This window comes from Suncus etruscus, chromosome 11, assembly GCF_024139225.1.
Source record: "Suncus etruscus isolate mSunEtr1 chromosome 11, mSunEtr1.pri.cur, whole genome shotgun sequence".
NCBI classification, from domain to species: Eukaryota; Metazoa; Chordata; class Mammalia; order Eulipotyphla; family Soricidae; genus Suncus; species Suncus etruscus.
In genome coordinates, this window is record NC_064858.1 from 50,171,990 (window position 1) to 50,415,782 (window position 243,793).

The following is a 243,793-nucleotide window of genomic DNA, read 5'->3' on the forward strand; positions in this document are numbered from 1 at the left end:
CTCCCTCCTTCCCTCCCTCCTTCCCTCCCTCCCTCCCTCCTTCTTTCCCTCCCTCCTTCCTTCCCTCCCTCCTTTCTTCCCTCCCTCCTTCCCTCCCTCCTTTCTTCCCTCCCTCCTTCCTTCCCTCCCTTCTTTCTTCCCTCCTTCCTTCCCTCCCTCCTTTCTTCCCTCCTTCCTTCCCTCCTTCCTTCCTTCCTTCCCTCCTTCCTTTCTTCCCTCCCTCCTTCTCTCCCTCCCTCCCTCCCTCCTTCCCTCCCTCCCTCCCTCCCTTCCTTCCTTCCCTCCTTCCTTCCCTCCTTCCTTTCTTCCCTCCTTCCTTCCCTCCCTCCCTCCCTCCCTTCCTTCCTTCCTTCCTTCCTTCCTTCCTTCCTTCCTTCCTTCCTTCCTTCCTTCCTTCCTTCCTTCCTTCCTTCCTTCCTTCCTTCCTTCCTTCCTCCCTCCCTCCCTCCCTCCCTCCCTCCCTCCCTTCCTTCCTTCCTTCCTTCCTTCCTTCCTTCCTTCCTTCCTTCCTTCCTTCCTTCCTTCCTTTCTTCCTTTCTTCCTTCCTTCTTTCCTCCCTCCCTCCCTCTGATGTTACTCCTAGCTCTACTCTCAGGACTTGCTCTTGGTGGGCTTGGGGGACCATATGGGATGCCGGGGATTGAACCCAAGTTGGTCATATACAAGGCAGTGCTAGTCCATGCTACATGCTGTTCTCTCACTCTGTACCTAGCAGTACATATTATTTGAAAATATTTTTGTTTTGGGACCTGCTTTGTTGCTTAGTAGCTGCTTGTTGTTTAGTACTTGGGGGGAATTTGGGGCACTGGAGATCAAGTTATGCATATGTATATATGATTTCTATTAAATATAAATAAAATATTTTATCAAAATATTAAGATATTAAAATATAAATACATCTATCTTTTATATTTATTAAAAGATTTTTTTTTCAGGGGTCACACCTGGCAGCTCTCAGGGGTTACTCCTGACTCTGCACTCAGAAATCATTCCTGGCATGGTTGGGGGACCATATGAGATGCCAGGAATTGAACCTGGATCCATCCCAGGTCGCCATGTGCAAGGGAAACACCCTACTGCTTGCTGTTGCTCTGGCCCCTAAAACAGTTATTTTATTTCCCTTTCCTCCTCCTATTTTGCTTTGTGGTTGCTGCTATGATGGAATTGCCTCCTGCTTCAGGTACTCTCTGGAGCTTGCATACTTAGTGTTCATGTATGGACCATGTGCTTGCCTGGATCTCACTATTTTTCTTTTCCTTCCTTCCTTCCTTCCTTCCTTCCTTCCTTCCTTCCTTCCTTCCTTCCTTCCTTCCTTCCTTCCTTCCTTCCTTCCTTCCTTCCTTCCTTCCTTCCTTCCTTCCTTCCTTCCTTCCTCCTTCCTTCCTTCCTTCATTCCTTCCTTCCTTCCTTCCTTCCTTACTTCCTTCCTTCCTTCCGTCCTTCCTTCCTTCCTTCCTTCCTTCCTTCCTTCCTTCCTTCCTTCCTTCCTTCCTTTCGTCGCAACCGGCGGCAGTCAGGGATTACTCCTGGCTCTGCACTCAGAAGTCACTCCTGGCAGGCACAGGGGACTATATGGGATGCCGGAATTTGAACACCTCTGTTCGAATCAGCTGTGTGTGAGACAAACACCCTACCACTGTGCTATCTCTCTGGCCCATATTATTATTATTATTATTATTATTATTATTTTTAATTTTTGGGCCATATCTGGTAGTGGTCAGGGCTTACTTCTGGCTTTGTGCTCACAAACTACTCCTGATGGTGTTTGTTGGGGACCATGTCAGTACTACGGCTTGAGCTAGGGTTGGCTGTGTGCAACCAAGAACATTGCCCTCTTGACTATCTCTCTGTCCTTTCATTTATACATACCACATATGTTAATGGTACACTTGAATCTACCCAGTTATGCTTGTGCAAAGAGCTCCATATTAAATCAAGACCTGATCCATCCCTATGCTTTCAACCTTGGCCTACCCAGAAGCAGCCTGAATCTTCCAACGTTGTCTGACGAAAGGAGCTCAGGGTTCTGAGAAATAGTATAGCAGATAGGGCATTTGTCTTGCATGCAGCTGACCCAGTTTTGATTTCCAACATCCCCAAATGATCCCTGGGTACCACTAGGAGTAATCCCTGAGCACAGAGCCAGGGTTATCCATGAGTACCACTGGACATGTCCCCCTCAACCCAAGCATACATACATGCAAAAAAATAAATAAATAAAGATGGGGATGGAGGAGAGAAAGGGATCTCATATGGGGAAATTACAAAATTGATTTACTTAAGAAACAGTTTTCTTCTGGCTGCCATCGCTGCCCTACAAAGCCAAGTCTGGAAGGGACTCAGACAGGCATATGAACCCGGAGAACTGACGGTACCTCACCCCTTCAAGCCGGGAGGCCAGGTCCTGGTGAGACAGCACTGTTCACAGACACTAGAGCCTAGGTGGAAAGGACCTTATGTCGGCCTTCTGATCACCCCGACTACTGTTGAGGTGGACGGCATTACTTCCTGGGTTCACGCCTCCCATCTAAAACCTGCCCCTGCTGATCTCAACCATGATGAGTGGAAAGTGGAGCACACTGAGAATCCCCTCAAGATTCAGTCCGGCGGGCACACTCCAGCTCGGATGTGCTCACTGACTCTGACAATGCTCCTCCTGGAACTTGCTGAGGGAGAACTCTATCAGGCCGTACACCAGGATGAGCTGGTAAAAAGACTATACGGAAACCCTTGTGACTGCAGGGGGGGCTATCAACTCAACAGTAGGCTTCTGTACACTCGATCAGAAGACTGTGGAACTAGGACTGCTTACCTCCAGTCCCCTACTTCCCATGTTGCTGGGGGGGGGGGGAGCCGGAATGAGTGTGTAAAGCAAAACCTCAGCTTTTGCCTCCCTCTTTGGAGGGAAAATGCCTCACTGGATGTGTGGAGTTTAATCAAGTTCACTCCTGGTGCTATAGGGAGTATCGAGAGTGTACCAAAAATAACAAGGCATATCTGGTGGCCAAGCTCACTGAGACGTATAGGGGGAGCATGGGAGGGGAATGGACAGTTAATAGCCATAAGTCCCCCTATGGAGCCGCGAGTTGCATGGCTGAAGTGGGAGACTTGGTCTGTTGGCCCCTAAAGGCGCCCGTTTAAATCTCGGATGGGGGGGGCAACAGACCAGGAAAGAGAGAAGGAGGCCATAGACTGGGCTACAAAGGAGGTGGAGACCCTATGCCTAAGTGGCAATGGCATCCCTCCCTCGGACCCCAGATGCCTGCTGAGAAGTTAAATCTGAATACTCAGAACATCCTAGAAGAAACTCACAAACTTCTTAGCTGCTGATTGTTGGCTTTGTATGAAGATGGGGGAAAATTGGCCTCTGGCTGTCCCTCTCCGACTAGGTAAACTAACCTTTGCTTCTTTTAGTTGTAAGGTAGTCCCTTTTTAGCTTTGAATCTTCTGTTTGCTATTTGCATAATGGCACTGAATCTGTAGACATGGGTCAGGTAGGAGCAGCTCAGTGCTCAGAAGTCCTATCTGCCCCCCCCCCCCCAGCCCAGGGTGCTTACCTCCGGGATGGGTATGAATATGTGGGGGGAAATTTGGCTTACTCTCTTTTACCCCAAAACTGGACTGGAATTTGTGCCCCAGCATTAGTACTTCCAAACATTGACATCATTCCGGGGACAGAGCCCATCCCTCTGCCTCGCATAGATCTCTTAGGCGGCACTCGTCGGTCTCAGTGGACCGTGGTGTTCCTGCCCCAACTGGTAGGGCTTGGGAGTAGCAGGTTGGATTGGCGACTGGGGGAGCAGGGCTAGCAATATCAATAGACAGGTATGACAGACTCTCGCAAAAGTTAATTTCAGATGTGGAGACAGTGTATATAAATCTATTAGTGATCTGCAGGACCAGCTCGACTCCGTGGCTGAAGTGGCATTACAAAACAGGCAAGGGTTAGATTTAATCTTGGCAGAGAAAGGAGAGCTTTGCGTGGCCTTGCAAAAAGAATGTTGTTTTTATACTAACAAATTGGGAATAGTGTGGGACAGAATCAGACACCATCAAGAGGAGCTGGCCAAAAGAAGAAAGGAGCTATTAGACGGTCCCTTATTGTCTTTATGGGGTGGGATTCTCCCCTATCTAATACCCCCACTGGGGCCCCTTTTGGGCCTCTTACTTCTGGTAGCCATTGGACCATGCATAACCAATCGCCTCACTACATTCATTTGAGCTCAGGTTGGGGAAGTCAAGCTCATGGTATTATGCCAACAATACCAAGAATTAGCTCATGCAGGTAATTCTGACCAGGAATATTAGGAGATGGAGGCCCTCTATCACACTGGCTTATAGGATTAGAAGCCTTTCTACAAGAAGTGGGGATTGAAAAGGGAAGTCATTACCCCGCCCCCACCAACCTTGGCAGATGTCCCGCCCTTAAGGAGGTCTTCACTACCCCTTCTTTCCCCCTCCCCCTTCTTATGCTATGTAAGAAGGAACGTAGAACGCCACGAGGTCTTTCACCTCTGTCCTGTTATGGACGCGGTGTTAGACCCTGACTGGCCAGAAATAAAGACCCCACTTGAGCTTTAAAAAAAGAAAGAAAGAAAGAAAGAAACAGTTTTCTTGCATATACTTTTTATTTTACATGCTCTACCTTCATTCATGTGTTTGCTTCTACAGAAACCATTTTCTGGTCAAGGAAGCTAGCTCAGGATTCTTAAGTGGAGGCCTTGAGTGTCCAATACACTGAGTTTGACCCCTGGTACTTCCTGGTCTCCAAGCACTAGCTGAACATGAACCCTGATGGTTCCAAGCATGGCAAAGCGCAAGCAGCACCACATCCTCTAGCTCTCTCACTGAACTGTTGGCTAGGCTGGTTGAGTTTCACTAGGAGAGGCTCTCAGGCTCCCTAAACATTGCTTGGAGTAAATCCTCTTCCAAAACAACCAAAACCACTTTCCACTGATGTTTTTATTTTTAAATGCTTTCTATAGCTAATTGTAATAATGATACAAAATTTAACGTTAACTATCAAAATAGCATATTATTCCAATCAGCATGTGATTGAGCTTAACATTTCTGTATTTCTCTGATTCTTTTTTTTTTTTTTTGGTTTTTGGGCCACACCCGTTTGACGCTCAGGGGTTACTCCTGGCTATGTGCTCAGAAATCGCCCCTGGCTTGGGGGGACCATATGGGACGCCGGGGGATCGAATCGCGGTCCGTTCCTTGGTAGCGCTTACAAGGCAGACACCTTATCTCCAGCGCCACCTTCCCGGCCCCTATTTCTCTGATTCTTAAAAAATAATGTTGGGCTGGAGTTGTTGTGCAAGCAATAGGGTGTTTGTCTTGCATGTGCTAACCTAGGATGGACCATGGTTCCATCCCCTTGCATCCCCCAAGCCAGGAGTGATTTCTGAGCGCATAGTCAGGAGTATCCCTTGAGCATCACCAGGTGTGACCCAAAAGCAAAAATAATAATATATATATATATATATCATTAGGTTGCTTATTTATTTATTTATTTATTTATTTTGGTTGTTGAGTCACACCCGGAAGCGCTCAGGGGTTACTCTTGGCTCTACGCTCAGAAATCACTCCTGGCAGATGCGGGGGACTATATGGGGTGTCGGAATTTGAACCACCGTCCTTATGCATGCAAGGCAAATGCCTTACCTCCATGCTATCTCTCCGACCCCTGCTTCTTTATTTATTATATAATTCCACATGAACTAAAACACACACACAGGCACAAACACACTTTTCTTTTTTTTTTGTTTGTTGTACTTCTGGGCTAACTTGGCAGTGCTCAGGCGTTACTCCTGGCTCTGTGTTCAGGGTTCACTCCTGGCAGTGCTATGTGATATCAGGAATCAAATAGAGGTCAGATGTGTGCAAGGAAAGCTCTCTACCTGCTATACTTTCTTTCCAGCCCACCTCCCTGCTTTCTTGAGAGGTATTAGATCCAATGCTAATAAAACATGTATCAAAGAATGATTGGAATTACCTACTTCCAACTTCTTTTTTTTTTTTTTTTTGGTCTTTGGGTCACACCTGGCAGTGCTCAGGGGTTACTCCTGGCTCCAGGCTCAGAAATCGCTCTTGGCAGGCTCGGGGGATCATATGGGATGCCGGGATTCGAATCAATGACCTTCTGCATAAAAGGCAAACGTTTTACCTCCATGCTATCTCTCTGGCCCCATACTTCCAACTTCTTATACATAAAGGGAGAGTTTTTAATTTTTTTTTAGTCATGTTGCTTTTTTCATTATTAGTTATTTCAGTACAATAAGAAATTCTGTTTCTTTCCTTATTTAAAGATCTTGTTCCCCTGTATCATGGTCAGTTATAACTTGGAATCTTTTATTATGAGGTTTTTATTTATTTATTTTTTGGACCCACCCAGCAGTCCTCAGAGGTTACTCCTGGCTCCATGCTCAGAAATCGCTCCTGGCAGGCTTGGGGGACCATATGGATGCTGGGATTTGAACCAATGACCTTCTGCATGAAAGGCAAATGCCTTACCTCCATGCTATCTCTCCGGCCCCCTGAGTTTTGTTTTTTTTTTTTAACAAAGTATTATAACCCATGATACCAAAACTGCAATTATGCCTAGCAAATTTCCATGATCTCAATTTCTCAGTGGTCCTGAGTAGCTCTGACCATGAACCAGGAGCCCAGAGCTGTGTCAGTGAATCCCTGTGAAGTCTACTTCTCCCCTCTTCTCAGTGCTGGACAGTCTGAACAAACCCCTGTAGTTCTGGGGAACAATCCTCATTAAGATAGGACAGATTTCCATACTGGTATTAGTATCTGGGCTTCACATTCAATCTTCAGTCAAATTCACACTCACAGATTTTGGACATTTTTCTGGTTTAAAACTTCCCCCAGTGCAAGCTCTATCCAAAGGATTCATGAAGAGAAAAATATATGTGTGTAAGACAGCAATTACTCCTGGCCCTTGAATGTACTGATACTTGAGCAACCCACAAGCTTGGTAAGAAAACATGAGTTTGTAGTTGACTTCAATTTTTTTTCTTTTTTCTTTTGGGGCCAATCTGGCCATGCTCTGAGGTAACTTCTGGCTCTTACTCAGGAATCACTCCTGGCAGGCTCAGGAAACTATATGGGACACCAGGGATCGAATCTGGATCAGCTAAATACAAGGCAAGTGTCCTACCTGCTGTACTATTGCTCTAGTATCTGACTTCAATTTTTTTGAACTTCTTTATTTAAATACCATAGCTTACAAAGTTGTTTATAATAGTTATTTCTGGCATTCAATATTCCAACACCAATTCCATCACCAGTATAACATTTCCTTGTACCATTGTCCATGATTTCCACCCACCCTCAAGCTTGCCCCTTGACAAGTATGAATAATTTATTTGAGATTGTTTGTTATAATGAAATTATAATGAAATTTTAAAAAAACTCCAGTAAAAGAAAATTTATGGAAATGGTTACATCTTACAATAGGATCATTAAGTCATTGTCTGAAGATTTATTAGACTACTTATTACTAGTTGAGCATTTTTTTTTTCTAGTTTTTGGCTCTGCACTCACAAATAGCTCCTGGCAGGCACCTGGGACCATATGGGATGCTGGGATTTGAACCACCATTATTCTTGGATCAGCTTGCTGCAAGGCAAGCTGTACTTACTGCTGTACTATCTCTCTGGTTCTTAGTTGAACATTCTATTTTGTTTGTTAGATTTAGGTGAATTCTGTGATAATTTGATATCAAACTTGTTGTCAGTATTAAAAAAATATGGAGGATATAAAAAATATGAAGGGCCGGAGTGATAGCACAGTGGTAGGGCATTTGTCTTGCATGCGATGACCCAGGATGAACTCCAGTTGAATCCACAGCATCCCATATGTTCCCCTGAGCCAGGAGCTATTTCTGAGAGCACTAGGAGTGATCCCTGAGCAGGACTAAGCCTTGATCACTGCTTAGTATGTCTCTCTTTACCCAACCCTTCCCCCAAATGTGGTCCCTTGTAGAGCAGAATATTTTTTTTGTTTGTTTGTTTTTTTTTGGGCCACACCTGGCAGTGCTCAGGGGTTACTCCTGGCTGTCTGCTCAGAAATAGCTCCTGGCAGGCACGGGGGACCATATGGGACACCGGGATTCGAACCAACCACCTTAGGTCCTGGATCGGCTGCTTGCAAGGCAAACAGCGCTGTGCTATCTCTCCAGGCCCTGTAGAGCAGAATTCTAAGATATCCAGCTTCTGTGCTGTAAGCCAAAAACCCAAGCCAAATCTTGTCAGTTTTCGAAGGGCCATGATGACAGCTGATAGCAATGTTTCTTTAAAGACACTAACATAAGTTTAGTCAGGTGGCTTCCAGATCTTAAGTCCAACACTGAAGAGAGCTGTGGGTGGCACATCATTCATGCATTCCTTTTAATTTTGTCTCAGCTTCTCCAGGTTCAAACTCAGTGTGTGTGTGTATGTGTGTGTGTGTGTGTGTGTGTGTGTGTGTGTGTGTGTGTGTGTGTGTGTGCGTGTGTGTGTGTGTGTGTTTGTTTTGTTTTGATTTTTGGGTCACACCCAGTAGCGCTCAGGGGTTACTCCTGGCTCTATGCTCAGAAATTGCTCCTGGCAGGTTCCGGGGACCATATGGGATGCCTGGGTTCGAACCACAGTCCTTCTGCATGCAAGGCAAATGCCCTGCCTCCATGCTATCTCTCCAGCCCTCATTGTGTGTTTTGTAAAAGGATGAGGGGGACAGAGAGATACTAGAGTGAGGAGGGCACTTGCCTTGCACATGACCAATCCAGGTTCGACCCTGGATCCTATATGGTCCCCCAAACCCTATCACGAGTGATCATTGAGTACAGAGCCAAAAGTAAGCTCAAAAACTATTAGGTGTGGCTTCCCCCAAAACAACCCTTCCCCAAATATCAGGATGATAATTCAGTGATAATTTATATATATGAAAGATGATGTGTGGAAGTATTGGACATCATTATTATCACCATTATTATTAGTGCCTTAGTTTTCTTTATAACAGAGGGCTAAAAAAGACATGGGTGATACAAATGGAAAAGAAAATAAGAAATAGATTTTTCTTTTTTTGGGCCAGACATGGCTGTGCTCATGCTCAGGGCTTACTTCCAGCTCTGCGCTCATAAGCAATGTCAGGATCAAACAGGGTTGGCCATTTGCTTTAACTTCTGTGCTATCTCTTGGGTCCCAAGAAAACACTTCTGTTGAGCTGACATTATGTGAAACCAGATTTAATTTGATCATACATTTTAAGTTGTTTTGCTGTAACCTGATGCCTTTATATCTGATGAAGGGAAGGAATTGTATCCTTTCCCTTTGCTTTTATAAGATATTATTCAGTGTGATTCCTAAGGAATTTTATTTTCAAAGAAAAAGTCAAGCCCGTGTTATAAATTTATTCTTGGGCAACTGAAATCTCTTGACCATAAATGAAGAGTCAGTCTGCTAATCTAACAATGAATAGTGGTGTGGGATTGTTGTGTCAGTGCTGTTTTGTTCATTTAACTGCCATGCTTTAGAAAAGATCTGATAACTAGGAAAACAAATAGTAGAAGCAAATACTTACTGAATGCTCTTCTTAGTATTTTTACCCGTGGCATGAATTCATTAGTGTCTCCTCAATCTTATTAGGTAGATCAGGTTTCTTTCACAGAGGAAGCTGATTTAGGTCAAACATGTAACTTTAGGCAGCAGAGTAGAAATTAGAATCCAGGTGATGTGAATTGCAAGATTCAAATGGCTTAAAACACATGTATTACATTTATTGATTCTGGATCAATCCCTGATACCACATTACTAGGTGCAGTTCAGGAAGCTCCTTTGAGTACTGCTGTGTGGCCTTAGAGGTTCCCAGACATTGGCTAGATGGCCCAGATAATCTTCAAACCCTTGTATTGAAATGCCAGAGTTGACTGAGGAAGCCTGGCAGAGACCCCTGGGCCTCTTGAGCCTCGCTGCTTCCCCAGAAAAAATAAATCCCACTTCTAACTATTTCTCTAGAACTAGTGTTTATTGCAAATGTACTGAACCCAGTACACTTCCCCTTGGGTGGAATAAAATTTGGCAAGTCCTCCCTGCCTTTACAAACCCAGCTGAGGGATTTCAGAATAATTAGGAGCGGGCAGTGTTTCCTAAACCTGAATGAATCACTTGTCAATTATTTTTATTATCATGTTTACCACAGGAAATATTACTTCTCCCATCTACAAAATTTCTTATTTCTGGAACTTGACTCATTCACTCAAATCTCTCAATCATGTAAGGAAAAAGGCAAAAAACCAAACCAAACCAAACCAAAACAAAAAACCCACAAAAAACAAAAAACAAAAAACCTCCAAAACTATGCAAGGAAAGAGGAGCTTACAGAAGACTTAAAAAGATTTTCCTCTTTAAATCCTTTATACTGTCTTGAAAGATGACTCAACACTCAATTCAGTCTAAGAAGAAACTGAAAAATGTTGTTAGTGGTGATTTATTTCACTTTTGCAATGCTCCTGAGGAATTTCATAACTCTAATTTATTATTTTAAGCTTTTAAAATCACAGCTGAGGAAAAACTGGTCAGTCATGAACTTATTCTGAGGATGATGAAATAGTAAAATACTTCAGGAAATACTGTTCAGTTTCCATCATTTAGCTTCAACTTTATAAGAGCTCAACAGGCTCTTAGAGTAACTGCAAAATAGAATGAGTGTATGCTATTAGAAAAAACAAAACAAAACAAAACAAAACAAAAAAACAGGGGCCGGAGAGCTAGCACAGTGGCGTTTGCCTTGCAAGCAGCCGATCCAAGACCTAAGGTGGTTGGTTCGAATTCCGGTGTCCCATATGGTCCCCGGAGCCTGCCAGGAGCTACTTCTGAGCATAGAGCCAGGAGTAACCCCTGAGTGTGGCCGGGTGTGACCCCCCCAAAAACAAAAACAAAAACAACCCCCCCCAAAAAAAAAAGAAATAAAAAACAAGGAGTGGAGAGATATTATAGGGGTTAAGATGCATGTGGACATGAGGCTAAGACCAATCACAAGGCCACTTTGCTTGTGCTCAGGGCTAACTCCTAGTTCTGTTCTCAGGGAACACTCCTGGTGGGCTTGGGGGACCATATGGGATACTGGGAATCAAACCCAGGTATGCAAGGGCAAGTGTCTTACCTGCTGTACAAATTGCTCCAGCTCCATGAATATTAAATATTGGATATATATACACATATGCACACTTGAATATATGCTTTTGGTTCATACCAATGTGGTGCTGAGAATCAAGCCCAGATCTCCAGCATGTGATATATGTGTTCCAACCTTTGAAGCTTTCTCCCTGCCTACTGAACACATTCCTTTTTTTTTTTTTCTTGGCAGTGCTCAGGGATTACTCCTGGCTTTACACTCAGAAATCGCTCCTGGCAGGCTCAGGGGACCATATTGAATGCCAGGATTCGAATTACTGTCCTACTGCATGCAAGGCAAATGCCCTAACTTCATGCTATCTCTCCGGCCCTGAACACATATTCTATGAAGAGCAATTTGTAGTCACTTTTGAGTCATTTGGTTAAGAACAAGTTCAGAATAAAGGCATGTTGTAGACTTGGGGAAAAGAAAATCCAAACTCAATCATCAAAATAAGCAATAATCCCTACCTTCAAAGAACCTCTGACCTAAGTCTGACCTATTAAGGTGTAACCATAATAAATGGAAGGCAGTGAGCACAGACAGGCCATGAGACACATAGTGGCGATATTTCTAGGAGAGTCTGAGGGGGATATGCAGAGACTTCATCACACCCAGAGCAACTCTGTCTCTGGGTTAAGGGTGGGGGAGAGTCATAGCCAGGGTCTAGTGTTTTCCAGGCAGAGAAAACCTCATATATTTATTTTACTAGTGTCTCTCATACAGTCATTTACAAAGAAAAAATTTTGGTGAAAGAGAGACAGAAGAGGGGCCGGAGAGATAGCATGGAGGTAAGGCGTTTGCCTCTCATGCAGGAGGTCATCGGTTCGAATCCCGGCGTCCCATATATGGTCCTCCCGTGCCTGCCAGGAGCAATTTCTGAGCCTGGAGCCAGGAATAACCCCTGAGCACTGCCGGGTGTGACCCAAAAACAACAACAACAACAACAACAACAAAAAAAAAAAAAAAAAAAAAAAAAAAAAGAGAGACAGAAGAGAGAAACAAGAGATGAAAGAGAGAGAAAACAAAAATCCCTCTTTCCTTGTCATTTCTATTCTTTTTTTTGTTTTTTTTTTTTGGTTTTTGGGTCACACCTGGCAGTGCTCAGGGGTTACACCTGGCTGTCTGCTCAGGAATAGCTCCTGGCAGGCACGGAGGACCATATGGGACACCGGGATTCGAACCAACCACCTTTGGTCCTGGATAGGCTGCTTGTAAGGCAAACGCCGCTGTGCTATCTCTCCCGTAATTTCTATTCTTTAGCCAATTATTACTCTCCACTGTCTTAGTTCCCAAATTTCCAGATTTCTTTCAAGTTGTGAAACTAAAACTTAACTATGACCTTAATTTGGGATCATTATTTTACAATTGGTTTGTTTTCCTTTTTTCCCTTATTGCTTCTTTTGTCCCCCCACCTCTCTGTACTGGTTATATGATCAATCATTTCTTTTCCTGCTATATATTAATTATATTCAGTTATTATTCATATATATATCATATATTATATTATATTATATTATATCCTATCACATCACATCATCATCTCATTATATCCTATCCTATTATATTACATTATATTGTGTTGCATTACATTATAATATAATATATTGTATTATATTATATTTAGTTACTTAGTTACACCCAAGTGAGGCTTGGAGATTGCTCCCTGCAGTGCTCTGGGGACCCTATGCAGCTAAACCCAGGTCCACTGCATGACAAGCCTGTGCTCCAGCATTGAGCACTCTCTCTGGACTCTCTCCAGTTCTGTTTTATTTAATAGACAATTCAGCATCAATTTTTTCCTCAAACTGAAATTAATCAGCTGAAAATGACAAACACCATCTGATTTCACTCATGTGTGCAAGATAATGAAGTGAACAATCAAAGGAACCAGACCTTTAGATGGTGATGACAGATTGGTGGGTCCCTGGGGGGAAGGTGGGAATGGGGTGCAGGGATGGGGGACTGGACTCGAGCTAGACAGATACTTGACTTTTTTTCCTTTGTTTGTTTTTAGGGTACACCTGGCAGTGCTCAGGGTTACTCCTGTCTCTGCGCTCCTGGATCTGCTTCGTGCAAGGTAAATGCTCTACTGCTGCGCTACCGCTCGGTTCTAGATACTTGACTTTTATCCAGGTTGGAGTGGGGAGAGCCTGATATCTATGTGTGAAAGTTTGCACCTGAAAGTGTTATTTATAACCCTGTGGTACCTAAAATAACAATATTTTGGAGAAAAATAACTTTTTTGGGGGGGGGCCACACTGGCGGTGCTCAGGGGTTTACTCCTAACTCTGCACTCAGAAATTATCAGGGCATAGGGACTGGAGAGATAGCACAGCAGTAGGGCATTTGCCTTTTATGCTGCTGACCAAGCATGGATGGTGGTTCGAATCCTGACATTCCACATAGTCTCCTGAGCCTGCCAGGAGTAACCCCTGACCACCACTGGGTGTGAATGCCCCCCAAAACATCCCAAGATAAAAAAGAAATTACTCAGAGCAGGCTTGAGGGACCATATGGAATGCCACAGATAAACTAGGTTTGGCAATGTACAAGACAAATGGCCTAAACGCTGTGCTATTGCTTTGACCCCAAGAACATTTTTCTTTTTCTTTTCTTTTTTTTTTTTTTTGGTTTTTGGGCCACACTCATTTGACGCTCAGGGGTTACTCCTGGCTATATGCTCAGAAATCACCCCTGGCTTGGGGCGACCATATGGGACGCCAGGGGATTGAACCGCGGTCAGTCCTACGCTAGCGCTTGCAAGGCAGACACCTTACCTCTAGCGCCACCTTCCCGGCCCCAACATTTTAAGAGCAGTAGCACATTGTCAGCTCTGTTCAAGTCACATGTGCTGAGGACTAGACCAGGGGTCCCTCGAAGCCCCTGCTGTGCTGTTCACTAGTGTGCTGGCTGCCCCTGCACTTGCTTTATGATTTTGGGCTACATCTGTTGGTGCTCAGGAATTACTCCTGGCTCTGCACTTAAAGATCTCTCCTTGCTGGACTCCAGGGTTTCTATGTGTCATTGGGGATTAAACCTGGGTTCACAGTTGACCAAGCAAGTGCCTTATAAACTTCACTATTCTTTCTCTTTTGAACATTGAGCCCAGGTCCTCAGACGGCAAAGCAAGAGCTGTGCCTCTGGGCTACATCTCAGCTTTATGTAACTTTTCTTTATTGGCAGGGCTGGGGCTTGAACCCTAGGTCTCACACCAACAAGGCTCTATGGTCCCCCTAATTTGCTAACCAACATCTCTGAAGTTGTCACACCCCTGAGTGAGCTGGGTGGGGAATGTGGGCCGTAAAGTTTTGCCATACTAGCAAATGCCATGTGGACTACTAGCAACAATGATCCTTGCCAAGTCTGTGAGCAAATAAACAACTTTGAAAGTCATGATTTTGGAGATGATAATTTGCTAAATAGCAAGTGATAATTGAAACCTCTCTCTGGGCAAAATCTGGAATTTTGTTGTTGTTTGTTTCTTTATTGTCTGTGAAATGAATGTATCAGACAAGATAGTTCCTATATACTCCAGAAAGTATTTCACCATGGCCGCCCACCATCTGCTCACAACCTTATTTGATTCTTATAGATTGTTTGGTTTGGGGAACATACCCAGCCCTGCTCAAGGGCTACTCCCCTTGGGGTGCTGGTGGAAAGAGGGCTAAATGGGGCATCTTGCATGCAAGGCCTATGCTCCAGCTCCCTGATCTAACTTGTTTCTTTCTCCAGGAAGCTGTTCTACCCTCAGCGTGGTATATGTACTTATATGTATATGTATTTAATAAGCTGCATCCTGCAGGGATTCCATCAGAATCTCACAACTGCCTTTCACAGTTGTGGCAGCAAACCTAGCATCTTTTTTTTTTAACCTCTTCAGAAAATTGTATTGGTGCAGTTTCTAGGATTCGGAATCATAAAACTTGCTTTTCCCACCACTTTTTTTTTTTCATTTCTGGCTCAAGCATAACCCCAAATTGTCACTTTTCCAAGACAGGGCATGTCCATTCCTGCAAATTTCTTACAAATAATTTGAACCATTAGGAAGTTAATGAGAAAAATTGTTTTTTGGTGGAGTCCTGGCTCTGACTATCTTGAAATGATCATCATTCAAGAATTATACCTCAAGATTTCTGTGATTGGAACTGTAGAACAGAAATGTTTTCCTTGTCACATCACTTGGAATCCATGTCTTAGAATATTATAGCACATCTGCTCTCTGAGATGAGTGCATCTCTGAAGAAACATGGCTCTTTATAAATACTGTCTAGCCATCTCTAAAGGCACTTTAGGTTTGGACAGTATGAAAGTAACAGAGGCTCAGAATTAAAAAAAAAAACAACCAACTGCTTTCAATTTTAGCCACAACTGGCCATCTGTTTGCTTGCTCTTGGGAAAGAATTCCAAACATAGCCCCGAGGCTTCTGGGTCATCCTTGCAGATTCACTGCAGCACTCTCTCTAACTCCACACTTCCCAGGGTTTCCAAGTGCTCTGAGAAAGAACTGCGGTCCTTATTAGGTCATATGTTGCCTGTTTTCATGATGATGTCTCAGAATATCTAGGAGCTAAATATATTACCTGGGGTAATAGCAAAATAGAAGAGTTGATCTACAGGGTAATGGGCTGTAAGATTAGCACAACAACAACAACATACATACACACAGATAGATAGATAGATAGATAGATAGATAGATAGATAGATAGATAGATAGATAGTATCCAGGGACAAGAGAGATGAAGGCCAGGGGAACTGGTCCATAGTAGGAAGCTTCCCACAGTGGGGAGAGGGACGGGGTTTCTGACAGTGAAGAGAAAATGAGTTGGATGTGATCACTCTGAACACAAACTGCATGCTAAAAGGAGGGTGAGGGATATGAACGATACCACTCCAATAATAATATGACAAACCACATGTCTAAACGAAAAAAAAGGAAGGGAGAAAGATAGGAGAATAAAAATATCTGCCACAGAGAAAGGCAGCGGGAAGGACGAGAGGACAACTGGGGACATTAGTGGCAGGAAATGTGAACTGGTGAAGGGTGTTGGGCATTGTATGACTGAAACTTTACCATGAACCACTTTGTAACAAAATTAAATAATTTTTTCATTAAAAAAGCATAGCAGTGGGGCCAGAGATAACATGGAGGTAGGATGTTTGCTTTGCATGCAGAAGGACTGTGGTTCGAATCCCGACATCCCATATAGTTCCCCAAGCCTGCCAAGAGCGATTTCTGAGTGTAGAGCCAGGAGTAACCCCTGAGTGCTGCCGGGTGTGACCCAAAACCCAACCAAAACAAAACAAATAAAGCATAGCAGTAGGGCATTGCCTTGAATATGGCAAATGTGGGTTCAATTCCCAGCATCCCAGATGGTCCCCAAAGCCTGCTAGGAGTAACTCCTGAGCCACAGTGTGGCCCCAAAACAATAACAAAAAAAGAAAAAAAAAAACAATGCTATCCAGGATGCAAGGCAATGGATTGCGTAAGTCAGAAGGTTACCTTTTCTCAGCTTCCCACTGACCCTCTCAAATGGAAAAAGTGTGACCCTTGTGACCTGTCTCAGATTTTCTGGAGTGAATTGATTTACTCAACATTATGCTTTTCTACTGCACAGGGCATTTTCCCTTTTTCCTATCCAGCATTCATTTACTGGAATTTTTCCAACCCAGCATTCCTTCTTTACTGGAGTTTCTCCTCACTTCTCAAGATTCAGCTGGGATCTATATCCCAGGGATTCATTTATTTGGCAAAACGTTTGGTATATACACTGGATGTGGCCACTCATAGTAGTGGCTGCGGTGATTAATTCTGGAAAGGGCATTGATCCAAAGAGGGCCAGGCATGGTGACTGAACGGATATAATTGAGAGGTGAGAGAATTCCTTCTGCAGAAATTGCAAGACCAGGATGCAGCTTGGCGAAACACTGAGTCAGAGAAAATAATGAATTGAAAGCAAAGGGAAACACAGAATACTGAAGGGGCCAATCTTGTTAGGATCTTTGAAAACAGCTCTATTTTAGCTTTATTTTATTCAAAATAAACTATTTTATGACTACTGTTGTGGTAAGTTCAACCTAGTTGTGCTTGGGAGCAAGAGAAATAATATAGCAATTAGAATATTTGCCCTACATATAGTTGGCCTGGGTTTAATCCTCAACACCCCACATGATCCTCAGTACTGCCAGCAGTGAGCTCTGAGTACAGTCAGGAGCACTGACAGCCCTGAGCACTGCTGGCTATGACCTACAAGCCAACAACCAACCAAACAAATAAACCTGGTGGTGCTTGGGGCACAGGGATATGCTGGGTGTGCTAAAAAGGGTCAAGTGTGTGGTACCAGGGAATGAACCTAGACAAGGCAGGTCCTCTGCTACAGTCACTTGCCTAGCCCTGGGCCAAAACGGAATTCAAACTTCTCAGATAACTTAGTGTTTTGTTCTTTAGTTTAAGCTCATTCTTTTAAGCTCATTCTTTAGTTTAAGCTCAAAATTTATCTTGTATTTGTTTAATTTTCAACACAGATATAATTGATGGCACCCTATTCTTTAAGAAAAATCTACGCAGGCCCTGAGAGATAGCATAGCGGCATTTGCCTTTCGTTTGTTTTTTGTTTTTTGTGGTTTTTGGGTCACACCCGGCAGTGCTCAGGGGTTATTTCTGGTTCCAGGCTCAGAAATTGCTCCTGGCAGGCACAGGGGACCATATGGGGCACCGGGATTTGAACCGATGACCTCCTGCATGAAAGGAAAACGCCTTACCTCCATGCTATCTCTCCGGCCCCGGCATTTGCCTTTCAAGCAGCCGATCCAGGACCTAAGGTGGTTGGTTCATCCAGGACCTAAGGTGGTTGATTCGAATCCCGGTGTCCCATATGGTCCCCCCTGCCTGCCAGGAGCTATTTCTGAGCAGACAGCCAGGAGTAACCCCTGAGCATCACCGGGTGTGGCCCAAAAACAAAAACAAAAACAAAACAAAAACAAAAAAAAAAGAAAAATCTACGCAATAAAAAAAAATACCTTTATATTTTTGGGGGCCAGAGTGATAACATAGGGAGAAGAGTATTTGCCTTGCAACTGGCTGACCTAGGTTTGATTCCTAGCATCCCATTGATCCCCCTGAGCCTTCCATGAATAATTCCTGAGTGCAGAGTCAGGAGTAACACCCGAGTGCTCCTGGGTGTGGCCTCCCAAACAAGACAAAACAAAAAAAATACCTTTATATTTCAGAAATCCCTTTTGCTTGTATATATATATACATATCTTTATATACACATATGGAATATATATATATCCAAAGGACATATATCTAATAGAGGTCTATGGTTCCTGAATTTATTGCAGCATTATTCTTTTTTTTTTTTTTTTTTGGTTTTTGGGCCACACCCTGTGACGCTCAGGGGTTACTCCTGGCTATGCGCTCAGAAGTTGCTCCTGGCTTCTTAGGGGACCATATGGGACGCCGGGGGATCGAACCGCGGTCCGTCCTAGGCTAGCGCAGGCAAGGCAGGCACCTTACCTCCAGCGCCACCGCCCGGCCCCTGCAGCATTATTCTTAACAGTTATGGCAAAGAAAACTTGCAGCCCACGGGCCGCAAATGGGTACAACATTTTGTGGCCCTGCCCTAGAGGAATCGTTTTTGTTCTGTTTTGTTTAATTGTTTGGGTCACATCCCCCAATGTTCAAGGTTTACTACTGACTTTGCACTTAAGGATCACCCTGATTTTGCCTCCTGTGGCCCCAAGGTAAATTGAGTTTGAGACCCCTGGTTTATTGAGACCCAAGGTTTATTAAACCTTGATCTCCAGTTGAATAGGTCCCTCAGGATGCTCCAAGTGTCCAGCATGTTGAAAGCAGAGAAAGTAAAGTATTTTTTCCTGTGAGCTTTTAAGAATTTGTGTGAGGGAATGAAACTTCATGTCCTCTAGAAAATTCTGACTCTGCTTGGGGATGACAGAGTGGAGGGATGTGAGTACAGAGAAAGAAGGGTTCTTGACCACTGAATCTCAGACTGGTTCACATTGTCAACCATTGTTCTGTGTGCATTTTAGCTAACATAGCTATGTAGAAAAGGATAAACAAATCCTAATACCCAAGCATATTAAAAATAGTGGAAAACTCATTTATTTCTGTTAGATTTTTGGAGTATGTTAATCATGGATGGTGATATGCTCCTTTAACAGCCCCTGGAATGGTGGATGAAGAGGAGAAAGCAGGAGAGAAAGACTCAGCTATTTTCTCTTTGTCTAGAAGATAGTTTGAGATGACAACCATAGGCCATTGTAAGCATTTTGTTAAAGTGCCCATGTCTATGGTGGATACTAATTTTGTAATATATAAGCTTTTTATGCTTTGAGATATGATTAAAAAGTAGAGATAGTGAATGAACCAGTTTGTAAAGCTCCTTTTGACCGTTAGAAAAGAGGCATCATGGGGCCAGAGAGATAGCATGGACGTAAAGCATGTAAAGCATCTGCCTTGCGTAAAGCATCTGCCTTGCATGCAGAAGGTCGGTGGTTCAAATCCCAGCATCCATATGGTCCCCGAGCCTGCCAGGAGTGATTTTTGAAGATAGAGCCAGGAGTAACCCCTGAGCACCTCCGGGTGTGACCCAACCCCCCCCCAAAAAAAAAAAAAAGAAAAGAGGCATCATAGATGTGGAACTGTTAAGCCATTTCTGAGTGATAATACATCAGGACTAGTTCATTCCATTGGCTGCAAAAGGTTAGAAGAATGTAAAGAAAGAGGATGCAGGAGGATGAGATCCCATTGCCTTTGAAGGTGGCCATTGAGTTGTGTGCATTTCTGTGACTGTACTGCAGGAATACAGGGTTAGTATATCAGCTAAAATGGTGCCTCCTGGCTAATATTTTAATAGTATAGGTTGTATAATAAACCCCCTTAAAAGCATTATATTTTGTGTACTATATTGCTTTGTCTCATGTTAAATTGAGCATTAACAGGAACAGTACTTTAATTGCAACCATATCTATAGTTGCCTGTTGTCATTTTTGTCTGTGAAGAAATTTTTGTTACTAAGAAAGACTGGGTTATATTTATATTTTTAGAGTGAGTAGGTGTAGTCTATTTTTGGTAATCAAAATATTCAAAAAACTTTGTGACTTTGAAATGGCAGATATTCATGGTGTCCCCAAAAAGCATGATCCAAAATTATTAGATCTGAATAACATAAAATTAAATGCTTAGATGTGTAGGTATATGAGCAGGATATAGAACACATGTAATTGTCATATATGTTAAGATGTATATAATTTAGCTCTTTGTCTTTTTGTCTTTTTATAACTTAGCTCTTTGTCTCTGTGTTTTCCACATTAACTTAAAATTATTGGGGGCCAGAATGATAGTAGAGTAGGTAGGTGGTGTTTGTCTTTCATGTGACTAGTGTGGATTTGATTCTTTGTGCCCCAGATGGTACCCCAGCACTATCATGAATGATTCTTGAGCATACGGTCAGGAGTAAGCAATGCTACAGGAAACCCCAAACAAACAAACAAACAAACAAAAAACAAAGCAAAACAAACAGAAAAATTCCTCAAAAAAACAAAAGCAAAAATAAGCAATTAAAAACAAAACCAGACCCAGAAGCAAAAATAGATGACGAGATCAAGAAACTGTGGTATGTATGCACACATCTCTCTATCTCCATCTCTATGTACCTCTATCCATATCTCTATCTATATCTTTATCTATATCTCAGTGAAAATTATGCAGATTTAGCAAAGAAGGAGTTTTTGTCATTTTTCACAACATACAGCTTGAAGGTATTATTCTAAATGAAAAAAGACAAAAAAAATGATAAATACTGTTTGCTATCATTATTTTTTTGGGTCACACTTGGAGGCACTCAGGGGTTATTCCTGGCTCTGCTCTCAGAAATTACTCCTGGCAGGCATGGGGGACCATATGGGATGCTTGGATCAGCTGCATCCAAGGCAAATGCCTAAATGCTGTGCTATCTTTCTGGCCCCCTGTGTGGTATCATTTTTGTGTGAAGTAAAAATAAAAGTCTGACTCATAGAAACAGTGGGAAATTATTTTCAGGGATTGGCAGTTTGGCAGGAAATAAGGAGAAGTTGGTGAGAAGGTTCAAACTTCAGTTATTTTTTTAAGCCTACTTCTTGGAAATATGAATACAGTTGAAATTTCTCATCAGGCCAAAGTGCCAGAACAGGAAATGGTTTCCTTAATCCAGACAGGTAGCACCTTGTTTGACAAGATTCAAATCTTCTTTCAGAAAGTGGTAATGCTACTTCTTGGGAGACTGTAGCCTAAGGAAATATTCTAATTCTCTCCAGCCTGGAATATTATGAATATAAAGTCTAGAGAAATAAGACACTAGCTAACATCCATCCTTAGAATTGACTGCTAGGACTAGGTAATATTGATCAAAGATGTGCTAGTGGTGTGTTGAGTTTATCAATCATAATCTATTTTCTGCTGTTTGTTTTGAACAGGAATGAAAAAAAGACACTTCTAAGCAAGAGATCAGAAAATGCATTTTTAGTTCTAATTGCCAGCATTGTTATAATGTGTTTCTACCATTACAAAGAAATCTGAGACAAACTGAGAAGGTTTTCCAAGTTTAAGAATGCCTTTATTCCTTCTACTTCTGTCTTATTTTATTTTTCCATTACCATAGACTGAAATCAGGGTTCACACAAGTAAGACATGTGTTCTACTACTGAAACACTTCCTACTTTTTTTTTAAGCTTAGTTTTGCCTGCTCATTTTTGCTAAATATTTTCAGTTTAATTTGTGTGTGTTTAGTTTTCACAAATATAATTTCTTATAGATTAGACATGTAATGTGATGTTTGCTATGTGTATACACTGTGAAATAATAATTGCAATCTAGTATATCTATAACTCCCCACAGTTACTAGTGTGTACGGTGTATGCTGAAGATCTAACTCAGCAAATTTAAAGTATAAAGTATAAAGAGCACTGCAATTAGCTTCACTCACCATGCTGTTTCGAGTATAGTTTGGGTCACACGTTTGCAATTGTATTGCTCCTATATACCTGGTGACACTCAGGACTATGCACTCAGAAATTGCTCCTAGCTTGGGGGACCACATGGGACACCAGGTGATTGAACCACGGTCTGTCCTAGGCTAGAGCATGCAAGGCAGAAGCCTTACTACTGTGCCACTGCTCTGGCCCTGCTCCTATATTTTGACGTATGCAGTTAGTTACCTCACCTAGGCACCACCAAAGTTGTATCAATGGTCCAAAATTGATCAACATCCTTGATCAATGCCCTTATATTATTGTCGATCTGCCTGTCCCCCAATCCGCTTATTCATTGGCATTGTCGTTTCTGAAGAATTAACCTTTTAATAGAAAGTTTATTTCTATTAGTCACTACCTCTCCACTATTCCCTTCTTTCTAGCTTCCATTAACTACTTTTTTACTTTCAGTTTCTATAAGTCGGACTTTAGTTTTTTGAATGTCACCTGTGATATCTTGTAGTAGAGATGATCTTGTACCTTTTACTATAGACTTACTTCAGAAGCTAAATAAGCTCCTGATTCATCCACAAAAGGCAAATGGCAGTATTCACTACTTTTGAAGGTTGAATAAAATTTTATTGTGTGTTGGAATAAAATATATAAAATATTTCAGGGTGTGTATTTGTGCACACTCTTTATTTTCTTTATCCATTTTTCTGTTGTGGATACTTAGGTTATTCTCATACCTGGAGATACCTTCCTATATTTTGGAGTGCAGCTAGTGATTTTGTTTCTTTAGAGTATATTTCCAGAGGTGGTATGTAACTTCATTTTTAATATATGAGGAATCTCATATTTTTGTTTTCTATATTTACTGTACCAATATGTTTCGCAGTAGATCACAGATGCGCAGAAGAGCACAGATGGATCTGGACTCTGGAGGATTATCTCAGTATCTCAACTGCAGCACAGAAGAGCGCTGAGTGATGGATCTGGGGGAATACACGAGCAGAAGAGCACTGACTGATGGATCTGGATGGAGACATGCTCAGAAGAGTGCTGAGTGTGATGGACATTGGCTATCTGGAGGAGACAAGCACAGTAAGTACTGAGTGACAGTGAGACAGGAGCAGATGCTGCAGTGATGAACAAGTTTTTGAAAAGGAAAGAACTGAACTCTGGACAAAATTCGGAGCCAGATGAGAGCCCAACTATGAGTGGGGATCAAAAGAAAGCAAAGATAGTTAGCTTAAGCAAATTCTCTGGTACAAGACAATATAGCGAAAGCTATATTTCATTTGGATTTATTTTCACCGGATATGCAAGGAAATCAACTCCACTGTGGTGTGTGGTGAAAAGCTATCTAAGAGTGCTATGGTCCGGGGGCGGAGAGATAGCATGGAGGTAAGGTGCTTGCCTTTCATGCAAAATCCAGGTGGTTCGAATCCCGGCATCCCATATAGTCCCCCAAGCCTGCCAGGAGAGATTTCTGAGCATAGAGCCAGGAGTAACCCCTGAGCGCTGCCGGATGTGACCCAAAAAACAAAAACAAACAAACAAACAAAAATAACCAAGAGTGCTATGGTCCCAAGTAAATTTAAAAGCCATCTCCAAACAAAACACCCACTGCTTCAAAACAAGAATGCGTATTTTTTTTGTTCACCTGCGTGAAAACACAGAGAAACAGGCAACTTTCATGAGAAAAACCACAAAGATAAATGAAAGGGCTCTTGAAACTAGCTATTAAAGGTCAGAGCAGTAGCACAGTGGTAAGGCTTATCTGACCTAGGACGGACCTCTGTTCGATCCCCGGCGTTCCATATGGTCCCCAAGCCAGGAGCGATTTCTGAGTACATAGCCAGGAGTGGACCCTCAATGTCACTGGGTGTGGCCCCAATCAAACAAAACAAAACAAAAACAAAAAAACCCCTAGCTATCAAGATGCTGAACTTATAGCCAAGTCAAAAAAGCCACTCACTGTGACAGAGACATTAATGTTTCCTGCCTGCAAAGCTAATGTAGAGGAGATGCTCGGAGGACCTGAAGCAGCTAAGGAAATAGCCAAAGTCTTTCTCTCAGACAACACAATTTCCAGACGTATTAATGACATGTCTGCAGACATCGAAAGTGTGGTTTTGAAAAAGATCTGTATCAGGGCCCGGAGAGATAGCACAGCGGTGTTTGCCTTGCAAGCAGCCGATCCAGGACCAAAGGTGGTTGGTTCGAATCCCGGTGTCCCATATGGTCCCCCGTGCCTGCCAGGAGCTATTTCTGAGCAGACAGCCAGGAGTAACCCCTGAGCAACGCCGGGTGTGGCCCAAAAACCAAAAAAAAAAAAAAAAAAAAAAAAAAAAATCTGTATCAGTGAAAAATTTGCATTTCAACTTGATGAGTCTACTGATATCAGTGGACATGCTCAACTCTTGGCTAATGTGCGTTTTGTGGATGGTGATGCAATTAGAGAAAACTTTTTTTTTTTGCAAGGCATTGCCAGAACAACCAATAGGAGAAGAAATTTTTGGGGTCACGTATCAGAATACCTTGAACAAGGAAGACTTCATTGGGAAAACTGCACAAGTGTCTGCACCTATGGAGATGCAGCACGGTCAAGTGCACCAAAGGCTTTGTAAAGAGTGAAGGAAAGAAATCCAGATGTGGGGCCGGGTAGGTGGCGCTGGAGGTAAGGTGTCTGCCTTGCAAGCGCTAGCCAAGGAAGGACCGCGGTTCGATCCCCCGGCGTCCCATATGGTCCCCCCAAGCCAGGGGCGATTTCTGAGCACATAGCCAGGAGTAACCCCTGAGCATCAAACGGGTGTGGCCCAAAAACCAAAAAAAAAAAAAAAAAAAAAAAAAAAGAAATCCAGATGTGATTGTTACACATTGTTTTTTACACCGGGAGGTCCTCCTAGTCAAGACTTTACCAGTAGACCTAGTTCCTGTGTTGGATGATATTGTGGGCATGGTAAACTTTGTAAAGTCACAACCCGTGAACAGTTGCATGTTTGCAGCTTTGTGTGAGGAGATGGGAGCGAAGCATAAAACCTTGCTGTTTCATATGGAGGTCTGGTGGTTGTCACGTGACAAGGTCTTGGTTCATGTGTATGAGCTACGGGAGGAACTTCAAGTGTTTCTGACAAATAAGAGGTCGGATTATGCAAAGCTGCTATCAAGGGATGAGTGGTGTCCAAGGCTGGCATACCTGGTAGATATTTTTCATCATCTGAATGAACTGAACACACGAATGCAAGGCAGAAATGAAAACTTGCTTACAAGTACACATAAAATAAATGGATTCCGTTCAAAGGTGCAACTCTGACATCAACACGTGGAAAGTGGCGATTTTGAAATGTTCACACTCACCAAGCAATGGCAAGGTGTTCACATTGCTGCACTGTGTGAGATAATAAACATTTAAAAACTCTCGAGGAGAAATTGCCATTTTATTTCTCTTTGGTCTCCACTGAAAGCCTTGAGTGGGTTAAGAACCCTGATAGCTCAGCATCAGTTAGTGGAAAGAACATGACTTTACAGGAGTAGGAGAAACTAACTGAACTGAGACAAAATCGTGGTTTCAAGCTAAGATTTGCTGATCTACCTTTGGACAGTTTTTTGGTTGGATACTGCCAAGGAGTTTCCCGTTCTGGCAAACAAAGCTATTTTGACATTGTTCCCATTTTCCACTACATATCTGTGTGAGATGAGCTTTTCAAGCCTGATTGCTATAAAAACTAAAGACAGAGAGAGCCTGAGAGCTGTTGATGAAGAGCTACGTGGGTGACTTTCTTCGATTCCTGCCAGAATATCAGCTTTGTGTTCAGCCAAACAGGCCCAGGTTTCGCACTAAGTGAACAGAAATATGAACAATTCTAAAATACCTTATTTCATAATAAAGTAATTATAAAATAATTTCCTTGTTATTGTGTTTTTTGATTCCTATTTAAGAGAATTACTTTATATATAGTCAATATAGGCACAGAGCTAAATTTTTAAAAATATTTTCTAATGGTGGTGTGCCTCTTAATTTTTTTTTTTAGTGAAAAATAATGTGTCTTTGCACAAAAAAAGGTTGAAAAACACTGATCTAGAGGTTATTTTTCTTTTTTTGGGGAGAGGGGGGTTTGGGTAACATTCAATGGAGTTCAGGGGTTACTCCAGGTTCTGCACTCAGAAATCACTCCTGGCAGGCTGGGGGACCATATGGGATGCTGGGATTTGAACCACCATTTGTCCTAGATCAGCTGCGTGCAAGGCAAATGCCCTACTGCTCTGGTATCTCTTTGGCCCCCCCTCCTATTTTTTTTAAATTTTTTATTTATTGATTGATTTTTGGGCCATACCCAGCTGCTCTCAGGGGTTACTTCTAGCTCTGTACTCAGAAATCGCCCCTGGCAGGCTGAGGTGGGGGACCATATGGGATGTCAGGAATCGAACCTGGTCCCTCCCAGGTCAGCCTCATGCATGGCAAATACCCTACCACTGTGCTATCTCTCAGGCCCCTCTAGAGGTCATTTTTATGTCTTCTTTAGAAAAATAAAATGATAAGCAAATTGTGATTAAAATGTATTTGTATTTGTATTTTTTTTGGTTTTGGGGTCACACCCGGCAGTGGTCGGGGGTCAGTCCTGATTCTATGCTCAGAAATCACCCCTGGCAGGCATGGGGGACCATATGGGATGCCAGGATTCGAACCACCGTCCTTCTGCATGGAAGGCAAATGCCTTACCTCTATGCTACCTCGCCGGCCCCATGTAACTGTATCTTATATCTCAAGATACCTTAAAAACATACTGAAAGCACAACAACTGAACACACATACATGCTAAATAGAAATAGATATTTTTTGTTCAACCAGAAGAACAGTTAATGAAAATGTACATTGCATTTGAATCTAATCTTATTCTTTTTGTTTTTGTTTTTGTTTTTGTGCCACACCCATTTGATGCTCAGGGGTTACTCCTGGCTAAGAGCTCAGAAATTGCCCCTGGCATGGGGGGACCATATGGGAGGCCGGGGGATGGAACCGCGGTCCTTCCTTGGCTAGCGCTTGCAAGGCAGACACCTTACCTCTAGCGCCACCTCACCGGTCCCTCTAATCTTATTCTTAATAGATCAAAAGTTACATTAGAAAATAATATTTCTGGGGCCAGAGAGATAGCATGGAGGTAAGACGTTTGCCTTACATGCTGAAGGATGATGGTTCGCATCTCGGCATCCCCGGAATATGGTCCCCTGTACCTGCCGAGGGCGATTTCTGAGCATAGAGCCAGGAGTAACCCCTGAGTCCCTGAGTGCTGCCGGTGTAACCCAAAAACCAAACAAAAAAAAAACAGGGGCCGGGCGGTGGCGCTGGAGGTAAGGTGCCTGCGCTAGCCTAGGACGGACCACGGTTCGATCCCCCGGCGTCCCATATGGTCCCCCAAGAAGCCAGGAGCAACTTCTGAGCGCATAGCCAGGAGTAACCCCTGAGCATCACAGGGTGTGGCCCAAAAAACAAAAACAAAAAAACAAAAAAAAAAAAAAAGAAAAGAAAAGATTTCTATAAATAGGTTAATTAAATTTAGAAAACATTATAATATTTGAGTGATGAAACGATGAAAATCTTTTAAAGATATTTAAAAAATGACATCTATTTTATCCTTAAGGAATGAAGCAAGAGAGCTAAATTTTTCAGATAGATAGTATAGATACTCTCCTTTTTTTCTCTCACTATACCTGTCTTTGTTACAGCACAGGTCATTATTATTTCCTTAGAGACCCATTTTTTCTGTTAGAATAGATACTATAATGGTCCAATTGAATGTCTAATTCATTTTCAGTGCCTAATATTGTATCTGGCACAGCAGATATCTGAGTAGAATTTGATGTTGATACAACTTCTGGAGACACAGCTTAATTTGACTTAGAAATAGAGCAACTTAGAAAATGTGGCAAAAACATCCAGCCAGTTCAAAAAATGGGAAAAGAAACAAAAACTTCCTTAAAGAAAAAAATACAAATTGTCAAAAGGCCTTTGAAGAAATGCTCTATATCACTAATCAGGGAAATTCAAATTAAAACAACAATGAGATATTCTCTTACACCAAAGAGACTGCCCTTATTACAAAGAACAACAGCTACCAATATTGGCAAAGGTTCAGGGAAAAATAACTCTCATTTAATGTTGGTGGAAATATCAACTGGTCCAGCCTTTTTTGAAAAACAATATGATATTCCTCAAAACACTAGGAATTGAACTTCGATATGATTTAGCGATATCATATCTGGGAATATACCCTATGGGCCAAAATACACAATATATAAAAGACACCTGCAATCTATTTTCATTGTAGCACTATTCATGATAGCTACAATCTGGAAACAACCAAGTGCTTGAGAACAGATGAGTGGATTAAGAAACTATGGTACATCTACACAATGGATTACTATGCAGCTGTTGGAAAAAATAAAGTAATAAAATTTGCTTATACATGGATGAACATGGAGAATATCATGCTGAGTAAAAAGAGTCAGAGAGATATATAAAGAAAATGAGGAAATGTGTAAATGAGGAAAATGAGGAAATCCCATAGATGGAAACCTAGTGGTAGGTAGATCCATTATTTGTTTTCAACATGCCATTATTTGTTTTCAATAGGACATCAAAAGCAGATTCTTTTTTTTTTTTGGTTTTTGGGCCACACCCGGTTGACGCTCAGGTGTTACTCCTGGCTATGTGCTCAGAAATCGCCCCTGGCTTGGGGGGGGACCATATGGGACGCCGGGGGGTTGAACCACGGTCCTTCCTTGGCTAGCGCTTGCAAGGCAGACACCTTACCTCCAGTGCCACCTACCCGGCCCCGCAGATTCTCTTTTTAAAAAAATTTGGGCCATGCTTAGAGAAATTCTTAGTTGGCCAAATGCAAGATGAATGCATTAACCACTATATTATCTTTCCAGCCAAAGGCAGATTCTTTATATAGCCCAGAATATGTTGATTCATCTAATGTTTGAGAGTAGTTAGTAAAGTAAATCTCCTGCATTCTCTGGGAGGCAAACATCTTAATAGAAACTATTGTTTTTGATAATGTGAGTGATAATTCTGGATTATTCTAGTCATTGAGGATGCACCTGTTTTTTTGACAGCACAAAGGAAAATGACCTATAACTGATTAGAGTTCTACGAAGGAGGCAGAGGATCTGACTTGGAAATGGGTAGTTTTCATTCTGCTCAATGAATACAGGAACAAGTGTACAGTGAGAAATTCTAGCTTTTCTTTATTTTACACATTATCTAAACCAATTTCTGTGCAACTCTGCTGTGGATGTCCTGTGTCTCAGCAATTCTCGTGGGTCATAGCACTACATGATAGGAAAGTGGAGCACAAGCGGCCAAATATGAAATATTAAATAAATGAAACCACACGGAGAATGTGGGGTCAACATGTTTCTGGCAGGAGTGTGACAAGTTTAATTTTTTGAGCAGGGGAACATATAGGGGTAAAATTAGCCACAGGTGAAGAATAATTGTAATCACAAAGCCTAATATAACAATAACAATACCTAAGCTATGGGTGTGACTAAAAATTCTAAGTTACAAGAGAGAAGGTCACAACTCCTTGCAAGCTTACTTTAAATGCAAAAATCAGGATTAGGAGGAAGTTGGAAATATCTAGAAACTTGGTCTTTCTAGGCTGGACTCTATTGTTTTAGAGGTTAAATGAAGGGAGGTACCAAATTCCCAAGAATGAGCTTCCCTATTTCTAAAGGAGGGTCAAAAGTCAAAATCTGTATTCTGGTTACGCCCTTGATTACCAGAAACTGCAGTTGCAAAGAGTATATTTGAAAAGGAGAGAAAAAATTGTCTTTGCTTTTAGGGCTGACTATATCCAGAAAAGGAGTTCTCAAATAAACTTTGGTGCTGGAATTTCTGGGCCAAATTATTTGATATTTTGCCTGATATAAACAAAGGAGAGATAGTCAGATACTGGCTGAAAATGTAATGCCAGGCGTCTCTTAGGAAATTCCTCAACCATCCACGCGGGGGAAAAGGCGTCCACAGCAGGCCTTTTGAGGAACCCCATGGGGGTTAAATTAGTTCTACCCACCAGGAAAATCTGAGGATACATCTGGTGGGCTGACCCCCCCTAAAAGCTTAGGCATGCCCTGGTACAACTCAGTAAAATTAGAAATGAAAAGAATGACCTTTCATTAGAGGGATTGATTCTTGGCTTTTAGTAGTTTCTTGCAAAACTCAAACTGGATTAAGCTACTTTAAGTTGGAAGTTGCAAAAACTCAACCAAAACTGCTTATATAATAATAAAATTTATCAGCCCATAGCAATAATCAAAGCCACATTTCTTCAAAAATTTTCTACATAATTTAGAATTGTTTTCAGTCTTTTCCAAATCTTAAGAGTTTGATTACTTAGAGCAGGTCTATGAACTTTTTACTATTATTTTCTAAGGTGTTAGTGAAGTTCACTAACTAGTAAGTAGTAAGTGATCTGCAGAGAAATAAATAAACTCTAACCTTCACAGAGTGAGATTTCAAAGAGAAGGGACACTTATGTTGCTATGCTTTGCTATGGAGGAAGTATCAAATGATTTTTTGTTTTTGTTTTTGTTTTTGCTTTTGGGTCACACCCGATAACTCTCAGGGGTTACTCCTGACTCTGCACACAGAAATCACTTCTGGCAGGCATGGGGGACTATATGGGATGCCAGGATACAAACCACCATCCATCCTGGATTGGCTGTATGCAAGGCAAATGCCCTACAGTTGTGCTATCTCTCTGGCCCCTCTTTTAACCTTTTTGAGCCTGAAGTTGATGTTGTCTGATATCAGTCTGGCCATGCCAGCCTTTTTAAAGAAGATGTTTGTTGGAAGGATTGTCTTCCAAGCTTTGAGTCTGTTTTTTCTCTGACTACTCAAGTGTTGGTTTTGCAAGCAGAAGAAAGTTGTATTCAATTTTTAAAACCCATTTTGACACTCTTGTCTCTTAATTGGTGCATTTAATCCATTGACATTGAGAAAGATTATGGTCATGGAATTTAGTCATGAACAACTTGGTAACTGTCTCATAGTGATGCAATTCAAATTATAAATTAAAAAATGAAAATGTAAACAGAAAACAAAAATCATGGTTTTTTAAAAAAATAAATCTGAGAAATAGTATAGCAGTTAATACCTTTTGTATGTGGCAGATGGGTTTAATCCCTGCCACCAAATATGGTTCCCTGAGCACCCCAAAGAGTAAGATCTCAAACAAAAGAAACCAAGAATGCAGGTTGCCTAGACTTGGGAGAGTCCCCTCCTCACTGCTTTATCCCTCAAGCCTTGTCCTGTTCCCTAGATGAGGAATATCTATTGGTTTGCCCTGTTTACTTTTCGATTTGCAGCATGCTAGTTCTCCATATTAATTAAATTTGTTCTTTTTGTCTCACTAATCTGTCTGACATTAATTTGTTTGTTAGTCTAGCCAGAGAAAAATCCAGAGGGGTGGGCAACTTCCTCTGTGTGCCCCAAAACCTTATAAAAAGCCCTTTGGTTAAAGCAAACGTCCTATTTCCGTATTTGTACATTTGTTTCTAAACCAATTCAAGACAGCACCCCCAAGACAGCTGCGACAATACTGTCCTGCCATGACAACAGAGGAGCAACGCTGAGCCTGAGCAAAACAAAATTTACTTGGCAGGGGAGGAAGAAAAAGGGCTATTCACAGTTCTTTGAAAATGCTAATAAGGTCTCAACCTTGAACCCTGTTTGCTTTTCAAAATCTGGGAATCCCTCTGCGGTTCTGATACCATCTGTCTAAAGAAGAAGGGGGAGATTTCTAGTTGGGAGTTTACATAGTAGCTGATGAATGATGAAAAGAACCAATTTCAAATGCAGGTGCTTCTGTTTCTTCTGAGAGAGCAGAGTGCTCAAGGTTCACTTTCAAGCTCATCAGAGGCCATTTCTTGGGGTTCTTAAACTCAAGACAGCTGGAAGCTTGGCAGGCACTGCCCCTGGAATGGAAATGTGTTAAAGTGAATGAAATTCATTTGCAAAATGTAAACAGTTGAGTCAGAGTTCAAATTTTATTCTCAAAAATAACTTTTCTTAAGATTCCCAGCTTATTAAAATTTTCTTTTTTCTTTTTTTTTGGCTTTTGAGTCACACCTGGCAGCACTCAGGAGTTACTCTTGTCTCTATGCTCAGAAGTTGCCCCTGCAGCTCGGGGGACCAAATGGGTTGCCGGGATTCGAACCACCATCCTTCTGCACACAAGGCAAAAGTGCTACCTCCATGCTATCTCTCCTGCCCCAGCTTATTAAAAATTTCTGCTCTATGTGGCATCATTGGAGAAACATTATGTGATAGCTCACTTTAAAGGTCCACGCTAAACCAACTGAAATTGGAATTATAGTCATTCTTCCGCTCTTTAAAAAATGGGTTTTATAAGGCCAAAACTATAGTACAGCTGGAAGAGTATTTGCCTTGCATGTGGCTAACCAGTTTTGATCCCCAGCATTCCATATGGTCCCCAGGGCACCTCCAAGAATGACTTTTTTTTTATTTAAACAACTTTATTACATACATGATTGTGCTTGGGTTTCAGTCATGTAAAGAACACAACCCATCACCAGTGCAACATTCCCATCACCAATGTTCCAAATCTCTCTCCTCCCCACCCAACCCCTGCCTGTACTCTAGACATTCTCTTTATTAGGATAGTTCAAAACGTAGTTATTTCTCTAACTAAACTCATCCCTGTTTGTGGTGAGTTTCATGAGGTGAGCTGTAACTTCCAGCTCTTTTCTCTTTTGTGTCTGAAAGTTATTATTGCAAGAATGTCTTTCATTTTTCTTAAAACCCATAGATGAGTGAAACCATTCTGCGTCTTTCTCTCTCTCTGACTTATTTCACTCAGCATAATAGATTCCATGTACATCCATGTATAGGAAAATTTCATGACTTCATCTCTCCTGATGGCTGCATAATATTCCATTGTGAAGGGTATCTTGGCTATTTCCAGAGTCTTGCTATGGTAAATAGTGCTGCAATGAATATAGGTGTAAAGAAGGAATTTTTGTATTGTATTTTTTTCCTAGGGTATATTCCTAGGAGTGGTATAGCTGGGTCATATGGGAGCTAGATTTCCAGTTTTTGGAGGAACTCCATATCGCTTTCCATAAAGGTTGAACTAGACGGCATTCCCACCAGCAGTGGATAAGAGTTCCTTTCTCTCCACATCACCGCCAACACTGCTTGTTCTCATTCTTTGTGATGTGTGCCAATATCTGGGGTGTGAGGTGGTACCTCATAGTTGTTTTGATTTGCATCTCCCTGATGATTAGTGACGTGGAGCATTTTTTCATGTGTCTTTTGGCCATTTGTATTTCTTCTTTGTCTAAGTGTCTGTCCATTTCTTCTCCCCATTTTTTGATGGGATTAGATGTTTTTTTCTTGTAAATTTCTGTCAGTGCCTTGTATATTTTGGAGATTAGCCCCTTGTCGGATGGGTATTGGGTGATTAGTTTCTCCCACTCAGTGGGGGGCTCTTGTATCCTGGGCCCTATTTCTTTTGAGGTGCAGAAGACTCAGTTTAATATATTCCCATTTGTTAATCTCTGCTTTCACTTGCTTGGAGAGTGCAGTTTCCTCTTTGAAGATGCCTTTAGTCTCAATGTCCTGGAATGTTTTACCTATGTGTTGTTCTATATATCTTATGGTTTCGGGTCTGATATCGAAGTCTTTCATCCATTTGGATTTAACCTTTGTACATGATGTTAGCTGGGGGTCTAAGTTCAATTTTTTGCAAGTGGCTAGCCAGTTGTGCCAACACCACTTGTTGAAGAGGCTTTCTTTGCTCCATTTAGGATTACTTGCTCCTTTATCAAAAATTAGGTGATTGCATGTCTGGGGAACATTCTCTGAGTATTCAAGCCTATTCCACTGATCTGAGGGCCTGGTCTTTATTCCAATACTATGCTGTTTTGATAACTATTGCTTTGTAGTACAGTTTAAAGTTGGGGAAAGTAATTCCTCCCATATTCTTTTTCCCAATGATTGCTTTAGCTATTCGAGGGTGTTTATTGTTCCAAATGAATTTCAAAAGTGCCTGATCTACTTCTTTGAAGAATGTCATGGGTATCTTTAGAGGGATGGCATTAAATCTGTACAATGCTTTGGGGAGTATTGCTATTTTAATGATATTAATCCTGCCAATCCATGAGCAGCGTATATGCTTCCATTTCCATGTGTCCTCTCTTATTTCTTGGAGCAGACTTTTATAGTTTTCTTTGTATAGGTCCTTCACATTTTTAGTCAAGTTGATTTCAAGATATTTGAGTTTGTGTGGCACTATTGTGAATGGGGTTGTTTTCTTAATGTCCATTTCTTCCTTATTACTATTGGTGTATAGAAAGGCCACTAATTTTTTTTTGTGTTAATTTTTTAGCCTGCCACCTTGCTATATGAGTCTATTGTTTCTAGAAGCTTTTTTCGTAGAGACTTTAGGGTTTTCTAAATAGAGTATCATGTCATCTGCAAACAGTGAGAGCTTGACTTCTTCCTTTCCTATCTGGATTCTCTTGATATCTTTTTCTTGCCTAATTGCTATAGCAAGTACTTCCAGAGCTATGTTGAATAGGAGTGGTGAGAGAGGACAGCCTTGTCTTGTGCCAGAATTTAGAGGAAAAGCTTTCAGTTTTTTTCCATGGAGGACAATATTTGCCTCTCGCTTGTGGTAGATGGCCTTAACTATATTGAGAAAGGTTCCTTCCATTCCCATCTTGCTGAGAGTTTTGATCAAGAATGGGTGTTGGACCTTATCAAATGCTTTCTCTGAGTCTATTGATATGATCATGTGATTTTTATTTTTCTTGTTGTTGATGTTGTGTATTATGTTGATAGATTTACGGTTGTTAAACCATCCTTGCATTCCTGGGATGAAACCTACTTGATTGTAGTGGATAACCTTTTTTTTTTTTTTTTTGGTTTTTGGGCCACACCCAGTGACGCTCAGGGGTTACTCCTGGCTATGCGCTCAGAAGTCGCTCCTGGCTTGGGGGACCATATGGGACACCGGGGGATCGAACCATGGTCCATCCTAGGCTAGCGCAGGCAAGGCAGGCACCTTACCTCTAGCGCCACTGCCCAGCCCCGGATAATCTTAATGACGCACTGAATCCTATTTGCCAGGATTTTGTTGAGGATCTTTGCATCTGCATTCATCAGCAATATTGGTCTGTAATTTTCTTTTTTTGTAGCATCTCTGTCTGGTTTAGGTATCAAGGTGATGTTGGCTTCATAAAAGCTATTTGGAAGTGTTTCCGTTTGTTCAATTTCATGAAAGAGTCTTGCCAGGATTGGTAGTAGTTCCTCTTGGAAAGTTTGAAAGAATTCATTAGTGAATCCATCTGGGTCTGGGCTTTTGTTTTTGGGCAGACATTTGATTACCGTTTTAATTTCATCAATGGTGATGGGGGTGTTTAGATATGCTACATCCTCTTCCTTCAACCGTGGAAGATTATAAGAGTCCAAGAATTTATCCATTTCTTCCAGGTTCTCATTTTTAGTGGTGTAGAGTTTCTCAAAGTAGTTTCTGATTACCCTTTGAATCTCTGCCATATCATTAGTGATCTCTCCTTTTTCATTCCTAATACGAGTTATCAAGTTTCTCTCTCTGTTTGTTTGTTTTGCCAGTGTTCTATCAAATTTGTTTATTTTTTCAAAGAACCAACTTCTGCTTTCGTTGATCTTTCGGATTGTTTTTTGGGTTTCCACTTCATTGATTTCTGCTCTCAGCTTTGTTATTTCCTTCTGTCTCCCTATTTTTGGGTCCTTTTGTTGAGCACTTTCTAGTTCTATGAGCTGCGTCATTAAGCTACTCAGGTAAGCCCCTTCTTTCTTCCTGATGTGTGCTTGCAAAGCTATACATTTTCCTCTCAGTACTGCTTTTGCTGTGTCCCATAAGTACTGATAGTTTGTGTTTTTATTATCATTTGTTTCCAGGAACCTTTTGATTTCCTCCTTGATTTCATCTCAGACCCACTGGTTATTCAGTATGAAACTGTTTAACTTCCAGGTGTTAAAGTTTTTCTTCTGTGTCCCTTTAGAATTCACAAAAAATTTCAGAGCCTTGTGGTCAGCAAAGGTAGCCTGCAATATTTCTATCCTCTTGATATTATGGAGGTATGTTTTATGTGCCAGCATGTAGTCTATCCTGGAGAATATCCCATGTACATTGGAGAAGAATGTGTATCCAGGTTTCTGGGGATGGAGTGTCTAAATATATCCACTAGGCCTCTTTTTTTCATTTCTCTCCTCAGGTCTAGTATATTCTTGTTGGGTTTCAGTCTGGTTGACCTATCCAGTGTTGACAAAGCCGTGTTGAGGTCCCCCACAATTATTGTGTTGTTATTGATATTATTTTTTAGATTTGTATTAAATATTTTGCTGGCTCCTCATTTGGTGCATATATGTTTAGGAGAGTGATTTCTTCCTGCTCTACATACCCCTTGATTAATATAAAATGTCCATCTTTGTTCCTTACAACCTTCCTGAGTATAAAGTTTGCATTATCTGATATTAGTATGGCCACTCCAGCTTTTTTATGGGTGTTGTTTGCTTGGATAATTTTTCTCCAGCCTTTTATTTTGAGTCTATGTTTGTTCTGACTATTTAGGTGTGTTTCTTATAGGCAGCAGAAGGTTGGATTGAGTTTTTTGATCCATTTAGCCACTATGTGTCTCTTAACTGGTGCATTTAGTCCACTGACATTGAGAGAAAGAATTGTCCTGGGATTTAATGCCATCTTTATATCGAAATTTGATGTGTCTTTTGGTTAGTCTTGTCTTAAAATAGGTCTTTCAGTTTTTCTCTTAATACTGGTTTTGAGTCTGTAAAGTTTCTGAGCTGTTGTTTGTCTGTGAAACCATGTATTCTTCAGTCAAACCTGAAAGTGAGTTTTGCTGGGTATAGTATTCTGGGTGAAGCATTCATTTCATTCAGTCTTGTCACAATATCCCACCACTGCTTTCGGGCATTGAGTGTTTCTGGTGACAGGTCTGCTGTAAATCTCAAGGATGCTCCCTTGAATGTAATTTTCATTTTTGATCTTGCTGTTTTCAGAATTCTGTCTCTCTCTGTGGGATTCGTCATCGTGACTAGGATGTGTCTTGGGGTATTTTTTCTTGGGTCTCTTTTGGTTGGTACTCTTTGAGCATGCAGGATTTGATCACATATATTCTTTAGCTCTGGAAGTTTATTTTTAATGAAGTTCTTGACCATTGATTCTTCCTGGAAATTTTCTTCCTGGGTCTCTGGGACTCCAATGATTCTTAAGTTGTTTTTGTTGAACTTATCATAGACTTCTATTTTCATCTGTTCCCATTCTTTGACTAATTTTACCATTGTCTGTTCATTTGTTTTAAGTTTTTTTCCAATATCTCCTGCTGTATGGAATTGTTATTTATCTCATCTTCCACAGCACCAATTCTATTCTCAGCTTCTGTTACCCTGTCCCAGAGCTTATCCATTTTGTCATTCACTTTGTTTACTGAGTTTTTCAGGCCTGTTAGTTGACATGTTATTTCAGTTTGGAGTTTTGTGATTTCTGTTTTCATATATTCTTGGTTCTTGTTAGTATTCTGTTCAACTCGATCCATGGTTTCTTTGAGTTCTTTGAGCATCTTCCATATTGCTTGTCTAAAGTTCTTATTTGAGAGGTTGATTAGTTGGTTTGTCATTATCTGGTCATCAGAATTGTCATCTTCATTCTCTATGTCTGATGCTGGCCTGCATTGTTTCCCCATTGTCACACTTGCATTGTGGGTTTTTCTACGTGTTGTGGTGGTATTCATCGGCTAAATGATGTAGGCAGCCACACTCCTCTGGTTCCACCCTTTCTGGGTGGGTCGACTTGCCTCCAAAGGAGGGGAGTCCTCCGTGGATAAAGCCTCTCACAGGGTCAAATTTTAGGCCTGAGCACGCAGCAGAGAAGACAGTCTGGAGAGAAATGCTGGGCTTTAGTGATCCAGCACAGTTCTTAGTGTGATTTTTTTCTTCTTGTTGCGATGGTGTTTTTTCCTTAGAAAGAGCGCATGGCCGAGTAGCAAAGCGAAGCGGCCATGCTCTTCTGGAGCCTCTTTTCGGTCCACTCTCAAGAGTTTCACGCGACAGGACAGGAGACAGACACACAGAGGCAGCACTCACAATTTTTCACAGTCGGGCCCCACTATGCAGGCATAGTTTCGTAGATTTTCCCAGCTTTCAGGAATGACTCTTGAGTGCAGAGCCAGGAGTAACCTCTGAGCATCACCAGGTATGGCCCCCAAAAACAAGAAAGAAAGAAAGAAAGAAAGAAAGAAAGAAAGAAAGAAAGAAAGAAGGAAGGAAGGAAGGAAGGAAGGAAGGAGGAAGGAAGGAAAGGAAAGGAAGGAAGGAAGGAAGGAAGGAAGGAAGGAAGGAGGAAGGAAGAAGAAAGAAGAAGGAAGGAAGGAAAGGAAAGAAGAAGAAAGAAAGAAAGAAATAAAGAAAGAAGAAAGAGAGAAAGAGAAAAAGAAACAAAGAAAGAAAGGAAAAGAAAGAAAGAAGAAAGAGAAAGAAAGAGAAAGAAATAAAGAAAGAAGAAAGAGAGAAAGAGAAAAAGAAACAAAGAAAGAAAGGAAAAGAAAGAAAGAAGAAAGAGAAAGAAAGAGAAAGAAATAAAGAAAGAAGAAAGAAAGAAACCAACAAACAAAAAAGGTTTGTTTTTGCATTTTGCTACACCCAGCATTATGCAGAGGTTACTCTGGGTTCAGATCTCAGGAATCACTACTGGCAGGGTGGGGGACCATATGGGATGCCAGGGGATAGAACCTGGGGTTAGCTGCTTGCAAGGCAAGTGCTCTTATCCACTGAACTATCAACTCTTGGGCCCCCTATATTCTCCCACACTTAGAAGGGCACTTAATCAACTAAATAAATTTTCAGAAGGAATGTGTAAATGTGATATTAACTGGGGTGCCACTGTAATCCATTAAAAACTCCTCAAGGCTTAATACTGGCTGGTTGGGCAGAAGATCTCTCTTTCTTCTATTTCATCCTCCTTGGATCTATGTTTTTGGACCACACTTAGCTGTGCTCAGAGTTTACTCCTGCTCTGGGCTCAGAGATCACTCCTGACATGCTCAGAGGACCATAGATTGTGGTGGGGATCAAACCTAGGTTAGCCACATGCAAAGCAAACCCTTCAAAAAACAATTGCCATTGTCCCCTTTCCAACTTTTTTATTTCATTAATATCTTTCCATTTCCCTCCTCCCCATCTCCTGCCTGTATTCAAGACAGGCATTTATTTCTCTCTTTCACTACCTTTGTCATGATAGTTGTCAGTGTATTTATTTCTCTAACTGAACTTACCACTCTTTGTGGTCCGCTTCATACCATGGGCTGGTCCTTCCAGCCCTCATCTCTATTGTCTTTGTATATGATTACATTAATGTCTTTTATGTTTTCTTAAAACCCATAGATGAATGAGACTATTTTGTATTTTTCTTTCTCCTTCTGATTATTTCACTCAGCATAATAGTTTTGATGTCTGTCATGTATAAGAAAATTTCATGACTTTATTTTTTCTGACTGCTACATAGTATTCCATTGTGTATATGTACCACAGTTTCTTTAGCCATTCCTCTCTTGTCAGGCATCTGGGTTGTTTCCAGATTCTGGCTATTGTAAATAGTGCTGCAAAGAATATAGGTGTGATGAAGATATTTTTGTATTGTGTTTTTGTGTTCCTAGGGACATGTGTTCCCCATGTCTGAGTTTGCCTTTTTTTTTTTTTTTTTTTGCATGTGACTGACCATTTGTCTCAGCACCACTGTTGAAGAGGCTTTCCTTGCTCCATTTTGCGTTTCTTGCACCTTTATCAAAGATTAATTGAATGTATATATGGGAAACATTCTTTGAATACTCAAGTCTATTCCATTGATCTGAGGGTCTTTTATTATCCCAATACCATACTTTACTGATTATTGCTTTGTAGTACAATTTAGAGTTGGGTAAAGCTATGCCTCCCATCTTCTTTCTCCTTAGGGTTACTTCAGCTATTCGTGGTGTTTATTTCTCCAAATGAATTTCAGGAGTGTTTGATTTACTTCTTGAAGAATGTCATGGGTATCCTTAGAGAAATTGCATTAAATCTGTACAATGCTTTGGGGAGTTTTGTCAATTTAATGATGTTAATTCTCCCAATTCATGAACAGGGTATGTGTCTCCATTTCCTTGTGTCCTGTTTTATGCATTGAAGCAGTGTTTTGTAGTTTTCTTTGTATAGGTCCTTCACCTTTTTAGTTAAGTTGACTTCAAGATATTTGAGTTTGTGTGACACTAAATGTAAGTGAGATTATTTTTTAATGTCCATTTCTTTTCTACCATGATTGTGTGCAAGAAGGCCAATGATTTTTTGCAAGTTAATTTTGTACACTGCCACTTTGCTATATAAATCTATTGTTTCTAGAAGTTTTTTTGGTGGTCTGTAGGGTTTTCTAAATATAGTAGCATGTCATCTGCAAACAGTGAGAGCTTGACTTCTTCCTTTCCTATCTGGATGCTGTTGATATCTTTTTCTTGCCTAATTGCTATGGCAAGAACTTCTAGTACTGTGTTGAATAGGAGGTGTTGAGAGAGGGCAGCTTTGTCTTGTACCAGATTTTAGAAAAAAGGCTTTTTATTTATCTCCATTCAGAAAATATTTGCCATTGGTTTGTGGTAGATGGCCTTGACTATATTGAGAAAAGTTCCTTCCATTTCCATCTGGATGAGAGTTTTGTTTTTTTTTTTATATCAAAAATGGGTGTTGGGAGCCGGCGTGGTGGTGCTAGAGGTAAGGTGTCTGCCTTGCCAGCGCTAACCTAGGACGGACTGTGGTTTTATCCCCCAGCATCCTATACCCCAAGCCAGGAGCGACTTTTGAGCGCATAGCCAGGAGTAATCCCTGAGCGTTACCGGGTGTGGCTCAAAAACAAAAAAAACAAAAACAAAAACAAAAAAAAGAATGGGTGTTGGACCTTATTGAATGCATTCTCTGTAGCTATTAATATGATCATATGGTTTTTATTTATTTTTGTTGATATGGTATATTATGTTGATTGATTTACGTATGTTAAACTATCCTTGCATTCCTGGAATGAAACCTACTTGGTCATGGTGTATGACCTTGATGAGGCATTGTATGCTACTTGCCAGGATTTTGTTGAGGATCTCTGCATATGTGTTCATCAGAAATTTTGGTTTGCATTTTTTTTGTGTGCAGTAACTCTGTCTGGTTTTGGTATCAGGTTTAATGTTAGCCTCATAAAAACTATTTGGGAGTGTTTTTATTTTATTTTTTTAGTTTTTGGGTCACACCCGGCAGTGCTCAGGGGTTACTCCTGGCTCCATGCTCAGAAACCACTCCTGGCAGGCTCGAGGGACCATATGGGATGCCGGGATTTGAACTAATGACCTTCTACATGAAAGGCAAATGCTTTACCTCCATGTTATCACTCCGGCCCTGTTTTTATTTCTTTAATTTCCTGAAAGAGCCTGGAAAGGATTAGTAGTAGTTCCTCTTGAAAGAATTTGTTAGAGAATCCATCTGGCCCTGGGCTTTTTTTGTAGGGGAACACTTTGATTACCATTTTAATGTACTCAATAGTGATAGGTCTGTTTAAATATGCTAGATCATGCTGATTCAACTGTGGAAAATTATAAGAGTTCAATAATTTATCCATTTCTTCCAGGTTCTCATGTTTTGTGGCATAGAGAAGGTGGTCTGTACAATTTCTATCTTCTTTATTTTATGGAGGTATGTTTTATGGGCCAGGATGTGGTCAATCCTGGAGAATGACCCATGTGCATTGGAGAAGACTATGTATCCAGTTTTCTGGGGTTGGAGTACTTTATATCTACTACTCCACTTTCTTCCATTTCTCCTTTAACAGCTAGTATATTGTTAGGTTTCATCCTGATTGACCTAACAAGGGGTTACAGGGTGATGTTGAGGTCTCCCACTATTATTGTGTTGCTATTGATGTCTTCTTTTAGATTTGTCAATATTTTTTAAAAAATATTTTGCTGGGCCCGGAGAGATAGCACAGTGGTGTTTGCCTTGCAAGCAGCCGATCCAGGACCAAAGGTGGTTGGTTCGAATCCCGGTGTCCCATATGGTCCCCCATGCCTGCCAGGAGCTATTTCTGAGCAGACAGCCAGGAGTAACCCCTGAGCACTGCCGGGTGTGGCCCAAAAACCAAAAAAAAAAAAAATGTTGCTGGTCTCTCATTGGGTGCATATTTTAGGGGTTGTGATTTCTTCCTGGTGTATATACCCCTTGATTATTACAAAATATCCATATTTGTCCCTTATAACTTTTTTTTATTTTCCCACTCATTGTCATTTTATTATGATTTTTGGGTGCTGTGTTCACTTGGCAACAATTTCCTTCATTCACCAGCACTTTAGGCTGAAGGAGCTCATTCCTCTCCTTCCCTCCCTAAGAAAAGCCCCACACATACACTGGAGCAATGAACCAGGAAAACAATGACCAAGGGAGCTAGTATAGTCTTCTGAACCTCAGACAGACAGAACAGTAGCCCTGAAGCTGGGCAGAGACAGGGAAGCTCAGCAGCTAGTCTTTCATAGTCTCTCAGTAGAAGTCACAGTCAGGGAGGTTCCCACAGATGGTCTGAGATCATCCCATATCCTTTCTTCTGAAGGGCCATTGACGTGAGCTTGAACACTCAGATGCTAGCTCAGGTGCCATAGAAGTGAGTTTCCGGCTAAAAATTTTCAGTATCCAGGTAGATCTAGGTAGGGTGCAGGGTAGTCTGGAGGCAAAGCACTGACCTCAGGGAAGAGCAGGCTCCACATACTCTGGAAACGACACACAGAACTCAGGGAAGTGAGGCTCCAGAGAATGATCTCAGGGGAAATTTTCAAAGGGCATTTCTTGGAGTTGCATTTCATTTGAGTCAAGGTCCAGAGAATTCACATCCTGTGCCTTCTTGCCCCCAAAGAGCTGTAGCCGGTGCCTGTGCCCGCCACCACTGCCAGGCCCAGGTAGGCATTGTAGGTCATGGCTGTGAGCATCAGCAGGTAGCTCAGGAGCACTTGGAGCATGTGCAGGGCCGTGTGCACCAGGAGGACGAACCTCAGCAGTCACTGGCAGGAGCCAGGGCTTCTCTGGGTGGCAGGCTCCTACGGATTCCTAGACAGGAGTGCGCTGGGTCTTCTGTGGAAGCTCCTCCAGGCTCTCTTGATCCCTCATAGCCAAAAGAGAGCAGAAACACAGAGTCCCTCATAGTCAAGCGCAGGTAGGAAAACCGCAGCCATGGCTCCAGTCGAGTTGATCACCAGCCCAGCAAACAGGAGCTTCATGTTCCTTGTAGCCGAAGTAGAAGGTCATGGGCATCATTATGGACTATGTGTGCTGCAGCCTTGGGAGTAGGGCCCTGAGATGTGCGGAAGCTGGTGATGAGGTGGCAGGGTTCTGTCTGCTCTGGTTCATGGCACTCATCCCTGCATCCTGATGAAAATGGGCCATTTTTTCTGACAAAAGATGTGTAGTGGAAGGTTCTGGAAGAAGCTGGAAGGAGCTGGAGTCCTGCACTGGAGCCTCTTCTCAATCTCCAGAGTCACCCCCCCCCCCCCTATAAATTTTCTCAGTCTAAAGTTTGTGTCATCTGATATTAATATGGCCATTCCAGCTTTTTTGTTTTGTTTTTGGTCACATGGTGGTGCTCCGGGGTTATTCCTGGCTCTGTGCTCAGAAATCATTCCTGGCAGGCATGGGGAACCATATGGGATGCTGGGATTCGAACCACTGTTTGTTCTGGATCAGCTGCATGCAAGGCAAATGCCCTATTATTGCTTGGCTGTCTCTTTGGCCCCACATTTCAGCTTTTTTAAGGGAGTTGTTTGCTTGGATGATTGTCCTCCAACTTTTCATTTTGAGTTTATGCTTGTTCTGATTATTCAGATGTGTTTCTTGTAGGCAGCAAAATGTTGGATTCAGCTTTTTGATCCATTTTGCAACTCTGTGTTTCTTAGCTGGTGCATTTAGCCCATTGAAATTGAAAGAGATAATTGTCATGGGATTTAGTATCATCTTCGTGTAGAAGTTTGGTTTGTCTTTTGGTCTGTCTTGTCTTAAAGTAGACCTTTCAGTTTTTCTTTTAAGGCTGGTTTTAAGTCTATAAAATTTCTGAGCTGTTGTTTATTCATGAATCTATGTATACTTTCTTCAAATGTGAAAGTGAGTCTGACTGGATGCAGTAGTCTAGGCAAAGCATTAATCTTATTGAGGGTTTTTTTGTTTTGTTTTGTTTTTTGAGTTACACTCGGTGACACTCAGGGGTTACTCCTGGCTATGTGCTCAGAAATCGCTCCTGGCTTGGGGAACCATATGGGATGCTGGGGGATCAAACCTTGGTCTATTCTAGGTTAGCACGTGCAAGGCAAATGCCCTACCACTTGCACCACCACACTGGTCCCAATTTCATTGAGTTTTGTCATTAAATCTTACCATTGTCTTCTGATCTTGAAGATTTCTTGTGACAGGCCTGCTGTAAAACTTAAGGATGCTCCTTTTAATGTGATTTCCCTGTTTGATCTTGATTCTTTCAGTATTCTATCCCTATCTGTTGGATTCATCATTGTGCCTAGTATGTGTCTTGGGTTGCTTTTTTCCCGGATCTCTTTTAGCCAGTACTTCAGGCATGCAGGATTTTGTATGCACTCCTTAGCTCCAGGAGTTTCTCTGTAATGATTTCCTTGACTATTGATTCTTCTTGGGGATTTCCTACCTGGGTTTCTGGGACTCCAATGATTCTTATGCTGTTTCTGCTGAGGTTATAGAAGACTTCTATTTTCTTTTCTTTTCTTTTCTTTTCTTTTCTTTTCTTTTCTTTTCTTTTCTTTTCTTTTCTTTTCTTTTCTTTTCTTTTCTTTTCTTTTCTTTCCTTCCTTCCTTCCTTCCTTCCTTCCTTCCTTCCTTCCTTCCTTCCTTCCTTCCTTCCTTTCTTTCTTTCTTTCTTTCTTTCTTTCTTTCTTTCTTTCTTTCTTTCTTTCTTTCTTTCTTTCTTTCTCTCTCTCTCTCTCTCTCTTTCTTTCTTTCTTTCTTTCTTTCTTTCTTTCTTTCTTTCTTTCTTTCTTTCTTTCTTTCTTTCTTTCTTTCTTTCTTTCTTTCTTTCTTTCTTTCTTTCTTTCTCTCTTTCTCTTTCTCTCTCTCTCTCTCTTTCTTTCTTTCTTTCTTTCTTTCTTTCTTTCTTTCTTTCTTTCTTTCTTTCTTTCTTTCTTTCTTTCTCTCTCTCTCTTCTTTCTTTCTCTCTTTCTCTCTCTTTCTTTCTTTCTTTCTTTCTTTCTTTCTTCTTTCTTTCTCTCTCTCTCTTTCTCTCTCTCTTTCTCTCTCTCTTCTTTCTTTCTCTCTTTCTCTCTCTTTCTTTCTTTCTTTCTTTCTTTCTTTCTTCTTTCTTTCTTTCTTTCTTTCTTTCTTTCTTTCTTTCTTTCTTTCTTTCTTTCTTTCTTTCTTTCTTTCTTTCTTTCTTTCTTTCTTTCTTTCTTTCTTTCTTTCTTTCTTTCTTTCTTTCTTTCTTTCTTTCTTTCTTTCTTTCTTTCTTTCTTTCTTTCTTTTTGGGTCACACTCAGTGACGCTCAGGGGTTACTCCTGGCTGTCTGCTCAGAAATAGCTCCTGGCAGGCACGGGGGACCATATTGGACACCGGGATTCGAATCAACCACCTTAGGTCCTGGATCGACTGCTTGCAAGGCAAACACCGCTGTGCTATCTCTCCAGGACCAGAAGACTTCTATTTTCATCTGTTCACATTCTTTGTGGATTTTTTCCATTGTCTGATTATTTGTTTTAAGGCTCTTTTTCATCCTCTTTTGTTGTATGAAGTTGTTATGCACCTCATCTTCCAGCTTCCTGATTCAGTCTTCAGCTGCTATTACTCTGTTGGAGAGACTTTCCAGTTAGGTTTTTATTTTGCCTACCACTTTTTTCAGTCCTGTTATTTCAGCTTGGAGTTTTCAGATTTCTATTTTCATATATCCTCTTGATTCTTATTTGTGGTCTGTTCAACTCGATCTATGCTTTATTTGAGTTCTTTGAATATCCTCTGTATTTCTTTTATTTATTTATTTATTTATTTATTTATTTATTTATTTATTTATTTATTTTTGGGTCACACTCAGCAGTGCTCAGGGGTTACTCCTGGCTCCACACTCAGAAATCGCTCCTGGCAGGCTTGAGGGACCATATGGGATGCCGGGAATCAAACCAATGACCTTCTGCATGAAAGGCAAACGCTTTACCTTCATGCTATCTCTTGGGTTCCTGTATTTCTTTTCTAAATTCCTTATCTGAGAGATAAAATAGGTGGTTGGTATTTTTCAGGTCATTATAGCTGCCATCTTCATTCTTTTTTTTTTTTTTTTTTTTTTTTTTTTTTGGTTTTTGGGCCACACCCAGCGTTGCTCAGGGGTTACTCCTGGCTGTCTGCTCAGAAATAGCTCCTGGCAGGCACGGGGGACCATATGGGACACCGGGATTCGAACCAACCACCTTAGGTCCTGGATCGGCTGCTTGCAAGGCAAACAGCGCTGTGCTATCTCTCCGGGGCCCATCTTCATTCTTTATGCATGGTGTAGGCCTGCATTGTTTTCCCATTGTCACGTCTGTAGTGTGATGTTTTCTGCATGTTGTGGTATGGTTCATTGACTAGGAGATTTGCATGGCTGTGGATCTAAGCAGAGCAGCTTGGTTCCTCTGGCTCCACCCTTCTTGGGCGGTGCCAACTCACCTCTGATCATGTAGTTTTTGCTGATGCTTCTGGGAGGGATTGGTCCAAAAACCGCACCAATGGTCAGGCAGCAGCCGCTTGCAATTGTATTTGGTGGCAATCATCTCCTTTCCTACTTTTTAAAGGAAATGCAAAAATGCAAACAAACTCGATCTGGAGATTATGAAAATTGGTCTTCTGCTTCTTTTTTTAAAGTTACTTTTATGTTCTGCAGAGCTGAGGATGAAACCAGGACTTCACATGTGTAAGACAAGTGCTTTACCTTGAGTTATAACTTTGATTATATATCTATAGCGGGATTGATCTACATTGTCACCATGCGTTCCCAGCTCCCTCAAGCTTAGGGCATGTTTGATGGTACTGCCATTTGTGAGCCTTGACACTCTAGTAGAATATGCCACCTCCAGTCAACTGCAACTAAGTGTGTGAGCATCACAAGGAAAGGTGGAAGCTCCTATTAAGCGCTGCAACCAGGAGTGTAAGAGAAGGGGAGATGAAGAAAGACACAAGGATGTTTTCTCTTACAAAATGTACACTTAAATCTGTATACATGTAACAGGGTTTCTTCACCTTTACTCATATAATAATATTTGATATATTTTACTCCTCCCTCAACTCCATCTGGTAGTTCTTGAGTGCCACTCCTGGCAGTGTTCAGGGAACTCTACTGTTTTAGGGATCGAAGTTAGAGCTTTTGGGGCTCCCACATGCAGTCTATGCTCTAGCGCTTTGAATTATCATTTCTCCAGCCTAACATCTTACTAGCTTCAAAAACAGATGTGTTGACATGACTTTCAAACCTAGTCAAATGCATATAACACAATTTGTTTAAAAGATTCCTATTGTTGGGCATTATTTATGTTCCCCATTCCCTTTCATTGTTGGTACAATGACTGGAGAAGGAATCACACATTTGATTCTAATACTCACACATAATTTATGGTGGAGCTCCAACTTGGCTCCTTGTATGATTTTGGGAATCTAACTCTTGACCTTAGGTGCCCTACCTTTGATCCCATCCTGTGGGCCATTTAAACCAGACTCACTCTTTCCTTTTCAGAGTAACTTTTCCTTTGAGCATACAACTTTCTAAATCTAAGATAAATGAGTATGAAAATAGATTTGCCTCCTTTTCAATGCATCAAAAAACTTATGACCTTATTTTCAAGCCCATGGTTTGTTTCAGTCTCTATATATGAAACATAAATTCTCTAACAAAATGACTGTTTTAGACATATGCAATAAATGAAAAAAATGTAAGGAGTATGAGAGTGAGAGCTTTTAAATATTGCAGATGTATTTGGGGGACAAAATGGGTTGCAGCCCCCCTTGACAGTGTCCCATTGTCCCATTGTTCCCTTCACAACAAGCCACCTGCAGCTATGTTGCCTGATTTTAACACTCCTGTCATTTGGGCAGGTGTTTGTAGGGCAGAAATGGAGACAAAGATCTGGGCAGAAGATAGATGGGGATTTATACCAAATAGACCAGAAACAATTGAGTCAGTGTCGAGAATTGAGGCTGGTCAGTGTGGAGAGACATAATAGATATTTGACTCCAGTTTGATTAAAATTAATCAGGAGGCTTAGTGAAAGCTTCCTCAGGCTCTGTCAAAACACAATGGTTTATGCAAACATTTGATAACCAGTATGGTTACAGTTGAGTCATTAGATGTGGCCCTGGGGACAGATTGCCTGGTTCAATCACTGACAGCACATACACACCCACACACACCCACATGCACAAATGTAGCTGTGCAAATCCAATTAACTACTGCAAATATTTATTGCAGAAGCAGTTATGTTTTGAGTAAACACATTAACCCCAAAGTAGCAGATACAGCAATAGTTAGAGGCTGTTGTGGAGAGCAGAAATTCTGAGAGTTTGCACTATTCTGTGCTGCTGTGGTGAGAAGGCATGGAAAGCTGGACCCCCTAGAACATTGTACATGGCTTTAGAGGGTAGATGGCAGCAGCAAAAATTCTTTGGGAATTATTCTCTTTTATCTTCAACCAAAGAGGAAGAAGTAACCCCTCCTCCCAAATTATAGCCAGCTAAAGGATGATGAAAATTCTGTAAGTCAGTTTATCACTGAGATAAGATGATCAGAAATGTTGAGATAAGCAAAGAAGAAGAGGCAATAATGGTAGGACCAAACAGACGAACTTGGTGCTTGGACCAACCTTGGGTCTCTTAATACTGAGCACTCACTTCTTTTTCTTTTTTTTTTTTGTTTTGGGTCACACCCGGTGATGCTCAGAGGTTACTCCTGGCTATGCACTCAGAAATCATTCCTGGCTTGGGGGATCATATGGGCCGAAGTTCATCCTGGGCCAGCCACACGCAAGGCATTGCTACCACTGTGCTACTGCTCCAGCCCGTGAGCACTCACTTCTGCATGTTATCATGAAAGCATAAACATACCTTATGTCAGAATATTTCCAAGTAGAGATTTGAGATTTACTTTTTGAGAGTATTTTTCTGGGGCTAGTGAGATAGTACAGTAGACAGGATGCTTATAGTGCATGCATCCTACCTGTGTTCAATCCCTGGTACCCAGATGGCCTCCCAAACCCTTCCAGGAGTAATTCCTGATTGCATAAGTAGGAATATAACCGAATGCAGCTGGTTTGGTTCCCAAACCCAAACCAAAAAATAGTAAAAAAAAAAAATTTAACTCAGCTTGCTATTATTTTTCAGATCATGAAGAGGTTTCTTCTCAGATCTTGTGAGTCTACAAAGGACAGATTTCAAAACAGGGATGCCAAAAAGAAACATGAGAAATATCAATTGTTTTGTTTTGGGGTTACACCCATTGGTGCTCAGGCTTATTTTTGACTCTGTACTCAGGAATCTTCTGGTTGACTATGGGATGCTGGGGATCGAACTTGGTCCACCATGTGCAAGACAAGTGCTCTCCCTACTGTACTATTGTTCTGGTTTAAAATATTAATATTTTAAGAGAGTGTTCATGTTTTTTCATGTTCAACTTTTTCATGTTGTATGAAATATACAATGTATGTATACATGTATATATATCATGAGTGGGTGAAGAGACACCCACTTAAACTCACACTTCGTTCCCGGCAAGAAAATACAACCAACACCCCAACTGACTCATGCAGTGTGGCCCTCCTAATCACCTCTCCCTAATGTGGACTGTGGCTTGATACCGGACCTAGCTCCACACTGCAAGAACATGTATACATGATAGAATGTCATTACTACATAAATGTTTATAGAATGGAACTTGTCCTTAAAATGTTTGACAGATTAAGATTAAACAGACAAAATAAAGTTAGGCACCACAGCCTAAAAGAGCTGAAAATGAAAATATATCCATAAGAAGCAGATATCTATAAAGACTTTCTGGGACTAGAAAGATAGGAGCAGAGGGTAAGGCACTTGCCTTGCCTGTGATGGTGACTACTGCGTTGGTTTGAATCCCTAGCACCATAGACGGTACCCCAGGTACTGCTAGGAGTAGCCCCTGAAGACTTCCAAATGTCTCTCCTGCCCATGCCATCCCCCCAAAAAAGAATGTCTGACCTTCAGAAGAAGATGTAATGGATACTCCTAAAGTCATTTTTTGGGGGGGTTGGGTCACACCCAGTAGTGCTCAGGGGTTCCTCCTGGCTCTATGCTCAGAAATCACTCCTGGCAGGTTTGGGGGACCATATGGGATGCTAGGATTCGAACCACTGACCTTCTGCATGAAAGGCAAATGCCTTATCTCCATGCTATCTCTTCGGCCCCCCTAAAGTCAGTTTTATCTTAGAAAACAACCTGCCATTTTCTAGACAGGATGAATGCTGGGAAATGAAGATATCTACAGTGGTTGATTTTCAAACATTTGAGAGGCAGAATGATATTGCTAAAAGATCTGGCTAAGGGACAGCAGATAACCCTCAACTTTTTTTTTTTTTTTTCTTATGCCTGTGGTTCTCAAGACTTCCTCCAGGATCTGTGCTCAGGAATCACTCCTGGCAGACTTGGGGTACCATATGGAAAGTTGGGGATCAAACCTAGCTTGGTTGCATGCAAGATAAGCACCCTATCCATTCTGGCCTGGCATCTAAACTTTGAATTTTGCAACCTCCTGGCTGCATGACAACATCTTGTAGTTCAGATTCTGCTTTTATTTTTTGCTTTTTGGACCACACTCAGTGACTTACTCCTGGCTATGCGCTCAGAAATCGCTCCTGGCTTGGGGGACCATATGGGAAGCTGGTGGTTTGTCCTAGGTCTGACGCGTGCAAGGCAAATGCCCTATCACTGCATCACTGCTCCGGCTCAGATTCTGCCATTTTAAAGACAAGACTAGAAATAGTTACCATGGGGCCGAAGAGATAGCCTTGTAAGCAGCTGACCCAGGACCTAAGGTGGTTGGTTGAATCCCATCATCCCACATGGTCCCCCGAGCCTGCCAGGACTATTTCTGAGCAGATAGCCAGGAGTAACCCCTGAGCACCGACGGGTGTGGCCCCAAAACAAAACAAAACAAAGCAAAAAAAGAAATAGTTACCCTGGGGGAATGCTTTGAGTATTAAATGAGACAAGGCATGCATATTTAACAGTTCAACACTTAACTCGTGTGCTCATCATCCTGTTGCCTCTATTTTGTTCTGTTATAATGATATAGCCTTGTCATATATGTACACATATTAAGGTGTATATGTATGCATATATGCATATAGAGCATTAAACTGTTTATACCTATGAACTGGCAGATGGAGACCACTTTATGAAAATAATGTATTATGACAACACTGCAATTTTTTTCATAACATGAAAGATCCTAATATATTTATTTAAACTACTGTATTCTGTGTCCTTATTCAAGCATACAATTATTTAAATTTCCTTTTGTATATGTTTAATGGCTTTGTGTGGTATAAACTAAGAAGTGGGATATATCTCTAATTTTGTTAGATAGTGCCACAATGCATTGTTACATAGATTACAGTGCATGAGAGTTCCTCCTATTTTCTCTACCTCTCACTGGTTATAATCAAACCTATTTTTCTTTTTAGTGTCAGGGATTAAACCCTTGACCTCATATATACACAGCAAGTGCTCTATCACTGAGCTCCATTCCTGAGTAGAAACTCTTTAGTGTATGCAAATCTGATGATATCATATTCACTGTTTAAATTTGCATATTAAAAAGGCCAGTGTGTTAGAAATTTATTTTGATGGTTACTTATTATTTTGCTGAAGACTATAACTTTTCTTAATTAATGGTTTTCTTCTTAATTATTATTATTATTATTATTATTATTATTATTATTTGGTTTTTGGGCCACACCCGTTTGACGCTCAGGGGTTACTCCTGGCTATGCGCTCAGAAATCACTCCTGGCTTGGGGGAACCATATGGAATGCCAGGGGATCGAACCGTGGTCCGTCCTACGCTAGCGCTTGCAAGGCAGACATCTTACCTCTAGCGCCACCTTCCAGGCCCCTTAATTAATGGTTTTAAAGTTTTAAAGTTTGCAATATTCTAACAGTAATCCTACCACCATGTTACCTTCTCTCCACCAATTTCCCCAATTTCCTATTTACCCTCCCCACAAGCCTGCCCCTTTAACTAACACAAAAAATTTACTTTATATTGCTTATTAGAATAGAATGGCAAAAGGAATAATCATAAAATAGGTCAGTAAATGAAAAATTGTGGAAATTATTACATTTCACAATGGTGATACTAAAATCATTATGAGGATTTACTGAGCTGTTTAGTGCTAGTTGAACTTTCTGTGTTATTGTTCATACTCACTGAGCTTAGTGGGCTTCTATGCAACGTTCCCATATAATTTGCTGTGCTCTTACTGGCTATCAGGCCTGTAAAATTTGGAGATGTAGTTTTTTGCTCCATGAGCTGCAGACTTGGAATCATTCAGTGGCATGGGGTCTTTTTGAATTTAGTCATAGAGCTGTGAAGCTAAGCTGCTAATGTTTTTGTTTTTGTTTTTCAGGCCACACCCATTTGGTGCTCAGGAGTTACTCCTGGCTAAGCGCTCAGAAATTGCCCCTGGCCTGGGGGGACCATATGGGATGCTGGGGGATTGAACCTCAAGGTCTTTCCTTGGCTAGGGCCACCTCGCCGCCCCCCCCCCCCCAAGCTGCTAATGTGCTGGAAGATGTTGGGTGTGGGTGGGGAGCTGGGCCTTTTGGAAGGAAGGGGATTCAGCCTGCCCCATCCCAGGAAGGCTTCAGCAAGAGGATAATTTTTTTTTTTTTATTTTAAGAAAAATAGAAAGTTCATTGGAAAGTAAGTAAAAGAAAAATTCCTCAGCAGGGGAGAAATTTATTATAAAACTAATGACATTTTGTAGGTAGGTAAAAGGTGATGTTTTTCAGAGAAACAGTTGGAATTTCCCACTTTAGTCATCTTGGAAGCATTGATAACTGGGATAGGAAATTAGGTAAAACTTGGGTGAGTCTTATATTAAGCAAGAGAGAGAATTGCTTTCTCTTATTGGACCTTTTGGCATATGACTAGGTTTTGTTGCATAGATTTACTCTTTGCTACCAAAAGCTGTGGTGAGCCAGTGCTTGCCTCATGAATGCAGGCTGAGGGTTTCCAATAATAGCTACTGGACTTGTGACCAAGAAGAGATGTATCTTAGAGCAGTTGTAAGTTATTTCTCGTAAGGCCAGGGAGATAGCATGGAGGTAAGGCGTTTGCCTTGCATGCAGAAGCTTGGTGGTTCAAATTCTGGCATCCCATATGGTCCCCTGAGCCTGCCAGGAGCGATTTCTGAGCATAGAGCCAGGAGTAACCCCTAAGCACTGCTGGGTGTGACCCCAAAACCAAAACACACACACACACACACACACACACACACGTGCACGGATTGGAAAGATAGTAAAGTGGGTAAGGCACTCGTATTCCATGTGGTTGACCTGGATTCAATTCCTGGCACTCCAAATGGTCCCCTAAGCCACACCAGGAGTGAACCCTTAGCTCAAAGCCAGGGATAAGTCCTAAGCACTGCCAGGTGTGCCCCCAAACAAAAATAAACAAGTGTTCATGCTTTTTATCTGTGAATTGGTTCTATAAGCAGCTGAGACTCACTTTCAGAAATTTTAATTAGTTCAAAGTTAAGATAGTCAACTTGCTTTTAATAAATACTCTAGATATTCTTTTTGTTTGTTTGTTTTGAGTACATACCTGGAGGCACTCAGGGGTTACTCCTGGCTCCAAGCTCAGAAATCATATGGGATGCAAGGGATGCCAGGAATCGAACCACTGTTTGTCCAGGATTGGCCTCATGCAAGACAAATGCCCTACCGCTGGGCTATCACTCTGACACCATACTCTAGAAGTTCTTGGGCATTTTATTTACATTTATAGGAGGTAATCATTCCATTATATTGGACCCAGGAGGAATCCGCTGTAACCAGTTCCTGGAAGGCTATGGGCATGCTTTAAAAGTGTTTTTGGGGCTGGAGAATGTGTAGTAGTTAGGAGTAGACCTAGATGTAGTCAGTTCCCTACAATGCATGGTTCCTCTTTGTCTCACTACTGCCCTGCATCCAAGCCCCTCTGGGTATGGTCCTAGATACCCCCAACAATGCCTTGAGTGGCCTGGGATCCTGGGCACTGCAGGTACAAACCAACATATTCTTGGCTTTTGCTTTGAACTACTACCTGGTTTACTGAGAACCACTGATGGGATCCCTGAACCTCCAAAGTATGGTAACTTTAGAGGTGGCAAGCCTCACCCTCAAAGCTATGGTACTGAGCAAGCTGGTAGAGTAGCTATTTCCTTGGGGACACTGTGGACAACCTAATCAGCTTGTGGTGAGGTTGACATTCACTGGGATTTTTGAAGGCGAAGGTATAAATGATTTTTGGGGAGATGGGGATGTCACTTACTGGTGGAGTACATACTTCACTTTTCTTTTTGGGGGCCATACCCAGTGGCGCTTAGGTGTTATTCCTGGCTCTGCGCTCAGAAATCACTCCTGGCAGGCTCTGGGGACTTATGAGATGCCAGGGGTCGAACCTGGGTAGGCCGTGCAAAGCAAATGCCCTCCTCGCTGTGCTATTGCTCCAGTCCCATACCTTGTTTTTATGAGACCCAGGATTCTTTTTTCTTAATTAATTTTTATTGTGGCCAAAGTGAATTACAAATATTTCACAGTAATATTCAAGGTTCATAGTGACAATAAATCAAGGGCATTCCCACCACCAGTGATGTCCTCCCTCCACCCCTGTTTTCTATACTCATAAAAATGGCTTCTCTTAAAATGGGGTACTTAAGTATTTACATACATAATTTTGGAGTCAAGGATCTAGACAATCTTGCTAAACAGGGTTTTAGAGTAGGGACTGAGGGCTGGAGCGCAGACTTTGCATGCTTGGGTTTGATCCTCAACACCACATGGTCCCGGAGTATCACTGAAGAACTCTGAGTATTGAGCAGAGTATCTCCAGCACAGCTGCATCTTTGATTTGCACCAAATCAAAACCAAATAAAAAATATTTAATATTTAAATATTTAAATATTTAATACAACAGAGGGTAGGACGTTCTTTTGCCTTGCATGCGGGCAACCCTGGTTTGATCCCCGCAGTCCCATATGACCTCCCGAGCTTGCCAGAACTAATTTCTGAGTGTAGAGCCAGGAGTAATCCCTGAGCGCCTCCGGGTGTGGCCTAAAAACAAAACAAAACAACAAAATCCCCAATCCACTTGCTTTGACTTCCCTGTGGGCGCTAGGAAGAGGAGAGGGGACGGGGTTCTGATACTGTTGTTTTGGGGAACCAGTCTTACAATCTGAAGCTCTCTTGGTGGTTTCCCAGGAGACTGGCCAATTCCAGCAACACTTGGTTTACCCATCTGTGATTCCCTGCCAGCCTCCCTCTTCACGCAGGTGGGCAGTCTCAGATTCGCCTCTAGAGGGCACTTTACCTCACGGGTTAGGGAACTCAATCAATGCTCTTCCCAGGAACCCCCTCTCAAAAGAATTTAAGGTGTGTCTGCGTGAGACAGACCTGTGGAATCTTAACCGGTGTCCTATGCTCTTGATCTTCTGTTTCAGGCTCAGGGCCAGGTTCCTTCTGCTCCTGGAGCTCAGGAAACATTCTTGACTTTGCCACAGGTCTCCCCTTCCAAGAACTCTCCAGGGTGTTGAACAAGGCATAGCTTTTTCCTGGCAAGACCTATTCCCAGGCTGGCTGACAGCACTTCCTTTGCCATTTTGCTAGGCTCTTCTAAGTAGGACACAGAACGCTCAATGCAGACTGGGCTTGCGTATAGCTGTAGATGTAATTCCCAGAGAACCCTAAAGTAGAATTGCAAACTAAACTTTAAAAATCAGCCCCTGGAAACTGGAGACATTGTATAGAGAGCAAAGAGCTTGCCTGGCAAGCAGCTAACTCAGGCCGAACCCCCCCAAACCCTATATAGTCCCATGAACCACTCCTTGCTAGGAGTGATTCCTGAGTGCAAAGCCAGGAGTGCATAGTCTGGTATAATCCCCAAACAACAGAAACAAAAATCAGCCCCCCGGGACTGAGGAGGTGACTCAATGAAAGAGAACATGTCTTCCATGTAGAGTATCTGGGTTTGCTCCCCAGAATTGCTCAATGTGGGTGTGGGGAGGGGAGGGAAAAAAAAGAATAGAAAAAAAAATCACCAGGAAGCATCAATCATATCTATTTCCAGGCAAAAATAAGAGAAAAGAAGTTCTTCTATGTCAACCCAAACAAAGGCAGTTTTGACCTTTTGTCCTCAAAGGATTGTTTGCTTGAATTAAGAAATGTTCACAGGGCCTGGCTGTCATTAATATGAGTGACCGAAAGGTTACTATAGCCCAGGGAATGCTCTGCATTGTTCTGTATTGTTTATTTCCCTTTTGTGAAATTCTGTGGCCACGGAACTGCATCGTTCCAGTCTGCAGTTCAGTAGACATTACTAATTGCATTTTTGAAAATACAGATTTATGTTGATTTGTTTGGCCTTACCAGGAGAGAAGCCAGTATAGGGGGTTATAAAGTGTCAAGGTTATAAACTTCATGAGGCCTTCAGGCAAAGGAGGAATTTTTATTCATTCTTTAAATGCAAATGCACAGGAATGTCTCCACACATCACACCCCCTGCAGCGTCCCAGGTAGGAAAAGATTGTAACCTGCTCAGCTGGGGGCCCAGTGGAGGAGAAAAGGTGATTTTCTAGAGGTTCTCTGTTGTCAAATAGGGAGATGGATATAAAAGACATTTACTCTTCCCAGTTCTTTACCTAAAAAGACATGTAATAAATACAGGTACAAAAGCAAAAAAGATAAACTCCTTTTATTTGTTTCTCTGGTAAGATAGTTTAGAATGGAATCACCAAGCCTGTTGGCAAGCACCCCAGGAAGTTGGTAAATGGTTAACTCTCGAATATTCTTTCACAACACCCACATTGAGAGTACTATTGAAGCAAACCTCTTTCTTTGAAACTAGTGGGCCACAGTCCTATTTTAGAAGCCCCCAATAATCCTTCTAAGATTGCTGAAGAATTTGCTTTTCTTGCATGTTCTCTCTGTCTCTCTCTCTCTCTTTTCTAAAAGCAAACGTCCAAACCTGAAACGACAAATCAGCATGCATCAAACACCTTCATATTCTAGTCAAAGGCATAGTGAGCTTCTATAGAAAAGAGCCTACATTTGTCTTCTGGTGATCAAGTCAGAATGACACTAAATGTTCACTGTTGACCTACCAGGTTACCTGGGACCACGTTAACACAGAACCTGCCCTGTGCTTTTGTTTATAATGCATAGAGTTGAAGTTTGAATATGTCTAAAGAATATTATTTCACATCAATATTTTTCAAGGGGCAGAGTAAGGATTTGTGAAAAACTGGAGAGTGAGACACAGGGTTCTCTAGTTGACACAGGAAACTGTAGATCAATAACTATCAGGTTGACGGCCATATTGGTTTTTATTTACTTGGTTCTCCCCAATGCTTGGGTGTTAATAAGTAAGTTAATAAATAAATGTTAATGCTAATTAATGTTAATGTTAATAAATAAGTGACTAAAGGAAACAACTAACATGACTTATGTCATATTTGTGACTGCTATTATAATAAGCAAACTAAAATAAAATATTAATTTATTTTAAAACATTAAATACCTAAATGCTATTTTGTCATTATGTCTTTCTTTATATTAACATAAATATTAACTCAGTAGCAATCCTAACAAACCCTAAACATATTCTCATCTCTATAAAGGTTGGAAGTCACTTATATTTCTTTTATTTAATTCTTGAGTTTGTCTATGTGTTGCAAGAAGTGGTATATATTTTTTTTTTTTGGGGGGTTTTTGGGTCACACCCGGCGTTGCTCAGGGGTGACTCCTGGCTGTCTGCTCAGAAATAGCTCCTGGCAGGCACGGGGGACCATATGGGACACCGGGATTCGAACCAACCACCCTTGGTCCTGGGTCGGCTGTTTGCAAGGCAAACACCGCTGTGCTATCTCTCCGGGCCCCGAAGTGGTATATTTTTAAAGGGTGTGATGTTTCATGACTGTGAAAATAAGAGTATTTAATAGTTCTTGCTTATATTAAATTGAATCTGTCGCCCTAATTTTTCCACTGATCTTAATAATTACACTTTGGGGACTGAAGTAATAGCACAGAAGTAAAGCCAGGGGTCTCAAACTCAATTTACCTGGGGGCCTCAGGAGGCAAAGTCAGGGTGATCCTTGAATGCAAAGTCAGTAGTAAGCCTTGAACATTGGGGGCTGTGACCCAAACAACTAAAACAAAGCAAAACAAAAAAAGATTCCTCTAGGGCAGGGCAACAAAATGTTATACGGAGGGCTGCAAACGGCCCGTGGGCCACGAGTTTGAGATCCCTGGTAAAGCATTTGCCTTACATGTTGCCAATCCAGGATGGACCCGGGTTCGATCCCTGGAATGCCATATGGTCCCCTGAACCTGCCAGGAGTGATACCTGAGTGCAGAGCCAGCAGTAACCCCTGAGCGCCACTGGGTGTGGTGTCTCAACCTCCTCAAAATAATTCTTCTTTGTATTCAACTTCCATTTTCTAATTAACAGTTATTATTAAATAGACAGATCTTTTAAATTTTATTTTATTTTTATTTTTTAAATATCTTTATTTAAGCACTATGATTACAAATATGTTTGTAGTTGGGTTTTAATCATAATAAAAAACACCCCCCTTCACCAGTGCAACCTTCCCACCACCACTGCCCTCCATCTCCCTCCTCTCCCAGTCCTTGCCTGTACTCGAGACAGGCATTCTATTTCTCTCACTCACTACCATTGTCACTATAGTTGTCAGTGTAGTTATTTCTCTAACTAAACTCATCATTCTTTGTGGTAAGTTTCATATTGTGGGCAGGTCCTTCTAGCCCTCATCTCTATTGTCTCTGTATATTATTACAATAATATCTTTTTTTTTTTTTTTTTTGGTTTACGGGTCACACCTGGCAGCACTCAGGGGTTACTCCTGGCTCTATACTAAGAAATAGCTCCTGGCAGGCTTGGGGGACCATATGAGATGCCAGGATTCGAAACACCATCCTTCTGCATGCAAGGCAAACACCGTACCTCCATGCTATCTCTCCAGCTCCCTACAATAATGTTTTTTTATTTTTTTTTAAATCTCACAGATGAGTGAAACTATTCTGAGTCTATCTCTCTCCTTCTGACATGACTTATTTTACTCAGCATAATAGTTTCCATGTATAGGAAAATTTCATGACTTCATTTTCCCTGACAGCTGCATAGTATTCCACTGTTTATATGTACCACGGTTTCTTTAGCCACTCATCTGTTTTTGGGCATTTTGGTTATTTACAGATTCTGGCTATTGTAAATAGTGCTGCAATGAATATTGGTGTGCAGAATGCATTTTTGTATTGTGTTTTAGTGTTCCTAGGATATATTCAAAAGAGTAAATAGCCAGATCTTTTACCCTTTAAAGAAACACTACAGAGGCCAGAGAGATAGCACAGTGGTGGGCATTTGCCTTGCAAGTGGCTAACTCAGGACCGATGTTGGTTTGAATCTTGGCATCCCATATAGTCCCTTGAGCCTGCCAGAAGTGATTTCTGAGCACAGAGGCGTAACTCCTGAGCACTGCTGGTGTGACCCAAAAACTAACTAAATAAATCAAAAAATAAAAAAGAAACACTACAATCTAGACTCTAGATTCTAGAGTCTTGATAAATCTTTTTTTTTTTTTCGGGCCACAACCGTTTGATGCTCAGGGGTTACTCCTGGCTAAGTGCACGAAAATTGCCCCTTGCTTGGGGGTACCATATGGGACACTGGGGGATCGAACCGCGGTCCTTCCTTGGCTAGCGCTTGCAAGGCAGACACCTTACCTCTAGCACCACCTCGCCGGCCCGAGTCTTGATAAATCTAACCAAAATTTCTCCTACTGAAATTAATTTGAGTGTACACGTATGCTGCCAGGTCTTGAACCTAGGGCTCTTACACATGCAATGAATACATGTGATACCTCTGACTCTCAGTGAAATTAGAAATAAAATGAAAAGAAGGGATATTACAGGGATGAAAAAAATCTTGATTTGCATGCGACCAACCCTAGTTTGATTCCAGGCTCACTGACTGAATCCTTGAATGGTCCATGGATGTGACCCTGGGGTCACCTGAGAGGCATTTAAAAATATAAAATTAAGGGATTAGATATGTGTGGTTTGGTGTACTTGCTTTGCATGTGGAGATTCTGGGTTTAATTCCTGGCATAGAGTGAACCCTCGAGGCATGTCAAGAATGGCCCCTTAGCACTGAGCAAAAAGTATCCCCCAAGTAAAAAAATTGAACTAGATTAAAATTAAAATACACATCCTTAAAATTTAAAAATGGAAGTATTTATTTATTTATTTATTTTGGTTTTGGGGCCACACCCGACATTGCTCAGGGGTTACTCCTGGCTCAGAAATAGCTTCTGGCAGGCACGGGGACCATATGGGACACCAGGATTCGAACCAACCAACCCTCTTTGGTCCTGGATTGGCTGCTTGCAAGGCAAACGCCGCTGTGCTATCTCTCTGGGCCCCCAAAAAAATGGAAGTATTAACAAATAGCGTTCTTCACTGTCTTCACTTGTATCATTTTCAGAAACTCCATTATCAGTAGGAAATCTTGGAGAGAAAATGGTTGAATAGAGATATGGGAGCCACTTTCCACTGACCTGAGATAGTCTCTTCTTCTATAAAGCCACACCTGGGAATGCTAAGGTATACTACCAGCTCTGTGCTCAGGGCTTACTCCTTGTGGTACTCAAGAGACCATATGCAGAACTGGGGTTCCAATCAGAATGTTTGGATGCAAGGCAAGTGCCTTAATCCCTGTCCTGTTTTTCTGGCATAATCCTTGTCTCTTCCTGACTCTTTCATCTATATGGAAAGTCTACCCCTCCTGAGAGTGCTGCATCATGACAGAATTTATTGGTTGAATGGCTGTGGCTTTCGTTTCTCCACACTCAATCCCCAATAAACTAGCTCAGGTCAATGCCTTGGGCTCCAACCAAAACTGCTTTATTCGCTTTTTTACTAGTTAGCAGTTAAAAAGAAAGTACTTTAGTACATGTCGGTTCACCCCTACAACTAGCTTCATATGGAGATGGTTAAACTTCTCTAAAAACTTGTATGTGCCAACTTTAGCTTTTAAATTTAAAATTGAGGGGTGGAAGTTGGGCTGCACCTAGTGGTGTTCAGGGCTTAGTTCTGGATCTGTACTCTTGGTGGTGTCCTAGGGACCATATGTAATACTGGGAAACAAACCTGGGTCTCTTCATTCAGGGTAAGTGCCTTAACCCATGTACTAATTTTTTGCCCCTTGTCTATGTCAAATTTTTATTTTTTGTTTCTGTTCATTTGTTTTTAGCCAAACGCAGGTATGCTTAGGGATTGCTCCATGCTTTGAGCTCAGGGATCACTTCTGGTGGTACTTTGGGAACTCAATGTGATATTGGGTATTGAGCCCTGGCCAGCTGTATGCAAGACATGTGTCATACCTGCTGTACTATTGCATTAGTCTTCAGTATGTACAAACTTTAAAGACCATGCAGAAGGGCTAGAGAGATAGCAGAGCGGTAGGGCATTAGTCTTCACACTGCTGACCCAGGACGGACCCGGGTTCGATCCCCTGCATCCCATTTGGTCCCTCTAGCCTGCTAGGGGTGATTTCTGATTGCAGAGTGCTGTTGGTGTGGCCCCAAAACAACAACGATAAAAATAAAACAAAAAACCAAAACAAAATACCCATACTTTAAGCCTAAAGAGATCATTGTAATTCCGCCTTCTCCTTTCTTGGGCCTTCTTATCAGATATTCCAGGTTCTAAAACCCAGAGAATCAAAAGGTTTTCTCTTTCTCAGATCTCTTCTTTTTTTTCTCTTCTCACCTCTAGTCTTTCTCATATATGGGGCACTCTGAATTTACTTTTGTGATTGATTTGCCCACAATTATTTTTGAATTTTCTATCTTAGTGAAAAATGAATGTCAATGTTGAATCAGATTTTCACATTCATATTTTGATGAAGAATTATTGTGTTCAAAACAGTAAATCTAATGCTAGGTTACACTAAATAAAAACCCCAGGATGGCTGATTCTTGAATGAAGAAAGAATAAAATTCAAAAAAGTGAGAGGAGTTTCCAGTCCATACTTGGCTGCCTCTCATATTTCCCTGATCACCAGAGCCTAAATTAGCTCAAAGTGGGAAACCATATTTTCTTTGTCCACCTCCCACCCACCACTTGAAATGTCAGATGTCTGTTTCAAAAGGATTCCCAAGACCAAAATAATTTTGAATCAATACAAACACTTCATTTCTAACTTTGGCCCTTTATTGAAGTTTATAAAAAAATTTGGTATTTGATGACCAAAAATGTGTTTGGAAACCATTGTCTGAATAGAAGTTCTAGCTTGCTTCCAGAAATCAGTTCTTAAGCAAGATATCAAAAGTTGAATTCTGTTGTAGTTATTTCCACCGAAAAATCTTTTGGCCAAACCTGCTTCTAGCATGATAGAATCAGATTATCTTTACCTAGTCACTTCTTATGAATAATTTTTCATTGATTTTTTTTTAGACTTGGCGGGGGTTGTAATAAAGTTCTATTTGAGAGAACTGATAAAGCACAACAGGCTCCAGTTTTGTTTCTAGAGTTAAATAGTTAGCCAAACCAACTAGAGAGGGATGTCAGTTCTAAGGACAATAAGGCTTCCCTAGTAATAACTATCTGTCCCCATTTAGTAGGACAGGAAATACTCTTGTCTTTTCTTACCAACAAGGAACAATTTCTGATTGTTCTTTAACAGAAAACAGGAAATTCTTTTGGTTGTTACCCCTGGTGATCACCCAAATACACATCTAGTGATAAGAACCAGAGAGTTTTAGGTCCGGAAGAAAGTGCTCCAGTCTATGGTCCATTGCCATGCAAGTCCTTTTACCCATGTTAAGAGTCTCAGTTTTGCTCTTAGCCACTTCCTTGCCAGCCATATTAAGGAGTGTTTTCTCTATAGCAATTAAAAGTGTTAGACTCTCCTGGAGACCATATAAAAAGCATTTAAAGTGCGTCTACAGTCTGTTGTGGAAGTCTGATGTTCTTTGCAGATGGAGGGGACTTTTCACAAATCTGCCATGAATAGAATCAATTCTCAAATAAAAATTTTTTCAAAAATAAAAGCCATGGGGGGAATGGAGGAGGAGGAGGAGGAACTATTTTAGGTAGAGAGATAAATCTCTATCAGCTAATTACAAGCTAGGAGTCTTTTTTTAAAAAAATCCTGATATGGTTTATTCATGCTATGCAAAACAGTCATAAAAGCACATATATTAGAAAACTGGGAACTTAAAAAAATTAACTATGGCTTAGGTAGTATGATTGCACAGTGTTAAGGTTTTATGGGCTTAATGTACAATTACTGTCCTCCATTACCACCCACCTCCATGTCATCTCAAGTGCAATATTGATTCCCTGACAATTGGGAAATTTGAACATAGATTTGACTCTGAATGCTATTAAGAAGTGATCATTTGTTTTGTTTGGTATCACTGTATTGGCATTTCATTTTTGTTCCAGAAAATAATATTTTATAAAGTATTCCAGAAAAATAAGGTGAAATACAATTGGGTAAATTCTAATTATTAAAATGGTTTATAAGGAGATTCATTTGATTACTTCCTTTAATATTAGATGGTTAAAATATGTTTCCAAAAATATACTTTTTAAAGAGAGAGAACATATTCTTTATTTTTATTTTTTAATTTTTCCAATATTAATTTGCTGTTATTTTGTGTGTGTGTGTGTGTGTGTGTGTGTGTGTGTGTTTGTGTGAGGTCTTGAGTCTGGGATGCTCTGGGGGTGCTCTGGGCTTACTCCTGGTTCTGTGCTCTGGATTCCCTCTTGGCTATGTCAGGAGTGGTATAGGAGATTAAACCTGAGTCTTCTGTTTGCAAGGTAAGTGCCATTTTTTTTTTGTTCTATGTCTGGCCCTTTTATTGTTATTATTTTAATGACAGAGAAGAAAGATTATAGAGTATAGGTTTTGCAATAATGATGAAATAATTCAATAATCACTAAATTAACTCTGTGATGACTTATTTTGCTACTACCATTTTATTTTATTGACTTTCTCTCTTACCTTTGTTATTATTTTTAGGATGACTGGGGATCACCCATGTGTGGTTGTGGTTTTGGGAAACATTTTGCTAGTGATCACATGCATTTAGTCCAGGTGTTCAACAACATTCTCTTTGTAGTGTTCACTAGAAGTTGTTGTGGGACTCACACATGTGCTTACAGGGGTCTTAGTGAAGATTCTTGTGCACATTTTAGAGGCAATGCTCATTAGGAGTTGCACTTCAGTTGTGGTGCTCCCACATCACTGGTTGTGTGCTGAAGATTTCACACTGTGGAGGCACTAGAGGTACCAAGACACTAGAAGTAAAAGGTAACCCATGGGAAGCACCAGGGATTAAACTGGTGCCTCACCTTTGCAAGGCAGATACTTTTAACCATCAATCCTCTGCTCTAATAGTGCTTATTTTTTAAGTGTCAATTACTGCATTTTTGTTGCTTTACAAATCTCTCTCTTAATAACTCTGGAGAATTGGTTGTATTGATTTTTTTTTTTTTGCATTTGAGGAGAGGGAAGTTCAGAGAGTAGAAACAACTAACGTAGGGTGACTAGAGTTAGCAGGCAATAGAATATGAGATTTGAATATAGAAGCCCATGCCTTCTGCACTACCATCCCCCCTCAGTCTGCTTATAGTTTGATTGGTCTTTGCTGAGTAGAAGCAGACAGGTCAACTGGCTCATTAAACGATTCTTATAAAACATAAACAAGAGTATGTCACTACTTTGCCGAAAACCTTCCAAAGACGTCCCCACTCACTCAGAGAGTTCAAAATGTTTAAAGAATCTGCAGGGCTCTTCAGACCCCTCATTCTTTACACCCAACTCCCTCACCCTCAACTCCCCTCTTTGCTTACTCTCTGCCACCTTTCTGGCAACTTCAGTATTTTTCCATAAATGGATGAAGCCTATTGTTGAGGCTCTTCCCACACTATCTGGAATGCCCTTTCCCCAGATCTTATGTTTCCCCCCCCCCTCCCCTGCTACCCTTTTCCTGCAGTTCTGCTTCCTCATCCTCTCGTTTCCTCCTCCTCTTCTTTTTACTCTTCTTCTTCTTCTTCTTCTTCTTCTTCTTCTTCTTCTTCTTCTTCTTCTTCTTCTTCTTCTTCTTCTTCTTCTTCTTCTTCTTCTTCTTCTTTGTCTTCTTCATCTTCTTCTTCTTCCTTCTTCTTCTTCCTTCTTCTTCTTCTTCTTCCTTCTTCTTCTTCTTCTTCTTCCTTCTTCTTCTTCTTCTTCTTCTTCTTTCTTCTTCTTCTTCTTCTTCTTTCTTCTTCTTCTTCTTCTTCTTCTTCTTCTTCTTTCTTCTTCTTCTTCTTCTTCTTCTTCTTCTTCTTCTTCTTCCTCCTCCTTTTCTTCTCCTCCTCCTCTTCTCTTCCTCATCCTCCTCTTCTTCCTTCTCCCCCTCCTCTTCCTCCTTCTCCTCATAATCTCTCTTTTCCTCCATGTTCTTCTTTTATTTGCTTCAACATGCTTATCACTTCATGATGTCATTTTATATTGGTTTTCTCTCCATATACTGTAAACTTGATAGGACAGGACTTTGTCCCTTTATTCATTGTTCTATCCCTAGTGCCTAGAACAATATCTGGCATGTAGCAGCATTGTTCAGTCATACTTGTTGAATCATTAAGGATTCTGGCCCTCATAAAGCTGAGTGATTTAAGTCAACTAGTTATGTACCTCAAACCCAGACAAAGAAACTAATGTTACCAAAATATAACCTTTATCAAGACCAGCAGCAACTACTGATACCATGAAGTATAATGTGGACCTTGTAGGAAGATAAGCATTTTAGAGTTATTTTTTTCTAGCTGTAGATGAGCAAATTTCTTAAATTTTTCATGTGTAAGATAAGATAATGATTATAGATAATTACATAATTATTAGGCACTGGTGGAGAATACTAAAACAGTTGTACAGTTCAAATCAAAACTGCCTTCTTGGGGCCGGATAGGTGGCGCTGGAGGTAAGGTGTCTGCCTTGCAAGCGCTAGCCAAGGATCGGGACCGCGGTTCGATCCCCCGGCGTCCCATATGGTCCCCCCAAGCCAGGGGCGATTTCTGAGCACATAGCCAGGAGTAACCCCTGAGCGTCAAACGGGTGTGGCCCCCCCAAAAAAAAAACTTCCTTCTTAGCTTAAAAATCTTACTTTTGCTTTTGTTACTCCAGCCATCAGATCAATCAGTCTGTATCTCTAAGTGGTTTTTGATTAGAAATTGAGCATTTTTTTGGGGGGGGGTTTTGAGTCACACCCGGCGGTGCTCAGGGGTTACTCCTGGCTGTCTGCTCAGAAATAGCTCCTGGCAGGCATGAGGGACCATATGGGACACCGGGATTCGAACCAACCACCTTTGGTTCTGGATCGGCTGCTTGCAAGGCAAACGCCGCTGTGCTATCTCTCTGGGCCCGAAATTGAGCATTTTTCAAGGCTAATATGCACTCCATCTGTTCAAGCACATGGACGACATGAAATAACCCCTCTGATCTATTGAATTAGCTTATCCAGTGTGTATATGGTGCTAGATGATTACTTTCCCATTTGATAAAATCACTTCACAATGGAGATTAAAGTAAAAAAAAATATGACAGTATTCTTTTCTAGATCTGTCACCTCCTCTCTTTTTAACTCAAACCTTCAAGTATGCCAAATGTTTTCACAAAGACTTACTGTTGTTCTAATTTTCCAGGAATTAATAAATTAGTCTTTGTTATTAGATACTTTGAAACAAGAAGAGATTTTAGCTAGGAGGTAGCTAGGAGGTAAAAATAAATAAAAAAGATTGAACAAAAGTATGGATGAATTGATAAAAAAGATTTTTTCAAATCTCACATAGTTTAAAAAAGTTTGAGTGGAAAATTGTATTACCACAGAAATGTACATTAAGCTAACTAAATGACACACAAATTATGTATTGTCTGCTTATTAATGCTGAAGGTCATTTCTTAATTTATAATTGCAAAGGGAATTTATTAAGGGAGGATTCTTTGTCAGGAAAATATTTGTCCTACAAGTTATTTTTTGTTTGTTTGTTTTGTTTTGGGCCACATCCAGCTGTGCTCAGGGGTTACTCCTGGCTCTGTGCTCAGAAATTGCTGCTGGCAGGCAATATGGGATGTTTCAGATTGAACACAGGTTGGCCACTTGCAAGGTAAATGCCCAATCTGCTGTGCATTCACTCCAATCTCTGTACTACAAGTTTTCTGCAGGTTAAGGTAATCAATAATTTCCCCCCTATGAATTGAGCTATGAAGGAGAAATCTCTGCAACATGTACTTCTTCTTTATTATATTATGGCTTTTACATCACAGGATTTTGGGGGGAGAAGAAAAGAGAAAAGTATTCATTGAACATCAAGATGGAGATTAGTATTCTAACCATTCGACTATAGTGAGGGAGACTGAGACTTGGGTAGTTCCTGAGATTTAATACCTAACAGAGCAGGAAACAAAGGAGCACTGAGCCATGTGGCATCTTTTCCCTGAAACCTCCAAATAAACAGAGCAACAGTTATAAAGCACAAAGGTGGGTTAAGTACACGGAGCTGGGTTTCCTGGTGACTTTATCTGTCTCTTGGCATTTGCTTTGTGCTTAAACTGAAGCAACAGATAGGAGGTAATGAATCAAAAAAGGGTAGTGTGACACAATGACCATAACAAAGTGCTATTGGCTCTGAGGCTACTGATGTGTAGAGGAGGGATGTTGGAGTCAGTTTGGCTACATTTGTCTTTGGTTCCTCATACAATCACGCTGGATTCAATCAATTACCCAGCCTATTGCACTGCATTGCATCATCCTCAATGAAGACCCTTAAGGTCTTTGAAAAGCAGGTGATGTAATAGCCCTTTCAGAAAACCTGTTGAGACTCATGATAAGAAAGAAGTGCCAGGAACTCCTTGGTATCGGGCCTAGAGCAGGTGTTCAATAAATATTTGGAGCCACTCAAATCTGAGAGAGGTTTTGGTCAAGGATTCTATTTCTTCACCATAACAGTGCAGAATATTGTAGGTCTGTGGTGGAGAAACTAAGAAATACATAGAGCTAGTTCTGTTCCTGTAACTGTTTCATCTGGGGGTGGTAATAGAAATGAAGGTTGTAAGGAAAAGGCCAAGTACTTAAAAACAACAACAACAACAACAACAAAACCAAACCTGCCTCAGAGACCTGAATGGCAACACAAGTGGCAACAATCAACATGGGATTAGAGTGTTCCTTTAGCTTGCTTCTCCTTAATGAATTACTATATAATTAATGTATAATTTGTTAAGGACTATAATCAAGTTTAATGTAAAGCTGCGGTTGTTTATTTTTGAGAAAGAGCTATGAACTATGCTTCTATGCGACTTAGTGGAGAAATTAGTCTTTTGACAAAGGTAATGCAGTCACCCTTAAGAAAGAAGAGGTAGGGACCAGAGAGATAGCATGGAGGTAAGGTGTTTGCCTTTCATGCAAAAGGTCATTGGTTTGAATCCCGGCATCCCATAAGGTCCCCCGAGCCTGCCAGGAGTGATTTTTGAGCATGGAACCAGGAGTAACCCCTGAGCGCTGCTGGGTGTGACCCAAAAACCAAAAAAAAAAAAAAAAAAAAAAAAAAAAAGAAGAAGAAGAGGTAACTATCTTTTCTGAGGCAAGGAGGGACTCTGTGTACAGAACTTTGCCACTAGGGGGAGCCTTGGCTGAAGGGAGTTGCTTGGGGGTACTTGAAAGGAATATCATCAGCCTTGGTATCACACTCGAAAGTGAAATGAGACAGTGAGAGCAGAGAGTAAAGTGGATGTTTCTGAAGATGCTTGATACCATGTGAGAACAAGCATCTTTCCTGTTCGTTTGCTTTGGGGTCACACCTAGCCATGCTCAGGAGTTGATTACTCCTGGTTCTGCACTCAGGGATTTACTCATGAAGGTGGAGAACAAACATTGGGGATGGGGGATAGCAACTTTATAGCAAAGTTAGTTACTCTTTGCTTTATTTGGAGAGAAAACAGTAAGACAGCAGCAGGGATCTAATGACAGAAAGATGACACTAGAACCCAGAGTGGGAAGCTTCAAGGATATTCACATAATTTCACTCAGGAGATTCTCGTGAGTACCAAAACCATAGAGTACCACTGAGATTAGGGAAGCAGTTTTCATTAAATGGGAGCAAACAAGAAGAGTTAGCAGTTTTCAGTTTTGCCAAATTCAATCTGTTGTATCTCAAAACAGAATATTTGTTTTCATCTGGTCTTTGAAGATTGATCTCATGACTTCCAAATTCCCTGTTTAGTGACTTTCTTCTTTCCTCACTAAGATCACACAGCTAAGGAGACTTGGCTAGCAGACAGCAAGAAAATAAGCAGTCACTAAACATGTATGTGGAAAAAATCATCATGATCTGTGAAATCAACAAGGAAAATTCTAGCTGGTGTCTAGTGACTTCTCAGTTTTAATTATAACTTATTTCAAGTAATCCTTGTGTTCTAAAAACAGCACATGTTCATCTTTCCATAGACCTGTTGGAAGTTCAGACAGGAGAATGTAGGAAAAAGTTTTCAGCCAAAGTACTTTGTAATGGTCAGGAGTACTATTTCACTGTGTGTGGGACACTCGCCTGTGTCCTTTGAGATTGCTTGGGAAATGGTGTTGACTAGTGAACAGGGTGCTGCTTTTAGGATCATTACTCCTTTTTTTTGTTTGTTTGTTTTTGTTTTAGGGACATACCCGGCAGTGCTCAGAGGTTACTCCTGGCTCTATGCTCAGAAATCACTCCTGGCAGGCTCAGGGAACCATATGGGATGCCAGGATTTAAACCACCGACCTTCTTTATGCAAGGCAAATGCTTCACCTCCATGCTATCTCTCCGGCCCAGGATCATTACTGCTTTATACCTTTGTGCCCAATAACCCTTGACTAAGAATCACTCAAGGGTCCAAAAGGGAGTGGTGTTTATACAACATGGAGTCTTGTGTTAGAAGCTATTCTTGGCTCTGTGCTTAGAGGTGACCCCTCGTGGTGCTCAGGTGCTCTATGGTACCTGTAATTGGACCAGAGTGATCAAGATGTAAAACAAGCTCCTTAACCTCTGTTCTATCTCTCTGTCCCCAAGACTTTCTTTTCAAAAACAAAACAGAACCTGGAGAGATAGTACAATGGTTAGGAACTTGCCTTGCATGCAACTGGCCTGAGTTTAATCCTGGCACCCCATATGGTTCCTGAGTTCACTAAGGGTAATCCCTGAATAGCCCTGAGCACTGATAGGTGTGGCAGAAAATAAAACAAAAATTAATTTATTAAGCAGACAAAAATTTTTCTTTTTAATTGAAGTTCAATTGCAGTAAAATTCTAGAGAATTTCAAGTGTGCACTATTGTAAACCAGCACCTGCATATATAATACCTTTTATAATTTGGATAACTTAAATCTCTCTATTGAAGTTTGCCACTAAAAGTGAAATCCTGTCCTGAATGAAGATGTTTTACAACAGTCATAAATATAGTATGGATGTAGTTTTTCTGAATCATCAGCAAGTATCGTTCTGGAAAAATCTCTAGGCACAAGTGACATTTCAGTGCTCTGAAAGAGATGTTTTCAGATTAAGAATCTTCCAACTATTTGGAATATGTCATTGTCCAAATCCTGAGGATAATTCACTAATTTCCAGATTGACCTCCCATGGGAACAAAGCAAAGCAGTTGAGAGCACTTGTAGGAGTTAAGTCCTTGGACTGGTTGATTACACATTCACAGAGAACCAGGATAGACCTGGGGCTTTGACATGAGTAGAGGGACTCGAATTCTTTGGCACTTGGAATGTGCTGGAACTTCCCAGTGGTTTGAAAGAATGCCTAGCATTTCCTTTTCTTCTATGGACACTTATTTCTCACAGAGACAAGTGAATCTTCCTGAGCTGCTCTGACTGAGGAAGTCCTTGGCAGGCTTATCGGGAGCAAAATTGGCTGTGTAGACAAGGCATGGGGCTTGGGCATTGAAGGGTTCCTGTTTCTCATGCACAGTACTGACAGAGTCCCCTGTTAGCCAGAGCTGCTGTAAATCTTTAAAGACAACAGGGAAATTAATGAGCACAGCATAGAGACGGATCTTGTCAGCTAACGAATGGCTGGTGGGAAGGAGAACTTGTTGCTTCCCCCCAGGCATTTTCATGGGACTTAGAAAGTGTCTGCTTTGTGTCCAGAAGCCAATTAGAACCATTTTCCATTATGTAGCTTTTAGTCATCGATTGCTTGAAATTTACAAGGGAAAACAGTGCTTGCTAAAAATCAAGATGATGGCTTCTATTACACCAACTCTTCCCAGTAGTGATGAAAAAAGAATGTTCCTCTTGAATTGAGAAATAAACTCTACCAGGTGGATAAAGAATATGGGATTAGAGCTTTTGGGAAGGTCACTTCCCACTGTTCACTGTTCCATCCATCCCCAGGGCCTACCACAGTGCCCCCTGTAGAAGAAGGGGAAGATAAAGACCTACAACCCAACAAAGAATGCTGATGAGGGCTTCAGGGAGGTTGAGCAGCAGTTTACAGAGGCAGGAATCTGGGAGTTGAAATCAGACTGACCCTTTAAAATACTTGGCTGTGCTAGTGGCTACCTTGGGCAAAACACTTTTCTTCACCTGGTGTTTTTCTCTATTAAATGAAATAATGACATTTATTTCAAAGGGTTGTTCTGAGAATTAACTGAAATAAGGACTTTGAGGGTGCTGGGCTTATCTAAAAGCTCTAAAAAAACCCAACTCTAGCCAAGAGGAGGCTTTTAACACAGCATCTCTAAGATCTTTTACCTTAGCACAGCAGGATAATATATGGGGGGGTGTATAAAAATTTGGAGGTGCTCTTTCCTAAACTTAGACTTCTAATACACCTTTGATAAAGTTTAATGTAGATTATGCAAATTAGGTATAGTTGTAAGTCTGCATTATTCACTGTCTTTTAATTTTTTGTTTTTGCTTCAAGCTGCTTAGGGTAACATTTATCAAAGGCTGAGAACACACTGATAAAAATATCCAGTTGTGCAGTCTCAATTATAAAAAAAGCTCTCTCGGTTGCCAGAGGTCACTGCTGGGCAAGAAGGCTCCACGAACAGGAGGTTGGGGGCAGTTTGCTTTTATAACCAGTGTGAGATTTAGGGGTTCTACTGGCTGGGATGTAGAGTAGGTGCATGTCCTTGATTTCTCTCTCCATGCCTGTCAAGGTTGGTTGGTTTCTCTTTTGCAGGAAAGGAAAGAAAATTGTGAAATCTGTGTGTGCTATCCTTATGTTTCTGGCTTGGAACCTTCTATCTGAAAGAGATAGGTTAGTTAAAGGATTCCTCTATGCCCTACTGAATGTCTCCGCCTTTTAATTTTTCTCCTTATTTCTTGAGCCTCTGAGAGAGGTACAATTGAGTACGAGCAGTGCCTAAAAGGAAATGAGGGAACTGCCTAAGCACCTGATTTATGAGGCATTGCACAGTTGACCAAAAATATCATTTTTGATATATTAATATTTGATATTGCCACCTCCATTGACCTGTCATCAGTGCCTGAAATTCCCATGATAAGGGTTACCCATAACATTTTTGCTGCAGTCATGCATAGTTAATTTGGGTCAATAAATCATTCAGCTGCGGAGAAAGAAGGAAGTGGGGAAATGGGAAAGTATTTTATTAGACTGGCTCAAGTTGTTAATGTCTTGGTCAAGAAAAGTGTCAGAGGGCCAGAGTGATAGGAGAACAGGTAAGAGAGAAGACAGCTTAGGGTTGAGGGAAAAGAGAATAAAATATCAATGTTTTATTACCAGTCAGAATGATCTTTTCCATCCCCTTCTGCATCATTTTCTCTCTTAGATAGCTATATGGTCTTCACTGTTACTTTTGATTGTTATTTACAAAGTAGCTTTTGTGTTGAAGACCAAGTAGCAGAGGAGTATATATTAGCAGACATAGAAATAGTGAATACATTTTGGGCCCGGAGAGATAGCACAGAGGTGTTTGCCTTGCAAGCAGCCGATCCAGGACCAAAGGTGGTTGGTTCGGATCCCGGTGTCCCATATGGTCCCTCATGCCTGCCAGGAGCTATTTCTGAGCAGACAGCCAGGAGTAACCCCTGAGCACCGCCGGGTGTGACCCAAAAACCAAAAAAAAAAAAAAAGAAAAGAAAAGAAAAGAAATAGTGAATACAGGGACCGGAGAGATAGCATGGAGGTAGGGCGCTTGCCTTTCATGCAGGAGGTCATCAGTTCGAATCCCGGTGTCCCATATGGTCCCCCGTGCCTGCCAGGAGCAATTTCTGAGCCTGGAGCCAGGAATAACCCCTGAGCACTGCCGGGTGTGACTCAAAAACCACACACACACACAAAAAAAAATAGTGAATACATTTTACAACTTTTTTTTTTTTGTTTTTTGTTTTTGGTTTTTTTTTTGGTTTTTGGGCCACACCCGTTTGACGCTCAGGGGTTACTCTCCTGGCTATGCGCTCAGAAGTCGCTCCTGGCTTGGGGGACCATATGGGACACCGGGGGATCGAACCGCTGTCCGTCCTAGGCTAGCGCTGGCAAGGCAGACACCTTACCTTTAGCGCAACCGCCAGGCCCCACATTTTACAACTTTGATGAGATAATTCTTAAGTGTTTAAGTAGCCCTTTTCAAATGTGTCTATTAACCATCTGAGTCTGAGTCACCCTAAATGCCTTGGAAATGTGCACTCCTGATGACCCCCCTCCCCCCAGATGTCCTGAGGTGGGGACCAGAGATTCTACTTTTGCACAAACATGTCTTTTTTGGAAGGGGGTCATATTCTATGGTCTCCTTTGAGTTTGGGGTTTGCTCCAGGTACTCAGGTGAGTGCTCAAGCCAAGGCCTCCTGCATGCAAAGCTTGCACTCAGCCCCTTAAACTCTCTGACTTTGCTGATTTTTATGAGTAGGAGGCAGTAGAGATTAAAAGTCTAGCTTATACTGGTCGGCAAATAAATCCTACTTTTGCTACTTATTTTGTGATCTTGGACATGCTATTCAATGTTTTGGCCTTAATTTTGCATCTGGTTGCTGTATTGCCTTCACAAGATTATTGGAAAAAAAGTTGTGGGAAGTTTATCACCTGACACTATTATAATAAGGTAAAAAAGTAATAATCATTTTTGAGGTCATAAAATGAATATCATAAAAGAGTTGGACCATAATTATTAATATTAAATATTTTTTGACTATGTAATGTTGACAAAGTAAAATACCATTTAGGTATATAATACTAGGAGCCAGAGAGGTAATTCAGTGGATAAGGTGATTGTCTTGTACGCGGCTTAACTGGGTTTGATTCCCAATCCCCCATATGGTCCCCTAAATATAGCCAGAAGTGATCCCTGAGTGCAGAGTCAGGAGTAAGCCCTGAGCACTAATGGGTGTGACTCAAGAACAAACAAACAGATATGTGCCAGCCAATTTATTTCCTATTTGCTATTTCTCTGTTGCTTTATCTTCTTTAGTGTTTTTAGTTTATCAAACACAACAAATATCAGAGCATTTATAAAGACATTTTGTAACAGATATTCAGAACTATTTATGTAAGTCATCCTATCTATCCATGGAAGAACTACTTAACAAAGTAGATTGTTCTTGGGAATTCTTTGTGTATTCTTACTCGAAAAGAAACTGATTCTTTTTTGCAGGAACTCTCCACTTTGGTCTCATTTCTTTTTTGTTCTTGTTTTATTATGTTTTTGTTTTTCGCCCACACCCGGTGGCGCTCAGGGCTTACTTCTAGCTCTGTGCTCAGAAATTCTCCTGTCTGAGGTCGGAGAGATAGCACAAGCTGTAGGGAGTTTGCCTTTCACGCAGCTGATTCAGGATGGATGGTGGTTCATATCCCATATGGTCCCCCCCGTGCCTGCCAGAGGTGATTTCTGAGCACAGAGCCAGGAGTAACCTCTGAAGTGCTGATGGGTATAATCCAAAAACCAATAAAATAAAATAATAAAATAAAATAGAAATTACTGCTGGCAAGCTTGGGGGACCATATGGGATGTTGAGGATTGAACCTGAGTCAGCTATGTAAGGCAAATGCCCTACCAGCTGTGCTACAACTCTGGACCTGGCCTTTTATTTCTGTATCCCAGATTTTTATCACTGGCCCTTCCTTCCTTCCTTCCTTCCTTCCTTCCTTCCTTCCTTCCTTCCTTCCTTCCTTCCTTCCTTCCTTCCTTCCTTCCTTCCTTCCTTCCTTCCTTCCTTCCTTCCTTCCTTCCTTCCTTCCTTCTTTCTTTCTTTCTTTCTTTCTTTCTTTCTTTCTTTCTTTCTTTCTTTCTTTCTTTCTTTCTTTCCCTCTTTTTTTGTCTTCTTTCTTTCCCTCTTTTTTTCCTGAAATCACACCCAATGGTGCTCAGGGCCCACTTCTGACACTGTGCTCAGGGATCATTCTTGGAGGAACTTAGGGGACCATATAAAATACCAAGGACTGAACCCAGGTTGGCAGCATTCAAGGCAAGCACTCTACTTGATGTATTGTCTCTCAGCCCCTAATCTTGTTTTTATAAATGTGTTTATTACTAAATATCACACTTGTAATATGCCCACTCACCTGTGATAACATTGGAGGACACTATAAATTTATTTAGTGTATTTAATATATAAATGTATTTTGGTAGCCTCTTTTTTGCAGGACACATTTGTAACATTATGAAAATATCTGCTTGGCTCAGGAGGGATTATGCTTTTTCACCATACAGTTAACATTCTGCGTTCTTCATATGTGAGCTAAAGTAAATGTGGAACTATTTCATTTTAGAGATTATAAGTATCAGTCAGGGGCCTGAGCAGTAGCATAGTGTGTAGGGCTGACCCAGTGCAAGTAGCTGACCCAGGATGGACCTTGGTTCGATTCTTCATTGTCCCATATGGTTCCCCAAAACAAGAGCGATTTCTGAGTTTATAGCTAGGAGTAACCCTTGAGCATCACCAGGTGTGGTCCAAAAATAAAAACAAAAACAAAACAAATAAAACCCCCAAAACTAAGTATCTGTCCGTCATCCTCCAAATGTAAAGAAGCATTCAAATCCCTTTGGTGATAATATAGGAAAGCAAGGACTAGAGCACTGTTATTGTGCTGTTCCCTCACTCCAAAAAAGTAAAGGCATGCTTCTTTGAACAACTTAAAAAGGGGTAAAAACAAACAAACAAAAAACCCCCATCATGCCAGGCACACCCCTTTGCTTCTATTCTGTTTTTTTTTTTTTATCAAACCAATCTCTTATAAAATTGAGGCTGTTCATAAATATTTTCCTTCCAAGCTATGGGAAATAACTTGCAAGTTGCTTTGGCATGTTGATAAGTTAGGTTTGGGGACTGCTTATCATTGAAACAATGAACACAAAAGCAATTCATCCCCTGGCCTCTGACAAAACTCATGGCAGCCCAGACACTCCTCAACCTCCTTGTTCTCAGACATTCCAGGGACATGCCAGAGGACAGCCTGTACAGGGCATTTTCAAAGTTCTTCTTTCCCATCCTGATCATTAGAAAAGGACATGCTTTACACAGACCCAAAAACATCTCCCTAAAACCAGCCTTATCCATAACAGGCCTTGTTCCCTGTTGAATCTAGACAGATAGACACCCCTGTCTGGACTGTGGTCACCTTCCCATAGATCATACCTACTAAAAGAGGTCCCCATTATTGAAACTTTCCGTTGCATTAAATACTATTAGTCACATTCCTCTGTGGGAAAAGTGATGTCATCAGAGGGCAGAGACAGGGCTGACCTCAGCTGAATTACATGGCTAGATATGTGAATATTAGGCAACAAATTTGCTAACCAATATATCCCAGGGTTTTAGGTAGGGAAGCTCAAAGGCTGGCAGGAAGTGCTCAGTTTTCCATGAAGCCATAGATGGAAGTTAGATTTGAATCTGTTGCCTGGATACCCAGATGGCTATTTTGAAAGATGTCAGGGAAGAGAAAGTATATGTACAGAAGCATGGCAGAATGATGGAAGGATGGAATGGGCAAGGGGTCAGGAGGTGGCTAGCTTCCACTCCAATTGCTTTTTTTACTTGTATGAATGAAGAACACAAGATTTTCGTTTTGTTTTCTCTTTGGAAGCCAAATGACTGCTCCTAAGAAATTAACACTGTAGGAAGTGCTGGAAATGACTTTAGACACAAAACACTGAGAAAGAGCAAGGATCTACTGGAGTGCTTTCAGCAAAGATTTCAAAAGGGCATGACCTGGACTGGGGAGGACTGAGAGGAAGAACAGGAGACTCACTACCTTGTAAATTCGTGAGGCATGAAACATTTAGGAATATGATTCCTGGTTACACCTAAAAATCATGTGCTAAGACTATGAAAGGACTATCAAGAGTGTAAGGCTTTCCCCTTGTGATCATATAACTTTTATGTATGCAGAGGACTCCACATGACAATTTGTAGAATTGTATAAAATATTCTTCCCAAAATCATTCACTGAAAATTTCCCCATTGGAGTAGCAGCCCGTGTTCTCTCTCTCTCTCTCTCTCTCTCTCTCTCTCTGAAAATTTCCCCATTGGAGTAGCAGCCCGTGTTCTCTCTCTCTCTCTCTCTCTCTCTCTCTCTCTCTCTCTCTCTCTCTCTCTCTCTCTCTCTCTCTCAAATTTTCAATAAAAATATTTTTGTTTTTAGTTTTTGGGCCACACCCAGTGATGCTCAGGGGTTACTCCTGGCTATGAGCTCAGAAATTGCACCTGGATTGGGGGACCATATTGGATGCTGGAAGATCAAACCGTGGTCCGCAAACTCCCTACTCCTGCACCACTGCTCTGGCCCCTAATTTTTTTTGTTTTTTTTTTTTTTTTTTTTTGGCCACACCCTGTGACGCTCAGGGGTTACTCCTGGCTATGCGCTCAGAAGTTGCTCCTGGCTTCTTGGGGGGACCATATGGGATGCCGGGGGATCGAACCGCGGTTCGTCCTAGGCTAGCGCAGGCAAGGCAGGCACCTTACCTCCAGCTCCACTGCCCGGCCCCTGGCCCCTAATTTTTTGTGTGTGTTTTTGGACCACACCTGTTGACACTCTGGGTTTACTCCTGGCTATGTATGCTCTTCAATAGAAATTTTTTAACATCACTAAAAGCACTTAATTAAATGTTCATTGTCTTAAGAAATAAATGACAAAAGTAGTACCTGATTAGGGTCAGAGTGATGGTACAGTGGTTAGGGTTTGCCTTGTATGCAGTTGACTTTGGCTGAATCCCAGCACCACATATGTTCCCCAGAACCCTCCGGATGTGATCCCTTAGCATAGAGCCAGGAGTAAGCCCTGAACACAGTCAGGTATGACTCTCCACCCCCCATTCACAAAAAGTAGTACATGATCAATGAAACAAAGTCAAACAATATGGATAAATGCAAAATAAAAGTTGAAAAATCTCCCTCATTTCTCCCATAGGGGGAGTCTGACTAGCTTTTAAACTTTCTAAAATACTATCTATAATATCTATGCTTTGAGGTGGGATTATCACTATTTGTATTGCTCTCTACCTTTTTTTTTTAACCTAATAGTAGATAATAGACATCTATTTTTTTTAAATAAACATTTTGGAAGGTGGAGGAATAGTACAGCAATATGAAACTTGCCTGTATGATGTGGCTGATGGGTTTGATCTGCAGCACCCTATATGGTCCCCAAGTCAAGAGTAACTCCTGAGCACTGATAGTGTTGGCCCCAAACCACCCAAAAAAATAATCATTGGAATTGTTCTTTCTTTTTTTGGGGGGTTACACCCCGCAGTGCTCAGGGGTTACTCCTGGCACTGTGCTCGGAAATCTCTCCTGGCAAGCACTGGGGACCATATGGGATGCCGGGATCCTGGAAGGGCTGCATGCAAGGCAAACGCCCTACTGCTGTGCTATCTCTCCGGCCCCTGAATTGTTCTTTTTGAATGGATAGTGATCCTCTTATACAAGATAAAGAAACAAGGAAAATTGACAATTATGAATTTAAGAAAAAACTTCAATATATTTAAAATATTTGCCCGTGGTATGACACACTTGGAAATCCATTTTAAAAGTTACTTGACACTTATCCTTGATACTTATTTTCCTTGATAGAGTAAGGTAGGAAAAGGTAAGAGATTGAGAGACAAGATAAGAGTATGTCTAATTCAAATTCTATGAAAGGAATGGATATGCTTAATAAACCATCCAGCATCCTAGAGGATACAATCTTAACAATGAGTTGCTAGCACAGGACAGTTCATAAAATAGTTGTTCCTATTTTATATTCCAAAAAAATATTTTTTTTGTATTTCCAGTCATAAACTTTTGTTCTCTTTTTCTAATTAAAGAAATCAATGTAATATACAATTGTGATGCAGTTCATGTCCAAAGGCAAACTCATCTGAATCAGCTTCACAATTTTATATTACATCGACTTCTTTAATTAGAAAAGGAGAACAATGGGCCGGCGAGGTGGCACTAGAGGTAAGGTGTCTGCCTTGCAAGCACTAGCCAAGGAAGGACTGAGGTTCGATCCCCTGGTGTCCCATATGGTCCCCCCAAGACAGGGGCAATTTCTGAGCCCTTAGCCAGAAGTAACCCCTGAGCATCAAACGAGTGTGGCCCAAAAAAACCAAAAAAAAAAAAAAAAAGGAAAGGAAAACAAAAGTTTATGATTGGAAATACAAAAAATTATTTTTTTTAGAATATAAAATAGGAACAACTATCCCTGAAAATGGGAGAAATATAAAATCTTTGTTTATTTTTTTATTTATTTATAGTACGGGGGGTAGAATCATACTTGTAGAGTCCCATGCAGGTAAGGCAAACATTCTACCATTGAGAGATATTTCTGATTTTTTGTTTTTGTTTTTGGGTCACATGCAACTGTGATCAGGTGTTACTCCTGGCTCTGCACTTAGAAATCACTCCTGGCAAGCTTGGAGAACCTTATGGGATGCTGGGGATCAAACCCAGGTCAGCCACATGCTAACCTTAACCTCTGGCTCCTGATTTTTTTTTTTTTTTTTTGGTTTTTGGGCCACACCCGGAGGTGCTCAGGGGTTACTCCTGGCTGTCTGATCAGAAATAGCTCCTGGCAGGCACGGGGGACCATATGGGACACCGGAATTCGAACCAACCACCTTTGGTCCTGGATCGGCTGCTTGCAAGGCAAACGCCACTGTGCTATCTCTGATTTTCTTTTTTAACTTGAGGAATTAATTGAAGTTCCTTCTTGGTGATAAAGAAGGCCATTCTTTGTCTTGTTAAAAGGGTTCAGTAGGAATGAGACAAGAATTAGGAGATCATAGTCCTTTATTTCATACATGAAATATAAAAAAATTAACAAAGCAATATATATATATATTTCTATAAGTCCACAGGACCTCAGGAAAAATATGTTCTGTATGTGAAGTTAATCTGTGGCCTTGTGGTTTATGTGTTATATATTCAAGTAAAGAAGAAACTAGGCAGTAGCTGTGTTGGGGTATAGAATATGAATAAGGATGAAAAACTGTCATTTTGTGAGCCATCACATACACTGTGTCCCCAAAAATATATCTAGGAAGTATCACGACCATACATTGCTAATAAAGACAAGGGAAATTGCTTCATGATTTCATATTAAATACTAAACAAAAATAAAACAAAGTCTGTGTCTACAATCATTTTTTGAAGTGTTTACAAGTGCATTGAAGAGAAATGAGTTTTTAATTTTAAATTTAAAGTTATTTTCTTCTTTATCCAAGCATATTTATACACTTACAATTCCTCATATTTTAAAAACTCTTCTTCTTGAAGGGTTTAAGACATTTCATCATGGCTGGAATCTGTGGAGCTGAACTTCATGCCCAAACTGAAAACTTCTCACAAACTTCTAGGTCATGTTTTGCCACAGTCTGGTACCAGGAACAGTACACCTTCCTTTTGAAGGCCTTCTCTCTACACAGGCAATGGCAGTGCCTCTGTTTCAGTAGCTTTTCTGACCCATGCTTTTCCCTCTGCAACTGCTGTCTCCAAATCTTTCACAACACAAGTGGCAGGTAGTAAAGTGCTTTATACAATGAAATATTATATACACATAGATAGGTTTTGCTGAACATCACCCCAATACCAAAGTTCACACACCTCGAGCAAGAGAGGGGCTCTTTTCAACTAACACTTTTTCTCATTGTGGGATGGGGGAGTTACTGAAACTGTCATTGATGACTTTAAGTATCGCACAGATGTAAGTGACCTATCTGAGGCTGGGTGGAGTTCCCATTACAGGTCTTACCCTTAATGCATTACTGCTAAATATCATAGTGCTATTAAAACACTCTTAACAGGTACACATTTCAGAATCAGTTACATAGAAAACAGGTATTAACATAGAATTTTTCATTCTTTCTTTTTCAAACACAGTGATTTTAAACATGGGCCCCAAAGCAATAGGCCCATGCATAGAAAGATTTCTATAGATTTTGGCACTTAAACAATAATTCCAGTTTCATTTCTGAGGTCTCCTTTTCATTATGTTTGTGCTTTATACACATACAGAGAAGTGCCATCATGCGCTAACATAGATATTGCTACTTGCACTCTCTTCTTAAGATATCCATGACTTTTCTTCCAAGAGATGGTTCCCAGTGATGGACAAAACTTTTCATATTCACGATCAGCCTGCCTGATTTTACATCTTCGTGCCCTGCTACCAGGTACTCCATACCTAAAAAAAGAGTAAAATTAGAATGTATATTATTATCGTAGTTCATTGAAAGGAGTAAATGTTACTTCAGCAGTTTTATTATATATATTTATATGTACATAGTTTAAAATTTTAGAAATACATAGTAGAAATCAGCAGTCATTTAAGCAATAGCAGCCACTGAATAATCCTTTACTATGTGCCAAATACTTTGCATAGTCAATTCATTTCATCTCAAAAATAACACTATTAAGTAGTATTATTTTTCTTCTTATATAAACGAGGAAATTAAGGCTCTACAAGTTTTAGAAACTCTTCCAGGGTTCAATTTAAGGTCAAATTTGTCTGATTATAGAATTTTTCTCTACTGTAAAATAGTATTTTTCCTTATAGTAAAGAAGAGAGAATTCTGTGGACACTTAGTGTCAGTATATATTTTTTGAGACTCACTATGTTTTGTGGTGTCAACTAACAAAGATTTTATAAAAGTGAAAACAAAACAAAATAAAACAAAATCCAACAATATGGCCATATGGGATAATGTTGGAAGAGTGTGATTATACCAAATATTTTTAAACATTTTATAGATGAAGCTGATATAGCTGATATTATTTTAGAATAGAAGATGTTTATCATACATAAAAAAATGAGACTTGACTAGACCTAGTGTTGACTTTGTAATTAAAAAGTATTTTCGGGGCCGGAGAGATAGCATGGATGTAAGGCGTTTGCCTTTTATGCAGAAGGTCATCAGTTCGAATTCGGCTTCCCATATGGTCCCCCGTGCCTGCCAGGAGCAATTTCTGAGCATGGAGCCAGGAGTTTCCCCTGAGCAATGCCGGGTGTGACCCAAAAACCACACACACACACACACACACACACACACACACACACACACACACACACACACACACACACACAAAGCAAGAAGTATTTTCAAGCTTCACTAAAATAATCATAGTAACAAATAAAATGAGTTTCATTCTTTTAACATATTTAAAATAATTACATAAATGGTTTTAAATACTTTAAAAATAATTATTGGATGGGGAAATGGCTCGAAGTGTTGGTGAACAATTTTTTATGTAGGAAGCCTGGGCTTGCTCTCCCTTACCACATGGTTCCTTGAGCACTGCTAGAAGCAACAGAGACTACATAGTGGAATAGCTGAAGAGCACTACCTGGGTGGTTTCAAATAAAAAACGAAGCATCAATATAAATTCACAATTAAAAATAAAATAGTGAGGGGCCGGACAGATAGTATGGAGGTAGGGTGTGTTTGCCTTTCATGCAGAACGATGGTGGTTCTAATCCTGGCTTCCCCCATATGATGCCCAAGCTTGCCAGTAGTGATTTCTTAGCGTAGAGCCAGGAGGAACCCCTGAGCGCTGCCGGGTGTGACCCAAAAACTAAAATAATAAAATAAAATAAAGTAAAATAAATAAAATAAAATAAAATATAAAATAAAATAGTGAGCCAGAGCGATAGTACAGTGAATATGGCACTTGACTAGCATACAACCTACAGAGGTTTAATCCCCAAGGTTTAGTCCCCCAAGCCCTGCCGGGAGTGATTCCTGAGTATAAAACCAAGAGTAAGCCCTGAGCACAGCTGGTTGTATCCCTCAATTTTTGTTAAAAAGGGGGAGGGGTGGAGAGATAGTACAGCGGTAGGGCGTTTGCCTTTCATGCAGCAAATCCACGATGGACAGTGGTTTGAATCTCACCATCCCACAAAGTCCCCTGTGCTTGCCAGGAGTGATTTCTGAGCGCAGAACCAGGAGTAACCCCTGAGAAGGGGCAGAGAGACAGCACAGCGGTAGGGCATTTGCCTTTCATGCAGCCGATCCAGGAGATAGTGATTTGAATCCCGGCATCCCATATGGTCCCTGTGCCTTCTAGGAGTGATTTCTGAGTGCAGATCCAAGAATAACCCCTGAGCACCGCAGAGTGTGACCCAAAACAAAAACAAAAACAAAACAAAAAAGATTGGGAAGATAGCACAAGAATTAGGACCAGAATTTCCATTTGGTTCCCAGCACTGCATGGTCAAAAGCATGCTGGGTGTGTCTCTGGTGGATCTGAGCAACGCCAAGTGACTCCGGTGGTCCCTGAGACTTCAGGGCCCCAGCTGAACTTCATGCCAGGGCCCTTGCATGAGCCCTCACCAGGATGAAACTGCACTTGAGAAGCTGCAGGGAATGACCCAGGGACCTATGAGCACAGCATGGGAGTACTTCTCTGCCCCCAACTATATATATTCTTATTTATCCACTAAAAATGTTTTAGAAAAAATGGTTTTCTAGTAGTATCAAGCATTTAGAACAGATGTATTGTGATCCGTAATAATAGGCTTCACTAAAATCATAATGAAACCAAATAATCTTCCAAAGATGACCTTTTCCAATTCAAGGGCTTGAAGATCAAATGCAGGACATTTTATGCTAAAATGCAATGAAAGTCATAGAAATTAATGGGGATTTAGGCCAGAGAGATAGTATAGCAGATAAATTGTTTGCCTACCATATGGCTGGCCCAGGTTCAATTCCCAGCACCGAATATGGTCCATAGACCCATTAGGAATGATCCCTGAGCATAGAATCAGGAGTAAGCTCTAAGCACTGCCCTGTGTACCCACTCCTCATATTAATGGGTATTGTTTTCAAAGGACACAGAAGATAGCAAGGAGAGGTTATAATCTGCCAGAGTTGTGATAATCTTAGTGCCACAACATGGTGTGTCTTGGAACATATAAAATAAAAACCTGTAATTCTGTAATGATTAGCAAAAAGAAAAAAATGAACATTAATTTGTCATATGTTAGGTACTTGGTAAATCAGTTTATTATTTAATTTTAGACAAAAAAAAATTAAAGGGAAAAACTTAGCATTTATCCTCTTTACAACAAGTACTTTCTTTTGTGGTAATCAAACAGTTTAGCTTGGCAGAGAAAATTTCCTTAGAACAGAAACTCAGCTAGTAGAGGAAGGGAATCAGATCAAATCAGGAAAACATCATTTCTCAGATTGTAATGAAATTTTTAATTCAGGAAGGGGTTATTAATTGCTGATAAAATCATGAAATGGGTGGGACCGGAGAGATAGCATGGAGGTAAGGCGTTTGCCTTTCATGCAGGAGGTCATCGGTTCGAGTCCCGGCGCACCATATGGTCCCCTGTGCCTGCCAGGAGCAATTTCTGAGCCTGGAGCCAGGAATAACCCCTGAGCACTGCCGGGTGTGACCCAAAAACAAAACAAAACAAAAAATACAAACAAACAAAAAAGATACCACAAAGAACTATCCAGAAAGCTTCAAAATATACGATGATCCTTCTTCATAGGACACCTAGCCAGGTTTCTTCATCAGGAATAATATCAACAACAATAGAATTAGACCAATGCTTAACACACACACACACACACACACACACACACACACACACACACACACCTGAGAGACTTAAAAAGTTGTGCATGGGTAGAGAGATAACAGAAGCTGGAGAGAGAGTAGGCCCACGGGCCACATATTGTATTTGTATCTGTTTTGTTTCTTCATTGCAAAATAAGATATATGCATAAGAATTCGTTCATAAGTTTTGTTTTTACTATAGTCAGACCCTCCAATGGTCTGAGGGACAGTGAACTGGCCCCCTGTTTAAAAAGTTTGAGGACCCCTGGTAGGGTGTTGCCTTGCACACAGTCGACCTGGGTTCAATCCCTGTCATCCTATATGGTTTCCTGAGCACTGCCAGGAGTGCAAAGCCTGGAGCAATCGCTGACCATTGCTGTGCAACAATATGTGGTCCTTGACTGAAAACTGGTCAGGACAGACTAGGTCTAGAGGACATTGGAATCAATTGGGAAATTAGAATAGGGTCAATGTATTTGATTATATGAGATCAAATTAAAATTCAAGAAAATTCATTAGCTAAATAGAGTTGCTGCAAAAGAGAGCATATACAGTTTTTTGGTTAAAAAAACAGTATGCCCCATTCATAGAGAAAAGTCTGGAAGGACTGATGCCAAAACATAATTGCTAAAAGAGATGATTGTGGGTGAGTGGGGAGAAGAAACATAAAAATAAAAAAAGTATTATCTATGTTGTGTAACTGATCCTACCCGAATTAATTATTGTACCCCACCCTAGGGTGTGGCCTAGTAATAGTATATTGGATTATTCCTTTCTTGGTATTCTGCTCCCACCTTAGGGTGGTACCTGATTCTTGTCAATAAAAGCAAGTGTCTGAGAAAGGCTGGGGCTCATTCTTTGGCCTTCTTCTACTGAGCTGCACTCCATCTTAGGAGCAGAAAGCTTTTGTGGCTTGAATTCCTTGCTTGAGCACTGGATTTCCTGAATCCATTCTGTACCTTTTTCACTGTGTGAATTATTTTCTGCATATCTCTACAACTGCAACTGTTCCCCCTGACCTAATCAGACAGGGAATGGGAACTGCCTTTCCTGTCTGGGAGCTCCGGTGGGAATCAAACCTTAACCAATCTCCTAGAGAATGTGACACTTTGATCCTAAATTTTTATAAACATATCTTTGACATTATATCTATAATAATAAAAACCTTGTTATTTCTATATCATACATATTTTCTACAACGTATATTTCTATAACAATATAACAGATCTATAATTACAAAACATTAAAATTAAAAATAGTCTGGGGCCGGGTAGGTGGCGCTGGAGGTAAGGTGTCTGCCTTGCAAGCTCTAGCCAAGGAAGGACCGCGGTTCGATCCCCCGGCGTCCCATATGGTCCCCCCAAGCCAGGGGCGATTTCTGAGCACATAGCCAGGAGTAACCCCTGAGCGTCAAATGGGTGTGGCCCAAAAACCAAAAAAAAAAAAAAAAAATTAAAAATAGTCACTGTGAAAGTACTTAGTTATTCATGATAAGGTTTCAGGTATACAATGTTCTAACACCAATTCCTTCCCCAATGTTCACTTCCCTCCACCAATAATCCCTCACTCTTGTTTGCATCCCTACTACATGAGGAGTTTTTTTTTAATCTATAAATTTCAAAAAAGGTTTTTTTGGGGGACGTGAATATCTCATTAACCTTATATCTGTAATAACAAAAAGATGTTTTGGGGAAATCAGGTCTCAAGCTGTCTGTAGGAGGCAACTATCGACAAACTAGGCAACAGAACCAGAGAATATGAGGATGCTAGGGAATGTTATTCCAGGAATTGAATCAGGGCCAGTCACATGCATGATATGCCCCTTAAGCCTTATACTATACCTCTAGTCCCTCAAAAGTATTGTTTAATATGCCAGGGATCACCTCGGTCAGCCATATGCAAGGCAAGCACCTTACTTGCTGTACTCTCTGACCCCTGTAATTTAAAGTATAAATATAAATTAAATAAATAACAATGATACCGAATAGACCCATAAAGTTTGGAGGAGCATCTTGCTAAAAAGTTACTTGGAATAAATGTTATCTAGTGCATCATATTAGCATTTACACTGTATTTTCCTATCTCTATTACTTTGTGACACATTTGGAAAGCATGTATTTACTTTGTCCATAGAAACATCCACTATCAGACTTTTATACTGGTCCTACTATTTTAAAGTATATCCCTGATGAATGAGCAGATGCTTGTATAAAGGAAGAATGAAGGAGTTGGCAGGGATGCTGATTTGATTGCGTCTTTTCAAAAGTAGCAAAGGAAGCAAGCTGGCGTGTAAGGTTTCAGGATTTTCTTATCAGCTGACTTCGGCCTTAGCTATTGAACTTATAAAAATGGAAAAACAAAGTGAAATGAAAGAGTGTCTGGTTTTGCTTTGGCAGGTTCTAGTCTTTTCTTCAAAGTGAGTAAACATGTTTTCAAGAATTCTTTGAATAATTGCGCTTATGTTTTCAATTGTGATGAACTCAGTGGATTCTCTGATTCTGGCAGCAGCCTGATTAGGAAGTATAGTTCACTTCCTGGAGGGTGGCTCCGATGGTCAAAGCTTTTGTTTTTAATATCTTACTGAAAAATTGGGTGGATTTCTGTTTTATTTTCTTTTGGGAAGACTGTAGAGAGTACTTAAAGGAAAAGTCCCAATGTACAGACTAGGAAATAAAATTTAAATCAGTAGCTATGCTTCCTGTATTCAAAAATCCAAAGTTCTAATTAATTCCTTAAAAAATATCTAATATTTAAAATTTCTATTTTTCCTTTGACTATTTTAATGAATGAATTTTATTTAGTTTATTTTGAGAAGGACAGTGTCAAATTGGGCAGTGCTTGGGCTCAGTTGCATGTAAGATTAAGCACTTGAACACCTGTAATATCTCTCAAGCCTTAAAACTTAGAATAGTTTAAAGAAAATATTAAAGCAGTATATAAAAAAATGCCTGAAAATTTAGAACTCAAAAAAACAGTTAAGAGGGGCCAGAATGATAGTGCAGCAGGTACATTTTTTGCCTTGCACTCAGTCAACCTGGGTTCGAACGCTGGCATCCCATATGGTTCCCCAAGTATGCCAGGATTAATTTCTGAGTGCAGAGCCAGGAGTAACCCCTGACTGCCACCAGGTGTGGTCAAAGACAAAACAAAACGAAAAGTTAAGTTTTATTAGGTCGCTAGATTTTTGTTAGGTTGGGGAGATACTTTATTGAAACGTTGATAGTTGTATATATTTACATCTCCCAAACTAAGTTAAAATAATTTTTTATGACACACCCAGAGATACTCAGGTCTTATTCAGGGCTCAGGATCATTCCTGGTGGGGCTTGGGGAACCATATGAGATGCTAGGGGTTGAATTTAGGTTGATCATGTGCAAGCAAACACCTCATTCATTGTGCTTTATCTCAAGTCCCAATGTCTCCAAAAATTATCATGGAAAGATCACAAATGACTTCTTATGAACATACCTGTGTATTTGAGCCATAAGAAACAACTAGAACAGAGGGGCTTGACTGTTGGCACAGTGGGTTGAGCATTTGCCTTGTGCATACTGGAATCCCATATGGTCCCCTGAGCTTACCACGAGTGATTTCTGAATACAGAGCCAGGAGTAACCCCTGAACACCACCAGTTGTGGCCCCAAAAAACAAAGTTGGAACAGAATATGAAATTATGCTCCTATTTCTGCACTGTCATTAAGGCATAAATGGTAGAAATAGGGCAAGGTGAGAGCATTTTAAGCATATTTTGTTGAACTACAACTTGCGCTTTTTATAGGATACTTTATTTTTTATTTAGTTTTTGGGCCACACCTGGTGCCACTCAAGGGTTACTCTGGCTCTACGCTCAGAAATCGTTCCTGGCAGGCTCAGGGGAACTTACTGGATGCTGAAGATTGAACACAGTCTGTCCAGGTCGTCAGCACGCAAGGTAAACGCCCTACTGCCATGCTATTACTCTGGCCCCTGATAGGATACTTTAGTATGGGAAATCATGACAGGTACGGGAGAAGTCAGGAAGTTCCTGTGCTTCCTTGCTTGTCTCCACTTCTGCCAGAACATTTTAAGGTGAAAATTTCTATTTCAAGTATCTCTTAAATTTCTATCCTTTTTTGTTTGTTTATTTCGGCTGTTTCTAATTTGGAACCCAAATGATGATTTAATGAAAAACAAGATGATGAGAACTTGAGAATTGTTTTTATATCCAGGAGACACAGATGCTTCTCATACAATAGTAAAAATGATTTCAATATTATTTGCACAGATGGACTTTTGCATTTGAACTTCCTCTGGGAGTAAGTTCTACCCAGGCCACTGTAACCAAAATCTTGCTTTTAGATAAAGTGCTCGTGGTAGATAAATTCATGAAAGTGCTTTCTAGACAACTGGCACCTGAGCTCTATGTGACTTCTGTTAGGACAGAGAATATGATATGATATTGCTGGATTAAAAATATATTACTTTAGAGAGCATGTGGAAAAGAAATAACTTTTTGATGTCAGTTCAAAGAATTCTGTTTGGATTTCCTCCAGAAGTGGGATGATGGAAAGGAGAGATGTGCTTATTGAGTTGATTTGAGGTTGCGGTTCAGAGAATCCAAGACAAGTAGGACACCAGTAGAGATAAAATGGAAACCAAGTTAGGCAAGTCTGATACTCACCAGGGTTGAGGACGGGACAAGTGCAGCCTCGAGTCGTCCAGGATTCTGGATATATTGTTCGCTTTCCTCGTAAAATTTTCAATTTGGTTGATTTTAAGACCTTTTTAATATTTACATTTACCTCAGCATGAGATCCTTTATCATGGGCGGTTAAAATCTTGGCTTTTAGCACTGCAACAACACAATTGTGAAAATCAAAATGCAATTTTATAGGCTTTTTGGGTGTTTGAAAAACTTAAATATGCAACTGAAAATATAACGGAAAAGTGAATTATGACAATGGGGATGTGGACACCTGCATTGAAAGACATTAGGCTCCTCCATTTTGCACTGGCTTCATCTCATTTATCTGTTTTAATTATAACATTCTCTGTTAAATATTTTTAACAACTACTCCTTTCCATATCTCCATAGTAAGGTAGTTATTAGTCATTTGTCTAAAGCAAAATGAATCCCAAATCCTTAAATACATTGAATTATCAAATCTAAATAGAATAAAGATGCATAGATGTGGCCACATCTGAAGGTGCACAGAGCTTACTTCTGATTCTATACTCAGGAATCATCCCTGGCTGTATTTGGAGAATATATGTGATGTCAGAGATCGAATAGCCTTGTACAAGACAAGTGGCTTAATCCCTGTAGTATCTCTCTGGCACCAAACAAAAGTGTATAATAAGTAAAAATTTTTTTTTTTTATTTAAACACCTTGATTACATACATGATTGTGTTTGGGTTTCAGTCATAAAAGGAACACCACCCATCACCAGTGCAACATTCCCATCACCCAAGTCCCAAATCACCCTCCTCCCCACCCAACCCCCGCCTGTACCCTAAACAGGCTCTACATTTCCCTCATACATTCTCAATATTAGGACAAATGTAGTTATATTCTCTATATTTCAAAATGTAGTTATTTCTCTAACTAAACTCATCACTCTTTGTGGTGAGCTTCCTGAGGTGAGCTGGAACTTCCAGCTCTTTTCTCTTTTGTGTCTGAAAATTATTATTACAAGGGTGTCTTTCATTTTTCTTAAAACCCATAGATGAGTGAGACCATTCTGCGTTTTTCTCTCTCTCTCTGACTTATTTCACTCAGCATAATAGATTCCATGTACATCCATGTATAGGAAAATTTCATGACTTCATCTCTCCTGACAGCTGCATAATATTCCATTGTGTATATGTACCACAGTTTCTTTAGCCATTCATCTGTTGAAGGGCATCTTGGTTGTTTCCAGAGTCTTGCTATGGTAAATAGAGCTGCAATGAATATAGGTGTAAGGAAGGGGTTTTTGTATTGTATTTTTGTGTTCCTAGGGTATATTCCTAGGAGTGGTATAGCTGGATCGTATGGGAGCTCGATTTCCAGTTTTTGGAGGAATCTCCATATCGCTTTCCATAAAGGTTGAACTAGACAGCATTCCCACCAGCAGTGGATAAGAGTTCCTTTCTCTCCACATCCCCGCCAACACTGTTTATTCTCATTCTTTGTGATGTGTGCCATTCTCTGGGGTGTGAGGTGGTATCTCATCGTTGTTTTGATTTGCATCTCCCTGATGATTAGTGATGTGGAACATTTTTTCATGTGTCTTTTGGCCATGCGTATTTCTTCTTTGTCAAAGTGTCTGTTCATTTCTTCTCCCCATTTTTTGATGGGGTTAGATGTTTTTTTCTTGTAAAGTTCTGTCAGTGCCTTGTATATTTTGGAGATTAGCCCCTTATCTGATGGGTATTGGGTGAATAGTTTCTCCCACTCAGTGGGTGGCTCTTGTATCCTGGGCACTATTTCCTTTGAGGTGCAGAAGCTTCTCAGCTTAATATATTCCCATCTGTTAATCTCTGCTTTCACTTGCTTGGAGAGTGCAGTTTCCTCCTTGAAGATGCCTGTAATGTCCTGTAGTGTTTTGCCTATGTGCTGTTCTATATATCTTATGGTTTTGGGGCTGATATCGAGGTCTTTAATCCATTTGGATTTTACCTTTGTACATGATGTTAGCTGGGGGTCTAAGTTTAATTTTTTGCAAGTGGCTATCCAATTGTGCCAACACCACTTGTTGAAGAGGCTTTCCCTGCTCCATTTAGGATTTCCTGCTCCTTTATCAAAAATTAGATGGTTGTATCTCTGGGGAACATTTTCTGAGTATTCAAGCCTATTCCACTGATCTGAGGACCTATCCTTATTCCAATACCATGCTGTTTTGATAACTGTTGCTTTGTAGTACAGTTTAAAGTTGGGAAAAGTAATTCCTCCCATATTCTTTTTCCCAATGATTGCTTTAGCTATTCGAGGGTGTTTATTGTTCCAAATGAATTTCAAAAGTGTCTGATCCACTTCTTTGAAGAATGTCATGGGTATCTTTAGAGGGATGGCATTAAATCTGTATAATGCCTTGGGGAGTATTGACATTTTGATGATGTTAATCCTGCCAATCCATGAGCAGGGTATGTGTTTCCATTTCCGTGTGTCCTCTCTTATTTCTTGGAGCAGAGTTTTATAGTTTTCTTTGTATAGGTCCTTCACATATTTAGTCAAGTTGATTCCAAGATATTTGAGTTTGTGTGGTACTATTGTGAATGGGGTTGTTTTCTTAATGTCCATTTCTTCTTTATTACTGTTGGTGTATAGAAAGGCCATTGATTTTTGTGTGTTAATTTTGTAGCCTGCCACCTTGCTATATGAGTCTATTGTTTCTAGAAGCTTTTTGATAGAGTCTTTAGGGTTTTCTAAGTAGAGTATCATGTCATCTGCAAACAGTGAGAGCTTGACTTCTTCCTTTCCTATCTGGATTCCCTTGATATCCTTTTCTTGCCTAATCGCTATAGCAAGTACTTCCAGTGCTATGTTGAATAGGAGTGGTGAGAGAGGACAGCCTTGTCTTGTGCCAGAATTTAGAGGGAAGGCTTTCAGTTTTTCTCCATTGAGGATAATATTTGCCACTGGCTTGTGGTAGATGGCCTTCACTATATTGAGAAAGGTTCCCTCCATTCCCATCTTGCTGAGAGTTTTGATCAAGAATGGGTGTTGGACCTTATCAAATGCTTTCTCTGCATCTATTGATATGATCATGTGGTTTTTATTTTTCTTGTTATTGATGTTGTGTATTATGTTGATAGATTTACGGATGTTAAACCAGCCTTGCATTCCTGGGATGAAACCTACTTGATCGTAGTGGATGATCTTCTTAACGAGGCATTGAATCCTATTTGCCAGGATTTTGTTGAGGATCTTTGCATCTGCATTCATCAGTGATATTGGTCTGTAATTTTCTTTTTTGGTAGCGTCTCTGTCTGGTTTAGGTATCAAGGTGATGTTGGCTTCATAAAAGCTATTTGGAAGTGTTTCTGTTTGTTCAATTTCATGAAAGAGTCTTGCCAAGATTGGCAGTAGTTCCTCTTGGAAAGTTTGATAGAATTCATTAGTGAATCCATCTGGACCTGGGCTTTTGTTTTTCGGCAGACATTTGATTACTGTTTTAATTTCATCAATGGTGATGGGGGTGTTTAGATATGCTACATCCTCTTCCTTCAACCGTGGAAGATTATAAGAGTCCAAGAATTTATCCATTTCTTCCAGGTTCTCATTTTTAGTGGCATAGAGTTTTTCAAAGTAGTTTCTGATTACCCTTTGAATCTCTGTCATATCAGTAGTGATCTCTCCTTTTTCATTCCTGATACGAGTTATCAAGTTTCTCTCTCTCTCTTTCTTTGTTAGGTTTGCCAGTGGTCTATCAATCTTGTTTATTTTTTCAAAGAACCAACTTCTGCTTTCGTTGATCTTTCGGATTGTTTTTTGAGTTTCCACTTCGTTGATTTCTGCTCTCAGCTTTGTTATTTCCTTCTGTCTTCCTGTTCTTGGGTCCTTTTGTTGAGCATTTTCTAGTTCTATTAGCTGTGTCATTAAGCTACTCAGGTAAGCTCCTTCTTCCTTCCTGATGTGTGCTTGCAAAGCTATAAATTTTCCTCTCAGTACTGCTTTTGCTGTGTCCCATAAGTTCTGAGAGTTTGTGTCTTTATTGTCATTTGTTTCCAGGAACCTTTTTATTTCCTCCTTGATTTCATCTCGGACCCACTGGTTATTGAGCATGAGGCTGTTTAACTTCCAGGTGTTAAAGTGTTTCTTCTGAGTCCCTTTGGAGTTCACAAATAATTTCAGAGCCTTGTGGTCAGCGAAGGTAATCTGCAAAATTTCTATCCTCTTGATCTTATGGAGGTATGTTTTATGTGCCAGCATGTAGTCTATCCTGGAGAATGTCCCATGTACATTGGAGAAGAATGTGTATCCAGGTTTCTGGGGATGGAGTGTCCTATATATATCCACTAGGCCTCTTTCTTCCATTTCTCTCCTCAGGTCTAGTATATTCTTGTTGGGTTTCAGTCTGGTTGACCTGTCCAGTGTTGACAAAGCCGTGTTTAGGTCCCCCACAATTATTGTGTTGTTGTTGATATTATTTTTCAGATTTGTCAGCAGTTGTATTAAATATTTTGCTGGCCCCTCATTCGGTGCATATATGTTTAGGAGAGTGAATTCTTCCTGCTCTACGTACCCCTTGATTAATATAAAATGTCCATCTTTGTCCCTTACAACCTTCCTGAGTATAAAGTTTGCATTATCTGATATTAGTATGGCCACTCCAGCTTTTTTATGGGTGTTGTTTGCTTGGATAACTTTTCTCCAGCCTTTTATTTTGAGTCTATGTTTGTTCTGACTATTCAGGTGCGTTTCTTGTAGGCAGCAGAAGGTTGGATTGAGTTTTTTGATCCATTTAGCCACTCTGTGTCTCTTAACTGGTGCATTTAGTCCATTGACGTTGAGAGAAAGAATTGTCCTGGGATTTAACGCCATCTTTATTTCAAAATTTGGTGTGTCTTTTGGGTAGTCTTGTCTTAGATTAGGTCTTTCAGTTTTTCTCTTAAGACTGGTTTTGTGTCTGTGAAGTTTCTGAGCTGTTTTTTGTCTGTGAAACCATGTATTCTTCCATCAAACCGGAAAGTGAGTTTTGCTGGGTATAGTATTCTGGGTGAAGCATTCATTTCATTCAGTCTTGTCACAATATCCCACCACTGCTTTCTGGCATTGAGCGTTTCTGGTGACAGGTCTGCTGTAAATCTCAGGGAAGCTTGCTTGAACATGATTTCCCCTTTTGATCTTGCTGTTTTCAGAATTCTGTCTCTATCTGTGGGATTTGTCATTGTGACTAAGATGTGTCTTGGGGTGGTTTTTCTGGGGTCTCTTTTGGTTGGTACTCTTCGGGCATGCAGGATTTGATCACATATATTCTTTAGCTCTGGAAGTTTCTCTTTAATGATGTTCTTGACCATTGATTCTTCCTGGAAATTTTCTTCCTGGGTCTCTGGGACTCCAATGATTCTTAAGTTGTTTCTGTTGATCTTATCATAGACTTCTATTTTCGTCTGTTCCCATTCTTTGACTAATTTTTCCATTGTCTGCTCATTTGCTTTAAGTTTTTTGTCCAATCTCTCCTGCTGTATGGAATTGTTATGTATCTCATCTTCCACAGCACCAAGTCTATTCTCAGCTTCTGATACCCTGTCCCAGAGCTTATCCATTTTGTCATTCACTTCGTTTACTGAGTTTTTCAGGCCTGTTAGTTGACATGTTATTTCAGTTTGGAGTTTTGTCATTTCTGCCTTCATATTTTCTTGGTTCTTATTAGTGTTCTGTTCAACTCGATCCATGGTTTCTTGGAGTCTGTTGAGCACCTTCCATATTGCTAGTCTAAAGTCCTTATCTGAGAGGTTGATTAGTTGTTCAGTCATTATCTGGTCCTCAGAATTGTCATCTTCATTCTCTATGTCTGATGCTGGCCTGCGCTGTTTCCCCATTGTCACATTTGTATTGTGGGTTTTTCTACGTGTTGTAGTGGTATTCATTGTCTATATGATGTAGGCAGCACACTCCTCTGGCTCCTCCCTTTCTGGATGGGCTGACTTGCCTCTAAGGGAGGGGAGTCCTCCGTGGATGAAGCCTCACACTGGGTCAAATCTTAGGCCCGAGCATGTAACAGAGAAGACAGTCCAGAGAGAAATGTTTGCTTCTGTGATATAGCGCCGTTCTTAGTGTGATTTTTCCTTCTTGTTGCAATGGAGTTCTTTCCTTAGAAAGAGTGCACGGCCGCGTAGCGAAGCGGAGCGGCCGTGCTCCTCTGAGCCTCTTTTTGCCCCACTCGCAAGAGTTTCACGCAAGAGGACAGTAGACAGACATAGACAGGTCACACTCACAGTCTTTCACAGCTGAGCCCCACTGGGCCGGTGTACTTTCGCGGATTTTCCCCGCCTGGTGTCACACACAGGGAGCCAGCTTTTGCAAAGGAGAGCCGGTTTTTATGCTCTGAAGTTCCTCCCTGAAAATGGCGTCTGGGCGAGCGAGGTTTCTGGAGGCTCTTTTTGCCCCACTCGCAAGAGTTTCACGCAAGAGGACAGTAGACAGACATAGACAGGTCACACTCACAGTCTTTCACAGCTGAGCCCCACTGGGCCGGTGTACTTTCGCGGATTTTCCCCGCCTGGTGTCACACACAGGGAGCCAGCTTTTGCAAAGGATAGCCGGTTTTTATGCTCTGAAGTTCCTCCCTGAAAATGGCGTCTGGGCGAGCGAGGTTTCTGGAGGCTCTTTTTGCCCCACTCGCAAGAGTTTCACGCAAGAGGACAGTAGACAGACATAGACAGGTCACACTCACAGTCTTTCACAGCTGAGCCCCACTGGGCCGGTGTACTTTCGCGGATTTTCCCCGCCTGGTGTCACACACAGGGAGCCAGCTTTTGCAAAGGATAGCCGGTTTTTATGCTCTGAAGTTCCTCCCTGAAAATGGCGTCTGGGCGAGCGAGGTTTCTGGAGGCTCTTTTTGCCCCACTCGCAAGAGTTTCACGCAAGAGGACAGTAGACAGACATAGACAGGTCACACTCACAGTCTTTCACAGCTGAGCCCCACTGGGCCGGTGTACTTTCGCGGATTTTCCCCGCCTGGTGTCACACACAGGGAGCCAGCTTTTGCAAAGGATAGCCGGTTTTTATGCTCTGAAGTTCCTCCCTGAAAATGGCGTCTGGGCGAGCGAGGTTTCTGGAGGCTCTTTTTGCCCCACTCGCAAGAGTTTCACGCAAGAGGACAGTAGACAGACATAGACAGGTCACACTCACAGTCTTTCACAGCTGAGCCCCACTGGGCCGGTGTACTTTCGCGGATTTTCCCCGCCTGGTGTCACACACAGGGAGCCAGCTTTTGCAAAGGATAGCCGGTTTTTATGCTCTGAAGTTCCTCCCTGAAAATGGCGTCTGGGCGAGCGAGGTTTCTGGAGGCTCTTTTTGCCCCACTCGCAAGAGTTTCACGCAAGAGGACAGTAGACAGACATAGACAGGTCACACTCACAGTCTTTCACAGCTGAGCCCCACTGGGCCGGTGTACTTTCGCGGATTTTCCCCGCCTGGTGTCACACACAGGGAGCCCATAAGTAAAAATTTTTAGCCTTTAAATTTTCTTTTCTTTTTTTTCCTTGGGTCACATCCAGTAGCGCTTAGGGGCTACTCCTGGCTTTATGCTCAGAAATCGCTCCTGGCAGGCTCGGGGCACCATATGGGAGGCCGGGATTTAAACCACCATCTTTCCGCATGCAAGGCAAATGCCCTACCTCCATGCTATCTCTCTGGCCCCTAAAATTTATTTTCTAATAAAATTATAATTTATAATTACAATTAATATACTCTTATCATTGTATATATCATAAAAGCAATATTTATTGCCAGAATATTTTTACATAACAAAAAGATAAAAAATAAAAACAAATATTATGTACTATATTTTTCTTTCTTTTTTGTGTGTGTGGTTTTTGGGTCACACCCGGCAGTGCTCAGGGTTATTCCTGGCTCCAGGCTCAGAAATTGCTCCTGGCAGGCAAGGGGGACCATATGGGGCGCCGGGATTCGAACCGATGACCTCCTGCATGAAAGGCAAACGCCTTACCTCCATGTTATCTCTCCGGCCCCTGTACTATATTTTTCAAAAAATTTTTTTCTACTTAGCTGGATTGGCAAATGGAAGGATGAAAATATGCATGTATTTTTAGGTAAGTTATACAAGATTTGTCCTTTATGAGATTAAACACAATATTGTTTTAAACACTTCATTTTATTGTATATTTCTGGATGTATGAATTATAAAACAATGGTAGACTTAGATAAAAGCTGAGAGCTCAAAGTTCTGGAGCATATACTTGACATGCACAAGGTCCTGGGTTCAAACCCCAGTACTGCTTGGTCTCCTGAGCACTGCTAGAGAGGTCCCAAGAATATATTGGCAGAATAAGCTGCTCAGTATGTTTCACAGGATACCATTTAGAATGTGATGAAAGGAACTGCCTTTACTTGGGGGCAGTGACAATTTTCCTTTGTAATCTCTGTTTTCCTGGTATTTGAAAGGTAGAAAAATCTTCTTTTTGCAGAAAGGCAGGGAAGAGATTCTGGCAGACAGCTGGTTTTGCTGCCTCTCCAATATATATCCTCTTCCCTCCTACCATTTACTACTATTTCTCTACCATTTACCTCATCCCACCAATCTGGTTGTGCAAGTCAAAGTGTGCTGTATTTTCTTAAAACCTCATTTTCTGAGGAAAGGGCATCTTTTTTATTTTAAAGATGAGAAAAATTTGTAGATGTCATGTAACTTATCAATAAACCAGAAACCAAACCCAAAGTCTGAGACCAAACCCAACTTATTCATCACTGTGAAATGCTGCTTTAAATGCAGTTACATTTAGAAATGTATCTACAGATATCTATAGAGTATTACTACATAATAAATAGGAAGAACAATTATTTAAACATTTAGAAACTTTCGGGGCTGGAGAGATAGCATGGAGATAAGATGTTTGCCTTGCATGGAGAAGGACAGTGGTTTGAATCCCGGCATCCCATATGGTCCTCCTATCCTGCCAGGAGCGATTTCTGAACGTGGAGCCAGGAGTAACTTCTTTTTTTTTTTTTTTGGTTTTTCGGGCCACAGCTATTTGATGCTCAGGGGGTACTCCTGGCTAAGCGCTCAGAAATTGCCCCTGACTTGGGGGGACCATATAGGATGCCGGGGCATCGAACCGCGGTCCTTCCTTGGCTAGTGCTTGCAAGGCAGACACATTACCTCTAGTGCCACCTCGCCGGCCCCCAGGAGTAACTTCTAAGCACTGCCGGATGTAACCCAAAAACCAAATAAAATAAAATAAAATAAATTTAGAAACTTTCTTTTTAGGTTACCCAGACTAGAAGCATCTATAGGAAGTCATCTGTTCTCCCCCTCCTTTTTTTTTTTTTTTTCTGTTTGCTTTCTCTCCTTACAGTAGCAGAGTTTGAGCATTGCTCTTCCTGCCTGCATCAGGATGCTCAATACCATCTTGATTAGGAGAAGCTAAGACCAGAACATTCACTGTGTTTTGTGTATTCTAGAAGACACATTCTTTGATTTATTAGGAATGTTACAGACCAGGTTTCCTATTTCCTCCAAAAGTCTTTGTACTTAGTTTGAATAGATTCTCAGAGGTATTCAAAGATTTTGAGCTCACCATATGAATATTTCATTCCGCAGAAAACCTTGGAGTTTCCTAATACCTGTTCTTTACAGTCACATTTACCTACAGAAAACAAATGAAAGTGGTTTTAGAACTTATAGCAGAGATCAGGGGTAAGTTAAGAAATCAGGAAGTCAATCCAGTTAGCATAACTCCTTAGGAATTGAGTGATTCACATAGCATAATCCATAAACACCAAGAAACCATGATAAGTTATTCAAAAGAAAGTTACTTTTTGTATTAAATTATTACCTAATAAAGCATTGACCTGAAAGAAACACAGGAAGAAGCAATTATATCATTTTTTCTCCAGTAGTCTACAATTCAGTAAGATGAATAAAGCAAATATTATCATCAGTGACTAATGTCAAAATGGGTACAGCATATTTGAGAAGGCTATGTATTTGGAAATATGGAAAAAGATTTAATGAATGGAGAAGGTTTTGAAATGGAATTTGAAGAAGAGATGGGACTATATTTTCCCCAATAGCTAATATTTTGTGTTATGATGATTAGGCATGAACGATCTGTCAGGCTCTGGGAAAATTTTCAAAATGTTTTTGCACATTGTTGCTATGTAGTATTTCACATTTATGTTTTTTTATGCAGACTGTTATCCTTGAGAATGATGTTTATTCACCTTTGTATTCCTGGAGCTCAGACTGGATAGATTTATTGTTATAACTTAATTTGTCATTAGGTACCATTTTATTCCTTCCTCTCCTCTCCCTTTCTACCTGCAGAAAATGCATTTCATAGGTACTGAGTGGCAATAACAGACATTAACATTTACTTAAGTGTGAAGAGCACTTATTCTGTGCAGGAGACTATTTAAGTGTTTCACTCATTTATTTATTCATTTAGAACTCTGCCAAGCTTTGACAGGAACAAAATGAAATCAAGTGAATTAAGAAGTGTAAGAGAGGCTCGTCCAATGGCAGTGGTTTATCAGAACTTATTAACATTAGTATCACAAAAGTTGGTATATAACCCCCACAATTAAAAAAAAAAGTGTAAGAGAGGGGCCAGAAAGATAGCATGGAGGTAAAGCATTTGCCTTGCATGCAGAAGGTTGGTGGTTCGAATCCCGGAATCCCATATGACCAAGTGCCTGCCGGGAGCGATTTCTGAGCATAGAGCCAGGAGTAACCCCTGACCCAAACACCAAAAAAAAAAAAAAAAAAAAAAAAAGAAGTGTAAGAGAGAGGGTCTGGGGTGATAGCATAGCAAGTAGGGTGGTTGCCTTGCACATGGTTAATTCAGGTTCAATCCCATATGGCCCCCTGAACCCATCAGGAGTGATTTCTGAACACAGAGCCAGAAGTAACCCTTGAGCTCTACCAGGCATGGCCCCAAAATAAAATAAAAACACAAAAAATAAATGTAAGAGAGAGAAGGTACAATATATTCCTGAGTCAGTGGTTCCATTTATCTGTAATATAGATTAGATTGAGAGCAGAGATATCAAGCAGAACCTTGACTGAGTCATTTAGGGTGTAAAATTAATTTTCTCTGAGCTATGAATTTAAAAAAAGGTACATGAATTTTTAAAAATATGTGGAAATTATGTGGCTGAAGAGATAGTATAGAGAGCAGGGAGCTTGCTTTGCATGTAGCTGACTAGGGTTTAATCCCCAGAACGTCATATAATATTCAAGCCTGCCAAGAGAGATCTCTGAATGCAAAGCCATTAGTAAGCCTTGAATACTGCCAGGTATGCTCCCCCACTCATGTGGAACTTAATCTGCCATTATTACCAATTAAAAAGATTGGAGTAGAAAGAAAATGGAGGCAGGTATTAGAGTTGGTAACAAAAGTAATTGATTTGAGAGCCAACTATAATTCATAACCTGTATTAAGAAATTTATCTTTAAATAAAAGAAATTTATCTTTATGATCTTATTAATATTTCTAATAATCTGATGAGATAGGCATTTAACAAATAAAAAGTGGAGGTTCAGAGAAGTGAATTAACTTGTCCAAGGCTGTACAGCTAACCTTTAGAAAAGCCAGATTTGAAGTCTGAATATGAAAGAATCTGAAACTCAGGATTTTTCAGTTCTACTGTAATTTTCAATCAGATGGAATGTGCATCTCAGAAGCAGCTGTGATTCTAAATAGGAAGAAATGCCATAAAATGCCTTAGCCTTAGTGTTTATAAAATCTTGTCAAAGGACCTATGAGAGCAATGGAAGAGAAGCATAAAATTGAACTTTAGGGGTCAGAGAACTTTAGGGTTCTTGTCTTGAATGCACCTAATCAGATTCTATTATATGATCTTCTGTGCCCTTCAGTGATTCCTGAGTGCAGAGTCAGATCTGAGTCCTGAGCATCTCCATGTGCGGGAACTCCCCGCAAAAAAGGACATGACAAAAAAAGGAATGAACTTGATATTTTGACAAAAAAGGAATGAAGTTAATATATTCACTTAAAGTGACAAGATTTTAGTATTGCTTATAAAATAGAAAAATAGGAAGTAGAGCATTTAAGGAAAAAAATTGTAAGATTTTGGTACTGTAATCCATTGCCTAACTTGATTGAAAGAATATAGAGTAACTCAGAGAAAGGAGAAGAAGCTGAAGACCAGTACTCAAAAAGGATAACAATCAGAAGAGCACCAGCTAGCTAGTAGTGGTAAATATTGGGACACCCTTTATGGGTTTACTATTGAAATCAAGAGCTCTAATCATTTTCAGACTTTTTACTTTTAGGGACAGAACATCCAAGTCTTCTTCAAGTTTGTGCTTATGGGGGAAGTATGGTTTTCCCAAGAAAACTTATGTTTCTCTACCAAAGAAATAGCAAAGAAGGGGAAATGTATTTATCCAGTCAAAAACAACCAAGATCTGAATGAGAATATAATAAATTGGGAATGGCAACATGTTAGGTTATAACTTATTTTACTCAAAACAAAGATCATCCCTGGTTTCTTTGTATCTGTTTACTTACAACTTGGTTTCACCCAAAACAAATATCATCTCTGGTTTCTTCCTGTTTGTTTATAATTTGATTTTACCCAAAACAGAGATGTTTTACATGTAAACCTGGGCGAGACAAGCTCAGGATAGCCTGATCTATTCGTCTTTACTCTGTCCTTATTCTTCCACTTGGGGTGGTCTTTTTACTCAATAAAACAAACAAACAAACAAACAACGACAGTTCTGGCAGGCAGCTCCCGCTGGATATGAGATAGAAGATTGCCAGACTACAGACCCTCAGGCTGCTCTGGATTATTTCATGCAGCAACCCTGCTTCACTCAGCTTGCCGGGGTTTGGAAATATGGCCTGTGGGGTAATTTTACAGCAACAAAACATCTAGTAGGAAATGAGAATACAAATCTGGTAAGAACACCTAGGGACACCTGTTAGGTAACCAGGCAGAAAGCAGTGACAGATTGGTTCCAGGTATAGGTGTTTTAGGAATCAGAAAATAGATTTACAAGTGGAAAAATCACAATGGAATTAGTGAGAAATGAAAATCAAAGGTACTTAACAAGAACTCTTGTGATTTATAGCTTAAACCTGACTGGGACAACTAGTCGTTGTGGTAGCCTAAACTGACAGCTCACTGTCTTTTATCATTTCACCAGTGCAGGAAGATAGCATAGTGACCTACAAGCTCTAAAACCTCAAAGAATTTGAAATGGAACAAAGTATTCTGCAACATATGCTCTTCTCTTCAGCCCTCGCCTATAAGAACACACATAGGTCAGTCATTGGACCCTTTTTCTTTGGCTGCCTTCCAATATCCCTTTTCATATGGTAAGAACTCAGACGTTAACATTTGCTTTTGAATGAATCTTGGTTGATCAGGCTTCAACCCAAATGTTTTCTTAAAAGAAATCTGGAAGGAAGAAAAATCTGTTTACTTAGAGTGTTTTTTTTTTTTTTTTTAAAGGGTATTGTTTATTTAGATCTGTGCTAGAGTTGAAGCCAGTGTTGTTGTTCAGGGAGCCAAATTTTACATTTGATATTCTCTCTCATAGAAATTGGTAGGAATGAAGAAATCTTGTTCAAATGAATCATTACACTCCCAGTGGACCCGCTTTTTATAGAAACCACTGGTAGGTAAATAGACAATGTAGGCTCAGCCTCCCTCAAAACAACCAAATGTGCTTTTCCCAAGATGACCCAAGCAGGTTTTTGTTCAGGTTACTGAGGGCTTTCAGGTCTCCACAGAAACTGTACTATTACCTAAAAAGAAGGAAGATTAGAGAGATTTAAGGTTAGCTCTGGAAATAACTTTTTTTCCTAGAAAAAAAATCAGTTAAATGTAAAACAGAGCAGAGGTAAAGAACATCTGATCCATTGCCTGTATTAGGCCCATGAAGTCATGAGTGTGATACTTGATGGACAGACAAGTCTCTGAACAGGACTGCCAATGCCTGCCTGCTTATGTGGTATTAACTGCAAATAAAGTTATACATATCCAAATGGCTCTTGGTAGTGAAGAGCTCCCCAACTCTCTCTATAGAGAGCCTAGATGCATGTCCCTATTGTGAGTCCTTCCTTTGACTATATCAGGGGCCACAGGTTAAAGTCACATAAATGGGGGGATAGGGGACTGCAACATAAAAATAGGGGGACAACGCTTAGGACAGGGGAGCAGAAAGGGGGAAAAAGATCAGAAGAGGAACATGATTGAAAAGAGACTACGAAATATTAATCTAGAGGGGCAAAGCTTTTTCATCACCTCCTTACTCTGTGAGTCCCCCACTATCTTTCTCCTGCTGCCCCATCCCATTTCAGAGTTCAGATATCAACCACAAGTTTGTCCCATTTCTTTCTTACATATAAGTCTGTCTTTAAACCTGGTCTTATTCTCTTACTATTCTGTGTGATGTTAGTTTGCTTGCCTGGCCTGAGAAGAATCCCTGGTCATAGGGGATGTTTCCCCCTTTGCCCCTGCTGTAGACAGGACACACACACACACACACACACACACACACACACACACACACACACACACACACGTATTTGAGAATGAACCACATTATTACTTTTTGAATTGCAAGCAAGCAACACTCTTCTCTACTCAGTGGGAATATTGCTATTTCACAGGAAACTGAACCATGTTTCCTCACACTGGAGCTCATCCAGAAGAATTTCATTGACTCTCTGGGGACTTGAGAGACCAACAGCTGCTGTGGATGTGAAACTGGTGGGTCATTTGGACGCCAGCATGTCATGTGCTCAGTGAGGATGTTGCCACGCCCCTGAAACATGTGACTGGCTGCACCCACAGCCATCCTGTGCTTCGGAAAACAAAAGCATTACCTATTTGACCAAGCAGACAAAGCTGGAGAATTATGATCTTCAACTATGTCAGAGAAAATAGAAGAAAAATCAGGAAAAAAAGTGGTTTTTAGAATTTAAACTTTAGAATCCAAACTATGGCACATTAAGTCAAGTGATTAATGGGAAGGGTTTTTGTTCTTTATTTCCTCAAATGTTAAAAAAGGTCAAAATGACAACTTCATGTTACCTTTCCTTTCCCCCTTTTTTCCTGTTGTGAAGAAAAATGAAATCATTAGGAAATGACTATAAGATTAGGGAAAATGGTAAAACTATGATACAGAATTGAAACACTAGTGTTTCTAATATTTGGGTTCTTGTTTCTTGACAACTACCCTAAGCTCTCAACAAATGAGTTAGAATTCTGTTTTCTCATTCTGTTCAGCCAATCTGGTCTTACTGCTTCCCATCTCTATGCTTTTATAATGGTTATATTTTGGCTTAAATGATCTCCCTTGATTCTCTGTACTGATATTTCCCCTCCTTCAGATTATTTTCTCAAAAGTTGCCTTTCATAGGGCTTTCCTTACCACCCCTTTTAAGAACGATGCCCCTTTTAAGAACTTATCTTTCATCCTTGCTTTATTTCTCTAATATGCTTAACATTATAATGCTACTTTTTTTTAACTAATTTATTTATTAAGTGTCTTCCTCTCCATGAATGTAAGCTCCTTAAATTTTTTTTTCTGAGATTTTTCTCACTGTTCAATCACCATGTTTACTGCATAGGTTAATAATAACTCTACTAAATACACATTTGTTGGATAGATGAATTTCCAAAGAATACTCTGAAGTTTGTAAGAAAATTACAAGTAGGAAATTTATACAAAAAGAAACCTAGATGATCAAGAAATGATAAAAAAATTACTTATCCTTTTAGTAACCAGAAAAATTCAATTTAAAATGGTGAGATCCCATCTCACAACTTCAGATTGGCAACACTAGAGAGGTTTGATAAGATTAATTTAGAAGTAAAATAAGTATTAAGTGAGTTAAACTTTGCCTGTATTTATGAGTTAGAAAAATGCTTGGCTTCTTGGATGCACTATAGAAGCATTTTTTTTTTGGGTGTGGGGGGGGGCAACACCTAGTGGTGCTCAGGAGTTACTTCTGGCTCTGTGCTCAAAAATTACTCCTGGCAGCTCTGTGCTCAAAAATTACTCCTGGATCATATGGGATACCGAGGATGGAACAAACCAGGTCAGTTGCATGCAAAGCAAACACTTTACCTGCTGTGCTTTTGCTCTGACCTCTTATAAAACCATTTGTTAAATAAATATAAATTATTTGTGGTGATGGGGAACAATAGATGTCAACATTTGCTAGTTAGAAGCAAAGCTATACAACCAGAGCTATTTGGCAATATATGGTTGAACTGGCCAATAAGCATCATTACCACCCTAAAGTTGTACCCTAGAGTAGGGACTAAACACATTTAAGAAAAGGGTCAGAAAATAAATAAATTGGGTTTCTAGGATAAGAGGCAAAATCAAATATATGCAGGGTTTATATAACCATTTAAAGTGTAACTGAGAGTTTTAAGATTATTCATAGCAAACCAGATTTGGTCTGACGATTAAAGTTTGTCAGTATCCACTCCAGTGAGACTCCTTAAGTACACACAGTCACATAAAAGAGACACTCATATAGTGTGATACACGACAGTGTTTTCAATCAGAAACCACATGCCATATGGTTTCCTGTGTGCCCAGGATAGTCCAAGGGGCCCCAGGTGAAAATTATGTAAGTGGTGATCATAATATAACATTAGTAGGACAGCTGGTAGGAAAGGTCGGAAGGGGCATCACAGTCAGAAAATAGTTGAAAAAAAAAACACTGATAGAACAATGGAAAATTGGAAATTGCATCAATCTTAGAAGCAATGAGAGAATAAAAAGTGGCACGTTTGTATAACAGAAATAACAGAATGGCTATATCTAAAAAATATACAAATACAGGTCAAAGAGTTTTTAAAAGGTAGGTAAGTCATTCACACAGATATAAAACATTCTATGATAATGTATTGGCTAATGTTAGATAAAGGGATAGATATATCTCAGGAGCTTATAGGTTAGTACCCTGGGGGCTTCTTGTATATCTATAACCCTTTATAATTGAAATGAAAATATAAACACACTAGGGCAAGGCATCAGATTTGATGACACATTCAGGTATGTATTTGGGTGTCACATAAAACATTTCTGGTGTTTGCGATTCTGAATGATTAAAAATATATTTTAGCTTATTGTGATGGGAAACTTTTGCTGAGCACATTAGAACCAAATGCCTAACCAATATATCATGCAACATTTGGGTTTGTTTAAAGAAACAAGCTGGTGTTAGGTAGAAAACAAAAACCCAAAAGCTTGTTAAAGTAGAAGTGAGCAACACATTTTAGTTAAGTTTCTGAGCCAATGCATTTTCCCCTTTGAGGATTCAAAAACTGTTTCCAGCTTTTTCTTGAATCAGTCACTCAAGATCAGACTTGGAATCTCCATCACCGAGTCCATCTATTTTCTCACCTGAATGTCGAAGTGCGGAAAATCCTTGCTCATCCTCCCATTCCCAGGTGGTTTCACTCTTATTGTGCACAGACTGGAAGTCAGGAATTTCTTGATACCAGTCTATATCTGTGTTGCTAATGAAATAGAAAACAATAAATAATTTAGCAAAGAATTTCTTCAATTGTGAATGATTCCATTCACAATTCTAGAAAGCCTCTCACTTTCTAGACTTCGAATTATCCATCCCTCACTTCCTATGACTTGTTATGTAAGAGGAATAATTTAGTTTGAAAATGAACTAGATTATCTCCTCCTAAATCTTGCTAACACAAATGCCTTGATATTGCTATTGGACAAAGATTCTTCCAAAATTGTACAGGAAATAAGAATGTGACTTGATGGCAGAGTGTATGCTTGTGAAACACTCTGGGTTCAGGTAGTGCGCACATATTTGATCACAGAGGTCAGACGGGCATATGAGATTTTCCAAATCTGCCCAGATAAAAAAAGGATCTGAAAGATGCAGTGATGAGCATAATGGGTATGATCACTCACCTGCTGATGCAGTCTCCTGTGAGAGGGTCACAGTTTCCAGCGCAGTCACATGGCCTGCAACCATAGTGTCCGAACCCCCAGTACCCCATCATGCACCTGTCACAGTGAGGCCCTGCCACCCCAGGCTTGCAAGGGCAGTCACCATTGCTGGGGTCACAGAAGGTCACTGAGCTGAAGGGAAGTGATGCTGATCCAACAGGATGGCAGGAACATGCTGCAACAGAGAGGACAAACAAGAACCCATGAGGATCTCAGTGATTTGCACAGAGACCAAACCCAGCAATCTCCAAGACCAAAGAAACTCCTTCAGCTCAGCAGGTGTGTTCCCAGAATCAAAGCTAATTACATTCTAGAGAATAAAATCTAATCAGAAACACATGTCTGCTGCAAAAGAAGCCCCATTCTTTATTCTATAGCTAAAAGCATTACATGTGAAAGATATCCATTTGGGGTGATGAGAACAAATCAGCAAAGATAAGGTTTGGTGAGCCAGAAAGGGCAAACATCAGGAGACATGATGTCCTGGAAGTCAGGTTCAAAAACAATGGCAATACTATGTCATATGCTGGTAGGTCCAAGAGGATGTGAAATGAAGCTCACAATACGAGGCCATTAGAATCCTTAACATCAGCAGATGGTGGTAAACCTAATTGAAGAGGACTCAGGGGAGAGCAGGAATTGAGGAACTTAGGGATCAATAAACTCTTTTTGAGGAGGTTTTTGTAAATAAGGGGACAGAAATGTGGTGGCAGCTAAAAATGCTTGGGAATAGAAACAAAGGTTGGAGGTTTCTGTTGTCTTAAGATGAGAGAAAATGTCAGAACCTTTGACATCCAATGCTGATGGGAGAAAGACAGTAGAGGAGGGGAAAAAGGTGACCAAGAGAGAGATGGAAGAGTTGTTAGACACTTGAGGAAGAAAGCGGACAGGAGTCTAGGGGGCCAGAAGTGGGAGTACCCCACCTTTCAGTTCATTGCAACAGAATGGAAGGTACAACACATGGACACACATAAATAAGCAGGTGAGACTTTTTCTTTAAGTGCTACTCTTCTGAAGGAAGTAAGACATAAAGTCACTCCATGAGAGAGATAAAAAGAGGGAAAGTGAGTGAGAGACCTAGAAAGTGAAATGTCATCTCCAGGGACATCAGCACACACTTGGGGTGAATTATCATGAATTATCAAGAGCATCAATAGTATACCTGTAGTCTTATTCAGATCTTCCTTGACTTATAACCCATCATGTTGAAACCTTCCTAAGTTGGAAATGCTGATGAATATACAGACACTTTCTTGATGAGCAGCAGTCTCAGTAAACTTGTGGGGATTTGCATGTTGAAAGAAGATAAACTTATTCTTGCCTGGTCTTTAGATACTTTTTCATTGCCTTTCTCAAAACATTTAAACCAGTAGCTAATATTTAATTATGGCATAGAAAACACATATTATAACATTTACAGCTCACCCCTATTACATTTTTTGATCTTGCCATATTAAGTGGAAGATGTGCAGATGTGAAGCTCTTTTCTGCCATAGTGCTCTGGCCATGCTTTCACTTCCTTTTCCTTCACCCTGCCATGCTTCTTTGTCTAACTATCTCCAGAAGGTTAACTTCTCTCTTCCATTATACTTCTGTTCTTTGTATATGTTTCTTTTTTTCATGGGTCTCACAGTAGATCATTACTTCTTTGTTAATATGCTGGTCTCCCTTAGGACTAGACTCAACCAATGAACCAATGGACAGAAGGGTCTTTATCTTCTTCTTCTTTTTTGAATTCCCAGCACAGTGACTGATACATAGTAGATGCCCAAATAAGTACGGATAACATGGAAATGGAGAACATTCCAGCTGTGGAAATCACATGGGAGAGGGCATGGCCCTCCTGGGGAATGTGAGATGATCCCTAAGTTGGAAACCACATGGGTGAACTTAGAGTATATATTGAGGAGAAAATATTGGAATTTGATAGGACAGAAGAAATAGCTGTGGGGTTAGGTTTGAAGCCAGATTGTAGAAGGGTATAATTGAAAGAGGTAAATGCACTGTGGGCATGAAGAACTCTAAAAGGTAATGTTTTAATAAGGTACAGTTAGGGGTTAGAGAGATGGAATCAGGGTTAAAACAGAGGTATTGCATACAGTTGACCTTGATTGTGTCCTTGGGACTCCATATTGTCCATAGGATGTTACCAAGAATGATTCCAGAGCACAGATCCAAGAGTAACCCATAAGCATGACTGAATACAGTTCAATCTCCACATAATAATAAAATATAAAAATGAAGAATTTGGTCATAATGATCATTAAGTTTTGATGCTACTTAATTGACACTGTGAAATAGAGGAGAGTAGGGAGAAACTGGTGGAATGAGAAACAAAGAAATGAGAGAGAGAAAGTAACTAGGCCAAGATGGTAGAGGCAGAACCAGGAGGAAAGGAGGGGTGGGAACAAAGTATTTCCTTTTTTACTGTAGAATTAGATGTCTGGGTGAGAAGCCAGCATTGTTAAGGACAAATAGAGTGGGGAGAACTTTATGGTTTCTAGTTTATGAAAATATTATTACTTACAAAGATTTATAATATAATGCTGGGGAGATAGAACAATGAGTAACGTGTTTCCCTTTCACAGGTAGCTGAAGCTGACCTAGTTCCAATTCTTCGTATGACATATGATCTCCTGAGCATTGCTAAGAGTAAGCTCTGAGCATAAAACATGGAGTAATTCTAGAGCACAGCCAGATGAGGCTCCAAAAGCAAGCAAAAGATTTAGAATAGAGAGCTAGATAGATCCATATTGGGGTGAAGAGAGGGAAGAGAGAGAAAAGTTTGAGATGCCCGAAAAACACAAATAACTTCAATAACTGGAAACAATCATCTAACATGTAGGATCACGCAAAGAGTTTCTAGAGTTGTGGGCGGTTGAGAATGACTAGGATTATTCCTGAGATTCCCCAGGGATGGTGTCAAGAGTGAGAAGACAACCCGGCAGGGGTCTCAAACTCAATTTACCTGGGGGCCGCAGGAGGCAAAGTCAGGGTGATCCTTGAGTGCAAAATCAGTAGTAAGCCTTGAACATTGTGTGTGTGTGTGTGTGTGTGTGTGTGTGTGTGTGTGTGTGTGTGTGAGCCAAACAACTAAAACAAAACAAAACAAAAAAAGATTCCTCTAGGGCAGGGCCACAAAATGTTGTACAGAGGGCCACAAATGGCCCACGGGCCACGAGTTTGAGACCCCTGAGTCCTAGAGTGTATACAGAAGAATATCCAGGTAAATTCGGTTGTGCAAAAAGCAGGAACCCATGATTTGAGAAGGTATAGAGGGAAAAGAATCAGGAGTTATGAAAGCAAAGGGCGAAAGAGTGGCAAGTCATTAACTGTGTCAACAATGCAGAAGGCACAGGTTGTGAGTCACTTAAGACTGATAATTTTGGAGGGGCCGGAGAGATAGCATGGAGGTAAGGTGCTTGCCTTGCATGCAGAAGGTCGGTGGTTCAAATCCCGGCATCCCATATGGTCCCCCAAGCCCACCAAGAGCTATTTCTGAGTGTAGAGCCAGGAGTAACCCCTGAGCACTGCTGGGTGTGACCCAAAAACAAAACAAAACAAAACAAGAAACCAAAACAAAACAAAAGACTGATAATTGGCGAGTAATTCTGTGTCAATAAGGAGGTGATTGGTGAATGCCATTGGGCAGAGGGACTGCCAAACTGCAGGCATGGATGGATCAGATCTCTTCATTGCTCCTCGACTGCCAATGAGTGCAAGAAATTTGCACACATCTTATATCTGGAAACACTCTCTACTCTTCCCCTCTTCTTCCTCTCTCCTTGGTGGAGAACCACTACCACAGACCAAATAATGTATTTTCTTCCAAAGATATGATTTTTTTGTGTGGAAAGAATCTCATACTCAATCCACTTATGCACTAACCCAGCCAATAAAGGTTAGTTATTAATAGTAATTGTAATGTTAATAAAATTTTCATAGTTTTCAAAAAATACTCACTTCTTAGTAAAATACTTAGCAGTCTTTCATACTATGGTCTAGATCACTTCTCCAATCTCTCTCTCTCTCTTTCTCTCTCTCTCTCTCTTTTTTTTTTTTTTTTTTGGTTTTTGGGTCACACTTGGTAATACTCAGGGGTTACTCCTGGCTCTATACTCAGAAATCGCTCCTGGCAGGCTCGGGGGACCATATGGGATGCCGAGATTTGAACCACCGACCTTCTGCATGCAAGGCAAACACATTACCTCCATGCTACCTCTCCAGCCCCGAATCTCTCTCTCTTAACTCTCTTATTTATTAACCTCTTTTTTTTTGGGGGGGGCACACCTGATAATGCTCAGGGGTTACTCCTGGCTATGCGCTCAGAAGTTGCTCCTGGCTTGGGGGACCATATGGGACGCCGGGGGATCGAACCACGGTCCATCCAAGGCTAGCGCAGGCAAGGCAGGTACCTTACCTCTAGCGCCACCGCCCGGCCCTATTAACCTCTTTCTAATTAATTGAAATAAGATGAATTTTAGACACAGTCTAATATTTCCTGTTTTGGTGAATCCTTTCTTTTTATATACGTCTTTGAAAATTCTACACATGCTTTAAGATGTATTCAGAAGTCATGCTAAGGGGCCCAGGAGATAGAATAGGGGTGAAGGTACTTGTCTTACATGCAGGTGATGGATTGTGGTCATGTCAGGTGTGGTCCAAAAATCAAGCTAAACTAAAAACCAAAGTCACCTTCAAGACTTGTTCCTGAAAGGGGTCTGAAGTTTGTGGCAAAGCTAACCATCCATGTGGGAGGGTAGAACACCTCAAATGGGAGGTTTGTGGAATCCTCTTATTGTACTAAACATCTCTCCATCTGTCTCTCTCTTCTTAGAAATATCTTTTTTTTTTTTTTTTTTTTTTTTTTTTTGGTTTTTTGGGCCACACCCAGTAACGCTCAGGGGTTACTCCTGGCTATGTGCTCAGAAGTTGCTCCTGTCTTGGGGGACCATATGGGACACCGGGGGATCGAACCGCGGTCCGTCCAAGGCTAGTGCAGGCAAGGCAGGCACCTTACCTTTAGCGCCACCGCCCGGCCCCTCTTAGAAATATCTTGATATTAAGAAAATAAAAATGAGATACAGGCACTCTTCTCTTTGCTTTTCACTCCACCAGGCGAGAAGCCCAATGTACCTTATCCAGTTACTTATGAAGTTGGTTTATCCTTTTTTCTAAATTATTCTGTACTCCAACACAGTTGAATATGATATCTTCTTTCTTTGAAAACTATAGTGCTTTTAAAAATAACACTCCTCCTGATAAATCTGGTCATTTTCCCATTATTTCTAATCAGAAGTTTTCCTTTTCTTTGTCAACCAGTTTAAAATGCATTTATAAGGGGAATGGCCCCATTTGCCTCTGAAGTGTTTAGAGGTGATGATTTGAATTTAACTCATGGCTAAAAATTTTAACCATGATGATTTCCACATTTTTATTTCCCTTTATTTAGAATTTAAAGAGAGATAAAATATATTTCCTAGCATTTATCACGCAGTCAACAAAAGGGCCAGAGTGGAGGTGCAGCGGTAGGGCGTTTGCCTTGTACAAGGCTGACCTAGGACAGATCGAGGTTCAATCCCCTGAAGTCCCATATGGTCCACCAACCCAAGAGTGATTTCTGAGTGCAGAGCCAGGAGTAACCCCTGAGCATCATCAGGTGTGCCCCCCCCCCCCAAAAAAAAAAGCAGTCAACAAAATACATTTGATCAACTAAAAAAGATTGCTTACAAGAATTAAAGCACAATAATAAAAAGGTTATTTACAAAGAACAATGGAGAAAAATACTATCCTATATATACATATATATATACATATATATATATTTATTTATTTATTTTGGGCCACACAGGGGTTACTTCTGGCTATGCACTCAGAAGTTGCTCCTGGCTTGGGGGATCATATTGGAAGGCCGGGGTTCTAACCTTGGTCCATCCTGGGTCAGTGCATGTAAGACAAACGCCCTACTGCTGCGCCATCACTCCAGCCCTGCATCCAATATTTTTGAAAGGATAATAGAGGGTGCATTTATTTAAAGAAGCATTTACTTATCCTTTTATTTACTCAATGGAGTAAGTACCTACTTTTATTTTGTGCTAAGTACTGAGCAAACTCATGGGGCCATTATTTGACAAAGATAATCCTAGGTGTTAAAGAAATATATAGTTTAGAAAATAATCATTACTATATATGTGTGTGTGTATATTTGTCTCCATACTTATTACAAGGAAACAAAAAAATGTTTTACCTTGAAGACAATGTTTCTCAAAGAAGACCTAATTTCAATTCACATAGTTATCGTTTTTGGGTTTAATTATGAGAGTAGGCTTTTAAGGTAGTGAAGCACTATTGACTTGTCATTTAAAATTTTTTTATTTTTTTATTTTTTTGTTTTTGGGCCATACCTGGTGATTTTTAGGGATTACTTCTGATTCCATACTCAGCAATCACTTCTGGTTGTGCTCAGGGGACCATACAGGATGCCAGGGATTGAATTTGGTGCATGCAAGACAAATACCTTACCCACTGTATTAGCTATGTCTCAGGCCCCCTTTTCATTTGTTTTAACTAAGAATAATTTGAAGAAATTAATATATAACACAAATCTATCAAAATGCTCTGTGAATATTTTTAAAAGGATTAACTTAATTCAATATAAACAATTATATGAGGCAATTAAAATTAGCTACAGTATCATTTAGTTAAGTAAATGTGATTCTTGACAGCAGATATGGAGCCAGAAGAAAGTGATTGTAAGACACTCCTGTAGGTGTTATATGGTATTCCATCACTACCATTACATATTTTACTCTAGCAAAAAATTAATGTCTTTCCAGGAATTGATCTCTTGGCACTATTCTATATTATATTCTATATTTTAAAATCAACACACATTCAGGAACAGCCCGGAATAAATATGATTCTATCACTTGAAATAGTGGATTTCTGTAAATGTGACTTTTCATGTAATTTGAAAATAAAAATACCATTTAGAAACTATTCAGAACTAGTTCCAGGGAGAAAGCACTGACAACTTTCAGTGCAAACTTTCCTAGCCTGCGCACCAAGGCTTGCCTTACATACCTCTCTTCTGAAGTTTGGATAGCAGGAAATTCTGATACACATGATTTGTATTTCCCATGTTTTTCCCAAATGCAAATATAGTTTCTCCTATTTGGGAGAAAGGTTTTTCTTAATTTCTGGTATTGGTTCTCTAACATCTATTTCTTACTGCTTATTAAATCTTAAGTGCGACCAAAGACTTACTTTTTACATATTCATGGTTATGATGGTAAAAGTGACAATGCAATTTGAAGGACAGAAATCCTTTATTTCAGCCATGTCTTCTTGTTACCCATAAAAAAGTGAATGGGGCCAGAGTGGTAGCACAGTGGTAGGGCTTTTGCCTTGCACGAGGCCAATCAATCAATCGGTTTGATCCCCTGGCATCCCATATGGTCCCCTGAGCCAGGAGCGATTTCTGAACTCTGAACTAGGAGTAATCCCTGAATGCCACGGGGTGTGGCAACCCCCCAAAATAAAAACAAAACCAGAAGGAAAAATAAAACAAATAGTGAAGATTGAACTTCAACATGTACAATCTTTCTGAGCTTAATAATTTTTAACCCAAATATTTGGTGTCTTAAGTTGTGGTGAATTATTGTTAAAAGTCAAAATGGTGCTTTGAGAAACAGTCGGATATAGTTAGAAGCTAGGTAACCTGTCTAGGCAGCAAATCATTCATAATTAGAGTAATTGTTTCAGCCCTGCACCCCAAGAAAAGAAACATTTACCTTAGGCTGCTCTCATGTCCATACTGACCAAACTAAATTCCTTAAAATGCGATCTTAATTCTTAAGTATTAGCACGTGATTTAGCTAAGAACACAGATGACTAATTTTTAAATAATACCTTCTTCTGAATGAATATGTTTTGTAAGGGAACCTGAAATAATATCAAATGTTCAAAATATGAGGCAGAGAGAACAAGAACTTTACTAAAAATTCCACAACAGCTTCCCTTTAAATAATAAGGGAGAGTTGCTAAATGCTTCATAGATTCTGCATGCAGATCTGTGGTTATAGAAATACACTTATGAGGTGTATAGTGTGATAGAAAAGACTTAGGACGTGAGACTGTCTGGAGTTTCTTCTATCAAGAAACACAAATGTTAATGAAACCATAAATGACAAGTCTTGGGGGCTGGGAGGGTCCTTCACAGGAGTGCTGATGGGAGTTGGAGGCCACATCTAACGATTCTTTGGACTAGATGCCTCCATGTTTGAATCTTGCTATAGTGATGCCCAGATCCTGCGGTGCTGGAAGCCTCTAGGACTCACTCACCCAGCAGAGGAACAGGATCTAACTCATGTTCTTATACCCAGCTCTGCATACATCCCCTGAACTCAGAAGTACAGGCTGGGCCTTGTATTCGTGCCTTTTAATTAACTTCTTAAAGCTTTGAGATTAATATTTGTTTCAATAAAAAAATGGCTGTAATTAAAAGCAGCTGTATGGAAATTATTTTAATATCTCTCTCTCTTTTTTTTTTTTTGGCCACACCTAGTGACACTCAGAGGTTACTCCTGCTCTGTGCTCAGAAATCGCTCCTGGCTTGGGGGACCATATGGGACTCCGGGGGATCGAACCGCGATCCATCCTAGGTTAGCCTTGTTCAAGGCAAACACCCTACTGCTATGCCACTGCTCTGGCCCCTTAATCTCTCTCTCTCTCTCTCTCTCTCTCTCTCTCTCTCTCTCTCTCTCTCTCTAAAGAAATTATAAAAACAAATTGTGCAATAGAGGTGGAACACAATCTTAGGAGCCAGACTAGCTGAGTCAAATTCTGGTCATGTGACTTATTCATTAGATTTTGGTGAAATTCACCTTATTAAGTATTAATTTTTTCATTAAGAAGCAAGAATAATAACACTTATCCATAGGGATGTTTGTGTGAGAATTAAGTGGGATCACATATATATACTTATGAGACACTAAGAATTAGTGGCTCAAACAACATTTACTTACTATTACCTGGATGAAGTTTTTAAATGGTCCACTCACTCTTTACCAAAGAGTTCTTAAACATTAGCATTAACAAGAATTATGCTTGGGATTGAAGGTACAAAGATAAAAATAAGAGTTGAACATCTCTTTAGTGAGGGAAGAGAGAAATGTAAATAAATAATTTTAGGTAACTGTTATAACAAAGGTAGTTCAGGGACTGAGTGACTAAGAAGGAAGGTGTCAAAACTGCTTGATTAAAGAGATGAGTTGTTTTTAAAGGGAATTAATAATACAACTGGTTTTCAAACAGGCTGAAAAAACTTGCTTTGCACCTGGAAGGAATTTGGAGGCAAATGACTCTCTTCACTACTCTAAGTCCTATAGAATTAGGTTACTCTCCTATTACATGTTCCTTTCCTTAGATTTAAAAAAAATTAATCTGCTATGAGTTTTATTTTGTGCAACAGTATGCTGAGAAAATGTAGGGTGTGACCCACATCCTTGCTGTTTATAGGGTGTTACCCAAATGTACAGTCATTCTGAGATGTATGTAATGTAGGACAAGTGTCGTAGCTGCTAAGATCTGTGAACCTAATGGCAATGTAAATAGGCACACAAAATGAACAAGAACTTACCGAACAACCAACCACTTCCTTTATTTTCAAATGGGGTTGCTAAAGCCTTTGGTAGTGAAGTCAAAGGAAACCATTGCTGCCCTTTCATCTCAGGAGATTAAAGCAACTTCACTAGGATGCTGGAAGTCTGTTTGCTTATCTTGCACTCAAAGAGAGTCCCTGCTACCAAGCTTGATGTGTGTTAGAAACAGCCTGTTGGGTGCAGCAGTATCTTATCCCTTTGACATTGCTAGGAGCCTAGGCCATTACCTGATGGCTCCAGCTTTTCCAGTTCTGTAAATAAAACCTATACTGGATGCAAAAGCCCAGGAAACTATTTGCTCCTCCTGATTTAGCTTTTCTAAAAACAGAACTAGACGTTTCGTTTCAGGCCCTTCTCTGGGAAAGAAACTGCTGTCAAACCCTTTGGCCACTGCTGGGGCCACTCCCTCAAGCAGCGACTTTCAAATCTGTTTACTCCTTGAAAGGGCCAAAGCCCTGCAGCCTTTCTGATGGGGAATTTTTTTAATATTAAAGCCACTTCAAAAGCTGCCCAGCTGCCTGTTGAGGTTCTTAAAGGGAACGGCATTTAAAGGATATGACTTTGAGATGCTGTCTCTAAACACAACGGAGACAATTGGAACATATGACTATATGGAGTATGAAATCACATGCTAGATAAAAGGCGTTTATCAAACGAAGACAAAAGTCTACCTTTTTCGGTACTCTTTTTCTCCTTCCCATCATTGGCAATATTTTTGGCTAATGTTTTTTAATCTTTCTTTATCTATCATCTATCTATCTATCACCTACTTTTCATCTATCCACCTACCTATCTACACACACACACACACACACACACACACACACACACACACACACATACACATACACATCAATTTCACTCTGTCCAAAGCAATCTGGTTTATAATATGCCAGAGCACATTTTTTCTCTTGATCTTGTAAATGTTGTGCCCAGACAGCTAGTTTCACACTACTTAAGATGTATGTTCATTGCAATTATGTATGTTAACAAAATGTATGTTCATTCTATTCAAAGAAAGCTAAGACAATAATGGACATGAAGCCACAGCTCCCCCTTACTGGATATGCTATTTCCTGAGCTCTGGTACCATACACCTGAGACATAGATACATTTATGAATGAGGGTTAGTTATACCTGCCTGTTTTACGCTTTTAAAACACAAAGGTAAGGTTTCAAGTGTATTTTTCTTTTCTGTATTTTATAAACCTTTAAATAAGAGATACAGATAAACACAAAATTCATGTCTTTTTTTATGCTCCCTCTCCTCTTCCTTTCTCACTGTCTTCTTTTTGCTAATAATGCAGTAATAAATCTATGCAGTAGTTCCAATTTAAAATACAATTTTAATTAATATATTTATTTAAGCACCATGATTACAAACATGTTTGTAGTTGGGTTTCAGTCATAAAAAAAGTACACCCCCTTCACCAGTGCAACCTTCCCACCATCAACACTCCCCTTTATTTCTAATGAGAAAACCTTTTGTATAATCTTGAACATGTAACTTTCTTTGAAAAATTTGGGTTTATCATATACCATTTCTTGCTTTAACATTTTTGGGTTTTGTGTCATACATAGCTGGTGCTCAGGAATCACTCCTGGCAGAGCTTGGGGGACCAAACTGGGGCCAGTTGCATGTAAAGCAAGTGCCTCAACCCCTCCAGTTCACTTGACCCCCCCTTTTTTGGGGGGGGTCACACCCGGCAGCACTCAGGGGTTACTCCTGGCTCTACGCTCAGAAATAGCTCCTGGCAGGATTGGGGGGACCATATGGGATGCTGGGATTTGAACCACTGTCCTTCTGCATGCAAGTCAAATGCTCTGCCTCTATGCTATCTCTCTGGCCCTGTCACTTGTCCCTTTTTACTGAGGGACCCTCCTCCCAGCTCACTCAGATCCCCCCTCCCCAAGCACCAACACAGGCAGTGGCATCATCCCTAACTTCTGTCCTTTGAGAAAAATCCCTACTGACAGCAGCTACCTAAGGGTATAGCTGGCCCCTACTATTATTTGCCATGGTATGCTCTTCCTATCACATTGCTGTTTAGAATTATATATTTACTTGGGAAAATTTATTTATAGTCTGTTTCCATGGGGCTAAAGACTCTGTTTTGTTGGATGGACATTACAAGGATACTTCTGCCCCTGGTAGGCACTGAGTAAATAAATCTGTGTTGAGGTTTAAAAAGTGCTGAATTATATACTTAATTAATATTAATGAATGATAATTTTTTTGGCATCCAATGTGATGACTTTATAATTTTCCCTTAATCTTGACTCTCTTTTAGTTTTTGAACCACATCCATACATTCATCACTGATCAGGACTTACTCCTGGCTCTATGCTCAGGGATTGTTCCTGGAGGTCCTCAGGAGACCATATGAGATACCTGGGATGAAAGTGGGCTTGGTCATGTGTAAAACAATTGTCATACCCCTTCCTATCTCTCTGGCTTGTGCAATCTCTTTTATCCACTGAAAGACTAAAAGGAAGAAGTCAAGTTTTAATTTCTAGGTTCTATAAACCTAGAGCCAAACCTGGACCATTTTAGGAATTCACTCAATTTTGCTGAATGAATAAATGTTGGTTTCCATAAGTGACTATCATAAAATATTTTTAATGAATCTCCTAAAAGTTGCATACTAATTATCTGATAGTTTTTTGGTATATTTTATTTAGTTCATCACAGCACTCGCTGTAGCATTACAATTCTTTTTTTTTTTTTAGTTTTTGGGTCACATCCGGCAGTGCTCAGGGGTTACTCCTGGCTGTCTGCTCAGAAATAGCTCCTGGCAGGCACGGGGGACCATATGGGACACCGGGATTCGAACCAACCACCTTTGGTCCTGTATCGGCTGCTTGCAAGGCAAACACCGCTGTGCTATCTCTCCGGGCCCAGTATTACAATTCTAAAATGATAGAAGCAGACAAAAAGGACAACAAAAATAACAGATCTATTGAAAATTGAACTAGTCAAACAGAACAGAGTATTTGGACTCTTCCAGTTTCCAAGATTGTTGCCTATAGGAGTATAAGACCTTTACCTACATTTAATGCCTTGCCATTTGAATTTTATTTATAATTGGAGATAAAATAAGAACCTTTATTATAAAACTCTGTAGGAGACATTCCCTACCCATAAATGTCTCTCAGCTATTTTTTTTTTTGCCACAGTAGTTTTTTTTTTTTCACATCAATCAACCTGAAATTCCTTTCCTATCCTTTCATCCAATTATATACAATTACAACTCTTTGTTCTAGAGAAGTCAATAGGTTTCTGCCACTCCCCATGTCTCCTTGTTCCTTTCGAATACCTATACAAAGTAATATTTCCGGAATGGTTCCTCATCAGAGAGTATTCCTGTTTATAATTGTGTTTTTTTCTGATGCTTTTTTTGATCTATCTGGAATACTCTCCAACTGCTCCCATCTTTCATGTACGAAGGCTCCTTGAAATAAATGTAATTTTTTGGGGGGGGGTTTTGGGCCACACCCCGCAGTGCTCAGGGGTTACTCCTGGCTCTATGCTCAGAAATCACTCCTGGCAAGCTTGGGGGACCATATAGATGCCGAGATTCAAACCACTGTCCTTCTGCATGCAAGGCAAATGCTCTACCTCCATGCTATCTCTCCGGCCCCAATAAATGAAAAAATTTTTTGATAAATAAAATTTTTTATATTTAAACTTGACTAGGTTGCTTATCAGCAAGCATAATCTTACTTAAAATCAAGTACCATAATTTGTTTTATTTGATTTGATTTGGGGGCAATACCCAACAGTGCTCAGGAGTTACTCCTGGCTCTGCACTCAGAAATCACTCCTGGGGCCCGGAGAGATAGCACAGCGGTGTTTGCCTTGCAAGCAGCCGATCCAGGACCAAAGGTGGTTGGTTCGAATCCCGGTGTCCCATATGGTCCCCCGTGCCTGCCAGGAGCCATTTCTGAGCAGACAGCCAGGAGAACCCCTGAGCATCGCCGGGGTGTGGCCCAAAAACCAAAAAAAAAAAAAAAAAAAAAAAAGAAATCATTCCTGGCCAAAAAAAAAAAAATCACTCCTGGCAGGTTTGGAGGGCCACATGGAATGCCAGGGATCGAACCTGGGTCAGCCATGTGCAAGGCAAACACGCTATCTGCTGTGCTATTGCTCTGACCCCTGATTTATTTTAAATTTAAGTTCTTCAGAAGAGATTTTGGATATAAATATATATGACTATATATTTTTTCCTTTCTTCGGCCATAGTCAGTGGTGCTCAAAGAATACTGAAGGCATAATGCTTAAGGGTCACTCCTGGCAGTGCCTGGGGGGCCATGTCTTATATACTAGTACTATTTTCATGAATTATAGGTCACTGTGTGACATTCAATTCGCTGGATTTTCTTGATCTTTGGGTCAAAGTCTTTAGAATTAGATAAACCTGGTTTCAAATCCCAGTCCTACCTATGACCAACTGTGTGAACTTAGACAAACTATACAATCAATTGATCCCTCATTACTCCCATTTCTAAACTACAAAAGGAGATACATAGGTAGATTATCCAGTACCTTAAGCCACTCCATAAACAGTAGTTCTTTATACCCCTATAATATTTTTCAAACTTTTTGGGAGTTTTATATTTATTTTATAATTATTTGCATTAAAAACATTTTTTTATTCTCATTAAAAGTACAATGGTGGGGCTGGACCAATAGAACAATGATGAGGCATTTGTCCTGCCTATGACCAACACAGGATGACCCCCAGTTTTAATCCAATATGGTCCCCCAAGCCTGCCAGGAGTGACTTCTGAGTACAGAGACAGGAGTAATTTCTGAGCGTTGCTGGATGTGATCCAAAAGCCAAACCAAATCAAACCAAACCAAACCAAACAAACAAAAAAACAAACCTAAAACAAAACAAACAAAAAGTACTATGGCACATTATTAATTTATTCAGTGATTTAGTGACCTTCCACTTTTCCCAAATTTAACTGACTTACTATTTGCCAATTTATAAAATTGCTCTTTTTGGGGGGAGAATGTTATTTGATGTTTTAAAGAATAATTTTAGTATAATTATTACACTATACCTGTATTTTCTCTGTTTCTCACTTAACTCTAGTTTTCATAGCCTTGATTTTTCACAAGTAAGATTAGTTTCTCAGAGCCGGAGTGATAGCACAAGCAGTAGGACATTTGCCTTACACACGGACAACCCGGGACAAACCCGGGTTCAAACCCTGGCATCCCATATGGTCTCCAGAGCCTGCCAGGAATAACCCCTGAGCACTGCCGGGTGTGACCCAAAAACCAAAAAAAAAAAGGTTAGTTTCTCTACTATTATTGCCAAATCATTGGTTCTATTTAAGGTTTGCTTCTCAATAGTTACTTCATAGTGAATCTTTTTCTATTGATTGAGTCTATGAATCATTCACAGTTGTTTTCAATATAAAACAAAGATGTTTGTGTTCCTTATATAATATAAATGAGTTCATGTGGCCCTGCTAAAACTAATAATGCATTAGCAAAATACATTAATCTACCACTGGCAGCTCACTGGTAATCTACCAGTGATCCTTGGGAAACAATTCTTTTCTATGATCTGGAACACAGGTTCAAAAATAAAAACTGCAAAGTGTTCTCTGAGCACTGTAGGTGAGAGTTCTGGTGCCCTTGAGCAGTGCACCATAGGATCAGGGTGCAGAACCATGAGCTCCACACTGCTAGCCCCCCAGATGTGTCCCTAATTTCTTTCTTTCTTTTTTTTTTTTTAAAGGAAAAAAGGAAGGTTGTTTATGTGACTCTTAAATGTCTCATTGTGATATAGTGATCTAGATTCATGATTGGAATATGAATACTCCTAACTCACTTTGAAGGGAAGGAATCAATACTCAAGAAGTAGGTTGTCTAATAGTTCAGTAGTGCTACAAGCAAACAGAACTGCAGATTCTTCCAGGGGGCAGGGTAAGGGGTGCTCTGGCCATAGACTGTGAAGGACAGAAAGTCAGTATACCAGGAGAGTTAACTATTCAACCACTTGATTCCCATTACCTGAGCTGATTTTACCTAAGCCACAAAGAAGTAAAAAACAAGGTGGCATGGAAAGTTGGATGAATGATTGAATTCTTAAAGACCGCTGGCCTTCTTAGCCTAGTTAGGGCAATGATTACCAAGGAACCAGATGGTTATTGTAGTTTAAGGACAGGATTAGGTTACAATTGTTGTTTGTTTGTCCTTTTTGTGCCATACACATCGATACTCTGGAGTTGCTACTGGCTCTGTGTTCAGGATTACTTCTGGCAGTGCTCAAGGGAACATATGGGATGCTGGGGCTAGAACCTGGTCTGCCAGGTGCAAGGCAAATGTCCTACTGGCTGTACTATCATTCCTGTCCCAGGACTAGGTTATTTTTACTCACTCTGCAACATTTATTTCAGCCAGCCAGGAGGAAGGAAGGGCCTGTCTATTTTCCAAGAGCTTGTTTACTTGGAGAGAGAATGGATTTGACTTTCTTATTCATTTGCTAATTTTTCTTTAAATGAGGTGTCTCTGCTATCCTTAAAAATGCCTCTTTAGTGACCTGGAGCTATAGCACAGTGAGTAGGACTTTAGTCTTGCATAGGGCTGACTGGGATTTGATCCCTGGCATTCCATGTGGTCCACTGAACCTGCCAGGAGTGATTTCTGAGCAAAAAGACAGGAGCACTGCTGAGTGTGACCCAAAAACAAGAAAGAAAGAAAAGAAAGAAAAGACAGATCAAAAGAAAAGAGAGAAAGGGGCCCGGAGAGACAGCACAGTGGCGTTTACCTTGCAAGCAGAAGATCCAGGACCAAAGGTGGTGGGTTCGAATCGTGGTGTCCCATATGGTCTCCCATGCCTGCCAGGAGCTATTCTGAGCAGACACCAGGAGTAACCCCTGAGCATGGCTGGGTGTGGGCCCAAAAACAAAAAAAAAGAAAGAAAGAAAGAAAGAAAGAAAGAAGAAAGAAAGAAAGAAGAAAAGAAAGAAAGAAAGAAAGAAAGAGAAGAAAAGAAAGAAAGAAAGAAAGAAAGAAAGAAAGAATAAGAAAGAAAAGAAAGAAAGAGAAGAAGGAAAGAAAAAGAAGAGAAAGAAGAGGGGCCGGAGCAATAGCACAGTGGGTAGGGGCATTTATTTGCTTTGCACACAGTCAACCCCAAATGGATGGTGATTCGAGTCCCTGTAATCTCATATAGTCCCTTGAGCTGCCAGGCATGATTCCTGAGTGCAGAGCCAGGAGTAACCCCTGAGCGCTGCTGGATGTGACACCCCCCTCCCAAAAAAACCACAAAAATAAGAAAAAGAAAGAAAAGCATCTTTATGTTTTAAATGTCCATAAGGTTCTGTGAAGGACTTGACACTGTTTTACAAAGCATTTTCCCAAAACAGCAGTTTGAATCCCTGTATTCTAGTAAAGAAAAGGGAAATTCTCGACAGAAAATGTATCATGATGAGCCATTCATTCATTCATTCATCTTCTCCTCCATCTAATATCGAACATATTGGCATGAAAAGGAGGATGGAGGGGAAAATGGACTTCATGAACAACTGGATTTAATCAACAGTTATCTAAATTCAAGACGCTAACTTAGAATAGCTTAATACAATGAGTGAGAGAAGCAGAATGCCTGTCTCGAATACAAGTAGGGGCGGGGAGGAGGAGGGAGATTGGCGGCATTGGAGATGGGAATGTTGCACAGGTGAAGGGGGATGTGCTCGCAGCTTGGTTTTCTACCTCTAGGCAGGCGTTCTTGATTATGGGTCGCTCCCACCGCACAGGAGGGCACCGAGTGCACTCCCTGGCCCGCCACATGAAGGCGAAGCAACTGCGGTCGGATCTGGATGAGATTCACCGAGATCTGGGGCCCCAAGCTCTACACGAACCTGGCCAGACCCGGCAGCTGTGCCTGACCCGGACCTGCCAGGTTGTTTGGCCTGCTTGAGGTATTTCGTTGATTCTGCCAACCTGAAGAGCCACTTCTATCCAAAGATTACAAGAAAAGGCTGAAGCAGCTGAGTGTGGAACCCTACAGTCAAGAAGAGGGCAGAGAGGGCAGCAGGTATGGGCTCCTATATACCTCCTCCACAACAATCGTGTCCACTGATATCCCAGAAATGGATACATCTTCCTGACCTGGCCTGGTGATACAGGGCAGAGAAGCTGTCCATGAACAGTGGTGCTAAGTGCCTGGAGAGACTTGTCAACCTCTTGACTCTGGATTTGAAGAGTGGTTCTCTTTTCTGCGTGTACTCCCCACCAATAAAGGAACTGAGTGAAACCAAAAAAAAAAAAAGAAAGGGGGGCAAATGTGGCAAGTTGTTTTTATTTTTATTTATTTATTTATTTATTTTGCATAGGTGCAGTAAATATTGGGAAAATTAGAAAGGAAATTCCCTGGACCTAAGAGATACAGGGCGTCTCCACCCTTGAAGCATACTGTTAATGAGACAGGCTCCAGACATGTTTCGTTTTCAAACCCCAAAGTCTTTCTTTATGTTGCTGCTGCTTGTTGTTTGGGGCCACATCCTGGCAGCACTCATGGACTACTCTGGTGCTGAGAAATCGCTCCTGGCAGGCTCAGGGAACCACATGGGGAATGCCAGGGAATCAACCCTGGGTTCGTCCTGGGTCAGCTGTGCACAAGGCAAACACCCTACCACTGTGCTATCTCTTTACACACCCCCCCCCACCCCCCCAAAGTCTTTTTTTATGGAGCCAGGAAACGTTCTGCTCAGTGTGGTTGTCAAAGTCAGTCTTCTGTAATTATAGATCTTGGTCTTTGCACAGATCCTGGGACGAAGTCTAGGATAAAATCTTTCTTTATGGTTCCAGGAAAAGTTCTGCTCAGGTCGTGGTTGTTGTAGTCAGTCTTCTGTAATTAGTGATCTTGGTTTTGGCACAGATCTTAGGATGGAAGGTCTTCTGATTTCATCTCACCGTTAGGTGATGAGGCAGGGCAACCTGTTCTTAGATCAAGATTGTTGCTGTTTCTCATCATTAGGGTGTCATATGAACCTACCCTGGCTCAAGTTGGTGCCAGAGTGGTATTAGGGCCTCCCCTGGGGACAGGGGAGAATTTGATTCCTGGTGCTCATACAGGAAACTGTGCCAGTTCTAAGGTTGGGATCCAGGGTTTGGGGTGGACGGCTGATGTCCGATCACTTGAGGTCTAAGTCAAGTCCTCATGCAAATGTTCAGGGTGGAGGAAGGTGCCCTTGTATTATAAAATGTTATGGGGTTTTTATCCCTATTAGATAAGAACTTGTAAAACTAGAATTCTTCCTGAAATATCCTTGAGAAAACTAGAGGTTATAAGTTAGATGTTCTAAGGGAACACGATAATCTATATTAAAGCTCACCAGTATTTTTGTCCTGGAAAAATAGATTTTGCCAGAGTTTTAGTAAATTTCGTAGGATATTTTTTGGTCAGAGATGTAGGCTAATTTTTTGTTTGTTGTTGTTGTTGTTTTTTGGGTCACACCCGCGAGCACTTAGGACCCACTCCTGGCAGGCTCGGGGGACAATAGGGATGCTGGGATTTGAACCAACCCGTCCCTTCTGCTTATAAGGCAAACGCCCTGCCTCTATGCTATCTCTCTGGCCCAGATATAGCTAATTTTATGAGTAAATAATTTATAGGTGATATTAAGGAGAATATTCCATCCAAAATAAAACCCCCATTAGGACTAGGAATGGCATATATGTCTAAAATCAAATGTTGGCTTAGAGATTAAAAATTGAATCAAAACTATTATTATTATTATTATTTGGGGGTCTGTCCCTGGCAGTGCTCAGTGGCTACTTTTGACTCTATGCTCAGGGATCGTTCCCTATGGTGCTTTGGATCAAATCAGGATTAGTTGCATTATACTCTCTTTCTTGAATCAGAATCATTATTAATGCTTTAAAAATACAGATATCTGTTTAATGAAAGTGAACTTTGAGTGGAAAACTTAATATACATACTGATTTATGTTTGTGTTTAAATGTTGATTTTTAAGATATATATACCTGAAAATTTTCCAGTGTTAAGATGCACTGTTGCTTCAATTTAAAATGTTTAAGTTTTCAAGTCAGAAGACCTGGGTTGGCAGGGCTCTGAGGTTTCAGATTTTCATTTGTGTTCCTGAATAATTCTGATCCATGTATTGGTTTAGGAACCAATGTCTAGACAGAAGCAACACTTGTGATCAGATCATACTGGCTGAGAAAGTGGAGGAACTCTTCCTTCAGAAAAAGACTTCATTTGTGATGCAAAGTCTGACTCTAATTTCCTGATCCAAAAAAAAAAAAAAAAAAAAAGAAGAAGGATCTATTCGTTTAAAATTAGCCATGGTGGGCCTGAGTGGTAGCATAGCAGGTAGGGTATTTGCCATGCACATAACAGACTTGGTTTTCATCCCTGGCATCCCATATGGTCCCTGGAAACTGCCAGGAGTGATTTCTTAGTGCAGACCCAGGAGTAACACCTGAGCACTGCTGAGTGTGGACCAAACACATGCACACAAAATAAAATAAAATAAAATAAAATAAAATAAAATTAACCATGGTGAGAATGATCAATTAATAGAAACTGGGGTACATTAGGGTGTACTTTTTCCTCTTAGAAAGTTAGTACCCTAATTGTGCAGGAGGATTTTTTTTTTTGTTTATTGGGCCAAACCCCGTGGTGTTCCAGCCTTACTGGACACTACCCTGTGTACTATCTCCTTAGCACCCTGTCTAGTAGGATTACTCGATATATCCAATATGACATCATAGGAAAATTTATTTAGATAATAGACTATTAAAGGTCCATTTAAGTGACTAGAGATTTCAAGGAGAGCCACTCTGAAAGAATGTTCTTATTTTTATTGATTATTTGGGTTTTGAGGCTATACTTGGCATTGCTCCTGGCATGGTACTACTGATATAGAAATCATAGTACTGGATGGAACTTGGGCATGTGTACAAAAGCATGCACACAAGTCCAGTCCATGGAGCTATCTCCCTGGCCTGAGATTGCTCTTTTTAAACAGAGACTCAGTATTCCTCCAAGTCTCTTTGGAAACAGCATGTAGCATCATTCTGTTTACTTTGTGATCAATCCGCCAGTATGGGCCTCCATTTCTGCTTCTAGTCCAAGACTCAGCTGCAGAGACTTGTATTTCCCCTGTTGTCTACAGACCTTAAATGCACTGTCCCTCCACCCCCCACTCCATGTTGTAAAAATAATTGCAGTTTCACTGATATTCACCAGCCTTAAAAAAATAAACAACATATCTGGAATCCTCAGAAGCAATTTCTTGGCTACAGAAATGTGTAGCCGATTGTTTGGTTCCTGCAGTAGACTGTGGTTCAAGTTGAGATAGAGAGGAAGTCAGAACAGAGATGATTTAATTGCTCACAGGAATAAATCTATTGGGTTTGGAAACTTGGTTCAGAATATTGTTTATCCAGGTTTGATGAATTTATGACCACCATCCTTGTGGCAACAATGCTTAGTATAGTGCTTGTCAAAAGAGTGGGAGAGGAAAGAACAGCTTGGAACAGTGATGTGGCCAGTATGATAAATAGGGCTCACCTATAAGCTGTGAACAAAATTTTAAAGAATAGCACCAATAGTTATCAAGAATCAATGTGAATTGATCAATGAATTTTCTGAAAAAGATTTTTCTAAGACACTGTGACATCAATACATTTTGTTTTCTAGGTGAACTCATTTAAGGCAACAAAGGAAATAACTGATTCAAAAGTAAGACAAGTTTTATGTTTCAATGCCGTTAGAGAAAAATAATTAAAACTGCTACCAAATAAGGGATACTTGTTTTTTGTGGGGGGCACTGCCATATCCAACAGTGCTCAGGGCTTGCTCCTGGCTCTGTGCTCAGGAAATCTTTCCTGGAGATGCTCTGGGAGTCATGTGGTACCTACCATGTATAAAACTTGGCTCTACTTTACTAGTTCCCCTGCCTGAGATATTTCCTTAAGAGTGTTTTCCCTTAAGGCTGGAGAGATAGTATAGCAGGTAGGTATATGGCCAACTTGGATTCTATTCCTAACACCCAGATGGTCTACTTATGAGTGATTCATGAGCACAGAGCTAGCCAGAGTAATCTCTGAGCATTGCTGGGTATGGCCCCCAAACAAACAAATGAATAGCAACTACCTCAAACCAATTTTTTGATGCACATTGAATAAATAAATCCACTTATCTATTTTTGAGCAATGGACAAGAAACAGTAGACACTTTATTAATGTCAACTGTTACTATGATAGTTGCCATCACCACAGAATATTGAAATGATCTGTGTTGGTAAATTTCATGTCATCTAGAATCTATTATCTCCTACCAAAGTTTTACAGAACTTGTGCTTACCAAAGTGTTTGAGATGAGAGACCCAATCAATGTTTCCTGAGCTAAACTGAGCTATAATTTATATACTTCTAATAAACTTTGTTAAGGCAACTGCAGACTGTTTTCAATGATTCCAACACCCTTCCCCCCAATTCTTGGGAAAACAAAATTTTCAAATAATATGCAGTGTTGGGCTTTCACAGATCATTTCTGGAAGTCCAATATATTTTAGATGGTTATACAAAGTGAGTTGTCTATTTGTGATCATTTCACTATAGGCTAATTATTTCCTTGATACTCAATTATAGGCTCTAACACTGAGATTGAAGAACAAAAATACAAAAGGAACCTCCTAGAATCTGGCTTTCCAAGTGAAATATTCAAACAGATTTGATTAATACACAATATCAATAATATGAAAGACTACAAGATACACTGATGCAACAAAGTCTGATGATTTCTCTGTAGGTAAACAAGCTAGCAGAAAATTTTCAGAAAATACTATCAAATCATAATCTTAGATAATTAATTGAATATGTAGGAATAAATTTAATATAGAAGGTAAAAGACTGTGCAATAAAAGACCTTGTACAAAACCCATAAGACATCATTAAAAAAATAGCAAACACAAAGAGACTGAAAAAATTCCATGTTCATAAGATGGGAGAATTCATATTTCTGAAATGGCCAATTTACTCAAAACAACATATAGCTTTAATGCAATCTCTATAAAATTTCTAAGAAAAATTTAAGAAAAATTAAAAAATAGCAAAATTTAAAATTCAACCTAAAATATATTCTGAATAGTTAAATTAATCTTGAGAAAAAGAAAAATGAAGCATCACATGATCTGTTTTCAAACTATATTATAAAGTAATAGTAATTAAAATAATATGGTCGTGGAAAAGTAATATGATACTAGAATAAAAATTAATTAAATTAAAAGTCAGTATAGAATTGAGAACCCAGAAATAAACACATACAAATATAAACAGTTAATCTACAACAAAAAAAAGCTACCACTGTATAAGGGGTAAGAAAAAATCTCTTTCTACAATAGTAATAGTGCAGGAAAAATGGAACAGCTACATACAAAAGAATGTAATAATCACATTATAATTTAAAACATGAAAATAAACTAAAATGAATGATAGATTTGAATGTAAAATCCTAAACCATCAAACATATGAAAGAAAACAAGGCAATTCATTCATGGTATCTGCCTCAGAGATGTTTTTCAGGATTTGATCCCAGTGATTTGAGAAGTGAAAGGAAGAAACAATAAACAAATAATATTATAAAAAATGTTAAAGTTTTCTTCACATCTAAAAAATTCAGCAGAATAAAAAGATAGTCTACAAAATGGGAAATGGTGCTTACATATCAAAACTCTAAAAAGGGCCTAATAGCCAAGAATTCAAAGAACTCATACAATACAGAAGCAACAATAACAACAAGACCCCAAACAACCCAATAAGAAATGGGCAATAGATATGAATAGATGCTTCCCTAAAAAGGACACAGAGATCTCTAACAGGCAACTTTAAGAATGTAAAAGCAAGGGGCCGGAGAAATAGCATGGAGGTAAGGCGTTTGCCTTTCATGCAGGAGGTCATCGGTTCGAATCCTGGCTCCCCATATGGTTCCCGGTGCCTGCCAGGAGCAATTTCTGAGCCTGGAGCCAGAAATAACCCCTGAGCACTGCCGGGTGTGACCCAAAAACCACACACACACACACACACACACACACACACACACACACACACACACACAAAGTAAAAGCACATTTATACTTATTAAGGTAACTCAAGTGAAAACTATAATTGAAATAACATTTCATACAGCAAGAACAGCTTATGTTAGAAGGTAAATTCTGGAGAATGTGTGAAGGAAGAGGAACTCTCATATGCTATTAGCAGGGATGTGAATTATGTAACCATTCTGAAGAGTCTGGAGTTTCCTCAAAGACTAAAACTAGGGTGCTGACTCAAAGGGTTGGAGTGCATGGCTTGCATGTGGGTGCTCTGGGTTTGATTGCTTCCTTTCAGTAATGTTCTGGATGTAGTCCTAGAAAATGTACCCCTACCAAATGACTCACTCAAAAAATGAAGAAGTGGATGAAGGTAGCTAGTAATTAGGTGCAATACCCAGTCTGTCCCTGAGTAGTACTTGAGGTCCTCAACTTCTCCCAGAAAACTAAAAAGATATAGAACTATAAGATACAACAATCTTATTTTCTAGGTATCTATGATACCCAGAAACTGAAAATAAAAAAGCTAATTCAATAGTTATATAAATCCCCTATATTTATTGCAGCACTATTCACAATAGCCAACATATGGGACCAACCTGAATGCCTCTTTGTGTATAATCAGATAAAGAAGGTGTTGCATTCTCCATCCATCCTTCTATCTATCTATCTATCTATCTATCTATCTATCTATCTATCTATCTATCTATCTATCTATCTATCTATCTATATCTATCCATCTATCTATCTAATCTATCTATCATCTATCTATTTATCTATTTAATCTATTTATCTATCTATTTATCTCATCTATCTACAATGGAATAGTACTCAACCATAAAAAGATGGAAATTTACCATTAAAAAAAAGGGAAATAAGGACAAATATTGGATGATTGCACTTGAATGAAAAATTATAATGGAACAAAACAGATGAACAGACAAAATAAAATAATTACAGAACAACAGGACGCAGGTCACCAGAGAAGAAGGGGGGGTGTAGAAAATATCCAATGAATGTTGGGAATTTTTTTAAAAATCATTGTTACTTTTATTTTAAAAAAAGCAGTATTTCCACTGTGCTAGAAAGTGATCTCATAAGATGACCTATAAGAAAAGCATTTTCTGGTTAAAGTTGAGACGTGTTTTACAGTGGACATTAATACACTAGGGGCTCTGAGAAATCCTGAAGAAATCTATGCTTAATTCACTATTTCCTAAAGTTGAATACTAAAAGTTTTCTCTTTTTATAATTCCTTACTAACATCCCAGAAATTTAGTGTTCTGTGAATCAAGTCATGGAAAATACTGCACTACAAAAACAGATTAATCAAAATTTGTTTTTTTTCTCAGTAAATATTTATGCAATTCATTTCAAAAATTCTAAGTGTGCACACAAATAGAAATGCCGGTCTTGTTTAATTTGGATGCTTAGGGAATAGTAGGATGTTCTGGCTAAGTGCTACTTAAAAAATGAGCTGGTGATTGAATGCTAAAATGCATTTATCTCTTGTTGAAAACATACTGCACTGTTCTCAAATGTTCATGGGAAACCACAATGGGGATTTGGCCTCACAGGTCTTAGGCGATTGGAAGTTTGCCTCTTCTAATCAGCAACCAGAGAGGCCGTCTATGGGGCTGGTTTGTAGACCACACACCAAACAGCAGATTACTTTTATGCCTTTGTAAGCACAGCAGAAAACATTTAATAAGATGGTTGTTTTGAAAAGCACTGTACAAATTGTTGATAGAGCCATACACTGAGATAATTTAAAAATGTTAAATATTAACTTGTTTTTTGATGCTACCTTCCTCATAAAATCAAAGTGTGGAGAATGTTCTGGCTATAGCAGTGTCTTCACCAGCTCCTGGCACAAAATCTGGTACACTAGGAACTTGGCATGTCAGTACATTCACGTATTTGCCATAAACTTGATGATCAGAATTAATGATTCTAGAGGTGAACACGGGACATATCAACTAAGAAAGGAGTTGTTTTTTTTTGAAAATATTACTAAGAATTAATGAAAATGCTCCAAATAAATGCAGACTGTTCAACATATTATGAAGAGTCTTTAGATAAAGAGAACAATTGGATGTGCCAATGATTAACCAAATAAAATGACTGCCATTTGCTAACATGATTAGCCAACTATTAATGTATGCTAAAGTTTTTCCAATGACTCTATACTTTATACCAGGAAAAATATGTTGGGAAATATTATTACAATTGAACAAAGAACTCTAGCAGTGGCTTCCACTGATGTTGGGAATAGTACCTTTTTTTTTTTTTTTTTTTTTTTTTTTTGCGGGATCACATAAAAACCCTCTAAAATATAAAATCTTTCAAATCTAAGATATTTCAGTTTTCTCTAATATATAGATTTATACTTGTTTTTATTTTTGTTTTTGTTTGTTTTGGGTCACACCCCAGAAGCACTCAGAGATTACATCCTGGATTTGCACTCCAGAAATCGCTCCTGGCAAGGCATGAGGAATCATATGGAATTCTGGGTTTCGAAACACGGTCAGTCCTGGGTTGATTGCGTGCTAGGCAAACACCCTACCACTGTGCTATCTCTCTGACCCTGTTTTTCTACTTCTTGTAATTGAAGGGAACTAGCTATTTGCTGTAACCAGCACAGAGTAAATGGCTCTACATTAAGTGGGAGGAATATTGGATTTACTTTAACCCTAAAACATACTGGGAACCTTTGTTTTAAAATCTTTCCCAGATGTTAACTTTGTGTTAAACTCAATTCTCTGACCCTGACCAGAGGATTTTTGATTCTGCTGATCTGAATTGGCATCAGAATATTGTGCATTTTTAGGGGCTACTTTTGGCTCTGTAGTTAGGCTCTGGCAAGGCTTGGAGGATGCCAGAAATCAAATTTGGGGTCAGCTGTGTGCAAGGCAAGCATCCTCCCTCTGTGCGATCTCTCTTGCCCCCTATATTTGCATTTCTAACCTGTCCTCCCAGGACTATGTTGATATTGCTTGTCAGAGACCCCATTTGAAGCCACTAAATGCTTATTAACTTTAGCTGACAACTAAAAGCACAAGTTTAGCATGAATAGTTCTGTCTTGTACAATACCAGAAAGGTGCCATACTTTGTAAAAAAAAAAAAAGTCAGATCATGTCCTTCTGCTCAAAAGCAGGTTCTGGCTAATTGTTTCATCCCACAAAAAAGCTAACAGTCATCCCTTGGTTTATGGTCTATATTATATTTCTCACCATTTATAGCCTTTTATCCTGCAAATCCAAATCCTCAATTCCTATTCCAATGCCACCACATCACCTCCTTATTTTCTTTTTGACATATTAGGCACCTTATTTTCTTAGACATTTGCTCTCGGGTTTCAATATATACAGAATCACTTTTTTTTTTTTTTTTTGCCACACTCGGTGATGCTCAGGGGTTACTCCTGGCTAAACACTCATAAATCTGTCCTGGCTTGGGGGACCATATGGAACACCAGGGGACCGAATCGCGGTCTGTCCTAGGCTACCGTGGGCAAGACAGACACCTTACCACTTGTGCCACCACTCCAGCCTAGAAAAATTTTTTTATCTAGTTAAATACTTGACCAATTTCTTTGTTATATTTAAATCAAATTTTGATCTGATCTCACTAGTAATGAGGATTTCATTACTCTATTCAGTCTTACATCTTGTTTATAAGTCCACGTAAGTGCTTCTGCTAAAAAACCAAACTCAGAGAACAAGCAAATAGATGAGGGGTTACCAGAAGTTGGAAGTGGTCAACAGGGAGAGTGGATACAACCTTCAAAGCAACAGCTTCTCAGTTACTAATAAATTGAAGGACTATACCATACATCTTTTTACATAATGTATAGTGTAGTTTATAATATTGCATTGTATAGTTGAAAGCTGCTCTGCATAGATGTTAAAAGTTCTGATCACAAGCAAAAAATTGTAATTGAGGGCCAGAATGTTAGTAATGGGGGGATGGTATTTGCCTTGCATATGGCCAACTCAGATTTGATTTCTGGCATCCCATATGTTCCCCTGAGCCAGGAATGATTCCTGAGTGCACAGCCAGGAGTGACCCATTAGCATCACCAGGTGTGGCCCACAAAATTAAAAATTTGTAATAGATATTCATCAAACCTATCACAATAATCATTTCACAATATATACAGAAAATAAGTCTTATGCTGTATATCTGAAAATATTATAATGTCATTTGTCAATTATTCAATAAAATGGGGGAAAATATTGCATTTTGCTACTTTATTCCCATCCCAAAATGCTTAGCTTCTTGAAATCATTTTCCCCCTCCTTTTCTGGTGATACTAGAACTTGTTATCTCCTTACACACTACACTTATCACTTATTAATTATACATACTGTCAACCTTCTCTGCTAGAATCTAAGATCCTTGAGGGCAGAGATTTTTGTTTTATTTCTAGACATATGCTAAGCCCTTGGTACACAATAGGCAGACAATATGCATTCATTGACTGAATGAGGTGTCCTCAAACTTTTTAAACACAGGGCCAGTTCACTGTCCCTTTCTCAGTCCATTGGAGAGTCAGATTATAGATAAAAAAAACAAACAAACTATGAACAATAGTGGCCCACAGGCTGTAGTTTGATGATCCCTTACCAGAGATTAAGAAGAGGAGTTGTTGGGGCCGAAGAGATAGCACAACGGTAGGGTGTTTGCCTTGCAAGCAGCCGAATGGTGGTTCGAATCCCGGCATCCCATATGGTCCCCCCGAGCCTGCCAGGAGCGGTTTCTGAGCGCAGAGCCAGGAGTAACCCTACGCACTCCCGGGTGTGGATCCCCCCCCGCCCCCCCCCCCCCCGCTAAAAAAAAAAAAAGAAGAGGAGTTGAGACAGAGAGAGAAGGAGGGGCGTCAGAGAGTGCAGTGCACATTCCACACAAGTGTACTATGTATGGCCCGGGACGAGTCAGCTGCTTAGCAGGACAGACAACAGGGGCAAAAGCACCACCAAATGGGCTGGCTAAATGTCCTCGACAGACCACATGTGGCCCCTGGGTCAGGGGTCTGGGGACCCCTGGACTAAAAGAATGAAAACATAGGCTCATTATAAAATTTACTAATTCAAATCAATATATAAATGAATTGATTACATGTAGCCAATCACACTAAGCACACACCCTGCTTTCCCTTATCCCCTATATCCTGTTTTCCCTAAACACAGAAGCACACACCCCATTTTAATCCCTTTTCACAGCATACTTGATTGGCTGTCACAAAATTCACACCTACTTTCTCCTAATATACGGTAAATATCACTTTCCTATCTAAAATAAAGTGAGTTATTCTCTTGAAGTGGCTGGTGGGGGCTTCTTTGTGAATGTTCTACTTGCCCAGGATCCAACCCAGTGACTTCTACATCTCAGAAACTGACCTCACTAGCATCTTTTACTGTTACATTCTTCTATGTAGAATTACTTGAAACAGTAAACTGTACAATGTAAATAATGCAGTCATATATTGAGTTGAAACAGTATATTTTATAAAGTAGCTAATGTTTTCATACATTCATCATTAATTTAGTTAGTCATTCAGTCAATAGATGTCTATCATATTCAAGAGTTAAGGCATTTACCTTGCACATGACCAACACTAGTTCAAGTCCCTGGCACCACATATGATTCTCAGCCGGCAGTAAGCCCTGAACTAGAGTCAGGAATAACCCTTGAGCACTTCTGGGCCTGGCCCCAAATTCCTACCCCCAAATTGTATAATAACAATATTGTTTCTAAGTTACTCGATAACAAATGAATTTCCTTTTTGTTTCTGTCTTCTGCTTACTAGCTCATAATTCTCACTTTTAGGCATTCCTACTAGTGATTCAAGGATACAGACTATACCTATATCTAACTATTAAAGACATTGTGTACAAAAGGGTATCAAGGACTGAATATGTTTTTAGACTGAACAATTTTCAAGCAGACCCTCCAGTCATAACATGGAGGTAAGAGCTGATAGGGTAATTTGAAATTCATAATAACTGAATCTTTCAGTTACCATGGATTTTTAAAAAATAATTAACTTTGTCATCAGGTATTTTTCATTAATAAAGAATAGAAATGCCATAATATGAATCCCCACCAGTTACTATAACTATGTTTCACTTCTTGAGGGTTTCCTACATGACAGAAAATATACTAAATACCCCACATCCATTATTTTTTATAGTTCTCATCAGACCCCTTCAGGAAAAAAGATATGAAAAACCAGAGAGCATCCATAGCTGGCAGAGGTTTATAGGGGCTGGAGGAGTTATAAAAACCTTTTGACCTACACATCCAGATCCATTCAAACCCAATTAACCTGAAAGGTTGATTACAAATAAGGAGCAAGAATAAAAGAATCCTCAGAGAAGTACTTTGAGGAACACTTAAATTTGGGGTTCCCGTTGAACACATGCCATGCTCTATATGCGAGAGAGGGAGGGAGAGAGAGAGAGAGAGACAGAGAGACAGAGAGAGAGAGAGAGAGAGAGAGAGAGAGAGAGAGAGAGAGAGAGAGAGAGAGAGAGAGAGAGAGAGAGAGAGCACTTGTTGCAAGCAGGATATTCAAGTCTGTAGAAACAACCTCCCCGCCTGATGTTGAAACTAAGGATTAAGGATTTTATGGACCCGAGAGATAGTACAGCAGTCAGGGCACATGCTTTGCATGGCTCACCTGGGTACATCCATGACATTCCTATGGCTTCCTGAGCACTGTCAGGAGGAATCTCTGACCACAGAAATAGCAGTGGTCCAAGATAAACCAAAACAAAACAAACAAAAAGTATAGATTTCTTTTTTTTCCATTACCAAAAAAAGACCAAAGTTTTTAGAAGACTTTTTATTCTTCTGGTCAATGTTTTTATACTAGGACATGGAGCTCCTGGTGAGGAAAGGAAGGGAAAAAGGTCAACAATATCCATGTAACAGTATTAAGCAGTTTCTGTTATCTAATCATTTCTGAGTTGATAGATATTAAAGCACTCCCCATGGCAAGATGAGCTATTATATAATTGAACCTTTACTTAAACTCTGTGTGTTTTTTTTTCATAGTCCCATGTTTGTTTTTGTTCTCAAATAAACTTGGAGTTGTGCCAGCAAAAAAATAGCAGAACCTGGTAAATTAGAGTTTATTTACGGAGGAGGGGCATTGGCAATTATTCTGCTAATGACACAAGAAACATCTTTAAATAGCAGCCTTAATAGAATTTCTCATGACACTGACACTTAGGGTTTTTTCAGATGCTCACAAATGCCTTAGAGATAAAACCTGGAATGATCAAGAGCAGCTCACTATGCTTTACTGCATTCATTTGGACCCATATGTTTTCTGAATGTGGCTAAACAGAATCAAGACAAATATATTTTCCTTTTTATCATTCTTTCTTTTCATTTAATCGATATCTTGTTTTCCCAAATGAGGTGCTATAGGGAACAATCTTACTTCAGGGAAAGGAAGAAAGGAGATGACTTTTATGCTTAACTATCTCATGTGCTTCTGACAGGTGGATAGCTTGTCATTATCAACAAAGAAATTAACTACTGCATATGAGTGTAATGTCTGCCTTTCAAGTCCTCTTTCTCTTGGTAAATAAAGCATAAATTCTTTTTCCTGGTGTGATTGTCTAAGAGGGGCCACACCCAGCAGTACTCAGGGCTTACTCCTGGCTCTGTGCTCAGGGATCACTCCTGGTGGCACTCAGGAACTATATGCGGTGCCAGAGTTTCAACCCAGGCTGACTGCATGCAAGGCAAGCAAGCACCCTACCCTCTACTATGTCTCGCCAGTCTCAAAAGATTCTCTTCATCCAGGGCCAGAGTGATAGCATATCACGGAGAGCCTTTGCTTTGCACGTTGCCTACCTGAGTCAGACCCAGCTTTGATCCCCAAACATCCTATATGGTCCCAAGCCTGCCAAGAGTGAAAGATTTCTGAGCATAGAGCCAGGAGTAACTCCTGAGAGCTGCCAGATGTGTACCCCCTCCAAAACAAAACAAAACAAAACAAAACAAGTAAACCAAAGATTCTTTTCATACGCTACGAATCAGTGTTTCAGTCCACTTACCCTTGCACGCGTCAGGAGCAGAGAAGGGCCTGCGGCTGTCTCTGTAGAAGCCAGCCTTACAGCGCTGGCAGTGCTGCCCTTCGGTGTTATGTTGACAGTTGTTACAAACGCCACCACTGCGGTTCCCAGAGGCCTCCCACAGGCTCATGTTGAAGTGACAGGTATCAGCATGCCCATTACACTTGCAGGCTGAGAGGACAAAGTAAAGTTATAGCCTCTCAAATATTCAGGTAGTTAAAAAACAGAATAAAGCGGGTTGTTCATATTTAAAAGGTTTTTCTTTTTTTTTTTTTTAGAATTCTGCATATTTCACAGTACAAATCCAAAAAAACATTATAGGAAAAAAGGTGAGAACTTTGGGGCCGGGAAGGTGGTGCTACAGATTAGGTGTCTGCCTTGCAAGCGGATGGACCGCGGTTCGATCCCCCGGTGTCCCATATGGTCCCCCCAAGCCAGGGGTGATTTCTGAGCGCATAGCCAGGAGTAACCCCTGAGCTTCAAACGGGTGTGGCCCAAAAACAAAAAAAAAGAAAAAAAAATTTAAAAAGGGCCCGGGGAGATAGTACAGCGGCGTTTGCCTTGCAAGCAGCCAATCCAGGACCAAAGGTGGTTGGTTCGAATCCCGGTGTCCCATATGGTCCCCCGTGCCTGCCAGGAGCTATTTCTGAGCAGACACCCAGGAGTAACCCCTGAGCAATGCCGGGTGTGGCCCAAAAACCAAAAAAAAAAAAAAGAAAAAAAAAAGAAAAAAGGTGAGAACTTTAATCTTGAAAGCTCTTAACCATTTCCTCTTGTGTTCAATAATTTGCTTTTCTTGCTTTCACCTCCTTTACTTGCTTTCTGCCCCTTTAACCCTATTTTATTTCTTTCTGTTTCTTTATAATAGTTTTTTCAATAAAGTAACTTTTCTTAATAATTTTTAATTAAAAACATGTCTTAGGATATGCTGAATGATAGCCAAATATAAATTTGTCTACTAAGACAGGAATATTAGAATTAGAATTATTAGAATATTAAAGTTACTTCAAAATGGAATTGATCTTTATTGTGAAGCCATTCTTTGACTGATCTTCTGTCTCCCCCAGCTTCTTTGATGCTAACATTTTAATGTTTCTACTCTTGCTCCTTCTTAAGAGATAATATCATCATATAGGTATGTCCTGAAATTGCTTAGCAAACCTTAGACAAACAGGCCCTATTTGAAAATGACTAATGATATTGAAGAGATATAGTAATTATTATATTATATAATTATATTATATAACATATATAATATATATTGTGTTATAATTATATTAGAATGCTCAATATTAATATGGGGAAAAACCTTCTAGTGACCAGGCAGATTGCTGTGACTTTTTTTTTTTAGTTTTTGGGCCACACCCGGCGGTGCTCAGGGGTTACTCCTGGCTGTCTGTTCAGAAATAGCTCCTGGCAGGCACGGGGGACCATATGGGACACCGGGATTGGAACCAACCACCTTAGGTCCTGGATCGGCTGCTTGCAAGGCAAACGCCGCTGTGCTATCTCTCCGAGTGCTGTGACTTTTATAAAATTCCTTAGCATTTGTTGCACTGGTCAATGTGACTTAGTTTTCCATTGAAGTTTCATTGTCTTATTGAAAAGGCCTGTAGTGTTTCTTATGTAACACTTTACTAAAGGTATTTCTAAGATGATTACTAATGCTAAGTGCCGAATCTTTCTGTATTCCATACGTCTAGAAAAAAGTCAATCCTGTAACGGATCGGAACGAAATGGCATTCTAAGAATTTAAGAGACATTCTTCAGATTTTCTTGATGAGTGATTTAGAATTTGATCCAGACTTTTTCATGAGGACCAACTCTATTTGAGAATGTTTGTGCTATTGTTTTCACATTGCTTCCTTGATGTGTTATGATATCTCGACAAAATTAATAATCTTTTAAAAGGCATACTGTAAGATAATTTAAGATTTATCACCAGAGGAAATCCTTTACATTTTCTAGAAAATAAAATAAATCAATTAAAGTTTCAAATTATGTGTGGGAAAGGACTTCTCACAGAGTTACCCACACTACTGGTCTTTTTCTCCTTGTAAAATTGAAGTCTGTAAATATTGTTACAAGTATGTGAATTTCTTTGAACATTTTTAACAAGGGAAAAGTGGTTTATGTCCCCATATTTTTACCTGATTTTGTTTGTTTGTTTGTTTTTTGTTTTTTTTTTTTGGGCCACACCTGGTGACACTCAGGGGTTACTCCTGGCTATGCGCTCAGAAATTGCTCCTGGGTTGGGGGACCATATGGGACACCAGAGGATCGAACCATGGTCCGTCCTAGGCTAGTGTGGGCAAGGCACACACACGCTTACTCCACTGCTCTGGCCCCATATTTTTACCTTTCTATCTAATCTTCAACCCCAAACCAAAGTTATCCCTGATAATGCAGGGTCATTTTTTTGTTTTGTTTTGTTTTGGGCCACACCTGATATTGTTCAGCGATTACTCCTGGCTCTGCACCAAGGCAGAGTTTTGGAGGTTTTGGAGACTACATGAAATGTTGGGAATTGAACCCAAGTTGTCTGTGTGTAGGGAAAATGTTCTACCTGCTGTACTATTGCTCTGGCCCCCTTGTAGGTCATTTGTGACTAAGGCTTTGTGTTGAATCTGATTTTGTCATTTCAAGTATCAAAAGTAAAAAGACAGGCATTATAATTTAAAGGGGGGGGGGAATATTTTATCTGAAGGTAGAACATTTTACCTGAACTTTTTGACTCACTTATGAAGTCCTGACAGTATCTTTGACAAGTTACTAACTCTCACTGAGTTTCTCAGTTTTCTGATCTCTGAAGTGGGACTACAATGAACTACATTCTAGAGTTAATATAAAAACGATCTTGCAAGAATAAGATAGCTATTTCTTGAATATAAGTCAATATCTCAACTCTTAGAGTAGTAGTACACTATAATCCTCACTTGCTCTTGTGGTATGTTTTTATTATGTCAAATTCTTAAGGAGAGACACCAAGTGTCCAAGCAAATGAATAACACATTCTTGGCAAAACTGTAATACTTGCAATTTTGCCAAAGGTAATTGCTTCCTGTGTGTAATGCCACATTAGGCTGTGGGATAGGTTATGTTTTATATAGGTTATGACCTTGTCACTTTATATACTATTATCAAGAGACAGCAAGGAGTCTACAGATACGTTTATGAAAAATACTTGGAGCTTGGTGATCTTGATACTTACTTCTACACTCGTTAGGGGATTTTGTTTTGCCATCCGCTGCCTCCCAGGGGCGGTCATTGAATAATGGTGCACATTGTTGGCAGTGAGTGCCTGCTGTGTTATGCTTACACATACACTTCCCATGGACCTGTAAGCAAAAACAAACAAGAGCTATGAGGACAAATGATGCTAGGGAAGAACATTTTTCCCATGGCCTCATCTCATTGGTTGGCTCTAACCATCAAGATCAAAGATCCTTTCTTGAATTTTCCTTGTAATTAATTCCAAAGATTAAGTAATATATTTTCTGGATTGTAGGGCATGTGTTCCTAATGAGTTATTCTGAATTACTGACTAGGTACTTATTTACATTTTTAATAAAAAAGTATTCTTTCCTCAAAAGTAACATATCTTCACTACCAAAAACATAAAAACCTGTAATAGCATCACAAAATGGCATCACTAGTATTCTATCAGGACTTTAAAAATAGCATTATCTTTGTTTTTTTGTTTTTGTTTTTGTTTTTTTGTGGTTTTTGGGTCACACCCGGCAGTGCTCAAGGGAAACTCCTGGCTCCATGTTCAGAAATTGCTCCTGGCAGGCACGGGGGACCATATGGGAAGCCAGACTAGAACTGATGACCTTCTGCATGAAAGACAAATGCCCTACCTCCATGCTATCTCTCCGGCCCCCAAAATAGCATTATCTTAAACTTTCTTTTAACATAGCAAATTGTTAAATTTATTTAACAATGTTTTATTAAATATGCTTGTTTTTCAATTTTCAATAAAATGCTGTTTTATTAAATATGCTTGTACAATATATTTTAATACCTCTCTCTTGAACGGTGTGCAATTTGTTTGATTGATCATATATATATATTTTTTTTGTTATTTAGGGTTTTAACTACTTTATTCTACATGTTATATTTTACTATTGTATTTGAATATTTTCATACAATTTAAATAAACTTAAAATATTATAAATCACAGTGGTCACAACAAAAATTGCTAGATGTGGTTCTGGAAGTCTCTGGGCATCATATCACAAGGTCAAAGAATAGAATTATACATTGGTTGGTTGAGTTTTGCTAGGAGTGGAATGTTACTTGGATGATCTCCTCCCAGAAAGAAGAGTATAATGTTTCTGGAGAAAAAATATTTATAAGAACCACAGTTCTGTTTATTAACTCTCTGGGTTTACTGTCATTGGTCCTTTGCTTTTTCCTAACTATATTTCTTTATATTCCACAGATGAGAGATCCTTCTGTATTTGTTACACTCCTGACTTAACTTCATTTGGCATCAAACTCTCTATTTACATTCCATGCAGCAACAACTTGCATAATTTCATCTTTGTCTTTCATTATTATTTCACTATATTATTTCACTATTTACATATACCACAACTACTTTATCCTGATGTCTGTTTTGGAAATCTAGATTGTTTTCAGGTCTTGGATATTGCGAATAGTGCTGCAATGAACGAAGGAGTACAAATGTCTTTACAAGATAGTGGTTTTGAATTCTTAGGGTAGATGCCAAAAAGTGGAATTGTTGGGTCATAAGGAAGCACAATTCATAACTTTTTGGAGTCTCCATACTGTTTTTTATAGAGGCTAAATCAGATGGTGTTGCCACCAACAGTAGATTTTTAAAAATAGAAAATCAACTAATCTGGATTTAATTTACTGGCTTTGATCTTGAATATCTAACTATGACTTAAGTTAACAGTTATCTATCTATATTTTTGAGCCTCTCTTCAAGTCTATTCTGTTAGATGCTTCAAAGTGTACAAACTATACAAAATTCATAGAATTATAAAAAAGTACTGTATAACTTCACTTGAAGATCCAGGAAATTTGCAATTAAATTTTAGAGTTCTCCAAGATTTCATTTCTACTATTCTATAGGAGAAAATATTTTCAGACCAGCTATTAGATAGGAAATCTTATTTTTTTGGTAGAAAGACTCCACTAGTACTGCCTTTGTAAATTTCTTCCCTCTCACAGGTACTACAGTTGATAGAATGATCAATTATAATTTTAATTATAGATTATTGCAAACTCATCACCAGAGTGCCTGACTTCCTGCACCAATGCTATACAAACCCCTCCCACCCACCTCTTTTCCTTACCAGGCCATCACTATATTTTTCGCTCTATAAGACACACTTGACTAAAAGATGCACATAGCTTTTAGATGCTCTCCTCCCCTGCACTCAGGCTTCATCTCCAGGCGGCATTTGCTCTAGATTCACTTTGGGGAGGGGGGAGTGCATTTTATGGTACAAAAATACGGTAACTCAACCATATATTGACTGCACGGTAAGATTCTTTAAAGGCTCTTAGTAGCACTAAATACTGATTTTGAATTACAGAGTCTTCGAAAAAATAGGCAGAATAAGAAAAAAACTTCAAAAATGGGCTATTAAGACAATATAGAAATTATTGTACAATCTGTCTTATACATGGCTGACTCTAGTTTGATCCTCAGCACTGTGCAGAATACCTCCAGAACCACTCACAATAAAGAATGATCTCTGAGTACAAAGCCCAGAATAAGCCCTGAGCACTACTCAGCTAAAAATAGCACAAAACAACAACAAAAAAATTATGGCCTAAGACATATGTACTTATGCAGTTGACAATAATTCATAGCACAGTGAAGATATGAGAGAAAAGCAGTTTTTTATCTGCCTAAATTTTACAAGCTATGAAACAAAACAAGACAAGACAAGAAGAACCCTACAGGAATATTCTAGGACAGTCAATAAATGAGCCAGTGGGACTATGCAGGAAAAGAAGGTTCCCATCCAGATCATTGAACACATTGAAACATCAGCTTACATATAGTGAATTTTATTCTATAGATTTTAATGATTCAGTGAAGATTTTTAAATAGGAACATGATTGAAAGATGTGATAAATATACTTTATTTTCTTCTAAATAATTCATTCTATTTAATTCAGGGGTCTCAAACTCAATTTACCTGGGGGCCTCAGGAGGCAAAGTCGGGGTGATCCTTGAGTGCAAAGTCAGTAGTAAGCCTTGAACATTGGGGGGTGTGACCCAAACAACTAACAAAACAAAAAAAGATTCCTCTAGGGCAGGGCCATAAAACGTTGTACAGAGGGCTGCAAACGGCTCACGGCCGCGAGTTTAAGACCCCTGATTTAATTCCTATCTTTTCAGGTATGTTCTTCCCTTTTCTCCTTTACAATATTTTTTCCAAGTTTTTGAACCCTAGTGAAAGTTTTTCAGTGGCTAGTTATACCACACCTATTTTCTGAAAATGTCCAGAAATTTAAAAAGTGTCTCATTATTATTTTACTGCTTTTTTACCTTCTTTACATATTTAACAACCATTTATTAAGTACTCTAATGAAGATAGTTGCTACCAAGTATTGTTAGCTTTCTTCAGAGGATCTAAATTCTCACTCTAGGTCTAACAATCAGATTTAGCCTAGGCCTTTTGCAATGTCATCCAATTTATAGGTTAGTCCTGTCACAAATTCTAGGCCTCTAGAGGCCACAGACATTTCGGGAAACTGTATCAAACATTCACATGTGTCATAGGTTAATGCAGACAGGTCAATTCTGTGAGAGTAAGGATTTAAGACCATTCCCTAGTTCCCCACTTGCCAAGTAATTGGGATCAACCTCCCAGAGCTGAAAGATGCCAACCCAGCAAATTTTTCTGTCCACAGAAAAATCCAAGGAGCTGTCATTTTCAGAATGACCAAAAATAACTGTAAATCATTACCTAGACCATTGGAGACAAGAAATCCTTCCTCAGCGATACAACTGTTACTGTTCAAGCTTGAAAGATCACCTACTATTTGATGCTCGTGAAAAATGTGCAAGAAAAACTAGGTCTTAATTGAAAAAAGCAAAAACCCACAACAGAAAAAGAAAACCTTAATAATAAGTTAAACACAGCTCTTGCTTGGTACACAAGGTGAACTAGAGAAAGAGCCTGAATATGCGATTGTCTACTCTTAAGGCTCAGCTGAGGAAGAATGATGTAGGGAGATATAATTGGGAAATTAATTTGTGGTTATTGTTGTTTACATGTATGGGCTTATGCGTTCGTCATTTGCCAATCAAGTGTGAATTTCTGTGGAAAAATGAATATTCTTTCCTACTGCCATTGGAACTTTCAAAAATGTTCGTTAAAGGGATATAAATAGGGTCTGTTCTATAGAGAGGGGAAAATGCCCACTTAAAGGCAGCTGCAGGTATTCATGGCCCTCCACTTAACTAGGACAAATGATTTAGAATGAAGCAATTTAAGATGAAATGTGAAGGCCAAATGTAATTTCTAAAAGAGAATATGTTCCTTTTAGAGGAAAGGATTAACTTCTAAAAGAATAAAATGCTTATTATACATGAAAAGAGATACGTTGTAATAAGGGCCAGGCTGCTAGAACCTGCTCCTCCTAATGCAGGACAAAAACATTCACCACAATGCTACAGCAGAAAACCTGAATAGAAAGCATTGGGAGCAAAACATGTCTTTTCACTAATGAATAAAATATTCTTTCCCCCAATAAAGGTTCGCCTGTTTTAATTTAACAGAAGAAGTGGGAACTCTATGGTGAATATTGAAGCATGATAATTGAGTTTCGTAGAAAAAGGGGCTTGAAACCTGTCAGAATGATGCAAAGAGGGTTGGAGGCTGAGCATTCTAAATTCATGCCCAATAATATATATTGCAAGAATGCAAGCAATTGCAAGGCTCTGCCACATTTTCTTTGGTTTGGGCCTGAAGGCCAAAGAAAACAGGTTTCCTAAAGAAAGGCTGGCAATATATAAAGATAGGTAGAAAGCAGCAGTACCAATTATAAGTAAAGCAAAAAAAGTGATCAGCACACAGATATTCTTTTTGGTTAGTTGGTGGCCTGAAACTCTTCCTACAGAGATTCACTCATTTAGTTCCTGAATTGTGTTTTTGGTTCAGAGCACTCACCACATAAATGCATGCATGCATGCTCTCTTTCAGAAGAGGTATACTTTTAAATTATTAGCAACAAATATATTAACATGGATTTTTGTCAGTCCTAGCATTGGACTCAGTTGCTGCTAATAGAGAAAGTGACTTTCTGGTTTTAAGGGGGAAGAGAAAGTAGACAAGTAGAACTTCCTTCCTTCACTGTCTGGCCAACAATTTCCTTTTGGTTGATGCACCTGGACAAATGCATGAAGTGAGTCAATGCAAATCTCCTAAGAAAAGGGCATCTTCAGTACATTGCATGGTGATTATGTATTTAGCCTCTCTACTAGATTATGAGCTCTTGACAGGAAAGCATGAGAGTTTAAAAAATTTCTAATTTCTAAAACCAATATTTATTGTCAACAAGTACAGGGTCTGAAAAAATTCAGTCTATATTCAATGGAGTGGTGAGGACTGTAGTTATTTAGCTCCATTTTAGATATTTGCCAAAAAGTTTGCTACTTATGCGTTTGAGGTAGAAATCGGATACTTTTGATTTCATGCACCAAGATTTCGAGTTGAAAGACTTCATCATTGCCCAAAGGGCTTTCTTAACATAGTTAATATTGACCCCTACCTAGGAATGTTGGTATATATAGACCTATCTATCTATCTATCTATCTATCTATCTATCTATCTATCTATCTATCTATCTATCTATCTATCTATCTATCTATCTATCTATCTATCTGTCTGTCTGTCTGTCTGTCTGTCTGTCTGTCTGTCTGTCTGTCTGTCTGTCTGTCCGTCTGTCCGTCTTTATATACATATACATAGATAGATAGATAGATAGATAGATAGATAGATAGATAGATAGATAGATAGATAGATAGATAGATAGATAGATAGTAACTGGAGCTCATTCAACACTGCTTGAGATTTCTCCTGGCTGCCTGCTCAGGGACCATGTGTTCTAGGGATCATATATTGGCCTCCTGCAAACAAGGCATGCCCTTACCCCTTAGAGATATTCTTGGCCCTAAAAACATATTCTTAGATATTATAAATGTAATGATCATCTGTAGTTGTCCTGGAGATGTACCAGAAGTCCAAAATGTGTGGCTTATCATAGAAGGAAATGGGAATAGTAATGACAATGATGATTATAATAATGATAAATAATGGCGATAGTAATAGTGACCATTAGTGAACAGCTTTAGTATGTACCAGGCACTGCTCTAGGCATTGCATAAATACTAACTCACTGAATTTGCACAAAATCTTACAGGTTAGGTATAAGTATTATAGCCATTTCGCACATGAGGACACAGAATAGTTTGCACATGTTTCCAGAGTGAGGAAGTGAGGGTGTGGGGCCATGCTGACTCATACTGTGTTCAGCGGCTATTCTTGGTGCTATGCTCAGGAGTGACCACAGTAGTGCACAGGGAACCCTGTGATGCTGGGGATTCAAATCAAGGAAGGTAGTGGGCTTGCAAGACAAGATTCTTAATCCCTTGCCTTTTTAGGTCAAGTTATTTGAGTTCTAGCAGTCTAACCTCAGAATCAACATCTTACCCTTTAGAATATGACTCTGGAGCATAGGATTTCTGAGAGATCCACTTTGGTCAAGTCTCTTCATGGTTGTGTTCTAAACGATTTTGTCCTTGAAGAGCTGTCTTTGTTTTTGTTTTTGGGTTGCACCTGGAGTGCCTGGCAGATATTCCTGGCTCCTCACTCAGGAATCACTCCTGGTGGGCTCAGGGAACTATCTGTGACTCCGGGGATAGAACCAGGATCGGCCACATGTAAGGCAAACACCCTCCCACTGTAATCTTTCTAGCCCCTGGAAGAGTTTTTTTTTTTTAAAGACAAAGACAGCATATGACTCAAAGCGAGCCATTTTGTTCTTGTGTTATCAGTCATTTCTTTTCACAATTGGTGACAGGTGAATACTGAAAAGATTGGCCTCCATTTGTTTTACATCAGGCATACATAAGTTCAGGACATTTAGGGAGAGAGAATATGTTCATATTCTCAATCATTGTCAAACCTATCTATGAACTGAAATTTCTGATGCCTTTAGGGGCACTTCCATGCTACTCAAGCACAAATATGCTTTGCTTATCAGAAATTTCAGGCTGGGTTTAGGTGGTACTTATAGATGAAAATGAAGTCAGGCATGTAAAGGAACTCTAATTAAAGATATGCTCTTTTAGATAGCACTTTCCTTGTGTTATTTACTCTTCTCACTTGGGTAATTGGGACAGTAATTTATATTGTGATGGCTTTACATGTCTGTTATATTTTGGGTTCTAAAGATAAACTAGGTTCAGATAAAGTTTTACAACCTGGTTGTTGGATTTTTCCCCTTTCTTTTTCCATGTCCACAATTTCATATCTCCCAAAGTTCATTTGTGCCATTATTCATGCTCTTTACCATAATAAATCAGGAGTTGAGAAATGTTCAACAGCGTATAAAATTTACAAATGCTATCAGATTGTTGGATTTGAAAAGGGGCTCAGCAATCCTTTGTGTTATGGTGCTACTAGGACCAAACATTAAATTCAATTGTGATAGTTAATCTTTCAACATAGATTGGGTCTCTTTTTGTGACGTTTAAGTGATTTAGTCTAAATGAAACCCGGACCCAGGGAAAACAAACTTCCAAATCAACTCATCTGCAGAGAGGAAGGTAGAAATTGCTCAAGGATTTAGAAAGCCTTTAAAATAAATTACACAAATATTTTTGAATTTTAAAATGTTGTTAATTAGTCACCTCATTGATAAAGTCAAGTGAAAGGCTTTATTCTTATTGTTTTAAAGAATATTCTTGGCTCAACAGTATGTATTTCAAATTTGAAGCTCTTGAATAATTTGAGGCAGATTTCTTTTGCCCTTCAGAGTAATGCTTTCCTAGAAGAAAGAAAAATCTTCTTTTTTATTTTTTAATATATATTTTATTTAAACAACTTGATTACATACATGATTGTGTTTAGGTTTCAGCCATGTAAAGAACACCACCCATCACCAGCGCAACATTCCCATCTCCAATGTCCCAAATCTCCCTCCTCCCCTCCCTACCCCCACCTGTACCTTTGACAGGCTTTCTATTTCCCTCATATATTCTCATTGTTAGGATAGTTCACAATGTAGTTATTTCTCTAACTAAACTCTTCCCTGTTTGTGGTGAGCTTCATGAGGTGGGCTGAAAAATCTTAATTGTGAGTCCAGTTTTATTTATAACCAAGGACTTATGAGATTCAACTGTAGCCTCTTCCAGAAAATAACACCATCAGAATACATATCCTTCCATATTTTCCAAATTAACAAATGGTATTGTCAGGTAAAATTTGTCAAAGAAGTACTTTTCCTTTCCCTAAATGTCTGGGTGTTCTGTTTATTTAATCTTTCCTAAATGTTCATCTTGAACATTTATTATTATAGAACAATATACAACTCTGTATGTTGTAGAAAGTTAGTGAGGATGCAAATTTTCATTTATAGAAACAAATTCTCTATGTCTAATAGAATGCAAATGGTCATTGCTTTTTATACTGTGAGCTTTGCATCTGTCTGCAAACTTTAATTTCAGTATTCTTTATTGGCCTATTATGTGTGATTCTCTGAATTATCCTTTGAACTAGTTATACTGTTTTATTAATCCTTCAAAAATTAGATAAGTGCCAGAGAGTCACTTGTCTCTAGCACTATATTTGGTCTCCTAACCATCACTCAGAATGATCCCGGAGCGCAGAACCAGGACAGCCCCTGAGCATTATTTCCTTTAAGATGGCCATATTTTGTTGTGGTGCCAGCAACTGAACATAGGTCCTCCACATGCAAGGAACATACACTACCACTGTTCCACATCCAACCCTAAAGACTGCTTTGCTTTTACCTATTAGTACATATTCCCTGAAATTTTTCTGTGAAGAATTACTGAAGAGTATATTTTCAAAAATGGAATTTCAAAATGCTTTATAGAGCTAAACTGTTCTTAAATGTCTTACATTTTCATAAAATTATTTCTATCATCTTCCTTTTTCAAATACTATCAGACACTTTATCTTTCCTCTGGAGACTGTAGCAAATATTTCTGCCCTAAAATGCAAATAACATTGAATTAAAACTTGTAATACCCAGGAGGTTTATGAAGATTACATTTAGATAAGATCATACTAATACCAAAAAGACATTTTCTTTTACCATTACTTCATTACATAGAACTCTCTTACTTGTTCCTTATTTTCAATGGATTTTAATAGTTATTTCTAACTAAAAGGGTTTGGGATGTTATCTGTCCAATAGATTTAATTCTTTGGCTAAATTCTATAAGTACACACAATTATGCATAATTTTGGCTACAAATTTGCATGTATATAATGCAAAAAGTATGCTACTCTGGGTTTGGTGGAGGCTTGTATGGGTCATACTCAGTGGAATTCAGAAGTTACTCCTGGTTCTGTGTTCAGGGATCACTCCTGGTGGGTAAGGGGGACTATATGTGGTGCAACATCAGTTGCATGCAAAGCAGTACTTGTTGCTCTGGCCCTGATACTTTGTTTTGAAGACATTTATCTTAAGATGTGTTTGAGAATTCTGGGCTTCATAATACCAAATTACCATATTTTCCGGCATATAAGACGACTTTTGAAACAAAAAAAAAAAAGTCAACCGAAAATCGGGGGTCGTCTTATACGCCGAGTATATCCTGAAAAATGTTTCAATATGCCGCTAAACGAAAATTGTCTGAATATTGCCACAAAGCGAATTTTCCAACTCGATCCTGCACCAATCACTGCCAGGCTGCTCGGACCACCTCTCTAACTCAGCCAATCCAAGCAGGCTTTTGATGCATGCAAATTAGACAGTGTTCTGGACCCAAATATACACTATCAAAAGCCTGCTCAGATTGGCCAGTCAGAGAGGAAGTCTATTACAGTATAACCTTTGAACCTTTGCTTGTGTGATTGGCTCACTGTGGTACATACAGTTGCAGCACAGGAACATTCTGTCTGATACAGAGAATATAGGCCTAAACCTATGTTTTAACTGCAAAATTAGGGGTTCGTCTTATATGTCCAGTCATTTTATACGCTGGAAAATACGGTAGCTTTATTTCTCCTTTATAGCAGCTATACCTTTCTTTAGATGCAAGACATAGAACAAGAGAACATGGACAACATCAACCTCAGGATTTTGATGTGATTCCTCTCCATAGACAGACTTTAAGCTTTTGAAAATTTTCTATAAGGGAAACTGCCATTTAACATTTCTTTCGAGTCAGATTGGTACTGGTCACTGTACTGAGGCGAACATTTGTCACAGAGCCCTTCTGCTGTCTCTAGCTCCGCTTTTCATTTACTCTAAGTGAAGTGATGGCTTTCTTTCATAATTTCACTTGCACTTTTATTTTTAGGGGAGAGCGCAAATGCAGTCCCCCACTACCCCAAATTATGCAGTCGAGTTACCCACATTTCCTTGAAATCACAGGGATCAGCATATCCAGAGTGCAATGAATGAGCCTTGCCCTGGGGGAAACCACCTTCATGATCATGGTATCTCCTCTGCCAGGTAAGTATTGCAATTTTTTTTAACGTTTCAACTTTTACAAGGTCACAGAGCAATTTAGTGACTAAACAGGGACTGGAACTCCCAAGGGCCCTAAACTATTAGAGCCTCTCTCTTAAAACTGCAATGTCAAGAGAGCTTTATTTCTTCCCACAAATACCTAAAATATCTTCTCATGATAAAATCTTTGTTAAAAAAGGAGACTGATTTCATTTCAATGTCTCCATACCACATTAACTTTAATTGTGGTAGAAAGAAATAGAAAAGGTGGGGGCAGAACAATAGCACAGCTGTATAGCATTGCCTTGCATGCAGCCAACCCAGGACAGACCCTGGGTTCGATTCCTGGCACCCCATATGGTCCCCCTACCTGGAGCGATTTCTGAGCACAGAGCTAGGAGTAACCCCTGAGCTCCGCTGGGTGTAAACCAAAAACCCAATCCTCCTCTCCAAATAAAGAAATAATAGGAAAGGTGAAATTAACCCTAGATGAGGCAAGAAACTAGGCAAAGCTAATGTTATAAAATGAATTTTGCAAACACTGTATGTGTACAACAGCATTTGGTAGGAGAATGAAAGCTTTGTGGGGTTTTTGTCCAATACCTTTTTAGAATTTAGATGCGTTTTAGTAATTAGTCATATTTACTTTTTGGTTTAGGGAACATACCTGGCAATGTTCAGGGGTTACTTCTGGTTCTGCACTTAGGACTCACTCTTGGTGGTGCTTCAGAGACCATATGGGATGCTGGGGATTGAACTTTAATCAGCTGTGTGTAAGGACACCATCTTACCTGCTGTCCTATCTCTCTGACTTAGATATTGCATTCTAAAACCATCAACTTAATGAAGGGAACTTGAAAAGAATATTCATTCTGTAAGAATTCCTATATAACAAGTCATAGATTTTGTTTGCTTATTTTCTTTTGTTTTGCTGTTGATTCTTTTCATATTGGGATGATAGTCATACAAAATTACTTTGTCATTGTATAGCATACAATTCAGTACTTTTCTTTTTTTTTTTTTTTTTTTTGGTTTTTGGGCCACATCCAGTGGTGCTCAGGGGTTACTCCTGGCTGTCTGCTCAGAAATAGCTCCTGGCAGGCACGGGGAACCATATGGGACACCGGGATTCGAGCCAACCACCTTTGGTCCTGGATCGGCTGCTTGCAAGGCAAACGCCGCTGTGCTATCTCTCCGGGCCCACAATTCAGTACTTTTTATTATATTAAAAATTTGTGCCTTATCATCATCATCATCATCATCATCATCATCATCATCATCATCATCTAATTTTAGAGCATTTTCATCACCCCAAAAAAGAATCCTCATGCCTATTAAGCAATGAATTTCCTTTTCTTTCTGTCAGTTCCTGGCAGTCACTAACCTACTTGTCCTTACAGATTTGCCTATTAAGGACATTTTCTACAGCAGGAACATATAATGTGGAACCATCTGTATCTCTTTTCTTGAAGTTTTCAAGGTTCATTCATGTGATTTGCCTCTGTACTTCCCTCTACAGGGATGAATAATACTCTATTGTATGGATATACCACTTTTTAGTTCCACCTTATATTAGGTGTCAGACACTTTTTAGTACCACATTATATTAAGTGTGGTACTTATTAATACTACATTTTATTTATTACTTCAGTTCATAATTTTTCTTTTTTGGCTTTTATAAATATGCTGTTATAAATATTCATGTATTTTTTGTTTTTATTTTAAGAAATTAAAATTTGGGCCCGGAGAGATTGCACAGCAGTGTTTGCCTTGCAAGCAGCCGATCCAGGACCTAAGGTGGTTGGTTCGAATCCTGGTGTCCCATATGGTCCCCCGTGCCTGCCAGGAGCTATTTCTGAGCAGACAGCCAGGAGTAACCCCTGAGCACCGCCAGGTGTGGCCCAAAAACCAAAAACCAAAAAAAAAAAAAAAGAAAATTTAAATTTCAGAATATAAAAGCATTGGAAAATTAAAGAAAACTAAAATATACTACTATAAGACAAATGGAAATGTTGTTTAATTTATTATGTGTGAGATAGGTGATATATTAAGGCAGTTTTTCTCTTAATATTCATGATTTAAGTTTTATAATTTATGGTTGAACTTTCTGTCAGTAAGTTTTGATGCCAGGAATGAGAATCTAGATCTTCTAAAGTTGAACATTCTAATAATTGATACTGCTTTTGTTTGTTTGTGGCCACACATGGCAGTCCTCAGGGCTTACTCTTGGCTCTGCACTAGACGATCACTCTTGTGGGTGCTCAAAGGACCATTTGTGGTGCCAGGGATCAATGGAGGGTCCGTCACTTATAAGTGCCTTTAACTTCATAATATATTTATATATTAACTCTATATGATCTATATAGAATATTCTAAAGGCCATAATTATTTTTAATTATGTAGAGACATTACAGAGTATACAATCTTGCTTTTCTATGTACACGCTGCATGATAACAGTTCTATATCCTGATTCAGAGAACCTAGGGAATGTTAGTGCCTCTAAATTTACATCACACATACCCTGAAAAAGATATACAAAAAACAGTGGTAGGGAGTGGTGTATAGAGATTAAGGTTCTTGCCTTGCATGACCCTGCTTTGATCCCTGACTCTGAATTTGGTCTCCTAAACACTGCTGGGGGTGATCCCTAAACATCAGGCCAGGAGTAAGCCCTGGTACCACAAGAACCTCCTACCCTCCCCACCCACACACAAGAATTGCTCTGGAGGTCTCCAGCACTAGTAGGCTGAAACAATACCACTGATCTAGCTGAACACTGAAGGAACTGTCTGGCCCAGTGTTGTCAAGTGAGTCTAGGTCACACTATGCATGGCCTGGGAGGCTCAAGTTAAACCAAGAAAAAAAGAAAAAAAGAAAGGAAACATCAAGATTGTTTCCACTATGTAATTTGCTCCATTTTTCAGGAATCTGAATAATAAAGTTATTTTTTAAAGAAATTCTGAAAATAATAAGTATATTTTCTAAAGGACTCTTACTGGATCTAAGATGGAAAAAAAATCATTCTCCTTGTTGTTTGCACAATGACATTTACTTACAAACTACATTTGCCAGGCTTTACTTTCCTCTCAGGAGTCCTCAAACTTTTTAAACAGGGGGCCAGTTCACTGTCCCTCAGACCATTTGAGGCTCTGTCTATAGTAAAAACAAAACTTATGAACGAATTCTTATGCACACTGCATATATCTTATTTTGCAATAAAGAAACAAAACAGATACAAATACAATATGTGGCCCGCGGGCCATAGTTTGAGGACCACTGCAAGATGATAATAAATATCTCATGAGTCTTATCTACTGTGTTTTTTTTTTGGCTATGCCCCCCAAAACCTGGGGGCTACACCTAGCTTTGTGCTCAAATGTTACTCCTGACAATGCTCAAAGGACCATACACTGTTGACCAACATGCAAAGCAAGCACTTTAACCTCTGTATTATCTCTCTACCCTTCTATTGCTTTAAAAAACATTTAAAGATATTAAGGGGCAAGAAAATAACTCAAAGAGCTAAACATACCACTTTTAGTGAGGCCTTGATTCCACCTTCACACACACACAAACATACACACAGCATAGGCCCTATTGTACTGCCAGAAACAGCCCAGAACACTGGGCCATGAATAGCCCCTGAGCTTCACTGGGTGTGATCCCAAAACAGAACAACTACAAAGATTCGGGGAGTACAGCTTTATATCTCTGTATGTGTAGCTTCATCACAACCACCTAAGTTCCAGTGTCATTACACTATCAAAATGCCTCCCAATTCTTTCCTTCACCCCTTTTCCTTTGTGTTTTGGTTAATTACCAAGTTTTCCACAGAGGAAGTTATTTTCCTTATCCCCTCCCTTTTTTTTTCTAAAATGAGAGGAGTTTGGCTACTGGCTGTGCACAGTGCTTATTGCTCTGTGGTCAGGGATCAGGTTTGGAGGTTCTTGGGGACCAGATCTTGACCCAGAGTTGCTGGCTCTCAAACCAGGGTCAGCCATATACAGGCATGAATCCTATATTCCAGCATGGTTTTACTAGGGCTTTTTGTTGTTGCTTTTTGTTATTTATATTCTATATATAAGCGAAACTATACATAATTATCTTTCACTTCCTGACTTATAATCACTCATTAAAGAAAAAATAGCTGAGTAGCTTTTCACTGAATCTACAGACCACAGCTTCCTTATCCACTAGACCAGTTCCTGCATTTTGGTTTCTGTTGTTGGCTTTAAACATCTTACTTTAGTCTTTAACTATGAAACTATCTTTGTCTTAATATTTGACATGAGTTTCTTCTATTCATAACATAGAAAAATACTGTTTTAACCTCTTTTCTTTTTCTTTTCTTTTTTTTTTTTAAGTTCTGAAAGGCATTCTATTTCTTTTGATTGACGAGTTCAGACTTTTCACAATTTGGGTAATGATTGAACTATGGGTCTTAGATACTTCCATTCTATCTCCCCCTGTCCTGTTGTTTTATAATTTCTGCATGTCTCTGTCCAGGTTTTTGTTCATAGTTACTCTGGAGTTTAAATTACCTTATTTGCATCTAAGTTAGTCTCTTGTGTGTGCTGGTACTGAATTGTCATCTTTAGGTTTTTTTGGGGGGAGGGGGACACATCCAATAGTGCTCAGGGATTACTCCTGGTTCTGTTCTCAGGGATCATAGTGAAGGTCAGGGTACCAGGGATTAAACCTGAATCAGTTGCTGCAAAGCAAGAGCCTTGCCTTTTTACTATTTTTCTGCCCCTTGACTTGTCATTATTAGACTGAATCATTCTATTTAATCCCATTTTGCATATTTAAAAATAGTTCTATTTTAACTTTCCTTTGGCATTGTGCTACTTCAATTTATTATTATATTATGGAATGTATTTTACTATTTGTATTTTTATTCAAGGCTTTATATTCTATTTTTCCCCCACTTTCTCTAAAAGAACTCCTTTTATGGGGCCGGAGAGATAGCATGGAGGTAAATTGGTTGCCTTTCATACAGGACGGTGGTTCGAATCCCGGCACCACATATGGTCCCCCATGCCTTCCAGGGACGATTTCTGAGCATAGAGCCAGGAATAACCTCTCTGCGCTGCCAGGTGTGACCCAAAAACCAAAAAAAAAAAAAAAAAGAACTCCTTTTAACATTTCTTGTATTGCAAGTCTGGTAGTGATAAACATTAACTTTTATGGAGGAAAGCCTTTATTTCTCTATTACACTTTAATAATAACTTTATTGGGTAGAGAATTTTTGGCTGGAATATTTTATTTTTTAAGATTGTGGATTTGTTATTCTGCTCTCACCTTTCATTTTTACTGAGAGCTTGATCTGAATACTTTTGTATGCAACATATCTCTTTCCTTAACAGCCTCTAATATTTCATATTGTTGATTTTTAATGTCACAATGATGTCTTTTGACATTTAGAAATTCTGGAGTTCTATCAGCTTTCAAGATTTCTATGGTCAGTTTTTAGATTCAGGAAATTTTCAGTTACTGTTTCTCAGAATAAGCATTTTTCCCCCATATCTCTCTTCTCAGGCATACCCATTATCCTGATGCCTTCGTAAAAGAATCTGATAGATCTCAAAAGGAGAACTATTTAGCTTTTAATCTTTCTCATTTCTGTTGAGTCATTACTAGAATTTTGTGTTCAATGTTAGTATTCTTTCCTCTGAAAGACACAGCCTGTTTGTTATGTTTTCCAAAGAGATTTAAGTTTCATTCATTGCTTTTCATATCCAGCATCCTCTAAATTTTTTTCATAGCTTCTCTCTCTTTGATGAAGATTTCTCTTTAATCTTCCTGCATTTCCTTTCTATTTCATTCATGTTATATTTTTAATATCCATTTGCTACATCTTAATGATTTCCTTTATAATAGTTATTTAAATTCACTATTTTAGAGGTTCCATTTCCATGTCAATAATTTTGATTTCTGAGGAATTTTATTTCTCATTCATTTGGTTGCCATATTTAACTTCTTTTGAGGGGGTGGAATTTTTTTTTGTTTTTCCAAGAACAAGCCCTTGGTTTGGAGTCTTGATTACTTTTCAGGACCTTGAAGTGAGAAAGAACAGGGGTCAATCTGGCAGACACATATTTTAGTAGTCATACTACATTCCCTAAAATCACTGGGAATCTTCTATAGTTCCATCTAGTCCTTCAACCACTATCCTACATAGGAAAGACCAGCTTATATTAAATCCTTTGCTTTCCCTTCTTGTCTTGTGAAAAGTTTTCCTGTCTGAGATCAGTGACTGTGAATCCAAAGTCTTCTTCCCAGCCTAGTTATAAGGGGGATATTCTGTTTATGACTGAAACACAACTACAAACATGTTTGTAATCATGGTGCTTAAATAAAGATTTATTAAAAATATGTTCTATGGGGGCCTATGATTTCTGCAAAAAAAGTTTATTTGATATATATATATATATATATATATATATATATATATATATATATATATTTGTATACCATTGGTGATAGTTGACTATAGAGACTTGCCTAACTTGCAATAATGAAGGAGGGGTTCAGCTTTACATATTCTGTCAGCTCTAGACTAAGATGCGTTATAGAATAGGACCTTTTCGTGGATGGTTACAGATAGTTCTGATGCTTAGTTCTGATGGCCCAAGGTACGTGGGAGTAAACTCTAACTGCCAGGCTATGTCTGCTCAAGTCAACAAAAACTTTGTCTAGTTCCAATTAGTTGCCACTTGGGCAGATGCAAGAATCCTACTCTCTTCCATGAAGCAGGCTGCTAGTGCCTTAGAGACTTGGCTTACTTGGATCATAGTCATCTGCCTCTGTCACCATATTTTTGTTTGTTTGTTTGTTTGTTTGTTTTGGGGTCACACTTGGCAGCACTCGGGTGTTACTCCTGGCTCTACTCTCAGAAATCACTCCTGGCAGGCTTGGGGGACCATATGGGATGCCAGGATTCGAACCACTGTTCCTCTGCATGCAAGACAACCCACCTCCATGCTATCTCTCAGGCCCCTGCTTCTGTCACTATTGGGCCTATTATATAGCCCGAGGTTCTGGTAGTTGCAGTGGCTTATACAGACCAGTGTCACTACGTGACTGAAGTTCAGAGTCTAGTTGTTGTAACCAGTTTCTAGCAATTGAATCGGTATAGTTCTCTTTAGTGAGGAAATTTACTGCAATTCCAAGGAACCCTTTCAAACAAAATCCTAGCCTTCTGCTTGCTTGGACTATAATACCTGTTTGTCTAGGCAGTAGCCAAAGCTCTGACCTCTGTTTCTCTAGCTCACCAAAGTTTTTGGGTACCCACATGGAAAAATGCAGGCATTTGGGAGCCTGAGAGACAGTTAGATGGGCTAGCTACATGCTTTGCATCAGGAGGCCTATGTTCAATCCCTGCTGCTGCATGTCCCATGAGCACCACAGGTTGTAACCCTAGATATAGAGCCCAGAGTTGCTCTCGAGCACTGCTATATATATATATGTTTATATATAGTTATATATATAAAACTATATATAGTTCTAAAACTATATATATAATATTATATATAGTTACATATACAAACTATATATAGTTTTATATATATAGTTTATTTTGGTAATTTTAAGGTGACCTTGACCTGATGTGACCAGATCTTAACCTGTTCCTCCATATTTCTTTTAACTTTTTTTTTCTATATGAGATAACAGAATCCACAACAGTGAAAACAATAAGAACTGTCTTGAAGTTATAAAGCTCTACAGAAGAGTTCTGAGATACTTTTCTTATTGGAATTAGATGCATAGAATTATATCCCCTTTTGTTACTAATTTCAGTAAGTTTCTCAATAACAAGATGCAGTTTCCTATTTATAAAATAAGACAATAACAGTAAATTCATGTATTTATTTGGGGATTAAAGAATATATATGTGAAATATGATTAAGAACATTTATTACTATTAATATTATTGACATTATTATTTGAATAAATCTATTTCTTAAATTATACGATTTTTTCATATACTATCCAGTATTTTTGAAACTATTATGTTAGATATTGTGACTATTCCATTATTTGCCACTACAGAAGCAAAATTCAGATAGTTTAGAAGAAGGAAATGTTGGAGAGGGAAATACGTCTTTATGATACAGTGAAGTAAATGATTTGCTGAAGAAAAGCACATGGGATGCTGGGAGTTCTGAGGCATGATTGGGATTTTGTGCCAAGACCACTAATAACCTAATTGCTTCACAAAATCAGTTCTAAGTCCTTGCTTTGCATGTGAATGATGTTAAGAGGCAAAGTTTGGAGCAGGAGTACCTTCACAGCTCCCACTTCTATGTTCTCACAACAAAAGTTCCTTTTTTATCGCATATGAGAATGGAATGAAATCACAAGTGAAATATAAAAGAGAAATATTCTAGGACAACAACGACCTTCAGCCTCTTTTCAGCATATGGAAATAGCAGGAGTCCCTGCTCTTTTCATTTGAAGCCTACAAGGGCCTTATCTGGGAAACAATGAAGTCACAGCCCTTCAGGAATTCTAACTGCTGACAGAACCAGCAAAATGACACGTCTGGTCAGGGTGCCCTTAGAGTTGCAAAAAGGAAAAGGCAAGGGATCAGATTTTACTCTTGGCCAGATTTCCTCTTATAAGTTATTTGTGTTATATAGAAAATAGTTGCTTGTGAAATCAGGATAACCATGCTCCCATTTCTAATATGTGAATTCTCTTAAAGCAAAAACCACATTTAAGTTGTGAAAACATCCTCTTTTTTTTCTGCCTATAGAGCTAGAGAGAACTAAAAACATACCAGAATTTCTTATGACTAAAACAATGCATATTATGACTAAACAAATAATTTTAAATTCCAACACAGACTATTTATTATTTAAATATTGATAAGGCACAAAGGTGCTCAATGAGAGAGTTTTTATGTACTTGCCATTTGTAAGGGGCAGGCCCAGAGGTTCTGCCTTTTGGAATCCTATAACTAAGCATCTGACCTCAGGTGAACTCCACCACCAAGTATGTATTACACACCTTCCCCAGCACCCAGTATGAAAAGAGAGGGAAGAGAAAGATAGTCACATTGTTAAAATAGAACACTCTAGTTCTACTAGTTATTGTATTAAGGTTTCAAATGTCAAGATAAACAAACCTATTTTCCACCTGATTTAAAACAATTCAATTTTCTCCCCATTGTGGAATATTTACTATGTGTTTGTGTGATTGTGGATGTGTGTATTTTAATGTGTATTTTAATGTGCAACACATTATTCCCTTGTGAAAGGGAATAAGAACTAAAATTACAGGTTTTTATCCTCAAATGCAATAGATTTAGGACAAGATTTAGTGAACTATATTTCTGACTCTTAAAAAGTTGGCCAGACACAAATGAAATGTCATTGAGATCTGAGACCTAGGGTAGTAAACCAGAAAATAGGACTAATTTATCTGAAACTCCGTATTTTCTCTATTTTGTGGCCTCCCTCCAGCTCAGCCCAACCCCTTGCCTTATTCTACTAAAATTGACAGGCCTTTTCAGAACAAGCCCCAACTATACACAGAATGGAATGAAAAAGACTACACTGAAAAAGAAGTATTTATAAGAAAATTTGCAAAGTAACAATCCTGGAATATTTGGTGTGTATCTTACTATAAAAAAACTATCAAACTGGGGCCGGGAAGGTGGTGCTAGAGGAAAGTGCTAGCCAAGGAAGGACCGAGGTTCGATCCCCTGGCGTCCCATATGGTCCCCCCAACCCAGGGGCAATTTCTGAACCCTTAGCCAGGAGTAACCCCTAAGCATCAAACGGGTGTGGCCCGAAAAACCAAAATAAAAAAACAAACTATCAAACTATCTCATTTTTTCTGTGTTGTGTGTGTGTGTGTGTGTGTGTGTGTGTGTGTGTGTGTGTTTCTAAGCATACCTGGTGCTAATCAGAGCTTAGTCCTAGCTTTGTGCTCAGGGGTTTATTTGGCAGTACTCAGGGTTCCAGCTGGGGTATATTGCATACACATCTTTCTCTCTGACTATGTCTCTGGCACAAATATGTTAACATTTTTCCCCATACCAGAAAAATATTTACTAAACTGTTATGAAGAAGTGATACGTAGTAATTTAAAACTACTCATGTTTTTTGTTTGTTTTTGGGCCACACCCAGTGATGCTCCAGTTTATTCCATGTTCTACATTCAGGAATTACTTTTGGTGGGCTCAAAGGACCATGTGGGATGCTGGGCATTGAACACGGGACAGCTGTGTGCAAAGCAAGTGCCCAACCCACTATACTATCACACCAACTCCAGACTACTCAATTTTAACATATATTCTTGAGTAGTCCATACATCGTAATCTTGCACCAAAGAAACATTGGCAAGAAATTATTTCTCAGTATTGACATAATTTTTAAGAAAATCTTTATATAATGGTCGTACTATATTTTTGGCAAAAAATATTTAGCCTAAAAATCTCTGGTGATTATGCAATATGGTAAATATAAATGCATTTCATTCTTTCCAAAGCATGTTTGTGAAAAGTTGAATGAATAAATATATTTTGGGAAACCAACTATACTTTCTTATTGGCTTATGTTTTACTTTAAGTGATGTCAGTCTGATATTTTAGCTCTCAGATATTTTTAGCTTCTAGTCTCTTTGTGAAATAGCTGAAGACATATAAATCATCGTTTAACTCTTCTAGGGGAACTCTTAAAAAGTGACCTGTAAGGAAAGTCTTTATGAGTACTGCTGATCCTAAAGTTTTCTGTTTTCCTAATCAGCCAACTCTCAGGCAATGTTGGCTTTTAAAAAAGAGAAAATATGACTAGATCCAATGGGAAGTTTTACAACCAAAACACTAATTCCAGCCAGGAACAGATTTTTATTGGCTTGCCCTTCTACTAGGGCAATAAATGGGGAATAATCAACATTCTGTACACCTTCCATGCATCTGAAGTTACTCATTGCCAAGGCCCACTGGCAAAGCTATCCAATTTCAATACAGGCATCCTGCAAAGGAAGGGTAAGACCTTAAAATGGCTTGTGGATAGGCTTGTGGTAATAGTATCAACTTGGTAGGCTTCCCATTTTGCTCATGCTAGGATTGACTAATGAAATGGCTGCCAATAGCAAAAAAAAAAAAGTTAGGATGAAAGTAGAGAATTTAGACCCAGATATCCATTTTTTTCATTAACACCTCACTTTAAAATTATCAAAGTTAAAAGAAAAAGGTTGCCACACCAGTCCCCCTTCCTTTATTTTCTTTTTATTTCTTTCTCCTATTAAATTTATATTCATGGCCTCCTTCCCACTTTTTTCTATTTTTTTCTTCTTTTTTGTTTTCTTTTTTCCTTCGACAGAATCATAGAACATAAATCATTATATTCTGCCTCATAAATTAAGAAAAAAAAAAGTGGATGGTAGGTACCAGGGGCAAATAGCCCACGAACATTGAGTGGAAATAAAAAAATGATCAGACCTAAACATCCAACCCAAAGTCAACGACAATAAATCAAGAGACCCAAACTACAAGTTATACATGAAAGGGACCTGTTACACTGGCAGTCCAGAGGGCTAAGGGTGGAGGTAAGGGAAACATGCTGGAAACAGGGGAGGAGGGAGATCGACACTGGTTGTCAGAATTGCTTTAATTCACTGGCACTATGTACACTATATAACTGTGATAGACTTGTAATTCACACTGGTCTCAATTAAATAAAAATGTCATGGTATCCTAACACAAAAATTAAAATTCAATAAACTAGTAAAATTAAAAAATTATTTGTTAGTGTTTTTAGGCTTTCTTTCTTTCTTTGAACATCACTATGTATTGAATGGAAACAGAAGAGAATCAGTGATCATTTCTATCTTTCTAGTGCAATGTAGATGGCTTAGATTACCTAGCTTGATGAAAGTTTTTTTTTTTTTTCCTTTTTAATTTGGGCCAAATCCGGGATATGCTAAGGGATTACTTCTGGCTTACGCTCAAAAATCATTCCTGGAAGGCTTGTGGGACCAAATGAGATGATGGGAATCAAACCCGGTTGGTCCATCCAGGGTTGGCCACATGAAAGGCTGAGTTACAGCTGAGTTATTACTCTGGCTCCAAAAAAGAATTTTTAAAAGTTACTTTTCTTCCTCTTAGTAGCCCAACTGTGGGTGAAGGTGGGATATGGAACAAGTGTAAGAACTCTGAGAATAACTGGTTTATCACTGTGATTTAAAGGCAGTATATTGGCCCACAGAGGATGGAGCTTGATTCCCAGCGCATGCTTTCAACGTGGCTGCCTGTGCTGGGACCAACCCCACCCAAAAGAGCTTACAGAAGCCAAGTTAGCAGAGGTAAGCTGGTCCTGCCCACAAAAGCAGAACCAGAGAAGCCCAGTCATGCAGCTTCACTCCACAGCCATGCACATCTCCTAGTCAATGAACCCTAGCACAACAAGCAGAAAACATTACATTACAAGCACAAGAATGGGAAAACTGGAGCCAGAGTGATGGCACAGTGGTAGGGCGTTTGCCTTACATGTGGCTGACCCAGGACAGACTGTGGTTCAACACCACTTATCCCATATGGTCCCCCAAGCCAAGAGCAATTTCTGAGCGCATATTCAGGAGTAACCCCTGTGCATCACCGGGTGTGCCTCCCAAAAAAGAATGGTAAACAGCGCAAGCCAACACCTATAGAAAATGAAGGTGGCATCTATGATGACCCCTAAAATGCCAACCACCTATTTAGACTCTCAGATAAGAAGAAGAAGAAATTAGATTAGATAAGAAATATGGAGGGTCCTCATAGAATTCAAAGAAAGCATGGATCCAGCTGAAAAAAACAAGAATCAAGAGGGCATGAAAATAGAAATGAGAAAACTCCAAACTGAAATAAAAGGACTGAAAAACTTGGTAGGAGAAATGATAGCCTTACTAGAAAGCCTCTCTATCAGAGTAACAGAAGCTGAGGACAAAATTAGAAGACTGCAAGATGATTTGCATAACAACTCCATATAACAGAAGAGATTGGTAAAGAGCCTTAAAACAAATGATCAGAAAATGGAGAAAATCCTCATAATTTGAACAGATGAAAATAGAAGTCTTTTTATAAATTCAACAGAAACAACATAAGGATCACTGGAGACTCAGAGACCCAGGAAAAAATCCTCATTAAAATTAATAGTCAAGGATATCATTGCAGAGAAACTCCCATGTTTAAATTTGGACCAAATCTTTAGTAAGCTAAAGAGTGCATGCAACCAAATCCTGCAACCCAAAGAATACCAGCTAAAAGAGATCCGAATAAAAGCACCACAAGACACATCTTAGTCACAATAATAAATCCCACAGATAGGGATAAAATATTGAAAGCAGCAAGATTAAAAACGAAAATTACATTCAATGGGGGCATTATTAAGATTCATAGCAGAGGGCCGGAATGATAGCACAGTAGTAGGGCATTTGTCTTGCATGCAGCTGACCTGGGACAAACCTATGTTCAATTCCTGGCATCCCATATGGTCTGTCAAGCCTGCAAAGAGCAATTCCTGAGTGCAGAAACAGGTGTAACACCTGTGCACCACCAGGTGTGGCCCTGAAACCAAATAAATAAATAAAAATTAAAAATAATATTTACAGCATATTTGTCACAAGAGATTCTTTAGGCATGAAGGCAGTTTGAGATATAGTGACAAAACTAAATGAAATGAATGCTTCACCTAGAGTACTTCACACAGCCAGATTCACATTCAAGTTTGAAGGGTGGGTCAAACAACAGCTTAGAAACTTTACCTTAAAATCAGCCTTAAAAGACAAACTGAAAGGTCACTTTAAGACAAAACAGACTAAAAGACACACCAAACTCCCACACAAAGATGACACTAAATCCCATGACAATGATATCTCTCAACATCAATGAACTGCATGCAGTAGTTAAGAGATATAGAGTGGCAAAATGGTTCAAAAAGCTGAATCCAACTTTCTGCTGCCTACAAGAAACACATCTGAGTAGTCAGAACAAACATAGACTCAAAATCAAAGGTTGGAGGACAATCACCCAATTAAACAATTCCCTTAAAAAAGCTGTAGCAGTCATATTAATATCAGATGACACAAACTTTAGACTTAGAAAAGTTATAAAAAACAAAGATGGACATTTTGTAATAATCAAGGAATATGTACAACAGGAAGAAATCACACACCTAAACAAATTTGCATACAATGAGGGACCTGCAAAATATATAATACAATTGTTGACAAATCTGAAAGAAGACATCAGTAGCAATACAATAATAGTGGGAGACCTCAACAACTCCCTGTCACCCGTTGTTAGGTCAACCAGGATTAAACCTAACAAGAATATGCTAGCTCTAAAAGGAGAAATGGAATAAAGTGGACTAGTAGATATAAATAAGGCTCGTCACAACCAGAAAACTGGATACACATTCTACTCCAATGCACATGGGTCATTCTCCAGGATAGACCACATGCTGGCCATAAAACATACCTCCATAAAATCAAGAGGATAGAAATTGTACAGACTACCATCTCAGATAAATGCACTGAAATTAGATGTGAACTACAAATGAACACAGAGGAAAAAACTTTTAACACTTGGAAATTAAACAACTCACCAATGAACAATGATAAAATCAAAGAGGAAGTTAAAAGAGTCTTGGACACAAATGCAAACAAAGGCACAGATTAACAGAATTTGTGAGACATGGCAAAAGCAGTACTAAGAGGAAAACTTATAAATTTACAAGCACAGATCAGGAAGGAAGAAGGTGCCTACATAACTTAATAACCCAACTTAAAATAATTAGAAAATGTTCAACAAAATGAATTCAAAATAGGTAGGAAGAAGGAAATAACAAAGCTTAGACCATAAATTAATAAAGTGGGAATCCAAAGAACAATTCAAAAGAACAATGAAAGCAAAAATTGGGTCTTTGAAAAAATAAACAAGATCGATAAACCACTAGCAAAACCCACAAAGAAAGAGAGAGATAAACTTAATAAACGAAATTAGAATGAAAAGGGGGAGATCACTACAGACACTACAGAGATTCAAAGGGTAATCAGAAACTGCTTTGAGAAACTCTATTTCACAAAATATGAGAACCTGGAAGTAATGGATAAAATCTTGTACTCCTTATAATCTTTCAGAGTTGAACTAGGTTGATCTTTTCTATCTAAACCTATCACTATTGAGGAAATTAAAATAGTAATCAATTGGGGCTGGAGATAGCACAGCGGTAAGGTGTTTGCCTTGCATGCGGAAGGACATTGGTTCGAATCCCGGCATCCCATATGGTCCCCCGAGCCTGCCAGGGGTGATTTCTAAGCGTAGAGCCAGAAATAACCCCTGAGCATTGCCTGGTGTGACCCAAAAAACAAACAAACAAAAAAAAATAGTAATCAAAAGTCTTCCCAAAAGACAAAAGCCCAGGCCCAGATGGATTCACTAACAAATTCAAACTTTTTAAGAGGACCTACTACCAATCCTTTTCAGGCTCTTCCAGGAAATTAAAAAAATAAAAACACTACCAAATAGTTTTATGAAGCCAACATCACCCTGACACCAAAAGCAGACAGAGATGCTGCAAAAAAAAAAAATTCTAGACCAATATCCCTGATGAACACAGATGCCAAGGTCCTCAACAAAATCCTAACAAATAGGATCCAATAATTCATCAAGAAGGTCATAAAACATGACCAAGTAGGTTTCATTCCAGATATACAATGATGGTTAAACATATGTAAATTAATCAACATAATACACTATATCAACAAAAGGAAAAATAAAAACCATATGATCATATCAATAGATGTAGAAAAAGCATTTCATAAGGTTCAACACCTGTTCATGATAAAACTTCTCCTCAAGATGGGAATGGAAAGAACTTTCCCCAATATAGTCAAGGTCATTTACCACAAGCTAATGACAAATATTATACTCAATGGAGATAAATCTGGTACAAGACAAGTCACCTCCTCCCACCACTCCTATTTAACATTGTACTGGAAATACTTGCCATAGCAATTGAGCAAGAAAAATATATCAAGGCATCAAGACAGAAAAGAAAGAAGTCAAGTTTTCACTGTTTGCAAATAACATACTACTATATTTAGAAAACCCCAAAGACTCTACCAAAAAGCTTCTAGAAACAATAGATTTATATAGCAAAGTGGCAGGCTACAAAATTAGGACACAAAATTAATACACAAATAACAATAGAGAAAAAATGAACATTAAAAAAACAATCCAATTCATATTAATGCCACAGAAATTCAAATATCTCAGATCAACTTAACTAAAGAGGTGAAGGACCTATACAAAGAAAACTATAAAACATTGCTTTCAAGAAATAAAAGAGGAGGCCAGAGTGGTAGAACAGCAGCAGGGTGTTTGCCTTGCAATTGTTTGACCCAGGACAGACACAGGTTTGATCCCTTGCATTGCATATGGTCCCCCGAGCTAGGAGCAATTTCTGAGCACAGAGCCAGGAGTAACTCCTGAGAGCTTCTGGGTGTGGCCCAAAAACTAAAAAAATAAAAAAAAAAGAAAAAGAAAAAAAACGAGGACACAGGAAATGGAGACACATACCCTATTCATGGATTGGGATTTAACATAATTAAAATTGCAATTCTCGGATGCCCGAGTGATAGAACAGCAGTAGGGTGTTTACCTTGCATATGGCCAACTTGCAAAGGACCAGCATTCAATCCCTGACATCCTATATCATCCCCAAGCCTGTCAGGAGCGACTTCTGAGCGTAAAGCCAGTAGTAACCCTTGAGCACTGCCAGGCCAGACCCCCAAACAAAAAAATTGGCAATACTCCCCAAAACATTGTCCAAATTAAATTAATTTAATTGGAAATTCCTCTAAGAATACCCATGACATTCTTCAAAGAAGTGGATAAAACACTCCTGAAATTCATTTGGAACAATACCCATGAAGAGCTAAAGCAATCATTAGGAAAAAGAAGGTGGGGGGGGCATCACTTTTCCTAACTTTAAATTGTACTTCAAAGCAATAGTCATTAAAACAGCATGGTATTGAAATAAAGACAGACCCTAAGATCAATGAAATAGACTTGAATATTCAGAGAATGTCCCCAGATATACAATCAATTAATCTTTGATAAAGGGCAAAAAATGCAAATGGAGCAAGGAAAGCCTCTTCAAAAATGGAGTTGGGACAACTGGTCAGCCAAATTCAAAAAAGTGATCTCAGACCTCCATCTAATACTATGCACAAAGGTCAAATCCAAATGGCTTACAGGAACCATAAGGTATATAGAAGAACACGTAGGTAAAACACTCCATGACATTGAGACTAAAGGTATCTTCAAGGAAGAAACATCACTGTCCAAACTAGTGGAAGCAGAGATAAACAAATGGTACTATATTAAGCTGAAAAGCTTCTGTACCTCAAAGTAAATAGTGAATTGGACACAAAGGCCACCCACAGAATGAGACAAACTATTCATTCAATACCCATCAGATAAGGGCTAATATCTAAGATATACAAGTTATTGACAGAACTTAACAAAAAAAATCTAACCCCATAAAAATGGGGAGTAGAAATAAACAGATAATTACTCAAAAAAGAAATACAGATGGCCAAAAGGCACATGAAAAATGCTCCATATCACTAATCATCAGGGAGATGTAAATCAAAACAACAATAAGGTACCATCTCACACCACAGAGACTTGCACACATCACAAAAGACAAGAATAATCAATGCTGGCAGGGATGTGGGGAAAAGAGAGCTCTCATTCGCTTCTAGTGGGAATGCTGTCTAGTCCAGCCTTTCTGGAAAAAAAACATGAAAATTCCTCAAAAAACTGGAATTTGAGCTCCTATATGATCCAGCTTTACCACTTCTAGAGATATACCCTCTGAACAAAAACACACAATACAAAATTGCCTTCTGCACACCTATATTCATTACAGTGCTATTTACAATAGCCAGAATCTAGAAACAACCCAGATGCCTGACAACAGATGAGTGGCTAAAGAAACAGTGGTATACAATGGAATATTATGCAACCGTCAGGAGAGATAAAGTCATGAAATTTTCCTATACATGAATGGACATGGAAACTATTATGCTGAGTGGAATAAGTCAGAGAGGGAGCGAGAGACACAGAATAGCCTTATTTATCTATAGGTTCTAAGAAAAATGAAAGACATTATTGTGATAATGCCCAGAGATGAGGGCTGAAAGGACTGGCTCACGATATGAAACTCACCTCAAAGAGGGCTGAGTGCAGTTAGAGAAATAATACACTAACAACTACCATGACAATGTTAATGAATAAAAGACGTAGAATGCCTATTTTGAATATAGGCAGGAGATTTGGAAGCAGGGAGATAGGGCATTGGTGGTGGGAATGTTGCACTGGTGAAGGGGGGTGTTCTTTTAGTGACTGAAGCCCAACTACAGTCATGTTTGTAATCAGTGTTTAAATAAATATATTTAAAAATAAAATATATTTCAGTCATAAAAAAAAGAAACAGCAGTACATATACACAATGGAATACTATGTAGCTGTTAGGAAAAAATGAAGTCATGAAATTTTCCTATATTTGGATGGACACGGAAACTATTATGCTGAGTGAAATGAGTCAGAGGGAGAGAGATAACACAGAATAGTCTCACTCATCTGTGGGATTTAAGAAAAATAAAAGACATTATTGGAATAATATCCAGAGACAATTGAGATGAGGGCTGGAAGGACCAGCCTACAATATGAAGCTAACCACAAAGTGTGGTGAGTATAGTTAGAGAAATAACTACACTAATAACTATCATGACATGGTAGTGAGTGAGAGAAATAGAATGCCTGTCTTAAATACATGCAGGGGGTTGGGAGGAAGGAGATGGTGGGCAATGGTGGTGGGAAAAGGTTGCACTTGTGAAGGGTCTTCTTTAATGTCTAAAACCCAACTACAAAAATGTTTGCAATTATGATTCTTAAATAAAGATGTTATAAAGTGAAGTCAGTAAATTAATCTCTCTATACTTCAGTTTCCCTTAGCTGCAGAATAGAAATTAAAAAAAAAAAATAGCTCCCAGAGTTGTAGTATGTAGTAATTGAAATGACAGATAGGCTTTATGAAACAAAAGCAGCAAACATTTACTAAAGGAATAGGCTTCATTCTCATGTGTCCTCAGTTTCCTCCTTTCTCAGTTTTCATTTCCTGGTCATCATAATGATCAACCAATCCTTTGCGTTCCTACTCATCTCTCTACTTCTCTTGCTTCTTCCCCACACCTTTTTTTTTCTGTTCATGACAGCTCTGATTATATTTAGATTTCTAACACAACAGCAAAGAGAGAAGGTGTTCCAGGTGTGGCAAGTGAATTTCAAGTACAGTTATATCCTTTATTAACTCTTCACAACTTGTTCCAAACTGACTTTGTCACTGAAAAAAAAAAAAAAGAATGATGCAATGTCTTCCAGTTTTGAAGATTAAATTTGATGCTGTTCTCTGCTTTACACTACAAGATATAGTTCAGAGTAAGTGCTAAATAAATGAGAATTTATGGTTGTGGTAAAAGTAGTAATAGTAGTAATAGTAATAGTAGTAGTCCTTTCTTCCTGTACTAAGAAGACATGATTCTATGCATTTGTGTCCAAACAAAAACATGTTTTGTTATATAAAATATTTTAAAATTCTAATGGAATATCTTCTGTTAGGCCTTCATCAGCCTTTCTTAGTACTTTGAAGAGTCAAGAAATTTCTAATGAGTGCTGGAGAGAGATTGCTCAATGGGCGGAAGCACATGCATTGCAGGAAAAGGCTCTGAGTTTGATGCTTAGCACTGCACAGTCTCCCTAGTATAAGCCCTAGATTCTCTGTGCATTCGTTTGGAGGTTCCCCAATATAACAAAGTGCAGAAAATGTTTTTAAGATAATAACTTGCTAATAATATTTAGCTTATTTATAGTAAATCATTGTTAAGGATGGAAACAATATTCTTTTTTTTTTTGTTTTGTTTTTTTTTTTGTTTTTTTTTGGCCACACCCGTTTGATGCTCAGGGGTTACTCCTGGCTAAGCGCTCAGAAATTGCCCCTGGCTTGGGGGGACCATATGGGACGCTGGGGGATCGAACCGTGGTCCTGATCCTTGGCTAGCGCTTGCAAGGCAGACACCTTACCTCTAGCGCCACCTCGCCAGCCCCGGAAACAATATTCTTAATATTCTAATTTTATCAAATTTGACATAAGAGGCACAAACTTAAATATGTAACTAAGTGTGGTTAGATTCAGATAAGAAACATTTTTCAATGAAAAGTTGAAATGAAACTAAATGAGTGACTCTAAAATTGACTCTTGTCCAATTTAGTAAGTTTTTCTCCAACCCTGGACACATGAGTTCCTCAGGGCTTAATGTTTACTCTTAGATTCAAAACACAGAGTCAAAATATTGACACTCTTTTATAACACATTTCTAATTATAAAAGAAAAATCCACCTTCCCAAGTGTGTGACTAAAAGCATTTAAATAATTCTCTGTGGCATTCTAAAGCTCCTGTGTTATACAATAGGTGGTATTTTAGTAAAACAATGAAATAGTTCATGTTCCTTCTTATTACCATCCATCATCCAACAGCTGTAAAATCACCAGCTGGTAGAACACAAAAAAGAGAGAATTAAATCAATCCCTCCAGCTGCAGAGACAAAGCCTGCAATCTCCCTTTTTCACATCATTTCTGGAATCCCAGTAGACTGGAGTCAAAGTACAGTTTTTCTGGACACGAACCCTCCAGCCTTGTAAATATACAAACAGCACATAACCTAGGATGTATTTAGGTTATTACTGGGGAAGGTGTGTGTAAGAAAGAGGAGTGGAAATGATAGAGCTACTAAAATATAATAGTAATGTAAATAGTACGTACATACCCTACCCTGAGCATTGTCTCTCTATTTTCTAAGCCTCCAATAATTCGTAGGCCAGTTTTATCCTCAGTGGATTAGTAAACCAAGGTTCAGTGAAACTGAATCACTTACTAAATGCTGTGGTGACTTGAATTAAGCCAATGTGACTCTACTGTTGAGGTCTTCATCAGTGTGTGGCTCTACTTATGGTAAAATGAGCAAGTAAGACAGTGGTGAATAGAGGTAACAGGTTTGGGGAGGAGGGGATACAGGGGAAGGTGAAGCTACATTAAAAGACACATGAGTCTAGAGTAATAGAAGTATATAAGGCAATTGTTTTGCATGTGCCCAACTCTGATTCAAATCCCTGATACCATCTGATTCCCTGAATACCACCAAGCATCACTCCTGAGTAGAGACAAGAATAGCCCCTGAATATTCCTCTTTTGCCATGAGCAAAAGAACTTTAAAAATAATTAAAATTCATAGCTGAATAAAAATAAAAATTTGAAATTGGCCTGAAATAGTACAGGGGATAAGGAGCTTGACTTTCATGAAGCCAACCTCTCTGGGTTCAATCCCCAGACTATGAATGGTTCCTCTAAGCACCACCAGAGGTCATTACTGAGCACAGAGTCACAGAGAACTACCAGGTGTGCCCCCCCTATTCACACATTCCCACCAAACAAAATATAATAATAATCTTTGTAGAAGTTGATTTAATCCTTAAGGTCTCAATTCCATGAATAGTCTATAGACTCTAGAGGTGAAAAATGACATTTTTAGCCATTTTCCAGTACTTTGCTGATTCTTTGGATGCCTCACTGAATTTACCCAGCTCCATATAGATAGAGATGGCTTTTCCCTTCAGCAACCTGAAGCTGGGTGTCTTCAGGATATGATGGAGAATGAAAAGGTAACAAGTTCTCATTTCTGTACAAACTACATCCTAGAGTCATCTCTCTGCTCTTGGCGCCTCTTAGAACTCTGTGACTCATGAGATGGGACCTTGAGGCCCCATCTCCACTGGGATGCTTCAAGAAGGCCTGGTGAAAGGTGACAGGGCTACCAAACTGAAAGTGGCCAGAATGCAGCAGAGCCATGCTGGGTAGCCAGAGGGCAGTGGGACAGAGGTCGGTTAGTAGAGGTAAGCACGGAGACCCCACTCAGAAAGGAGAGTTTTCTTGCTGACATACAATTTGTATGAAATAGAAATATTTTAAAACTTTTGAAAAAGTTTCTGATAAAGACTGAGTAATTATTTCTTGCCAACTTTAGTGAATTTAATAGAAACATCTAAAATTTTCTTTTCAACATTAAGAATTATTCCTAATTTTTTAAAGTTTAAAAAAATATCAAATCCTCTAAATGTAAACTATTGCTTTTAAATGCATAGTCAGGATTGCTTTATCAGGCTCTTAAATTTTTTTGGTCACTTCTTTTGGTTGATGGGAACCTGTTGATTTCACAGATCAATCACTCCACCGAATGCCTTGTCCTGGCATTCATACATCAGAAGAGTGTATCTATGTTTCTGTCTGTCCTGCTCAGAACTTGACTGAAGTGACCCAATAATGGGTGGATGAGAAGAAGACAACAATAGGGTATAAAGACTAGCATCTTATGCTCAGAGCTCTGTGGCTTTTTTTTCTTTTTTTTAGAGCTCGTGGCTTTTGAGATGGGACCTTTTACAAAAAATCTCCCTCAGCCAACAGCCCACATTTATCTGTCACAATTCTGTGACTGCCAGGATAAGGCAAGGTTACCAGGATGGCGGATCTGGTAATGGCCTGGCAGAGGACCAGGAGGCTGACTTCCAACTTCTTTGCTTTCTTGCATGTAGAAAGAACTAGTAAGCAAGTATTCTGGCCTCTTTTTGTTGCTGTTATTGGGGTTGGGAGTCCCACATGGTGCTCAGGAGACCCAGTCCTCCTGGATATTCTCTACCAAACAAGTCTATGGGACCTGGAGGATGTGGCACTGCTTAGGTCCTGAGGTTACCTGAGCCCTCCAGCAGTGCTAATGAATATGAAGGCCCAAATCTGGTGGAAGCTTCTAAGGTGTATTTGGTAGTGCTCAAGGAACCACACTGAGGATGCAACTGGGATCTGTCACCCAGATGCCTTAACCCTGGTATTGTTTTTCTAGCCTCATCTGGTCTCTTTTGCTTGTTTTTGGGGCCACATCCAGTTGTGCTCAGGGCTTATTCCTGCCTCTACATCCATGGATCACTCCTGGCAGTGCTTGGAGGACCATCTGGGATCCTGGGGATCAAACCTGAGTTGGTCATATGAAAAAAAAAATGCCCTACCTGCTGTTCTGTCACTTGGGCCCCATGTCTCTTTTTTTTAAATAAGCCTTTCTTCTTGTGGCCTAATTATCTCCCCCAAGGCCTCACCACACACTATCATATAGGAATGGGGATCTCCTCACATAAAATGAAAAGAGAACACAAACAACATTCAGTCCCCCCTAGGCAGGAGACTCACTTTTCTCAAGCTCACTTCCATACAATGGTAGTAAAGTCTTAGCAGGCTCCCTTCTACAATCTCATGAGTCTATTCTAATATTGGCAAGTCTTTATGCTATTTGGGCTAATTTCTATTTGATTAATCCTTTATTCCAAATAACTTATCATTTAAAATAATTATTTAATTATTGAATAATTGTTTAATTAATTCACAAATAATTCTATTCATATAAATATTATTTGAAGAAAAATTGGCTTAAAGATGTGTCAAAGCCTACAAACCAATAGGTGTTTCAATGCATGAGTGACACATTCTTCAATTTGGGAGAAACCCCATACATCTATTTTTGTTTCTCTCTGGTCTGTGTCCTGCTCATTGTGGGGGTGATGGCCCAGTGCTGCCCTGTACCCTTGGGACTCAGCCCAACTCACATCAATTGTCTTGCTACCACTTTGTTCTAGGTTCTCAGTCCTCTCCTATCAGAACTGGGAGAAAGAAGATGCAGAATTCTTTCCTGTAGGGTCAGGTAAGGAGATGGCCAATGCCTTCATTTTATACATTTTTACCTTCTCTCATACTTCTGACCAAAGGAAAATAAATTTAAAAAATAACAAAAGACCTCAGAGTGTCTGACCTCTGGTGCCTCCCAACAGAACATCTGCTGTCTTAGCCACTTTGTGCTCTTTCTGGAAAAAGGGAGGTGAGAATCAACAATGATCTAACTTTGCCTCATCTCCCCTTATAGGCTATTGTCATTCATTCAGACATTAGCCTACCACCTACTTCTACTCTGGCAAATGCACTCAGTCCCACACATTCCTGTCCTCCGGCTTCCTGATTTCCTGGAAGGATAGAGTAAAGGTTCAGGGGAAAGCTCAAAGCAATGTGTGAATCTTGAGGAAGAAAGTTTAGTTTTGTCTTGGGAGGATGCTCAGGACAGTCCTCACAGAGGAGTATTTGTTAGTATTCATTCTGTTGGTTGGACTGAAAAAGATACTAGTCATTAGACTGGTTTCCCACTATTTTTTTATTCCTTTGTTTTGGTGCTGCATCAGGTGGTACTCAAGGTTTACTCCTGGAACTGTGCTCAGAGATTACTCTTGGGTTTAGGAGACCACAAGTGGTGTGTTGGATTTAAACTAGGGTCAGCAAATAATGCTGGGCAAGCACACTTCCTTCTCTCTCTCTCTCTCTCTCTCTCTCTCTCTCTCTCTCTCTCTCTCTCTCTCTCTCTCTCTCTCTCTCTCTCTCATTCTCTCTCTCACTCTCTCATCAATCCTTGCTTTTTCTGCTTTAAAATGGACTCATTTATGATCCCCATGGACTGTTTCTGGGGGAGGCGGGATGAAGCAAACTCTTTTCTACTGGACATTTTCCCTCTGTATCTGAAGGCAATGCTACTAAAAAACATGACATTAATACTTTCCTGAAGATCTGCTAACCAGTTATGTCTACTTCATCACTCTAACATTTAAATTTAAAGACTGGAACATATACTTTATAGGAAAGACATGGAATCAGAGATGTGAATTTGCAGAAGTTTCACCTCTTGGAGAAACAGGCAGCCTCAGGGACAAGTAAATCTGCTGATTTAAGGGGAACCGAGACGGCCAGTATCCCAAGCTCAAGAATGAGCATCTCACAGGTAAGGATGGGGTTTACATACCACACGAAAGATTCCAGGGCCCTTGACAGGTCGGAAGCCATCTACAGGGATGCAGTGGTCAGCGTGGCCATTACAGAAGCAGCTGCCCATGACAATGAAATCATAGATTGCGTAGTGCATGAACCGTTGGGGCTTTGTATTTGGGTCACTTTTCTGGCAGGGACAGGACTGGCGTTTAAGTAGCTGTATGCGGAGATTGGTGATCATCAGTTGCTCCTGTGCTTTGGCGCTGTAAGGGTTCTCTCCATAGGGAAAGGACAATGCTTTGAAAATCACCTGTAAAGAAAGAGAAAAATACCATTTGTGGCAGGGATTGTATGCAAGCACTAACTGCACATCCACACCACCTGCTATTTGTGGCAAACTTCCAGACCAGTGAGCTTATCTGTGTTCCTTTTTATTATTATTATTATTTTTGGAAGGGTCTAGTGATGATCAAGAGTTACTCCTGGCTCTGCAATCAGTCAGGAATCACTTCTGTGGGCTTGGGGAAGCATATAGGATGCTGGGAATCAAACCCAGGATGGCTGTGGTCAAGGCAAGCAAGTGCCCTACCCCCCATACTATCTTTCTAGCCTCTTTGTGTTCCCTTTTTGTTGTTGTTGCTGTTGTTGTTATTTTTTGGGTCATGTCCACAGTGCTCAGGGGTTACTTCTGGCTCTGCACTCAGAAATTACTCCTGGTAGGCTTGGGGGACCATATGGGTGTCAAACTCGGGTTGGCCGCATGCAAGGCAAATACCCTACACTCTGTGCTATTGCTTTGGTACTAGTCCCTTTATTAAAAAAATAACATCAGTAAACAAGGCCTGAGAAATAGCATGGAGGTAGGGCATTTGCCTTGCATGCAGAAGTTGGTGATTCGAATCCTGGCATCCCATATGGTACCCTAAGCCTGCCAGGAGTGATTTCTGAGCTCAGAGCCAGGAGTAACCTGAGCCCTGCTGGATGTGACCCAAAACAAAAAATATTTATCAGTAAACAAAAATAAAGTAAAGCAATTCTCTATATGGACCGATCCAGAGAGTGTTATTCTAAGTGAGGTTATTCAGAGGGAGAGAGACAACCAGAATAATCTCTTTCGTATGCAGGATACAAAGAAACATAATGGTGTAAGAATAAGGAGTACGCTCTGAGCACTGCTGGATGTGTCCTCCTCACCAAAAAATAAAATGTTTGTTTAAGTCAGGGGTATAACTCAAAGATTGGGAGTGCATGCCTTGAGCAAGCAAGGCAGTGACATGATCCCTGACACTGCATGACTCTCCCCTCCATCCCCCAGCCCCAGCACCTCAGTGCTAGCCCTGGTGGCTCCCAAAACTACTGGGCCCAAGATGCAACATACTGCCAGTCATCAAACCATCCAGCTGGGTGTGTTGGCCAAATACTGCCAGGAGGGCCCCTTAGCATTGTTTAAACCCCTCCCCACCAAAAAAATAATTTTAGCAGCTCTGACTTCACCTTAAAAGAAGGAAAAGCCAAGACCCAGTAGTGTAGAAGCAACTCAGCAGGTGTACTGGTACAGAAAACTGACCATGGAAACTTGACTTTCCATGGGCAGAATAGGGGGTTCCACACTTAAACTCTCCACACAGCAGTCACTGACTTGCCACAGAGAAGAGGGATCATATTGCTTCCTGTCACTTGGCTGAATCCACCCTGCCCCAGCGACCTCCTACTTCTCTCGAAAGAAAATTCAAGTCTTTTTAATGGCCTGCCTGCTTTTGTATGTTGTGCCTATCTCTAGCACATTCGACAGTACTTGTTCAGTGATTAATGTCTGCCAACTCTAAAATACAAACCTGAGAACATCCCTGACATTGTTGTCACAGAGCAGCCATTCAGTACAGGCTTTGATAAGTGAATGACTTGATTATAACCTTGTTCTCGCAATTCAAGTAATAGGTGAGAATTTCAAACAACTCACTTCTTTTTATAGGCTCCTAAATATATTTATTTACCTCTTGAATTCAGGTTAGAGTGCCAGAAGGTGAGAGTGAGAACACACTGTCTTATAACAGTTAGCAGTTATAAGAAGTTGAATAATTAGCCAGCGTTTGAATCTTCACCCAATTTTGAACTTGAAAAAATGTAGAAAATGTACTTTTTATAAAGAAACTTTCAATTTATTTGCATGTAAAGTGGTAAAAGGCAACATATTAGGAAATAAAAAATTTCAACCAATATGGTCCCAATTCGCAAATCATTATTAGAAGCAATGTTTCTTTTGTCCTTGTTGCTTTGGGCCACACCTGGTGACACTAAGAGGTTACTCCTGTACTTAGGAGTACTCAGAAATCATTCCTGGCTTGGGGGACCATATAGGATACTGGGGGATTAAACCACAGTCCGTCCTAGGTTAGCACGTGCAAGGCAAATGCCCTATCGCTTGTGCCACCGCTCTGGCCCCCGCAATGTTTCTTTTAACCATAGCATAAATGAAAAATAAGTCTACATTCTGAATCATTAATAAAGGTAAAATCATGGAATTTATTGTGAACTTCATTTTTTTAATTTTGTTTTTATTCTTAAAATCTTTTCTTTTCTTTGTATTTGCTACATCCAGCTGTGCTCAGGAATTACTCTTGGCTCTGTGCTCCAGGATCACTGCTGGTAGGGGTTTGGTGGGGACCATTTTGTAAATTTGGAGACCAATCCAGAATGGTTGCATATGAAGCCAGCGCCCTCCTCTCTGTGCTATTTCTCCAGCATTCTGTATCTTTAGGTGGTCACCGCTGTAATTTTAGATGAGGTTTATTTTCAGTATCACATCGCCAACTTTTGCATTCTATTCCACGCCCACGTAGAAGTCTTGCTCTAAATAAGAGGAATAACATGAACCCTCCTGTTTGATCCACCATGCTAGAATAAGGACCTGAAACTGGGGAAGGCATTTTAGCCCTATGTGATGCCACTGAAAGGCCTCTGTTGTGGTGGCCCAGCCCTCCTTTTCCTGTACATGGGTGGTAACTGTTTGCTTTCTCTGTTTGCGTCCTGTACTCACCCTTGACATTTGCTCTAGCTCGTCCCTCCTCCCTCCCAGTTGTTTAGCCCAGGCCCAGCTCGAAGAAGATCTGTCAAGGTTTGCAGGGACTTAATGGCTCCCAGGCTTCCGAGCTCAGTCCCAGGAACTGAATGGCAGCTCTGTGCTGGCTGAGCATGACACCAGACTTGGCAGGCTGCTATCAGTGGGGAAGGGACATGGTGACCCCTGAGGCTGCATGCTGGAGAGGAGACAGCAGAGAGCCACAGACACAAAAGTGAACGGGAATTTAAACCATGAAATCTTTTTCCCCCTTTTTTTTTCCAGAAAGGAGACGCCTTAATCTGATATCCTGGGAAATGGATAGCACCAGTCTCAGAAAACAAAGAGTTTGCCCATCCAGATGCTTTAGACTCCTGGCAGGTCGCCCTTTGGGTCCTACTCAGTTATTTCTCCAAATGCCCCAGAAGAAGCCAGCATGGCAATTGGCAGATGAAGAAAAGGCATAAGCACTCCCCATGTTCCACCAGCCTTTTCAGATGGCCCATCCAGAACAGGACGCTTCTGTGAATACTTCTCAATGGACAGGATAGATGGAGAAACAAGATGGATAGAAAAAGCCAGAGGGTGACCGGGATCAAGCCGACTTTGGTGTATTCAGCTTCCTGAAGGTATTGGCCAAGACCATGAAATATGCAGATAGCTCATGATGTCTGTGTATGCAAAAAAATTCTGACCTTCACAGTACATGAAACACAGAGAATGTACAATAGGACTCATCCTGATCCTGAAGATGATCAGAGGCGTCAGCTCAGTGTTTCCCTACCTGAATTTCCATCTGCACATAGATGAAATACAATGTAAATAGAGTGCTCCAATTCAGTCATACAAAGAGTGAATATTTTTTTCAGTTCACTTCAAATAACTCTTCATCTCTGGTCTCTAGGAATGGCTCCCAGACTAATAGCATCAGTATCCACCTGGGAACTTGGGAGAAAGGCAAATTCTTGGGTGCTGTTCCACACACTGAATCAGAAACTCTGGCGGTGGAGCCCTGCAATATGCCTCAACAAGTCTTCCAGGAGATTCTGGTGCAAGATAAAGTTTGAGAAATACTGCTACACAATTTTCAAATCCATTTCCATGTGGGAGATGAAGGTGCACAGAGCCAGATACTAGTGTTAAGATCTACATGGTTTCCAGCTTTTTAATATAACCAATGACAATGAACCACTTTGTAGTTAAAGTAGAGAAGCTTATACTAATATCCTAAAAAAGACATTTCCAAATGCAAAATCAATGGGTCAAAGGAAATGCATATTTTTTAAACATAGCTGAGACTCTGAATGAATCATGGGCCTTATCCTACCCAATCTTTGGAATCTTCACATTTATTTGGTCTTACCTCATTTCTCTAAGCCTGAAATCCCTCAAACTTTGCCTAAGGAGCTGGATTCTTGGCTTTGCATTCTGCCATTATGCCCTCTAGTACAACAAAGAGATCTTTAAAAAGTTCTAAACAAGTTAGCACCATCCCCTCATGTGCTTTCTTTTCCAATTACTTAGGAAAAGTCCTCAATAATACAGAAAATTGATAATCATGTCTTGTTTCTATTCTAACCGAGATAAAAATTTGAGTTTCAGTCTCATTGACTAAAGTACAATAAATATTAACTACTTCATAAACAAAGTACTCCTTCAATATTGAACTCTCACTTAGCATATTGCTCCCTACCTAAAAATTACAATGCTTCATAGTTGAATCATAATAATTCAAAACACTTAGTTGTTAAATAATGATAATTTATTTTTAATATCTTTCTTGGGAGTTTTGAGCCACACCCAGTGGTGCTCAGAGGTTACTCCTGGCTCTGTGCACAGAAATTGCTCCTGGCAGGCTCAGGGGGACCATAGGGGGTGCTGGGAACCGAACCCAGGTTAGTCCTGAGTTGGCCACGTGCAAGGCAAAAACCCTACCACTGTACTATCACTCTGGCCCTCTTTTAAATTATTATCTTAAAGATTTTTTTCAGACCCAACTGATTTTTCTGTTCCAAGAACTCCAGCGACAAGTGTCATGCCCACAACAGCACTTTTATATGAGCACCTTCTCCTGGTCTACTTACTACTTTGTATCTCCCATTAGACTCCACTTAGGGGCCAGGATCTTGTTTGGGCAGCAATTTTATCTGCAGCATGTCCTACTTCTCTGACATATAGTAGCATTTTATAAAGACATGGCATGAAGACAGAAACTAATTATTTCTCCAAACAGCAGTTTAAAAAAGGGATGCCAAGTAGGGGAGACAGTTCGGAAGAATGGGAAAAGCAAGTGTATTTAGCACAAGTCCTAGTCTCTTGATGAGAAATATTTGAACATAAACACATGTAAAAGAACCCGTGTTAAAAAAATCCGTAATTTCAAAATGGTTGTATGGATTCCTTTGCTTCGGTAGTACGCAGGATCCTTTATATTCTTTTTTTTTTTTTATTTAAACACCTTGATTACATACATGATTGTGTTTGGGTTTCAGTCATAAAAGGAACACCACCCATCACCAGTGCAACATTCCCATCACCCAAGTCCCAAATCTCCCTCCTCCCCACCCAACCCCCGCCTGTACCCTAAACAGGCTCTACATTTCCCTCATACATTCTCAATATTAGGACAGTTCAAAATGTAGTTAGTTCTCTAACTAAACTCATCACTCTTTGTGGTGAGCTTCCTGAGGTGAGCTGGAACTTCCAGCTCTTTTCTCTTTTGTGTCTGAAATTTATTATTGCAAAAATGTCTTTCATTTTTCTTAAAACCCATAGATGAGTGAGACCATTCTGCGTTTTTCTCTCTCTCTCTCTGACTTATTTCACTCAGCATAATAGATTCTGTGTACATCCATGTATAGGAAAATTTCATGACTTCATCCCTCCTGACAGCTGCATAATATTCCATTGTGTATATGTACCACAGTTTCTTTAGCCATTCGTCTGTTGAAGGGCATCTTGGTTGTTTCCAGAGTCTTGCTATGGTAAATAGTGCTGCAATGAATATAGGTGTAAGGAAGGGATTTTTGTATTGTGATCCTTTATATTCTTTAAAAATAAAATAAAAGACCAGGCAGGTAGATGTGGACCAACATCCAAATACATACAAATCTAGTCCATGATCTCATTTCTTTACTGTTTTTCTAGTTTCTTTATTTGCCAATAAAGAAGCTTTGGGGTTCAAATAATGTTTTTTCCTATTCTATTGATTTCTTTAGTCTTTTTTTATACTTTCTTCTTTGGGTTTAGTTTTTCTTTCTTTTACTAGTTTTTTTTTTTTTAATTGAACTACATATCATTGATTTGGGATGATTTTTTTCACCCCCAAAGTACTTTATAGTTCTCTTTTATAGGGCTACACTAGAAAATACTGAGGAGCCACGGCCAGTCATGGCAGGGCTCACCCACCAGGGCCAGCAGGGATCTATAAAGGATGGGTTCAGGAGTACTACTTAGTACTATAGTAGTATGAAGTACTACTTTAAGTGGAATCCCAAGTATTTTGATGTTTTTTGCTTTGATTCAATTGAACATGTTTCCTAGTTTCCCTCTGATGTTTCCTATGACCCATGGGCTCTTGGCTGTGTTATTAAATTACCATATATGTCCCAGATAGTTTCTTGTGATTAATTTCTAACTTAATTCCTTTGAAGGAAAAGAACATGCTTTTATGATTTGCATAATTTTACTTGATTATTAGTGTTTTAATGATCTAGTATATGGTCTATCTTGATAAATGTTTCTTTGAGGTACACTGTGTAATCTACCGTTGGTCAAATGATACATAAATGTTAATTAGGTCAAGTTTACTGACACTGTTATTCAAATATTGATTTCCTCTACTTGTTCCTTTAATTGCAGAGAGAAAAGTGTTGACATTTCTGACTACAACTATAACCTTTATTTATTTATTTTTGATATTCAAAACTGCTCACTTTTCCCTTTGATTTTTGACTCTGCCGATGCTTTCACACTTTGACAATGATGTTTGGCTCCTCAATAAGGAAAGCATAGCTGATCCTGTCATGGCTCCACTCAGTTCACCTAGACTCACTACAGTCCCTGCTGGCACCTGGCACATATTTTTTTTAATTTTTATTTTGATCATATTGGCTTACATATCTTTCACAGTAGTATTTTAAGTACATATTAACATTGAGTCAGGGAAATACCCATCACCAAATTTGTCCTCCTCCCATCCCCGTTCCCTTCCTGCAACCATATCCCCCACCATCACCCCCCGGGCTGCTAGAGTAGGTGGTCCCCTCTTTGTCTAGCTTACTATTAGTGATCATATATCTGTTTGGTCCCGGTACCCTCCCTTGTTTCCCCCTCTATTTGAGAGGCGGAGCTCAATAATTCGAGTTATGTGGTTTTGTTTGAAGGAAAGAAAAGCAATAGAATGAAGTAAAAAATAAGAAAAAATAAATAAATAAAATAAAATAAATAAAATCAAATACGCTGAAAATGATGAGTCCTTCTAGAGGCTTTCAACCTCAGTTTGAGTGAGGACATGAAAAAGGTAATTGAAACACCACATCAATACAGAAAGAAATATCAAATTAAATATCCAGTGAGCACTACAGCAATAAAGACAAGCACCACACAATAGTCTCGGTTCTGAAATCAAACCATGCCAGAGTACAAAAAGAAAGAGAAAGATAAAATAAAATAAAATAAAATTGGAGACATCAACTTCAATATCTACACCAAAATAAAGACATCAATAAAAATCGATCAATCAATAAATGATTATTTTGTGCTTTTTTTCTTTTTCTCCCTGCATAGGCACAGTAATTATTGGGGATATTATAAAGGGAATTCCCTTGGCCTAGGAGATTCAGGGTTTCTCCACCCCTGAAGTATACTGTCATGGGATTAACTATAGACTCCTTGCATGATCATTTACTCTCCCCTTGGTCTGACACATATTTTTGTCTGTTTTAGATATTCTTTTAAGGACATTAGTCTCTCAGGGAAAACTACTTAAAATCAGCCAGGCAAATATCACATGAGGGTTTTGGTGACTTTTTGGCATAAAGGTGAACAAGTTTGTTTCAATGGACTTAAGACAGCCATATTTGTTGGTGGCTGCATTAAGGAGCCTACTACAGCATGTCAAATGCTGCGAATGCCTCTACACATTGTCCTGGAAGACTTATCCTTATATTTTTATAAGTCTTATAAATAGATATGGTGTATATATCACGTATGTAATCTTATATTATTATGAGGTTATATATATATATATATATATATATATATATATATATATATATATATATGTTCCAGGATTTGCTTCATCTATTTTGAAGACCTATTATTAGTCTTATAAAAATTCAGGATTTCTTTACCCCATTGGTTCCTTTACCAGTATCTTTTTCCATGGTAATATCTGTTTCTTTGAAATGTATTTGATCTGAGAATAATATAGTCACTAAGTTTTATTTTGATTGACATTAGCATGTCATTTTTTTTTCCACTTTGAAAGAATTTTAACTTTGTCTGGTCAATTTTTAAAGTGAATTTCTTTTTTTTTTTTTTTTTTTTTTTTTGGTTTTTGGGCCACACCTGGCGGTAGGCTGTCTGCTCAGAAATAGCTCCTGGCAGGCACAGAGAACCATATGGGACACTGGGATTCGAACCAACCACCTTAGGTCCTGGATCGGCTGCTTGCAAGGCAAACCTGCTGTGCTATCTCTCCAGGCCCTAAAGTGAATTTCTTATTGATAGCCACATAAAGATGGAAGAGAGGTACCTGTTTATGGACTTTTTATTTAAACTATTCTCCATTTATGAGCAGAGAATACACAAAGGTGTATCTTTGTCAAAGGCAGTTCCACTTGGGTCCTTTTCTGTGTTCTGTTCAGTAAAATGTATCAACTGGGAATCCACTGGGTATACATTTTCAATTTCTCTCATAATCTTGGTAGGTCTCTTGGCCTCCCACTTAAGAGACCAACCAGATTTTACATCTCCACTGACAAATGAAAATAATACATTTAAAATCCCATCAGCATATTTTGCTTTCCACCACAGTGGGGCCTTTTCTTGCATTCCCAACTCACTTTACTCAAACCTGTGCTCCAGGACTACTGACTATTGAGCCAGTGTCTGCCTAGTCATCATGCTGGAGCACAGATGTGGCTGTTTAGCCTTCCTACTGAAATCATCTATGACTCCTCACACAGCTCACTAGGCATATTTGACTCTTCTTTACTCTAGTGTTCTTACCAATAGATTCTAACCCCCACTCTTACTGGGGGATCTCCACCTAAGATTGGGTAATGGAATTCTATGAATCTGCAAGCCTGAATGAGAAAATAAAACCAGCATCTTTATTTTTACTAAAATGTAGTATTTTCTGCCATTGTGAATGCAGACAACAAACCAGCACCAGTACCCAATACTTGATCTCTAATGGAGATTATTAATCTGCTTATAGAAGATGTCAGTCATTGCCACTATCTCAAACATGGGACCAAGGAAATAGAACAAGAAGCTAGAATGCAAGCTTTGCCTGTGGGAGCCCTGAGTTTGATCCCCAGCACCACATGATCCCCAGAGCACCACCAGGAGCAGCCTCTTCAAGCACCAAGAGTTGTGGCCAAACAAAAAAATTATAGCAAGACATATACTCATCACTAGACTTTGTAATCTGACTTTCAAAAGAAATCCATATGTTTCTAAATTCCACGTTTTATAGTTAAAGCATTTGGTATCTGGATAGTAAAGTCATTGATTTTTTTTCTTCAAAATTCTTCATCCTATTTCCCATAGAGGCTATCCCTGTTTACTATCCTACAACAGTGCACAGAGTTCCTCTTTCCATTTCCTCATCAACCTTTGTTTCCATCTTTTTCGTGTGACCATTCTCTCAGATGTAAGGTCAGAGCTCATTGTGACTCTAGCCTGGGAGGCCCCTGGTCTCTGTTCTGCTGGGGCTGCAGGTAACTTATACCACATTTCAGGAGCAAGAAATATAGTACAGTGGGTAGGGTAATTGCTTGGCATGTTGCCAATCCAGGTTAGATCCCTGGCACCACATAGAGCTTCCTGAACACTATCATGTGCAACTCCTGAGCAAAATCAAAACAATTCCTGATACTGTTAGATATGACTCCAAAACAAATAGAACCACACTGCAACAAAGTGTGTGAGTATTGCAATAAAGGGGTGCAACCCTCAATGAGCATCACTAAGACATGCCAGCACCACAGTCAGGAAAATCCCAATGAACTCCTGTATAAATTCCAGAGTGAATCCTGTGAACACCGCAATCAAAAGAGTCCGTGAGCACCACAAATAAGTGTGAGCTCAGGGAATATGTGTGCAAGCAGCACAGTAAAGGCAGCAGTATGAGCACATGGCTAAGTGTGGGAACGTTGAGTGGGTGTCATGGTTGAATATGGGTGCCATGGCTGAGTGCAAGCTCTGTAGCTGATGTGGTATCTGTAGCTGTTTGGGTGCACCATAGCTAAGCACCTTGGCCAAGCCTGTGCTACATCCAATATGTGTAATGACAACATAATGGCAATGTAAAGCAACAAGGATGACAAAGGGAAGGGAAAGAGGGAGGAGAAAGTCACTTAAAAGCACAAAACATTTTGAGAGAAATTTTTAGAACTTTCCACCAAATTTATTCTAATAAAGAAGTCAAAACTAATTTCTATGTGAAAATAATGGTACTTAACCCTTATTCTGTATAGAACACATGAAATATACATATGACTATATATGCATATACATATAATAGCAGCTCTAGGATCAGACTCAATAGGTTGAACACAAATATTTTTGTTGTTTTTTGGACAACACCCGATAGCACTCAGAAGTTACTACTGGCTCTACACTCAGAAATCACTCCTGGTGTTGCTCAGGGGACATTATAGAATGCCAGAAATCGAACCTGGGTCTGCCGAATGCAAAATAAGTGCCACCCCTGCTTTATTATCACCCAGGCCCCTGAATACAAATTATGCACGTAGGATGCCTGGGTCCAAGCCTTGTACCACATAGTGCCCTGAGAATCATCAAGCTGGAAGCACCCACCAAGTACTGGTGAATATGGCCCCAACTAAAATATGTTGCTGAGCTTGGTTCAATCTCTGACACCACATGGCCTGTTCTTCATGTATCATGAAGTGCAGTCTGGAGGCTCCAGAGCACTGCACCTGTGGTGGCCTGGGACCACAAGGTCCAAGTAGCAACTTCCTCTTCAGGCCTTTACGTTACCTCACAGGCCCCATTGGCTGCATGTAGTTGTGAAGAGCCATTCTGAGCACTGCTTGGAAGATCCTCCGGGAACCAGGAGTGAGAACACAGCAGGTAGGGCTCTTGCTTGGCACATGACCAACCTGGGTTCTATTCCCAGCATCCTATAGGGTCCCCTGAGCACCATCAGGAGTAATTCCTGAGCAAAGAGCCAGGTGTAAGCTGTGAGCATTGCTGGGTGTGTCCTCCCAAAATAAAATAAACACCAAAAAGAATGACAGCCATATTACTGTGGACTGTGCAATAAGAGTGATTGTACTAGGAAGCTTTCATTTGTTTACTCCTGGTTTACAAAAGCTTCTGGGTAATTTGGCTGTACTATACCACCACTGACACTTCCTGCTTCTGCCACGGCACAAGGTATGTCTAAGGCCTGAACATAGAAAGAGAGGAGCTACTTAGGTCATGCTGTTTATCACATGTGCTCTAAACTTCTAAACAGAGAACCTTCAGATGTGAGTTCCTAAATCTCAGAGGGGTGCACATATGCTCCACCATCTGTACTGTCCAGCCACCTGCTTTTGAAGCCAGTGGCTGGCACTGTTGAAGTTTTAGGTATTTCAGCTGAAAAGCTCAACCCAGCCTCATTTGTGCAGAAATCACTCCTGGTGGTGCTCAGCAGACCCCACAGAATGACAGGGATCGAACTCAGGTCTGCTGCATGCAGGGCAAAGCCCTACCTGATGAGATACTGAGATATTGCCCCCCCCATATGTTCTTAAAGCAGAATATCTGCTTTTGTGGGCAAATCATCTTTGAAGCAGGATGTTTCAGCTTTGGGAGGGCAGGGGCCACAATCAGTGGTGCTCAGAATTTACTCTGTGCTCTGTGCTCAGGGATCACTCCTGGCGATGCTGGGGAGATTAGACAGGTGCAAGGCAGCACTTTCATAAACCCTGAACTATTTTTCCAATACTGAATCAGGCTTTTGAAGAGTTGTGGTGAGCAGGAGCTCAGGTTTCAAGGAGAGAGCGGCTGGACAGGAGATCAGAGTGTCACTAACAGGTGGGCATCCGTGGGCCAGCAGGTGGCCAGTTTAATTTTAGAACATTTGTCCTTGGCTTGGCCACTTTAAGTTGAGCAACTACTCGTCTCGAGAAATGTTTCTGCTTTGTGGGCAGCACCAAAATCTCCCCGATTACCACTGGCATTAGGCTGCTGTTTCATCAGATAAGCCCCATCTAAAGAGTGAGACTCTTCTGACTAGTCCTCTGAGATAGGGCAATATAGTCCCATGAAGCCCTCCACAGAATAAACTGAGGAAGACAGTGCACTTACTTATATGATATAATCCCCGTTTGTAAGTACACAAAAGCCTCTTTGCATGTTTTCGAAGGCATATTTACATTTTCTTTTTTTTATATATTTACATTTTCAAGTGAAGGAAAATCAGCTTCTTAAATATCTGCAGGTGAGGAAGAAAACTGTATAGCAGGAAGAAGAAATGAGACAGCAACAACATTAAGATTGGGGATAAAAATAAAGTTTTAAAATTCTCCAATACTCGAATACAAATTTTTCCACTGCCCTCAGCACTTGGAGTGAAAGAACTGGAGAGTCAGATTGTTATTAGCAACTTAATTGCAGTTAGGGGAAACTTAGGTACAGAGTGCTTAAAGTGACTTGCCAAAGATCAGCCAATGGTTTTGCAACCATGCTAAGACTTGAATCCAGTTCCTAAAGCACAATCCAGTGACCCTTCCCTCTATCTCCTCTTTCTATTATGTGAACAAGTTTCCATTCCTGGGCTAACGAGTAAATAATAATGAAGTAGCTCACTTCTGTTTTCCTAGTAGTAATTCCATTGGCCACAAGAATAATGGTACTAACCATGCTGTCTTTATTTTATTAGATGAAACTGTATTATAATAGGAAGTAATATTATTTGCTTCTATAAGGTTTACAAGGATGAATGAAGATGTAGAAATGCCTTAAAAGTGGCCAAAGCGATGGCAGAGTAGTGGGGTGTTTGCCTTGCACAAGGCTGATCCGGGACAGACCTGAGTTTAGTCCCAGGCATTCCGTATGGTCCCCCAAGCCAGGAGTGCATAGCCAGGAGTAACCTCTGAGCATCACCAGGGTGTGGATCCTCCCCCCAAAAAAGCTTTAAAAATCCATGGCTCTCGGAGCTGAAGAGATGGCACAGTGGTAGGGTGTTTGCCTTGTATGCAGCCAATACAGAATGGACGCTGGTTCGAATCCCTGCATCCCACATGGTCCCCCGAGCCAGCCAGGAGCAACTTCTGAGAGCAGAACCAGGCGTAGCCCCTGAGCACTGCCAGGTGTGACTCATAAAAAAAATAAAAACAAACAAACAATCAAAGAACCAAAAACAAAAACCCATGGCTTTCTGTGAATACCATTGATAGCAATATAACCTTTTACTAGGGATTCATCCCACATTTGTTAATCTCCTTTCTTTGGGACCAAGTCCCTGTAGTGAGACAGGTACCTCAGATGCTGCTTGCTTGTTTGTGTCCCAGGGTAATGTCTCAATATTGCTCACTATTTCCTATCATCATGCTTGACTCTTGATTATGTCTGCATGAGCTACAGTGGAAATTCCACAGCTGGTGCCTGTGTTTCCCCTGCACTGCCCTCCGAGTCTCACCCTATCCTCCCTCCTCTCTGCACTCAGTTCTGCTCTCCAGTTGCTCACCTTTTTTTTTCCTAGAAAGTGCCAGGCTCTTACTTACTCTCCTGATCATGTTATTCCTTCTGCCTGGAACCGTTTTCCCACCTCACTGCCCTGGCCACCACCCTGCCATCTTCCTTGGCCATCTCATCCCTGTCATCCAGGTGTCTTTATTTAGAAAGCTTTCTTCACCAGCCCTCTCCACTGAAAACCTAGAAGAGATATTTTGTATATAGGTGACTGAAAGCACCTGTTATTTTCTTGGAACTTAGAATTTACTGTATTTACTTTTTTGCTTATATTCCTTTCTAGACTGTAACCTCCATAAGTGTACTGGATCATTTTGCTGGAATAAAGTCAATGATTGACTCATAAATTAATATCAGTTGCAAAAGGAGCATACTCATATTCAATAACATATTACAAATTGCTTTTGTTTTATTCTTCTCATTGCATTCATACTGAAAACCTATGGTGTGGCATTATTTATTACAATTGTTAAGATCCTGAAGTTATAAGATGTTGATTAACTTGTCCCAGGTAATATAGTTAATAACTAGCAGAACTAGTCTTTGAATCCCACTCATTGGGCCCAGATCAGTGTTACAATATCACAGATAATTCTGGGTGTCGAATGAGTCAAGATCTGAGCTTTCCGTTAGGGGAGGTGAAATGATCAAAGTTTTTCTCAGAAGGAAAGTTAAGAGAAAAGCTAAAGTCATTGTGGAGGCAGTGGGAGGGGCAGGGTAGACAAAATAATCACATATAATACATATAGACTTGAGATCAGAACAAAACCTAAGAATTAAGGACAGGGATGTGACTAAACTGGTAATTCACTTTGATGATTTTGTAACTGTTTTGGTATTTCTTTATATTTTAAAATAATGGCATATTGAGATTCACAGATTTACCATTTATGGATACTTTCTATCAAATTTCAAGGGAACTTGTTTTTCTTTAAATAATATTCCCCACTTCACTTCTTCATTTAGATTCCAATTACATGAATATTAGACCACTTCAGCATCTCACAATTCACTGATACTCTTTATATCCAACTTTCTTTTCTCTATTCTATTAGTTTCTATTGTCATACTTTCAAGTTCACCATCTATTCTTCATTATATATTTTTATTTCAGCTATTGCTTTTTCTATCTTTAGAAATCTAAATCTCACTGGGTTTATTTTTATTATATATACTGTTTATTCCTATATTTTATTAAAATATTAATATATTTTCAATGGTTCATTGAATTCCCTAATCTGTGCATTCTACCAGCTATGTCATTTAGAGTCAAGTTTCCATAAATTGATTTATTTTCTGGTTAGGGGTTATAGTTTCACAACTTATTGAACATTAGACATTGTGAACTTTATACTGTGGGTTGCTAGAACTTGATGCATTTCTCTAAGAAGGATTAGACTCTGTTCTGACATGCAGTTAATTGACTTGGGGTTAATTAAATCTTTTTGAGGATTGTTTTACATTTTTTGCTAGGGTGAATCCAGGGTAATCTTTATTCAAGGATTAATTTGACCTTCTAAGGTCGTTTGAGGTCTGTGCCTGTGAGTTATGAGATCTTTTTATTTAGAGAGTAGGAAGATGAATTATCCCCAGACTTAAGAAAATATTACTATTTATTCAGATATTCATTCTGATTTTCACCTCTCACTTTTCTGGAGTCTTAGCTCATAAATGTACAGCTCCCATACATAATAAAGCCTTGCTACAGCTACATAGCATACTCCCTCTTCTTCAGTGTTCAGCTGACAAATTCCAAATACCATGGCATCCTTAGGCAATGATCATACTTTCCTTAATGAACTGAGACTATTGGACTCTGGGTTCCCCTGAGTTCTAAGCTCTGGTTTAGAAATGTGCCAACATTATGTTGACTAATCACAAAGCTCACAGTATCTGTTTCTCCTTTCTGAGATCAGTCTTGAGAAGTCTGTAGTCAACCCCTAAAATAATGTGTCACTATCCTATCCCAAGTTTTCTTACGTTTTATGGTACAATCCAGTTTATGGGGCAGTTAATCTGTGCTGATCACAAGTAGACATACCATTTCAAATGGCAAGTTTTGATGTGTCAAGAATGAGACAGATTTTAGGAGCTTAGCACAAAGACTTCAATGTGATTATTTTTTCCTTTCTTATTTCTTCCCTAACCTATCTCTCCTTTGTGCTTAAAAGGTAGAAATTCAGGGGCCAGAGTGGTGGCGCAGCAGCCTGAGGCTGACCGAGGATGGACTGTGGTTTGATATTCTGGTGTGTCATATGGTCCCCCAAGCCAGGAGCAATTTCTGAGTGCATAGCCAGGAGTAACCCCTGAGCATCACTGGGTGTGACCCAAAAACCAAAAAAAAAAAAAAAAAAGTAAAAAGGTAAAAAATTCTATTAGATATTTTTTCCATGAGCAAATTAAACCTGAAAAAGTTCCTAGGATATTACTTCGGCCCTGTTATTATTCCACATGATCAGAACAAAGCTATTTATAGTTTAGGTCTCAGTCACTTAACTTTATAATAGCAAGGTACTTAAATAGAGAATGCAAAGGTCTGGAGTAGTTATTCAGAGTGAGCGACTATGAAAGTACTGGTGACTAAGAAGCTGTATAGTGCTGTGAATTTTTGCGAAGTAGAATAGCAGATGGCCTTTCAAGCAAAAAACCTCTAAAAGAGTAATTTTTGGTTCTACAAGTTTCTTACAGAGAAAAGGTAAATATAAATACCTGGGCTAAAACTAATTATTTTATGTAGATTTACCTGTGTTTATAATCAAATAAAAACATAAAAACATGGTGCCTCTTTGGAGCAAGAGAAATTCTGAATCTGAGTAAGACCAAATGACAGTAAAACTATCCATTTTGGCCAATGCCAGTTTGTGGGTGGATCGTGATGTTCCCAAGCAGTGCTCAGGGGATATTCAACCACCCAGGCCATCAGTTCAGTGGTAGAGCTAGTGCAGGGCTAGTGGTCAGGGACCACCAGGGCCAAACTGGTGGTGCTGGAAGGTCTCAGAGCCACACTGTCAACACTTGGGAGCAATGTGTGCCAGGGATTGAACTAGGTTAGTCTGTGTCCTAAACCCTATACTATCTGACCTGTCTGGTGCAGTGGTAGGGAATTTGCTTTGCACAGGGCTGACCTAAGAAGGACCTCGGTTTGATTCTCCGGCATCCCATATGGTCCCCCAAGCCAAGAGCTATTTCTGAGTGCATAGCCAGAAGTAACCCCTTAGCATCACCGAGTGTGACCCAAAAAACAAAACAAAACAAAAAAATTCATAAAACAGTTTTACTTCCCTCTATTTTGCCCTTTAATATTCCTTATAAAAATATAGAGCAAGATGTCTTCCCTGAGGCAATCAGGGAAGGAGGAAGAGGGGAGGGTGAGAGGAAAACTGGGGACATTGGTAGTGAGAAATGTGTACTGGTGAAGGATAGTGGACATTACAAAACATTTTGTAATTGTGAAAATCAATCTGTTTATGAGCCATCTTGTAACTCCAGTGTAAATATAATTTTACAGAGCTCTCACATAAAAAATAAAAAATGTAGAACACATATATTTAATATAAATATTGTGTGTGTATGAAATAAAGACTCTCTGACTGAGTGCCATAGCAAAACCACAGCAAGCAATTATTTTGACTCTAAAACTAACTTGCTTGTTGGACATGTATGTGCCTATTGGGGGAATTTCCATAATGTAAACTTACACTAGAATGTGCTTTCAACTTTATATTTCAGAGACTTAATTAGAACAAAAAAATATCCTGATTAAGGTTTAAAATATATATCAAACTTTAAACACTGTTATCCTAGTGGGGAGATCCTGGTTAACAAACAAACTTCAAAGGAGCCTCCCAATTTTCCCTAAGCCACAGGCAAATATTTGCTATTAGTATAGAACTAGGCAGCATAAGGCCACTTTGTCCTTCACTTGCTGGAGATTTTAAAAACAGGTGTGAAAAGTTTTCCTACAGAAGATGAATCTCAAGTACCTTTTTCTACTGAGCTCCAGTCTGAGTGATTTCTGAGCACAGACTCAGGAGTAAGCTCTGAGCACTTCTGGGCATGGCCCCCAAACCAAAGAAGAAAAACAAAGAAAGAAAGAACAGGGGCCAGAGAGATAGCATGGGGGTAAGGGGTTTGCCTTGCATGCAGAAAGTCGGTGATTCAAATCCCAGCATCCCATATGGTCCCCTGAGCCTCCCAGGAGCGATTTCTGAGCGTAGAGCCAGGAGTAACCCCTGAGCGCTGCTGGATGTGACCCCAACCCACCCCCCCAAAAAAGAAAGAAGAATTATATTGAAGTCTTCATACTAAACTCTTAAAATTTGATTTTTCCATCCTCTCATTACTGACACTCCAAAACTTACAATTTGAAATGGCATGTTTACTGCTTAGCACAGAATTAATTTATGAACCACCTTGTAACTACAGTGTTTAAATAAAATAATTAAATATAACTTTTACAGAACTTTCACATAAAAAAGAAAAAATGTAGAACACATATTTAATATAAATATTGTGTGTGTGTGTGTGTGTGTGTGTGTGTGTGTGTGTGTGTATGAAATAAAGACTCTCTCTGACTGAGTGCCACTTAGTGTCGGCACATTTCTAAGCTATGGCTTAGAATTCAGGAGATCTTAGAGTCCCGTGGGATCAATTCTAAAGGAGGCCATGATAGTTGGAATTTGTCAGGCAAAAGATAAGACAGCTGCATAAAAAGAGAAGTCCATTTCCCAGAGTCTTGGGAGTCCTGATAAGAGATGAATTAAGGATGAGAAAAGAAAGTGAGATTAGAAGTAGAGACTTGTAGAAATATGAACTAATATATGACTTAAGCACAACACATTGGGCTGGAGAGATAGTACAGTGGGTAAGGTATTTGCTTTGCATGCAGCTGACCCAGCTTGATCCCTGAAAGCATTTATGGTTTTCTGAGCATCCTAGGTGAAAGCCCTGAGCACACTTGGGTGTGGCCACCAATTTCCCTCCCAAAAGAGCTAAACATTATTTGCTCGACTAGAAGTAAAATACAGTCAATGTGACAGAGACTTTTTGGTTTAATTCATATAATTCATAAACATGGAAGAGAGTAAGTACTAGGGAAAAATTAGTTCAGATTTACCTCTGCTCCAAAGAATATATTTATAGGAAATAAATAAAAGTAGAAAACTTTTCAGAATTAATAACTGTGGCTTTACAAAGCTAGAAAGTTTACAAAGTGATTCTGCACTCAAAGGAGAAAGAAGTCAACAAATCTTAATTTAGTTTCTAAAAATATTTTTATACTTTATATAAGAAAAAGACATACAACTGATTAATGAGGAGCTTGGTCAATACAATATTTGATTGTGTTTCTGATCATCACTGTTATTTTTGTTTCTAAATGATGATAAAGCTGTGATTAAATAAATTAGAATCCAGGGCCTCCATGAACAAAAGGAGTTATTAATCTAATATTAATCTAAGTTATTAATCTAATCATATCTTATTAAGGAAATAATTTGTATCAAACATAGTGCTAGATAATCTGGACATAAAAATGAATATAAAATGAATATTAAATTAATAAATACAAATATAATTTATTGTTAAATGTAGCAATCAAATATAAAATTCATTAATAAAAATTAAATATAAAATAATAAATCAGATTTAAGTTCTCCCCTAATCTTTGAAAACCAACATTTATCAAATCTCCATCAGAAAATATTTCCAACTATTTTAAAAATCAAAGGGAACATTGAGGACACTTATCCCAAATTTCTCAAAGAAAACTCTTGTATTGTGGCCAATATCCAACCCTGCTGTACTAGATACCACACCTTCTCAGACAGTAGGTTTCATGTTTTGATTGTTCTAATTATTGAAAACTTCCTCTCTGTTAAGCTAGGGTCTGACCTCTATGATTTCTAATACTGATCTTGGAGCTCAACATCATTAGTCTAATTCTTCCATAATTAAATCCTTCAAATGTGTGCTCTGGTGGAGGGTGTGGTCTTGAAACTATTATGTGTATAAAACCTTATCATTAATAGTATTGCAAATAACTATGTCTGAAAAGTAAAATATCTGCATTTATACAGATATATATATATATATACTTAAGGTAGCCACCAACTTTAATTCTTTAGGTAAAATATTTGATATATATGTGTATACATACATATATATGTATGTCTTACAACACAGTTTCTAGACTTTTCACTACTCTGTCTAAATAGAAAATAACTTTTTGATTTGATATGTGTAAATTACCAATGACAGTATTTTCTCCACTAAAATGTCAAATGAATCTTTTGTTTTTGTTTTTGTTTTTGGGTCACACCCGGCAGCGCTCAGGGGTCACTCTTGCTCAGAAATTGCTCCTGGCAGGCTCAGGGGACCATATGGGATGCCGGGATTCAAACCACCGACCTTCTGCACACAAGGCAAATGCCTTACCTCCATGCTATCTCTCCGGCCCCTGTCAAATGAATCTTAACCTGTTTCTGAACATTTTCCATTTTGTTAAAAATCCAAATGTATTTAAAAGGGTTCAGTAACTCAAGGAATACTCATATTTTAAAAGAACAACAGAACATTTATTGTAACTGACTAGGAAGAAATAAAGTTGATGGGGGGAGGGAGAGAGCGTATAAGGTATGGAAGGAGTGAGTGCTTTTGATTGTCCCTTGAGCATTAATCTCCACTCAGGGAGAACCAGATTGAAGAATCATTTTGGGGGCGAGGGGGAAGGGAAGGGAAAGGGAGGAAGAGTTACTTTTACAGGGGCCAGAGTAATAGCACAACAGATAGAGTGTTTGTCTTGTATGCAACTGACCTGGGTTTGATTCTCAACATCCCATATGGTCCCCCTAGCCTGACAGAAGTAATTTCTGAGCACAGAACCAGGCGTAAACCTTGAGCACTGCTGGGTGTCCCCAAATACAAAAAAACAGTACTTCTATATCACAGAGTAGGATCTCATAAAATTAACAGCATATTTCCGAAAGACTTTGTCATCCTATTATTTAGTTTATGAAAAGCGATGTTTCTAGTTCCACACCCAACTAAACAGGTAGGCAAACTGGCAGGAGAGAACAGGTAACACTGGAGCAGGGAGCTGGAAAATTTGCTGTGATAATCAGGTGCTACCTGTGAAGCAGAGTCGATTTCCCCTATACCCTCTGCAACTGAACTGCTGAAGGTGACTTGCTGGAAATTTGGCCAGCAGATAAAATGATCTTTGAGGACAACAGTCCCAGGGATGAGCTCCAAGGTTGACAGTCTCCTGGTTCTGATTAGTGTCTGCTAGGTTATCTAGATGCAGCTTATTGCTTTAGCCAGCAGAATTTTAAATAAGGCAAGCTATGAAAAACAAAGCAAAAATAATACTCCATCAAACTTCTAGCTGTTAATTTCTATTTATGTCTGGTACATGCTTTATAAGCGGTTTGGAAAACAGAAGTATGTGTATTTGGGTTGTAGTATTTCAAATTGACAATCGTTTAAACATGCTGTTATTCCTTCACTTGATAAGACCTCCAGAAAGAATTTGTCAAGCATATTATTTTAGAAGTCCATTAATCTTAATAACAAACCTGCTACGTGCAAGCACAAGGAGTATCTTGAACAAAAAGAAGCTGTAGTTCCAAATAGGGAACACTGATGGGGGCCAAGAACCCAAGTGCTTATTCTAAGCCACCACAGAGCAACCTCAACTAAAGCTTTGTCATTCTTCTCTGAAACTAAGTCATGTTGAAGAAGGCAGGGGGCACAGCTGGAATGCTTCAGGTACTGTGCCATGTTGAATTGAATCTGGGCCTTCTCCATACAAAGCACATGTTCCAGCCCTTAGAACCATCTCCCAACTCCTTAGTTCTGACCTTCATTCCTTTCATTCCTTCATTCCTTCATTACTTTCTCTCACCACTTCAGTCAAAAATTATATAATTCTTGAGTCCAGAGCGATATATCATACTTTTGGATAGAGCATTTGCCTTGGATAAGTTGACCTGAGTTCAATCCTCCGTTTCCCATATGATCCCCAAACTCTCCAGAGTTGATTTTTGAGTGCAGAGCCAGGAGCAACCCCTGAGCACCACTGGGTATGACCCCAAAACAAACAAACAAAAAGTATATAATTCTTGGGGGAGGGTTTCCAGGGGTCAAATCCAGGATCTGATATATAAATAGATAATTCTTTTTTTTTTTTTTTTTTTTTTTTAAATAGATAATTCTTTATAGTCACTTTATCCAACATTAAATGATATGGGCTGATGTTCTCTACATGCTGAGGCACTAAGCAAGAAATGTATTCACAGGGATCATCAGTACAAAAAGTCCCTATCAAGGACTTCAAATGGATTTCATTCTAAGAATTTTCAAGTTAGTTGCCTAGGCTTTAATGAATTTTATGCATATTTGATTCATTACTCTATTCCCAGAGCAGGACTTACAGTGGATGTTCACCAAATGTTTACTGAATGATTAAATAAAATAACCCACAAAGTCACCTTAGTGGACTAATATTTAAGTAAATGGTATTACCATAGTAAATGATATTAACATTATTATTAATAAAATATAATGCATTATATTAGAATGAAAATAATTAGCAATTATATAGTCCTGAACCATTTGTAAAGTTTTCTATTTATAAATACTTTTAGTTATGAAAAAATTTAATTTCCATTCATTTCATTTACAAGAAATAATCAATGTCCCCTAAAATAGAGACCCAGTTAAGCAAGTTGTTTCAGCCTCACTCATCTGTGCTAAGGAGCTACTCTTTGTACTGTGCTCAGTGTTTGCTCATAGAAAAGCTCAAGGATCATGCAGTGCTGGTGACTAAAGCAGGGTCTCCTAAACATACACTCAGCTGTTAAGCTCTCTCTCTCTTTCCAGTCCCAGTTAGGCAATTTTAGTGAGGAGGTGAAGAAGCAGGCACAAAAGTGACAATGGAAGTGAGAACCAGCTTATGAGACAGAACTCAGAGAGGTTGCATATGAGTCTCTTTAGCCCTGCTTCCTCTCCACAGTGCTGGAATAACTATCGATAAAACGTCATCTCAGAGACGACAAAACAAAGAGTCAGAGAACAGCAATTCATTTCTTTGCCCACATGTCTCTTCCTTTTTCAGTTAAGTGATTTTTTCTTTTTATGTTCATTGCCTAACAAGAAGAACCACTCTTTTTGCAGTACCAAGGAATGAGATCTCTCAAAAAAGAAGGTACCCAAACTGAGAATACATGCCCAGGAAACAAGAAGGATAAATAAGGTGAATTAGCTTAGTAGAATCTAACCAAAGACTTGTGCTTTTGAAGTACTTAAAAAATTGTTTGGAGAATTTGTTTTCCAAAGAATTTGTTTTCCACTCTATGGAATAATCTGTGTATTCCAGGGTACAGGAGATAATAAGGATTCTAAACCAAACCTCTGACTCCACAAATACCCTTTTTTGTATATCTCTTTGGGATTGTTCAACATTGCTGAAACATTTCAAGGGATGAAAATCTCCAAGAAGTTCTCTTTGTCTTTGGGACACATATGCTTTTTGAGAAAGTCTTTCTTTGGTCATATGCTTGTCTTCTGAAAACACCAGAGTCAACTTGATTCCTCTTCAAACACCTGAAGAATTCCAACGATTCCTGAACATGCATAAATCCTCCCTCCTAGGCAAAATATTCCAAGTTAATTGCTCATGACATCATGAGGCTTCTAATCTACCCATTCTGCTCATTTTATCTAAATAGGACTATCTTGACCTCAACATAATATTCGAGCTATGCTCTGTTTTGACTAGGAAACACAATAGAAGGATTATTCTCTCCTCTGTTTTAGAACATTATTCTTCTATTAATTCGGCCTAAGATTGCTTTCACTTTTCCTGGCACTCAGGACAGATTGTTGACTCATGTTGAGATTAGAGTCAACTGAAACCCGTGGGTCTTGTTCATATGAACAGCTGGTAAGTCACACCTTTCTGGTGGCATTGCAGCTGGGTTCTGGAAAGGGGGACTTTAGGTATCCCTATTAAGTATAATCTCATAAATTTTGCTCAAAATATCTCTCCAACTGCTCTCACTTTCTTTAACAATCTTGAAGATATCATCCTGAACCGGAAGAAATGTTGACTGAGCTCTGCCACCTGCAGGGTCAAGACCCCAGATACTCTCTCTCACTGAGCCTCCTGAAGCAGTCATATTTCCCCCATCCCTCTCTGTTCCCTACTCCTCACCACTTCAATCCAGCTGTTCTTAAGTCAACTTTCCTTATAATATGTGTACCTTTCTGTGGAGTCTCTTCTTCCATATTTACTTGTCAGTACTCCCTTTAAGAGAGCAATTCAGGAATTCTAGAAGACTCCTCTAAACCCTTGAAGGCAGAAACAGAACTAACCACCAAATTTAGCTCCCAGGGAAGTGACACAGCTCCCAGGGAAATAACTTTTTGTTTTGCATCTGGGTGCATACCTGGTTCTATTTAGGGGTCACTCCTCCTGTGCACTCAGTAGGCACTCCTGGTGATGCTCGGCAGACTATAAGAGATGTCAGAGACAGAATGTAGGTTGCCTGCTTGCAATGCAAGCACCTTACCCTCTATGCCTCAGGTTTGACTTTTTAAGGTTTTGTTGGTATGTTCAAGGAAAATAATATTTAAGGCTACTTTTTCCAAGAAAGTTTCTTCTTTCAATGCTAGAAAGCAGAGCACTTTTTCCGATGGGGTCCACTCTTGAGGGCAGTTTTTGGGAGAGGGAGGACCAAAATTGATGATTATCTGATGAACCAATTAGCCACAGTGTTACCAGGGAATTGTTCATGTTCCAGAATCACAAAACCACCATGTTCACCCCCTTAACAGCTTCATGAAAGGGAACCCAGCTGGATGTACTGCCAAAGTAGACCTGCAAGGCCTCTCACACATTCTTTCCAATGACACTGACAAGAAGTTGAGAACATCTCCGCTATAATCTTTACATGCCCCTTCCACTGTTTTCCAGGAGACAATGAGAGGTTTTTGTCCCCTTTCTCCATAACTAAAACTCTTTGTCCTAGTCCTTCACAGGTTAGGAATAAAGTCTGAGGTACCCTCCGAGTTGGGAAAATGTGCTGATAAACTACTACCAGGAGCCTTCTCTTCAAAAAAAAAAAAAGACTTTTGTGACACTGAGAAAAAGTCACTCCAAATTCATTCGAGTGTCTAAACACACCAGGTACTCTGCCACAAAAAGGCCTTTGGTCCCAGAGAGCACCAAGTTACTTTGGGTTGTATTAGCAATCATAATGGCCCAGAGCTCATTTGCCATGGAATGTATCAGGGAACATGTTAAATACTCAGATGATGCTTCTCAAAGTCCTGACCACATTAGGGAGAGAGCTCACAGAACAAAGTGATACCTGTGATGATGGAAATGAACAAATATCATAGTTGCATGAACATGAATTACCTGCATGGATCATGTAATCCACAATGAGGGAAAGAAGTGAAGTGAAAAGTTTACAAGGGTGATCAATCCATTCACCAGTCTGTCCCCTAAACATGTGAGTAACAATTTCATGAAATGAGGAGACTTTCATTGGGAAGGACAGAATCGAACAATCACCTGTTTGTTTTTCATGAAAACAGCCTCACTTCACTACTCTCTCCTCAGCAAGAAAGATTACCCCCTCCCAGGGATTTTCATTCATTTGAACTTTGATCAGTGAGCTGTGATGACAAAAAGGTGCAAGGATACCAAAGGTGTGGAACCCATTGAGGTTTGTTGGGGTGAAATGCAATAAGGATAAGAATTTTTGGATCATGAAGAATTGATTCCTCTAAAAAAATCCTAGATTTGGTACAGCCTCCATGTACCTGTGCTTATTATTGACAGGTTTGGGTAAGGTCAGAGGTTTGTTTTTATTGGTAACACAGGATATGAGAGCAATGAGGACACCACTACCAAAGGAAAACTTCAAAGACCTGAGAAGGGTCAGGTTGGCAAAATAATAATTCTTCCTAGAGAATAAACATTCTAAAAGACGGAGCACATTTTTTGCTTCAATTTAGTTTAAAAAATTAGAAGTCATTTTCAGTAGCAGTTAATGCTATACTGTGAGCACATATGCACATGAAATCATGTGAAGTGAGTGATTTTCCTAATTATTTTTTAAAAATTTATTTCAAGGACCATGACTCTCAAAAGAAAAGGCATTTCTATAAACAATGCTGAGACCAGGTCGAAAAGATGGTTTGGGTCTCCTTTTCTGTTTGTTGGTTAACAAGAGCAGCCATTTAGGGGAAAGACTTGTTTCTTATATTCTAGGGGAAAGACTTGTTTCTTATATTCTACTCTGGTGTCTCTCTCTCTCTCTCTCTCTCTCTCTCTCTCTCTCTCTCTCTCTCTCTCTCTCTCTCTCTCGTGTTTCCTGCTCTTCCCAGAATCAAGCAACAATAATGCAGTGAACATTCATTAGCCATGAGTAAAATGCCTTTGATATTGTGAAAATGTGAGCACTTTGACTTCCATGGATTTAGCTGGGTCCTCTCACATTGTGTTATACTCTTATCACATTCTGCAAATCAAACTTTTCAACACAGGAAACAGAATTATGGACACTAATGCTATATTTGAATTCCATTTCTAATATTGCCATGGCCTGGTAGTATTTTTTTGTTTGTTTGTTTTAGTTTTTGGGTCACACCTGGCTGTGCTCAGGGGTTGTTCCTGGCTCTACACTCAGAAATCGCTACTGGTAGGCACGGGGGACCATATGGGATGCCGGGATTCGAACCAATGACCTTCTGCATGAAAGGCAAATGCCTTACTTCCACGCTATCTCTCTGGCCCCACCTGGTAGTATTTTAAAACATGCTCTTACAGCTGAAATTTTGAGTCAAGAATGAAAAGTTGGGGCCCGGAGAGATAGCACAGCAGTGTTTGCCTTGCAAGCAGCCGATCCAGGACCAAAGGTGGTTGGTTCGAATCCCGGTGTCCCATATGGTCCCCCGTGCCTGCCAGGAGCTATTTCTGAGCAGACAGCCAGGAGTAACCCCTGAGCACCACCGGGTGTGGCCCAAAAACAAACAAACAAACAAAAAAAGAATGAAAAGTTGGATGTATTGAGATGAAGTGGAATAAATTAGGTTCCCTGAAAAAAACATCAACATTTCTTTTTCAGCAATATATTTGTTTGGTTATATTTTGGGTCACACCTGGAAGACCATAGAATTTACTCCTGGCTTTGTGCTTGGGGATCACTCTTGCTAGTGCTCAGGGGACTATATGATGCTGAGGATCAAACCCAGTTCTTTTGTATGAGCTCCAATCTGCTGAGAAAACACTCTCAGGCCTCTCAGCAATGGTAAAAGCCCTTTCCTACAACGTTCATAAGTGTTCCTCAGTTCTGTTAGTTGTTTTTATTTGTTTTCCTTTGGGACCATACCCAGCAAGGCTCAGAGGTAGCTCCTGGCTCTGCACTCAAGAATTACTCCTAGCAATGCTCAGGGAACCATATAGGCTACCAACAATTAAACCCAGGTCAGTAGAATGTAAGACAAGTGCTCTACCCAATGTATTTCCTATTAGTTGTGATCATCATCTCTTAAATGTGCAGCTGTTCTGCCTTCCCTTTCATTTGTTCTTTCAGAATTTACAGGGGCTGTTCTGACAGTGAAAAGTCAGTGCTATTGGATTTGTGTTGCTGTGGAAGTCAACACAAATGGTTGACCCAGAAGTGGGTGATGCTTGTTTTTCTAGGAGCAGAGGCAATGACTGGAGTGTGTTTGCTTATGGTACCCTCAGCAGAATGAGGGTGATCCTCTCTGGGGTGTAATGCTTGGCCCATCTTTCTCCCCTCCACCCACTCCCTTGATGATCTCATCCAATTGCACAGCTTTAAATATCTTCAATACTCTGATGACTCCTGGATTTGTATATTTAGTCCAGGCTTTTCCTCCAAATCAAAAGTCACTGAACCAACTGCCTACTCAGTATTCTCCACTTAAATCTTTAATGAGAAACTCACACAATCAAAATTAAGCTCCTGCCTGTCCTTCCCAAGTCTCCCCTGACTTCCCAACATTCCTGATTTTGATATTGTTGTGATAACCAAGGCTACACACTTTACAGTTGTGCTCGCATGCTTTGTTGTGGGGCTGAGAACTGCACTCAGCATAGGCAGAGTATGAAGGGGGTGGAAATAAAGCAGGGGGATCAACCTTACCACCTCAAGTTGGCCAGGCAAGTGCTCTACCAGTGAACATTACCGGTCCCCTTCTCCCCAATTCTTGCTCCCCCAAACACTCCTCCAGCTCAGTATATAGCTCTGCTCCATTCTTCCTGGTACTCAGCTAAAATTCTCACTTCTTTTTCTCACACCCACCTTTAACCCATGGCAAATGCTGTTGGCTCTAGGTAGACAATAGATCCAGGGATAAAGAATTAGCACAGGGTTATGATGATCACCTTCCATGCATTTGATTTCAATTAAAATTCCCAGCATGCATGTGGTTTCCTCTCCCTCCCAAGCACCACAGAGGGTTATTCCTGAGCACTGAGTCAGGAACAGTACCTGAACACCACCAGGTATGTCCCAGACTATTCCCACCAAAAATAATAAAATAAATCTAGAACACAACCGTTTTCCACCATTTCCAGGTACAACCTTGGTCTATGCATCAGTCTGAATTATTGCAAAACTATGCTAGCTGGTTTCCTTACTGATAGTCTCTTTTTAACAGAAACCAGAGGCAGCCTATTAAATACAAATTAATCTTATCATCCTTTTGCTTAAAACCTTCACTCCTGGGTGCAAGAGAAGACTCAACAGATTTTATTTTCTGTACAACACAATTATTGCTTGCAGGAGGCCCGGGTTCCATCCTCAGAACCACAGTTCTTCAGAGTACTGCTGGGGGTGGCATCATAAGCAATAAACTAGGTAGAAGTAGCCCTTGAACACTGATGAATATAAGTCTCCTTACCCCCCCAAACCCCAAATTCTCCAATAATTTTCAATATCAAAATAAAACTTAATGATCTTATCATTAGAATGTAACACATCTTATATACAAAGGGGAACTTCTAAGAATGAAAAGGAATGCTACAAGGAACAAAGAGGCTTTTCTGGGTAAGGATGGAACTGGAGCCCTCCTGTGCATCTAACTATAAGGTCTCACACAATTCCCCATAAAGTCCATTATCTCTGGCTTCTGCTGCTCATCTGTGCTTTGACCACTAGAATTCAGGGCCAGCCTTGTTCTGACTATCCTATCAATGCCACCTGTGAGACAGGCCTGTGACCCACACAATCCATTAGGTCCCAATTTAAGTGTCTCTGAGAGTCTTTATCTCAGTGTCTGTTCTAAAAGGTAACACCCTCTTGACTGCCCAGCCACCCAGCATTAGCCTTTACTCTGCATCCATCATTCTCCAACATGCCATTAATATTCCTTTACCGTGCTAAGCACCTCCCATTTAGGATGTAAGTTCAAATGCAGAAATTTGGGTCTCTTTTAACCCTAACCCTCTAAGTAACTACCACTCAGGAGACCCTTTGTAAATATCTGTAGAAAGAATCAATGATTAATGAAACTATTGGTGCTTGGCAGGTGGGAAACAGCCAACACAGATAAAAAATAGTATTACTGTTTTATTGTTAGTTTCATGTCATTCCTATAATTTCATGCCATTCAATCTAGCAAATATACCAGAGACATTTTTAAGGATGGATCTGTGCTATAAGTCCAGGTTAGGGGCTGAGAGAACGACACAAACAGAACAGAGGAAATGGTCCTCCAGAGCAGAAACACGGGAATACACAGTAAGAAATGAGAGATATGATATGTGAGGCACATGTGAGTACAGAAAGTGCCTGGGAGCAAAGAAGAGAAAGAAATGATAGTCACTGAATCAGATTTTTCTGATTCCTGAACAAAGGCAAGGACTTCCATGGTCTCTGGCAAGGTTTATATCCCTTATTTTCTAGATACCCAACCTCCACCTCTTCTATTTTATATTTCTAGGCATCTCCATTCTTTCTTTAATGGAAAGCTGCCATATGTGTGTGTTTTTTTTCTGGGGGGGGGGGGGTGGTCACACCTGGCAGTGCTCAGGGCTTTACTCCTGGCTCACGGCTCATTTCTGGTGATTGTTCTGGGTATTGAACCCTGGTCAGCCACATGCAAAGCAAGAAGAGCCTGACCCATTGTACTCACTCCCCAGCTCTAGTAGCTGCCTTGTGTGTACCAATAGACCTCATGACCTCCAGGTACCTGCTCCTTTTCTGATCTTCATAGTCCAGCCTTTATTTTTCAGTACGGAGCATTCAGGGCAATCTCTACACTTTAGAACTAGATTCCCAAATGGGCCATGTGCCTCAGTTGTAGAAGCCTACCCAAGGTCTAGCTAGCCCCAGCACCACTCCATGTCAAAAAGTGCCATCTCAGCACAATGACTGTTGCACTGAAACCAAGTGTTTGACTCCAGGCATTTTAACCAAATAATAGTAAAGTAAATCCAATAAACTGAACAAATGCAAAGATGCTATACACAATGGCTGAGGAAGTGGTTGGGTCACGCCTGGCAATACTCAGAGGCAACCGATGACTCTGCTGAGATGCTCAGGGGACCATATGCAGTGCTGGGGATAAAATTGGAGTCAGCTATATGCAAAGCAGGCACCTTAACCACTGTATTCTCTTTGGCCCCAAACAGACCAATATAGTTGAAGTTAGGGATTTGGGGAGTAAAATCAATAAATCAAAATGCATGGATTTAATCTCTGGTTTTGTTCTATTTTTCATACCTCATTTAAACACTTTAAATTGGTAATAATCCTTTAAGTCTTTAAGCACATGATTTGGTTTTGGGGATATAACCAGTGGTGCTCAGGTTTACTCCTGGGTCTGCATTCAGAGATCACTTCTGGTGGGGCCTGAGGGACCCTAAAAAGTGCCAGTGATCAAAACCTGGGTGGTTGTATGCAAGGTAAGCACCCACTTACCAGCTCCACTGTTTATTGCTTTTGAAAAATGTGAAGTGACGGTAAAAAATGTGAAGTGACGGTATTTCTAGCTTTATTCTCACAGGATGGGAGTGGTCCCAGGGTGTGGATAATCATCGAAGCTTCTCTAAGCAAATACACATAACACTTAATTTTCAAGGCAGTTCAGCAAAATTACAGCTGAGAATATGCGTCAGAGCAAAGCAATAATGTATGACTAACCTGATTAGGAAAATGACCTAAACCAACTACCAGCTAAACAAAAACGGCTTCTCTCCCCAAACAAGCCAATCAAATCAGCTAAATGTGAGTTAGGAAGAGAACTCAAAGGGCTGGAGTGCTTGGTTTTGCTGGGTGTGACCCTCCCCAAGAATATCTAAGAATATCTAATATCTAAGAATATCTACACCTGGCAGGGGTCTCAAACTCACAGCCCGCGGCCGTTTGTGGCCCTCCGTACAACATTTTGTGGCCCTGCCCTAGAGGAATCTTTTTTTGTTTTGTTTTGTTTTAGTTGTTTGGGTCACACCCCCCAATGTTCAAGGCTTACTACTGACTTTGCACTCAAGGATCACCCCGATTTTGCCTCCTGTTTGAGACCCCTAAGTCGTACTGAAGAATAGTGATATACATTCTAAGTCATTTATTTTAAATGATCTTGGGTAAGATTAAGTGAAGTCTGTTTATAGATAATTTTCCTATTTAATGAAAGAAAGCATCAATTTGGGGTGTGGGTGTGGGTGTGGGTGACATCTGGCAATACTCAGAGTAATTCTAAGCTCAGTGTTCAGAGGTCATTCCTGGTGGTACTTAGTGGACTCTGGTTTTGCTAGAGATTGAGCCTGGGACCTCTTGAGTGCAAAGCAAATGCTCCAGCTATTGAGCTATTTCCTTAGCCTTACACAATCATATTTCCTTTTTTAATTTTTTAAATTGAAACCAATGTGAATTACAAGTCTTTCACAGTTGTATTTCAGGCACATATTGATAGTGAGTCAGAGCCATTCCCACCATCAGTGTTGCCCTCCCTCCACTACAGTTCCCAGCATGCATCCCCCTTACTTCCACCCTTAGGCCACCCCCCAAGACTGCTAGTAAAACAGGTCCATTTTGTGTATAGCTTGTGATAGTTTGGTTCTCTTGATTCTGTTGTCATTACTTTGGTTTGGATATTTAGATCTAACCATATTTTATTTCCTCCCAATGCTCCTGAGACTGGTTAGCCCCTGGGTCCCATTCACTTTTTTCTTTTCTCAATGTGTAGGAGGACATAGAAATATGATATAGAACAAGATGAAAAAATCATATTTCTTATGCCATTTTTGTAACATTATTATAATAGGATAACATTGCTACTTTTAGATGCAAAAACATGCATACAACCATATTGCAAACTATTGATTAAATGGTAAATTGTATTCAATAGCTAAGAATGAAAAGAGATTTAATATTATGGTTTTTATTTTAATCTTGGAGTACTAATAAAACTAAAATAATATCAAAGCCAGCTAATAATCTCAGCTCTGGTTTGCTCATTACTTAACTCTAACTCTTACTATTTTTTTTTGTTTGTTTTGGTTTTGAGTCACACCCGGCAGAGCTCAGGGTTCCTCCTGGCTCTATGCTCAGAAATTGCTCCTGGCAGACACAGAGGACCATATGGGATGCCAGGATTCGAACCACCATCCTCCTGCATGAGAGGCAAACGCCTTAGCTCCATGCTATCTCTCCAGTCCCTCTAACTCTTACTTACTTCCATTCACTATACTTTTTTTCCTGGTGTTCAGCTGGCAGGATTCCTGTAAGAAGTTGGGATACAAGTACATTGCACTCTCAGGGCATCTAGCCCAGGGTTTTTCAACCTTTTTGTGCAAAGGCACACTTTTTTCATAAAAAAAAAAAAAAATCACGAGGCACACCACCATTAGAAAATGTTAAAAAAATTTAACTCTGTGCCTATATTGACTATATATAAAGCAATTCTCTTGAATAGGAATCAAATAAACACAAAGAAATTATTTTATAATTACTTGATTATGAAATAATAAAGTATTTTATAATTGTTCATATTTCTGTTTACTTAGTGCAAATCCTGGGCCTGTTTGGTTGAACACAAAGATATCTGCTCCTCGGGCAACGTGGACTTGGCAATCCAGACATTGCCTGTACCCAACAAATGCAAAATACCTAGTAGCTATGCAGGGAAGCTTTCTTCACAGTTATTGTTGGACATTCATGACTGTGAATCTTTAGTCATTGCCTTGGCTTGCTTGACATTGTCACCACAGTCATAATAAAAATAAAATGACGATTCTTTCAAATCCTCACATTGTACCAACACATATGAACTTTAAGTCACAGCCAATGTAAACAAGACCTTAGTCCTATTCTGCAGGATATTCTTAACCACAAATTAGGTAGGATAGCACTACTGGTCCCTCAATATGGGCTAATCTAATGATTGGTCTATTTGTGAACTGAAGCAGCATGTTATGGATGAAATTAGAATTTTTCCCACAGCACACCAGACAATACCTCATGGCACACTATTGTGCCTTGGCACAGTGGTTGAAAAACACTGGTCTAGCCCATGAGAAGCCTTACTCAAGCTGAGCTGTCTGCTGACACACTGCAAAACAGTCAAAGTTCAGTGGCAGAAAACAAGGACTGAAGTAAGGAGTAGCATTTAAAAATACTTCACCAATCAGGTGTATGGTCCAATGTGTATACCTGAGGATGCTGAGCTGCTCAGTTCTCAGGCACCTCCAGGGCTGCACCTGGCAAAACTTGGGAGACCAAATGGTGCAAGAGAAGGAAGCCAGGTTGGTTGCTGTAAAGCATGTATCTTAACTTCTGTACTATTTCTGAGCCCCCCCATATTTAAAAAGTCCTAAGTACAATTCATTAATAAGAGTGATTCATTAATAAGGAAAATATCTATAAAATCACAATTAAGTAGTGCTTATTTTTGCATTTAGGTATATATGAATTAATATCTATATGTGTATATACATATATGTGCATATATGAGTTTGTCCTTATGGCTATACAATCCCTTCAATGAGCTAACGAGACAAATGCAAACTTAGATTGTGGGGGCTACCTTAGAGGACAGAGTGTGTCCTGCTCACTGCTGGGCACCCCAGTGGCATTGAATTGCTGCTTTGCCAGACCCTGGCAGTGAACTGTCAGTCTGTGCCCCTGGAGTAACTAGAGGAGCCGATTTATTTCTTCCCCACAAAACCCACTTGGGTCTTAAAAGGCATATAGGGGCCAGGGATGTAACTCAGTGAAGCATGCTTTACAGGTAAGAAACCCCAGTTTTGTTCTCTGGTACACCACCCTACCCTCAGGCCATTAACTGCAAAATGCATTGGAGACATAAATTCATCTTATATAATTTAATAAATCAATCCCTAAAGTTATTTGGGGCGAGCACACCCAGCGGTGCTCAGGGATTACTTCTGGCTCTGTGCTCAGAAATTACTTGTGGCAGGATTGGAGGAACCACATGGGATGCTGTGTTTGTACCTGGATCAACCACTTGCAGGGAAAAGCCCTACCCGCTGTGCTATCACTCTGCCCCCTCAAACTGTCTTGATTAATTTCTTATCCAGTAGACTCTAAGGACTACAAAGAGGAATGCATTCAGGTCTTGTATGTTTTGCAGTACCTGGCTCAGCACAAAGGAATTTCAAACTAATGTAGTGAAAACAGCACTGGGTTAGATGTCAGGAAATGTGACTTTCAGCTGAGTAATCAGAGACAAGTCACTGTCTTTGGCTTCAGCTTACTTATCAGTCAGAGGCTTTTCCATTGGGTTTTTCATTGTTTTTTGTTTTTTTTTTAATTGGCTTTTTCATTGATTGGAGTAAAGCAAAGAAGTTTTAATTGAAATTTATTTAGAAAGATGTGAGGGGAGAGAAGTATATGTTTAAGAGAGAACACAGGCTTCTCTAGAGTGGAAAAAAAGCAAGCAAAGGAAAATAGAGACCAGTGAGGCACATGTTCAACTGAGAATGTGGGCTTTGACCCTAGCAAAATCTTTCATTTTGAGAAACAATAGCAAGAAGGATTTTAACCAGTATTTTCCATTTTCTTACCCTTATCTAGGTAAGAAAAAAAATGGGACCCTCAGCTATTTTGTCCACATGTGAAAATGTGTGAAGAATTTTTGTTGGTTCCATCAAATCCCTCCCTCCCATTTAGCGTTCTTGTGTTACTTTTTCCTTATTTATTCTCCACACTGATCAAATGTACATTTTCATTTGCTTTGCTTTGGTATGGACTTGGGGCCACAACCAGCAGTGCTCAAGGGTGGTTATTCCTGGCTCTGTACTTTATTACTCTTGGTGGTACTTGGGAAACCCTATGGGATGCCAGGAATCGAAGGTGGGTTAGCCACATGCAAAACGAAAAGTCTTACTCACTGTGCTATCACTCTTGTCCGCAAATGTATGTTTTATTTAATTACTCATTTGCTATCTACCTGACTCTGCACCCTGCCCTATTTTTAATTTTCATGAGGTCAAGGATTTTTTAGTCTCTGGTTTATTTTATATGTATATATATATATGTGTGTGTGTGTGTGTGTGTATATATATATATATATATATATATATATATATATATATATATATATATATATATATATATATATATATATATGCACAAAAACAGGATCAGGCAGAAATTTGCTCCAAAATTATTTGAGCTAATGGATGAGTGAACATTAAGATGCCTTTGTATTGCTTTTCTCTTGGTTACAAATTATTACCAAGACAGCTTCTCCACACTAACCAGGGTTTCTTATTCTTATCCCCAACACAAAGCTTATTTATACTCAGTCCTTTCTCTGTTCTTTGCCTGATCTGTTACACCATTCATTACTTACTCATTCTTTCATTATGTCATTTTCTCACCCAGTTGCAGTCAATTGTTAGGATTCAAACAACCTGTTAAAAGCTGGGGTATAGAGGTAAATAAGACCTTTTAGGCAATCTTACTTAACACTTCTGGAAACCCAACTCTTCTCCCTGTCCTTTGATTCTTTATATTCCTTGCCTTCCTTTGAATGTGTAATATTCATAATGCCCTGGAGGTAAAAATGCTGTGCATTTGGTTGGCGGTTGCACAATTTTGAAACTAGTTTTTTTTAACTAGTGAGTTAACAAAAAGGGCAAGTGAGGCTGGGGTCGAAGGAGATGGTAATTAACCATTTAAGAACCACATTGGGGAGCTGCTTGAATAGATGCTGCTTCCTAAAAACAAAGCATCAAAATTGCACTTCCAGGTGTATGTGTGAGACCCTGACTTTGAACCCTTGCACAGCACACACCTGTGAGATCACCACAGGGAATAGGCCTGGTGAGTTCATCACCAACTAGCACATTTCCAGGCACAACTATGAAATTAACATGAGTATTGCTGGAAGTAGTCTCTGGGTCCCCAAGCATTGCTAGGGAGACCTTCCTCCCAATGTCATCTCCAGGAGGCCTGACTATGTGGGTGTTAAAATGGCTTCTCTCTCTCTCTCTCTCTCTCTCTCTCTCTCTCTCTCTCTCTCTCTCTCTCTCTCTCTCTGTCCCTCAGAACCTAAATTAATCTGTCATCTTTAGCTTCAAGGTTGTTATTATCTGCTACTCCTATGAAATAAATGGCTAAGCTCCCAATTGACAGATAGGCCTGATGTCAACCATGCTAAGCACCAGGACTATCTCTCCTTCATTTTTTTTTTTGTCAGAAGGTATATTTGACCATCAGAAATCACTTTAAGGTTCACAATTTGATGACTTGATGACTACATGCAATGTGAACTCATTGCCATACTCAAACCAACTAACCCATTGCCTTAGCATAAAGCTACTATTGAGCGTGTATGAGGAAGTTGTAGATACCTCATATCTAATTTTCTTAGCAAGTTTCAAGAATGCAGGGAAATTTTGTTAATTATAGTCACTGTGTGGCTCTTTGGATTTCCAAACCTAAGTCCTTTTTGTTGTTGTTGTTCTTGATTTTTGGACTACACTACTTTGGTGCTCAGGGGTTACTCCTGGCTCTGTGTTTGAAAATCACTCCTGGCAGGCTCTGGAAACCAAATGGGATGTGGGGGGTTGAACCCAGGAGGCCACATACAAGGCAAACACTGCCATCATTCCATGCCCCCTCCCCCACAAATCTTAGTCCTTTTGCATGACTGGACTTCTGTGTCTGTAAACATCATCCCCTGCCTGTGCCTTAATAAGATCACGAAAGGTTTCATTTTCCACGCTGTGCTCTGTGTATCCCTGCAGCCCCAAAATACAATGATTGGAATTCTGTAAAAAACAACAACAACAACAACAACAAAAAACTCATGAACAGATAAATTTGGGAATGTCATCTAGGTGTTCTGTTTGGGGATAGAGGGCACATAATCAGAATATGTATTTATACTGTTAAACACAGTGTTTCCCAGCTGAACATAGCCAGGGAGAAGTTTATTCCCAAAACTAATCACTAATATTTGGAGGACGTGTCTGCTCAGGAAGCTACTGTTTGGCAAATTTTTGTTTACCTTCACGTCACACCCAAGAAAAGAGGCAACAGTTCTGGGAGTGTCAAGACAGATCAAGGATATACAGAAAAATCTAACTCACTGCTTCGTTGTCCATCATTGAGTGAGGCCAGATTTTTCACTTTATTTTTCTTTTCTCTCACTTAAGTTCAACTTTATCTATTTGTTTTGCTCCTTTTGTAAGTCAGGTGTTTATTTTTAATTTTTGGGGTTTGGGGCCACACACGTGATGCTCAGAGGTCACTCCTGGGTTTGTGCCCTGGGATCACTCTTGGTGGGGCACCATATATAGTACTAAGAATTGAACCCAGGCAGGCCATATGTAAGGCAATTTCCCAATCTGCTGGACTCCCTTTCTAGCCCCAAGGTGTTTAAACATTTCCCATAAATCATTTTCAATTTCTGCTTCTTTTTATTTTGATCCTGCTGATACTTATTTATAAGACACGGTGTGTACATAGAGTCTAATTGTACTCTAGGTACAATTTCATGACTCTTCAAAATACCTGGAAAACATAGGGGGATTTTGTTTGCTTGTTTTGGAAACACCTGACTGTACTTGGGGCTCAGGGTGCATGAAATAGGACTGTGTGACATAGACCCCGGGTCAGCCTTATGCAAGGCAAGTGCCTTATCCACTGTTTTCTGGAACACCAGACTCCAAGGCAGAAGACATGTGCTATGATCAGCTCAGCCATGTAACTTACTAACTGTATGTGATTGGGTGAGTTCCTTCTCCCTCAGTCTGAATCTTTGCTCCAGTAAATGGACAATGATTTTTAAAGAATCCTTTGGGGTGGGTTTTGGGGCCTAGGTTTTAAACTTCTCTGTACATGATTGGTGCCTTCAATTCTGTAGATTGACCTATTGGAATTCTTAACCAGGAAACAATAGGTGAAGTTATAGACATCAAATAAGCAGGCTAGAATGTACAATATAAATAAATGAAGTTGTGACATAGTTACGTTAGCCTGAATAGCAGTGTGTGTCATCCTAGAGAAGGTTTAAGACATGTTTTAGACACTGGTAGAAGATAGAGGGTTTCTAGGGATATAACTAAGCCATAAATGAAATTTGAGACTTATTATTTAAAACTAACTTTATGAAAACTTAAATTTTAAAAATGAACTTGGATGACAGAGTCAGCCTGCAAATTAATTTGGTGCTTACAAATCTTGTAGTGCAATGGAACCTTACACCCTGAACACAGGCCTCAGAAGAATGTGCATTCTCCATCCACCCCTGCTCTAGGGAAGACATCTACAAAACATCCACGGTTGTCTATAACATCACCTGGAGGCAATCCTACTCAAAAGAGACTTCCCTTAACACTGAGAAAACTTAACAAAAACAATGACCTGCTTACAGGACAGGTCTTTCTGTATTGCCCCTTAATTGTGAGGTGAAACTAAAGGATACTACACACCAGCCTGACTTTAATGTAGGATGTGCAGATTCCCAGATCTTTAATTCAGAAACCTGGTGCCAACAATAGAGACTGCATGAAAAATAAAACTGTATTGGCACTACAGACAATGACTTGAATTGAATAAACTTGTTTGCCTGGAGCCTAGAATTGGTCTTATGCCAGGAAACTTCAGGGGTAGGGTCTCCTTGTATTTAAACCAAGACTTTTCCTTTCCATGTCCCCATATTTTGGTGGGCCTATGCAAACAATATTTGCCGCTCTAACACCATTTTTACTGTGTTCTTTTGACTCTAACCCTTTAAAAAAAAAACTTAAGCTTTTGATGTTAACTTAAACTAATATGCATGTGCATGAAAATATAAACAAAATACTATGCCTTCAATGTTTAAGGAGTCACATAAATCTCATGGCTTTAGATTGCTTTGTATACTGCTAAGAAATATTATAATGTACTACAATCGGGGGACTTGTGGACAAAGTAATTGTACATGGGTTCTGCCTTATTTTTCTTAATGTTCTTTGACTGTAAGTTCAATATTTAGGCGTCAGCAAGGGGATTTCGTTTGAGAACTCTGTTTATGGGCGATTGTCCTTCCACTGTAACTTTACCTTGTCCTCTTTGCATCATTGTTCTCATAATTAAAAATAAAAAAATTTGGGGGGCCGGGCGGTGGCGCTAGAGGTAAGGTGCCTGCCTTACCTGCGCTAGCCTTGGACGGACCGAGGTTCGATCCCCAGGCATCCCATATGGTCCCCCAAGCCAGGATCGACTTCTGAGCACATAGCCAGGAGTAACCCCTGAGCGTCACCAGGTGTGGCCCAAAAAACAAACAAACCAAAAAAAATAAATAAAATAAAAAATAAAAAAATTTGGTGTTTAGCAATCTAGAGCAATATAGAGGAGGAAAACCATAATCATTTCCAGGGCGATTTCTTCTGATCTTTATCTTTGAAGAAGACTTCACTCTAAGGAAAAAAATTTTCTTCTCAATTTTGCCCTCTGGATAGAAGGAACACATTCAGATGGGCTTTAATGCACACTTAACAAATATTGTTTTAGTACAGTGGTTCTTTACCAGGGCTCATATCTCCTCCTATGAGCCCCAGAATATCCCAAAGGGCCACAGGTGAAAATATTATGAATGGGGAGCCTGAGTCTTTCGAGGAGCTTGAGCCTGTGAAGAACCAAAAGGATGGGGTTTCTCAAGAAGGAAATGAAGGTGGGAATGGGCCATGGTCAGAAAAATACTGAGAAACACTGACCTAGAGAGGACTAGATGCTACTTCATGCTTTCCTTGCCACTGAAATATAAGCCTGCTGGAATGAAAACTACAATTTAAAGTGCTTAAACTGGATAGAAAAGGTTTACCTTACATTAGCAAAACCAACATATTTTAGTCTCAATCTTTTTAAAGTTGATGTAAGCACTGATGACTATAAATAGCTTAACTTTAAAGACGAGAGGATTTTGTTTCCACTTTAGGTTAAATAAACGTACTTTTGTCATCTCTGAGTAATTTCTGGGCCATGGTAATCAATGGGATGTGATATTTGTCCACAAATGTGCTTGCCATCTAGTACTAGAACTGTAATTTTTCACTACTTTACAGCTCTCACATGGTCCAGCCGCCTCAAGATGTGCCAATGGACCAATTCCAAAGCAATCTGAGACTGGAAGTTATTTGTTTATTTTTGCCATGCAAACGGTTTTACACACACACACACACACACACACACACACCACCACCACCACCACCACCACCACCACCACCACCACCACCACCACCACCACCACCACCACCACCACCCCACCACACTGCAGCTAATTTATCTCTTTCCTGTCTCACCACTTTTAAAAATATTCATCATGGTAGAGTGCAAATGAGAATGAGTTTACAAGATTAAACCAACAATAGAGGTCCTGAAGGAGTCTGGGAAAGAGGCCAGGTGTTGCCAGTGCCTGGACCTTGTCGGTTCTGGCACCAGCAGCCCTGTTTCTGGCCTGAGGAGCTCACTCTAGCTGGGGCTCAATAATGTGGATCCATATCAGGGTAAGTAAGAGGAGCTGAAGAGGGACCCAAACCAGCCTTTTCATCCAGCCTGGAAAACACCACCCCTCATACCCAAGGCAGAATTAGTCCTAAATACAGTACCTAAGCTATTTGCAAGGAATCTGATTTATCATGGAAGTGGCTGCAGGAATATGCCCAGCTGCATATCTCCTATTTCACTACTTACCCTGGATGTCCAACAGTGCATGAGTTCTCAAGGTTGGCACTAGATATATTTGGGGGCTACTTGTTCTTTATTGGGTGGTTGTATTGTGTCCTGGAGATTTACCAGCATCCCTGGCCTCCACCCACTAGATATAAATAGTGCCTCTCTCTTTGAATACATGTCTCCAGACATTGCTAAATATCTGTTGGACAGGGTGGGAGTTTATGGTCAAACTCACTATATGTGAAGTGTGATTTAAACTACCTACTCACCAAGTATGTTCATGTCATGGATTAGAATTAGACTGTCTTGATTCTCTCCTCTCTTCCTTCTGAATCAACATTTCTTGATCTACACATTACGGTAGGTATTAATACTCTACTAATCTACTTTCACTCAATTTTTTTTCAGAACGCTTTTGTGCACCTGGGAGGAGGCATACTATTTAATATATTTTTACCTCATATTGTGGAAGGGAGATATGAAACAAAAAAAAACATTCCATATAGAAACAGGACTAGTAGGTAAGGTGATTATTTGCAGAAAGGACTCAAGATGATCTTAAGCCCAGAACAGACCAAAACTGATAAACTAAAACAGATACATCTTAAGTACAACAAAAAGGTGTGGATTTAAATAGAGACCTTCATTGTTTTTGCTAGACACTCTTGTGATCTTAATATAACACTCTTATCATATAAAAAGCATTTTTCTGAGAATGATATTTTTTCCTTCTTTGGCCTTATTTTGATTTATTCTCTCTACATATTAGTGGCTCCAGGAAGAGGGTAATATGAACTCCACATAGAGACTATCTCAGTATCTCTGACTTCTTGAGGAGCACTATCCATGGACAGCAGCCTTTGAGTCTCCTGGGACAGGAGGTAGTTTCATCTATCTGCTCTTTTTTCACATTAATAAACAAATAAAAAGCCACAGCATTCTGATTTAAGCTCCTTCATTGGGCAACAGGCTTGGGACTGACTCCACATTCACGTCTAAGGGCCAGAAACAATTTACGACAAATAAAGCACACACGAAAAATTCTAATTTCATTCATGTTGCTACAAGCATAATTTCGTACTTTAAAAAAAATGTGGGCTGGGAGCATTTTTCTCCCTCACTTAATGTGTGCAGTTAAATGTGCGCTCTTACCTCTCCTCCAGTGCATGGGAAAGAATTGGAGTATCTAGAAGTGCAAATTGCTCCTTTCTGGTCCACATCATCTTCCAGGTCAAATGTGGCCGAACAATTCCTGGCAAAGTACTTATAAGGCTTCCAAGTCTTCCCGAAATCCTGGGACCGTTCCAGCACCATGGCTGCTGGCCTGGGGGACTTGAACACCATAATTAGATGCGTGAAGTAGAATGCAGCCTCCAGGTCTAACTGGATCTTTTCCTGCTGCACCTCCTCTGCTGACTGCCACCATGTGCGGGGGAACCGGAAGGACGAGTCTGCCATGGCAGCTGGCAGGTGAGCCAGGTGACGCTGTGCAGCATTGCATTTGTCACATTTAGGTGGCCGACAAGTCAGATCAGCCTTCTCGCTGGAGAAGCAATACAGCTCTGTGGAGTTCTGGCCACAGGTGGTGTCTGTCCAGAGCCTTCTCCCCAGGGCCAGATTTCCCATTTGAGGGTTACAGGCTTTATCACAGCGGGACCTTGCTCCAAGCACGCCGATCAGTCCTGGGAAGGGGAGAACATATATCAAACAAGACACACCCCATCTGGAAGCCTGGTTCATCCGTCTCATCTGCACCAGCAAGTCAACTTAGCCCCCAAAGAGCAGAAGATGGTCAATAAAGAGGAGATTTGGCCAAATGTAAATGGGCCTATGGTTCTACCACAATACCCAGATTTTGTCTGTGAGCGTATACCTGCGAGGAAGTGTGCTGTATTTTATTCTGATATTAAAAATCACATTATAGGATTGATAGCACAGTGGATAGGGCATTAGCCTTGAATGTTTTTTGCCGACCTGGCTTCAGTCCCTTGCACCCTATATGGTTGCCATAGCTTACCAAAACTGATTTCTGAGTACAGAGCCAGGAGTAACCCTTGGGCACCACTGGGTGTAGCCCAAAACAAAAACTCACATAAAAACAACAACAAAACTCACATCATAGAAAAGAAAAATACTTCAGGAAATGGGGGGGGGGGAGGCAAAAGGAAACACTGGGGGCAAGGAGTGGGTGAAAATAATTGGCCTACAACATTTCAATGACTTTGAACATTTTGCATATTTAAAAATATTTATTTTTTAAAGTTAATAAAGACTTATTCACCCTCCAATAATGTGTTAAGGTCATCCTGTTTAATCTTTTAAACATAGTTATTCCTAAATAGATCTAAGGAAAGATCGTTATAGAGAAGAACTTATTTTATATGCTGCTGGCCTTTCAATACCTCTACCTATGATAGGTTATATCATCATTACTTGTTTGCTTAACAGGACCGTGTTTACTGTCTGGCAGCCACCAAAAGCACATTTAAACATTATCTGTGAACGGAAAACGCCTTCTTAAAGAAACATACTCTCCCACCCAAACACGTGTCCAACAGACCCTCAAAATAATAAGCATTATCCACTTATTTACATTCTGACTACATAGTATCATCCCTTAATGTGGGTTTGCCAATTTAATTACAAATACCTTTAGCAAAATCATCTATTTTAAAAGTTAAAACAGGGACTGGAGAGATAGCATGGAGGTAAGGCATTTGCCTTTCATGCAGGAGGTCATCGGTTCGAATCCCGGCGGCGTCCCATATGGTCCCCCGTGCCTGCCAGGAGCAATTTCTGAGCCTGGAGCCAGGAATTACCCCTGAGCACTGCCGGTGTGACCCAAAAAAAAACAAAAGAAAAAAATAAAAGAAAAAAAAGAAGCACAAACTGATTTAAAAAAAAAAAAAAGTTAAAACAGGGAGGAAAAGAAGGCAAAGGAAGTCAACACCCAAATTCTGGCTAATTGAACATTGGGGCTTCTGAGAGGGCAACAACACCCCTGTGTAGTTATCACTGGAGTGAGAAGCTAAATGACAGTTTACTCAGGACAGAGCCACTGCGCAAGCCGGTGGATAATTGGCAACCACACCGAGCCACTGCAACTAAAATAAAGGGCTTCCTCGAGCACATTTTTAAAATGTCAAGTTCAAGTGCGCATTTTGCTGGCCCCTGTTTGCCACTCACTATTCAGTTGAACTGGGGGCAACAGCTGCTTGTGGCCAATAACGCCCCAACACACCATGTGCGATGACTCACCTGTAAAGCATTTCAGGGGAAAATCATATACTGCCCGTACAAGTATTTTTGACTTGAAACACTTGCCTTGTGATATTTATTTACAACCTCTTGATTGCTTGCATGTTTTTGCCATAACATGGTTTGCAAAGGGAAAAAGGTTTATTCAAGTTCACTTTGTGGTTAGCGGGGGGGGGGGGGGTGCGCAAAACATCTGTGCGGCCAGAGACGCTCCTACTTGTAGAAAGAATTATAATAAAAAAAAAAAAACCCAGACTCCAAAAGCTCCTTGGAAAAAGGGCTGAATCACTTCTGAAAGCTCGTCTCCGCCCCCCCCCCCCCCCAATGAATTAAATCCAGAATTTGGTGCTGGATAATTTGCCGCTGAACAAACTATTTAAAAGCGACACCCAGGTGGAGCAAGGGTGTTCCCCGAGCAGATGGCTGGTTTAGGGTGCCCGGTTTTTGTTGTTGTTGTTGTTGTTGTTTTTTCTGCGTGACCGGCTGAGTGCTTCTGAGCTCTCCACCTCCGTCGTTCCCTCCCACCCACACTCTCCTTTTGGGAGCTGGCAAGACTTCTTTTGGGGAGCTGGTGAAGGACCGCAGCGCCCCTCATTCGGTCTCCCTGCACGGGAGCTGCACTTTATGCCCAACTGGAAGGCAGGTGGCTTGCAAGAATGCAAGTGACTTGCAAGGAGAGAGAGAGCGAGCGAGCGAGAGAGCGAGCGAGAGAGAGAGCGAGAGAGAGAGAGAGAGAGAGAGAGAGAGAGAGAGAGAGAGAGAGAGAGAGAGAGAGAGAGAGAGAGAGAGAGAGAGAGAGAGAGAGAGAGAGAGAGAGAGGAGAGAGAGACAGACAGACAGACAGACCGCGGAGCTACCGGTTTTAGAAATAGGCGACCTAGGACCGAGTGGCCAAGAAAAAGGACATCCCGGAAAGCGGGGATGGACAGTAGGAGCGAGCAGGCATCCAACGACGCCTCTGCCCGGGCTGTCGGGTTACGGAGACCCGAGCAGACCCGCCTCCGACCTCCCACGGAGCTTCGGCCAGGGTACCAATTCCTCCCCGGCAGCCGGCCAGCTCCGTGGGACGCTGGGTGCACCGGCCCGGCGCTCCGACCCCCCGGGAGAGGGCACTCCGCGCGCCCCAGGTGTCCCGTACCCGGCGCCCCGGCGCCCAGCAGGAGCCGAGGACCCGGGCAACCGCTAGGCGGGAGCAAGCAGGACCCCGGCCCTTGCGCGCCCAGGGGTCGCCGGGCCACTCAACCCTCGCCATCATCCCCCAGGCCATGAAGTGCCGGGGATGGCGAGCTTGGTCCTTTGTTCCCTCGCCCCGTGGAACCGGCAGTTCCACCAGCCTTGGCAGAAAGCGAAGCCGGGTCGCGGACTCTCCGAGCGCGCGCATTCGGGCTCGCGGGTTCTCCAAGGGCAAGTGCATTTGTCGGTGCAACCCTAAAAAAGTCTTTTTAAAGAAAAAAAAAAAAAAAGGAGAAGAATTTCATTGTTATTTGCAAACTGCGGAGACCCGGGGGGAAAGAGACAGAACATGGCCACTCAACACATCCTCCGGCGCCCAGCCTAGGGGCTCCCATCCCGCACGCCACCCCTCTCCCCCGCACCCCGAGTCCCGAGGTGGGGAGCCCAAGGAGCGAGGAGGGAAGGAGAGGCTGGGACCCGGCCGCGTCACCACCCACCTGCGGCCACCGCGGAGCAGCCCCAGAGCAGCAGCAGCCGCGCGCCGCTCCCCATGGCCAGGAGGAGCCGCGAGGAGCCGGCCGGGCGGGGCGCGAGGGATCCGAGCCCCCTGGGCTGCGTGCGGGCTGAAGCGCCGAGCTCTTCGGGGGGACTCGGGGTGCCCCGGTGGGTCAGCGCGAGGCAGCGGGGAGGAGGCGGCGGCGAGCGCGGGAGGCGAGCGACGCGCGGAGGTGAGCCGGGCGCACTGACCGGGAGCGGCCCGGACGCTTCGGGGGCAGCGGGAGCCCCGGGACCATAGCCGGAGGGCCGGGCTGGCCCCTCGAGGGCTCCTGGGCTGCTCGCCGGGGCCTGGGGCCCGCAGCGGCCGCTGAACTTCGCGAGACCTTTCACTTCCCGGCCACGGCCGCCGCCGCCTCCGGGGCGCCCTCCTCCGCCTTGGCCGCCGCCTGCTGCCGCCGCGCCTCGGCCCGGTGCTTCTCGGCGGGCAGCTCCATGGGATGCATTTTTATGGCAGCGGCGCCGCGGCGCTCCGGTGCCAGCCCTCCTCCCCGCGCACATCCACCCCTTCCTCCCGCCCGCCCCCCGCGCGCGCTTGACAGCGCAGGCGGTGCAGCCCGCGCGGCCGGCCCGGTAGCCGCCGCTCCCCCAAGCTGGGGAGGGGTGAGGGGTCTCCGCGCGCACACACACGCGCACACGCACCCCACCGCGCCCTCGCTCGCGCCCGGCCCCGCGGTCCCAGCCCGACCCCGGCCTTGAGCTGCGGCACCCGGGCGCGACCTCGCGCCTTGCCCTCGCGCACCCCACCAGGCCTCCCCTAAGAAGCGTCTCCCACCTTCTCCCGGAACATTCCAGAGAACAGTTGTCTCCTTCTAGATCAGGTCAGGGCATGCCAAGGGGCTTAAGAACCGCGGAACAGGCTAGCACCAGAATGAATGAGCCCTCCCGCCCTCCCCAACTACCCCTGAGAAGGGGAGCCCCCCACCAGCCCCAGGCCAGCAATAGGTAGCTAAGAGAGTTGGAGCGCTCAGCGGAGTTCGCTGCAAAGTGGCCGGAGTTGGAGATGGGAGGGTTTTGGGGGTGCAGGCAGCAGAGAGTGTCTGAGCATCTCCAGTGATCCGCCTTAGCTGACTGACCCGAGGGGCATCTACGAAAGGTGTCCCCTAAGTTCAATTCTGGGCGCCCAGAGAGAAAAGTTTCACCGCTCAGCTATGAGGGCAACTGGAGTCCACTGGCTGGGACTAGGACATGACAAAGAGGTCCTTCCAAGCACTCTCCAAGTCTAGACTGGGCCGTGCTGTGCTGTGCTGTGCTGTGCTGTGAAAGAAGCGGGGGTGAGGGGTGGGAGGTGCGGGGGAGAGTCATTTACTGGGAACAATTGAGTTGTAAGCCCCAGCTGCTCAATGTGGACAGAGTTTTCAGGGCTGCTGTTTATGGAAGGAGATTAAATAGCACTTGAGTCTGGGACATGTATAAGGTCTATGAAAATATAATTCTGTGTACACTTCCAGGGAAATTGGCAAACGTTAAGTCAAAAGCAAAAAAAAAATTTTTTTTTTGATTGCAGTGTTTGTTTTGTGCCTTTGGAGAGGGCCCAGAAAAATTAATTTTAGATCCTATTCAGTTGTATGTGTTTCGGATGACAACAGTTCAGAGCTCTGGGCTCCTGTGCAGAATGTTTATCATGCCTCAATTGGAGGTTGTAGGTAAGTTTCTGTTTTTCAGAAGAACTGGGATATAGTCCATAGCATCTATTGGGGCAATATTGCAATTGTTCAGGCTCCAAGAGCAAAGTAGCAAAAGGTTTGGAACAGCAATTTGTATGTCATCCACTTTGGACAGGAGCGATAGCACAATGGGTAGAGCGTTCGAACCCTGGCATCCCACACGGTCTCCCGAGATTGTCAGGTATAATTTCTGAACGCAGAACCATAAGTAATCCCTGAGGGATTTGGGTGTAGTCCCAAAACAAAAACAAAAAAGAAAAGAAAAAGAAACACTTTGAATTGTCACATATTGCCAATATGGGGACTTTGTCTCTGAGAGAACACTCACAATCGCTAACTGAATTTTTCTTACCAGTAGACAAAACAAACGCTCAGCCTCTGTATTCAAATAATGACCAACGCAAAAAAAAAATTTTTTTTTGGTTTTTGGGTCACACCCTGCGGTGCTCAGGGGTTACTCCTGGCTGTCTGCTCAGAAATAGCTCCTGGCAGGCACGGGGGACCATATGGGACACCGGGATTCGAACCAACTACCCTTGGTCCTGGATCGGCTGCTTGCAAGGCAAACGCCGCTGTACTATCTCTCCGGGCCCCCAACGCGAAATTTTTAAGATGAAAAACAAGTTATTGTAATCTTGAGTTTCATACCTCAGTATGATGCCTTTACTCCAACATAAATACTCTGTTCCTCATTAGATGTTTCAAAAGCACTGATCAAGTACGCCCAGCCTGTCCTTGCTGCTCAGTAACAGCTTCTTCCTTCCTCTGAAAACCTGAACTTTCCTAAATGATAGAGCACTCCTGTATACGTGGTCTATAAAAATCATCATGGTGCCTCTGTTACACTCTTTATTTTCTTGTTTTGTTTTGTTTTTTAATTATATGCTTCCTTTGTTTGGGGGCCACACCTGACAGGTGCTCAGAGAATTGGTCCTTATGCAATGCCTGAAGGACTCGGTTGTGCCAGAGACCAAAACCTGAGCTCCCATATGCAGAGCATGCACTCCAGCCTCCAAACCATCTCCTGGGCTTCATTCTTTGTTATTCTTGGTGGGTCTGGGAAAGGGTAAGGACATAAATTGCAGTACACAAAGCTTACTCGGCGTTTTGTGTTCAGGTGGACCATTTGTGCTGAGGACTGATGAGAAATAGGCCACTTGCAAGGCAAGAGCCATAACCCCTGTAAATCTCACTACCTCCGCATCATTATTCTGAAAACCTACTAGATATTGTAATATCTTTTAATAAATATTTAACTGAGTAATGTTACTAGATATATAGAATAGAGATCGTGTAATAAGCTAAAAATCCAAATGGTTTCTCCATCTTCAAAACGAATTTGTACTTTCTACCCAATACTTTATATAGGAGGCAGCTCAAAAGAGAAAAGTAACTAGGATCTAATCAATTCCTTTTGATTTAATTTAGTTTTATATTCTTACAGTTAATAATATATCCAGGAAAATTTTACCTTTATACGAATCTTGCTCAGTGATAGATGTTGCCTATTATTAAATATTCTTAAAAATAGCTGTAATACTGGCTCAGTCCCAACCATTATTTCCCTCCATTTACCCATGTAGGTGCAGCTCATGACATGAAGCTCACCACATAGAGTGATGAGTGCAGTTAGAGAAATAACTACACTGAAAACTATCATAACAATGTGAATGAATGAGGAAAATAGAAAGCCTGTCTGAGTATAGGTGTGGGTGGAGTGGGAAGGAGGGAGATCTGGGAAATTGGTGGTGGGAGTCTTGCACTGGTGAAGGAGGGTGTTCTCTATATGACTGTAATCATAAAACTACAATCATATTTGTAATCACGGTGTTTAAATAAAGATAATTTTAAAAATAGCAGTAATAAATTCAGAATTTGAGGGGGGTATTTTGTTTGTTTATTTTGGTTTTGGTTTTGGGGCCACACCTGGTGACGCACTGGGGTTACTCCTGGCTATGTGCTCAGAAATAGCTCTTGGCTTGGGGGACCATATGGGATGTTGGGGGACCGAACTGCCGGTCGTCCTAGGCTAGCGTGGGCAAGGCAGACACCTTGCCACTTGTGCCACAGCTCCAGCTCAGAATTTGTTTATTTTTATTTTTATTTTAGTTGTTGTTACAGTTGACAGTGTTGGAGACTCCTCCAACTCTGTGTCTGAGGACACATTTTTGTTGGTTTGGAAGGATTTTTGTAGTGCCAGGAATAGAACCTGGTGATCTCACATAAAAAGTATGTTCTCATCAGAAATGTTCTTTGACGTACATGTATTATTATATTAATCATATTATATGTTATGTTACTATATTATGTTATGTTAGTTCACCTTAGTATGTTAATCAATTTTGTCTCTTGAATAAATTCTTACAATAAAAAAATAAATAAAAAGGTATGTTCTCTAACACTTTAAGCCATCTTCTTGAGAAATTTTTAGAAATTCTGAATAAGTAGGATGCTTAGTAAACATATGGTATGTCAATGCAAGTTTCCAGAAACCATATAATTGAAAGTAAAATACAGAATATTCCTGAGAACTTGGAAGAAAATTAAACAAGCCTTAATAACGAAAATAGAAGGGAAAAATTATGCACCAAAGGCCTTACAAATAAGAGAGACTTTGCTTCTTAAATATTTCCTGCAGTGTCTGAGTGTTTGGTTAGGCTGCTTTATGACACCACAAAATATTAAAAGCTACAATAAATTATGATAAAGTAGAGTGTCTTAAAGAATAAAATGAAGTTTATACCAAGAAAAGTGGGAGTTTATACCAAGGAAGGTGGGAGAAGGATAAAAAGAATAGTTATTTGCAATGATGGTTGAAAATGATCACTCTGGGCAAGAACTGGATGGGGAAAGGAGGTAAAGTGATATTTATAATACCCTCCCCCCATTTTTTTTTTTGGTTTTTGGGTCACACCTGGCAGTGCTCAGGGGTTATTCCTGATTCTATACTCAGAAATCGCTCCTGGCAGGCTCAGGGGACCATATGGGATGGTGGAATTCGAACCAATGACCTTCTGCATGAAAGGTTAATGCCTTACCTCCATGCTATCTCCCTGGCCCCCATAATATCCCTTAACTAACAATATTACAATATTGCAAACCACAGTGCCTAAAATGATTTTTTAAAAGCAGGAAATAAAGAGAAAGAGACAGAGAAGAAAAATGTCTTCTAGAGAGGCAGGTGAAGGGGAAGAAGGAGGGAAACTGGGGACATTGGTGTTGGAAAATGTACACTGGTTAAGGAATGGGTATTGGAAATTATATGACTGAAACTCAATAATGAACAACCTTGTAATTGTATCTCAGTGATTCCATAAACATTTTATTAAAAAAAAACCTAAAAAAATTAAAAAACTAGTCATTCAGACAAAAAAAATCTACAGTACTCAGGCCTTTCTGTGCAGAGCCAGAGCATGGAAGTATGCACAGGAAGATGAAGGCATTATTGCCACTCGGCTCGCTAAGTGGGATTTCAAATGGCTCATAGGATATTGTTCCACATCAGAAAACGCATTAGGGACCCTTGAGCCAACTTCTCCCCCTCTAGTCCTTTCTATGATATTTCTGTCAGATGGTCATCTCGTTTCTGTTCTGACAATGACACTAAACAAAAACCTCAGAACAGCCCTTTTTTCATGTGAATATTGTTTAAGTTAACTGTAACCTCTTTCTTCTTAAAGAGCTCCCTGTGTTTCTTGAAACTGGCACACAACACAAAGAACAAGAACAATCAGTGTTGGCGGGGATGTGAAGAGAAAGGAATTCTTATTCATTGCTGGTGGGAATGCTGTCTAGTCCAGCCTTTATGGAAAACAATATGAAGATTCCTCAAAAAACTGGAAATTGAACTCCCATATGATCCAGCTATTCCACTCCTAGGGATATACCCTAGGAACACAAAAATACAATTCAAAAATCCCTTCCTCACACCTATATTCATTGCAGTGCTATTTACAATAGCCAGACTCTGGAAACAACCAAGATACGTTCAACAGACGAATGGCTAAAGAAACTGTGGTACATATATACAATGGAATATTATGAAGCCATCAGGAGAGATGAAGTCATAAAATTTTCCTATACGTGGATGTACATGGAATCTGTTATGTTAAGTGAAGTAAGCCAGAGGGAAAGAGATAGACACAGAATAGTCTCACTCATCCATGGATTTTAAGAAAAATTAAAGACATTACTATAATAAGGCCCAGAGACAATAGAGTTAAGGGCTGGAAGGGCTAAAAGGGCTTGAAGAATCAGCTCACAATTTGAAGCGCATCACAAAGAGTGGTGAACTCTTTTAGGGAAATAACACTAACAACTAACAGGACAATATTAAGGAATGAGAGAAGTAGAATGCCTGTTGCGAATACAGGCAGGGTGGGGGTGGAGGGGGCATTGGTGGTGGGAATGTTGCACTGGTGAAGGGGGGTATTCTATTCATAACTGAAACCCAACTACAAACATGCTTGTAATTATGGTACTTAAATAAAAATTTATATTAAAATTAAAAAGCAAAGAGCTCCCTGTGTTTCTTGAAGACAGGCCTCCAAGCACTTCTTTTGTTTTTGTTTTAGTTTTTGGCCCACATCCAGTGACACTCAGGGGTTACTCCTGGCTATGTGCTCAGAAATTGCTCCTGGCTCGGGGGACCATATGGGACCCTGGGGGGGGGGGTTTGAACCACAGTCCTTTCTAGGCTAGTAACAGCAAGGGCAAGGCGGACTCCTTACCGCTTGTGACACCGCTCTGGCCCCCTCCAAGCACTTCTTGGCCTATCAGCCTGTGGTTCTCTGTCAGAGCTTACAGAGGCTGTGCTGCTCAGGCCTCATGGTGTTAGGAACTGATCCCAGGCAAGACAAGCACCTTACTCCCTGCACTATCACTCCACCCCTACCTATGTTTTTAGTTTATTGCATCTTTTAACCTTTTCCAAGTATTAGTTTCGTTACCCACATGACATGATTTCCAAACATTTCATCATTTTAGTCAAAAACACCATAGCATATCAATATCCCTCTTACACTATGCACATCAGCTTTGTCTAATCAATACAGTAAGAGTAGAACTATATAAATTGCCTATACATGTGTAAATGAGTAGCATAGTGTAAATGGAACTATTAGTTTTCTTAACTTGTGCCTTAGACCTACATTTTCATACATTAGCAGCTTTGAAAATGAAAATAATATGTTTTATACATTATTAGCTAACTGGTACTATATCAGTAACCAACTAAAATACCTTTCTATATTGATGTCTGAGTCATTAATAAAAGAGAAAACATATTTTGTTTAACCAGAAGGAAAATTTCTATTATGTTGCAGTAATAAATAGTTATTAAATGTTAATTTAAAGAAAAGCTAACTAAAGTGGCTAGATCTGAAAAATGGTTAGAAGTTTTAAAAGAAATAAGTAGTTTGAAACATTTTTATTTAGGGATGAAAACATAGTACAATGGTTAGGGCACTTGCCTTATACATGCCCTACCTAGATTTGATCCCTGGTATCACATAGGGTTTCCTAAGACCACAAGGAATGATTCCAGAATGCAGAGCCAGGAGTAACTCCTGAACACTGTGGAGTGGCTCTAAAACCAAAACAAAAAAATTAGTCACTAGGCAGGAATTACACAGTTATTAATGATTGGATTTCGGGCATGCAATGTTTCATCATCAATCCCTGCACCAGGAGAAATGATTATTTTTTAAAGGGATAAACATTTTCTGAAAATATTTTATGGAAAATTGAATCTCTCAATAACACTGTGACAGATGATAATTTTACACAACCCCAAGAAAAGAAATGACTTGGAATTAGTGATATTTGTAGGATACCTACTATTTTTTCTCTGTGAAAATATAAACACACACCAGTTTTCTGGAAGCATCAATGTGGAGAAAGGAACATGTACAGTTATACATATTAACAGAAATGAAGTGATATAAAAGACATAAGTGTCAAACTTCTATCACTTATTAACAACCCCAGAAATAAGGATTTCAAGATTAAAAAATCAAATAAACAATTCAGTTATAAAGTTCCCATAAATACCCCCCTCTCTGAAAATTATTGGGAGACAATGAGATGGAGTATTGTTTCCATTAAATAATCATACATTTGCTTTCTATGCCCTAGCTTTACTCTACCCTGGTCTGTGCCCTTCACATGCCCTTTCTACACTTTCTCTTGGGAATTTCCTTGTGCTTTCATCTAAGCATCCTGCCACTGGCACTGCCTCTGATTGCATGTGCTTCCTGGCTACAGCTGTTCATTCCTAGGAAGGGAGTGAGAGTCTTTGAATATACATGTACTCTTCAAGGAAGGTAAGCAGTACTTTTCTTAAAAAATTTTTTTTTCACACATGCTCCCTCATGTTTAAATTAATTATATGGAACCTAGAAAGTTCAAACAAGAGTAGTTCTGTTGTTACTACAAAGATAGCTACTCTGGATATCAAAATATTGGTGAAAATTTCACACAGTTTCTCCTCTTAATAGCTCTTGAGCTAAAATTTTCCACACGTATTGCTCCTACTGAGATTGCTAAATACATACCTGGAATCAATTTTTCAAATGGAAAGAAATTGATAACAAAATATTGCTAAAGGACCTGAGTGCTAAGAGAAGAGAGAAAGCCTTTCTCCATCCTCAAGGACCCTTGACCTGAATCCAGCAGGCACAAAGAGCACTTGGATCTACGACTTCTTCCTTAGCCCTATGGCAGCTGAAAACCCTGAGATGCTGAAAGTGACAAAGAGTGGAATTTCTGAAATTGCTGGGCATTCACAGAAAGACCAAGAGAAAGCAACCATTTCCCAAAGGCCATCAGGCCTGAATCTTCAGCCCTGGACTGAGGATGAGATTGGGCACTTCATTCAGGAGTGGGAACTTTTGGGCCACCAGTTAGGGAGGAAGAATCACAAAATCAAAGTCATCGCACAGAGGCTCAAAATCAAGGGCATCATAAGCAGTGTTTGGATCTGTTAGAGAACCTACAAGAGCTGTATTGGATTATCCACCAAGCCAATCAGCAGCCCTGCAGCGAGCCCCTGCCCTGACCCTATGGAGAAGCCCTGCCTAGATCCTGGGCCCCAAAATCAGGACTGGTCTCTGTTCCAACCTGTGACCATGAGGCCCACCTGTTCCCTCTTAAGGCCCAGCCCTTGGTCTGGGAGACACCAGGTTTGTTTGAGTCACTCTGGAGACCCCCACCAATGTCCTTTGTAGAAGTTCTGTGGGTGCAGTTGCCTGCAGTACCCATGGCTCAGTGTGCCAGATGGGAACCCAGCTCCTCTATCCCAATCCCCCCTTGGTTTCCTTCAAGCCTGCTTGCCTGGGTACCTCCAAAGGCCCCCAGCCCTCTGAAGACCACCAGCCCCCTGCAGGCCCTAGCCCCCAGTCACAGTGATCTATCTCCTCTTAAGTGATCCCAACTAGCCTGCCCTGCAAAATTGGCAACCCCTTCCCCATCCCCCCCCAAAAAACAGTGATGTGACTGACATTCAATAAAGTGGCCTTTCTTCCAAAAAAATTTTACTAAGGGCCACATGAGGATGAAGTAGTAGCAAATAATAAGGTGATTTCTCTCATATCTATTTTTTATATAGCAGTTTGAATACTTGGATTATGATGTTCAGTTCTCCAGATGTGAGCCCTGACTCTGTCACTTACTATGTCACTTGCTCATTTGACTGGAAACTTATCATGTCCTCATTGCCATCTGGGAATAATTGTTCTATTATTATGTAGTAATCAAAGTATTGTAATATTAATGGTATATCATCACGATGAACAATGAACTTACTGCTAGGTTTTCGTAACTTGGGTTCATAATACATAGTATTAATTATGATGATTTTATTAATTATGATGATTTACATGAATTGAGGTTTTTAAATCATAGAAGCAAGCAGGACACACAGAAAACACTTAAAGTTTCATTGCATAACGTTTTGTTACATCAAAGAGTATCCTACAAATCCGTCAAGTTAGAATACAAATCCATCTAATCAACAATCTCTTTGGATTGGCTCTAGAATTCCATCTTCAACTTATATGTAAATACTCAATAGACAGAAGACAAATCACGTCCTAGCTTAAGTTTCCATGTCTGCCTTATATGGAGAAAAGGAATCAGATAGCCCAGGGAAGGTGAAAATCACAAGCTTCCCTAGCTAGAAGGAAACAGGGAATTCACATGTACTGAGTGGCTAGAGCTTATTAGGCACTATGTTGAGCATTTTAAAACTTTCACAACTTCCCCACATGAAGAAACTGAATGTAGAGAGATAAATAATTGAGCCTAGGTCACCAGCTAAATTGAACTCCAATGTGCCTGCATTCTTAATGTGTTTTTCTTTTTTCATTTTTTTCTTTAAAGAGAGATAGTATAACAAGACTTCAAAACTATACTTCCATGTATCTTTGGTAAAAAAAAAATACACATTGAATGTTTTCCAATGTGTAAACCATAGTTTAGTACAAAGAGTCTATGGTTTAGCCACACTATAAGTCTCACTTAGGAACTGCAGGACTGTGCAGCCAGTAGACAAAGGCTAGTTACATGTAGATACTTCAAATTTAACGCATTCAAACTTAATTCATCATATTTCCCAAACATGTTGTTTGTACTTTATCTTCCTTCTTGGTAGAATGTCATATGTAGTCATGTATGAGATCCATGCAAAAAGAGGATTTTTCCAAACCATTCAAACAAATATACTATTCTAAGGCGAAGGAGTCTCACAGTTAAATAATCTGAATGTTAGGTTAAGCAAAATGAAGCAGAACTTTTTAGAATTATTAATTTTCTGAGTTCATTTTGACTTTCTAATATAATCACTGAAGGATTACATCTGGGAGGATTACCTTCAATTTTATCAGCCCAATAGAGCTTAACCAAATAAGGTAGATTTCTGTCCAATGGCAAGAAGTTCAGAGGTAGACAGTCCTGCACAATTGCAGCTGCTCCAGGAAGTCCTCAAGGAATGTTTGGTTTTCTGCCTCATGGTCACAAGTTAGCCACCATTCAAGGTCTGTGTAAACCCATTTTAGTCAACACAAATGAGAAAAGAAAGAAGGACATGGCAACTGAGTTTTTAAATATGTTCTCAGTCAATGTGATAACCTGCATATCTTAATTGACCAGATCTAAGTTATGTAGATCATGAGGAAACCTGGAGAGCTGAGTATTTTAACTGGACACATGTCCATATTTAACAAAGCAAACTCCTATGAGATAGAAAGGGAAGTTAAAACAAGAGAACTTAGTGATTTTCCCAATGCACATATTGCCATGTTCCCTGACATTCTCTCTCACTGACAGATGAATTCATATTTTTTGTCAGGTTCCAAAACCTATAAGAGGTACACAGAGTCCTAACTCCAATCACAAGGGACCCTGCAGTCTTTCTGATCAGATACCAGTGCTTCTTGCCTCTGTTTTCTGTCTACATTTGCCCTTTGCCTTCTCTCTTCTACTAATGACTCTCAGAAATTGATCTTAGACAACAATTGCCATGACCTCTTACTCTCCCCTTTTCCAGGTGGGTGAGTTGCCCATATGTTCTACAATAGCACTACTTGAATGAGCCACGGTTAGAGCTTTACTTCCTAATATAATTGAATAAAAAAGAAAGCATAAAGCAAACTTGAATATATGCTTTAATTATATCTATGAAAAATAATCATAGAAAGTAGAAGTCAGAGAACTATATCAAAATATGAAAAAGAATTTTTCCTCTGCATCCCAACTTCCAACAATACCTATACTTGCTATAACTACATTTTTATTTTAAAATATAGCAATATAAGAAGGATGTGATAAAATAGAACTCAAAGAATGGAAAATGAAGTGAGCCATGGACATGGATGGAGCGCTGTAAACCCAGAAGGTTGGAAGAGCTACATGGAAGATTTGAACTGTGGGGCCTGGTAAATGGTCCGATGGATAGAGGCGGTGACTGCTGTGATGGTCATATTGTTGTTAGGGTGTGAATATACAAAATGCCTCCAGAAAAGTGAGTAGAGTCCGTCAAGGGTGTGGTTCTATATGGGGATTAGTGGGAGACTGTGGAGGAAAAAGTAGATTATGATTAAACAGCTAAAAGCCTTAGTGAGTCACACTAATTTGTGCTAGGAATGTACCAGAGTTCAACTGTCCTTATCTAGGAATTACATGATAAGGAAACAGAACCTAGAAGAGAACTTCAGGATTGCCAGATGAGGAGACTTGGATCTAGACCAAGGCAATATAATGAGGATTCAGGTAATGAATAAAAATGAAGTGTAACGAAACTTTGCAACTATTTTGTTATTAAACTAGCAGTAAAAGGGAAGAAGAATGATTAAGGTGCTGACTCTGGTGAGTTGAAGAAAAAATAAAGCCATAGAATCTCTTTGTATGGTTGGAACAAAAAAAAATTTAATTGGTTTGGGGCAGGTCAATAATTCTATTTTGAGTAAGATGATTTAGAAAGAAGGGCTTGTCTGCTGCATCTATAACACAGAGAATTTGATTTTAATATCATTTTGTGGGACCGGAGAGATAGCATGGAGGTAAGGTGTTTGCCTTGCATGCAGCAGGTCGGTGGTTCAAATCCCGGCATCCTGTATGGTCCCCCAAGCCTGCCAGTAGAGATTTGTGATTTGTGAGCATAGAGCCAGAAGAATCCTCTGAGCACTGCTGGGTGTGACCCAAAAACAAAAAAAACAAAACAAAACAAAAAAAAGAATCATTTGCATGAAGTTACAATGAAAACAGAAACAAAAGTCCCAGGAGTCACCTAATTCATAATTATCCTTTCTAGAGTATTTTATTTCAAACCTCAAATTACCATAAGATTATCATCAGATGGCTTTATAATAGAAAAAGATCTTTGACATTCAAATAAATTCAAATAACTGATGTCCATTGATTTTTTTAAACTTTATAGTTATACATTCTTATAGTTAGATTAATGGCTAAGTTGTGTTTGAATTAAAGGACACAAAGACTACTGAAATGTTACCGTTGTTTAGCTTAAAATCAAAGAAACTCTTGTCCAAGTTTTAGAAAACAATTTTTTAAATGCACTAAACCCACAATTTGCAAAAAATAAAACAAAAGACCCTTTGCCTCTAGATGGGATTTCAAGATAAAAAAAATTTATATAGGACAACATATTTGAGCTGTAAATAAGACCAGAATTGTTTTTAGTCTTATTTTACTAAATAAATTTCATTGTCTATTTTCTAATCCTAAACTTATATTGCAATGTAAAACACATACATCTTTCTAGACAATTTTATTTACAATTCTACAAGATTAAAATGCAGCTTATAGAATAAATGTATGATGTGATTTGCACTAACCCTAAATTCAGCCAGAAGGACCTCAACTATCTGAATCACCAGAGAACCCCATCACATAATCTCTAATTATACTACCATTCTCAGAACTCAAGGTCAAGGATTCAGAGTATTAATATAGTTTGAAAAACTCACAAATGAGTTGCAAAATAAGTTTGAAGGCTACCAAAACTCAAGGTTATAATAAAAATAAGCTCATTTATGTTTCCACAGAATTCAAAATAGCACCCCTATTGCTCTACCTTTGCTCGTTTGAGTATCTTTACTTAGAAAGGCTGTTCATTCACAGAAATATTTCTTATTAAATATGAGGAATTAAAATTTTAAAGTAACATGGCAATATAAAATTAACTCAAAATATTCATTACTGGGACCAGAGAGATAGCTCAGTGGTAGGGTGTTTGCCTTGCATGCAGCTGATTCAGGGCAGACTGTGGTTTGATCCCGGCAACCCATCTGGTCCCACCCTCTCTTGTGCCTGCCAGGAGTGATTTCTGAGTGCAGAGCCTGGAGTAACCCCTGAGCACTGTCAAGTGTGACCTAACTACTCCTCCCAATTCATTGCCGTCTGGTGAAGTCTTCATACATTTTCATGCACATAGTCTTTCTAACATAACAGGAAGATTCACTAATTATAAATTAGAATTTATAAATCATATATTATATATAATTTATAAATAAATTATAATTTTATAAATAAATTATAAATTTATCGATATAAATTATAAATATATAATTATATATCATTTATATTATATATTATAAATTATAATTATAAATTATAAATTCACTTCCCCCCTTTTTTAAATTTCTTAAATTTTTTAAAATTTCTTCAGAAATATATATATATTAGAAATCTAAAGTGAAGAAATGTTAGAATAGAAGATACTCTTACTATGAATGCATTCTAGCTTTGCAGCTTGTTTCTCTGTGTGTGTTGTTTTGGGGAATTCTTTTTTTTGTTTTTTTTGGGGGGGCACACCCGTTTGATGCACAGGGGTTACTACTGGCTAAATGCTCAGAAATTGCCCCTGACTTGGGGGGACCATATGGGTCACCGAGGATCGAACCGTGGTCCTTCCTTGGCTAGCACTCGCAAGGCAGACACCTTACCTCTAGCGCCACCTCTCCTGCCCCTGTTTTGGGGATTTCTCTATGTTTGTTTGCTTTATTTATTTATTTTTTGTTTGGTCACACCCTGTGGTGTTCAGGGGTTACCCCTGGCTCTGCACTAAGAAATTACTCCTAGCAATTACTATATAGGATTCTGGGATCGAATCAGGCTAGCTGTATGCAAGGCAAGTGTCCTCCCAACTGTATTATTGCTCCATTTCTAATTCTGGTGTCTTTTTGTTTGTTCAGGTAGTGAAAATATATAGATTAATATGTACATACTAATACATATATACTAATACATATTATCTAATACATGTAGACTAATCTTTTAAACATTTTATCATTTTATATTAAAAAGAATTTTATGTTAACATTAAAATTAAAATAAAAAAAAGAATTTTTATATTAAAAAGAACCCTGAAGCCCCATGAGATTTCATCTTCAAATGACCCTACAAAAATCTTGCTCTTTGGAGCTCTCTTTTTTCAACCATCCACCCAAAAGAATAAACAATGTACAGATTCCCCCCCCCCCTCTCTCGTTTTTGGGCCACACCCATTGATGCTCAGGAGTTACTCCTGGCTATGCTTTCAGAAATCGCTCCTGCCTTAGGGTACCATATGGGATGCCTGGGGATCAAACCTCAGTCCATCCTAGGCTAGGGGGCAAGGCAGACGCCTTACTGCTCTCACCACCGCTCCAGCCCAGATTTCTCTCTCTTAATGTGAAAACAAAATCAAATACTGCACACACACACACTGCAACATTATTTTCTGTTTTACTCGCACAGTCTGGACTACAGTTCTTTTAAATACACAAAGAGAGTCAAATATACTGATGATTTCTTCATGTATACATATTCTTTGGTATATAAAAGAATTTAATTGCCCCTTTACAGACTTGGAACATCCTGTAATCAGTAAATGAGTGTCTTGAGATGCATATTCTCAGAAAAAAATAAGTAACTATGAGAGACTATAAGTATAGCATCCTATACAGTGTTGAAATAATAACTCCTCAATACAAATCTGAATGAAGGTGTCTTTTTTAAAAAAATTGTTTTAGTTTTGGGCCACACCCGGCGGCACTCCGGGATTTTGCTCCTGGCTCATTCAGGGGTTGCTCCTGGCTCTGCATTCATGGAGAATAGAGCCTGGATTGGCTTCAAGCAAGGCAAATGCTTGCTGTGCGATCACTCTAGCCCCTGAATTACGATATTTTAATGTGCTTCTTCTTTATTCTTTTGGGGAGGAGACCCTCCTCAACAACCCTAGGGGGCACCAGTGCCAGCCCTGGTGATGAGTGCTGGTGATTGATTTAGAGGCCCTGTGTTGCTTTGAGCCATCTTCCTAGTTCTAAAGCACTTATTTTGATGGGTTTGCCCAACCCCCACCCATCAAAACCAAGAACATGGCAAGTGGTTATTTTGAACATGGCAAGGGTCTTAATGTACACCAGACCCTATGTGAAACACTGTATGAAACATCTGTGTAAAATGCCTTCTAATTTAGGATATTTTGTTTGTTTGTTTGTTTATGGGCCACACCTGGCAGTGCTGAGAGTTTACTCCTGGCTCTGCACTCAGGAATCACTCCTGGCCAGCTTGGAGGACCAAATGGGATGCTGGGCATTGAACATGGTTTGGCCATGTGCAAGGCAAATGTCCTACCTAGGAAGAGACCTTTAGTTCCATCCTCATTTACAAACAAGAAGTGAAACTCAAAAGATTGAGCCCAGACAATAACCCAAACCACTGGGCTCCCAACCCTCAGTATGGAAACTATTGTGTCTGTTGTGAATCTTAGGAAAGTACAGAAAGATCACAGGAAATGTAAATGTGCTGTCCCAAGAGATGAATTTTAATTTTGATTCATTTTGACTTCAATTTCTATTTATACTCTCATATTTTTCACACTTTCTTACTCTTAAATTAGTGGAGTCTCCAAAAATAATAGTTTTTGAGAGCTTTCATTATTCCAGAGAGCAGATAGACATACCTTGCACTACTTACTGACACATTTATTTAGACATTTAAGAATTTTTGCTATTAAAACTAATATTTATTAGTTATCTCTATGAAGTTTCTATTTTTAAATCTGAGGTTATACCTTCATAACCACTAAAATGAAAATATCAGGTGAAAGAGAGCTACGTTTAGGACCATATCCCCAAATTTCTTCTTGCAAATATTCTTTTTGTGTGTGGTTCTGAGAATTGAACCCAGTGCCTTGCATACATAAGGCAAGTGCTCTACCACTGAACTACATCTTAAGCCCTTTACGAAATTTTTTTTTGTATGGTGGTGGGTGATCATCCAGTAATGCTCAGGGCTTAGTGCTGGCTCCACACTCAGGAATCACTCCTGACAATGCTTGGGAAACCATATGGGATGCCAGAAATCAAATACACTGTACTATCACTCCAGCCCATAAAGAATCTTTCTCACTAATATCTGGTGCATATTTTAACTCACCTATAAAAGGTCTAGTATACATTATAGGGGCCAGAGCAGTGGCATAAGCAGTAAGGCGTCTGCCTTGCCTGCACTACCCTAGGATGGATCCCCCGGTGTCCCATATGGACCCCCAAGCCAGGAGCGATTTCTGAGCACATAACTAGGAGTAACCCCTGAGTAACCCCTGAGTGTCATTGGTGTGGTCCAAACATCAAAAAGAAAAAAAGAAAGGAAAACAGCACTAATGCCTTAATACAAATGCCTTAATTTAAATAATTAGAAAACGTTATTATATTTCTATTTATTTGACTGTATCATACATAAATTTGTCTATTTTATCTAATAAGTTCTGTTTAAATGTTTACTAGTTCTTTAAGTTGGAAGCTATGGTTATTGATGAATGTTAGATGTTTTTTCCTACTATATGCATTTAATAAAATTAAGCAGATTGATTTTGCCAGCTCACAAAATTTTGCAAGTAGTAACCTTATGTTACTTTATTCAAAATAAACTGAAATTTCTCTTGCTGCTACTTCTTTGGACCATGAGTTATCTGGATGTATACTGTTTAATTTCCAAATAGTTGGGGATTTTTCTGTCTATCTTTCTATAGTTTATTTTTAGTTTTATTCACTGTAGTTTGAGAGCCATAGTGGGTAACTTCTATCCTTTTAAGGTTATTAAAGTGTGTTTATGGTCAAGAATATGGTTTATCTTTGTATTTTATGTTGAATTTCAGAAGAAAGGTGCATTCAGTTATTAAATGAAGCAGTATATATATCCATCCAATCAATGCTCTGTTTCTGTCATCTAATCCCTTCCATTTTTAGGCTTTTTTTCATTTTATCATTATTTTCAATAACAAAGGAATAAGATAATTAAATTAAAAACTGTTCTACATGCAAATTGCAGATTGTAGGAAACAGATTTCTAATGTGCATTCCAGAATTCTTTTCATTTTCACCCAATACCTTTTTCTAACAATGAAAAGGATGTATAAGAGGAAAAGCTGGGTGAGCCAGAAATGCTGAAAGGAAACATCAATCACGTCACTGTTCTGATATTTTCCCATATTCTAAAAAATATTTTGTGTGTTTTTTTGAATAGGACTTACAGCCAGTAAGTCCTATTGAGGTGCCTGGCACTGCTCCCAGTGATACTTGGCCCAGCTGTGGACCTGGCGATGTGGAGTCCTGCATATCAGCCTCACCCTACTTTTTCCCTGCAGATATCAGGCATAATCTCTCCTATTTGAGCTCTCGTCCTATACTTAATATCTTTTTTTTAAATAATAATTGATGCTACTTTTTTGAAAAAAAAATCATATTGACCAATGACTTTATACTCCTTTGTCCTCTCAAGAATATAATTTAGTGAAAGAATATAATTCTTTAAATGCACCTAGAAGCTTGTGTTCTGAACTAATTCTGTTTAATGTATAATGCTACAAAGTCAGGTTATAGGGTTGGATAGAAAACAATAGCACAAACAGTTGAACTGATTATGTCGTGTTACCATTTTAAGAGCCACTTCTCAAACTACCAATCTATCTAGAAAAACCATTTCATAGCAAATGTGTTCTTCATTTGAAATGTAAACATGGGGCCAGACTTAGAAGCCAACACTGCCCACACACCTTTATCAAATCTGTTGTTAGATATATTTTTTGCTACAACAATGCAGAAGCATAGGTTTACTTTTTAACTTCCACTCTGTTCAAAGATCACTTATTGGCCTAGGAAGGGACAGGTGGCATCCGTGTTACAGTTTAACAAGTGGCCTTTGGGTGAGGTATCATCATTCAGATCCCTGTGGATGCTTAAGATGCTCTCATGTGTGGCAGGGGCACTTACTCAAACATTCTTTTTCCCAATAGGGAGCCCTAGAATCTCTCTATCTTAGAGACTAGCTAGATATCATAGACTTCCTACTGAGTCATAGGTAAAAAATGCCTTATTGTGACTGACACATTCATTCCTTTGCCTAAAAGTCACATCCTTCTTTTCTTAATACTAATACAAATATTCCAGTTTTGAGGAAATAGATGCTTTTTCTATTTGTAGCATATAATTGAGCATCTATCCTTTTGGTAAAAATTGATGCAAGGGGCCAGAACATAGTATAGTGGACAGGGAGCTTGCCTTGCATGCAGCCTACCTAGGTTTGATTTCTGGAATCTCATATGGTCCTCCAAGCACTGCCAGGAATATCCTGAGTGCAGAGTCAGACATAACCCCTGAGCATTGTTGCTATGGCCTCAAAACAAACAAACAAACGAACAACAAACAAATTGAGGGCCTGAGTTGTAGCAAAACTATAGGTCATTT

General features: G+C 39.9%; 1 protein-coding gene, 1 non-coding gene and 1 pseudogene across 2 annotated transcripts; 1 reads left to right on the forward strand and 2 right to left on the reverse strand.

Annotated features, from left to right (window-relative positions):
* Nucleotides 1-80,795: 80,795 nt before the first annotated feature.
* Nucleotides 80,796-225,125, reverse strand: NTN4 (netrin 4). The gene is made up of 10 exons (XM_049782811.1): nt 224,823-225,125; nt 221,047-221,576; nt 178,766-179,041; nt 143,275-143,401; nt 140,046-140,234; nt 108,181-108,394; nt 107,644-107,759; nt 99,821-99,889; nt 90,254-90,424; nt 80,796-82,206 (listed from the first exon to the last, which is right to left on the reverse strand). The coding sequence occupies exons 1-10, from the start codon at nt 224,875-224,877 to the stop codon at nt 82,070-82,072; spliced, it is 1,884 nt and encodes a 627-aa protein (XP_049638768.1). The 5' UTR covers nt 224,878-225,125; the 3' UTR covers nt 80,796-82,069.
* Nucleotides 125,639-126,014, forward strand: LOC126021968 (zinc finger protein 593-like; annotated as a pseudogene).
* Nucleotides 153,610-153,775, reverse strand: LOC126023206 (U1 spliceosomal RNA). The gene has a single exon (XR_007500409.1). It is a non-coding gene; the product is annotated as a U1 spliceosomal RNA (small nuclear RNA).
* Nucleotides 225,126-243,793: the final 18,668 nt, after the last annotated feature.

Coding starts and splice junctions, on each gene's coding strand:
- NTN4 (XM_049782811.1), bottom strand. CDS start 224,877: ATGGGGAGCGGCGCGCGGCTGCTGCTGCTCTGGGGCTGCTCCGCGGTG. Junction 108,395..140,045: donor TGCTCCTGACGCGTGCAAGG/GTAAGTGGACTG, acceptor TCTCTGTTGCAG/CATGTTCCTGCCATCCTGTT. Junction 82,207..90,253: donor TTGTCCCGTCCTCAACCCTG/GTGAGTATCAGA, acceptor CTCTTTTTTTAG/GTATGGAGTACCTGGTAGCA.